At 41.6% G+C, this 225,010-nt stretch overlaps 4 protein-coding genes across 6 annotated transcripts; 3 read left to right on the top strand and 1 right to left on the bottom strand.

Moving 5' to 3' along the window:
* The first annotated feature begins 4,047 nt into the window (after positions 1-4,047).
* Positions 4,048-21,025, top strand: pgrmc2 (progesterone receptor membrane component 2). Its single transcript, XM_034195431.1, has 3 exons — positions 4,048-4,423; positions 14,236-14,391; positions 20,475-21,025. Exons 1-3 carry the CDS (start codon positions 4,081-4,083, stop codon positions 20,570-20,572), a joined length of 597 nt encoding a protein of 198 aa, XP_034051322.1. The 5' UTR covers positions 4,048-4,080; the 3' UTR covers positions 20,573-21,025.
* A 26,904-nt stretch (positions 21,026-47,929) lies between these two features.
* jade1 (jade family PHD finger 1) lies at positions 47,930-69,520 on the top strand. The gene is made up of 11 exons (XM_034195455.1): positions 47,930-48,058; positions 54,205-54,312; positions 56,830-56,897; positions 57,785-57,942; positions 60,037-60,221; positions 61,909-62,120; positions 63,477-63,644; positions 64,010-64,126; positions 64,593-65,195; positions 65,705-65,822; positions 67,780-69,520. Exons 1-11 carry the CDS (start codon positions 47,962-47,964, stop codon positions 68,820-68,822), a joined length of 2,877 nt encoding a protein of 958 aa, XP_034051346.1. The 5' UTR covers positions 47,930-47,961; the 3' UTR covers positions 68,823-69,520.
* Positions 69,521-74,566: 5,046 nt separating this feature from the next.
* nsd2 (nuclear receptor binding SET domain protein 2) lies at positions 74,567-148,769 on the bottom strand. Of its 2 annotated transcripts, none has more exons than XM_034159763.1 (22): positions 148,634-148,769; positions 144,960-145,574; positions 132,905-133,070; positions 132,440-132,603; positions 128,292-128,729; positions 120,551-120,767; positions 112,694-112,797; positions 108,582-108,690; positions 107,630-107,730; positions 106,206-106,295; positions 101,184-101,310; positions 100,313-100,513; positions 99,748-99,927; positions 91,365-91,521; positions 91,056-91,258; positions 85,560-85,663; positions 85,057-85,326; positions 84,381-84,497; positions 78,061-78,202; positions 77,516-77,622; positions 77,128-77,326; positions 74,567-76,872 (listed from the first exon to the last, which is right to left on the bottom strand). In XM_034159763.1, exons 2-22 carry the CDS (start codon positions 145,548-145,550, stop codon positions 76,556-76,558), a joined length of 4,104 nt encoding a protein of 1,367 aa, XP_034015654.1. In that variant the 5' UTR covers positions 145,551-145,574; positions 148,634-148,769; the 3' UTR covers positions 74,567-76,555. The 2 variants fall into 2 exon arrangements, with proteins under 2 accessions (XP_034015654.1, XP_034015655.1); XM_034159764.1 differs by having other exon boundaries at positions 108,639-108,690.
* A 12,736-nt stretch (positions 148,770-161,505) lies between these two features.
* On the top strand, positions 161,506-220,430 carry letm1 (leucine zipper-EF-hand containing transmembrane protein 1). 2 transcript variants are annotated; one of them, XM_034159762.1, is made up of 14 exons: positions 161,506-161,836; positions 175,961-176,018; positions 177,055-177,547; positions 187,227-187,370; positions 188,427-188,564; positions 191,308-191,511; positions 192,787-192,906; positions 194,303-194,434; positions 196,413-196,571; positions 196,751-196,885; positions 209,819-209,953; positions 210,117-210,310; positions 218,575-218,713; positions 219,442-220,430. In XM_034159762.1, exons 1-14 carry the CDS (start codon positions 161,752-161,754, stop codon positions 219,592-219,594), a joined length of 2,289 nt encoding a protein of 762 aa, XP_034015653.1. In that variant the 5' UTR covers positions 161,506-161,751; the 3' UTR covers positions 219,595-220,430. The 2 variants fall into 2 exon arrangements, with proteins under 2 accessions (XP_034015653.1, XP_034015652.1); XM_034159761.1 differs by having other exon boundaries at positions 218,557-218,713.
* Positions 220,431-225,010: the final 4,580 nt, after the last annotated feature.

Here is a 225,010-nt window from a genome sequence, read left to right as displayed (position 1 = left end):
ACCAAATTTGTACAACAGATAATCCATTAAATTTTGGAGGTGATCCAAATCTAGATTGGCTGACATCAGAAATCTGTGATTGCTCTTGTTTAAGTTTTCCGGTGTTTGAATCGTCTCGACTGATCTACAGGTTTTTGTGTTTAAAACAGGATGAAACTGAACACCTGTCTTTAGTTAAATGAAAAGCTGACTGGAGTCTGTTTAAAGACTTGATGTAATGTTACTGTTGGAAAAAGTGCAGGTTGCCATTCATGGGGAAGTAAACTCATTTTCAGAAGGCAGGATAAGTTTCTGAAACCTTGTCCATAAAGTTTTGATCCTTTTGTAACTTGCAGAAGCCATTCTATCCACAGATTCTATCTAATTTTATTGAACATTTTATCTATATTATAACAGCCAAGTGGCCTCTGTATGTGTGCGTGCATTTGTATGGCTTCAACCACAGACGAACTGGGGAGAGCTGACATTTGCTGTTTAGTATGCTTATGAGTTTTGGGTCAAGGATGAACACTGAAAATGTAAAGTTGGAGAAGTTACTGATTTTTAGTTAACCAGTAAACAATGGACATTGGGCTGCAATCCCCATGGGAGTTTGGAGTTTTAAATGTTAGTGGTTCATGTTAGTTTAACAGTTAGTCTTTATAGTTCAGTTGGTTTAGTCAATTGTCATGTTGCCATTACCATGAATGAAAAGAATGTTTGTCTTCTGCCACTGTCTGCATGTGTAAAATTAGAAACACCTTATGGAATCACCAGCCTCGGAGGATGTTCATTCAGTTTAATTTTGTAGAAAAAAAGCAGATCACAGACATAACACAAAACTAAAGTAATTTCAAATGGCAACTTTCTGGCTTTAAGAAACACTATAAGAAATCAGTAAAAAAAAAAATTGGCAGTCAGTAACGGTTACTTTTTAGACCAAGCAGAGGGGAAAAAAATATGGAATCGCTCAATTCTGAGGAAAAAATTATGGAATCATGAAAAACAAAAGAACGCTCCAACACATCACTAGTATTTTGTTGCACCACCTCTGGCTTTTATAACAGCTTGCAGTCTCTGAGGCATGGACTTAATGAGTGACAAACAGTAATCTTCATCAATCTGGCTCCAACTTTCTCTGATTGCTGTTGCCAGATCAGCTTTGCAGGTTGGAGCCTTGTCATGGACCATTTTCTTCAACTTCCACCAAAGATTTTCAATTGGATTAAGATCCGGACTATTTGCAGGCCATGACATTGACCTTATGTGTCTTTTTGCAAGGAATGTTTTCACAGTTTTTGCTCTATGGCAAGATGCATTATCATCTTGAAAAATGATTTCATCATCCCCAAACATCCTTTCAATTGATGGGATAAGAAAAGTGTCCAAAATATCAACGTAAACTTGTGCATTTATTGATGATGTAATGACAGCCATCTCCCCAGTGCCTTTACCTGACATGCAGCCACATATCATCAATGACTGTGGAAATTTACATGTTCTCTTCAGGCAGTCATCTTTATAAATCTCATTGGAACGGCACCAAACAAAGGTTCCAGCATCATCACCTTGCCCAATGCAGATTTGAGATTCATCACTGAATATGACTTTCATCCAGTCATCCACAGTCCATGATTGCTTTTCCTTAGCCCATTGTAACCTTGTTTTTTTTCTGTTTAGGTGTTAATGATGGCTTTCGTTTAGCTTTTCTGTATATATATCCCATTTCCTTTAGGCGGTATCTTACAGTTCGGTCACAGACGTTGACTCCAGTTTCCTCCCATTCGTTCCTCATTTGTTTTGTTGTGCATTTTCTATTTTTGAGACATATTGCTTTAAGTTTTCTGTCTTGATGCTTTGATGTCTTCCTTGGTCTACCAGTATGTTTGCCTTTAACAACCCTCCCATGTTGTTTGTATTTGGTCCAGAGTTTAGACACAGCTGACTGTGAACAACCAACATCTTTTGCAACATTGCGTGATGATGTACCCTCTTTTAAGAGTTTGATAATCCTCTCCTTTGTTTCAATTGACATCTCTCATGTTGGAGCCATGATTCATGTCAGTCCACTTGGTGCAACAGCTCTCCAAGGTGTGATCACTCCTTTTTAGATGCAGACTAATGAGCAGATCTGATTTGATGCAGGTGTTAGTTTTGGGGATGAAAATTTACAGGGTGATTCCATAATTTATTCCTCAGAATTGAGTGATTCCATATTTTTTTCCTCTGCTTGGTCTAAAAAAGTAACCGTTACTGACTGCCACAATTTTTTTTCTTGATTTCTTATAGTGTTTCTTAAAGCCAGAAAGTTGCCATTTGAAATTACTTTAGTTTTGTGTCATGTCTGTGATCTGCTTTTTTTCTACAAAATTAAACAACTGAATGATGAACATCCTCCGAGGCCAGTGATTCCATAACTTTTGCCAGGGGTTGTATATATATATGAGAGCTGACATTTGCTGTTTGGTATGCTTATGTGTTTTGGGTCAAGGATGAACAGTGCAGAAAGGGAATGTTGATAGGACAAATATTTTTGGAGAAACTTCAGATATTGGCTAACGTTGCTAATTACATTCTGGACTTGTGCCATTCCAACTCATAGAAACTTTGCATAATTTATTACCACCCTTGAAAAATGTCAGCTACCTATTTTATAAACACTACCCAATCTAGAGCCGTGGATCCCCACAGGCTACATGCTAGTTAAAGCTATAATAAGAAACTTGATCTCGAGTCAGCTTCACTGAGTTTAACATATCTACAATTGTTGCCTTCGTGTGTCTCTAGAAAAACATGTTTTCAGTGTGCTGCTCCTTTTTCCAAATATGTGAAGCCATACCAATAGGAAAATATTTTTTCAATCAAATATTTTGTATATTTTCTTTAATTTTGTTTTTCAGAAAATTACACATGCAGATTTTGTTTTTGTTTGTTCAGATATTGCAATGATAAGTGTTATATAGGTATTTGTTATACCAATAACAGTTGCTCTTACAGCAGTGGAATGATGAACAATGAGTAATTTCAGTAATTAAAAGTTTAAGCTGGTTAAAGTTAAGTATCTGTCAATCTTACCAAGATTTGTTAACCAGTAGCTGTGTCCTTTTGTTTTATTATTTTATTTGTAGGGCTGCTGAGACAATGACTCTCACTGCAAGGGATATTTAAAGATTATAAAGTACCAAATGTGCCAATTTAATTAGCGCAAATGCAGTGACTTATCTCTAAAAGATTTCTCTGAAATTACTTATTTTCAGTGGTGGTGCGAAGGGGGGGGGCTTGGGGGGCTTAAGCCCCCCCAATAATAAGCTAAGCCCCCCCTCAGACCCCCTCAATAATTCTGCCAATAATGTGAATAGCGACTGACATATTTGTGGATCTCAACTGCAGTTTTGCACTGAGAATGTCTCAATATTGTGTAACTGAGCAAAATGATGAATGTGTATGTTCGGTGATCCACCAATGCTGAATCACCCTTCACAAACAGAATTTTCAGTTTTGCAAATAAACATTTATTTGTAAAAACCCACACACGTTACAAATCAGAAATTTGTGTTTGTGGATCACAAATTGTGTATAAATCAAAGTATATTTGTAAATCCCCCCTTGTGCATTTGCAAGTATTAATGAGACAAATTTAACTCCATACTCCAAAAATTTAGGTTTCCTAAATGTTTATTACGGCCACTCTTAAAACTTCACTTATCGTTATAATTTTATTACTGGTAAATTTTACCACATTTTAGAGGAGCACGGGTGACTAAAACATATACCTTGGTATTTATAAAGCAATTTACTATATATTGTTCATTTCGATGACATTTTGTGGAGCCCCTCCAACTTTTACCCCGCCCCCCCAACAAAAAATTCCTGGCGCCGCCACTGCTTATTTTTGATGATTACCATAAACTCACAGTCATGATTAAAAAGGTATAATTACTGTACTTTTTTAAAGATGCGGTTGGGCCATGAGAAATTTAAACCGTACTAAAATATTAAAAACCATACTTAAAACAGAGTGCTTCCAGTTTCCACGACACTGACGACAGGACATGAATGCAGTACTTGGCTAGAGGCGGGTAGAGGCGCTAAGCGAGCAGTATGGCGGACGATGGAGACAGTTCGAGCGGACCAGTTGACACAAACGATGCGCAGGGGGCAGCGGATGAGTCGGAAGGGCTCGGCCTCGGCGGGATGTTGCTGAATATCAGTGTTTTGTTTGTGGTTGCGGCTGTGTGTTTGGCGGTGTACCGGCGGTGGGGCAGGCGGCTCGGCTGTGGTCCGGCCCAGGGCGACGAGGCCTCGACGCTTCCCAAGATGAGGAGACGGGACTTCACGTTGGAGCAGCTGCGGGAATACGACGGATTGCACAACCCCCGCATATTGATGGCAGTCAACATGAAAGTTTTCGACGTTACCAGCGGCAAAAAGTTTTACGGAAAAGGTAAGGGGCGGCTGCCGAGCTCATTTAGTGGAACAAAAACGGCCTGCGGTGACTTTTTGTAGGGCAAAAATAATTTAGGCGCACGTCGTTGTGTTTAGCTTATTTTAGCTTCGCTTAGGCTTTGTGTTTTTGAATGGGATGCTAACTGCTAGCAAGCTAGCAGGGGATTGTGTCTCACCGAAGTGGGAAATGTTACGCTTTTTGTTGTTTTTAGGCCCCGCGTATATGAAGGCTTCAATCAAAAGTGTTTTATACTGTTTATAACTTCTAACTCACACATGTATGTGTATTGCTAACGTTAGCCTGTTAGCTTGTTGACGTACACAATCTAGACTAGCTGTTTGTACACAGAAGAAGCGGTTCTTATTTAACGTCGGTAACTAAGTTTATTTCCAGAAGGCCCCACGGCACGTGTCTCTCACTCCCCAGCACTCCTGTTGAAAGTGCAATCGAGAAGCGAACCTGGATCGCTGGCATCCCAGTCCAACGTCCAAACCGTTACGTACCACCTCCCTCCCTGTACATTGCAGGCAGGAATATTTATTTATTTAAGCAGTGTTTCTTCGTCATTTTCTCTGAGTTGTGACTCATGTTATCCACCCATGCATTTTCTATAGCCGCTATAGGGTTGGTGGGAGGTGGAGAGTTGGAGCCAGCAGTCACAGGGCGTGAGACGGGGTACACCCTGGACAGGACGCCAGTCTGTGGCAGGGCCACATGCAGACAAACACATTCATTTGTTTTTTTGTTTTTTTAAGTTTAGAATTCACCTGACTTGCATGTCTTTGGAGGGAACCCGGGAGAACATGCAAACTCCACACAGAAAGGCCCCAGGGGAGATGCGACCTTCTTGTCGCAAGGCAACAGTGCTAACCACTAAGGCACCCTGCTGCCCAGCGTTAATAAACTAATTATTCATTGACGTTCCCTACAGCCGCCGTATGTCAGTCTGCTGTGGCGCTGAGCCACACAGACATTGATTCACAGAACCAGGAATAGTCTGTCAAAGTAGCTCACACTTCAACAGTACTGGTCTGAACTGATCAAGTAATAAGTCATTATAAAGGCGTTCTGGTGGCATTTGATGCATAGTTGTCGTTTTTGATGGATTTTAATCGAAAATAAAATTATGGGGAGTTGGTTTGTGCTGCACGTTAACAGTGAGGGCAGGTGCAGTTGTCAAATTCAGCTGACACTTTTGAGTATTTCAATCAGGGAGAGATTTGGCCCAGTTATTCTTTTTGCTTTATGACAAACACATGGACAGTGTGTTTTCCACTACTGGAAAGACATCTGGATTTTTCCCCCTACAATAGTGCGACTTGCAACGCTCAAGCCTGACTGTTATCTGTAATATGATTATTGTTTAAGTTGACTATGGAAAATTACAGCATATCTAATCTTTAAAAGTGATAAGGCTTCTTGCATTCATCGGCAGTGCTTTGAACACTGGACTATTATTTAAACAAGAAAAGCCCACAGACCTGCATGTTTTTTTTTTAATATGCTGGTCAGTTGACCTCCTGGAATTTATCAGATTTTCAAAAATGACAAGAGCTTGAGTGTTGTTTCTGCTTTTTAACGGGATGCTAACTTTAGTTATATTTTCTGGGGGAAATGCATAAATATTGACTAATTTTATTTGTATTGCATGTTGACAACATAATACTTCAAAGCACAATTAAAATGGGAAAAGAACAGTTTTAAAATTATGTTAAGAGACAGAAAACCTGAATGAATAAAAACATTAACCATTTATAGAGTTCTGTGTTCATAATTATATGGTCATTAAAATATTAATGAAGTCAGGAATTAATGAGGACTTGCCCATTGTATATTTTTAAATTAAGTCATTTTTGTTTATATTTAAAACACTGAAGATGCCTGGTTTGAATTCAGATTTTGCTGTTATATCAAATATTCATGGTTTAGATAAAGGTAGAAAATAAAATATTTTAATTTGGTTTTGTGTGTGTTTAGGAGTGTTTTGATTATCACTGTTAACAACCATCACTAGGGTTTGACTGATTTCTAAAATCTCATTGGTGCACAGAAGTAACTTGCTGCAACTTATTTCAGCACAGCCCCACCCATTTTACATGAATAAAAACAGCACTGACAAAACCCACATAAGCAAATCTTGTGTTGTGTTGGTTTATACAATAATTTTCTGTATTAAATAATCTTAGCAGTTTATTTATGTGAGCCTTAATGATTTCAGAAAATGTATAAAAAATATCTATCACACAATTTCCAAGACACCAAGGTGACATCTGTTGGTACTGTCTGTTGTGATCTGTATCTCTGACTTACTAACACAACCTGTTTGTTTATGATCTGCACCTCATATATTCTGATCCCAGCATTGCAAGTAATGACTTGTATGGTTCTTTATTTGCAACTTTCTTTAATCAGTGCAGGTTCTGTCAAATGTGTGATCTTGTCTTGATTATGGCAGTTGGTAGGGCTTGATGGCCTAAATTTTCTATCATGGTATAATATGAAGCATGATGCACTTTCTTATTCACGCCATTATTTTGGCTTGTAAATTTTTCTTTTGTTTCATGATGTAGAGATTACTTTTCACTGTGGGTTTAAATGGCATTGTTTTAGAGATTCTAATATAAAATCTTGTGTTTTGTTTTTGTCATTAAAAAATTCAAACGTAAATGCTCAAGGGTCCACAAACTTTTGTGTGTGTGTGTTTGTTTGTTTATTCTTTTGTATGCTAAACCCGCTTACTCCAATCAAGGGTCACGTGGGGGTGTTTGGAGCCTATCCCAGCAGTGACAGGGCATGAGGCAGGCTGCACCTGGGACAGGACATCAGTCTACCGCAGGGCAACATATAGATCAGGGGTGGGCAACTTGTTCCAGAAAGGGCCAAGAGGGTGCAGGTTTCTTCTTGGCAGACTGTTAGGCAGAAGAGGGAACTCCTTATCTGTTCTGTGTTAACAACCAAGTAATCCATACATAAAAAAAAAAACACACACACAAGTATAGAAATTCTGTTTGTGTAATAAAACAGAATGACACCAGGAAAAAGTACTGAAATTTGTACAAAAGTGTTTGTTGGTCATGACAGCATGCATTGCTCGTGTTTTTTTTTGGGGGGGGCACATTCTTCCACCCAGACAGTTTTCAAATCTTAAAGGTTCTATGGACCTCTTCTATGAACTCTGATCTTTAGTTCTTTCCATAGACTTTCTATTGGATTCAAGTCAGGTGACGGTTGGGCCATTCTAACAGCTTTACTTTCATTCTCTGACACAAATTGAGTTTCCTTGGCTGTGTGTTTGGGATGATTGTCTTGCCGAAATGTCCACACTTGTTTCAACGTCATCATCCTGGATGATGGCAGCTGATGTTTATCAAGAATGTCTTGTATGTTGAAAAACAGCCCCATGCCATGATAGACCGGGAACCAGCAGGGGTCAGGCTCGGTGGAAAGGTAACAAAATGAAGTGCTCCCAGTAAGGATGTAGATACTTGCAAATACAAGGAAATGGACATCTGCCAGTCCCCTGCTGGTGGGTGTGTTCCTCAGGGCCATGATAAAGTACAAAAAAATTGTAACCTAAATATAACAAGCGAAATATGAGCATGATATAATGTATTAGAAATGACAAAAATATTTTTTTTTTGTGGTAGGGTGCCCTTGCCACAGCCCAAAAACAGCTCCACCCCCCAACCCCCCCCCCCCCCCCCCCCAAAAAAAATGCTTGCTCAACTCATGGAGTAACAACATGAAACCAACCTCAAATCAATCAGTATGTGGCCCACTATATCAGAAATAAGCAATGCCAGACATTTTCAGTGGTGGGAGGCCTGAGGCAGACACTCCAAAGGGACCATGTCCATAGCTAAGCTAACTTAATTAATGGGGTAACAACTTGAAATCAACCTCAAGTCAATCTGTATGGCCCACTCTATCAGAAATAAGCAATGGCAAATATTTTCAGTGGTGGGAGGCCTGAGGTAGACACCCCAAAATAAATAAATTTCCATTTGCAGTCATTGGTTTTTGTCCCTTATATCCCATACATTGTTTTCTACAGGTGTGAAGGAGTTGCATTGTGACTGGTCAAGAATGCAAGCAGGATTCAAACACCTCTACTCATTTCCAATCAAAAAGTTATTAGTGACAATGCAGATTTGCTCTCCTCTAATCTGCATGTATACAGGGGAGTGCAGATGACAAACCCATGCCCCCCCCCCATTCCTGTATTTAATGTCTTGCACAATAAATGTTCAGTGTATTTATGTCACAGATTCTTTTAAATGTCTGTTTGCAGATTGTTTGTCTTGATTGTCCAGCCAGCCATCCATTTTCTTCCGCTTTATCCGGAGTCGGGTCGCGGGGGCAGCAGCTCAAGCAAAGCCGCGCAGACCTCCCGATCCACACACACCTCCCCCAGCTCCTCCGGGGGAACCCCAAGGCGTTCCCAAGCCAGCCGAGAGATGTAGTCCCTCCAGCGTGTCCTGGGTCTTCCCCGGGCCCTCTTTCCAATGGGACGTGCCCGGAACACCTCTCCAGCGAGGCGTCCAGGGGGCATCCGGAAAAGATGCCCGAGCCATCTCAACTGACTCCTTTCGACGTGGAGGAGCAGCAGCTCGACTCCGAGCTCCTCCTGAGTGAGCGAGCTCCTCACCCTATCTCTAAGGGAGCGCCCAGGCACCCTGCGGAGGAAACTCATCTCGCCCGCTTGTACTCGCGATCTCGTTCTTTCGGTCATGAGCCAAATCTCATGACCATAGGTGAGGATCGGAATGTAGATCGATCGGTGAATCGAGAGCTTTGCCCCCCTACTCAGCTCTCTCTTCACCACGACGGTCCGATACAGCGACCGCATCACTGCAGATGCTGCACCGATCCGTCTGTCGATCTCACGCTCCATCCGTCCCTCACTCGTGAACAAGTCACCGAGATACTTAAACTCCTCCACTTGAGGCAAGGACACTCCACCGACCTGAAGAGGGCAAAGCACCTTTTTCCATTTGAGAACGATGGCCTCGGATTTGGAGGTGCTGATTTTCATCCTGGACGCTTCACACTCAGCTGCAAACCGCCCCAGTGCACGCTGAAGGACCTGATTTGACAAAGCCAACAGAACCACATCGTTCACAAACAGCAGAGACGAGATTCTGTGGTTCCCAAACCAGACCCCCTCTACACCCTGGCTGCGCCTAGAAATTCTGTCCATAAAAATAATGAACAGAACCGGTGACAAAGGGCAGCCTTGGCAGAGGCCAACGTGCACTGGAAACAGGTTTGACTTACTACCGGCAATGCGAACCAAGCTCCTGCTGCGGTCGTACAGGGACCGGATAGCCCTTAGCAAAGGACCCCGGACCCCGTGCCCCAAGGGACACGGTCGAACGCCTTCTCCAGATCCACAAAACACATGTGGACTGGTTGGGCAAACTCCCATGAACCCTCGAGCACCCGACGGAGCGTGTAGAGCTGGTCCAGTGTTCCGCGACCAGGACGAAAACCACACTGCTCCACCTGAATCCGAGGTTTGACCATCGGTCGAATTCTCCTCTCCAGTACTCTGGAATAGACCTTACCGGAGAGGCTGAGGAGTGTGATCCCCCTATAGTTGGAACACACCCTCCGGTCCCCCTTCTTAAACAGAGGGACCACCACCCCGGTCTGCCAATCCAGAGGCACTGTCCCCGATCGCCACGTGATGTTGCAGAGGCGTGTCAGCCAAGACAGCCCCACAACATCCAGAGACTTAAGGTAATCAGGACGGATTTCATCCACCCCAGGAGCCTTGCCACCGAGGAGCTTTCTAACCACCTCGGTGACTTTGGCCTGGGTAATGGATGAGTCCACCTCTGAGTCCCCAGTCTCTGCTTCCTCTTCGGAAGACGTGACGATGGGATTGATTGATCCCATCATCGTGTCTTGATTGTGCTTTTATAAAAGCATGATTGTAAAACAAAATTTTGTGCATTGGCATACCCCAAAATGCAACCCCTTGGATGCTTTATCCTCAGATGGATGCTTTGTGTCTGTGCTCGCCCACCCACCCCAAACCATCTACTGAAAATGTTCAGTCAAAAAAAAAATGTTTTCCATCAGCACCCATGTATCTCTCGATTCCACTTTTTTGCCTCCAAAATTGGGTGTACATTCATTTGATGGGAGATGCTGTCGCAGCCTAATGCATTGTCTAGTCCTTTGGAACAACAACTAAAAAGGCTCTAGAACAACTACAGTCTTTGAGTGATTGTGTATGGGGAAAAAAATTGTATGGAGGGAGATGTTGGCTTACTACAGTGTTGTTTTGATGATGATGTGGCTGACAAAAGCACCAAGGTATTGTTCAGTGTTAAGGTCTATAATTTCTGCACACATTCTGCTGCATCCTTCAATACCCAAATTACAAATGATAATGACCCAAAGCACAATGCAAAAGCAACCCAACAAAAAAAAAACTAGAATCTTTGCTGTGGGTAAGTCACCTGACCTGAATCCAGTTGAGCATGAATTGGGCTTGCTGAAGGCAAAACTGTCAGAGAAACCTTCTAGGAGCAAGCAGGAACCAAATTGCAGTTGAAAGGTGGAAAAGGATCACCAGGGGAAGAAACCAGTATCTCTGTTCGAGACTTCACCTTCTCTGTGGGTGCAAATCATGTCCAAAAATTCCTCCAGTTCCTAGTTCCCCCTGATTTAGAATGTGCAGTTGTGTTCAAAATAATAGCAGTGTATTTTTAAAAGTGAGTAAAGCTCAAGATCGTTTATAATAGCTTTTATTTCCATACAGGCAGATGCATTGGGAACACTGCACATTCTATTCCAAATCAAAACAGTAAGAAAAATTTATCAAATTTATTACATTACGGAAAGTGAAGAAACAGGAATATTAGGCTGTTCCAAAATTAGAAGTGTCTGCATTTTTCTTTCTGTGAGGGGGGAAAAAACAGGTGGCCTATTGTAGTGCATTTCTCTCTGAAAATCTGATTAAAATATAGTAGGTTGTTGCAAACATTGGTCAGAAGAACAATGTACTTTGATTGAAAAGTTGATTGGAGAGGGGAAACAAATAAGTGCAGAAAATGATAGGCTGCTAAGCTAAAGTAATCTTAAATGCTTTAAAATGGCAACTGAAACCGGAAAGACATGGAAGACAAATAAAAGCCTCCATTCAATTGGATCAATGAATAGCCAGAATGGGGAAAGACCCAGCCAATGATCAGCTCCAAGGTTATCAAAAACCGTCTTGTTAGCTGTGAGTACTGTAACAATTAGAAGATGCCTATGTGAAGCCAAGCTTTGGGCAAGAAGCCCCTGCAAAGTGTCATTGCGGATAAAACGTGCAGAAGAGGTTACAATTTGCCAAACACACTAACTGGCCTAAAGAGAAATGGGGCAACTCTTTGTGGACTGATGAAAGCAAGAGCGTTCTTTTTGGGTCTAGGGGCCACAGAGTTTTTCAAACGACCCCCAAAAACTGAATTCAAGCCACAGTACACTTTGAACAAAACTCTGTCTACTGTGGACAGTATATTCCGGCTCCTGGGATCTACAATCTCCTGACATCTGAAGTGGACCTCCTAAATAGACTCCATCAGGAAAAAGACACAGCAGAGGATGTACTTCCTCAGATAGCACCTGCCCCAGGAACTGCTCATCATCTTTTACACATCCATCATCCAGTCTGTCCTGTGCATCTCCATCCCCGTTTGGTTTCCCTCTGCTTCCAGACATGACAGGCACAGACTTTATTGAGCTGTCAGGTCTGCAGAAAAAAATCATTGGAGCCAGACTGTCCTCCATCTAGAGCTTATACCGATCCAGGTCCAGGGAGTGAGCTGGTAACATCTCTGCAGACCCCTCACACTGTGGACACACACTGTTTAAACTCTTCCCCTCTGGTCTTTGTTACAGAGCTCTGTATGACAAAACGAGACACAGGAACCGTTTCTTTGGGACATGACCAGCTCTCCATAATTTCTCTTATACTCACTCGACTGGTAAGCACTGAAAGCCGAGATAGGCATGTCCCAGCTTGTCCTCTAACACTCCAAAACAGAGGTGTTCTTTGTCTCGCTCCATCAGCGGCTCCGTCATGACACGCGAAGCCTCCGCGCGGCTTTCCATGACAAAATCTCTTGTTAAAAGTGAAATCTGCCGGAAAATCGCTGATGTCCAGCTCTTGTGATAACCAGAGAAATTGCACACAATGGTCCCGGAGCCATACAGCCATCCATTTAGAAATGAAATGGTCGTTTCTGCCTGTTGATCGCGGCTCGGAGCGCGACGCACCGTGCGCCATTTTGGGCCATCCTTAAAGCGGTAGTAACACTCCTTAATCTCTGTGAAGCCCAAAACATTTTCACCGAAAGCCATATGAATTTTCTGAATGGTTTCCAGCTGCCTGTCTCTAATAGTTTCTGAAAAAATTCTGATGGAGCAAAGCCCACATCATTCCGCCATTTCCCTGACAATAAAAATCCGACGAGGGGGTGGACCAGTGCTCACTCAAAGACTGCCCACAGGCGAATGACGCAATCGACAGGCGTGAAAAAACTCACGCATGCGCACGAAGGTTCAAGCTTGGCTGACGTAAAAACATATGAATCAAATCCATATATTTTTTGCATAAAATAAAAAGGTCCGTTACTTTTCTAACAGACCTCGAATGTTTACAGGTGCCAGAAGTTGCTCAACTGAATGCAACACAGATATGAAGTAGTTCTCTGAATCTGTAGTTATGCAACTAAATATTAGTTCAGTGATTCTCAGGGAAGCTAAATCTTCATGCATTTTTAAATTTATACAGTAAATATTTGAGTTTTATAAAGAAAAGTGCAGATGCTGCAAATTTTTTGAATATTGTTTTTTCTTCACTTTCTGTCAAGTAATAACAAACCTGATCATTTTCTTCATTTTGATTTGGAATAGAGCATGCAGTGTTCACAATGCATTTATATGTGTATGGAAATAAAATCTATTATAAGGATTTTGAGTTTTACTCACTTTTTTAACCACACTGCTCTTATCTTGAACACAGCTGTAAATGTGAAAGCCTGCACTCATTTCTTTTTACTATGATCTGCTGTGGTTTACGCCAGAACAACTGCACCTACACTTGGTGAAAATATTTAATAGGTGCAGAAGCACATGTTTGAATAACAGTAGGATAAGTCTTATTCCAGAAAATTTGGTTATTTATTTAACCCCATTTCCCTTTGTAAATTCAATGATAGAAATCCATAGATTCATGCTGAAATAAGATATTGCACAACTGTTGAACCAGACATTCTTGGCAGACTGTTAGGCAGAAGAGGGAGCAAATATGAACTCCTTATCTGTTCTGTGTTAAACTTGGTTTTATTATTGGCAGCTTACACAACTTTTAATGTGAAAAAGCAGTAGTTCCATTAAACAGAATAGTTTGTTTCCAATCCTTGACATGCCACTTAGAGTTCTGTATTTGTAGGTTTCTCATTAATTTGATTTTGAAACTTTCTTTAAAAAAAAAAAAATCTGTGAAGTTGGGCATTCATGGCGCTCCAATGGCAGCACATCGACACCACTGAACAGTATAAAATAAGATGGTATTTTCAAAGAGTGAGAGGAAGTATGTTTTGGAGCAGTTTAAATACATTTGGTTGCTGGTCGTACACTGATTATAGTTGCGTTTAGTCATAAGCTTTGTTTATGTTTAAGTGAAAGCTTGTCTCAGCTCACTGCCACTTTAAAACATCAGTTTGTTCAAGAGGCTGGTAAACAAAAGGCTGTGTTAGAACTTTATAAAACACACAAAAATTAATGCTCTTTGTTTTGACTTCTCCCAGATGGGCCTTATGGGATTTTTGCTGGCCGGGATGCCTCGAGAGGCCTGGCAACCTTCTGCTCGGACAAAGACGCCCTGAGAGACGAGTATGACGACTTGTCAGACCTTACTGCTGTACAGATGGAGAGCGTGAGAGAGTGGGAGATGCAGATTATGGGTAGGCTTGTTTTCCACACTTGCAAACAATAGTTTCACCTCTGAAGTGAATACTGCATACAGATGTTGCTCAGAGTTCGCATGCATTCACTGCATTTCTTAAGGCATTGAGAATAATATCCTTATACCTTATTCCTTTCTACCAATTTGGTTTAAATGATCCTGATCACTTGACTGATTTGCATCTGTTGAGCAGAAATGCATTTTTCCAGACACATCCTATTAATCCAGGTAGTATTTGGATGTTAGTGACAGACCAGGGTCTACAATCTGTTACTGTTCCCGTTTGCAATGTCAAACTGAGAGTCCAAAACACAAGTATAAGTCAGAGCAGAGTTGATGTCTTTCGCATCATACTGCTTAGTCTCTGCAAGAGCATCTACTAGATAAGATATGTTAGATAAGCATCCAGAAAAGTGCCGATCTTTGCCATGGCGTGATATGTCTTTTAAATATGCATCAACTTTCCATATTCAAACATGTCAGTTTATAATACCGTACAAACCTTTTAGACACTTTAGAATTTTTTTTTTTTTAAAAAGTAGCCTAAAAAAGCAGTAATGCATTTGTAGTTTATTCATCCTTTTACACCTTTGTTCTTTTAGTTAGGTCGGAGTTGGGGGCAGGGGGGGCTATCAAGTATAAAAGCTTGATGTTGGTAGGTGGGGTACTTCGTAAATTACTGCTAGATTGAATCTTGCTTTCCAAGATAACCACAGCCATAAATCCAAAGTGCACACCTCTTTCCCAATCAAGTGTTTCTTCCTGATTCACCTTGATACAGGAGTATAATCCCTCTTATACATTTGTTTGTTTAGACTGTTAAAAACGCCTGTGGATGAGGCATTTGTTGATAGTTAGATTAGCATGTGATTAATACAGTACATCCAAAAAGTATTTCCAGGGCTTCACTTTTTTCCTCATTTTATGGTACAGCCTTATTCCAAAACAGTCACTTCATTTTTTTTCACCTTAAACGTTTACTCACAACACCCCATAATGACAACATTAAAGAAGTTTTTTTTTTGTTTGTTTTTTTTTTTAATTTTTGCAAATTTATTAAAAATGGAAAAACTAAGAAGTCACATGTATGTAAGTATTCACACCCTTTGATCAATACTTTGTTGCTGCACCTTTGGCAGCAATTACAGCCTCAATTCTTCTTGAATATGATGCCACAAGTTTGGCGCTTTTATCTTTGGGCAGTTTTGCCCATTCCTCTTTGCAACACCTCAAGCTCCATCATGTTGCACAGCCATTTTCAGATCCCTTCAGAGATGTTGGGCTACTCAAGGACATTCACAGTATTTTTGTTTGACATTTTCAGTATTTGTTGAGTATCATAGAGGAGGAATTGTTTTGTTTTGGGGGGGTTTCAAAGGTCCCTGCCATATGAAACCTGTTTTGAATTGCACCAAGACTGACTCAGTCAGTGATTGGGGAAAACAAAGGGAAGGTGGTGAAAGCAGTCCGAATCAATCAACGCAATTGTTTACATGCCTCAGCTGCTAGTCTGTGGAGTCCCCTTAAAAAAAAAAAAAGGTCCAAGTATTAACCGTGCCTTATTTTATTTGCTCAGTTAAAGCCCATTTGGAGGTGGAGAGACAGAAGTGTTGGTTTGAGACTCGCTGACCTAGACTTTGAAGAAGGCTAATGTTCTGTCAGTCACTTACAGCCTGTACCGGTATTATTTTCACCCACGTCACACACTTTGTAAATAGACCGTATGGATTACTCAGTGTTACTGCCATATTTCTGTAGGTGATGAACTCCATACATGTGTTGCTATGTTGTATTGCCGACACCCCCTCCCCCATTTTTTTTTTTTTTTTAATCAGAGCAAATTTCAAAAAAATCTAAATCAAAAAGTGCTGCAGTGTGGGTCCGGGAGCTGTTCTTGTGAATATTTTTGGGACATGTTGCTTATTCTGTAAATATCTCATTTTATTAAAGCATATGCAACAAAGTGAGCTATGCCGAATTCCCACCACATTGTGTATTTAAATGTTGGGTATGCATGAGCGCGTGCGTGTGTGTTGTGTGGCAGAGGCAGGAAGGGATTTGTTGATGCATAATACAGATCCTTACTCTGGATGGCATTACCCTGACCTCTAGTAATACTGTGAGAAATCTTGGAGTTATTTTTGATCAGGATATGTCATTCAATGCGCATATTAAACAAATATGTAGGACTGCTTTTTGCATTTGCGCAATATCTCTAAAATTAGAAAGGTCTTGTCTCAGAGTGATGCTGAAAAACTAATTCATGCATTTATTTCCTCTAGGCTGGACTACTGTAATTCATTATTATCAGGTTGTCCTAAAAGTTCCCTGAAAAGCCTTCAGTTAATTCAAAATGCTGCAGCTAGAGTACTGACAGGGACTAGAAGGAGAGAGCATATTTCACCCATATTGGCTTGTCTTCATTGGCTTCCTGTTAATTCTAGAATAGAATTTAAAATTCTTCTTCTTACTTATAAGGTTTTGAATAATCAGGTCCCATCTTATCTTAGGGACCTCATAGTACCATATCACCCCAGTAGAGCGCTTCGCTCCCAGACTGCAGGCTTACTTGTAGTTCCTAGGGTTTTTAAGAGTAGAATGGGAGGCAGAGCCTTCAGCTTTCAGGCTCCTCTCCTCTGGAACCAGCTCCCAATTCGGATCAGGGAGACAGACACCCTCTCTACTTTTAAGATTAGGCTTAAAACTTTCCTTTTTGCTTATAGTTAGGGCTGGATCAGGTGACCCTGAACCATCCTTTAGTTATGCTGCTATAAACTTAGACTGCTGGGGGGTTCCCATGATGCACTGTGTTTCTTTCTTTTTGCTCTGTATGCACCACTCTGCATATAATCATTAGTGATTGATCTCTGCTCCCCTCCACAGCATGTCTTTTTCCTGGTTCTCTCCCTCAGCCCCAACCAGTCCCAGCAGAAGACTGCCCCTCCCTGAGCCTGGTTCTGCTGGAGGTTTCTTCCTGTTAAAAGGGAGTTTTTCCTTCCTACTGTCGCCAAGTGCTTGCTCACAGGGGGTCATTTTGACCATTGGAGTTTTTCCGTAATTATTGTATGGCTTTGCCTTGCAATATAAAGCGCCTTGGGGTAACTGTTTGTTGTGATTTGGCGCTATATAAATAAAATTGATTTGACTTGATAATAAATTTCTTTATCTGTATTTTGTTGTCCTGAAGCCACTCCTTTGATATCTTGGCTGTGTGCGTAGGGTCATTGTCCTACTGAAAGATGAACCGTCGCCCCAGTCTGAGGTCAAGAGCACTCTGGAGCAGGTTTTCGTCTGGGATGTCTGTACATTGCTGCATTCAGCTTTCCCTTAATCCTGACTAGTCTCCCAGTTCCTGTTGCTGAAAAACATCCCCACAGCATGATGCTGCTGCCACCACCATGCTTCACTGTAGGGATGGTGCCTGGTTTCCTCCAAACATGACATGTGGCATTCACACCAAAGAGTTCAATCTTTGTCTCATCAGACCAGAGAATTTTGTTTTTTATGGTCTGAGGGTCATTCAGGTGCTTTTTGGCAAACTCCAGGTGGGCTGCTATGTGCCTTTTATTAAGGAGTGGCTTCTGTTTGGCCACTCTGACTCTACCATATAGGCCTGTTTGGTGGATTGGTGCAGAGATGGTTGTCCTTCTTGAAGGTTCTCCTCTCTCCACAGAGTAATGCAGCTCTGACAGAGTGACCATCAGGTTCTTAGTCACCTCCCTGACTAATAGTGGAGCAGATAACTAACAATTGTTCTTTTCTGGAAGCGAAAATTGGCACACATACTCCTTAGACATTACTCTTTTGAAAAAAACAAACAAACAAAAAGCGATTGGCCACATTAATTTTCAGTAGGCAGCCAAAACTGCATATGGTGATAGACATTTATTTATGCAATTTTCTTTTTATTTCATTTATTAAAGATCCATGATGTGTTATTTCCAATAAAATGACACATCATTTTGCATTCTGTGTAATCTGGTGGTAATCTGCCAGATTGACACTTGTGTTCAGAAATTTTTTTTCTTCAAAAAGTCTAACAACAAAGCACGGCCATCATTTAGTTGGATTTGTTCCTGCCCTTCCAGGCCTCCAGTTCACAGATCTTCACTGGCAGCACTTGGGCTGTGGGCTCCTGCTGTCTCTTTGCTCTCACTCTCACTGTGGGCATAAATGCACAATTTGTTAATTATGTGTGCTGAGCTGCATGAGCCATTACCTTCTCTCCATAGAAATGTGCATATTCTCTGTGTAATAAACATTTGCTGCTGAAATGTGTAGTTGAACCAGACTTCGGATCACACCAGTGACAAACACACAGCAAACCCAAACTAAAAATATCTGTCACATGCGCTAAGAAGCTGTTTCACAATAAATACTGTAAGGGTCACCATTTCACATCCATATTTCTTAAACAATGGTTTTGAAATGCTAAATCCCTGGATTGTTCTCTTAAGTCTCTTCAACTTCTCTCGTTTCACTTTGGGTCGCTATGGCAGACCTGCTTCGGATCTGCTTGTTGATTTATGCCTGATGCCCTTCCTGACACAGCTCCACATTATAGTGCAGCAGCTAAGAGAATATTTAGAGCAAAATCCTGCAAATGGTGATACAAGCATCAAATTCGACAGATTACTTTTTTATAAAAAATCGACTAGCCACTTGAATTTTCATTAGGCAGCCAGGTAGGGGCCAATTGAAGAATTACACAGGGGTCAAAATTAAAAATGCTCGAATCAAATTGAAAACTACACTACATTATTTCTCTGATCATAACGATTCCAAAAAGGTATAGTTTGGACTATCTGTGACTGAAGGTTCAGGAGTTATGGGGTCAATTTTAGTTTATACAGGGGTCAAAAGTTAAAGAAGCTCCAATTTGTTAAAAAATGTTGCAAATTATTAGTTGAGTTAACACGGTTTTAAAAACGAAAAGTTTGGACCTTGCATCATGCTTAGTTATCATCTTATGGGGTAACATATGTCATAGAATCCAATGGACGTTGACCTTGTTTGACCTTTACTTTGGAGACCAAACATCCAACACAGTCAAAACTTATTAATCCTATTAGCTCAACGAATAATTTGCATCACTTTTGCCAAAATTGAAGGAACTTTAACTTTTGACCCCTGTATAAACTGAAACTGACCTTTGTCACCTTTTTTGCTGTTTTCACCCCATAACTCCTGATCATTCAGTCATAGATAGTCCAAACTATACCTTTTTGGAATCGTTATGATCAGACAAATAATGTAGTGCAATTTGATTGGAGCATTTTTAATTTTGACCCCTACCTGGCTGCCTATTGAAAATTCAAGTGGCTAGTCAGGTTTTTTTTTTTTTTTTTTTTTAGTAATGTCTAAGGAGTATTAGTACCATCTTTGGTGCTTGTATCACCATTTGTAGGATTGTTTTCAGTTATCTGCTGTGCTATACATGGAGAACGGTAAGGGGTGACCTTGAGCTGGAAACTTCCACTCTTGAAAGAAGCGCACTAACTGCTTGGCTGTCAACACTCCTGTATCCTTTTGTAACTAAGTCAGCATTTTGTGCACACGCACACATAAAATTTTGGAATGAAATCAGTCAAGTACTGACAGGCCTCTGACGATTTAAACAATACAGCTATGCATTAATTAATGGTACTTGTATATGTTGTATGTGCACCTTTATGTTTTAACATGTCAATAAAGATTATAACTAATTGTTTTATTTGTATAGTCTCATTTAGAAGCGTGAAATAACTAAAAATGAAAAGTCGATTTAAACTGGGAAAAAAAAATCATGACTTTTTTGAAAAAGAGTCTTTTTAAACCAGCCCTGGCAAGAAATAAAAGATCTATGTTACTGATTTCATCTGCATTAGATTTCATTTGGGTTATTGGGCTGGTAGGGGTTGTTAGAACACCCTGTACTATTACAGGGGAAACACTGAGCACAATTACAGTTTTAGATGGCAGAAAGGATTATAAAATGCAAAGTAATAATAGTTTAATTGACTTGCACAAATAGATGGCAGTACAGTAAATTTTCTACACATTATTTTAACTCTTTTAATGATTTTTGTCCCCCCACTCCAGAAAAATATGATTATGTTGGGAGGTTGCTGAAGCCAGGAGATGAGCCCTCAGAGTACACAGATGAAGAGGACATCAAGGACCACCTGAAACATGACTGAGCAGCTCAACCATACCGACCAAAGCCAGGAGCCCCAAACCGCTGCGACAGGCCGCCCCAGCCCCTCCTCCTCCGCCGACCCATGAATCTGCCTGCCACTCCCGTCCCCTCCACTCCTAACTCTTTACCTCCTGAGTCTGTCTGGTGCTGTGGCTGCTGTGGAAAGGCAGACCAGACCTCCCTCCCTCTTCATCCTGTGAAGATTACCACCAACAGAATGCAATTAAGAAGCTCAACACGGGCTTTTCAGTGACAGCATCACATCTGGCGACGTCAAAGGTTGTGTGCCTTTAGTTGTATTTGTGAAGGAGCCAAAACAAAGCTTAGTCATTTCTCCAAAGGGGAGAAGCGCGGCACGTTTGTCAAACGGTCGCTGCTGAGAGCTGGGCGGAGGCTGGTCGGCGGGTCTCTGTAGTCAGAAACACACGGGTCCCGGTGGATCAGGATGGGGAAACGGATTTCTTTCTCTTTGGTTTAGTCACATCACAACTTAAACTGCTTTCACTTTGGACAGCTTGTCAATGAATCAGTCTTCTGTTTTTATTGAAAACAGAGGTTTTTTCTCTTCCCTTCTTGAAAGGGCAATGCTGTGGCTTAACCAAAGGCAACTGGCAGGGTGTTGCATTTTCCTGTTGTGTTTGTAGTGTACGAGGTCTATTAGGTAATAAACCGACCCTTTTATTTATTTATTTATTTTTACTATATGGATTTGAATGACGTGCGATTCCACCAATCATGCTTGAACCCTCGTGCGCAGGCATGAGTTTTTTCACGCGTGTCGGTGACATCATTTCCCTGTGGGCAGGCCTTGAGTGAGATGTGGTCCCGCCCTCTCGGCTGAATTCCTTTGTTTCACACGCTGCTCGAGACGGCGCGCGTTGCTTTATCAAAATTTTTTCTGGACCTGTGAGGGATATCCAAGTGGACATTATTCGAGAAATTAAGATGGTTTTTGGTGAAAAGTTTAACGGCTGATGAGAGATTATGGGGTGTTTCTGTCGCTGTAAGGACTTCCCACGGAGCAGAACGTCGTGTAGCGCTTCCAGGCGCCGTCGTCGGCCTGTTTCGACCTGAAAACATCCTAATTTAAGGCTTAATTCACCCAGGACGTTGTGAGAGAACAGAGAAGATTCAGAAGAGGCCGGCATGAGGACTTTATGCAGACATTCCACTGTTTAAGGACATTTTGTAATGAAAGACGTGCGCGAAAATTCGCAGTCGTTTCCATGACGACTCGGCAAATCTGTGTGCGCCGCGACAGGAAAAACACCTCCGTGTTGAAAACCATTTGTAAAATTCAGGCGGCTTTTGATGGCTTTCAACAAGTGAGTAACTGAGAAATTGTTTAACAGCTTGGGCATGTTCCAACTTGCCCGTTAAGGTTTCCAACGGAGGTGTTTTTCCTGTCGCGACCCCCCGCGGTCGGGTCCGGCCCGACATGCGACTCTGCCCGCACGTTCTTTCATTACAAAATGTCCGTTAACAATGGAATGTCCGAATAAACTCCTCATGCCGACTTCTTCTGAAAGTTCTCTGACGACTTACTGGGTCAACAGAGCCTGAAATGTGGAAGTTTTCAACTTGAAACGGCGAGACGCTGCCGCCTCGAAGCGCAGATCGCCGTCAGGCGCCGTGGGCCGTCCTTACGGCGACACTACCAGACCAAAATCTCTCATCAGCCGTTAAAATTTTTACAGAAAACCAGCTGAATTTATCGAATGGTGTCCACTCAGTTGTGCCTTATAGTTTTGAAAAAATTTTTATCAAGCAAAGCAGCAGTCTCTGAGCCATTCCTAAACAATGAAAAAAACGACGAGAGGGTGGGCAACTCCTCACTCAGACTGCCCACAGGCGAATGACGTAACCGACAGGCGTGAAAAAAGTCTTGCATGCCCATGAGCGTTCAATCACGTCTGATGTAATCACACGTGATTCAAATCCATATGGTTTTTGAAAAAAAATAATAAGGTCGGATACTTTTCTAATAGACCTCGTATGCATTACTAGTTATCTTTGTTTGTCACCATGTGATTGTATTTGTTGAGTATCATAGAGGAGGAATTGTTTTGTTTTGGGGGGGTTTCAAAGGTCCCTGCCATATGAAACCTGTTTTGAATCGCACCAAGACTGACTGAGTCAGTGATTGGGGAAAACAAAGGGAAGGTGGTGAAAGCAGTCCGAATCAATCAATGCAATTGTTTACATGCCTCAGCTGCTAGTCTGTGGAGTCCCCTTAAAAAAAAAAAAAAAAAGGTCCAAGTATTAACCGTGCCTTATTTTATTTGGTCAGTTAAAGCCCGTTTGGAGGTGAAGAGACAGAAGTGTTGGTTTGAGACTCGCTGACCTAGACTTTGAAGAAGGCTAATGTTCTGTCAGTCACCTACAGACTGTACCGGTATTATTTTCACCCACGTCACACACTTTGTAAATAGACCGTATGGATTACTCAGTGTTACTGCCATATTTCTGTAGGTGATGAACTCCATACATGTGTTGCTATGTTGTATTGCCCCACCCCCTCCCCCATTTTTTTTTGTTCTTTTTTTAATCAGAGCAAATTTAAAAAAAAAAAAAAGCTAAATCAAAAAGTGCTGCAGTGTGGGACCGGGAGCTGTTCTTGCGCATATTTTTGGGACATGTTGCTTATTCTGTAAATATCTCATTTTATTAAAGCATGTGCAACAAAGTGAGCTATGCCGAATTCCCACCACATTGTGTATTTAAATGTTGGGTATGGGTGTGTGTGTGTGTGTTGTGTGTGGCAGAGGCAGGAAGGGATTTGTTCATGCATAATAAATTGATTTGGTTAATAATTAAAAGTGTCTGGATTTTATTTTGCTTTTAGACTCTTAATGAATGACTGACTGCTGGGAAAATGTTTTGTTCTTTAAAGATTGTCCGTCTTTGCTTCTGGATTTGTTATCTTCAGGGACGGTGTGTGAACATGTAAAGAAAATGTACTTTTTTTTTTTTTTTAAGCTGAGTAAGTTGTGCGAGTTGTATCTGTTGACATGAAAAGCCCTTTTAACATAAACAGAAGGCCGCTCCCTGGAGTGCATGCTGAACACCTTTAAAGGTTTTTGTTGTTTCTTGCACTTGACTTTTTATTTTAGGCCACACCCAAGTTGTTTTTTGAAATCTGTCAGTAAACTGCTCTTGGCTTCACCCTGTATCCAAAGGTGGACAGTCCTTCCCCACCAGAATAATGCTGTTTTCTGTTGTACTCTGATCTCGGGGGCAGCTGTCACTCAGAAATGTGTGATGGAATGCCCATTCATGTCTGCAATTTGGGCAGGATCGATGTAGATCAAAGTCGCCAATCTGACATCACAGCAGTGTGGTGATGGACACGGTGAACAAGCAGAGTGACCTTTTTGTTAACTTTTACTTGTTTGTAGTGTTTGATGATGCGTTCTCTGCAATAAACATCTGACAGGTACTGGCTGGAGTTGTGGACCCTGGCACTATCACAATGATTAAACTTTGGTAACGTGATGCTCCAAATCGATGAGAGAGAAGAAAAAAAAAAAGCAACTTTGGTTTGCCTATGCAATATCCCCAGGATACAGTGCAGCATGGTGGCCTCACAGCAAGGAGGTCATGGGATTCCAACTTGTGGTCTGCTGTGGAGTTTGCGTGGGTTTCCTCCAGGTGCTCTGGTTTCCTCCCACATTTGGAATCTACTGTAATTGTCCAGGTCTCCCTTGCAAAAGAGAACTTGATCTCAGTGGGACTAACCTGGTTAAATAAAGGTTAAATTCAGAAAGTATTCATAATACTGTTTGCACATTTTATGTTACAGCCTTATTACAAAATGGAGTAACCACCCACCCCCCAATAATTCTACTCACAACATCCTATAATGACATCAAAGGTTTTTGTTTTATTTTTGCTATATATAATAAATCACATGTACAGTAGTGAATAATAGTAGTGCTATGTGAGCAAAAAGATTAATCCCAGTTTTGAGTATATTTTATTGTTAAATGGGAAGCAAGGTACCAGTAGATTCTCACAAATCCAACAAGACCAAGCATTCATGATATGCACACTCTTAAGGCTATGAAATTTGGCTATTAGTAAAAAAACAAAGAAAAGGTGTTCACAATAATACAACCCCTGGCAAAAATTATGGAATCACCGGCCTCGGAGGATGTTCATTCAGTTGTTTAATTTTGTAGAAAAAAAGCAGATCACAGACATGACACCAAACTAAAGTCATTTCAGATGGCAACTTACTGGCTTTAAGAAACACTATAAGAAATCAGGAAAAATAATTGTGGCAGTCAGTAACGGTTACTTTTTTAGACCAAGCAGAGGGGGAAAAAATATGGACTCACTCAATTCTGAGGAAAAAATTACGGAATCACCCTGTAAATTTTCATCCCCAAAACTAACACCTGCATCAAATCAGATCTGCTTGTTAGTCTGCACCTAAAAAGGTGTGATCACACCTTGGAGAGCTGTTGCACCAAGTGGACTGACATGAATCATGGCTCCAACACGAGAGATGTCAATTGAAACAAAGGAGAGGATTATCAAACTCTTAAAAGAGGGTAAATCATCACGCAATGTTGCAAAAGATGTTGGTTGTTCACAGTCAGCTGTGTCTAAACTCTGGACCAAATACAAACAACATGGGAAGGTTGTTAAAGGCAAACATACTGGTAGACCAAGGAAGACATCAAAGCGTCAAGACAGAAAACTTAAAGCAATATGTCTCAAAAATTGAAAATGCACAACAAAACATGAGGAACGAATGGGAGGAAACTGGAGTCAACGTCTGTGACCGAACTGTAAGAAACTGCCTAAAGGAAATGGGATTTACATACAGAAAAGCTAAATCAAAACCATCATTAACACCTAAACAGAAAAAAAACAAGGTTACAATGGGCTAAGGAAAAGCAATCGTGGACTGTGGATGACTGGATGAAAGTCATACTCAGTGATGAATCTCAAATCTGCATTGGGCAAGGTGATGATGCTGGAACTTTTGTTTGGTGCCGTTCGAATGAGATTTATAAAGATGACTGCCTGAAGAGAACATGTAAATTTCCACAGTCATTGATGATATGGGGCTGCATGTCAGGTAAAGGCACTGGGGAGATGCTGTCATTACATCATCAATAAATGCACAAGTTTACGTTGATATTTTGGACACTTTTCTTATCCCATCAATTGAAAGGATGTTTGGGGATGATGAAATCATTTCTCAAGATGATAATGCATCTTGCCATAGAGCAAAAACTGTGAAAACATTCCTTGCAAAAAGACACATAGGGTCCATGTCATGGCCTGCAAATAGTCCGGATCTTAATCCAATTGAAAATTTTTGGTGGAAGTTGAAGAAAATGGTCCATGACAAGGCTCCAACCTGCAAAGCTGATCTGGCAACAGCAATCAGAGAAAGTTGGAGCCAGATTAATGAAGAGTACTGTTTGTCACTCATTAAGTCCATGCCTCAGAGACTGCAAGCTGTTACAAAAGCCAGAGGTGGTGCACAAAATACTAGTGATGTGTTGGAGCGTTCTTTTGTTTTTCATGATTCCATAATTTTTTCCTCAGAATTGAGTGAGTCCATATTTTTTTCCCTCTGCTTGGTCTAAAAAAGTAACAGTTACTGACTGCCACAATTTTTTTCCTTGATTTCTTATAGTGTTTCTTAAAGCCAGAAAGTTGCCATTTGAAATGACTTTAGTTTTGTGTCATGTCTGTGATCTGCTTTTTTTTCTACAAATTTAAACAACTGAATGAACATCCTCCGAGGCCGGTGATTCCATAATTTTTGCCAGGGGTTGTAGTAGTGTAGCATTCAGTCAGTGAGTTTGTCAGTTTTGTGGAACAAACAGGTGTGCCCTATTTAAGGATGAAGCCAGCACCTATTGAACATGCTTTTCTGTTTGAAAGCCTGAGGAAAATGCGACGTTCAAGACATTGTTCAGAAGAACAGCGTAGTTTGATTAAAAAGTTGATTGGAGAGGGGAAACATATACGCAGGTGCAAGAAATTATAGGCTGTTCATCTACAATGATCTCCGATGCTTTAAAATGGACAAAAAAAACAGACGTGTGGAAGAAAACGGAAAACAACCATCAAAATGGATAGATAAATTTGCAAGAATCCCCCGCAAAGTCCCTCTGTTAAATAAAAGACGTGCAGAAGAGGGTACAATTTGCCAAAGAGCACATCAACTGGCTTAAAGAGAAATGGAGGAATATTTTGTGGATTGATGAGTAAAATTGTACTTTTTGGGTCCAAGGGCCGCAGACAGTTTGTGAGACGACCCCCAAACTCTGAATTCAAGCCACAGTTCACAGTGAAGACAGTGAAGCATGGTGGTGCAAGTATCATGATATGGGCATGTTTCTCCTACTATGGTGTTGGGCCTATATATCGCATTCCAGGTATCATGGATCAGTTTGGATGTGTCAAAATACTTGAAGAGGTCATGTTGCCTAATGCTGAAGAGGACATGCCCTTGAAATGGGTGTTTCAACAAGACAGTGACCCCAAGCACACTAGTAAACAAGCAAAATCTTGGTTCCAAGCCAACAAAATTAATGCCTCGCAGATGTGAAGAAATCATGAAAAACTGTGGTTATACAACTAAATACTAGTCATTCACAGGATTACTAAAAAAGCAGTTTGAACATAATAGTTTTGAGTTTGTAGCATCAACAGCAGATGCTACTATTATTGTGAACACCCCCTTTTCTACTTTTTTTTTACTAATAGCCCAATTTCATAGCCTTAAGAGTGTGCATATCATGAATGCCTGGTCTTGTTGGATTTGTGAGAATCTACTGAATCTACTGGTACCTTGTTTCCCATGTAACAATAAGAAATATACTCAAAACCTGGATTAATCTTTTTAGTCACATAGCACTACTATTATTCTGAACACTACCGTACACAAGTATTCACACCCTTTGCGCAATACTTTGTTGATGCACTTTTTTCTGTGAGATAAAATTTGTGAAAGTTGATTAAAGATATCAACAAAAATAAAGTGCAAAAAAATTGGTTTTGCACAATATGAGCTTGTTAATTGAAAAACTGCAAAATGTTACTTATATTACAAGTCACAACCCTTAAAATAAAGGCATGCAAAAGTACATAACCCACTGTAAGAGACCTCTGACCCATCAGAGCCCTGCATGTTTTTCTTGTCTTCCTGTTCTTTTTTCCCATAGAAATGGTGAACATATAAATACAGCACACTTGAATAAATGTGTATTCCATTCCTGTTTTTCTTCTATAAGTAGTACATTTTAATCCCTGGATGCAGGGATTTAAGGGAAATCAGTGGCTCAACAGCGCCGCGCCTTCTGCTGCGGTTGCGCGCGCGCGCGTGTGTGTGTGTGTGGGGACAGACGTGGACGGACCGTTACACGCGAGCTGCAGCCGACAGCACCCCCACGGTCACACGGGCCACCGACAGCTCGGCATCTTTGCATCTTGGACTTATTACGCGGATCGTCAGCGCAGCTCATCCGGTTTCACCACCCGGCGGGTGCTGGTCGGTTGTCGTGCGTGTACACGCACGGTGGGTGAGTCATGGCAGAACACCTCTCCCAGAGTGAGCTCGACTACCCCTTCAAACTTCTGGAGTATTTCAACGGCTTCAGAGTGTCAAAGGTAAGACTCCTGCTTCCTTCTTCTCTTTATTTTTTATTGTACCTTAAATCTTTAAAGGGGTCTTGATGTGCACGTCCACAAAGAATCAGAGGAGACACAGTTGTAGTACTGATCTCCTTCAGTCTGGGGCTCCATGCAAGATCTCGCCATATGGGATAAGGATGATTCTGAGAAAGCCCAACTACACGGGAGGACCTGGTCAATGACCTGAAGAGAGCTGGGACCACAGTCACAAAGACTACATTAGTAACACACAACGCCATCATGGTTTAAAATCCTGCAGGGCAGCACGGTCCCCCTGCTCAAGCCAGCACATGTCCAGGCCTGTTTGAAGTTCGCCAGTGACCATCTGGATGATCCAGAGGAGGCATGGGAGAAGGTCATGTGGTCAGATGAGACCAAAATAGAGCTTTTTGGTATCAACTCCACTGGCTGTGTCTGGAGGATGAGAACAACCCCAAGAACATCGTCCCAACCGTGAAGCATGGGGGTGGAAACATCATTTTTGGGGGTGCTTTTCTGAAAAGGGAACAGGATGACTGCACCATGTTGAAAGGAGGGTGGATGGGGTTAGGTATCGCAAGATTTTGAGAAACAATCTTCTTCCCTCAGTAAGACCATTGAAGATGGGTTGTGGCTGGGTTTTCCAGCATGATAATGACCCGAAACACACAGCCAAGACAACTAAGGGCTGTGGCTGCAATGGGCTGCGATTTGTCACTTTTCCAGTTTCACTCCTTCCTGTCCCATCATATTTTAAAAGTTTTTACAGTGCGCATGCCGATTACATTTTGATCATAGATCAAAAACATTTGGCAGAAAAGTCTGCAAAAATGACCAACTTTACAACATGAAGACGGAAAAAGATGCTTAAATGACCCACAGTTCATGGAGGGAAATTACGCATACCGTTAGTTTGGAGGTTGATGATTGTATAAGGAAGGGGAGCTCGTTGAGGGACAGATTAATCCAGAAAATAGTGTAGGCTCATTTGTCATGAAATAAAAATTTGTGTATTTTGTTTTTGTTTGTTTTTGGTAAAAGCAAAAAACTCAACTGATTCTGTTAGATTTAAATGTAAAAAAAAAATAGGGTGCCATTTTTGTTTCATGTTCTAATGCCCTGAAATCCAAGATGGCTTCCATGATACAAGAATGGCATAAATGTGACATTATGATTGATACAAATCCAGTTTCAATATTTTTTTTCAGCATCTATTCCTTGTAAAACTGCATCTAGAGATTCCAGCAAGGATAACAACTTCCCCGTGATTACGAATCTTTTTATTTTGTGAAGTTTCAGACAGACTACCATCCTGAAATAAACATGGCGGGCCCAAAATTGATGTTTGAATGAAGTCGCTGGACGCAGTTTTTCTGCATTAGGTTAAATTTTAAACATCTGCTTTGCATTTGCAGGAAACAAGTACCCACAGCAACTATAACATTGCTTAGAGTCCATATATTAACCAACATGGCAGAGTCTACATCTAACAAGAAGTCAAAAACTGTGGATTTTTGGACTTTGCTTTATTTGTCAGCTGAGCAGCAAACAAACAGATTATACAAACTACTAGAGTGTTGACCGTGGGGATCCACGGGCTTTAGATTGGGTAGTGTTTATAAAATAGGTAAATGTCATTTTTCAAGGGTAGTAATAAATTATGCAAAGTTTCTATAATGAACTGGAATGGTGTGTGAGTCCAGAATGTTTTTAGAACCTTAGACCTCAACAGTTTTTAGAAGAAGAGCTTAACCCTTTTATATCCTGTTAATTACATAATTTGATGATTCCTTTGGTTTCCTTGTGTCAGAAAACCTATATTTAGATACTTTGTAGTTCTATCTTGCGTATTAGCAAAGATATTGCATTATTGCTAAATGGAAGCCATTTTGGATGCCATCTTGGATTTTGTACCCATTTGTCCTAACCCTAACCCATTTGTCCTTTGAGACCAACACGGAGGTGCTTTTGTCCCGCGCCATTCGCGGCTCTGTGGTGCATTCCTCCGCTCCTCTTTCCATGACAAAAACTCATGTAACAGTGGAATGTGCCGAAAAAGTGCTGATGTCCACGTCTTCTGCCATTTCTGTGGTAGTCACACAATGTCCCGTATCAACACAGCCTTCAGTTTGGAAATGATCTGGTCGTTCCCAGCCTGTCGATCGCCGCTCGGAGTGCGGCACGCTCTCATCCGCTGTGAGCGGTCTTTAAACCGGCTGTAACACTCCTTAATCTGTGTGATCCCCATAAAATCGTCCCTGAAAGCCATCTGAATTTTCCAGATGGTGTCCACCCGGCTGTCTCTCACAGTTTCTGGAAAAATTTGTTGCAGCAAAGCGCCAAATCGTTCAGACATTTTATTCGCAATAAAAATCCAACGAGGGGGGTGGACCACTGCTCACACAAAGCCTGCTCACAGGCGAATGACGCAACCGACAGGCGTGAAAAAACTCACGCATGCGCATGAAGGTTCAAGCTTGGCTGATGCAATCACACATGATTCAAATGCATATGGTTTTTGCAAAAAATAAAAAGGTCGGATAGTTTTCTAACAGACCTCGTATATTGTAAGGCAAAAGCCATACAATAATTACAGAAAAAACCCCAACAGTCAAAATGTCCCCCTATGAGCAAGCACTTGGCGACAGTGGGAAGGAAAAACTCCCTTTTAACAGGAAGAAACCTCCAGCAGAACCAGGCTCAGGGAGGGGCAGTCTTCTACTGGGACTGGTTGGGGCTGAGGGGAGAGAATCAGGAAAAAGACATGCTGTGGAAGAGAGCAGAGATCAATCACCAATGATTAAAAGCAGAGTGGTGCATACAGAGCAAAAAGAGGTGAATAAAAAGAAACACTGGGTGCATCATGGGAAACCCCCCAGCAGTCTAAGTCTATAGCAGCATAACTAAGGGATGGTTCAGGGTCACCTGATCCAGCCCTAACTATAAGCTTTTTCAAAAAGGAAAGTTTTAAGCTTAATCTTAAAAGTAGAGAGGGTGTCTGTCTCCCTGATCTGAATTGGGAGCTGGTTCCACAGGAGAGGAGCCTGAAAGCTGAAGGCTCTGCCTCACATTCTACTCTTACAAACCCTAGGAACTACAAGTAAGCCTGCAGTCTGAGAGCGAAGCGCTCTATTGGGGTGCTATGGTACTAAGAGGTCCCTAAGATAAGATGGGACCTGATTATTCAAAACCTTATAAGTAGGAAGAAGAATTTTAAATTCTATTCTGGAATTAACAGGGAGCCAATGAAGAGAGGCCAATATGGGTGAAATATGCTCTCTCCTTCTAGTCCCTGTCAGTACTCTAGCTGCAGCATTTTGAATTAACTGAAGGCTTTTCAGGGAACTTTTAGGACAACCTGATAATAATGAATTACAGTAGTCCAGCCTAGAAGAAATAAATGCATGAATTAGTTTTCAGCATCACTCTGAGACGGGACCTTTCTAATTTTAGAGATATTGCACAAATGCAAAAAAGCAGTCCTACGTATTTGCTTAATATGCGCATTAAAGGACATATCCCGATCAAAAATGACTCCAACATTCCTCACAGTATTACTGGAGGTCAAGGTAATGCCATCCAGAGTAAAGATCTGGTTAGACACCATGTTTCTAAGATTTGTGGGGCCAAGTACAATAACTTCAGTTTTATCTGAATTTAAAAGCAGGAAATTAGAGGTCATCCATGTCTTTATGTCTAAAAGACATTCCTGCAGTTTAACTAATTGGTGTGTGTCCTCTGGCTTCATGGATAGATAAAGCTGGGTATCATCTGCATAACAATGAAAATTTAAGCAATGCTTTCTAATAACACTGCCTAAGGGAAGCACGTATAAAGTGAATAAAATTGGTCCTAGCACAGAACCTTGTGGAACTCCATAATTAACCTTAGTCTGTGAAGAAGACTCCCCATTTACATGAACAAATTGTAATCTATTAGATAAATATGTTTCAAACCACTGCAGTGCAGTGCCTTTAATACCTATGGCATGCTCTAATCTCTGTAATAAAATTTTATGATCAACAGTATCAAAAGCTGCACTGAGGTCTAACAGGACAAGCACAGAGATGAGTCCACTGTCTGAGGCCATAAGAAGATCATTTGTAACCTTCACTAATGCTGTTTCTGTACTATGATGAATTCTGAAACCTGACTGAAACTCTTCAAATAGACCATTCCTCTGCAGATGATCAGTTAGCTGTTTTACAACTACCCTTTCAAGAATTTTTGAGAGAAAAGGAAGGTTGGAGATTGGTCTATAATTAGCTAAGATAGCTGGGTCAAGTGATGGCTTTTAAGTAATGGTTTAATTACTGCCACCTTAAAAGCCTGTGGTACATAGCCAACTAATAAAGATAGATTGATCATATTTAAGATCGAAGCATTAACTAATGGTAGGGCTTCCTTGAGCAGGCTGGTAGGAATGTGGTCTAATAGACATGTTGATGGTTTGGAGGAAGTGACTAATGAAAATAACTCAGACAGAACAATCGGAGAGAAAGAGTCTAGCCAAATACCAGCATTACTGAAGGCAGCTGAACATACAGATATGTCTTTGGGATGGTTATGAATAATTTTTTCTCTAATAGTTAAAATTTTATTTGCAAAGAAAGTCATGAAGTCATTACTAGTTAAAGTTAAAGGAATACTCGGCTCAATAGAGCTCTGACTCTTTGTCAGCCTGGCTACGATGCTGAAAAGAAACCTGGGGTTGTTCTTATTTTCTTCAATTAGTGATGAATAGTAAGATGTCCTAGCTTTACGGAGGGCTTTTTTATAGAGCAACAGACTCTTTTTCCAGGCTAAATGAAGATCTTCTAAATTAGTGAGACGCCATTTCCTCTCCAGCTTACGGGTTATCAGCTTTAAGCTGCGAGTTTGTGAGTTATATCACGGAGTCAGGCACTTCTGATTTAAAGCTCTCTTTTTCAGAGGAGCTACAGCATCCAAAGTTGTCTTCAATGAGGATGTAAAACTATTGACGAGATACTCTATCTCACTTACAGAGTTTAGGTAGCTACTCTGCACTGTGTTGGTATATGGCATTAGAGAACATAAAGAAGGAATCATATCCTTAAACCTAGTTACAGCGCTTTCTGAAAGACTTCTAGTGTAATGAAACTTATTCCCCACTGCTGGGTAGTCCATCAGAGTAAATGTAAATGTTATTAAGAAATGATCAGACAGAAGGGAGTTTGTGGGTTATACCACGGAGTCAAGCATTTCTGATTTAAGGCTCTCTTTGTCAGAGGAGCTACAGCATCCAAAGTTGTGCTCAATGAGGATGTAAAGCTATTGATGAGATAATTTATCTCACTCACAGAGTTTAGGTAGCTACTCTGCACTGTTTTGGTATATGGCATTGAAGAACATAACAAAGAAGGAATCATATCCTTAAACCTAGCTACAGCGCTTTCAGAAAGACTTCTACTGTAATGAAATTTATTCCCCACTGCTGGGTAGTCCACTAAAGTAAATGTAAATGTTATTAAGAGATGATCAGACAACAGGGGGTTTTCAGGGAATACTGTTAAATCTTCAATTTCTATGCCATATGTCAGAACAAGATCTAAAGTGCGATTAAAATGGTGGGTGGGCTCATTTACATTTTGAGCCAAGCCAACTGAATCTAATAATAGATTAAATGCAGTGTTGAGGCTGTCATTCTCAGCATCTATGTGGATGTTAAAATCACCCACTATAATTATGTTATCTGAGCTAAGCACTAAGTCAGACAAATGGTCTGAAAATTCACAGAGAAACTCACAGTAACGACCAGGTGGACGATAGATAATAACAATTAAAACTGTTTTTTGAGACTTCCAATTTGGATGGACAAGACTAAGAGTCAAGCTTTCAAATGAATTAAAGCTCTGTCTGGGTGTTTGATTAATTAATAAGCTGGAGTGGAAGATTGCTGCTAATCCTCCTCCTCGGCCCGTGCTACGAGCATTCTGACAGTTAGTGTGACTCGGGGGTGTTGACTCATTTAAACTAACATAATCATCCTGCTGTAACCAGGTTTCTGTAAGGCAGAATAAATCAATATGTTGATCAATTATTATATCATTTACTAACAGGGACTTAGAAGAGAGAGACCTAATGTTTAATAGACCACATTTAACTGTTTTAGTCTGTGGTGCAGTTGAAGGTGCTATATTATTTTTTCTTTTTGAATTTTTATGCTTAAATAGATTTTTACTGGTTACTGGTGGTCTGGGAGCAGGCACCGTCTCTGCGGGGATGGGGTATTGGGGGGATGGCAGGGGGAGAGAAGCTGCAGAGAGGTGTGTAAGACTACAACTCTGCTTCCTGGTCCCAACCCTGGATAGTCACGATTTGGAGGATTTAATAAAATTGGCCAGATTTCTAGAGATGAGAGCTGCTCCATCCAAAGTGGGATGGATGCCGTGTGTGTGTGTGTGTGTGTGTGTGTGTGTGTGTGTGTGTGTGTGTGTGTGTGTGTGTGTGTGTGTGTGTGTGTGTGTGTGTGTGGGGAGTCCTATGTAAGGTATTGATCCATAACAGGCCTCCAGAATGTACATGTTCCATATTTTCCAGAGTATAAGTCACAGCTTTTTTCTCAATTTTCAGATCTGGACAGGCTGTTATATCCACAATAGACCTTACAGTACAGATGCTATTCCTCCCCATGGGTGACATAAATAATGTGAAATATTGTGCCCATCAGATCTGCGACACCACGGCAGCTGGCGGGCAGGTGCTCACGCTGTCACACCTCACGTCAGAGGCTCACAGCTGAACGGATCTCACGCTGTAAGAAACAAATTATTGCTTGATCACATTTAATTCTGTCGGACATATGACGTGGAACTTTTCACCATGACAACATCCATCCATCCATCCATCCATTTTCTTCCGCTTTATCCGGAGTCGGGTCGCGGGGGCAGCATCTCAAACAAAGCCGCCCAGACCTCCCGATCCACACACACCTCCCCCAGCTCCTCCGGGGGAACCCCAAGGCATTCCCAAGCCAGCCGAGAGATGTAGTCCCTCCAGCGTGTCCTGAGTCTTCCCCAGGGCCTCCTTCCAATGGGACGTGCCCGGAACACCTCTCCAGCGAGGCGTCCAGGGGGCATCCGGAAAGATGCCCGAGCCACCTCAACTGACTTCTTTCGACGTGGAGGAGCAGCGGCTCGACTCCGAGCTCCTCCCGAGTGTCCGAGCTCCTCACCCTTTCTCTAAGGGAGTGCCCAGCCACCCTGAGGAGGAAACTCATCTCGGCCGCTTGTACTCGCGATCTCGTTCTTTCGGTCATGAGCCAAGTCTCATGACCATAGGTGAGGATCGGAATGTAGATCGATCGGTAAATCGAGAGCTTTGCCCCCCTACTCAGCTCTCTCTTCACCACGACGGTCCGATACAGCGACCGCATCACTGCAGATGCTGCACCGATCCGTCTATCGATCTCACGCTCCATCCATCCCTCACTCGTGAACAAGACCCTGAGATACTTAAACTCCTCCACTTGAGGCAAGGGACACTCCACCGACCTGAAGAGGGCAAAGCACCTTTTGCGGTGGAGAACCATGGCGTCGGATTTGGAGGTGCTGATTTTCATCCCCGACGCTTCACACTTGGCTGCAAACCGCCCCAGTGCACGCTGAAGGTCCTGATTTGACGAAGCCGACAGAACCACATCGTCCGCAAACAGCAGACGAGAGTCTGTGGTTCCCAAACTAGACCCCCTCTACACCCTGGCTGTGGCCTAGAAATGCGTCCATAAAAATAATGAACAGAACCGGTGACAAAGGGCAGCCCTGGCGGAGGCCAACGTGCACTGGAAACAGGTTTGACTTACTACCGGCAATGCGAACCAAGCTCCTGTTGCGGTCGTACAGGGACCGGATAGCCCTTAAGCAAAGGGACCCCGGACCCCGTACTCCCGGAGCACCCCCCACAGGGTGCCCCGAGGGACACGATCGAATGCCTTCTCCAGATCCAGAAAACACATGTGGACTGTTTGGGCGAACTCCCATGAACCCTCAAGCACCCGATGGAGCGTGTAGAGCTGGTCCAGTGTGCCGCGACCAGGACAAAAACCACAATGCTCCTCCTGAATCCGAGGTTCGACCATCGGTCGAATTCTCCTCTCCAGTACTCTGGAATAGACCTTACCGGGGAGGCTGAGGAGTGTGATCCCCCTATAGTTGGAACACACCCTCCGGCCCCCCTTCTTAAACAGAGGGACCACCACCCCGGTCTGCCAATCCAGAGGCGCTGTCCCCGATCGCCACGCAGTGTTGCAGAGGCATGTCAGCCAAGACAGTCCCACAACATCCAGAGACTTAAGGTACTCAGGACGGATTTCATCCACCCAGGAGCCTTGCCACCAGGAGCTTTTTGAACCACCTCGGTGACTTCGGCCCGGTTAATGGATGAGTCCGCCTCTGAGTCCCCAGTCTCTGCTTCCTCTTCGGAAGACGTGACGATGGGATTGAGGACCCTGACAACATCCCCAGTCAGGGTCAACCATGACAACATATGAAACATGATGTTATGTGGGCCGCTGAAGAGGACGGTACTGCTGGCCCACCACCACCAGAGGGCGCCCTGCTTGGAGTGCGGGCTCCAAGCACGAGAGGGCGCCAGACCCAGAAGAAGTGACAGCTGTCATTCATCCCCTGCACCAGCTGTCACTTGTTCATCATCATCATCACCACCATAAAAGCCGGACTGCAACTCCACCTCCTCGCCGAGAAATCGCAACCACTGAAGAGGTAATTTCTCTGCTGACTGACACTTTGTGTGTAATAACCTGAACTTCTGTTGCAGCCGTTTTCCTGGAGTGTTGCCTTGTCTGTGGGATTGGCGTTTGGTGTGACAGCGACGGCTTCGCCTCACACTCCAACCCAGATAAGTGGTTAACCAGGAGCTGCACGAGTGTGTGATTGGAGGTGGAGGTGCTCCCTCCTAACTGTGTATAGACTGTGGATTACTGAGTGTGTGGACTCACACTCATTCATCTTATCTCTGCTTTCTGCCAGCAGTACCAGGGTCAACAGCCGAAGACAGAGGCCATCTGGGGACTCGGGACTTGGCGGCTCCGGTGTTCTTCAGACCGTTGGTGGTGGAAGCCGTGTGGGACGCGGCTTCTCTCTCGTCGGGGGTCTTCTATCTTCGAGCCTGCCCACACGTCACCTGGTGTCAATTGACTGTGCAAATTTCTGTGAATTTAGTTGTGTATTAATCACAACATTAAATTGTTACTTTTTGGCTTATTCATTGTCCGTTCATTTGCGCCCCCTGTTGTGGGTCCGTGCTACGACACCTTCCCAACAGGATTTCTCGGCCAATCGTCATGGATTCCGAGGGGCGTCAACCCGAGCTTGAACGGCCAATGGAAGAGCCAGGAGCGCAGGCGTCAGCGGGAGGCGTGTTGAGTGAGCTGCAGCAGATCTTAACCGCCTTCACGGCTCGGTTAGATTTAGTGACCGAGCAGAATGTTCTCCTTAACCGGAGTGTGGAGGCTCTCACCGCCAGGGTGGAAGCGCACGATCAGGGCGCTGCTGCAGCCACTCCTCTGGCTGGTCCTGGGCCTGTAATAGACGTTCCACTGGTCGTTCAACGACCCCCCCCCCACCGTCCCCTGAAGCATACATAAGCCCTCCGGAACCGTACGGGGGCTGTGTTGAGACGTGCGCAGACTTCCTCATGCAGTGTTCGCTCGTCTTTTCACAGCGCCCTGTCATGTACAGCGTCAGACGCCAGCTGGGTGGCTTATGTTATTAATCTGCTTCGAGGAGAGGCACGCGCCTGGGCTACGGCGCTTTGGGAGCAGAATTCACGGCTCCTAACGTCTTATACTGGGTTTGAACGGGAGTTCAAACAAGTGTTTGACCATCCCAACAGAGGCGAGACCGCTTCGAAACGTGCTGCTGGTCAATGAGACAGGGGCGCTGTAGTGCAGCCGAGTATGTAGTTGACTTCCGCATCGCGGCAGCGAGGTCCGGCTGGAATAACGTTGCGCTCCGCGCCGCCTTCGTAAATGGACTGTCTCCGGTCCTGAAGGAGCACCTGCTGGCTAAGGAGGAACCGCGGGGATTTTGACGGGCTTGTCGATTCAGTTATACGCTTAGACAACCGTTTTAAAAACGAGCATCGTCGGGAGCAGGCCGGGGGGCGGTGACCGGGCACGAGCCGTCCCTCCCCCTTCCGGTTCCGAAAGGTGACGTCGTCCCCACGCTTCACTGCCCAGAGAGCTCCGTGTGGCTACAGCTCCCCCTGCTGAGGAGGCTATGGACACGAGCAGGGCCAAAGTGAAAACAACATCAGACAAAGGATGCTGGCCCGCGGGGGAGTGTTTTATCTGCGGCTCTTGTGAGCACCGGCAGAAGGACTGCCCCAAACGGTCCAACTACAACGCCCGTCCTTAGAAACTTGGGCTAAGGGTGGGCCATAACACGCACGCGGGGAAAACCCCGCAAATCTGCACGAATCCCAGTAACGATCCTTTGTGGGGATTTAACCCTTCACGCCCCAGCACTGGTAGACACGGGGTCGGAAGGGAATCTGCTAGATAGCAGATGGGCAAAGGAAGTAGGGCTCCCCCTGGTGGCTCTGCCGGCACCATTGCAGGTGCGAGCACTAGATGGCACCCTGCTTCCGTTAATCACACATCAGACACAGCCAGTGACCTTGGTTGTGTCTGGGAATCACAGGGAGGAGATCATATTCCATGTAACACCTTCTACCTCCCGAGTGATTTTGGGATTTCCATGGATGGTGAAGCACAATCCCCGGATAGATTGGCCGTCCGGGGTTGTGACGCAGTGGAGCGAAACCTGCCACCGGGAGTGTTTAGGATCCTCGGTTCCTCCCGGCACGACGGCTAATGAGGAGGTTAAAGTCCCCCCAATCTATCGGCGGTGCCAAAGGAGTACCATGATCTTGCTGACGTTTTCAGCAAAGATCTGGCGCTCACCCTTCCCCCGCACCGACCGTACGATTGTACCATCGATTTGGTCCCGGGCGCTGAGTACCCGTCCAGTAGGTTGTACAACCTCTCACGTCCAGAACGCGAATCAATGGAGACCTACATCCGGGACTCTTTAGCTGCCGGGCTGATCCGGAACTCCACCTCCCCGATGGGTGCTGGTTTCTTTTTTGTGGGTAAAAAGGACGGCGGACTCCGTCCATGCATTGATTACAGAGGGCTGAACGAGATCATGGTTCGCAACCGATACCCGTTACCTCTGTTGGATTCAGTTTTCACGCCCCTGCATGGAGCCCAAATTTTCACTAAATTGGATCTTAGAAACGCGTACCACCTGGTTCGGATCCGGAAGGGAGACGAATGGAAGACGGCATTCAACACCCCGTTAGGTCACTTTGAGTACCTGGTCATGCCGTTCGGCCTCACTAACGCCCCCGCGACATTCCAAGCTTTGGTAAATGACGTCTTGCGGGACTTCCTGCATCGGTTCGTCTTCGTATATCTGGACGATATACTCATCTTTTCCCCGGACCCTGAGACCCATGTCCAGCATGTACGTCAGGTCCTACAGCGGTTGTTGGAGAACCGGCTGTTTGTGAAGGGCGAGAAGTGCGAGTTCCACCGCACTTCTTTGTCCTTCCTGGGGTTCATCATCTCCTCCAACTCCGTCGCCCCTGATCCGGCCAAGGTTGCGGCGGTGAGAGATTGGCCCCAACCAACAAGCCGCAGGAAATTGCAGCAGTTCCTCGACTTTGCCAATTTCTACAGGAGGTTCATTAAAGGTTACAGTCAGGTAGTTAGCCCCCTGACTGCCCTGACCTCCACCAAGGTCCCCTTCGCCTGGTCGGATCGGTGCGAAGCCGCGTTCCAGGAGTTGAAACGCTGGTTCTCGACTGCACCAGTTCTGGTGCAGCCTGATCCTGATCGCCAGTACATAGTGGAAGTGGACGCCTCTGACTCAGGGATAGGAGCCGTGCTGTCCCAGAGCATGGAGGCTGATAAGGTTCTCCATCCTTGTGCCTATTTTTCCCGCAGGTTGACCCCAGCTGAACGGAACTATGACGTCGGCAATCGGGAGCTCCTCGCGGTGAAGGAGGCTCTTGAAGAGTGGAGACACCTGCTGGAGGGGGCATCGTTGCCTTTCACGGTTTTCACGGACCATCGGAACCTGGAGTACATCCGGACCGCCAAGCGGCTGAACCCCAGGCAAGCCCGCTGGTCTCTGTTCTTCGGGCGCTTTGACTTCCGGATCACGTACCGCCCCGGGACGAAGAACCAAAAATCAGATGCATTGTCCCGGGTGCACGAAGAAGAAGCCAAAGCGGGGCTGTCGAACCCCACCGAGACCATCATCCCCGAGTCCACTGTCGTGGCCTCCCTCACCTGGGATGTGGAGAAGACCGTCCGGGAGGCCCTGGCTAGGAGCCCGGACCCGGGACCGCCCCAAGAACAGACTGTATGTCCCACCAGAGGCAAGAGCTGCCGTATTGGACTTCTGTCACGGGTCCAAGCTGTCCTGTCATCCCGGAGTGCGTAGGACCGTGGCAGTAGTCCAGCAGCGCTTCTGGTGGGCGTCCCTGGAAACCGATGTCCGGGACTACGTCCAGGCCTGTACCATCTGCGCCAGGGGCAAGGCAGACCATCGGAGGACTTCGGGACTCCTCCAACCCCTGCTGGTGCCTCATCGCCCCTGGTCTCACATCGGCCTGGACTTCATCACGGGCCTCCCGCCGTCCCAGGGCAACACCGTAATTCTCACGATAGTGGACCGGTTCTCCAAGGCGGCCCACTTCGTGGCCCTCCCGAAGCTCCCGACGGCCCAGGAGACGGCAGACCTCCTGGTCCACCACGTCATGCGGCTGCATGGGATACCATCGGACATTTTTTCAGATCGTGGTCCCCAGTTCTCTTCGCAGGTGTGGAAGAGTTTCTGTAAGGAGCTGGGGGCCACCGTGAGTCTCTCGTCCGGGTACCACCCCCAGACAAACGGCCAGGCAGAGCGGGCTAACCAGGAGCTGGAGCAGGCCCTTCGCTGTGTCACCTCCGCGCACCCGGCGGCCTGGAGTCACCATCTGGCCTGGATCGAGTATGCCCATAACAGCCAAGTTTCATCTGCTACCGGCCTCTCCCCTTTTGAGGCATGTTTGGGGTACCAGCCCCCATTGTTCCCGCTGGTGGAGGGAGAGGTCGGTGTGCCCTCGGTCCAGGCCCACCTCAGGAGGTGCCGCCGGGTGTGGCGGACCGCCCGCTCTGCCCTGTTAAAGGCCCGGACGAGGGCCAAGGCCCATGCGGACCGCCGGCGTTCCCCGGCCCCCACATACCAGCCCGGGCAGGAGGTGTGGCTCTCGACCAAGGACATCCCTCTGTGTGTCGACTCCCCGAAACTGAAAGACAGGTTCATTGGTCCATTTCGTGTTCTCAAGATCATCAACCCGGCCGCAGTGAAGCTCCAACTCCCGGCTTCACTGCGGATTCACCCTGTTTTTCATGTTTCCCGTCTAAAGCCATACCACACCTCGCCCCTCTGTGCTCCGGGACCTACGCCGCCTCCTGCCCGGCTCATTGACGGGGAGCCTGCCTGGACAGTCCGCAGGCTCCTGGACGTCCGTCGTAAGGGCCGGGGGTTCCAATATCTGGTGGACTGGGAGGGGTATGGACCTGAAGAACGCTCCTGGGTGAAGAGGAGCTTCATCCTGGACCCGGCCCTCCTGGCCGATTTCTACACAAGACATCCGGACAAGCCTGGTCGGACGCCAGGAGGCGCCCGTTGAGGGGGGGGTCCTGTTATGTGGGCCGCTGAAGAGGAGGTACTGCTAGCCCACCACCACCAGAGGGCGCCCTGCTTGGAGTGCGGGCTCCAAGCACGAGAGGGCGCCAGACCCAGAAGAAGTGACAGCTGTCATTCATCCCCTGCACCAGCTGTCACTCGTTCATCATCATCATCACTGCAACTCCACCTCCTCGCCGAGAAATCGCAACCACTGAAGAGGTAATTTCTCTGCTGACTGACACTTTGTGTGTAATAACCTAAACTTCTGTTGCAGCCGTTTTCCTGGAGTGTTGCCTTGTCTGTGGGATTGGCGTTTGGTGTGACAGCGACGGCTTCGCCTCACACTCCAACCCAGATAAGTGGTTAACCAGGAGCTGCACGAGTGTGTGATTGGAGGTGGAGGTGCTCCCTCCTAACTGTGTATAGATTGTGGATTACTGAGTGTGCGGACTCACACTCATTCATCTTATCTCTGCTTTCTGCCAGCAGTACCAGGGTCGACAGCCAAAGACAGAGGCCACCTGGGGACTCGGGACTTGGCGGCTCTGGTGTTCTTCAGACCGTTGGTGGTGGAAGCCGTGTGGGACGCGGTTTCTCTCTCGTCGGGGGTCTTCTATCTTCGAGCCTGCCCACACGTCACCTGGTGTCAATTGACTGTGCAAATTTCTGTGAATTTAGTTGTGTATTAATCACAACATTAAATTGTTACTTTTTGGCTTATTCATTGTCCGTTCATTTGCGCCCCCTGTTGTGGGTCCGTGCTACGACACCTTCCCAACACATGAATCTCACCTGCAGGAGCATTTCACAGTGCCACACAGCTGTAGTGGAATGCTGGAAACAACAACGCATAAATACATCCCATGGGATAATCCAACCAGAAATCACGAAGTAGAGTTGTGTTGTGGGGGGGGGGGAAATAAAGTTTGCTTCCATGAATATAGTGGGAAAGCTCACTGCAAACTTTTTAAGCAAAAGTTTTCTTTGACAGCAAAGGTTCACTGCGTGTGCGTGCACGTGCATGTGCATGCACATGCAGCGATGTTTAGCTGGCAGTAAAACTGTCCACTGACAGCTGAGCACATGCGCGCACGAGTGTGTGTGCTCACATGTAACAGCTTATTATGGAACACACACACATACACTGAGCGGTCATTTCCTCATGTCAGCACTTTTACGCACACACACACACACACGCTCGTGAGGTCAGTGAGCCTGGGGAAAAGAGGACGTGTGAAGGAGTGTTTGAATGGGAGCGGGTGTCCGCAGGGATGGACACATATGGCGTGAGTCTGGTCCATACGTTGGTTGTTCTTTGATGTCCAGTACAGGTCCTGTGCAAAGGGAGGAACACAGCGCTCCGGTCCTGTGTTTGCCAGCCAGAAATTTGGAGATTAGGCAGTCTGCAGTGCCTTTGATGGCCATCTGACAGCAGTCTGTGTCATCTACATAGGTTTTGGATGCCATCTGACAGGTGTGGACGAGGCAGTGTGTTTGCGTTCTGACACACCTGGCCACGCCTCTTTTCCTCCTGACTGCGTTGGATTATGGCAATATTTGCCGTGTCGGGCATGGCTCCGGCACATTCTTGCCACGTCTGACAGGAGGCTTTAGGTATTTTGGGTCAAGGATGAACTCCGCCAAAATGGACCATTGATAGGACTAATATTTTTGGAAAAATTAGTGATATTACTTAACAACAGTGAACAATGGACTTTGATAATTACATTCTGGACTCACACACTATTCCAACTCATTATAGAAACTTTGCATAATTTATTACCACCCTTAAAAATGTCAGATACCTATTTTGTAAACACTACCCGATTTAAAGCCCATGGATCCCCAGGGCAATGTGCTAGTTATTATTAACAAGGAATATGTGATTTTTCGGTATCAATCAATTCAATCAATTTTTTTATATAGCGCCAAATCACAACAAACAGTTGCCCCAAGGCGCTTTATATTGTAAGGCAAGGCCATACAATAATTATGTAAAACCCCAACGGTCAAAACGACCCCCTGTGAGCAAGCACTTGGCTACAGTGGGAAGGAAACACTCCCTTTTAACAGGAAGAAACCTCCAGCAGAACCAGGCTCAGGGAGGGGCAGTCTTCTGCTGGGACTGGTTGGGGCTGAGGGAGAGAACCAGGAAAAAGACATGCTGTGGAGGGGAGCAGAGATCGATCACTAATGATTAAATGCAGAGTGGTGCATACAGAGCAAAAAGAGAAAGAAACAGTGCATCATGGGAACCCCCCAGCAGTCTACGTCTATAGCAGCATAACTAAGGGATGGTTCAGGGTCACCTGATCCAGCCCTAACTATAAGCTTTAGCAAAAAGGAAAGTTTTAAGCCTAATCTAAAAGTAGAGAGGGTGTCTGTCTCCCTGATCTGAATTGGGAGCTGGTTCCACAGGAGAGGAGCCTGAAAGCTGAAGGCTCTGCCTCCCATTCTACTCTTACAAACCCTAGGAACTACAAGTAAGCCTGCAATCTGAGAGCGAAGCGCTCTATTGGGGTGCTATGGTACTACGAGGTCCCTAAGGTAAGATGGGACCTGATTATTCAAAACCTTATAAGTAAGAAGGAGAATTTTAAATTCTATTCTAGAATTAACAGGAAGCCAATGAAGAGAGGCCAATATGGGTGAGATATGCTCTCTCCTTCTACATATATATATATATATATATATATATATATATATATATATATATGTAGCGGGATGAAAAGTCCCGGGTCCCAATTGAAAAGACGTTCCCGCTAGCTTGGCTAACGGGGAGTTCCCCTTTGGCTGACCTGGTAGAGGAATGGTCTTTTGTGCGAGCCGCGTGGGTTCGATCCCCACCGTCGTCCCGGCCACGAAGGTCCTGCTGCTTCATATATATAAATCACTGGTTCCGACTTATAACACCATATGTTGTGTTTGTGTGTTCATCCTGCTAACAGGAGGGGGAGTCCTGTTGGTGGAAGCCTTGCTATTTGAGAATAAACGAGGGCCGACCATGGCCCACATCTTCTTCTCCCTGGACATGCTGCTGCAGACAGAGGGTCGGGAGCGGCCACACTCTGAGTACACCACAATGCTCCACAAGTCCGGGTTCCACAATGTTCAGATCTGCCGCACAGGGAAGACCTACGATGCTATTCTAGCCATCAGATGAGATCAGACTGAGAACAAAAGCCTCAAAGAATATCTCAAACATGTGGACATGAAGATGATTGGAGACGGATTTTAAGGCATGTGATCAGTTCAAAATGGTGACCACTAGTGTATGCATGAAATATTCTAAAAGTCCATTGGAATGCTGAAAGGATTTAGCTCATGGTGATAAGAACACTGATTATATAATGTATTAATTTCAGCTATTTTGGGAAAATGCATGAACAAATAAAAAAAGAACATGTTGGATTTCGGAATTTTTGCACAACTATCATCATAGCTTCAAAAATCATTGACACACACACAAACAATGTGGGTTTTTGAGAGGAAAAATAGAGTTTTGAGTTGCACTTTTCATTGATATTGCACTGTGTCATCTGACTGCCAGAGACAGGTGTTCTAACAATCTCATTTATCTCCATCTGTCCTCTGCTACTATTTAACTTCTTATTTCACATTTAGGTGTGTTAGCGAGTGAACCTTCACCTCCCAGTCACAGTGGCTTTAAACTGGCAGCCTGTTTTTATAAACAGCATCTTTGTCACCATTTGTTGTGTTTCTGCCTGTTTTCCTGTTTGATATATGTTTCTGGCAGTAGATGATAGTATGTCACGTGGATGTATTTATTTGATTAGCTGCTGTAGTGTTTACCAAGTAATTGCAAAAATCACATTTTGAAGGTGTAGTTGTGTGCATGAGTGGAAAACTGTAGTTTGTTAGTTTTTCATGTGTGTCATTGGTGAGGTTCTGCAAGATGTGTGACAGAAATGTGGAAAAACTATCATAGTACATGATAAGTACATGATGCTAGTGTAAAAGAATCCTGTCTCTTGATGCCTACAGATGTATCTGCATTCCAGAACATTTTGTTTTTTTGCCTGGATGTAGATTTTGTTTGTCTTTTCTCCCATGAAACCCTCTGCACAAATATACAGTCATGTTTTACACTGTCAGAATTTTTAAGTGAAAACAAAAGAAGTGTTGAGTAAAAGTACAGACAGAAAATACACAAATGGGATCATTGACTTATTTATATGAGTACTCCTAGCTGCAATGGTAACTTTAAAAATGCGATCCAGAAAAGTTACTAACTGCATACTAAAAATCCAAATCGTGTCATAATATACAAATAATGAATGTTTATGAGTTCAGTGGTATGAATATTTCATGTGGTGAAAGATGGAATGTACGTTCCATCTTTCACCTCAGACTGTTGAACAACTGAAGTCATACATCAAGCAAGAATGGGAAAGAATTCCACCTACAAAGCTTCAATAATTAGTGTCCTCAGTTCCCAAACGCTTATTGAGTGTTGTTAGAAGGAAAGGTGATGTAACACAGTGATAAACATACCACTGTCCCAGCTTTTTTGAAACGTGCTGCTGGCATCCATTTCAAAATGAGCAAATATTTGCACAAAAACAAGAAAGTTTATCAGTTTGAACATTTAAATATCTTGTCTTTGTGGTGTATTCAATTGAATATAGGTTGAAGAGGATTTGCAAACCATTGTATTCTGTTTTTATTTACATTTTACACAACGTCCCAACTTCATTGGAATTGGGGTTGTACATCGAATGTAACTATATTACATATAGCTTTAATGTCTTGCTAAAAAATCATTTAAAGGTGCATTTTCAACATTAGTAATGTTGTCTTAGCAGTTGCAACGGCCATGGCTGGTACCTCAGGTTGTTCAATTTCCTCACAGGTTTCCAAGCAAAAATTCTGGCCAACTGTCAACCCTATCAAGTTGGCACCAGGTTCAATATTCACCATTTGAATATGAAGCTGGCAGTATGGGCACAGAGTCCAACTGGATTGTGCATGGCTAACAAACTATGCACAAGAACCCACCATCAAAGGTGGGTGTGACACCCAAGACCCCATGTCACACTCATCTGCAACCATACTGCCAGTCCCATATTTGAATGTTGAATATCTGACTGGTACTAACTTCACAGAGCCCCTGAATCAATGCAGCATTTAAGGCAATTTTCCCCGAGCGAGAGAAAGTAATGTTTGAACTTCTGAGGGTTCTGAATGCAGCATGATTCATTACAGACTAGGACCTCTCTGCTCAGCATGCCGCTCTGGTTGGAGCGACATCTGTGCTATTTTGGCATTGTGGGATAGCTCGCCGGACTACTTTCGCCTGACCAAGAGCAGCATGAGAAGATGCTGCTGGACGAGTGAGTATTGACTTACGATCATTTAGGCATAAAAACACACGAGATACGCAGGTTCTTGTGCCAAATATACTCCTTCTGTTTTTGTTACCCATGAAAACGCAGCATTGTTTGGGATCTACCTTTTGCACATCAAGCACGTCGGCCGCGGGCGCGTACTAACACAGAATATACAAAAACTGTATAGTAGTTTGGATAAAACGAGAGCATCCACTTTTAGCTTGCCATACGCTAACAGTGGTGCTAGTGAGAGTGTGGACAGGGACTTCCTACTAAAAAAAACTCACTTCCTGAAAATGGGCTCATGGGATTTGTAGTTTTTTTTTTGAAGGCGTTAACGTTCACTAACATGGTAGACACTTGAAGAAAATGGTTTAAAAATAATAATTAGTTTCACTTCATTCGTATGTATGATTAGAAGCAGTTTAGCCTCGTTTATAACATAATGAAATAATATTTGGAGGTTTTATCATTTCATGGTTTACAGTTCTTGTGGAATATGATTACTTTGTACTGAGGACAAAATTGTATTTTTAATGTATGTCATCTTGTGACGGCTACGGGGCAGAAAAGCCCCGGTATAACAGGAACAACCCTGCCACCTGCTGGCGAAGTGGTGGTGTTGCAGCGTGGGCTGGGCACCCTCCCTCTATGTGTGCGCGTTAGTGTGTATGTGGAATGCGGGTCAAGCGGAATTCACGAGTCACGGCAAAAACTGCGCTTCACGTCCAAACTCACACACCGGCTCGCATCGGCCTGACGTGTTCTGTATGTACTGTGCACTTTATTTTTTACTCTCCGCCGGTGTGATTGTTGTGCCAGAGTGTCGTTACGGGGCATTTTGAAGTGTTTGCGGTCGCACGAGCTGTCCGTTAGGAAAACGCGACATCGTCATTTAAAATGGCGCCAAAGATTTAAGCTGAGCCAGTAGATCGCTGGTAAACCTCAAACACTGTAACCCTGCTGTTTAACATCACAACACTCTCAGTATTCACCATCAACGCTGATTGTAGGTCGTTACTTTCATGATACTAGTGGACCATAGCCTTTGATAAATATGTCTGCGGAGTTTAATAAGGGGCACCGCGGCTAACAACATTAGCAAACATTGGCTAACGGTACTATGCCAACAACTCAGTCGTTAGCTTTTAGCCGCTAGCGAGCACAAAACGGCAACTACGCTTTGAACAGCTGCGTTAATGCAAACTTTTCTACTGCATTTTTATGTAAGTATAGCCATTTGTCTGAACCCCTTACGTTAAATTAACCTTAGTAACCTGGAGTAGGGTCTTTTAAAAATAAAAATATTTAGTATTTAGCCGCCGGTTGTGGGTGGGCCGACGTATTGCATAACATTATACACAGGTTAGCCGTGAGGCTAATGTTAGTTGGAAGCTACACGTCAAAAGCCAATCGCGATGGGAATTAAATTGCATTTTACCCTTGTACGGTGGGCAGCCGTTTTGATGCATTAGCTCAAAGTTAGCGGCTAGCTAGCAGTTGAAGGGGCGTCGCACTTATCAAGGCTAGTTGTTAGCCGGCTAAATTAAATTATCATTTTTTTCCCAGTGCTTGCTGGCACCACAACCTGGAATGTTTCCATTTATGTGAAGTTTAGAGTTCTTGCTGATATTATTGTTGTTGTTATTATTATTGACGTTCCGTGCTCTTAAGTGCTTCTAGTGTTTATATCGATATCCCTTAGTATTTTTTTCTTAATATTGGGGAACGCCACAGTTGAGCTCAGTAATTCTTCAATAATATTAAGTTTTTTCCTTAAAATAAATAGAAAACCAAATATTAATAAAGCTAGCAGTTGGGAATGGGAAAAGGCAAAAGCCTGATTGTGTTTTGGAGCGTAAGCAATGCTTTTTGGCTGATGGAAGATAAGTATTGCGGTAAATGGAGTACAATATTTTTGTTGATATATTCTTGTTGAAAATATAATTTGTGGTTAAAGTTGTATTTATTTATTCTTTTTTAACTTGTTTATTTTTGTATTTAACCAAAATAAAATGCACATGCCAGGTGTATAAAATGCACCACAATACAAAAACCTGATAACATTGACAATAAAAATATAATGCAGTGCTAAAATACCCTTGACTGTATGAGCATTGTCTTCTTTATAATTTGCAGTTTTAAATTGGAATCCCAGTGCAAAGTGTGTGTGTATGACAAAAAGGACAATGCAACTGGTTTTAAGTGCATTGGACACTTTTGGGACTTTATTTGTTGTCTGGTTTTATCATTAGTCCTTTTTTTCTCTTTCTTTTCTCCAAGTACAGACTATCTATCTAGTTTTATTGCTGGGAGTTATTTTCTTTTATTGGGATTCTTTATAACTGTGTTTTATATCAATCAATCAATCAATTTTATTTATATAGCGCCAAATCACAACAAACAGTTGCCCCAAGGCGCTTTATATTGTAAGGCAAGGCCATACAATAATTATGTAAAACCCCAACGGTCAAAACGACCCCCTGTGAGCAAGCACTTGGCTACAGTGGGAAGGAAAAACTCCCTTTTAACAGGAAGAAACCTCCAGCAGAACCAGGCTCAGGGAGGGGCAGTCTTCTGCTGGGACTGGTTGGGGCTGAGGGAGAGAACCAGGAAAAAGACATGCTGTGGAGGGGAGCAGAGATCGATCACTATTGATTAAATGCAGAGTGGTGCATACAGAGCAAAAAGAGAAAGAAACAGTGCATCATGGGAACCCCCCAGCAGTCTACGTCTATAGCAGCATAACTAAGGGATGGTTCAGGGTCACCTGATCCAGCCCTAACTATAAGCTTTAGCAAAAAGGAAAGTTTTAAGCCTAATGTTAAAAGTAGAGAGGGTGTCTGTCTCCCTGATCTGAATTGGGAGCTGGTTCCACAGGAGAGGAGCCTGAAAGCTGAAGGCTCTGCCTCCCATTCTACTCTTACAAACCCTAGGAACTACAAGTAAGCCTGCAGTCTGAGAGCGAAGCGCTCTATTGGGGTGATATGGTACTACGAGGTCCCTAAGATAAGATGGGACCTGATTATTCAAAACCTTATAAGTAAGAAGAAGAATTTTAAATTCTATTCTAGAATTAACAGGAAGCCAATGAAGAGAGGCCAATATGGGTGAGATATGCTCTCTCCTTCTAGTCCCCGTTAGTACTCTAGCTGCAGCATTTTGAATTAACTGAAGGCTTTTTAGGGAACTTTTAGGACAACCTGATAATAATGAATTACAATAGTCCAGCCTAGAGGAAATAAATGCATGAATTAGTTTTTCAGCATCACTCTGAGACAAGACCTTTCTAATTTTAGAGATATTGCGTAAATGCAAAAAAGCAGTCCTACATATTTGTTTAATATGCGCTTTGAATGACATATCCTGATCAAAAATGACTCCAAGATTTCTCACAGTATTACTAGAGGTCAGGGTAATGCCATCCAGAGTAAGGATCTGGTTAGACACCATGTTTCTAAGATTTGTGGGGCCAAGTACAATAACTTCAGTTTTATCTGAGTTTAAAAGCAGGAAATTAGAGGTCATCCATGTCTTTATGTCTGTAAGACAATCCTGCAGTTTAGCTAATTGGTGTGTGTCCTCTGACTTCATGGATAGATAAAGCTGGGTATCATCTGCGTAACAATGAAAATTTAAGCAATACCGTCTAATAATACTGCCTAAGGGAAGCATGTATAAAGTGAATAAAATTGGTCCTAGTACAGAACCTTGTGGAACTCCATAATTAACTTTAGTCTGTGAAGAAGATTCCCCATTTACATGAACAAATTGTAATCTATTAGACAAATATGATTCAAACCACCGCAGCGCAGTGCCTTTAATACCTATGGCATGCTCTAATCTCTGTAATAAAATTTTATGGTCAACAGTATCAAAAGCAGCACTGAGGTCTAACAGAACAAGCACAGAGATGAGTCCACTGTCCGAGGCCATAAGAAGATCATGTGTAACCTTCACTAATGCTGTTTCTGTACTATGATGAATTCTAAAACCTGACTGAAACTCTTCAAATAGACCATTCCTCTGCAGATGATCAGTTAGCTGTTTTACAACTACCCTTTCAAGAATTTTTGAGAGAAAAGGAAGGTTGGAGATTGGCCTATAATTAGCTAAGATAGCTGGGTCAAGTGATGGCTTTTTAAGTAATGGTTTAATTACTGCCACATACCATTTTATATCTGTTTGTACTTTTTTGATTCTATTAAAATTTTAGTATTTGATATTGTTGACATTATTTCCAAACATTAGGTATCCACGAACTTGACATTATATATATAATGATATATATATATATATATATATATATATATATATATATATATATATATAGACAAATTTATTGCCAAGTAAGTTCACACATACAAGGAATTTGATCTGGTGTTATTGGTGCATAAACACAGACTCACACACTTATCTTCAACCGCTTAGTCCAGTCATTGGTTGCGGGGCGCTGGAGCCTATCCCAGCAGTCATAGAGCGCGAGGCGGGGTACACCCAGGACAGGACGCCAGTCTGTCGCAGAACCACAAACAAACACATTCACACCCATTCGCATACCTATGGACAATTTAAAGATTCCAGTCCACCTAACCTGCATGTCTTTGGATGTGGGAGGAAACCAGAGCACCCGGAGGAAACCCACAATGCAGGGATGACCAATCTATGCTTTATGGTAGTGTGGGGGTTTCTGGTATTGTTTGCGGATGTAAAAAAGAGTTTTTTGTGTTATGAGGTGTTGGTCCTGATAGACCAAAGCCTTTGCGATACTCAATGGCCATATGTGATGGCCTTGGGTAATTATAAAATACTGGTTACTGGACTCAAGGTGGTTCTGTGGTGTCATGGATGTGGTGAAGCACAGCATCAGTACATGCTCCCAGACCTGACTAAAATAAAAATGGGATGGAATTAATGTACAGTAATGAGAAAAAATATCCAAAATAGTTTAATAATGACAAAAATATAATACAATATTTAAATAAATAATGATAGGCATGGGAAGAGATCCAGTAATTTGACTTCATTGGGTTTTGTCAAATTTCTTTATTTTATTTTTGTAATCTAAAACCTTGTTTTTTTAGTGTTTGTAATAGAGAGAATTGAAGAAATAAACATAGAAAGGGCTGTGAGCCTAAAACATGTTAATATTAACAAGAGTTTAGGGATTTCTTTTTTCAGCATTTTTTTTTCATAAATTATTTTATAAACTGTGTCCTATTGTTGAAACTGGCAACAGGAGAACTGAAATTAGACCAAATTTCATAATTAGTTTAGACTGAATGAATACATATTTTTCATCAGCAACTCTATCGAAAGAACAAGCGTTATTGACATCCACATATCTGGAGATTATAGAATTTACAGGGTAGATTTTGTGTAAAGTCTTGAAAGGAAGTCCTTTGACCTCTGACAAAATTTCTCAGGTGACAGCAGCTCCCCTCCCCCTCCAAACTTTAAGTCAACCAAATCTAGTTCGAGTAAAATTTTCCTCTTGACGTGATTTTGCTTTTACTTTAAGATTTGACAAATGTTTATAATTACTTTTTTATTTTAAATTTATTTTTTGTCATGTATGTTAATCATTTGAAGTTGATTCATGAATCAGATATGTCATCAATTATGATTTGACATCACAGGTTTTATTATGTCCACCAAGCATGTAATAAAATCATTGCCATTTATTTATTTGTTTGTTTATCTGTCTGTTAGCAGGATTATGTCAAAACTACTGCACGGATTTTGACAAAATTTGCACCACAGATAGATGTTAGGGCATGGAAGACTCCAATGAATTTTGGAGGTGATGCAGATCCAGATTCTGGATCAAGATTTCACTTTATATAGGCTTTGAAGGATTGCGTCAAAACTGCTTCATAGATTCTCACCACATTTGCACCACAGATAGATATGAGGGCATGGAGGTGATCCGGATCCAGATTGGCTGACGTCAGATATCTCGGCTTGCTCTTGTTAGTTATGTCACTGTGTTGTTCTGGCTAGTTGTATGTGTACAAGAGTTCTTTTAAAAAGTAATAGACAGATTTTGACAAATTTTGTGGGATGTTTTTTAAGATTTCAAAAATGTAAAAAAAAAAAAAAAAAAATTTGAATTCCAGGATCTTTTTGAGGCAGCTAACTAGTGGGGTGAGAGTGTCTTGTGTACACAACTTGGAAAGCAGTTTCAGAGATTTTGATGAGAGTTTCTGTTGATGTGGTCCTTGTGTTATCTCTTCCAGTTGTTCACCAGTAGAGGGGAGCATTGTTGTAGTAACCCACATCACCAAGAATGCTGGAAATGAACTCAAATGTATTTCCACTATGCTTTTGCATTATGTTCCAGTTTTAAATCATTCCAGTGTTGCAGTTGACATGTTCTTGGTTGGATTTTAAGGATGCATTGTGTAAATGCAGAAAGAGTGCTGCGGTTTTTGTGACATCACTGTGTTGTTTCTGAATTTGCGTTTGGTTTTGTTTGCTGCATATTCAGGGATTAAAGTTTTCCATTGCTATGACAGAGTTCTGTCAGTTGGTCTGCAAAAAGGCAGGTTTCGCGCTGAGTCTTCCTGACGCAAAATCTTGGCTGGGCGCAAGATGTACGAGAGCACTGCGCTCATATAGCACAAACCTCTGCCAACACTAGTTTCCAAATTCCACAAATTTTTACCTTGGAATACAGATGAGAGTTTAACTCTGTCTGTGAGTCATAACCCAAGATAAATTGAGTTTGAGCAGTGAAGCTTCTAGAAATTTATCTGAGGTGAATGAGTAATTAAAAAATTATATGTGACGTTAGTGCTCTGCTGAAGATTATCAGTTGTTAGCTTTTAGCTGTAGGATGTTGAATCAATCACTGTCGAGCTGAGAGAACGTTTTTATATTCATAAATTGTTCGACCTATTGTATTTCTGCAGCTTCCATCAACTGTCTGGTTGTAACGTGTCTTCACATCGGAGCTCCACAGACAGACACGATGAAGAGAAGCAGGCACCCCAGCAGCAGTGACGACTCCGACAACGGAAGTAAGCAAAATGTATTATGTGCCGATTGATTTGGAGCACCAGAAGTAGGCCAACCTCCTCAATTTTACAAGCGTCAGATTGCAAGTTCTCCCACCACCAGTGCTTAAGATAATGGTTATTTATTATTTTTAAAATCTAGTTTGTCAAAAAAAAAGTCATGTTTTAGTTAGTCATGGACTTAGGGTTATCAGTTAGGCCCTGTGTTCACATAGCTTGTTCTTGTTTTTTTTTTTTTTTTTTTTTTTTTTTGTCCTGGTGGAAAATCACTGTGTGAGTGCTCACAGATACTTTCTTCCCAGCGGTTTCAGCCGGGCAGGAGTGCTCCTTGTGACGTATTTCTATGGCAACAGTAAACAGCTAACAACTACAAGGTCTGTGATTAAAGTAACGGACCTTATTTTTTTCAAAAACCATATGGATTTGAATCACGTATGATTACATCAGACATGCTTGAACCCTCGTGGGCATGCGAGAGTTTTTTCACACCTGTCGGTTACGTCATTCGCCTGTGGGCAGTCTTTGAGTGAGGAGTCGCCCACCCTCTCGTCGATTTTTTTCATTGTTTAGGAATGGCTCAGAGACTGCTGCTTTGTTTGATAAAAAAATTTTTCAAAACCTGTAAGGCACAACTGAGTGGACACCATTCGATAAATTCAGCTGGTTTTCGGTAAAAAACTTTAACGGCTGATGAGAGATTTTGGTCTGGTAGTGTCGCTTTAAGGACGGCCCACGGCACCTGACGGCGATGTGCGCTTCGAGGCGGTAGCGTCTCGCCGTTTCAAGTTGAAAACTTCCACATTTCAGGCTCTGTTGACCCAGTAAGTCGTCAGAGAACAGAGAACTTTCAGAAGAAGTCGGCATGAGGAGTTTATTCGGACATTCCATTGTTAGCGGACATTTTGTAATGAAAGAACGTGCGGGCAGAGTCAAATGTCGGGCCGGACCCGACCGCGGGGGGTCGCGACAGGAAAAACACCTCCGTTGGAAACCTTAACGGGCAAGTTGGAACATGCCCAAGCTGTTAAACAATTTCTCAGTTACTCACTTGTTGAAAGCCATCAAAAGCCGCCTGAATTTTACAAATGGTTTTCAACACGGAGGTGTTTTTCCTGTCGCGGCGCACACAGATTTGCCGAGTCGTCACGGAAACGACTCTGCGAATTTGCGCGCACGTCTTTCATTACAAAATGTCCTTAAACAGTGGAATGTCCGCATAAAGTCCTCATGCCGGCCTCTTCTGAATCTTCTCTGTTCTCTCACGACGTCCTGGGTGATTTAAGCCTTAAATTAGGATGTTTTCAGGTCGAAACAGGCCGACGACGGCGCCTGGATGTGCTGCACGACGTCCTGCTCTGTGGGAAGTCCTTACAGCAACAGAAACACCCCATAATCTCTCATCAGCCGTTAAACTTTTCACCGAAAACCAGCTTAATTTCTCGAATAGTGTCCACTTGGATATCCCTCACAGGTCCAGAAAAAATGTTGATAAAGCAACGCGCGCCGTCCGCAGCGGCTATTCAGACAAAGAGATTCCGACGGGCGGGGTGGAGCACTCCTCACTCAAGGCCTGCCCACAGGCGAATGACGTCACCGACACGCGTGAAAAAACTCACGCATGCGCACAAGGGTTCAAGCTTGTCTGACGTAAAAACATATGAATCAAATCCATTTATTTTTTGAAAAAAAAATAAAAACGACCGCTTTTTTCATCACAGACCTCGTACTTTATAATGTATGGTGACAAAATGCACACCCGGAGCAAAGAACCGAGCTCCGGGTGCTTCAGTTTGCGGTAGCAGATGATATTTTGTGTTAGAAATCCTCCTCTTGTTTGCCTGAACGGGTAGTGCAGCGACGTCACAATGTCTCCCTGAAAAGCTCAGAGATTGTCAATATGAAGTACTTTGAGTGGGCACAAAAAAAAGCAGTCCACTCTGGAAAAAAGATGGTGGATGCAGCATATTTTTTTTTTCCTTCTCTTTTTACTTTCTGGAGGAGGCTGCCTTCTGCTGCATATGCTCCATTCTTATTTAGAGTAATTTTGAGGGAGGGATGCTGGTGCCCGGAGAATTAAAAAAGGCTATACGGACATGGGCCATCACCAAACAGCCATTAAATTTTGGAATTCAGATTTTATTTGTCAGTTCCTGAAACTGTATCTTCTGCTTATTCCTGTCCTCACTAAATGCATAGTTCATGTTCGGGGTGGATAGAAGGTGAAAAGGTGGTGACAGATGGACAGAGATTAGGAAATGAAAAAACATGGCATACAGATGGAGAAATAGGAGATGCGTGGCTGCTTAAACACATCCAGTGTTGAATAATTCCAGAAACTGTTCACAGGTGGCTGGCTGAGGCTGTTCACACCTGACTTTGTTTATTAGCTGTAGGCAGAACAGGGAGGGGTGGAAAATGTGCAGAGCAGGGGTCCCTGAGGACCAGGACTGAGATCTGCAGCAGAAAGGTACAATGAAGAAATGCTGAGGCCCTTAATAGACTCTGCTGTTTCTCCTCCAGGTAATTCTTCCTGCTGGTCCCAGCATTCGTCACAGCCCAGAAGGGGCACTGGACAGAAACCCTCTGAGGTATGCCGGAATTCTTCAAATGTTGTAAGGTGTTTAGAAGGAAATGGTGTGATTGGCTGGACCATGATTGACTGACTGTGCACCGCAAGGACTGTGTAAAATTGTACAAACATACACTGTATTAGTGTTTTGTTTTGTTGCAATAATGAGAACTGCTCTGGAGAGCTGATATTGGACACTGTTTTGAACTTTGATGACAGTTTAAAAAATAATAGCATTTCAGGTGAATTCCATAGTCCTGCAATTATTGAACAAAAGATTCCATTAAGAATAAAATTCAAAGGAAGATTTTCAGTATTGATTCTTGACACATGTTCCAGTTTCCCAGCAAGTATTTTGTCTGACCTCTTCACAAAAATAGCTTTGCTCTCCCTGCATTTTGATTTTTTTTTTTCCCTAAGGTACCACCACAAAAAAAAATCTATATATATTTTTTGTTTTAACTGTGGATCTGAAGAGTCTTATTTCATTGTTTTATCGATGCAGTTGATTTGTTTTGCACTACCTTCTTTTTTGCCATGAAATAGAGATGGATGCTGATTTGGCATTAAATCACAACCTCCTACTACCACCTCTGTTCACAAATTTAACAATGTTCATCATACAGAGATGGAACACAACATGAGGCAAGAGGTTTTCTTATTTTAGGAGCTGTAACCAGATAATTTAGCATTCGTGCTTGACAAGAAACAAATGATGAAATCTCTTATTAAAATGGTCAGCTATTTCATATGGTTTGACTAACTATTGTATAATTAAGCTGAAATTGAAGTGGGAACTTTCTAGAGCCACGATCCATCACACTGCACAGATTACAGGCAGTGTGACAAGGCCATAATAACAGCAGCTGCAGTTTCATGTTTCTTGTGCTGTGGCTCTTGCTTCAGGTTTTCAGGACAGACTTGATTACCGCCATGAAGGTGCCCGACTCATACCAGTTAAACCATGATGACTATTACATTCTGGCAGACCCTTGGAGGCAGGAGTGGGAGAAAGGCGTTCAGGTCCCTGTTAGCCCCCAGTCCATCCCACAACCTGTTGCCAGGTAGGACCAACCCTCTGTGATTTCAGAAATGTGATGCTGATTGGTGACTTTGTAACAGCTGTTTGCACTGGTCAAACAACAGTTTGTCTACTATGAAGATCATAAACAAGCAAATTAAGAATAGCACTCAAAGTGCTTTATGGCCATGGGGCTTCTATGTGAGGTGGACACTAGTGGACCAGGAGCGATTCAGGTTCAGTGTTTTGGTTAAGGGCACTTTGCTTCAAATTGTTTGATAAATCTGTATTGTGATGAAAACATTAAAAATAACTTGTGCGTGTGAAGGGACAACAGCATGGCGCCATATAAAAGGAAACCCCTGCATGTTTCGGATGTGTTGTAACCTTCCTTTTCTCTCAAAAATTCTTGAAAGGGTAGTTGTAAAACAGCTAACTGATCATCTGCAGAGGAATGGTCTATTTGAAGGGTTTCAGTCAGGTTTTAGAATTCATCATAGTACAGAAACAGCATTAGTGAAGGTTACAAATGATCTTCTTATGGCCTCAGACAGTGGACTCATCTCTGCTTGTTCTGTTAGACCTCAGTGCAGCTTTTGATACTGTTGACCATAAAATTTTATTACAGAGATTAGAGCATGCCATAGGTATTAAAGGCACTGCGCTGCGGTGGTTTGAATCATATTTATCTAATAGATTACAGTTTGTTCATGTAAATGGGGGAATCTTCTTCACAGACTAAGGTTAATTATGGAGTTCCACAAGGTTCTGTGCTAGGACCAATTTTATTCACTTTATACATGCTTCCCTTAGGCAGTATTATTAGACGGCATTGCTTAAATTTTCATTGTTACGCAGATGATACCCAGCTTTATCTGTCCATGAAGCCAGAGGACACACACCAATTAGCTAACTGCAGGATTGTCTTACAGACATAAAGACATGGATGACCTCTAATTTCCTGCTTTTAAACTCAGATAAACTGAAGTTATTGTACTTGGCCCCACAAATCTTAGAAACATGGTGTCTAACCAGATCCTTACTCTGGATGGCATTACCCTGACCTCTAGTAATACTGTGAGAAATCTTGGAGTCATTTTTGATCAGGATATGTCATTCAATGCGCATATTAAACAAATATGTAGGACTGCTTTTTTGCATTTGCGCAATATCTCTAAAATTAGAAAGGTCTTGTCTCAGAGTGATGCTGAAAAACTAATTCATGCATTTATTTCCTCTAGGCTGGACTATTGTAATTCATTATTATCAGGTTGTCCTAAAAGTTCCCTGAAAAGCCTTCAGTTAATTCAAAATGCTGCAGCTAGAGTACTGACGGGGACTAGAAGGAGAGAGCATATCTCACCCATATTGGCCTCTCTTCATTGGCTTCCTGTTAATTATCGAATAGAATTTAAAATTCTTCTTCTTACTTATAAGGTTTTGAATAATCAGGTCCCATCTTATCTTAGGGACCTCGTAGTACCATATCACCCCAATAGAGCGCTTCGCTCTCAGACTGCAGGCTTACTTGTAGTTCCTAGGGTTTGTAAGAGTAGAATGGGAGGCAGAGCCTTCAGCTTTCAGGCTCCTCTCCTGTGGAACTAGCTCCCAATTCAGATCAGGGAGACAGACACCCTCTCTACTTTTAAGATTAGGCTTAAAACTTTCCTTTTTGCTAAAGCTTATAGTTAGGGCTGGATCAGGTGACCCTGAACCATCCCTTAGTTATGCTGCTATAGACTTAGACTGCTGGGGGGTTCCCATGATGCACTGAGTGTTTCTTTCTCTTTTTGCTCTGTATGCACCACTCTGCATTTAATCATTAGTGATTGATCTCTGCTCCCCTCCACAGCATGTCTTTTTCCTGGTTCTCTCCCTCAGCCCCAACCAGTCCCAGCAGAAGACTGCCCCTCCCTGAGCCTGGTTCTGCTGGAGGTTTCTTCCTGTTAAAAGGGAGTTTTTCCTTCCCACTGTCGCCAAGTGCTTGCTCACAGGGGGTCGTTTTGACCGTTGGGGTTTTTACGTAATTATTGTACGGCCTTGCCTTACAATATAAAGCGCCTTGGGGCAAGTGTTTGTTGTGATTTGGCGCTATATATATATAAAATTGATTGATTGAATTGATTGATTGTTATAGAGTGCTGGCAGAGAAAGGGAAGCAGGCCATGTTTGTCAGACCAAAGAAGCTGATTCGAACGTCGGGCACCGAGGCGCTGGGCTACGTGGACATCAGGACACTGGCAGAGGGGATGTGCCGCTACGACTTGAATGAAGAAGACGTGGCCTGGCTACAGATCATTAATGAAGAGTTCGCTGAATTGGGTGAGGCACCTGTGGGATGTTTGTACTGAGATTAATTTGTCTATTTTGTCTAATCATTGAGCTTTGATCCTGTTTATTTAAAAAAATTAAATTGTGAGTGCAGCTGTTGTTTGCTCAAAGCATAACTTACTTCTCTCATTAATGTTGTCAAAAGTAGTCATTTTCAATTCCAAACCTCAAAAAAGTGACTTTTTTCTGTACTGTGGTATGGAGACAAAATGTTTATTTCCTTTTGGGGTTTTTGTGACCACAATACCACCACACTGAGCATCTTTAGTGTATGAGGACTATGCTTTCAAGATGAGTCTGTGTTTTTCCTACCCTGTTTTTTTCTGATTTAGTTAAGATTTCATTTGCTAACATGTTTAGAAAATTTTTTAGTAATTTTTGTATGTGTAGTCATAGTGATAAAGTATCATTAAAGTTACAATAGAACATTGTTAGATTGTTTCGCACATGTGCACTGAGTACTATGCACGTTGCTCATGTAGATCATTTTGAGGCAGATTGCCTCAAAAACGATAATTTTTTTTCTCTCTGTTTGAGGTGCGGGTCCATCCACAGATGGGTGTGGTGTTTGCTTTGGAAACCCTCCTGTCCTGTGCACTGGCAACATTTCCTCTATATTGTTTTGTGAATTGTTTTGTAATTTGTGTCTGTAGCATGGCCCAAGCAGAGGGTCGCCCCTCTGAGTCTGGTCTGCTTGAAGTTTCTTCCTCAGAGGGTTTTTCCCCTTACCACTGTTGCCTGTGTGTTTGTTCTTGGGGTTGGTGAGGTTAGACTTTACTTGTGTGAAGCACCTTAAGGCAACTTTTTGTGATTTGGCGCTATGTAATTGAAAATTGCCAGGGCTGCAGTTTATAAACCAGCCTGTTAGGAGGCAAGCCGGATTAAGTTGTTTCATCCTGTTTTAGCACTTTTTTGGATTGTGGGCAATCATAGAACAGCACCCTGTGGAATAAGCTGCAAGACCTGCTACTTGTATGTGTTTTGGACGAATAGGCAATTCAGGCCCTCCATGCTGACAGCGGAGGTGGGAGGTCACACTTAAGGTACCTTGACGCACGAATGTGATCCGTGCCGTGGTACACAATCTGTGGTGCCAGGGAGTAAACTCGTAAACTGTATGCAGTTGCGTGCAAGTGCGCAAAGAAAATTGTGAAATGTTCAAAATCTTTGGCACGCATTAATTTTGTAAACTAGACATGACATTGAGCAACAATTCAAAACACTGTGTGTCACTGCGTCAGTGCTGTGCACCACAGCGCAGCTCATCTGAATGAATATGACAAGATGTTAGATCTATAATAAACATAGTTTTACAGATACTCAAAAGAATAAATGAAAATGCAACTCTTTTATCAAGCCATTACAATATAAATATTACAATTAATGGCCTTTGAGATGATTCCATATGCGTTTTTCACATCATGAAGTGCACGATGAACAGCTGCAGCCATAGAAAATTCCTCTTTGATTTTGAGTGATTAGAGGTGGTTTCATCAGCCAATTTCTGAGAGCAAATGATTAATCTGCAGTAAAATACTTCTAATGCACTGAGAAGAATCATGGTGTGAGGTGTCTGAGCTTAATGTTTTGCCCAAGGGAACTATTTATTTAAAATAAAAAAAAATTGGGGGAGGGACCTGAAATGAATCCAGGAATCATTTCCTCTGTGGCTTTTCAGGTATGCCACCATTGGATGAGATGACCATGGAACGGGTTTTAGAGGAGTTTGAGCACTGTTGCCATGACAACATGACCCACGCGATGGAGACAGAGGAGGGTCTTGGCATAGAGTATGATGAGGATGTGGTGTGTGATGTGTGCCAATCTCCTGACGGGGAGGACAACAACGAGATGGTCTTCTGTGACAAGTGCAATATCTGTGTTCACCAGGTCAGAGGTCAACACACCACTGACTCTTATATGATGAAAAACATCTGTTAAACTTTAACATGGTTTTCTGTTGATGCTGCATGAAGTGTAGTGTAGTGCGTTTGTTGTCTTCTGCCACTGTCTCAGTTTATGGGTGTGTAAAAATAAAAGCATCTGCTTGGGGCAGAATGCAGAAAAGACAAAAATCTCTGGCTTCGTTTTCGTTCTTCTGTGCAACCCAAAGTTAAACGCAAAGTGGCCTGAGTATTGCGTGCGTGTAACTTTGATCACGGACAAATTGGGGAGAGCTGACATTTGCCATTTGGTATGCTTATGTATTTTGGGTCAAGGATGAATGACGCCAAAACAGAAAGTTGATAGGACTAATATTTTTTGGAGAAACTACAGATATTAGCGAACAGTGGATGTTGATAATTACAAATTAAAATTAAAAATAATATTAATAATGATGATAACATTAAAAATTCCATAATTAACAGGAAATAAAAGGGTTGAGTTCTTCTAAAAACTGTTGAGGTCTAACGTTCTAAAAACATTCGGGACTCGCACGCCATTCCAACTCATTGTACAAGCTTTGCTTAATTTATTACCACCCATGAAAAATGTCAGCTACCTATTTTATAAACACTACCCAATCTAGAGCCCGTGGATCCCCACGGACAACGCGCTAGTAGAAATTATAAATATGCAAATTAATATTTTAAGACATATCTGCTCTGTGCTGAGGACTCGTTAGGGCTCACCCTCAAAAATTTATACCAAACACAACAGAGTTATGTGTCACCCTGCCAACTTTACGGAAAGAAGTTCAGTCAATACATGTACATGTTTTTGAAATGTGTCATGCTTCAAGTAAATCTGCCAATTAGTTAACACTGTAATATGAAATGGAACCAATTTCATTATTAACCTTTCCTGCTCGATAGCAGTGATTAAAGATTTCTGACTATTGGAACACTGAATTTACTCTGTTTCTCGTGATCTTTATGTGGCCGTGGCAAAGAAAATAAATTGAGGTCAGGGGTTACTGACTTAATTTGTTGCTGCTATGTTGTTTTTTAATCCCCGGTATGAAATACAGGGGGATATAGCCATCAGCATGTCCATTCATCTGTCTGTCCGTTTGCGGTTGTTGGCATGATCTCTCAAGAATCAGCTGACCAATTTCATTCAGATTTATCATAAGGGTGTACTTGGGTGATCTTCCCCCCCCCCCCCCCCCCCCGACACTTTATATTACTGATTTGTGGAGACGGGGGGGATATGTTATCTCCTGATAACAATTGTTTAGTTTTGTTTTTTTTGGTTCATGTCTTGAAGTTGAGATGTGAATTTGGCACATCGTTTCCTTGGCAGGCTTGTTACGGCATCCAGAAAGTTCCCAAAGGCAGCTGGCTGTGTCGGATATGTGCCCTTGGCATCCTGCCAAAGTGCCAGTTGTGTCCAAAGAAGGGCGGAGCCATGAAGCCAACCAGAAGTGGAACCAAGTGGGTCCACGTCAGCTGTGCCTTGTGGATTCCAGAGGTGAAAATAAACACAGTTTGTCCCTATGTTGTCATCATTCCGTATTAAAAAGCACAACCTTATGAATATGTATCTTGTACCTTTTTTTTCTTTTTATGTTGAACAGGGAATAGTTAGTTTAATTTAATTGTCCTGGGTGTATATTTTTATTTACTGTTTTCTGAGCAAACACTATTAATCTGTCAGTCAAACATAAACTGCTACGTGTGAAGCGTGGGGGGTGCCGCTGTGGATAAATCACTCTGGACATGTCTGTGATGATGTGGCTCTAAACACATCACATGTTGTCTTATTTGCATTTTTATATTCATCCACAACACCTAGTTTACTCAGAAGCCTGTTGTGTTTGTACTAAATCTGTGTAGGTGAGCATCGGGAATCCAGAGAAAATGGAACCGATCACCAATGTGTCCCATATTCCCAGCAACAGATGGTCCCTGATCTGCTGCCTGTGTAAAGAGAAAACTGGAGCTTGCATACAGGTAGAGTGACTGCAGGACACGCAGACACACAATTACACAATTATTTGTTGTTATACAAATGTTGTTCAGACACATTGCTGCAGTCAGATTTCAGTTTCCACAGCTGGATTGGTTTAATTTGCTAGCTTTGGAAAAGCCTCGTACCCTGTGAAATGCAGTGAGTGAATGAATGAATAGACAGATGAGTTCACCCGCTCCAGTTTAATACAGTAATATTGAAACAATAAGTGCTCTCATCTTAAACGTCTCCAAATTAGTGTAAAGAGCATAAAGTGATTGAACTTTGATCCAAGATTAATGCAAAAAGCAACCTTGTTTTTCTTCTGTGAAATACCACATTACACCTGTGTGTGTGTGTGTGGGGGGGGGGGGGGGGGGGGGGGGGGGGGGGGGGGGCTGAACAGGTTTCTGAATGTTTAATTGTGAAGTGAGTTTGTATTTTTGCTGTTTTAATTTCTAACTGTAGTGCTCAGCGAAAAACTGCCGCACTGCCTTCCATGTGACCTGTGGCCTCCACGCAAAGCTGGAAATGAACACCATTTTAACAGAGGAGGACGAAGTCAAGTTCAAATCCTATTGTCCCAAACACTCCGGGCATGAGGGCGGTGAGTCTAGGGATCAAGACTCAGGAGAGGAGGACAAGGATGGTGTCAGGGACAAGAAGGGAAAGAGGAGGGGCCGTGTGAGAGGAGAGGAAGACCTCAACTTCTCTTCCTTTCCACCTGCCTGCGTTGCTCCCCAGGAGGCGGACAGAGCTCCTAACAAGCCTGAGGAGGACAGCAGCCGTGAGGAAGAGAAGAGGGTCAACCTGCGTAAGATGAAGCTGCAACAGATGGAGGAGGAGTTCTACCAGTTTGTGCAGGTGGAGGAGGTGGCGAGTCACCTGAAGCTGCCGCTGGACTTGGTGGACTTTGTCTACCAGTACTGGAAACTGGAACGCAAAGCCAACTTCAACCAGCCGCTCCTCACTCCAAAGAAGGATGAGGAGGAGAGCCTAGCACGTCGTGAGCAGGAGGTGCTGCTGCGGAGGCTACAGCTCTTCACGCACCTTCGCCAGGACCTGGAGAGGGTAAGTTTGCATTTTAGTCGCTCCAGTGACTCGTGCTCTGTGGGTTCTGCAAAAATATGCATCCAGCGCCGAATTAATCCGCTTTTCTGAGGACACGAGTGCAGTGCAGCGCACCCAAGTGTAATGAAGACTGCGTGTTGAAAGGCTATAAAGTCCACTTGCTGTCCAGGCTGTGACCGTCCCCCCACAGCAAACAAACAACCTCTGTTATGTGTGCATATGTAACATAGCTGACTTGGTAGGAAGAGTAACACTCACCTATGCTGAATTTCAAACCAGTACAAACACACTGTTGGCCTGCCATATTGTTTTTCTGGGGGCACAGATTTAAAACCTTCAGACAAAGCAATCTGTTTTAAAACCTATATCCTTGTCATTCAGGACCTTGATGACTACAGGCACGTTGCTAACAGACTGTTTAGGTTCTGTTAGTTGACACACATCGTTATGGTTTCTGGAAGCTAACTGCCCTTTGACCTTTTTGTTTGTGCTGACCTGCTGTCGATCAGGTTCGTAATCTGACCTACATGGTGACTCGGCGGGAGAAGATGAAGCGCTCACTGTGGAGAGTCCAAGAGCAGATCTTCCAGCACCAAGTCCGAATGCTCAACCACGAGCTGCTGACCGGTGAGTCCACACAACCAGACTGAGGTTGAAGAACATGTCGCACTGAAATCATAACAACTTAGATTTAGGCTCCGTTCATTACTTTGTGCACTTCCGTAACCGGTCTCAAAGTATACGGCATTCGCAACAAACAGCTATGGAGACTGCCAAAAACAAAGTACTCGTGAATAGTCATTTTTCCAAGCATTTCCAATGGCGTTTATGTAGCTTTGAGGAAAATGTCCAGAGCCTAAAAAACGTATCCACATAAAGTGTCCTGATTTTGGAAAACTGTGTTGGAAAATACTTTACTTCCTTGTCGTGGCTGAAGAAACGTAGCATTTTAAAAGAAGTCCCTCGGTCTGCTCCTGGTGGATTTCAGCCTGAAACAGAGGGTGCCGGTGCTTTGTGCCACAACAAGAAAGTTAACTTATTTTAAAAGTTGAAAGAGTCATAGCACCTCATTCATTCACGTCGACGTTTATCACAGACATCAGTTGATTCTTCAGCATTCTGCACACCATGAAAATAAATCCCATGATCCACCAAGACAGCAATTAAATAAAAAATGGTAAATTACTGTGTTTGGCCTCCATGTGGAGGGGAGAGGCCACCACGTGGCGTACGTGTGCATGATTTACGTGTTCCACTTGCCAGACAAAAGGATTCTGCTTGCGGTGGAAATACAAATCAGACTTAACCGTTCTGAGTGGTACCATGTTGTGCAATACCGACCTGGACAGCTTGGTGGAAACAGGGCTGTCAGCATACGCTGGCTAAATCATCAAGGTGTGACAGCTGCACTTATTCGACGTATTCGGTGCATTTTTCATATGTTGGCATATGCTGGCTAACTTGTCAAGGGCTCTAAAGTCAGAGCCCTAAAGTCCACTCCATCAAAGAGGTTGTCTCTGTCCAATCATCTCAGCTATTTTGCCGTGCTCCCACGTCAGCTCCTCACAAAGTTCTCTCAGGATTCTGGCATGTTAAATATAAAGTCTCAGCAGTAAGTCAGCAGCGGATCTGTAATCCACTGCTTCTGCAGTGGCTCTGCTTGAAGCTTGAACCAACGAAGCCGTGCTCCGACCTGCTGCTTGGTTGGTTCTCTGCTTCGTTGCTTTTCAGAAGCGTCAAGTCCACTTCTTAACCCCTCTCAAAGCCATTTAAAGATGTCAATCATGAGTCACTTTTGTGGAGATTACAGTCACTAACTGGGACTCTTGTCTTGTTGGGGGCAAGAAACGAGAATCGTCCTCCGTTACGTTCGCACATCTCCAAATGCTGCACGGCTCTCTGCCGAGTCAAGTTAGAGTCTGGTCGGAATTAATAACTTCAAAGCAAATCGCTGTTTTAAATCAAATGATACCTCTGTCCAAACATCATAATACAAACAGCAAACCAAAACATTTTTCCTCCCAAAACGAGACGTCATCCGTTCTTTATGAATTACATCCTGATGTGCAGCACAGCCGGCTGAGCTCCGCTCAGAGTCTATGGAGTTACATTTGTGCCATTAATGTCTGAAAGTAAATGCTTTTGACAAAAAAAAAAAAAAAACTACAAATTTTATTTCTATTTATGTCCAGAGATCAAGGATCCAGTGACCAGTTTCATATTTATTTACTTTAAGACTCAATAAAATGTTGTTGACATAGAAAACCTCTAAAGCCTACTTTCAGTACACAGAAAATTCACAGGAGGTATTGATAATGACATCGATATCGATAAAATCCTATCAATACCCATCCATATGTACATGTGATTTCTTAATTTTTTATTTTTAATAAATTTGCAAAAATAATAATAAAAAAAGCTTGTCATTATAGAGTGTTGTGAGTAGACATTTGAGGGGGAAAATGAATTTACTTCATTTTGGAATAAGGCTGTAACATAAAATGTGGAAAAAAGTGAAGCGCTGTGAATACTTTCCGGATGCACCGTACCTCAGCAGAGACGTGACCTGAGCTTTGTGTTGCAGGAGATCCTTCAGCCAAGGATTTAGAGGAGCTCTTCTCTCTGGGCTGGTTGTTGTCTCAGGGCTCGCCGTCATGCTCTTCCTGGAGTCAGTCTGGACAGAAGAGCAAACGAGCATCCCTGAAGCAGGACAAGAGGAAAAGTGACAGGAAAAGCCTCTGTGACTCACCACACACTCACAAAAAAGACAGTCTCGCCAAACCACTAGAAATGAAGGATGCTAAGGGCTCCCGAGTGAAGCAGTCTGAGTTAGCTGAGGCCATGAACGAAGCCAAAGTTCCGAAATCTGAGACCAGCCAGGAGCTTCAGTCCCCAAAGCTTCAGAGGTCAGAAGCTCTTCAGGAAGTGATCATGGTCAAGCTACCCAAACCCGAGAACAGGAAAGGCTCAAGGAGGGAGGCCCCGGGGCCCGAACGGGAGGTAGACAGGGAAGGCGCGGTGTTGGCTCGACGGAAACGAGAAAACAGCCACGAGCAGGACGAGAAAAGAAGGAAGAAGAGTGAGGCGCCTGAAAGTTTTTCTAGTCACCTGAAGGAGCCCTTTGATTCCAAACACCTGGAGAAGACCGTGTCCATCAGGTTGGTCGACATCAGGAACACCGACTCCGAGGACTACTTCACAAATGAAGGCATGACCAGAAGATGCTCCGTCTCCTCAGACTCTTCCAGTAAGCTCAGCAAAGCCAGAGTGGTCACAGACGCCAAAGCCAACGGCTGGCTGAGGAAAGCAGAGGCCAACGGTTTGCAAACGGCTAGCTGCTCTGTGAGCGGGCAGCTGAAAGACTGGGGCAAGTTCAAGATCCCCAAGAGGAGCGACCGGCCCCAGGAAGCACTGGAGCAACGTAAGCCGCTGCTCAGACCGTTGACTAACACGTCGGAGCCGTCGTACCCCAGGACCCGGCTACGCACGGGGACAGAGAATGAGCCCGGCAGTGGTGAGGCGGAGCCCTGCTTGAAACGCTGCCACTCCCACCAGCTGAGGGGCGACTCATCCCTCAGCCGACGCTACGGATCCGACATCATCCGGCGAGGCCTGCTGGCTTCCTGATGGAGGAGAAAACGTTGACATAAGCTGCACTGTTGGTGGAAAAAGACATTTGCTCTTTGTATTTTTATTTTTCTGGAGAAATCTTTAAAATGCTTAGAAGTAAAACAGAGCTGATATTTATTTTTTATTTGTAACATATGTACAATGGGAAATACTTTACTTTTTACATTATTTACAGGTAGTTTTATTTTTTTCTCCATTTGAAGTTGAAAGATGTCAAGTTGCCACTTAATGCTCGCTCGGCTATTTACAAGCAAAAGCATCGACTCGAATAAGTTTGTTGCTTGGGACCATGAGGTTGCCAATTTGTTTTTGATGTTCCTGCTAAATGTGGGCATGAGTCAGCTGTGCTTTGTGGAGAAGCTGGAATGCTGATTAGATTTAGATTTAGCACTTGTCTTTGATGATTTGGTTAATAAAAACAAAATCAGAAGTTTGTCCTCAGTCACCCCAAAACATTTGTGAGTGAGGGACTTCAGTGTAAGTGAACTCAGATACCGTATCCCTCATGTGCCTAAATTTTATTTGAAACGTTTGCACTACGACGTGACGGCACAGGTGGGAGGAGAGTTATTTTTACACTGAAAAGGAGAGTGAGTTTTGTACCCTCAGCCGCTGCTGTTCTACTGTTATGCAAGAGGAATCATGTTTTTGTCTTTGTCTCAGAGAGGAATAAAAAAAAAACTGGAGGACTTCAATCTGAATCCTGTGATCAGTGGAGGGTTGTTGGTGTGAATCCTCAGAAGTGATGTTGAGCCTGACTATAAATCTGTTTTACACTTTAAAATCTGCAGAATGTTGAAATTATGGAATTAGTGATACGTTGGGTGTGTTTGTTTTTAAATGGCACAGAGTTAGAACGTTGCACACTGAAGCTGGAGAACATGGACCTAATTATTTCTGGTGAAAATTTTAGGTTGTGTACAAGTTATTTTTGGGTCCTATGAAGGTTTTTAGGAGTAAATTACAAACTCTTTTCAAACATTGTTTTTGAGAGGCGGCGGTCACCCAGGCTGGGATTTGATCTCATTGCAAGTTCTGTAACCCCCCAGAGTATTTTATACTTTAGTAGTGAGTCAGTCTGGTCAAAAACGGTTACAGAAAGATCTCCAGCTCAGCATGGAGTTGAGATTTGTGACTGCAAAGAAAACCAAAACATCTACATGACTAATTGCATCCACCAAGGATGTAATAAAATCATTGGCATTTATTTATTTGCCTGTCTCTTTTAGCAGGATTACGTCAAAACTACTGCACGGATTTTGTCAAAATTTTCAACATGGATACATACACTCAACAAAAATATAAACGCAACACTTTTGGTTTTGCTCCCATTTCGTATGAGATGAACTCAAAGATCTAAAACTTTTTTCACATACACAGTATCACCATTTCCCTCAAATATTGTTCACAAACCAGTCTAAATCTGTAATAGTGAGCACTTCTCCTTCGCTGAAATAATCCATCCCACCTCACAGGTGTGCAATATCAAGATGCTGATTAGACACCATGATTAGTGCACAGGTGTGCCTTAGACTGTCCACAATAAAAGGCCACTCTGAAAGGTGCAGTTTTATCACACAGCACAATGCCACAGATGTCGCAAGATTTGAGGGAGCGTGCAATTGGCATGCTGACAGCAGGAATGTCAACCAGAGCTGTTGCTCGTGTATTGAATGTTCATTTCTCTACCATAAGCTGTCTCCAAAGGCGTTTCAGAGAATTTGGCAGTACATCCAACCAGCCTCACAACCGCAGACCACGTGTAATCACACCAGCCCAGGACCTCCACATCCAGCATGTTCACCTCCAAGATCGTCTGAGACCAGCCACTCGGACAGCTGCTGGAACAATCGGTTTGCATAACCAAAGAATTTCTGCACAAACTGTCAGAAACTGTCTCAGGGAAGCTCATCTGCATGCTCGTCGTTCTAATTGGGGTCTCGACCTGACTCCAGTTCGTCGTCGTAACCGATTTGAGTGGGCAAATGCTCACATTCGCTGCCGTTTGGCACGTTGGAGAGGTGTTCTCTTCACGGATGATGCGAAGGAGATGTGTTGCACTGCATGAGGCAAATGGTGGTCACACCAGATACTGACTGGTATCCCCCCCCAATAAAACAAAACTGCACCTTTCAGAGTGGCCTTTTTATTGTGGACAGTCTAAGGCACACCTGTGCACTAATCATGGTGTCTAATCAGCATCTTGATATGGCACACCTGTGAGGTGGGATGGATTATCTCAGCAAAGGAGAAATGCTCACTATCACAGATTTAGACTGGTTTGTGAACAATATTTGAGGGAAATGGTGATATCGTGTATGTGGAAAAAGTTTTAGATCTTTGAGTTCATCTCATACAAAATGGGAGCAAAACCAAAAGTGTTGCGTTTATATTTTTGTTGAGTATATTTGGCCATTGAAGAATCCATTCAATTTTGGGGGTGATCTGGATCCGGTTCAAGTTTCACTTTATATATGCTTTGAAGTTTTCTGTCAAAACTACTTCACTAATTCTCACCACATTTTCACCACAGATACATATTAGGCCATGGAAGACTCCATTAAATTTTGGAGGTGATCTGGATCCGAATCTGGATTCTGGATCAACATTTCACTTTTGTGGGCTTTGAAGGATTACTTCAAAACTACTCCATGTATTCTCACCAAATTTGCACCACAGATGGATATTAGGGCATGAAGGACTCCACAGAATTTTGAAGGTTCCTGCTGTACAGTAGATGGTGCTGTAAGTTCTAATCCACCTTAGAAGAAAAAAAAGTTTGACTTGGATTTTAAACTGAAAATGTCTGAACCACAGGCTCCAAATGACACCAAAGTTATATTGTGAAGAAATGACCGTATTTTATGCCAGAAATGAGGTCCAGGTTGTTAAAAGCAGCATTTCTCCTTTAATTCGGGTTGTCTTGTATATACTTGTTTCTCCAGTGATTCGAAATGAGCAGGCAGCTGCTGATTCATGAGATACAACATGAAGACGCTCTCAATATTGTCATATAAATTGTCATGTAAATGTTACATATACATGCTGTCCATTTTCTTGAGCCGCTTGGGTGGGTAGGGAGAGTCCTATAGGATAAAAAAGCTTTTCAACCTACCATCCCTGATTCTCAAGACCAGGCACCTAAGTGGCTCTACTCTCTGTCTTTCCTTAAAGATATTTAGGTGTACCGTAGTAAACACTAGTAGAGTTCCACCTTAGATTTGGAATGTATAATAGAAACTATACCTTACTGAATTTTCATATCAATATAAACAATATGACTGATTTCACAGTGCAGCAACAGTGAAAATTAAACACACTTGAACAGAACAGTAATAATACCACACATTTTGCACTCATAAGGTTAGGATACAGCAGGGGTGGCCAAGTTCAGTCCTCGAGAGCCACATTCCTGACACTCTTAGTTGTCTCCCTGCTCCAACACACCTGAATCCAGTGAAAGGCTCATTGAAAGTCTAAGGAGTCTTTCATTGGATTCAGGTGTATTGGAGCAGGGAGAAAACTAAGAGTATCAGGAATGTGGCTCTCGAGGACTGAACTTGGCCACCCCTGGGATACAGTGCCCTCCAAAAGTATTGGAACTCTTGGAATGTCACAATTTAATTTGTTTATGCCATTTTAAATACAAGAAATACAATAAATAAAAATTTCTAAAATTATCTTACTCAAACTGAAAGCAAATCTCTAAAACTTGATAACCTGTAAATAATCAGTTTTATTGCCAGTTTTCTTTCGACAAGTGAGGGGATGGAAACAGATGCCTCAAGGGGTTGCAACCCTCAAACAACAGGACCACTTGTGGACACCAGTGGTCAGGGAAGCCGTCTGACTGAAGAAGGAGTCCTTCCGGGATATATTATCTCGGAGGACTCCAGAGGCAGTTGCAAGGTACCAACATGCCCTAAGGGCAGCAGCCTCTGCTGTGGGAGAGGCAAAACCGGGTGTGGGAGGAGTTCGGAGCAACCATGGAGAAGGACTTTCGGTCGGCACCAAGGTGCTTCTGGGGGACTGTGAGGCACCTCAGGAGGGGAAATGGGGAACCATCCAAGCTGTCTACAGTAAGGATGGGACTCTGTTGACCTCAACTGAGAATGTAATCCAGCGCTGGAAGGAACACTTTGAGGAACTGCATCAGACCGGAGCGCCCTCTATATTAGGGGCAGAGCTGGAAGCTGATGGAGGATTCTCATGAATTTCCCTGGTGGAAGTCACTGAGGTAGTCAAACAACTCCGCAGTGGCAAGGCCCCAGGGGTAGATGAGATTCGTCCAGAAATGCTGAAGGCTCTGGGTGTGGAGGGATTGTCTTGGCTGAGACATCTCTTCAACATTGCGTTGAGGTCTGGGACAGTGCCTAATGCGTACCAAACTGGGGTGGTGGTCCCCATATTTAAAAAGGGGGACCAGAGAGTGTGTGCCAACTACAGGGGCATCACACTACTCAGCCTCCCTGGTAAGAACAATGCCGGTTCCATCCTGGTCGTGGAACAACCAACCAGCTCTTTACTCTCACAAGGATCCTGGAGGATCCCTGGGAGTATGCCCACCCAGGCTACATGTGTTTTGTGGACTTGGAGAAGGCGCATGATCGGGTACCCCGGGAGATACTGTGGGAGGTGCTACGGGAGCATGGAGTGAGGGGGTCCCTTCTCAGGGCCATCCAATGTCTGTACTCGCAAAGCAAGAGCTGTGTTCGGGTGCTCGGCAGTAAGTCGGACTCATTTCCGGTGGCTGGCTTCTGCCAGGGCTGTGCCTTGTCCTCAGTCCTGTTTGATATTCATGGACAGGATATCGAGGCGTAGTCGGGGGGATGGTTTCCAGTTGGGTGGGGTCAGGGTCTCATCACTGCTTTTTGCAGATGATGTGGTCCTTTGGGCTTCATTGGCCATTGACCTCCAACACTCACTAGATCGGTTCACAGCCGAGTGTGAAGCGGCTGGGATGACGATCAGTACCTTTAAATCTGAGCCCATGGTTCTCAGCAGGAAACCAATGGATTGCCTACTCGGGGTAGGGAATATGGCCTTGCCCCAAGTTAAGGAGTTCAAGTACCTCTGGGTCTTGTTCACGAGTGAGGGGACGATGGAGCGTGAGATTCGCCGGAAAATCGGTGAAGCAGGGGCGGTGTTGCATTCACTCTACTGTACTGTTGTGACGAAAAGGGAGCTGAGCCAAAAAGTGAAGCTCATGATCTACTGGTCAATCTTCGTTCCTACTCTCACCTATGGTCATGAGGGTTGGGTCATGACCGAAAGAACTTGATCGCGGGTACAAGCAGCTGAAATGGGCTTCCTCAGGAGGGTGGCTGGTGTCTCCCTTAGAGATAGGGTGAGAAGTTTGGTCATCCATGGGGAGCTCGGAGTATTGTTGCTGCTCCTTCGTGTTGAAAGGAGCCAGCTGAGGTGGTCCATAACGTATACATACTATTTTAGGAGAGAATTGTGGGAACAAAGTGCACAGTTCTGCCATAACTCAAGTATTTTCCTGAATTGGGCTGGTGGGGGTGTACAAATTAATACAAAAACGGAAATTAAAAGAACTGCTGCACAGCTGAGTGTCTGAAAATAGATTTCAGTGCAGCACAGGTGACATTTAGGAACCTCGTGTCAAGCAGAGTTCACTGAAACCTAACGTCAGCGAAGACAGAATGATGAGGCACCGATGGCAGCATGTTGCTCTCACTGATGGTTCACAGGGGAAAGTACTGGACTGAATTCTGTTGCATGTTTGATCACTTTTATTGCATGATTCAACAGAAATCCTGCACAAAAGTTAACACTGCATTTTGGGAGAAAAATAAAGATGTTAAGAACTCGTATTTACAATAGATGCATCACTATTACCACTTATACATTATGTACAGTCTCTGGGTTAATATGACAGTAGTTACAGGATGGACCCGCTAAATGCACGTTAGGCTTCAGCTCTACAGTGTTTGGCTGCGCTACATCCACACATGCACCAGTCAAGCTTCATGGGAAACGTTTTACTCAAAAAGTCAAAAAGACACCTACGAAACTCGCTGCAGTGCCACAATGTCCTGGTGGCATCTGGGAAAGTTAAACCAGACAGTGAAGTTATAAAAATGTCTATTCTCAATTCTGCTTTTGGAAATACTTTTACAAAATAAAAGACATAGTGGGCTCATTTTGAGGTCTGCCTGCCTCCCCCCCAAACTTACATCAGAGACAAACATGAAATTTAAAAGCACAGCGATAAGAGGCACCTGTCAGCTTCAGTTCCCATAAATCCCCAGACTGCCCAGAGGATTTCTACCATCAACTCCAAACGTGCACATTGTCATGCACAACAGCAGCTGTTAAATACAGCAGTTTTCAAATATCAAGGAGCAGATGAGGCTGAAACCCTTTTGAGCCTCTCTTGTCAAATTTGTGGTATGAAGTCCTTTTTTTGGGATAAGGACAAGCTGCTGCATCTGACTGGTCACAGCGTTCACGCTAACAGGTACCGCTATAAAGCTGCAGACTAAATGCACTGAGGCAAAGTGCAAACGTCACGTGTTTGCACGTGGCTAACAGTTGAGCTTCACGTGTCACCTGAGATGACATGTGAAGCTCAACCCCGAGCAAGAATATAAATGTCTCCAAAACGGCCACAATACACCAGAGTTTTGTCCACAACTGTCCTCATTCTTTACGCTAAGTCAAAGTGTGCAGTCAATCAAAACCATTTACATGTGCCATGGACCTGTTAGAGCCCAGAACATTCAGACTGCAGTTTGAGCACAATAACCAAAGGCTTAAGAGAAAAAAAAATTAGAAGAAAGAAATGGATTTGTTTGATCATAAATACCAGTCAGATTCCAAAGATCACATCTGACTTTATTTTAGTTCTTTTAGGGGGGGAAAGAAAAAAGAAAAAGGTTAAAAAGAGAACAGCTCATTCCTTCATCAACCTGGTTCATCATCAGCAGAGGGCGCCAGAGACCTTAGTGTTTCATGCCAGATGGCTGTAGAAGAGCGCACAGGAACATGTTGCGCTCTGGTTTCTCTGCCGTTCTCTAGTCAGGTAGTTAAACAGTTTGTGGCACCATGGATCAGCATCCTGATATATAAAACACAAAGAATCACTCAAATCTACAAAGTAAACAGTGAGCTAACAAAATAACCGGCGGTAAGATAAATGTGTCTATATGTAACCTATGGCTACAAAACAAGTACAGAGGTGATCTGGCTGCTATCCATAGTGTCTCTGTGTTCAATAACTCATTTATAATCTATTTATAGAAAACAGTCCATTTGGCAACCTGCTTGATTTGTGACATCGTTCCAGTACTCATTTTGATTTTTGACTAAATTCTGTTCAACAACCTCAGTGAGATGGGTGAAGGAGCCAAACTTATAAAGATTAGATGGGGGGAGGTGAGCTGTTTTCAGCAGAATCTTACTGTGTTCTTTTTAGGCTGCCCCCCCCCCAAAAAAAGACTGGTTGGTGAACGAGTGTCAGTTGACCTGCACTCACTCTGAAAACCAAACTAGAATCCAGACATGAATGAAATGAAAAGTCTGAGCGCGGCAGTGTGTGCGAGCAATCAGCGGCTTTCCCTGATGAGGCGTTACGGCGCCATGTGTTAGGTGACAACATCAGCACTTGTGGCTTCTATCTGGTCATGAGTGAGGAAGTTGGACTGTGTCCACTTGGGTCTTTTGGCATGCTGGGACAAGCAGGAGAGGGGGTGCTAAAAGGCGCGTCAGGCCTCGGCTGCTTTCCTCTTGGGGCCCTTGTTTTTAGCCTCAGCGTGTTCAGACTTCCTCGATGCTTTCAGGGGACAGCTGACAGCGGCGGCAGTAGTGGAGTTTATCATTGTCTCCGTGGTGACAGTCTGCTCCTGATGGTTTGTGTCCTCCAGATCCTCGTGTTCCAGGCAGCATAGCTGTCCAGTCGGAGGCCAGGGATGCAGCGCCCCCTCCTGGTGAGCCTTGCAGAAGGAGTTGGGGCAGAGCTGGCAGAAGGCATCAGAATTTTTTCCGCAAATGTCACAGTGGTGCCAGGGGCAGTCCCAGCGGCCTGCAGAGAGAGCCATGAACCACAAGGGAGTCAGGTCAAAACTTTATTTAGTACAACGTGTAGACAATTCTAGTAGTTACCAAATCTTTATCCATTTAAACATTTCCAGCATCTATGAGATTTTAATTTGTCCAAAAAGCCAAAATACATTCCACAGTGAAATTAAGAACAGCAAACCCAGAAGAACACGCTAGCCGTTTGATAAATGATTGTTTGCTGGAAACAGTTGATATAACAAAAGTGCTGCCATCTCACCAAACGGTCTCTTGGTGAGGTTCAGGCAGGACAGGTGGTAAGCTTTGGTGCACGTCTTCTTGTCACAGAGAACCAGCTGACCGCCGTCTCCACAGCGGAAACACTCATCTTCAGACTTCTTCTTTCCCTCGCTTCGTCTCCTTTTACACTTCTTCTTCATCCTCTTTGCTTTCAGCTCGGCTGTCTGGCCATTTGAGTTCTGTGGATGATGCACAGGAAATTAACGCGCCACATAAATAAACACATTTGACACTTAAGAGGTCGACTACAAATCTGTAAGGCAACTTTGTTTTGTGTGTGTCATAACAGATTTCAGTACTTCTGTTTTAACCCAAATAAACAAATGAAACTGGTGGTCACCACAAATTGCCAATGATATCACACCTACCTTTGGTCGATCACCAAGGAACCCGGAGCAGTTTGGGGCGCCGCAGCGACAGACCGTCTTCTCATTGCCGAGGCAGTCCAGGTTGTAGTTGAAAGTCAGCTCAGTTCCTGACACAAGACGAAGAACACACAGAAAGGTGCAAACACAAAGAGCAGGTGAGACGACGTTGTGCTTAAATACACTGAACAAAAATATAAACGCAACACTTTTGTTTTTGTTCCCATTTTTCATGAGCTGAACTCAAAGATCTAAAACATTTTCTATATACACAAAAGACCTATTTCTCTCAAATATTGTTCACAAATCTGTCTAAATCTGTTAGTGAGCACCTCTCCTTTGCTGAGATAATCCTTCCCACCTCACAGGTGTGGCATATTGAGATGCTGATTAGACAGCATAATGGAACAGGTGTGCCTTAGGCTGGCCACAATAAAAGGCCACTCTGAAATGTTCAGTTTTATCACACAGCACAATGACAGAGATGTTGCAAGTTTTGAGTTCCGTGTACTTAAACCGTGCTCCCTTCCTGCTGGAACCGGTCTCACCTGCCGGGATGTCACAGACGGCAAAGAGGCCGACCCGCGTGTCACCGTTCACCGTCCACTTCTGGGTCTCACAGTTGGGCTGGCAGCTGTGGTTCATGAAACGAGAGTAGTTTCCTTTTGGTCCGGCATCAATGATACGGTCCTTCAACAAAAACAAACAAAACTAATTTCCCCATCAGGATGATCAGTAACGAGCAGCTGCACCGAAACATATTTAGAAAGTTGGTACACCAATGAAGCTGAGCAAAGACATCAGCTCAGCATGAAGCTGATGAGCAGTTGAGGAAATTTTTTTGTAATGTAATGTTTCAAACTGTAACGCTGCACTTGTCTGTTATGCAGCGTTCCCAATGTAACACCATATTTTTCTAGCTTGCAGGAGAAACGGTACGGCCACAGCACCAGACAGCACCACTACACTGCAGAGCAGGAAAAACACTTTACACATATTCAGACTTTGCAGGGTTTTTTTTTTTAAAGCACCATCATATTTTGCATCCAAGTTTATAATTAGCAGTTTGGTTTTTCCAAATCAGCCAGTTCATATTATACATTCACACTGTGTATTCTAAATGGGCTCTCAGGGCATTAAGCCTGGTGTCCACATGTTCCCATCAGTTTCCAGGTGGTGCTGTAGACAGAAATTGGGACGCAAACGGCATCCGAAGCCGCAGAAAGGGGCAGAGCTGAAGCTGGCAGTGATCTTACCACTGGTGCCACCTACTCACAGGATGGAAAATTTCCTTGCCTGCTCGCTGCGCTGCCGCAGTGAGCTTTAGGATAACAGATCAGATCAGGAGCTGCCACAGTGTTTGGTACAAATCTAATGCCGTCAGTTTGCAGCAGGGTTCCCAGGACAGTGCAGATGGCCGTTTAAGCTGCCGCTAGTTTGCCAGTAATCCGGTCGTATTCGATCAGTGTCGAAATTTTGAACCATCCAAAATTTTGTTCCCAAATATACCAATGAACCTAATACTTCAGATGGTGGGACACGCACTCCAGGATGATCATGAATGCTTGCTGATGGATTGCGGCGGGGTCGGTGATTATCCCGCGAGTTTGTGTTTTGCAATTGTTTTCTATTGGGAAGCCGACTGCAACCTTAGAAGGACGCATGTGGACAGACGGTTTAACTGTCCTGCAGACAGAAACAATAAGAACATGTTCTTATGTTCTTCAAATATGTTCTTCAAATCACACCATAAGAGCAAAGATTTTAAACACCAACTTATGCTGTTGTTTTGGTCCCAGTGTGTAGTGGGCACCTTGCATGGCAGCAGCCTCACATTGGGGTAAATGTGAGGCATTGATGTGTAAAGCACTTTGAGTGTCTGATACAGATGGAAAAGCGCTATATAAATGCAGTCCATTTACCATTTGTCACTGATCAGTAACAAAAAAAATAAAAATAAATAATATATAGTCATCTCACATGTAAAATTGTTTGCCAATCAGAAATTTAGAAGTGGCTCAAGGTCACCAAACATTGAAAATCTACCTGTGACAATCGGCATTGGTGCAATATTTGAAATGTCATATCTCTGCCACTGTCAGAACTATTAGATCACTACTTTTCATTTGTATACAATTTCCTTTGGTAATTTAGAAATTGATGGGTCATGTCATTCTCCTACAAAAATAGCAAAGAAATGCTAAAACCTGGTTTTGCCAGTTTTTTGCAGATCTGAAACCTGGAAGACTGGGAAATGAAAGAAAACTATAGCACTATATGGACACTCACCAGTTTTGGTCTCTCTAAACACTAGAAACATTGATATATTCCATATGAAAGCATCACAGTAACATATTACACAACTTTAACCAGCAGCTGTTTTTCAGTATTCATATAAGTATTTTCATTGCACTAATTATACAGAAATGATAAAAACGGCCCAAACAGTGTTTTTTTTTTCAACATTTATGATTAATCTGTAAGCACTTGCAGAATGCAGACAGTTATCAACAAAGTACCAAAAAATATTAAACAAAGCCATAAAGGCAAAATAAAAAGTAAGTAAACACAGTATTGTAAATATAACATGTAAATAAATTGTAAATAAACTGACCAATATCATAGGCTGACTATGAAGCCCAGCTTCTGCACAAATTGGGTTTGGAGCCAAATTTGGACCTGTATAGTCACTGCAGTAAACATCTAGCACCCAATCTGCTGCTATAATTTCTAAATTACCAAAATAATCTGTACACATCTGAAAAGTAGTGATCTAATAGTTCTAAAAGTGTCAAAAATATGAAATTCCAATTATTGCACCAATGTCGATTGTCGCAGGTAGATTTTCAATATTTGGTGACCTTGAGCCACCTCTAAATAATTTCTGATTGGCAAACAATATATATATATAGCGTCCAGCCCCTCTCCAGGAGTTGGGTACCAGAGCCCAAGCTGTGCGTGGAGGTGAGCCCAACTATCTCTAGTCGGTATCTCTCAACCTCCCGCACATTCCACGTCCCAACAGCCAGGGGCTGTGAGCATGGACCAGGCTGCCGGGCCACCTGCCCTTGACCGCCACCCAATCCTCTCTGCACCTGACCCCCATGTCCCCCTCTGCAGGTGGTGAACCCACAGGAGGGCGGGCCCACGTCACTCTTTCGAGCTGAGCCCGGCCGGTCCCCATGGGCTAAGGCCCGACCACCAGGCACTTGCGCGTGAGCCCCAACCCCAAGCCTGGCTCCAGGGTAGGATCCAGGCTCCACCATACCGGGCGACGTCTCGGTCCTTGATCTTTTACTGATCATGGAGGTTCTGAACTGCCCTTAGTCTGACCCGTCACCTGTTTGCCTTGGGAGACCCTACAGGGAGCACAAAGCCCCTGACAACATAGCTCCTAAGATCATCCGGGTACGCAAACTCCCCCACCATGATAAGGTGGCAGCTAGAGGGGGAGCTGGGAGGGGAGGAAGCCAGTCAGACCTGGAAGGCCCAAACATATTGTGAGGGTCTGCTGGGAACGACTGGCGGAACCCTCTGTCAGCGAGGTCTTCAACTCCCACCTCCGGGAGAGCTTCTCCCAGATCCTGGGGGAGGTTGGAGACATGGAATCCGAGTGGACCATGTTCTCCACCTTCATTGTCAATGCGGCTGCTCGTAGCTGTGGCCGCAAGGTCTCTGGTGCCTGTCACGGCGGCAATCCCCGAACCCGGTGTGGACACCGGAAGTAAGGGATGCCGTCAAGCTGAAGAAGGAGTCCTACTTATCTCTGTTGGTAGGTGGGACCCCAGAGGCAGTTGACAGGTACCGCCAGGCCAAGCGTGCCGCAGCTGGTGCGGTTGCAGAGGCAAAAACTCGGGTCTGGGAGGCTATGGAGGAGGACTATCGGTCGGCCTCGAAGAGATTCTGGCAAACCGTCCGACGCCTCAGGAGGCGGAAGCAGCTCTCCACCAGCACTGTTTACGGTGTGGGTGGGGAGCTGTTGACCCTGACTGGGGATGTTGTCAGGCGGTGGAAGGAGTACTTCGAGGATCTCCTCAATCCCATCGTCACGTCTTCCGAAGAGGAAGCAGAGACTGCGGACTCAGAGGCGGACTCATCCATTACCCAGGCCGAAGTCACTGAGGTGGTTAGAAAGCTCCTCGGTGGCAAGGCTCCTGGGGTGGATGAAATCCATCCTGAGTACCTTAAGTCTCTGGATGTTGTGGGACTGTCTTGGCTGACACGCCTCTGCAACATCGCGTGACGATCTGGGACAGTGCCTCTGGATTGGCAGACCGGGGTGGTGGTCCCTTTGTTTAAGAAGGGGGACGGGAGGGTGTGTTCCAACTATAGGGGGAATCACACTCCTCAGCCTCCCCGGTAAGGTCTATTCTAGAGTACTGGAGAGGAGAATTTGACCAATGGTCGAACCTCAGATTCAGGAGGAGCAGTGTGGTTTTTGTCCTGGTCGCGGCACACTGGACCAGCTCTACACGCTCCATCGGGTGCTCGAGGGTTCATGGGAGTTCGCCCAACCAGTCCACATGTGTTTTGTGGATCTGGAGAAGGTGTTCGACCGTGTCCCTCTGGGCACCCTGTGGGGAGTACTCCGGGAGTATGGGGTCCGGGGTCCTTTGCTAAGGGCTATCCGGTTCCTGTAAGACCGCAGCAGGAGCTTAGTTCACATTGCCGGTAGTAAGTCAAACCTGTTTCCAGTGCACGTTGGCCTCCGCCAGGGCTGCCCTTTGTCACCGGTTCTGTTCATTATTTTTATGGACAGAATTTCTAGATGCAGCCAGGGTATAGAGGGGGTCTGGTTTGGGAACCACAGAATCTCGTCTCTGCTGTTTGCGGATGATGTGGTTCTGTTGGCTTCGTCAAATCAGGACCTTCAGCGTGCACTGGGACGGTTTGCAGCCGAATGTGAAGCGTCCGGGATGAAAATCAGCACCTCCAAATCCGAGGCCATGGTTCTCAACCGGAAAAAGGTGCTCTGCCCTCTTCAGGTCGGTGGAGTGTCCTTGCCTCAAGTGGAGGAGTTTAAGTATCTCGGGGTCTTGTTCATGAGTGAGGGACGGATGGAGCGTGAGATCGATAGACGGATCGGTGCAGCATCAGCAGTGATGCGGTCGCTGTATCGGACCGTCGTGGTGAAGAGAGAGCTGAGTAGGGGGGCAAAGCTCTCGATTTACTGATCGATCTACGTTCCGATCCTCACCTATGGTCATGAGATTTGGCTCATGACCGAAAGAACGAGATCGCGAGTACAAGCGGCCGAGATGAGTTTCCTCCGCAGGGTGGCTGGGCGCTCTCAGAGATAGGGTGAGGAGCTCGGTCACTTGGGAGGAGCTCGGAGTCGAGCCGCTGCTCCTCCATGTCGAAAGGAGTCAGTTGAGGTGGCTCGGGCATCTTTTCCGGATGCCCCGTGGACGCCTCGCTGGAGGGGTGTTCCGGACATGTCCCACTAGGAGGAGGCCCCGGGGAAGACCCAGGACACGCCGGAGGGACTACATCTCTCGGCTGGCTTGGGAACGCCTTTGGGTTCCCCCGGAGGAGCTGGGGGAGGTGTGTGTGGATCGGGAGGTCTGGGCGGCTTTGCTTGAGCTGGTGCCCCCACGACCCGACTCCGGATAAAGCGGAAGAATATGGATGGATGGATATATATATATATACACTCAACAAAAATATAAACGCAACACTTTTGGTTTTGCTCCCATTTTGTATGAGATGAACTCAAAGATCTAAAACTTTTTCCACATACACAATATCACCATTTCTCTCAAATATTGTTCACAAACCAGTCTAAATCTGTGATAGTGAGCACTTCTCCTTTGCTGAGATAATCCATCCCACCTCACAGGTGTGCCATATCAAGATGCTGATTAGACACCATGATTAGTGCAGAGGTGTGCCTTAGACTGCCCACAATAAAAGGCCACTCTGAAAGGTGCAGTTTTATCACACAGCACAATGCCACAGATGTCGCAAGATTTGAGGGAGCATGCAATTGGCATGCTGACAGCAGGAATGTCAACCAGAGCTGTTGCTCGTGTATTGAATGTTCATGTTTCTACCATAAGCCGTCTCCAAAGTCGTTTCAGAGAATTTGGCAGTACATCCAACCAGCCTCACAACCGCAGACCACGTGTAACCACACCAGCCCAGGACCTCCACATCCAGCATGTTCACCTCCAAGATCGTCTGAGACCAGCCACTCGGACAGCTGCTGAAACAATCGGTTTGCATAACCAAAGAATTTCTGCACAAACTGTCAGAAACCGTCTCAGGGAAGCTCATCTGCATGCTCGTCATCCTCATCGGGGTCTTGACCTGACTCCAGTTCGTTGTCGTAACCGACTTGAGTGGGCAAATGCTCACATTCGCTGGCGTTTGGCACGTTGGAGAGGTGTTCTCTTCACGGATAATGCGAAGGAGATGTGTTGCACTGCATGAGGCAAATGGTGGTCACACCAGATACTGACTGGTATCCCCCACCCCAATAAAACAAAACTGCACCTTTCAGAGTGGCCTTTTATTGTGGGCAGTCTAAGGCACACCTGTGCACTAATCATGGTGTCTAATCAGCATCTTGATATGGCACACCTGTGAGGTGGGATGGATTATCTCAGCAAAGGAGAAGTGCTCACTATCACAGATTTAGACTGGTTTGTGAACAATATTTGAGGGAAATGGTGATATTGTGTATGTGGAAAAAGTTTTAGATCTTTGAGTTCATCTCATACAAAATGGGAGCAAAACCAAAAGTGTTGCGTTTATATTTTTGTTGAGTGTATATACTGTAGCTGAGGAGACACCTGACAGATGCACACTGAGTTTAGAATTAGACACAGCAAGAAGTAAAGAACTTTCAGATGCGATCTGCACCAACCTTGTCAATTGTGAGCATGTAGAAATCAGTGATGTTGTTTTCTTGAGCGTATTTGATCCTCGCTCTGCATTCCTCCTCATCTATCAGCTCCCCGATGTACTCATTCACAAATTCACCCTGACAGAGAAATCAGACACCTCAGCCTCTGCTGATCACAATTATACATTTTCTTTTTTAAATAAATCCATCTTCCCAGTGAGAGCAGTTTCCTCTGTACCTCTCTCTGTCTCTCCCACACACACACACACACACACACACACACACACACACACACACACACACACACACACACACACACACACACACACACTTTTGGAGAATGCCAACTACAAATCACCAGAAGAGCACTGAAGTCACATTCTTAATAGTTTAAGTCCATTTCCTTTCAGAACTAAACTTTCTGTTGTTGTCGTCAATATCCAAAAAAGTCATAAGGAGAGGGCATACCTCCCCCCCCCCCCCACAATGTTCCCACAAATCCATAATCGACAGGTGTCTGGGTACAGACATCAAGTACAAGTACATCCTAATGCTAAATAATGAAATTGGTCAATTGGTTCTTGAGATAGCGCACTAACAACTGAAAATAGATCGATATGCTAATGGATACCCCCCCCCCCCCCCCATATATTTCATACTGGGGAGATAATTAGCATCTGACATCCTGTGTGTTCACCTTTTTAATGTCACGGAGGGAGATCAGGCCCCAGCCCTTCCCGTTGGTCTTAATGATCTGAGTCTCTGGGTAGCAGCGCTTTGTGAAGTCCTGGTTACAGCAGCGCTGCCCACTGGGACACACCTGAGGGTGGCACTCGTACTGCAGCATGCGGTTCAAACACTCAGACTCAAAACCACACGGCCTCTCATCTGTGGGTTTGCAGTTACATTTGGGGATCTCTGAAATGTCTGCAGTGTAAACCTGAACCTTCCCAAAAGGTCTGTTAACCTGGAAAATAAATAAATAAATAAATAAACACATGATAAAGCACAAAAGAAAAAAAATTGTGGTCTGCAAACTTTAGCTCTCATTTTCTTCCAGCATCAACTTGTCACATGTAGTAACTGAACAATACTAAGGTTTACATTTTTAGAAATAGATGAAAAACGGGTGACATGGTGAATATCAGGACCCAACTCAACACGCTAGTGAAGCATTGCAGAAGTGTTTGGGTTTCAAACCTTGATAAATTTGTATGGGGGAGGTTTTCTGTTGTTCTCTTGTGCTTCCTTGGCCTCTCGTTTCATTTTTATCTCCTTGAATCGAGCCTCAGCCTCCAGCAGAGCTGAGGAATGAGTTTAACACGTCATTAGATCACATGTAAAAACAAACGTTTAACTCAGAACAAATAAAATAAAATGTAGAGCAGCACATATAGCCAAGCAATGACATTTCATTACCAGACTCACTGTTGTGTTTTTGTGCAATGACAATGAGGAAAGTCTAAGTCTAATTTCACGAAGGTTATCAAAACTGATTCAACAAGTGAAACTTTGAGGCTATGCAACCAAGTGACATGTCTGAGAGGTGCTGCAGAAAGACCAAGTAGACCAATAATGGCAACAGCTGACGCCAGCTACTGAACCACTGAAATTAATGTCAGTGTTTCCCAGAGAATTTTCTTTCGGCTCAGTGGTCTTAACTGAAAACTACAAAGTGAATTTTTACTTTTTTTAATCCCATCAATTAATTTTGTGTTTCTGTGCAATGGAGTAAATTTTACTTTGCATACCAGGCAGAAGATTTTAACTTCAACTTTAAACTTGGTATTACTAAGGTTCTTGCCTCTACTGGTGGTTGGCTCTCACTGCGGTATTGTATCACTTCCTGTTCCGGAGCACAGCGGTGTTTTTCTGTATCTGTTAGCTGTTTAATCTGCGCAGTTAGATTGATCTAGTTATCTAGATTACGATTTGTTTCCCAGTGTAATCTTTACGTGCCTTAACTAAAGCACTCCTTCTGCTGAATCACCTCTAAATTATTTACACATTATTCACTTTGCGTGTTTTTAGGAGTCCGCTAGCTTAGCGTAGCTACTAGCTCTTAGCCGATTTAGCATGGCGGCTTCTCCTGTCTCTCCCGCACTTTTCTGCTCTGGGTGTGAAATGTTTCGTTATTCCTCGGCCTCCTTTAGCAGTAATGGTACTTGTAATAAGTGTAGCTTATTCGTAGCTTTGGAGGCCAGGCTGGGCGAATTGGAGACTCGGCTCCGCACCGTGGAAAATTCTACAGCTAGCCAGGCCCCTGTAGTCGGTGCAGACCAAGGTAGCTTAGCCGCCGTTAGTTACCCCCTGGCAGATCCCGAGCAGCCGGGAAAGCAGGCTGACTGGGTGACTGTGAGGAGGAAGCGTAGCCCTAAACAGAAGCCCCGTGTACACCGCCAACCCGTTCACATCTCTAACCGTTTTTCCCCACTCGGCGACACACCCGCCGAGGATCAAACTCTGGTTATTGGCGACTCTGTTTTGCGAAATGTGAAGTTAGCGACACCAGCAACCATAGTCAGTTGTCTTCCGGGGGCCAGAGCAGGCGACATTGAAGGAAATTTGAAACTGCTGGCTAAGGCTAAGCATAAATTTGGTAAGATTGTAATTCACGTCGGCAGTAATGACACCCGGTTACGCCAATCGGAGGTCACTAAAATTAACATTAAATCGGTGTGTAACTTTGCAAAAACAATGTCAGACTCTGTAGTTTTCTCTGGGCCCCTCCCCAATCAGACCGGGAGTGACATGTTTAGCCGCATGTTCTCCTTGAATTGCTGGCTGTCTGAGTGGTGTCCAAAAAATGAGGTGGGCTTCATAGATAATTGGCAAAGCTTCTGGGGAAAACCTGGTCTTGTTAGGAGAGACGGCATCCATCCCACTTTGGATGGAGCAGCTCTCATTTCTAGAAATCTGGACAATTTTCTTAAATCCTCCAAACCGTGACTATCCAGGGTTGGGACCAGGAAGCAGAGTTGTAGTCTTACACACCTCTCTGCAGCTTCTCTCCCCCTGCCATCCCCTCATTACCCCATCTCCGTAGAGACGGTGCCTGCTCCCAGACTACCAATAACCAGCAAAAATCTATTTAAGCATAAAAATTCAAAAAGAAAAAATAATATAGCACCTTCAACTGCACCACAGACTAAAACAGTTAAATGTGGTCTATTAAACATTAGGTCTCTCTCTTCTAAGTCCCTGTTGGTAAATGATATAATAATTGATCAACATATTGATTTATTCTGCCTTACAGAAACCTGGTTACAGCAGGATGAATATGTTAGTTTAAATGAGTCAACACCCCCGAGTCACACTAACTGTCAGAATGCTCGTAGCACGGGAAGGGGCGGAGGATTAGCAGCAATCTTCCATTCCAGCTTATTAATTAATCAAAAACCCAGACAGAGCTTTAATTCATTTGAAAGCTTGACTCTTAGTCTTGTCCATCCAAACTGGAAGTCCCAAAAACCAGTTTTATTTGTTATTATCTATCGTCCACCTGGTCGTTACTGTGAGTTTCTCTGTGAATTTTCAGACCTTTTGTCTGACTTAGTGCTTAGCTCAGATAAGATAATTATAGTGGGCGATTTTAACATCCACACAGATGCTGAGAATGACAGCCTCAACACTGCATTTAATCTATTATTAGACTCTATTGCCTTTGCTCAAAAAGTAAATGAGTCCACCCACCACTTTAATCATATCTTAGATCTTGTTCTGACGTATGGTATGGAAATAGAAGACTTAACAGTATTCCCTGAAAATTCCCTTCTCTCTGATCATTTCTTAATAACATTTACATTTACTCTGATGGACTACCCAGCAGTGGGGAATAAGTTTCATTACACTAGAAGTCTTTCAGAAAGCGCTGTAACTAGGTTTAAGGATATGATTCCTTCTTTATGTTCTCTAATGCCATATACCAACACAGTGCAGAGTAGCTACCTAAACTCTGTAAGTGAGATAGAGTATCTCGTCAATAGTTTTACATCCTCATTGAAGACAACTTTGGATGCTGTAGCTCCTCTAAAAGAGAGAGCTTTTTTAATTAACAGTTTCTTCCTGTTAAAAGGGAGTTTTTCCTTCCCACTGTGGCCAAGTGCTTGCTCATAGGGGGTCGTTTTGACCGTTGGGGTTTTTCATGGTTATTGTATGGCCTTGCCTTGCAATATGGAGCGCCTTGGGGCAACTGTTTGTTGTGATTTGGCGCTATATAAGAAAAAAGTTGATTGATTGATTGATTAAAGCAGATAACCCGTAAGTTGTAGAGGAAATGGCGTCTCACTAATTTAGAAGATCTTCACTTAGCCTGGAAAAAGAGTCTGTTGCTCTATAAAAAAGCCCTCTGTAAAGCTAGGACATCTTTCTACTCATCACTAATTGAAGAAAATAAGAACAACCCCAGGTTTCTTTTCAGCACTGTAGCCAGGCTGACAAAGAGTCAGAGCTCTATTGAGCTGAGTATTCCATTAACTTTAACTAGTAATGACTTCATGACTTTCTTTGCTAACAAAATTTTAATTATTAGAGAAAAAATTACTCATAACCATCCCAAAGACGTATCGTTATCTTTGGCTGCTTTCAGTGATGCCGGTATTTGGTTAGACTCTTTCTCTCCGATTGTTCTGTCTGAGTTATTTTCATTAGTTACTTCATCCAAACCATCAACATGTTTATTAGACCCCATTCCTACCAGGCTGCTCAAGGAAGCCCTACCATTATTTAATGCTTCGATCTTAAATATGATCAATCTATCTTTGTTAGTTGGCTATGTACCACAGGCTTTTAAGGTGGCAGTAATTAAACCATTACTTAAAAAGCCATCACTTGACCCAGCTATCTTAGCTGATTATAGGCCAATCTCCAACCTTCCTTTTCTGTCAAAAATTCTTGAAAGGGTAGTTGTAAAACAGCTAACTGATCATCTGCAGAGGAATGGTCTATTTGAAGAGTTTCAGTCAGGTTTTAGAATTCATCATAGTACAGAAACAGCATTAGTGAAGGTTACAAATGATCTTCTTATGGCCTCGGACAGTGGACTCATCTCTGTGCTTGTTCTGTTAGACCTCAGTGCTGCTTTTGATACTGTTGACCATAAAATTTTATTACAGAGATTAGAGCATGCCATAGGTATTAAAGGCACTGCGCTGCGGTGGTTTGAATCATATTTGTATAATAGATTACAATTTGTTCATGTAAATGGGGAATCTTCTTCACAGACTAAAGTTAATTATGGAGTTCCACAAGGTTCTGTGCTATGACCAATTTTATTCACTTTATACATGCTTCCCTTAGGCAGTATTATTAGACGGTATTGCTTAAATTTTCATTGTTACGCAGATGATACCCAGCTTTATCTATCCATGAAGCCAGAGGACACACACCAATTAGCTAAACTGCAGGATTGTCTTACAGACATAAAGACATGGATGACCTCTAATTTCCTGCTTTTAAACTCAGATAAAACTGAAGTTATTGTACTTGGCCCCACAAATCTTAGAAACATGGTGTCTAACCAGATCCTTACTCTGGATGGCATTACCCTGACCTCTAGTAATACTGTGAGAAATCTTGGAGTCATTTTTGATCAGGATATGTCATTCAAAGCGCATATTAAACAAATATGTAGGACTGCTTTTTTGCATTTACGCAATATCTCTAAAATCAGAAAGGTCTTGTCTCAGAGTGATGCTGAAAAATTAATTCATGCATTTATTTCCTCTAGGCTGGACTATTGTAATTCATTATTATCAGGTTGTCCTAAAAGTTCCCTAAAAAGCCTTCAGTTAATTCAAAATGCTGCAGCTAGAGTACTGATGGGGACTAGAAGGAGAGAGCATATCTCACCCATATTGGCCTCTCTTCATTGGCTTCCTGTTAATACTAGAATAGAATTTAAAATTCTTCTTCTTATTTATAAGGTTTTGAATAATCAGGTCCCATCTTATCTTAGGGACCTCGTAGTACCATATCACCCCAATAGAGCACTTCGCTCTCAGACTGCAGGCTTACTTGTAGTTCCTAGGGTTTGTAAGAGTAGAATGGGAGGCAGAGCCTTCAGCTTTCAGGCTCCTCTCCTGTGGAACCAGCTCCCAATTCAGATCAGGGAGACAGACACCCTCTCTACTTTTAAGATTAGGCTTAAAACTTTCTTTTGCTAAAGCTTATAGTTAGGGCTGGATCAGGTGACCCTGAACCATCCCTTAGTTATGCTGCTATAGACGTAGACTGCTGGGGGGTTCCCATGATGCACTGTTTCTTTCTCTTTTTGCTCTGTATGCACCACTCTGCATTTAATCATTAGTGATCGATCTCTGCTCCCCTCCACAGCATGTCTTTTTCCTGGTTCTCTCCCTCAGCCCCAACCAGTCCCAGCAGAAGACTGCCCCTCCCTGAGCCTGGTTCTGCTGGAGGTTTCTTCCTGTTAAAAGGGAGTTTTTCCTTCCCACTGTAGCCAAGTGCTTGCTCACAGGGGGTCGTTTTGACCGTTGGGGTTTTACATAATTATTGTATGGCCTTGCCTTACAATATAAAGCGCCTTGGGGCAACTGTTTGTTGTGATTTGGCGCTATATAAAAAAATTGATTGATTGATTGATTGATAATGTAGAAACATCCCAGAGGAGTTTGTCTGAAGCATTTTAGTTCTCCACTTTTGCCACAATCAACAACAAACACATGTCAAAATCTTTACCGCTTTTAAAGACTTTCCCGATGCCATTCCTCTGGTGCCTGCTGCCCCTGTCTCCCTCCATATAGGGAAAAACACGACCCTGGTGTGTCCAGAAGTAATCCTTGGAGCCAAAGAAGAAGACAGGGAACTCCCCGATCTCATGGCGAAGGTGCTGGATGTTTGTGGGGACGTTTCTGGGGTGCTGTATCTCTGCGGGCCACCATCTGAGGATAAACATAAGCAAGACTGAGAACCCAACACACAGAAAGAAAATTAAACATTGTAAGAAAAGGACACAAATCTGTGCCAGCTCTGAAAGGACACACCCACCTGTACGTTCCCAGTTTGACCCAGATAATGTCTTTGTATTTGGGTTTCTTTCCAGCCCGGCAGTCATTGCAGAACCAGCTCCCATCAGGCATAGCGATATTCAAACAGTCAGGATGAAAGGCTGCTGGGCAAGATTCACAGCACAGCAGTTGCCCCCCTGCAGCAAACCACAGATCAAATTAAATATGAACATAGATGGATTTAAATTAACTCAGTGTAATGTAGGGCACCACTAGGTGTCACCCTCCCCTGAGTATTTTCCTATAAAAAAGGAAGTAGCAGATTTGCCACAGAGATGCCAGTTTCCCGTGGGGTGGCCAGAGTGTTTGCTGGGCCCACATGTGGGAAAAGTTTGCTTGGACAATTTGGTAAATCTGATTTTATTTTTTATGACAGGGTCTTTTAGTGTTGAGGAAGACTGGAGGGATTGTGCGTATTGTTGCTTTAGACGTAGACTGTGTTTCATAATTATTGTATGGCCTTGCAATGTGGAGCGCCTTGGGGCAACTGTTTGTTGTGATTTGGCGCTATACAAGAAAAAAGTTGATTGATTGATTGATGTATGACTGGGTGTGGGAGAATGATGACTCAGGTATGCAGTGTTCTAATATTTTGATGTGTAATAAAAGTTGTAGTTTTACTGATTGGAATGTTTTTTGTTTTATTATTTCAGTTTTAAATTGTACCGCTGCCTGCTGTCTTTTTGTGTTCTTTAAGTTTGGTGTTTTGGTTCACGTTAGTCCGTTCAGGGCAGGACATCTGTTTCGCCATGACAACATTTGTATGGACGGACTAACTCAGTTTTCTTAATTTTTATTTAATTCTATTTTTTTGTTGTTGTACGTTTTGTCAATTTCACATTCGTCTGCTACACCATTCAGATTCTGACCATTTTAAATCTTATTTGCCTGCAGTGTTTTTGGGTTAAAGTCAATCTTAACGCATGTTACTGTGGGTTTACCGGCTCTTGCAGTGCTTTGCTGTGAATCCACGTTTTAAATTAATGGTTTTGGATTGGTCAGATTAAGATGAAGTGTAATTTACCATGGGCATCTTATCCCAGCAGTCACAGGGTGTGAGGCGGGGTGAAAACACTTGTACATGGCTCATAATAACACAAAAGCTGTCAAACCATGTGCTCCAACAAATATCTGTCACACACTGGCAGCCAGTGTGTTTGGGGTCATTGTCCATCTGCACTGTGAAGTGCCTCAAACTCAAAAAATAATGAATGGACTTCAGTGAAATTTAGTGAGCAGGTATTATTCTGGGACATAAGTGATGACATTTTGGAGGTGATATGGAATACAACCCCTGGCAATAATTATGGAATCACCGGCCTCAGAGGATGTTCATTCAGTTGTTTAATTTTGTAGAAAAAAAGCAGATCACAGACATGACACAAAACTAAAGTCATTTCAAATGGCAACTTTCTGGCTTTAAGAAACACTATAAGAAATCAGGAAAAAAAATTGTGGCAGTCAGTAACGGTTACTTTTTTAGACCAAGCAGAGGGGAAAAAAAATATGGAATCACTCAATTCTGGGAATAAATTATGGAATCACCCTGTAAATTTTCATCCCCAAAACTAACACCTGCATCAAATCAGATCTGCTCGTTAGTCTGCATCTAAAAAGGAGTGATCACACCTTGGAGAGCTGTTGCACCAAGTGGACTGACATGAATCATGGCTCCAACACGAGAGATGTCAATTGAAACAAAGGAGAGGATTATCAAACTCTTAAAAGAGGGTAAATCATCACGCAATGTTGCAAAAGATGTTGGTTGTTCACAGTCAGCTGTGTCTAAACTCTGGACCAAATACAAACAACATGGAAAGGTTGTTAAAGGCAAACATAGGAAGACATCAAAGCGTCAAGACAGAAAACTTAAAGCAATATGTCTCAAAAATCGAAAATGCACAACAAAACAAATGAGGAACGAATGGGAGGAAACTGGAGTCAATGTCTGTGACCGAACTGTAAGAAACCGCCTAAAGGAAATGGGATGTACATACAGAAAAGCTAAACGAAAGCCATCATTAACACCTAAACAGAAAAAACCAAGGTTACAATGGGCTAAGGAAAAGCAATCGTGGACTGTGGATGACTGGATGAAAGTCATATTCAGTGATGAATCTCAAATCTGCATTGGGCAAGGTGATGATGCTGGAACTTTTGTTTGGTGCCGTTCCAATGAGATTTATAAAGATGACTGCCTGAAGAGAACATGCAAATTTCCACAGTCATTGATGATATGGGGCTGCATGTCAGGTAAAGGCACTGGGGAGATGGCTGTCATTACATCATCAATAAATGCACAAGTTTACTTTGATATTTTGGACACTTTTCTTATCCCATCAATTGAAAGGATGTTTGGGGATGATGAAATAATTTTTCAAGATGATAATGCATCTTGCCATAGAGCAAAAACTGTGAAAACATTCCTTGCAAAAAGACACAGAGTCAATGTCATGGCCTGCAAATAGTCCGGATCTTAATCAAATTGAAAATCTTTGGTGGAAGTTGAAAAAATGGTCCATGACAAGGCTCCAACCTGCAAAGCTGATCTGGCAACAGCAATCAGAGAAAGTTGGAGCCAGATTGATGAAGAGTACTGTTTGTCACTCATTAAGTCCATGCCTCAGAGACTGCAAGCTGTTATAAAAGCCAGAGGTGGTGCAACAAAATACTAGTGATGTGTTGGAGCGTTCTTTTGTTTTTCATGATTCCATAATTTTTTCCTCAGCATTGAGTGATTCCATATTTTTTCCCTCTGCTTGGTCTAAAAAAGTAACCTTTACTGACTGCCACAATTTGTTTTCCTGATTTCTTATAGTGTTTCTTAAAGCCAGAAAGTTGCCATTTGAAATGACTTTAGTTTTGTGTCATGTCTGTGATCTGCTTTTTTTCTACAAAATTAAACAACTGAATGAACAGGCCGGTGATTCCATAATTTGTGCCAGGGGTTGTATAATCTGGAACATATTCTAAAGAATGTCTGGCACATACAGTGGGGCAAAAAAGTATTTACTCAGTCCCTGACTGTGCAAGTTCTCCTACTTAGAAAAATGAGAAGTCTGTAATTTTCATCATAGGTACACGTCAATTATGAGAGACAAAATGAGAAAAAAAAAATATCCAGAAAATCACATTGTAGGCTTTTTTTTGTTTGTAAATTATTTGGTCACCCACAAACAACCACGATTTCTGGCTCTCACAGACCTCTAACAACTTCTTTAAGAAGCTCTTCCGTCCTCCACTCATTATTAATGGCATCTGTTGGAACTTGTTATCTGTATAAAAGACACCTATCCACAGCCTCAAACAGTCAGACTCCAAACTCAACCATGGCCAAGACCAAAGAGCTGTCGAAGGACACCAGGAAGAAAATTGTAGATGTGTACCAGGCTGGGAAGAGTGAGTCTACAATAGTCAAACAGGTTGGTGTGAATAAATCAACAGTGGGAGCAATAAGAAAATGGAAGACATACAAGACCATTGATAATCTACCTCGATCTGGGGCTCCACACAAGATCTCATCCCGTGGGGTCAAAATGATCATGAAAACGGTGAACAAAAATCCCAGAACTACACAGAGGGACCTGATGATTGACCTGCAGAGAGCTGGGACCAAAGTAACAAAGGCTACACACTACACAGAGAGGGACCCAAATCCTGCAGTGCCAGGTGTGACGCCCTGCTTAGGGTCCTGTCCCACTGGGGAGAGGATTAATTGCGCATGAATTGAGTGCACCAATTGCGGGCGTTCATTGTCGTCCGCAACAAAAATGGCCAAAAATGACAAATGTCCCAGTATGAATTACGGCTATATTAATAATATATAGAGAATATAGGATGAACAATCACAGTTATATAACGCATGTAGTGAGGAAACTGATCCAACACATTGAGATTATCACGGCAGTATTACAGGTGTATTATGAATGCATAGCGCACGTGTTGCGTGTGCACAGCATCTGCATTGCGGTCATAAAAGAAGCGCACTCGGGTCGTCGGCATCACTATTCACACCAACAATACAGCCTCTGGAGCAATTGCTGGATTTAGACAAGTTGATCACAGAGTTAATGTTCATTTTGTCATGCGAGGGTTAACTGTTCATGAGTTTAGGGAGCGGGAGGGGGGGGAAGCCATTCATCATGCTTTGGGGCTCTTTTTTCTGCAAAGGGGACAGGACGACTGATCTGTGTTAAGGGAAGAATGAACATGGCCATGTATCATGAGATTTTAAGCCAAAACCTCTTTCCATCAGTGAGAGCATTGAAGATGCAACGTGGCTGGGTCTTCCAGCATGACAATGATCCCAAAACACACTACTCAGGCAATGAAGGAGTGGCTCCGCAAAAAGCACTTCAAGGTCCTGGAGTGCCCAAGTCAGTCTCCAGACCTCAACCCCATAGAAAATTTGTGGATGGAGTTGAAAGTCCATGTTGCCCAGCGACAGCCCCAAAACATCACTGCTCTAGAGGAGATCTGCATGGAGGAATGGGCTAAAATACCAGCTACAGTGTGTGCAAACCTGGTGAAGACTTACAGGAAATGTTTGACCTCTGTCATTGCCAACCAAGATTATGTTACAAAGTATTGAGTTGAACTTTTGTTATTGACCAAATACTTATTTTCCATCATAATTTACAAATAAATTCTTTAAAGCAGACCTGCATTGAAATAAATGTGGTCAGATTTCAGAAAGAAATAGCCGATATGTATTTATAAGACCCTTGTGAATGCAGTAAAGTAAATCTATAAGCCCAAATTTGTAATTCAGCGGAGAAATCTTCGTTTAAAAATGACAAATTTGCAGCTAAAATTTAGCCCTCTGTGAAAACAGTTTGTACAGCCGTATCATTTCCATGACGTCAGGGACAAGACGACGCTCTCCCGCCTTCAGTCCGATGCCACATTGAAATTAATTTTACCTGTTAGTAATGTTACTTATACACGTCCTGGTTTCAACATCCAAAAGTAAGCTGCAATGAATGTGAGATACAGATCTGTGTGCTCAGATCAGCAACGACATCAACAGCGGGCGCCGTTCTTCCTCTCCCGCTCTCTGCCTCCGCTACGCTCGCTGTTTTAATGCGAAGCGGCCGGTACACCTGTTGCTGCAAGGACAGACGTCTTGCAGCAAAATCCACAGCACCGACGTCTCAGCAATCGGAGCCCCAGAGCTTCATGGACGCTGAGAGAGGTTTATATATTTTTAATGACTGGGATTCTTTGCGGGTCTCGCCTCCATATCCCGCGATGGTACCGTAGGCGAAAGACAGTAGATTTTCATTACGACACCACTCAATCAAACGGGCATATGAAAAAGTCCCCCAAAATAATTTTCAAGCACAAATAAAAGACGTGTACTCACTAAACATGCCGCAAGACAATATGAAGTTTTAAAAAAGTAGATCCTTCCGTATGACAAGAAAAAGGTGCAGATGCAAACTGACGTAAATCCACAAATTACAAATGGCGCAATGCATGCTGGGAGAGGGTCTTGTCCGTGACGTCTCGGCAGCGTCCATGATGAAAGGGACAAGTTGCGGAGGGCTAAATGTTAGCTGTAAATTTGTCATTTTCAAATGAAGATTTCTCCGCTGAATGACAGATCTGGGCTTGCAGATTTACTTTACTACATTCAGAAGGATCTCATGTGTAAATGTAAGTCATTTTTTGTTCAAAAAATCTGACTGCATTTTTTTCAATGCAGGTCTCCTTTAAAAATCCTACAATGTGATTTCCTGGATTTTTTTCTCATTTTGTCTCTCATAGTTAAAGTGAACCTATGATGAAAATTACAGACCTCTCTCATTTTTCTAAGTAGGAGAACTTGCACAATCAGGAGCTGACTAAATACTTTTTTTGCCCCACTGTACCATTCTTCTTTTAAGTACCAATTTGTTGATTTTGCTACCGTTACTGGTTTTGTGCTGCCCCCTTGTCACTTGCACCAATACCTCTTTGGAGCTAACATTAAAAGTTCTACTGAACAACTACTAAATGCAAATTCAACACCTTTAATCAACTGCAGACCTTTTTTATGCCAGGGAATAAAGATGGAACAAGTTACACCTGACCACAAAATGGCCTTCATCCCAATTCTCTAATCATTTATTGGCACTCAAAGTGGGGGAACTCTACACAAATGGCTATAATTCATAAAATATTCATGATTTTTTTTTGTTGTTGTTGTTAAACCCACACTACAATCTCCTCTTAATTTCTTCATTTTCAATTCACTGTGGTGGTGTACAGAGGCAAAATTACAAACACTGGGCTACTGCCCAAATACTTATGTAACTCACTGTATACTGAAGGTTGCCAGCTTGGGCCTTAAGCCCATGGATTTGACTGTAACACAAATACACAACTGGGTTGTGCGGACAGTCAAAAGATGGTGAATTTGAATGATGTCCTGTCAACTCATAGGACTTCCCTATGACGACAACAACATGACCTCATTATTATGTAGGAAAAAACATCATCATGACTGAACAAAGAATGTTGTTAGTGCAACATCAAGATTATCGTGGTATGGTCCTGTGCAGGCTTGCTCTACTACTTGACATGAATATGCATGAATGCCCAGGACTGCCTTCAACAAGGCGGAAGTATGACAGCAAAAGGATTTGAAAAGTTCCATGACAATTCAATCAATCAATTTTTTTTATATAGCGCCAAATCACAACAAACAGTTGCCCCAAGGCGCTTTATATTGTAAGGCAAGGCCATACAATAATTATGTAAAACCCCAACGGTCAAAATGACCCCCTGTGAGCAAGCACTTGGCTACAGTGGGAAGGAAAAACTCCCTTTTAACAGGAAGAAACCTCAAGAAACCCCAAAACTATCTCCAGGACGTAGAAAGATTTGATAGCGGTGGGGATGTTGTGGTCAAAAATCATGTACCATTATACGGGTACAGGACTTAACACAAGGTCCAAATACTGCCACAAAGATGGCTGCCCTAAAATCTTTGAGCAATCAGAGCCACCAGAAGCACAGACACACAAACACACTCACTGTAATGATCTCTAAATTTCAACATTTGGTAGAACACTAAACACCTCTAACCTTTATATCTCAGAGAGCTACTTTGGCAACATGAAAATGGGTGAGAGCTACTCATGTTTTGTAACATTTATTTTCATGCCTTATTTTAACCCAAACAAGTTCACTATGCTTATTTTGCCTGAAGATTTACAAACTGTTGGTATCGACATCTTACATTTGGAGGGAGGCGGGACATGTGTGAATTTGGACAGAAATCTAAAGTTAACCGAGTGACCAATTTACACTCAACAAAAATATAAACGCAATTCGCTGGCATTTGGCACGTTGGAGAGGTGTTCTCTTCATGGATGAATCCCGGTTCACACTGTCCAGGGCAGATGGCAGACAGCGTGTGTGGCGTTGTGTGGGTGAGCAGTTTTCTGATGTCAATGTTGTGGATCGAGTGGCCCATGGTGGCGGTGGGGTTATGGTATGGGCAGGCGTCTGTTATGGACGAAGAACACAGATGCATTTTATTGATGGCATTTTGAATGCACAGAGATACCGTGACGAGATCCTGAGGCACATTGTTGTGCCATACATCCAAGAACATCACCTCATGTTGCAGCAGGATAATGCACGGCCCCATGTTGCAAGGATCTGTACACAATTCTTGGAAGCTGAAAATGTCCCAGTTCTTGCATGGCCGGCATACTCACCGGACATGTCACCCATTGAGCATGTTTGGGATGCTCTGGACCGGCGTATACGACAGCGTGTACCAGTTCCTGCCAATATCCAGCAACTTCGCAAAGCCATTGAAGACGAGTGGACCAACATTCCACAGACCACAATTGACAACCTGATCAACTCTATGCGAAGGAGATGTGTTGCAATGCATGAGGCAAATGGTGGTCACACCAGATACTGACTGGTATCCCCCCTCCAATAAAACAAAACTGCACCTTTCAGAGTGGCCTTTTATTGTGGGCAGTCTAAGGCACACCTGTGCACTAAGCATGGTGTCTAATCAGCATCTTGATACAGCACACCTGTGAGGTGGGATGGATTATCTCAGCAAAGGAGACGTTCTCACTATCACAGATTTAGACTGGTTTGTGAACAATATTTGAGGGAAATGGTGATATTGTGTATGTGGAAAAAGTTTTAGCTCTTTGAGTTCATCTCATACAAAATGGGAGCAAAACCAAAAGTGTTGCGTTTATATTTTTGTTGAGTGTATATACAATTCATGAACCCTTTGTCGAGCTACTTCTAAAGGGGCTGCGAGCTACTGGTAGCTTGTGAGTAACATGTTGGAGACCCCTGCTCTAACCAAATGCACTGTTGGGAGGAAAGAGGTGGTGTCAAACCTTTGGAGCAGACGAAGCACCAGCTGACGTTGACATGACTGTGGTGGCTGTAGCCCTTCTTAGCACTGAAGTGGTTGGTGCAGATGATGGAGCTGTTTGTGATCAGTTCACTGCCTGCGGCCACACACAAATCGCCACTGTGGTAAGCCACAGGGCAGCGAACACAACGCATTAATCGACCTGCAACACGAAGACAAAAATCTCATTGAGAGGAGACCAGCAACAAGTAGGAACAAGCTGCAGTTGACACGAGTTTCATTTTGTACTTTTGAACAACCTGCAGTATTTAAATCATAGCTCTTGCAACTTATCAATCACAATTTGGATTTAAAAACAACCACTGAACTCTAAAGGGAGACCGCATATTATTCCACTTCTGTACATAATGTCTTAATTGTGGCTTCAGTTCATTTGGCCAAACTTAACTCAGAAAATGCAGCTCTGAGACTCGTGGAATTTATTCTTCACCGAGTGAACCAGAGACAAGGGCTAAAACCAGAATAACAACTCACACAGCCCTGATGTGTAATATTCCTTTTGATAATAGATAAATCCAGAGCCTCACCCTTGCTGGATTTCTGTTTGGCGCTGCAGCCATAATGGCAGCTCAGGCACGTGTGGAGGGGACAGCGAAAGCCCTTGTTGTCAAACACGGTGAGGGGGCTGAGGCGAGCACACGCCTCGTGGTAAAACCTGCCACAGTGCTGGACGTGACAGCGACGTACCTCCCCTTCTGACTGCTTACAGGTGAAACAGGAATGAACTCCTAGTAAAAAGGAAAAAATATATGTACATATAAATAAATAAAACAATCCACTCAGGTTTTTTTATGGTCATCACTGAGAGACTACTGCTGGCTGCCCTCAAATGAGTTTTACTAACACCATCTCCACCCCAGGCAGTTGATGTCATTCAATCTCATGTTTGCCATCTAAGAATCAAACATGAGACAAGAGAATCTAAGATATGACTGCTCCAATTACCATGCTGACAAAAAAGTTATTAACCCTGTTTTTCAATGTTCTCGTTTTCTAGTTTATGGCTCCAAGAACACGTGGTGGTTTCATGTTCAGCATATGGCTGCACCAATCAGCACAGATAAAAGCCATCAGATCAAAAAAAACAAAACAACAACAAAAAACAGACTAGCTAAATTATTACACGTGTAGCAAGTAAGATGTATGTAGCATAAAACTGAAGCTTTCAACTTATTCTTATTTACTGGATATTTCCATAAAGGTAAATCTTTTTTAAAAACCAATTTATGAAACAGTAAGAAGCCATAAAACCAATAATACATTAAGCGGTATTGTGGATGAATGCTTTCGTTAAAATGTCCACTACATCTCAATTTCGTTACAATTCAACAACACAAGATTAGTTAAAAGTGCAAAAGTAGTTTATTTTTTATACTGGAAGCAGCAGGGACTTCTCACCAGTGCGGCACTCCTGACACAAAAGCTTCTCCTCAGGCTTCAATGACAGACCCAGACAATGCAGATGAAACATCCTGCAGCATTGACCTTCACAAGCCACCAAGTCCTCACCCGCCTGCTCACACACCTGTTAGAACAGACACATTAGGAGATTTTACAAATGATCAGTGTAAGACAGAATATGGTATTGTCATTAATGTAACAAAGTGTGAAAACTGCTCATGGGAGTATTATGGGTCAAACACAGAAAAAGCAGATGTCAAATCAAATCAAATCAATTTCATTTATATAGCACCAAATCACAACAAACAGTTGCCCCAAGGCACTTCATATTGCAAGGCAAAGCCATACAATAATCACAGAAAAACCCCAACGGTGAAAACGACCCCCTGTGAGCAAGCACTTGGCGACAGTAGGAAGGAAAATCTCCCTTTTAACAGGAAGAAACCTCCAGCAGAACCAGGCTCAGGGAGGGGCAGTCTTCTGCTGGGACTGTTTGGGGCTGAGGGAGAGAACCAGGAAAAAGACATGCTGTGGAGGGGAGCAGAGATCAATCACTAATGATTAAATGCAGAGTGGTGCAGACAGAGCAAAAAGAGAAAGAAACACTCAGTGCATCATAGGAACCCCCCAGCAGTCTAAGTCTATAGCAGCATAACTAAGGGATGGTTCAGGGTCACCTGATCCAGCCCTAACTATAAGCTTTAGCAAAAAAGAAAGTTTTAAGCCTAATCTTAAAAGTAGAGAGGGTGTCTGTCTCCCTGATCCGAATTGGGAGCTGGTTCCACAGGAGAGGAGCCTGAAAGCTGAAGGCTCTGCCTCCCATTCTACTCTTACAAACCCTAGGAACTACAAGTAAGCCTGCAGTCTGAGAGCGAAGCGCTCTATTGGGGTGATATGGTACTATGAGGTCCCTAAGATAAGATGGGACCTGATTATTCAAAACCTTATAAGTAAGAAGAAGAATTTTAAATTCTATTCTGGAATTAACAGGGAGCCAATGAAGAGAGGCCAATATGGGTGAAACATGCTCTCTCCTTCTAGTCCCTGTCAGCACTCACTCTAGCTGCAGCATTTTGAATTAACTGAAGGCTTTTCAGGGAACGTTTAGGACAACCTGATAATAATGAATTACAATAGTCCAGCCTAGAGGAAATAAATGCATGAATTAGTTTTTCAGCATCACTCTGAGACAAGACCTTTCTAATTTTAGAGATACTGCGCAAATGCAAAAAAGCAGTCCTAGATATTTGTTTAATACATGCATTGAATGACATATCCTGATCAAAAATGACTCCAAGATTTCTCACAGTATTACTAGAGGTCAGGGTAATGCCATCCAGAGTAAGGATCTGGTTAGACACCATGTTTCTAAGATTTGTGGGGCCAAGTACAATAACTTCAGTTTTATCTGAGTTTAAAAGCAGGAAATTAGAGGTCATCCATGTCTTTATGTCTATAAGACAATCCTGCAGTTTAGCTAATTGGTGTGTGTCCTCTGGCTTCATGGATAGATAAAGCTGGGTATCATCTGCGTAACAATGAAAATTTAAGCAATACCGTCTAATAATACTGTCTAAGGGAAGCAAGTATAAAGTGAATAAAATTGGTCCTAGCACAGAACCTTGTGGAACTCCATAATTAACCTTAGTCTGTGAAGAAGATTCCCCATTTACATGAACAAATTGTAATCTATTAGATAAATATGATTCAAACCACCGCAGCGCAGTGCCTTTAATACCTATGGCATGCTCTAATCTCTAATAAAATTTTATGGTCAACAGTATCAAAAGCAGCACTGAGGTCTAACAGAACAAGCACAGAGATGAGGCCGCTGTCTGAGGCCATAAGAAGATTATTTGTAACCTTCACTAATGCTGTTTCTGTACTATGATGAATTCTAAACCCTGACTGAAACTCTTCAAATAGACCATTCCTCTGCAGATGATCAGTTAGCTGTTTTACAACTACCCTTTCAAGAATTTCTGAGAGAAAAGGAAGGTTGGAGATTGGCCTATAATTAGCTAAGATAGCTGAGTCAAGTGATGGCTTTTTAAGTAATGGTTTAATTACTGCCACCTTAAAAGCCTGTGGTACATAGCCAACTAATAAAGACAGATTGATCATATTTAAGATCGAAGCATTAATTAATGGTAGGGCTTCCTTGAGCAGCCTGGTAGGATGGTTTGGAGGAAGTAACTAATGAAAATAACTCAGAACAATCAGAGAGAAAGAGTCTAACCAAATACCGGCATCACTGAAAGCAGCCAAAGAGAACGATATGTCTTTGGGATGGTTATGAGTAATTTTTTCTCTAATAGTTAAAATTTTAGTAGCAAAGAAAGTCAATCAATCAATCAATCAATTTTTTTATATAGCGCCAAATCACAACAAACAGTTGCCCCAAGGCGCTTTATATTGTAAGGCAAGGCCATACAATAATTATGTAAAACCCCAACGGTCAAAACGACCCCCTGTGAGCAAGCACTTGGCTACAGTGGGAAGGAAAAACTCCCTTTTAACAGGAAGAAACCTCCAGCAGAACCAGGCTCAGGGAGGGGCAGTCTTCTGCTGGGACTGGTTGGGGCTGAGGGAGAGAACCAGGAAAAAGACATGCTGTGGAGGGGAGCAGAGATCGATCACTAATGATTAAATGCAGAGTGGTGCATACAGAGCAAAAAGAGAAAGAAACAGTGCATCATGGGAACCCCCCAGCAGTCTACGTCTATAGCAGCATAACTAAGGGATGGTTCAGGGTCACCTGATCCAGCCCTAACTATAAGCTTTAGCAAAAAGGAAAGTTTTAAGCCTAATCTTAAAAGTAGAGAGGGTGTCTGTCTCCCTGATCTGAATTGGGAGCTGGTTCCACAGGAGAGGAGCCTGAAAGCTGAAGGCTCTGCCTCCCATTCTACTCTTACAAACCCTAGGAACTACAAGTAAGCCTGCAGTCTGAGAGCGAAGCGCTCTATTGGGGTGATATGGTACTTCATGAAAAGTCATGAAGTCATTACTAGTTAAAGTAATACTCGGCTCAATAGAGCTCTGACTCTTTGTCAGCCTGGCTACAGTGCTGAAAAGAAACCTGGGGTTGTTCTTATTTTCTTCAATTAGTGATGAGTAGTAAGATGTCCTAGCTTTACGGAGGGCTTTTTTATAGAGCAACAGACTTTTTCCAGGCTAAGTGAAGATCTTCTAAATTAGTGAGACGCCATTTCCTCTACAACTTACGGGTTATCTGCTTTAAGCTGCGAGTTTGTGAGTTATACCACGGAGTCAGGCACTTCTGATTTAAGGCTCTCTTTTTCAGAGGAGCTACAGCATCCAAAGTTGTCCTCAATGAGGATATAAAACTATTGACGAGATAATCTATCTCACTCACAGAGTTTAGGTAGCTACTCTGCCCTGTGTTGGTATATGGCACTGGAGAACATAAAGAAGGAATCATATCCTTAAACCTAGTTACAGCGCTTTCTGAAAGACTTCTACTGTAATGAAACTTATTCCCCACTACTGGGTAGTCCATCAGAGTAAATGTTATTAAGAAATGATTAGACAGAAGGGGGTTTTCAGGGAATACTGTTAAGTCTTCAATTTCCATACCATAAGTCAGAACAAGATCTAAGGTATGATTAAAGTGGTGGGTGGACTCATTTACATTTTGAGCAAAGCCAATCGAGTCTAATAATAGATTAAATGCAGTGTTTAGGCTGTCATTCTCAGCATCTGTGTGGATGTTAAAATCGCCCATGTCAGGGTTCTCACCAGCATTATAACAGTGTAACGGTCCATTACACTGTTATAATAAAAAAAAAAATTACACTGCAGTTGGGCCATTACATTGTTTTTGAGGATGTTTAACGGGAAAATAATCATTTCTCTATGTTGATTGTGGAGCCGCTGGTTCTGATGTAGACACAATTCATTCATCAGCCTGTACCAAAGCCATTTCTGTTGATTAAAGTCTCTAAACAGTACTCTTTCTGCAAGAAACATCCCCCACTACACACAGACAGTTTTTATTCGTTCATCTTTAACATGCCTTTTTTGTGGAGCAGCTAACGACGCGCCTCTGCTGTGGACTGGAACCTTAATATCTCCCACTTCTGATTCCTAAACTAAAGTTAGTGTCCTTGTGAAAATAATAATAATACTATCCTCCGCTCTGTGTGTGTTGTGGGATTTGCTGCGGCCCTCTGTCAAAGTAGAAAGACGGATCATTCCGCAATCAATAACTTCACAATGAATCGCCATTTTAAATCAAATGACACCTCTTTCCAAACGTAAAACAGACAAACTACAACGTCACCTGAAAAAAAGCTGTTTTTCCCCCAAAATGAGACATCCTCCGTTCCATCGGGGAGATCCCAGTGACTCTCAGCACTCCAGTCTGAGCACACAGTGCAGCAGCTCTCCAGGCATGAATATTATAGGGCAGGCCGGGACCAAAGTAACAGTTTACATTTATACCCCTCTGAAACACTGTTGCCTGGCCAAATTTTGTTAAGCCATGTTTTTTTTTTTATCTTTGTGACAGCCTTACTTTAAAGCCAAAAGAAAGACGCATCAGACCAAAACATGAAAGAGTGTAGAAATGTGTGTCACTGCACAGGAGCTAATTTATACACAGCAGTTTACTACAGGAAATCCTTACAAATGTTTTTAACTTCAAGATTAGTTACTGATTACTCTACATTTTGAAGTAAAAAAAAAAAAATAATCAAAGAAGGCCCTTTATAAGCTCATAAAGCAAAAGCTTCAGCAGGGTCAAAGCCTAAGCAGTCCCCGAACCCCCGGCTTCTTAAGGTGATTTTTTTTCATCCCATTACACTGAGAAAAAAATCCTGCTGAGAACCCTGGATGGGTGTAAAATGAAAAAGCCGTAACAAAATTTAAATTGAGTATAAATTAAAAACCGGACAAGAGACAGGAAGCAACATTTCCTTTTATAAAAAAAAAAAAAAGAAGTAGAGATGCTGTTGCTGTGATACAAATAAAAGTAGAAGACAGCATGATTTTCTGCACCTGGCAGACACACTCTTTCTTGCGTTCACCCTTCTTGGTCCCATCCAAGCTGTCACTTGGAGAGTCTGGATGCTCATCGCTCCCAGAACCCTGAAACACACCACAGGGTGAGCAGTGAGCAAATTTAATCATCAGCATCTAGAAAATCACACTGACAGCCTTACTTCATCAACTACAACATCAGCCAAGTGCAGAGGTAAGAAATTAAACAAATCTTCTCTTACTCATGGCTGCATCTGCCACAACCAATAAAAGGTACTAACTGCTGACTAATTAAAGCTGACATCAACATTTTTGCCAGTACTGTTGATGCAAAATGTATTAACCTGATCAGAGCTAATCCAATTTAGCTGTGTCACTTTTTCAGTTGCTGGTACTGAAAGTAAACCACAGAGTTGGATACAGCAAAGCTAGGAGGGCGGAGTCACGCCTGACCATATGCTGTCAAGGAGCATGCACTGCCATTACCAGAGTGCAAAAAAAACCCCAAAACAACAAAGTATTAAATTACTCTAAGTTAATAATGTTATTTCAATAATAATAATAATAATAATAATAAAAAAGCCAAAAACAGGTAAATATGGAATTTACAGTCCGTTTAAATCCATTGTATTGCACAGCCATGTACTTTTTGCCCTTTTTGGTAATGGTGGCCGTGCCCCCATGTAGGCATGGCATCGTTACACTCTAGCTTCGCTATATTCAACTCTATGAAGTAAACCATACATCCAGACAGAGTGTGTAGATATAGAATGTACACCTGAACAGCTCGGCAACAATGAAGCTTAATCTGGTCGTGATTTAACAAGGAGCTGGGGGATGTGTGTGGATCGGGAGGTCTGGGCGGCTTTGCTTGAGCTGCTGCCCCCGCGACCCGACTCCGGATAAAGCGGAAGAAAATGGATGGATGGATGCATGGTCATAATGCTGAAAATGAACTATTAGAGGTAGTCAAAACTGATTCCTGCCCCAGATGGTTTTCTGTGGTTGTAATTATGTTTTTACAGAGCAAATTTCATTTAATCAATCAATCAACTTTTTTCTTATATAGCGCCAAATCACAACAAACAGTTGCCCCAAGGCGCTCAACCCAGATGATGTATAATCCAGCTATGATAAACAGCGTGGACAGCATGCTCATTAGTCCAGGAAGCAACAACTAGCTGCTGTATAGTCTATAATCTTATTTAAAGAGTCACATTATAAACCTTTTACATAAACCAATATAGGTCACCTGGTGTCTTATAAACAGATGAACAAGATAACCCATTTATGTCTCTTGATTTAATTGGAAAGAAACCCAAACAGATTAAACTGTAAAATGGGGAAAAAAAAACAACAAAAAAACAAAAACAAAACAAAACAAAAAAAAAAAAAACACAATTTTGCATAATAGGACCCTGTAACACATCATCTCCTCTCACCTCAGTATCAGGACACAGACAGGACCGCCGCTTCTTTGCTGTGGAGGGTGTGGCCCGAGTCACTCCATCCCATTTCCTTTTCCGAATTGGTTTCCCTGGAGCTTAACATGCAATCCAAAACATTTGGAGTGTAATTTAAAAAAAGAAAAAGAAAAAACAGAACCGGAATTTCACAATTCAGGTTGTGATACAGAATGAACCTAAAACAAAATAAAAGTAGGTGATATAAATCTAAAATAAAAGTACAGGAATGGTGACTGGCTGAAACAGTTTCAATTTCATTTATATAGCGCCAAATCACAACAAAGTTACCTCAAGGCGCTCCACAGATTTAGACAGCCATTTTAAAAGTTCAGTCACATCCTATACCATTTTTATTTTCTAGAACCTTTCCAAGTTGCTAAATAACACCCAATACAACTGTCAGTGCTGTTAGCACAACAAATTTGTACAAAAAAATGGATTTTTGTCCCAAGATTGGTTTTTGCCTTTGCCAAAAAACAACTGGTGTGTGTGTGTGTTGGGGGGGGGGTGCTTAGGTCAAATTTGTCAACAGCTTTACTATATTCTTTAAACAAGACATCTAATATAAATCCACATTGAGCATTAACAACACCACCACACACACTTTAGATACCCTGGAATTTGGTTAGAATATAGTGTCAGGTGGTTCTACCCTCATTCATCAGTTAAGTCAGATACACACAAATTTAAATTTTCTTAGATGTGGAAGTCATCTTTTTCCTTATTCCCCTCCACTTAGTACAAGCCTTTTTTTTGTGCATGTTCATGTCACATGTTTGTTTTATGTGTCTGTGCAAAGGCTTGCCATCTACATTTATTACCTGCTAAAATCTCCAGAACTTTTTATTCTTTTTTTTTTTTTTGGGGGGGGGGGGGGGGGGGGGGGTGTCATCTTATCAATGTATTACATTTCAGCATTATGATTTACCAGTAAGGCAAAATGTTGACTTTTTCATTTGCTTCTTCATTTCCTTTACGTCTTTACCAGGTTTTCTTCTTCTGCTCTGCTTTCTGGGTGTTCCCTCCAATGCAAAGTCCTGGAAAGATAAAATCTATTTCTGCATATCAATAAAGAACAGTGAAATAAAGCTCTTATTCCAAAAGGCTTAATGTGTCCAGATGCATCTAAAAAAGTTAGAATATCATGGAAAAAAGAAAAAGGTTTGCAACGAAAGGAGCCAACTGAGGTGGTTAAGACGCCTGCTGAGAATGCCGCTGCCGCCTCCTCTCTCTAAGGAGATTTTCCAGCCACATCCAACTGGGAGGAGGGAAAACCCAGGACATGCTTTAGGAATTATATTTCCCAGGAGGATGGAGGAGGATGCTGTGGTATGCCTCTTCCACCCCTTGTTGCAACATCTCGAGTCACCTGGTACCTTTGCATCCATACTATTCATTGATTTTAGCTCGGCATTTAATACAATACATTACATTACAATACAATTGCATTTAAACTTAAATACTTTGGCTTAGGTTTGTGACAAGAGCTCTCTTTTTTTTTTAAATCTCTTAACTGTTCACAAACTGGCAGCTCTGAAGCAGAGCACAGCGTGCATGGTTTGATGCAACTCACAGCAAATCAGTGAACCTTTATTCCACACAAACAGTCAGTTTGTAACAGCACTGTGTGTGTGTGTGTGTGCACGCGCGTAGAGAGAAAGGGAAGGACAGGAAGGGAGAGAGGAGTCACTGTGAGAGGACAGAACAGAAAAATGTGACTTGAACTGCATTTCAAACCATTTACAAATGAGGCTTGAAACAGATTTTTTAAAAATTTCATGAGATTTTTGACTGTTCAGATTTGCAAAATGGGATCAGATTCAAACGAGATAGGCACATGAATCAGATTTTTACTGGCAGTCTTAATAGAGTCTTAAAGCATTTCATGCTTCCATTTCCTGATCAACCTCATGGAGATGCTGATTTCCTTTGCTTGCAGGACTTGGCACCTGTCCAAAGTGCCAACACTACTAGTACCTTGTTTGCTGACATGGTATTACTGCAGTTGATTGGCCAGCCAAGTGGCCTGACCTGAACCCCAGGGAATCTATGGGGTAGTGTCAAGAGGAAGATAAGGGACGCCAGACCCAACAACACAGAGGAGTTGAAGGCCGCTATCTGAGCAACCTGAGCTGCCATAAATCCTCAGCGGTGCCACATGCTGATCGCCACTATGCTACACTGCACTGCACTGAAATTTATGCAAAAGGAGCCTCAACCAGGTATTTAATGCATAAATGAATATACTTTTCCAAAGTCTGTCATTTATGTATTATAATTTTTTTTTAATCTCATGCTATATTCTAATATTTTGGGATTAAAAAAAAATACTTGAAACAATTTAGTTTATATGTAATGAGTCTAGAATAAGCAGGGTCACAAAATTAACAAGGCTGGACACCCCAACCCCAAGAGGCTCGATGTCCCGCACACCCAAAACATTCAGAAATCGATTTCACATAGTCTTTAGTCTCTCCTTGCTGACATCAGTGAGCCTTGCTTCTGTTCCTCTCTCTCCTCTTGTCTGAAGGAGGAGGTGGGGTCAGCTTCCTGTGTGTTTGAGTATAGATATATTAAGACCACTTAGAATGGACAGCATAGAACAGCAAATTAGCTTGCATCCCTCCATCCGGAAAGGTCGAAACAATAAATAGAATCGGTCAGCTTACTTTTTTCTTCCAAACTAGGAACCTAAAAGCCAAAGCGTACCAATCAACATTTATGTTTAATCACTGTCCTTGTAAGAGATGAGACCACACTGCATGCACGTCTTGTTCATGGAATAATGAACCTGCCTATGATGATTTTTAATCTTTACTAAGTGAGGCTTTATGACATGCTGTAATTTGTGCAAATGTCAAACAAACTTAAAATTGACAAAATATTGAAGGTGGTCTGGAGTGACACATCGTGCAACTAGTCAGAGGAAAACAAAACAAAACAAAACAAAAAAAAAACAGTAAATTCATCCAACATGAATGACAAGAGCTGTAAACCAATTAAAAAAAAGTTTAATGGGGAAAAAAAAAAATTTACTCTCTGCTGGTCAGATTGAAGCCACTCTAAATAAATGTTTGAACACAGTAGCAAATGCTACGGGACTGTTAAGCTCTGATGTAACACATCACGTGATAAATCTGTTTCCGGGTCCAAACGAAAACACTTATGGTTATGTAAACTGACGAGATTCACTTCATAAAATGGTCAGTACAGCTGCTACAGCGTCAGCAATCAAAACAAAAAGGCCGGGATAGGAGCCCTACCTGATCAGTTGTAGCCACTTGTGTTTCTGTTTGTCATCGGCTGGGAATCTATAAAACGACAGCTCCGGTGATGTTTCCGACCTATTGACTCGGTCGCACATCCAGGAACTCTGCCTGTGAGGTCTTACCAACGTGCTTAGCAATGCGTGTGTAAACAATCCATTGTGGACAATGTAAGTTGATGCGAGCTTTTTCATTTTCACCACTGTTTTGTTTTTTAATGCCTCAGCAATGCGAGGCAGTGGGATGTACTAACAAAGCGAGAAAGTATATTAAAATCCGTCATGAAACACCAAGAGGATTATGCGTCACCATCGATCATGCGTTACCTTGGGGGAAATAATCAGCAGCTGGCCCCTCCTGGCGCAGACCAGCAATTCACAATGCATACGTCATATAAATTATATAAAATACAAAAATACCTGGTATGTCTATGAGGTAGGAATAAATATCAGGATATTCATTGAACATCTGGCCATTGTGTAGGATCATTTTTCCATCGTCCAGCTTCGTGTTGGTACAGACGAGATGCCGGTCCTGCTGATGTTATTTTGGTTTTATATCGCTCTCGGGTAATATTATCCAAAACCTCTGAATAGTTGAAGGCCACCCTAAGGTCCCAACAACACAAATATAATGAAATTCAAACAATTACTTAAATCTAGAAGTGAAGAGCAAATACCACTCCCACATACACAGTCAATTGATACATAACACAGGCATATTTACGAAGTTTTACTTTGAAGGAAAATCAGCTGATGAAGACGACCAACAACCACAAACACCTGACAAAGCGCTTTTTTGTTGTTGTTGTTTGAACCTGTAAGTTGAAAATCACATGATGCGTTACGTCACACTTAACAACCGGATACACACACAGACACACACAGACACACACACCTTCAACTGCTTAATCCAATTAAGAGTCGCGGGGGCTGGAGCCTATCCCAGCAGTTATAGAGCACGAGGCGGGGTACACCCTGGATGCCAGTCTGTTGCAGCAAACACTATATTCATCCAATATTAATGTTTTTAACATTTTAAACATTATGACAAATATATAACACCAAATGACATTCAATATAACAAAATAAGGAAATGTGCATCATATTTAAATTAAATTGGCTCAAGTTTCGGCTCTTACAATTTTTTTTCTAAGGGAAAAAAAAAAAAAAAAAAAAAACACGCAAAAAGAATAAACAGAACCAATGCTTCTTTCATTTCAAAATACCTGTGCCCCTACATCATCATGAAAAATGAACACCTTTATTCATAGATTTACTTTTATATTGCCTTTCTCAGATGTAAAACTGAGAAGCTTTCATGGGATACGTTACCACACCACCTTTCTTAGCGCACTTGAGTAGATCCTGAAATTAGCAGCTCCATGTACTGAATTCGCCGTTCGTGCGAGGTGGCTTTGCTAGCTCGAGGGTGCTGGGACTCAGGACTGGACCTTGGACTCACATTTTCTATACCAAGTGTGTCGCAGGACTCAGGAGCCAAAAATTCTAATGCAAACCCAGATAAGTATATACAATTTTGACTTTTGGAAATAAGTGAGAGAGAAAAATCAAAAATCAAAAAACCCTGAACATTTTCATGAAATTCTATTTTTCTAGGTGCATTTTCTGCACAAAAAATAAGAGCCAGGGTCTTGCTACATTGTGGCTTTAGTCATTTTTTTTTTTAAATTCTCTACAATGGCATAACTGAACAGCTAACACGATGCAATAAAAGCTGTAAAAAACAGTATTTTATGATAAGAAAAACACACCTGCTTTTCACCGCCTTTACCCATTTTACGTCTCTTATTAGGCTGCTGACTCTCTTCTGCTGTAGCTTCTTTGAGCAGTCTCCTTTGTTGGGGCTGCCTCTTACCTAATGAAACAAAATGAATGTTAACATGATTTAAAATAATAGGATCAAAGTCATTTTGCAGTAACAAACGTCTTACCTCATGCAGCTCACAAAAACATGTCAGAACACAGTCCCCTATGAAATTTAACATTTTCTTCAAAATTTTCCCAAGTGATTTGTATTTTTTTTTTAATAGAGCAAGGAATTTTCAACACTGCTTTCTTAAACATCCTAGTTTTATTTTGCGTGCTTACATTATTTTACTTTGCACACAGAAACAAAATTATTTCACAAAACCAAAAACTACCAGGGTCAAAATAATTGATATGGGGCAAATCATTTTGGCCCTGGTGAAAACAGTCAGATTCTGTCGAGACATTTGACTCCAAACTTGATACATTTATTCTCCCTCTCGTGTGGCTAGCATATTGGCATAGTATGGTACTATGCTTCTTATCCTTTAAATTCATTTTATGAGCAACAAAATGGGTCTCTGCCTCAACGGCTCTCTGACTCAACAAATTCTGGGTCTGTTAGTGAAGGTTAGGGCTAGCGATCACCTTAAGATTTTCTCTGCTTTCCTGTGGATTTAATGCTGATGAATTATACCTTAACGGTACATTTTTTCTGGCTGACCGATTCTGCTCTTTTTTCCCCTGCCTGAGATCAATCAATCAATTTCAATCAATTTTATTTATATAGCACCAAATCACAACAAACAGTTGCCCCAAGGCGCTTTATATTGTAAGGCAAGGCCATACAATAATTACGTAAAAACCCCAACGGTCAAAACGACCCCCTGTGAGCAAGCACTTGGCGACAGTGGGAAGGAAAAACTCCCTCTTAACAGGAAGAAACCTCCAGCAGAACCAGGCTCAGGGAGGGGCAGTCTTCTGCTGGGACTGGTTGGGGCTGAGGGAGAGAACCAGGAAAAAGACATGCTGTGGAGGGGAGCAGAGATCAATCACTAATGATTAAATGCAGAGTGGTGCATACAGAGCAAAAAGAGAAAGAAACACTCAGTGCATCATAGGAACCCCCCAGCAGTCTAAGTCTATAGCAGCATAACTAAGGGATGGTTCAGGGTCACCTGATCCAGCAACTAAGGGATGGCTCAGGGTCACCTGATCCAGCCCTAACTATAAGCTTTAACAAAAAGGAAAGTTTTAAGCCTAATCTTAAAAGTAGAGAGGGTGTCTGTCTCCCTGATCCGAATTGGGAGCTGGTTCCACAGGAGAGGAGCCTGAAAGCTGAAGGCTCTGCCTCCCATTCTACTCTTACAAACCCTAGGAACTACAAGTGGGCTGATATGGTACTATGAGGTCCCTAAGATAAGATGGGACCTGATTATTCAAAACCTTATAAGTAAGAAGAAGAATTTTAAATTCTATTCTAGAATTAACAGGAAGCCAATGAAGAGAGGCCAATATGGGTGAGATATGCTCTCTCCTTCTAGTCCCCGTTAGTACTCTAGCTGCAGCATTTTGAATTAACTGAAGGCTTTTCAGGGAACTTTTAGGACAACCTGATAATAATGAATTACAATAGTCCAGCCTAGAGGAAATAAATGCATGAATTAGTTTTTCAGCATCACTCTGAGACAAGACCTTTCTAATTTTAGAGATATTGCGTAAATGCAAAAAAGCAGTCCTACATATTTGCTTAATATGCGCTTTGAATGACATATCCTGATCAAAAATGACTCCAAGATTTCTCACAGTATTACTAGAGGTCAGGGTAATGCCATCCAGAGTAAGGATCTGGTTAGACACCATGTTTCTAAGATTTGTGGGGCCAAGTACAAGAACTTCAGTTTTATCTGAGTTTAAAAGCAGGAAATTAGAGGTCATCCATGTCTTTATGTCTGTAAGACAATCCTGCAATTTAGCTAATTGGTGTATTGAATAAAATTGGTCCTAGCACAGAACCTTGTGGAACTCCATAATTAACCTTAGTCTGTGAAGAAGATTCCCCATTTACATGAACAAATTGTAATCTATTAGATAAATATGATTCAAACCACCGCAGCGCAGTGCCTTTAATACCTACGGCATGCTCTAATCTCTGTAATAAAATTTTATGGTCAACAGTATCAAAAGCAGCACTGAGGTCTAACAGAACAAGCACAGAGATTAGTCCACTGTCTGAGGCCATAAGAAGATCATTTGTAACCTTCACTAATGCTGTTTCTGTACTATGATGAATTCTAAAACCTGACTGAAAGTCTTCAAATAGACCATTCCTCTGCAGATGATCAGTTAGCTGTTTTACAACTACCCTTTCAAGAATTTTTGAGAGAAAAGGAAGGTTGGAGATTGGCCTATAATTAGCTAAGATAGCTGGGTCAAGTGATGGCTTTTTAAGTAATGGTTTAATTTAAGCCTGTGGTACATAGCCAACTAATAAAGATAGATTGATCATATTTAAGATCGAAGCATTAAATAATGGTAGGGCTTCCTTGAGCAGCCTGGTAGAAATGGGGTCTAATAGACATGTTGATGGTTTGGATGAAGTAACTAATGAAAATAACTCAGAACAATCTGAGAGAAAGAGTCTAACCAAATACCGGCATCACTGAAAGCAGCCAAAGATAACAATACGTCTTTGGGATGGTTATGAGTAATTTTTTCTCTAATAGTTAAAATTTTATTAGCAAAAAAAAGTCATGAAGTCATTACTAGTTAAAGTTAAAGGAATACTCGGCTCAATAGAGCTCTGACTCTGTCAGCCTGGCTACAGTGCTGAAAAGAAACCTGGGGTTGTTCTTATTTTCTTCAATTAGTGATGAGTAGTAAGATGTCCTAGCTTTACGGAGGGCTTTTTTATAGAGCAACAGACTCTTTTTCCAGGCTAAGTGAAGATCTTCCAAATTAGTGAGACGCCATTTCCTCTCCAACTTACGGGTTATCTGCTTTAAGCTGCGAGTTTGTGAGTTATACCACGGAGTCAGGCACTTCTGATTTAAAGCTCTCTTTTTCAGAGGAGCTACAGCATCCAAAGTTGTCTTCAATGAGGATGTAAAACTATTGACGAGATACTCTATCTCACTTACAGAGTTTAGGTAGCTACTCTGCACTGTGTTGGTATATGGCATTAGAGAACATAAAGAAGGAATCATATCCTTAAACCTAGTTACAGCGCATTCTGAAAGACTTCTAGTGTAATGAAACTTATTCCCCACTGCTGGGTAGTCCATCAGAGTAAATGTAAATGTTATTAAGAAATTATCAGACAGAACGGAGTTTTCAGGGAATACTGTTAAGTCTTCAATTTCCATACCATAAGTCAGAACAAGATCTAAGATATGATTAAAGTGGTGGGTGGACTCATTTACATTTTGAGCAAAGCCAATTGAGTCTAATAATAGATTAAATGCAGTGTTGAGGCTGTCATTCTCAGCATCTGTGTGGATGTTAAAATCGCCCACTATAATTATCTTATCTGAGCTAAGCATTAAGTCAGACAAAAGGTCTGAAAATTCACAGAGAAACTCACAGTAAACGACCAGGAGGACGATAGATAACAACAAATAAAACTGGTTTTTGGGACTTCCAATTTGGATGGACAAGACTAAGAGTCAAGCTTTCAAATGAATTAAAGCTCTGTCTGGGTTTTTGATTAATTAATAAGCTGGAATGGAAGATTGCTGCTAATCCTCTGCCTCGGCCCGTGCTACGAGCATTCTGGCAGTTAGTGTGACTCGGGGGTGTTGACTCATTTAAACTAACATATTCATCCTGCTGTAACCAGGTTTCTGTAAGACAGAATAAATCAATATGTTGATCAATTATTATATCATTTACTAACAGGGACTTAGAAGAGAGAGACCTAATGTTTAATAGACCACATTTAACTGTTTTAGTCTGTGGTGCAGTTGAAGGTGCTATATTTTTTTTTCTTTTTGAATTTTTATGCTTAAATAGATTTTTGCTGGTTATTGGTGGTCTAGGAGCAGGCACTGTCTCTACGGGGATGGGGTAATGAGGGGATGGCAGGGGGAGAGAAGCTGCAGAGAGGTGTGTAAAACTACAACTCTGCTTCCTGGTCCCAACCCTGGATAGTCACGGTTTGGAGGATTTAAGAAAATTGGGCAGATTTCTAGAAATGAGAGCTGCTCCATCCAAAGTGGGATGGATGCTGTCTCTCCTAACAAGACCAGGTTTTCCCCAGAAGCTTTGCCAATTATCTATGAAGCCCACTTCATTTTTTGGACACCACTCAGACAGCCAGCAATTCAAGGAGAACATGCCGCTAAACATGTCACTCCCGGTCCGATTGGGGAGGGGCCCAGAGAAAACTACAGAGTCCGACAATGTTTTTGCAAAGTTACACACCGATTCAATGTTAATTTTAGTGACCTCCGATTGGTGTAACCGGGTGTCCTTACTGCCGACGTGAATTACAATCTTACCAAATTTACACTTAGCCTTAGCCAGCAGTTTCAAATTTCCTTCAATGTCGCCTGCTCTGGCCCCCGGAAGACAATTGCTTATGGTTGCTGGTGTCGCTAACTTCACATTTCTCAAAACAGAGTCGTCAATAACCAGAGTTTGATCCTCGGCGGGTGTGTCGTCGAGTGGGGAAAAACGGTTAGAAATGTGAACGGGTTGGCGGTGTACACAGGGCTTCTGTTTAGGGCTACGCTTCCTCCTCACAGTCACCCAGTCGGCCTGCTTTCCCGGCTGCTTGGGATCTGCCAGAGGGAAACTAACGGCGGCTAAGCTACCTTGGTCCGCACCGACTACAGGGGCCTGGCTAGCTGTAGAATTTTCCACGGTGCGGAGCCGCGTCTCCAATTCGCCCAGCCTGGCCTCCAAAGCTACGAATAAGCTACACTTATTACAAGTACCATTACTGCTAAAGGAGGCCGAGGAATAACTAAACATTTCACACCCAGAGCAGAAAAGTGCGGGAGAGACAGGAGAAGCCGCCATGCTAAACCGGCTAAGAGCTAGTAGCTGTGCTAAGCTAGCGGATTCCTAAAAACACACAAAGTGAATAATGTGTAAATAATTTAGAGGTGATTCAGCAGAGGGAGTGCTTTAGTTAAGGCACGTGAAGATTACACTGTGAAACAAATCGTTATCTAGGTAACTAGATCAATCTAACTGCGCAGATTAACAGCTAACAGATACAGCAAAACACCGCTGTGCTCCGGAACAGGAAGTGATGTGGATATCATCGCACAGGATTACAGGGCTGATGGCTACAGACCGCAGGGTGCTGGAATGATCGCGAGATGCCATGCCTGAAGCTGATGCAGCACACTGCAGTCTGTTTGGAATAGACTCCGCTACGGGAACAGTCCCACTGATGGAATGAGGAATGCTGGATAACCCCTGCTTGTGGAATAAATGCCTGCGTGGATTTCTCATCAAATACATATTTTATATGTTATGTCTTGATTTCGTGTTTTCTGTTTATGCTGTTTTGTAAAACTTTGCAAAAACCTTGTAACTGTTAGAATGGCCTAAGGAGTGGGTTGCCCCTCTGAGTCTGGTTTGCTTGAGGTTTCTTCCTCAATATCATCTATTTTCCTTACCACTGTCACCTGTGTGCTTGCTCTAGGAGTTGGTAAGCTTAAACCTTACTTGTGTGAAGCGCCTTGAGGCAGCTTTGTTGTGCTTTCTGCACCCAGAAAGTATTCACAGCACTTCACTTTTTCAACATTTTGTTATGTTACAGCATTATTCCAAAAATAACACAAAATAAACTGAAACTGAGGTTTTAATACTTATGACATCATTTTGTTTCGGTGTCCAGAGTAAAATAATGTAAGCATTCATAATACAACTAGAATGTTTAGAATTGCTGTGTTGAATAGTCCTTGCTTTGTTTCGTTTTTTTCCCTAAGGGGAAAAAAAAAGCACTTGGGGAAAATTTTGAAGAAAATGTTAAATCTCATAGGGGAACTAACAATTTTGTCCTCATTTGTAGAGCTGTTAAAAGATTCAGGGCTCCTCAAGTTTTTTTGGTTTTTTTTGTCAGCCTTATTCCAAAATGTATGAAATTCTCCCCTCCTTAAAATTCTTCACACAATACCCCATAATGACAAAGAAACAAGTTTTGAGATTTTTGCAAATTTATTGAAAATAAAATAAAACCTATTAAATCACATGTACTCATATGTATTCACAGTCTTTGCCATGAAGCTCAAAATTGAGCTCAAGTGCATCCTGTTTCCATTGATCATCCTGGAAATGTTTTTACAGCTTAGTTGGAGTCCACCTGAGGTGAATTCAGTTGATTGGACATGATTTGAAAAGGCACACAACCTGTGCATATATAATGTTCCACAAATGACAGTGTATGTCAGAGCACAAACCAAGCGTGAAGTCAAAGGAATTGTCCGTAGACCTCAGACAGGACTGTCTCAAGGCACAAGGGTACAGAAACATTTCTGCGGCTTTGAAGGTCTCAATGAGCATAATGTCCTCCATCATCCGTAAATGGAAGAAGGTCAGATCCACCAGGACTCTTCCTAGAGCTGGCCGCCCATCTAAACTGAGCGAGAGGGGGAGAAGGGCCTTAGTCAGGGAGGTGACCAAGAACCTGATGGTCACTCCAGCATTCATCTGTGGAGAGAGGAGAACCTTCCAGAAGGACAACCATCTCTGCAGCAATCCACCAATCACACCTGTATGGTAGAGTGGCGAGACGGACGTTACGCCTTAGTAAAAGGCACATGGCAGCCCACCTGGAGTTTGCCAAAAGGCACCTGATCATGAGAAGACATCAGACCATTAGAAAAAAAAAAAAAATTCTCTGGTCTGATGAGACAAAGATTGAACTCTTTGGTGTGAATGCCACGTGTCATGTTTGGAGGAAACCAGGCACCATCCCTACATTGAAGCATAGTGGTGGCAGCATCATGCTGTGGGGATGTTTTTCAGCAGCAGGAACTGGGAGACTAGTCAGGATTGAGGGAAAGATGAATGCAGCAATATACAGAGACATCCTGGATGAAAACCTGCTCCAGAACGCTCTTGACCTCAGACTGGGGTGACAGTTGATCTTTCAGCAGGACAATGACCCTGAGTACAGAGCTAAGATAGATAGCAAAGGAGTGGCTTCAGGACAACTCTGTGAATGTCCTTGAATGGCCCAGCCAGAGCCCAGACCTGAGTCTGACTGAACATCTCTGTAGAGATCTGAAAAAGGCTGTGCACCGACGCTCCCCATCCAACCTGACAGAGCTTGAGAGGTGGTGCAAAGAGGAATGGACAAAACTGCCCAAAACATACATGCATCAAGCTTGCAGCATCATATTCAAGAAGACTTGATGCTGTAATTGCTGCCAAAGGTGCATCAACAAGGTATTGAGCAAAGGATGTGAATACTTGTGTATATGCAATTTCTTTTTTTTTTCATCTTAAATTTGCATATGTAAAGAGAGAGAGAGAGAAAAAAAATAATAATTATATATAAAATAATAAAACCCATCATTATGGGGTGTTATGAGTAGAATTTTTAGGGAAAAAAATAAATATTTACATGTATTAAAAAAAAACCAAACAACAACAAACAAACAAAAAAAACATTCAACCCTAATATTAACAAAGAATAACATTTGCATTCAGCAGCACACTGCAACAATACTGCTTGGTTTTTTTTAAACATACAGGGCACATAAAGAATTTAAGAGCCTTCTGTTCTACCCACCCCTTGTCTGTGAAATGCTCTCCTAGACTTTGGGCAGAACACTGCAGTGCACTGCAGACAACTGCAACCGACTGACATTCAGTGTTTTTCTGTCATTCTGATTTCAACCAACCTGGAAGTGAAAGTGTTGCTGGTTCTGAAACATTACTTGTTGATGAAGCAGTCTTTGATTTCCTTTTCTTCACCGGGTCAGCAGAGCTATCCTGGATGGATTTTATTTTCCTTCGCTTCACTGTCTTGGTGGTAGACTGAGCTTGTTTTGGTTTTGTCTTTTTCTTCTGAGGTACAAATGATCCAGGCTGTGTATCTGCTGAATGACTGATGGGATGCTAAAACAAAATGGACAAAATATAATGGATTTAAAGACACATACAACATTCAAACATCCTTCTGCCATTAAAACACTAAAAATACTTGGCATTTTCAGCCATTGATATTTTTTAACAAATTTTAAAATGCCCAAACATAATATGTGCAATTACTTAAGCTGGTCTAAGTGGTGATCAGAGATCATTGGTAGTATAACGGTAGTTAGCGCTTGATTTGTTAACCCTGCCATTCTGTTTGTTCACATAGAGGATATGTATTGTGTCATTTGACTCTTCTGCAACATTTATTTTTAAAATCACTGATTGCGTAAATTTGAAATATTTTTTAAACCACCCAAAGCAATCTCAAAACCACATGTTGAGTGTACTTACATTTTGAAGTTTATGCAGCAGATATTCAACAAAGTTACATTTTGGCTGAAATTTTATATATATTATATATATATATATATATCCCCCACCAACCTTTTGCCACATACTCGTACATACACCCTAGGTCCGAAAGTCTTTCCCTTTTTGAACTTGCTCCCACATTTCTGCAAACTACAACTAATATAAAAACCAGTTATTGAATAAAATATAATAGACTAGAACAGGGGTGGGCATCGAGGGCATAGACACTGCAGGTTTTCCATGCAACCATTCACATCAGCAGGTGGGTTGCTGATGAGCTTCTCCTCTGAACATAAACACCTGGTTGTCAATGAAATCACCTGCTGAGACACTTGATCATTAATGAAATCATCTGCTGAGGTGACTGGCTGCACGGAAAACCTGCAGTGTCTCAGCCCTTTATGGCACATGATTGCCCACCCCTGGACTAGAAGAACGGAATCATATGATCCTCAAGGCTGATAACCAGAATTAACTAAATAGTTGGTATTGCATTGTGCCATTATTCATTCTCTTTTTTTTTTGCCACCTATCCAATTGCAGGTCACGGTGGCAGCAGACCAAAAAGCTCATCCCACACTTCTGTATCCTCTGCCAAGTCATCCAACTCTTTTCGGGAGATACCAGGGTGTTCCCAAGCCAGCTGGGAAATATACTGCCCAAAAAATGAAAAGGAACATTTTTAAATCAGAATATAGTTTCAAAAACTTTTGGAATATTGATCTGGTCAGTTAAGTAGCAGAGGGGGTTGTTAATCAGTTTCAGCAACAGGTGGACTAGAGGGGCAACAATGAGAGAACACCAAAAACAGGAATGGTTTTACAGGTGGAGGCCACTGACATTTTTTTTTCCCTCCATCTTTTCTGACTGACTTTTCACTAGTTTTGCATAATTTGACTAGGGTCAGTGTCACTACTGGTACAGTGGGATAAAAACGTATTTAGTCAGCTCCTGATTGTGCAAGTTCTACTTAGAAAGATGAGAGAGGTCTGTAATTTTCATCATAGGTACACTTCAAGTAAGAGACAAAATGAGAAAAAAGGTAATCATATTGTAGGATTTTTAAAGAATTTATTTGTAAATTATGGTGGAAAATAAATATTTGGTCAATAACAAAAGTTCAACTCAATACTTTGTAACATATCCTTTGTTGGCAATGACAGAGGTCAAACGTTTCCTGTAAGTCTTCACCAGGTTTGCACACACTGTAGCTGGTATTTTGGCCCATTCCTCCATGCAGATCTCCTCTAGAGCAGTGATGTTTTGGGGCTGTCACTGGGCAACACAGACTTTCAACTCCATCCACAAATTTTCTATGGGGTTGAGGTCTGGAGACTGGCTTGACCACTCCAGGGCCTTGAAATACTTTTTAATGGAGCCACACCTTCGTTGCGGTGTGTTTGGGATCACTGTCATGCTGGAAGACCCAGCCATGTTGCATCTTCAATGCTCTCACTGAAGGAAGGAGGTTTTGGCTTAAAATCTCACGATACATGGCCCCGTTCATTCTTCCCTTAAAACAGATCAGTCGTCCTGTCCCCTTTGCAGAAAAACAGCCCTGAAGCATGATGTTTACACCCCTATGCTTCACAGTAGATATGGTGTTCTTGGGATGGAACTCAGCACTCTTGTTCCTCCAAACACAACGAGTTGAGTTTTTACCAAAATGTTCTATTTTGGTTTCATCTGACCACATGATATTCACCCAATCCTCTTCTGGAGCAACCATATGCTCTCTGGCAAACTTCAGTCGGGCCTGGACACGTACTGGCTTAAGCAGGGGGACACGTCTGACACTGCAGGATTTGAGTCCCTCTCTACATAGTGTGTAGCCTTTACTTTGGTCCCAGCTCTCTGCAGGTCATTCATCAGGTCCCACCGTGTAGTTCTGGGATTTTTGTTCACCGTTCTCATGGAGCCCCAGATTGAGGGAGAGTATCAATGGTTTTGTATGTCTTCCATTTTCTTACAATTGCTCCCACTGTTGATTTATTCACACCAACCTGCTTAACTACTGTAGATTCACTCTTCCCAGCCTGGTGCACATCTACAATTGTTTTCCTGGTGTCCTTCTTTCTTTCAATTTTTTTATATAGCGCCAAATCACAACAAACAGTTGCCCCAAGGCGCTTTATATTGTAAGGCAAGGCCATACAATAATTATGTAAAACCCCAACGGTCAAAACGACCCCCTGTGAGCAAGCACTTGGCTACAGTGGGAAGGAAAAACTCCCTTTTAACAGGAAGAAACCTCCAGCAGAACCAGGCTCAGGGAGGGGCAGTCTTCTGCTGGGACTGGTTGGGGCTGAGGGAGAGAACCAGGAAAAAGACATGCTGTGGAGGGGAGCAGAGATCGATCACTAATGATTAAATGCAGAGTGGTGCATACAGAGCAAAAAGAGAAAGAAACAGTGCATCATGGGAACCCCCCAGCAGTCTACGTCTATAGCAGCATAACTAAGGGATGGTTCAGGGTCACCTGATCCAGCCCTAACTATAAGCTTTAGCAAAAAGGAAAGTTTTAAGCCTAATCTTAAAAGTAGAGAGGGTGTCTGTCTCCCTGATCAGAATTGGGAGCTGGTTCCACAGGAGAGGAGCCTGAAAGCTGAAGGCTCTGCCTCCCATTCTACTCTTACAAACCCTAGGAACTACAAGTAAGCCTGCAGTCTGAGAGCGAAGTGCTCTATTGGGGTGATATGGTACTACGAGGTCCCTAAGATAAGATGGGACCTGATTATTCAAAACCTTATAAGTAAGAAGAAGAATTTTAAATTCTATTCTAGAATTAACAGGAAGCCAATGAAGAGAGGCCAATATGGCTGAGATATGCTCTCTCCTTCTAGTCCCCGTCAGTACTCTAGCTGCAGCATTTTGAATTAACTGAAGGCTTTTTAGGGAACTTTTAGGACAACCTGATAATAATGAATTACAATAGTCCAGCCTAGAGGAAATAAATGCATGAATTAGTTTTTCAGCATCACTCTGAGACAAGACCTTTCTGATTTTAGAGATATTGCGTAAATGCAAAAAAGCAGTCCTACATATTTGTTTAATATGCGCTTTGAATGACATATCCTGATCAAAAATGACTCCAAGATTTCTCACAGTATTACTAGAGGTCAGGGTAATGCCATCCACAGTAAGGATCTGGTTAGACACCATGTTTCTAAGATTTGTGGGGCCAAGTACAATAACTTCAGTTTTATCTGAGTTTAAAAGCAGGAAATTAGAGGTCATCCATGTCTTTATGTCTGTAAGACAATCCTGCAGTTTAGCTAATTGGTGTGTGTCCTCTGGCTTCATGGATAGATAAAGCTGGGTATCATCTGCATAACAATGAAAATTTAAGCAATACCGTCTAATAATACTGCCTTCGACAGCTCTTTGGTCTTGGCCGTGGTTGAGTTTGGAATCTGACTCTTTGAGGCTGTGGACAGGTGTCTTTTATACAGGTAACGAGTTCAAACAGGTGCCATTAATACAGGTAACAGGTGGAGGACAGAAGGGCTTCTTAAAGAAGTTACAGGTCTGTGAGAGCCAGAAATCTTGCTTACTTGTAGGTGACCAAATACTTATTTTCCACCATAATTTACAAATAAATTCTTTAAAAATTCTACAATGTGATTTCCTGGATTTTTTTTTCTCATTTTGTCTCTCATAGTTGAAGTGTACCTATGATGAAAATTACAGACCTCTCTCATTTTTCTAAGTAGGAGAACTTGCACAATCAGGGGCTGACTAAATACTTTTTTGCACCACTGTAGCATGGTATGACACATAGACCCTACACAATCTGCACAGGTAGTCCACCTCCTCCAGAATGGCACATCAATACGTGCCATTGCCAGACGGTTTGCTGTGTGTCTCAGCTGTTACTCTAAGAGAGCTGGGCAGGACTGTAGAAGGCCCTTGACCCATCAGCAGAACCAGTATCTGTTCCTTTGTGCAAGGAGGAACAGGATGAGCACTGCCAGAGCCTTATAAAATTACCTTCAGCGGGCCACTGTTCTGAATGTCTCTGACCAAACAATCAGAAACAGACTTCATGAGGGTGGCCTGAGGACTCTACATTCAGAAGCCATAGAACACCAGAACTGGCAGGTCCACCACTGGCGCCTTGTGCTTTTCGCAGATGAGGGCAGGTTAAACCTGAGCACATATGAGATGTGAAAGGGTATAAAGACGCCGTGGAGAATGTTATGCTGCCTACAACATCATTCAGCATTTACCAGCTTGGTGATGGGTCAGTGATAGTCTGAGGAGACATATCCCTGGAAGGACGCAAAGACTTCTACAGGCTATACAACGGCACCCTGACTGCTATTAGGAATTGGGATGAAATTCATGAACCCATTCTCAGACCCTATGCTGGTGCAGTGGGTCCTGGGTTCCCTGTTGCACGACAATATCCGGCCTCATGTGGAGAGCGTATGCAGGCAAGTTCCTGGAGGATGAAGGAATTGATACCACTGACTGGCCCCATACCCATCTGACCTAAATCCAATAGAATACCTCTGGGACATTATGTTTCGGTCCCTCCGACACGACCACGATGCCCTCAGCTAAGTGATGCCCTGGTCCAGAACCGGGAGGGGACCCCACAGGACCACCATCCGTCATCTCATGAGGACCATGCCTTGACTGTCAGGCATGCATTCAAGCACGTGAAGGCCAAACAAACTACTGAGTACCATTTTGAGTTGGTGCAATGAAATATTGGAAAACTGGACAACCCTACTGCATAATTTTATTTTATTGTTTTGGTTTTCAGGGACTTTAGATTCAGCCCTCTGTAGATTGACAATTTTCATTTCCATCAACCAATATGGCATCCTGTCTTTCCAAACACATTACCCAGTTCTTACAAGGAACCTTATCCAACATGATCAGCCCCCCCCTCAGTGAGATCTGATGTGTTCTCAAAATGCCCATTTATTTATTTTTTTTTTAGCAGAGAGAGAGAGAGAGAGAATATATATATCCATCCGTTACATAATGCAACAGAAGTGGAAATCACTTTAGTTTTTGGCCAAATCCAAGTGAAATTAATTTTACAGGCAGTATATTATTGCTTTAAATTTTTTCCAAATTAGAAAAGAGATTTACACATTTCACTACAATACCATCCAACAAGCCTTCTGCACCACTGCTAAGTTACAACATGGCACATTAAAACACACTTTTAATGTGCCATGTTGTGCCATGACAATTCATGTCTCTGAAAACTTTGGCTTTACATTTCACATGTAAGGATTAAACAACGAGAAGCTGTGCATTATATGGTTTGAATGCACGACGCAGATTCTAAAACACCACGACGTGAAGCAGAGTGGTGTTACTCCGTGAAGTGCATGCAAACCGTATAATGCACAGCTTCTCATGTTTAATCCGCTTATACCATGGTCCCACACAGTGAGCTAACACACAAATATTTATTTAAGTTAACAGAACTTGATAAAAATGTGAGAGTATTTGGGAATACTGTGAGAAATCTTGGAGTCATTTTTGATCAGGATATGTCATTCAAAGCGCATATTAAACAAATATGTAGGACTGCTTTTTTGCATTTACGCAATATCTCTAAAATCAGAAAGGTCTTGTCTCAGAGTGATGCCGAAAAACTAATTCATGCATTTATTTCCTCTAGGCTGGACTATTGTAATTCATTATTATCAGGTTGTCCTAAAAGTTCCCTAAAAAGCCTTCAGTTAATTCAAAATGCTGCAGCTAGAGTACTGACGGGGACTAGAAGGAGAGAGCATATCTCACCCATATTGGCCTCTCTTCATTGGCTTCCTGTTAATTCTAGAATAGAATTTAAAATTCTTCTTCTTACTTATAAGGTTTTGAATAATCAGGTCCCATCTTATCTTAGGGACCTCGTAGTACCATATCACCCCAATAGAGCGCTTCGCTCTCAGACTGCAGGCTTACTTGTAGTTCCTAGGGTTTGTAAGAGTAGAATGGGAGGCAGAGCCTTCAGCTTTCAGGCTCCTCTCCTGTGGAACCAGCTCCCAATTCAGATCAGGGAGACAGACACCCTCTCTACTTTTAAGATTAGGCTTAAAACTTTCCTTTTTGCTAAAGCTTATAGTTAGGGCTGGATCAGGTGACCCTGAACCATCCCTTAGTTATGCTGCTATAGACGTAGACTGCTGGGGGGTTCCCATGATGCATTGTTTCTTTCTCTTTTTGCTCTGTATGCACCACTCTGCATTTAATCATTAGTGATCGATCTCTGCTCCCCTCCACAGCATGTCTTTTTCCTGGTTCTCTCCCTCAACCCCAACCAGTCCCAGCAGAAGACTGCCCCTCTCTGAGCCTGGTTCTGCTGGAGGTTTCTTCCTGTTAAAAGGGAGTTTTTCCTTCCCACTGTAGCCAAGTGCTTGCTCACAGGGGGTCGTTTTGACCGTTGGGGTTTTACATAATTATTGTATGGCCTTGCCTTACAATGTGGAGCGCCTTGGGGCAACTGTTTGTTGTGATTTGGCGCTATATAAAAAAATTGATTGATTGATTGACTATTTTAGGCCAGTCTCAAGATATTTTGTCTCCGATGCGCTTACTGTGTCTGCGGGCTCGCGCCGCAGCGGGCCACTCACACCACTCCCCTTTCTGCTGTATGGAGCTGCGGCCAACTCTGGCAACAGGTCCAGAAACTACGCTCGCTGTTTTGATGCGGAGTGCTCCGGTTCTATCCTTGCGGGCTGCCTTTTTCTTCTTTCCTGTCTTCAATCTTGTCCAGTTCATCTGATGTTAAATCTTTACGCCATTGCTTGTGGTGATCTTCTCGTTTGTTCTCCTCCTCTTTCCATTCCTCAAAACATTTTATTTTGACCAAAAATATTAAAATTCACTTGGAAACATGGAAAGCCATGTTTTATTGCGTTTGTCATTCACCTGTCAAAACACAGCTGACCTGTGCCAACTGATTTGCGCGTTGCTATGGTGACAACCAGAGAGGGTTGATTATAACAGTGACTTAACTCACTGAACTACGTGTGCGTATACACGAAAATAATGCACACCAGTTAGACATGGAATTCTCACTGACCATGGTATAAACCTCAATAACCCACTAATATTGCATCATAGTACATCCCGGTGCTGATCAAAGTGTATTTTCCAAACCTGTGATGATGGTTGTGGTGGAGGCATTTTGCTTGAAGAAACAGTGTCTTTCCATGTCTTTTTAATCAGTAAGTTAACGAGATGTCCTTTGCCTCTTTTCTCCCATTCTGTTTTGAATTTTGGTCTTGGTGCTTGTTTCTTTTTCCCTTTTGGCCCATCATCTTGCAGTTGGGAGATAGCTGCAGGTTCATCTGCAGGACTGATCAGCACAGCGGGGAACACTGTGCTGAGTTGTAACTCTGTGTCCCGGTCTGTCTCATTGCCTTGTTCTGGTTTCAACTTCTCCAGGACATGGGGGTTCAGATGAGGACCCTCCTCATCATACACAAAGGTGAAGTTTGCCATCCGTTCATCTAGTGACATGTTGAATGCCTCCTTGGCCTGAATGATGCCCATGTTCCACTGAAACTGGATTTTACGTGACACAGGAGCAGACATCTGCATGACATGGACAAAAAATAAATAAATAAATAAAAAAATAAATCAGTATTTATAGCTCAAGTAGCGATGATTATTTTGTTTGTCCAAGGAACACACAATGTTAATAAATCATTAGCCTTATGGGGCTGAACAATTTTAAAGTATATATATATAGCAAATTTAACATCACAATATCTACATGCGCAGTATACACATTGCAAAAGACTGACTGACTGCGACAACGTGCGTTTCCATACAGTAATACATTCACGCTCCGCATGACAATATATTGGCCAATCATATGGAGCCCTACTTCTTTAACTGCCCGCCCCCATTGAGTGAGTGGCTGAGGTCGCAGCATGTGTGGAGACAGAGCTAATTGAACGATGTGATGGCAGAAGGGACAGAGACAAGTAAGGAAACCACGGGCAAAGAACTCATGGCTAAATAAAAGAATTTTGAAGTACTTTGTTTACAAGAGAGATGACATGCTGCAAACACAGGTACATAGACTATTCACTGTCTGGGCTCTAGCTTAGCAGTGAATCCAAAGACATTAACACAATATACTTACAGTAGTGTTCAGAATAATAGTAGTGCTATGTGACTAAAGATTAATCCAGGTTTTGAGTATATTTCTTATTGTTACATGGGAAACAAGGTACCAGTAGATTCAGTAGATTCTCACAAATCCAACAAGACCAAGCATTCATGATATGAACACTCTTAAGGCTTTCAGTCCACTAACATTTTTTTCTTGCTGGCATAGTGAGTAAAGCTTAAAGGTCAGAAACAGATGTAAAACCTAAAATCCTACACGTTAGTTCCTGTCGTGTGTTTTGCAATAATCAGACCACTGTAAGAAGTTCAGTCTTCCCCCCCAGCAGAAGGGGGCAGATCGGCTGCCAGCTGCTATTACAAAGAAGAAGAAGAAAAAACGTAATTTACTTTCAACATGTATTGACTCAGACAGTGGACAGAAAACATGAAGCGCAAAGCACCTTTAATGTTGAGAAACTGTAATTAGTTGGTTTTAAATGAAACCATGAGTGAAAGGTACTTTGTGCTTCATGTCTTCTGCCCATTGTCTGAGTGGAAGCATGTTGAAAGTAAATGCTTTTTTGTAGCGGCGGGCTTGGGTGCATAAAGACAGGAGCTCTTGTTGTTTGAATTTACCCAGCAGCACTTGTGGTGCTTAAACTCGAAACTGGCTTAGCCGACTGCGTACTGAGTCAATACTAAAAGTTAGCAGTTAGCTGTAACTTCCGCTAAATCTTCTTAGCGGTTTAATCGAGTTAGCTTTAGAAAATTTAACTTTTCAGTTAGCGGATTAGCTGTTATCAAAGCTAACTTTTTAGTTAGCTGTGGCCACCACTGGATGCACTGTACATTACAAAAACAAAAGGTGTGTTTTTGTGCATTGTTGTGGTGTGCTTTCACTACTGGGGTTTATTTTGTTTAGTGCATAGATTCCTTGCAAAGTCCTATATAAATAGTTATTAATGAATGTCATTTTTCATTATATACACTACCAGTCAAACCAGAGTGGAAGTCGCAAGAACCTAAATCAGTACAAAAAAACAAAAACAAAACTGACATACTCCAGAATGAGGTAATCAGCTTTGATTAGAGCAAAAAAACAGGACCAAAGTTGGGAACCACCAAGTTGCACAATACATGCTGGCTCATCACACCCAGTCACAGGGTTCTGGTTTGCCGTGTGTCCTTAAGGCATGAAAGAAGACAATACTAGACACCAGAGCCTTTTCCTTTTGTGCAGCAATAATAATACAATAACATGCTTTTGGAGGGCGGTATACATTTTCAGAGGCCCGACGTCCACGCCCAGTCGCCCAAAATGACAGATAGTCGCCTGAGTTAGACGAGGGCGAATAGCTGTCATTGCGGGCGACGGGATGGACGGAGGGACTCAGAAAAATGCATACCGCACGACAACAGCATGTTATTTGCATTATTATCACTTTTTGCTGAGATACACAACACGTAACGCGTACATAAAAAGTTGGCTCACTTAACTTCTGCCCTGTCGCCTGGCGCGTGCGCTGCTGTTCAAATTCAGCAGTGCGTCCTCATCAAGCTGGCTGCTTTAGCTGCTGTTCATTGTCGTACTATCCATGAGAAAATCATCCGGAATATCCATATAGGGACCAAAACACACTTCTCGCCTTTTCATCTTTTCCTCTGCGGACTGTCTGTTTTTTTTTTTTTTTCCCCCTCTGCGGACAGTTCTTGGGCTACGTGCTATGATATCATTGTCATCGGGCGGGTATAGCCAGATACCGTCGGCGTAAATCTATGATACCGGCCTAGCAACGCCTCGGTAAAGTGATAATAATAATACAATAACATGCTTTTGGAGGGTGGTATGCATTTTCAGATGCCAGATGTCCATGCCCAGTTGCCCAAAATGACAGATATTCGCCCTCGTTATTGCGGGCGACGGCATGGACGGAGGGACTCAGAAAATGCATACCGCACGACAACAGCATGTTACTTGCATTATTATAACTTACTGAGATACAAAACACGTGGAATCACGTTAACAATATTTAATGTAATTTCAAAACGCACTACACCCAGCAAACGCATACATAAAAAGTTGGCTCACTTTAACTTTTGTTGTGTTGGCTGGCGCGCACTGCTCTCCAAATTTGCCAGTGCGTCCTTTATCAAGCTGGCTGCTTTGGCTGCTGTTCATTGTCATACTATCCATGATAAAATCATCCTGAATATCCATATTGGGACCAAGACACACTTCTCACCTTTTCCTCTGTGGACAGTCCTTGGGCTGCGCGCTATGATGTCATTTGTTTATGCACAGCGGGCAGGTATGCCGATACTCGTTCACTACTGTGGGCAGGTACAGCCAGGTGGCATCGACGTAAATCTATGCTACCGGCCTAGCAACGCCTTGGTAAAGTGATAATAATGTGGAATATTTTACTAGTTGAGAGCATGCAGTCAAATTCAACTGAGGGCTTTAAGACCACAGACTCTGCTTACGCTCACCGAGTCTGTCTAATCTGTATCTTACCATTTCACTTTGGCATCATCTTACTTTTATGGTTTTAATTACAGTGCCATCCTATGTAGCACATTATTATTTATGTTGCAAAAATATATAATTACCATTCTAACTCTTCTTATTCAAAACCACCTGATCAACAAAGACCATTTGTGGAGATTAGAGACTACTCCACTGCAGACCATTTGTGGAGGTTTGAGATGACTCCGCTGCTGATAAAATGAGCAGGGGTGGTGGCCAAATGTTAATGCGCTTGGTTTCAGTGCAGAAGGTTCCTGGGTCAAACTCCACCCCTGCCACATTTCTCCATGCAATGACGAGTTGCGTCAGGAAAGGCATCCGGCGTGAAACTTGTGCCAATTCAACATGCAGATCCACCTCCGATTTGCTGGGGCGATCCCCGAGTGCAAAACCAGGGAGAAGCCAAAAGGACTTGCTTTGCCACTGCTGATAAAATAACACGTCTATTCTGCGTTTGCCAGCAAACTAACAATTCTCATATTACCCCATTGTTATTGTCCTCCATATTTCAACAAGTCATGTGGAAAATAATTTAAGGAAGTGTAATGTTGCAACTCGCAAGGTTTGTCAGCCACATCTTGTGAAATAGTACAACACATTTACTACAATCTGTAGGGCAATACACATGAGCATAGCAGCACAAAAATGATTGAAGAGCTACCTTTTTGTTGTTAACATGACTGGAAAGCCGTCTGTTTCTTATGCTAAGATCCCGATACTGATCCTCCCCAGTGAACGATACCATGTTCTTTTCCCAGATGTAGCCTCTCTCTGGGGCATCTCCAAAATACTGCACATGGTATAAGAGGCCTGACTGGCAAGTAACTGTGGAAAAATAAATAATACATTTTAATGATTCTGTCCTATAACACAGAATAACTGAATTGTTTCATTAGTTGATTATCTTCACTACTCAATTCGTGGGCTATCAGGAGAAGCCAACTTTAAAATATAAATTATTAAGACACAACTGTATTCAAATTTTGCTCATACCATTCTTACAAAAGTGTAGCCAATGTGGTTTAATGAGGGGAGGAGAGAAATAAATTAAAATAAATATTTTTTATAAAAATTAAGTTCTATTTAGTATATTAACAAAATGTATCTCTCATAAAGTGTAGCTCACCTTGTGGTTTTTGTTTGATATAATTATTGAGTTCAGGATCTGTGGTCACCATGCATGGCCACCAGGGGTATCCTGACACCTTGGTCCAAACTAAATCACCAACAGAAAATCGAATCAGCACAGCAGACTCTTCTCTGGCCTCTTTCAACTCTGGGACAAGACCAGGCTAGAGATGAGAAACATCAGTTAATCATTAGAGTTGAGGATCAAACCCAATTCTAGTTTGGCAAAGCTTCCTTTTTGAATGGTATCTACTGGACCAAATCATAAAGGAAGATTTTCAATACTATACCAACATGAGCTGTAGTAAGAAAAAACAAAACAACAGACTAAATAATCAAACCAAATGTGAATAACATACATAATACAAGGTTTTCTAAAGCCAGGTGTGGCGCACTTCCACCAAAATGCCAATTAACTATATTGGCAAAAGTCAAGTGAGAAGTGTTGAAAACACTAAACAGGTGACTTTCTCCACCACTACAAAGTTAAATACTTCAGGTAACTCATTCTTTCGGCTGATCCCATTAGGGGTCGCCACAGCAGTTCAATCATTTCCATCTCACCCTGTCCTCTGTATCTTCTGTCACACCAACCACCTGGATGTCCTCCCTCAGCACATCCATAAACGTCTTCTTTGGCCTCCCTCTTGTCCTCCTGCCTGGTGGCTCCATCCTCAGCATCCTTCTCCCTATATACCCTGGGTCCCTCCACTGCACATGTCCAAACCATCTCAATCTCACCTCTCTGACTTTGTCTCCAAACTGTCCCACCTGAGCTGTCTCTCTGATATGTTCATTCCTATTCCTGTCCGTTCTCGTCACTCCCAAAGAGAATTGCAACATCTTCAGCTCTGCCACCTCCAGCTCTGCCTCCTGTCTTTTTGTTAGCACCACTTTCTCTAAGCTGTACAACATAGCTGGTCTCACTACTGTCTTGTAAACTTTCAACTTCACTCTTGCTGATATTCTTTGGTCACAAATCACTCCTGCTACCTTTCTTCACCCACTCCACACTGCATTCTTCTTCACCCCTCTACCACACACAATTATTTTGGACAGTTGACCCCAAGTATTTAAACATTTATTTTCACCACTTCAACTCCTTGTAACAGCACTAGTCCACTGGGCTCCCTCTCATTCACACACATACTCAGTCTTGCTCCTACTGACTTCCATTCCCCCTTCTCAACAGAGCATATCTCCATCTCTCCAGGCTAGACTCAACCTGTTCTCTCTCACTGGAGATCACAATGTCATCTGCAAACATCAGAGTCCATGGAATCGTGTCTGATGTCATCCGTTAACCTGTCCATCACCATTGTGAACAAGAAAGGACTCAGAGGTGATCCCTGGTGTAATCTCACCTCTACCTTGAATGAGTGTGGCATTCATATTGTGCATCTCACCGCTGTCACACTATCCTTGTAATTGTCCTGTACTACCCTAACATACTTCTCTGCCACTCTAGACTTCCTCATACAACACCACAACTCTTCTCTTGGCAGAATGTCATAAGCTTTCTCTAAATCCACAAACACACAATGTAACGCCTTCTGACCTCTACAACCCCTGGCAAAAATTATGGAATCACCGGCCTCGGGGGATGTTCATTCAGTTATTTAATTTTGAAGTTAAAAAAAAAGCAGATCACAGACATGACACAAAACTAAAGTCATTTCAAATGGCAACTTTCTGGCTTTAAGAAACACTATAAGAAATCAGGAAAAAAAATTGTGGCAGTCAGTAACGGTTACTTTTTTAGACCAAGCAGAGGGAAAAAAAATATGGAATCACTCAATTCTGAGGAAAAAATTATGGAATCATGAAAAACAAAAGAACGCTCGAACACATCACTAGTATTTTGTTGCACCACCTCTGGCTTTTATAACAGCTTGCAGTCTCTGAGGCATGGACTTAATGAGTGACAAACAGTACTCTTCATCAATCTGACTCCAACTTTCTCTGATTGCTGTTGCCAGATCAGCTTTGCAGGTTGGAGCCTTGTCATGGACCATTTTCTTCAACTTCCACCAAAGATTTTCAATTGGATTAAGATCCGGACTATTTGCAGGCCATGACATTGACCCTATGTGTCTTTTTGCAAGGAATGTTTTCACAGTTTTTGCTCTATGGCAAGATGCATTATCATCTTGAAAAATGATTTCATCATCCCCAAACATCCTTTCAATTGATGGGATAAGAAAAGTGTCCAAAATATCAACGTAAACTTGTGCATTTATTGATGATGTAATGACAGCCATCTCCCCAGTGCCTTTACCTGACATGCAGCCCCATATCATCAATGACTGTGGAAATGTACATGTTCTCTTCAGGCAGTCATCTTTATAAATCTCATTGGAACGGCACCAAACAAGAGTTCCAGCATCATCAGCTTGCCCAATGCAGTCATCCACAGTCCACGATTGCTTTTCCTTAGCCCATTGTAACCTTGTTTTTTTCTGTCTATGTGTTAATGATGGCTTTCGTTTAGCTTTTCTGTATGTACATCCCATTTCCTTTAGGCGGTTTCTTACAGTTCGGTCACAGACGTTGACTCCAGTTTCCTCCCATTCGTTCCTCATTTGTTTTGTTGTGCATTTTCGATTTTTGAGACATACTGCTTTAAGTTTTCTGTCTTGACACTTTGATGTCTTACTTGGTCTACCAGTATGTTTGCCTTTAACAACCTTCCCATGTTGTTTGTATTTGGTCCAGAGTTTAGACACAGCTGACTGTGAACAACCAACATCTTTTGCAACACTGCGTGATGATTTACCCTCTTTTAAGAGTTTGATAATCCTCTCCTTTGTTTCAATTGACATCTCTCGTGTTGGAGCCATGATTCATGTCAGTCCACTTGCTGCAACAGCTCTCCAAGGTGTGATCACTCCTTTTTAGATGTAGACTAATGAGCAGATCTGATTTGATGCAGGTGTTAGTTTTGGGGATAAAAATTTACAGGGTGATTCCATAATTTATTCTTCAGAATTGAGTGAGTCCATATTTTTTTTTTCCCTCTGCTTGGTCTAAAAAATTAACCGTTACTGACTGCCACAATTTTTTTTCTTGATTTCTTATAGTGTTTCTTAAAGCCAGAAAGTTGCCATTTGAAATGACTTTAGTTTTGTGTCATGTCTGTGATCTTGCTTTTTTTTTTATTTTTATAAAATTAAACAACTGAATGAACATCCTCCGAGGCCGGTGATTCCATAACTCAGAGTAAACACTGCATCTGTAGTGCTCTTTCTTCTGCATGAAACCATATTGCCGCTCATAGATCTTCACCTGTTTTCTAAGCCTAGCATCTGCAACTGTGGCTGCACAGCATCTGCTGTGGCTGATCAACTTTATGCCTCCTCTGTAGTTACTGCAGCTCTGCACACCACCTTTGTTCTTAAAAATAGGAACCACCACACTTTATCTCCACTCCTCAGGCATCCTCTCACTTTCCAAGATTTTATTAAAAAATTTGGTTAGAAACTCCACTGCCATCTCTCCAAGACAACTCCATGCCTCCACTGGAATGTCATCTGGACCAACTGCCTTTCCACTCTTCATCCTCTTTATAGCTACCCCAGTCTTGTCAAGTCAAAATGATTCATTTTTGCCTTACAGATAGCCTGCCTAAAACCTTTGCATCTAAACTTTATTCACTGTCTTCATGTAACATTCCAGTTTTGCAGCTGAACTGATAAAACTCAGTCTCTTTCTCAGCGAGAGTTGTCATGGGAAACTCAAAGTTTCATTTACTGGCAAATAGGTATGTGACTGGTTGCAGCAACCCTGACTTTCTCTGAATGTGCAAAAGAGAACCCTCAGATATGCTCTGGGCACACACACTTATTCAGAATCCTGCTGTTCTAATTTTGACTAGTGTGTGCCTCTGAGGCCTCAAATTAAAATCCTGTTGTTTTATCCTCGGTCTCCTTTAGCAGTAATGGTACTTGTAATAAGCGTAGCTTATTTGTAGCTTTGGAGGCCAGGCTGGGCGAATTGGAGACTCGGCTCCGCAACTTGGAAAATCCTACAGCTAGCCAGGCCCCTGTAGTCGGTGCGGACCAAGGTAGCTTAGCCGCCGTTAGTTCCCCTCCAGCGGATCCCGAGCAGCCGGGAAAGCAGGCCGGCTGGGTGACTGTGAGGAGGAAGCGTAGTCCTAAAGAGAAGCCCTGTGTACACCGCCAACCCGTTCACATTTCAAACCGTTTTTCCCCACTCTGCGACACACCCGCCGAGGAACAAACTCTGGTTATTGGCGACTCTGTTTTGAGAAATGTGAAGTTAGCAACACCAGCAACCATAGTCCGTTGTCTTCCGGGGCCCAGAGCAGGCGACATTGAAGGAAATTTGAAACTGCTGGCTAAGGCTAAGCGTAAATTTGGTAAGATTGTAATTCACGTCGGCAGTAATGACACCCGGTTACGCCAATCAGAGGTCACTAAAATTAACATTGAATCGGTGTGTAAATTTGCAAAAACAATGTCGGACTCTGTAGTTTTTTGTCTGGGCCCCTCCCCAATTGGACCGGGAGTGACATGTTTAGCGGCATGTTCTCCTTGAATTGCTGGCTGTCTGAGTGGTGTCCAAAAAATGAGGTGGGCTTCACAGATAATTGGCAAAGCTTCTGGGGAAAACCTGGTCTTGTTAGGAGAGACGGCGTCCATCCCACTTTGGATGGAGCAGCTCTCATTTCTAGAAATCTGGCCAATTTTATTAAATCCTCCAAACCGTGACTATCCAGGGTTGGGACGAGGAAGCAGAGTTGTAGTCTTACACACCTCTCTGCAGCTTCTCTCCCCCTGCCATCCCCTCATTACCCCATCCCCGTAGAGACAGTGACTGCTCCCAGACCACCAATAACCAGCAAAAATCTATTTAAGCATAAAAATCCAAAAAGAAAAAATAATATAGCACCTTCAACTGCACCACAGACTAAAACAGTTAAATGTGGTCTATTAAACATTAGATCTCTCTCTAAGTCCCTGTTAGTAAATGATATAATAATTGATCAACATATTGATTTATTCTGCCTTACAGAAACCTGGTTACAGCAGGATGAATATGTTAGTTTAAATGAGTCAACACCCCAGAGTCACACTAACTGCCAGAACGCTCGTAGCATGGGCCGAGGCAGAGGATTAGCAGCAATCTTCCACTCCAGCTTATTAATTAATCAAAAACCCAGACAGAGCTTTAATTTATTTGAAAGCTTGACTCTTAGTCTTGTCCATCCAAATTGGAAGTCCCAAAAACCAGTATTATTTGTTGTTATCTATCGTCCTCCTGGTCGTTACTGTGAGTTTCTCTGTGAATTTTCGGACCTTTTGTCTGACTTAGTGCTTAGCTCAGATAAGATAATTATAGTGGGCGATTTTAACATCCACACAGATTTTGAGAATGACAGCTGTAGCTCCTCTGAAAAAGAGAGCCTTAAATCAGAAAAAGAGTCTGTTGCTCTATAAAAAAAAGCCCTCCGTAAAGTAGGACATCTTACTACTCATCACTAATTGAAGAAAATAAGAACAACCCCAGGTTTCTTTTCAGCACTGTAGCCAGGCTGACAAAGAGTCAGAGCTCTATTGAGCCGAGTATTCCTTTAACTTTAACTAGTAATGACTTCATGACTTTCTTTGCTAATAAAATTTCAACTATTAGAGAAAAAATTACTCATAACCATCCCAAAGACATATCGTTCTCTTTGGCTGCTTTCAGTGATGCCGGTATTTGGTTAGACTCTTTCTCTCCGATTGTTCTGTCTGAGTTATGTTCATTAGTTACTTCATCCAAACAAATCTTAAATATGATCAATCTATCTTTATTAGTTGGCTATGTACCACAGGCTTTTAAGGTGGCAGTAATTAAACCATTACTTAAAAAGCCATCACTTGACCCAGCTATCTTAGCTAATTATAGGCCAATCGCCAACCTTCCTTTTCTCTCAAAAATTCTTGAAAGGGTAGTTGTAAAACAGCTAACTGATCATCTGCAGAGGAATTGTCTATTTGAAGAGTTTCAGTCAGGGTTTAGAATTCATCATAGTATAGAAACAGCATTAGTGAAGGTTACAAATGATCTTCTTATGGCCTCAGACAGTGGACTCATCTCTGTGCTTGTTCTGTTAGACCTCAGTGCTGCTTTTGATACTGCTGACCATAAAATTTTATTAGAGATTAGAGCATGTCATAGGTATTAAAGGCACTGCGCTGCGGTGGTTTGAATCATATTTATCTAATAGATTACAATTTGTTCATGTAAATGGGGAATCTTCTTCACAGACTAAGGTTAATTATGGAGTTCCACAAGGTTCTGTGCTAGGACCAATTTTATTCACTTTATACATGCTTCCCGTAGGCAGTATTATTAGACAGCATTGCTTAAATTTTCATTGTTACGCAGATGATACCCAGCTTTATCTATCCATGAAGCCAGAGGACACACACCAATTAGCTAAACTGCAGGATTGTTTTACAGACATAAAGACATGGATGACCTCTAATTTCCTGCTTTTAAACTCAGATAAAACTGAAGTTATTGTACTTGGCCCCACAAATCTTAGAAACATGGTGTCTAACCAGATCATTACTCTGGATGGCATTACCCTGACCTCTAGTAATACTGTGAGAAATCTTGGAGTCATTTTTGATCAGGATATGTCATTCAATGCGCATATTAAAAAAAAATATGTAGGACTGCTTTTTTGCATTTGCGCAATATCTCTAAAATTAGAAAGGTCTTGTCTCAGAGTGATGCTGAAAAACTAATTCATGCATTTATTTCCTCTAGGCTGGACTATTGTAATTCATTATTATCAGGCTGTCCTAAAAGTTACCTGAAAAGCCTTCAGTTAATTCAAAATGCTGCAGCTAGAGTACTGACAGGGACTAGAAGGAGAGAGCATATTTCACCCATATTGGCTTCTCTTCATTGGCTTCCTGTTAATTCTAGAATAGAATTTAAAATTCTTTTTCTTACTTATAAGGTTTTGAATAATCAGGTCCCATCTTATCTTAGGGACCTCATATTACCATATCACCCCAATAGAGCGCTTCGCTCTCAGACTGCAGGCTTACTTGTAGTTCCTAGGGTTTGTAAGAGTAGAATGGGAGGCAGAGCCTTCAGCTTTCAGGCTCCTCTCCTCTGGAACCAGCTCCCAATTCAGATCAGGGAGACAGACACCCTCTCTACTTTTAAGATTAGGCTTAAAACTTTCCTTTTTGCTAAAGCTTATAGTTAGGGCTGGATCAGGTGACCCTGAACCATCCCTTAGTTATGCTGCTATAGACTTAGACTGCTGGGGGGTTCCCATGATGCACTGAGTGTTTCTTTCTCTTTTTGCTCTGTAAGCACCACTCTGCATTTAATCATTAGTGACTGATCTCGGCTCCCCTCCACAGCATGTCTTTTTCCTGGTTCTCTCCCTCAGCCCCAACCAGTCCCGGCAGAACACTGCCCCTCCCTGAGCCTGGTTCTGCTGGAGGTATCTTCCTGTTAAAAGGGAGTTTTTCCTTCCCACTGTCGCCCAGTGCTTGCTCACAGGGGGTCGTTTTGACCGTTGGGGTTTTTCCGTAATTATTGTATGGCTTTGCCTTACAATATAAAGCGCCTTGGGGCAACTGTTTGTTGTGATTTGGCGCTATATAAATAAAATTGATTTTGATTTTTTTTTTATCTGTTAATTTCTTTTTATTTCCACAAACAGCCTCAGACACTCTGACATAAAATCAATTTTTGCCTCCACACCCCACTTCATCCTTACTAATCTCTTGTACTTCTTGATTTACTCTTACCACATCATACAGACTTTTCTCTCTCTCATTTGCTTCATTCATCAGCTCCTCAAAATATGCCCTCCACCTTCTCAACACACACTCCTCGCTTTTCAGCACATTACCATGTGGATCTTTTACCACCCTAACCTGCTGCAGACCCTTTCCAGCTCTGTCCCCTTGTCTGGTCAATCGGTACATGTCCTTTTCTCTTTCCTTACTAGTCAACTCCTTGTCCAGCTCAGAATATGCCTTTTCCTTAGCTTTTGCCACTCCTTTTTTCATTTTATGCCACATCTCCTTGTACTCCTGTCTACTTTCTTCATCTCTCAAACTATCCCAAAACTTTTTCGCCAATCTCTTTCTCCTTATGCTTTCCTTTGCACCACCAAGTCTCCTTGTCTTCCTTCCACTGTCCAGATGTAACACCCAGTTCCTTCCTAGCTGTCTCCCTCACCACATCTGCAGTACTTTTCCAGTTGCCCAAAATTTCTTTCCCTCCATCTAGTACCTCTCTCACCTGCTCACCGAATTTCACTTCACAATAAACCCAATAAAACAAAAGCATTTTAATGTAAATGCAAGACCAAGCTTCATTGCAGACTTTCACTGTGAAAGTCACAAGTACACACACACACACACACACACACACACACACACACACACACACACACACACACACACACACACACACACACACACACACACACACACACACACACACACTCTTTCTTAGAAAATTGTCTATTTCAGAAAGTAGTTAAACTAAACTGAATAAAATCTCATCTTGTCCAACTGCCCAGTGTGGCAGGTTTCAGCCTGCACCTCATGGGTGAATCCACGAGTGGAAACTCTGAGTTTCTTCTGGTAAGGATCATCTGAGTCACTTTAAATTATACACGCGCGCGCACACACACACACACACACAATGTCAAGTCTGGGAGCATGCACTGGTGGTGCACTTTGTCGCATCCATGACACCACAGAACCACCTTGGGTTCTGGATGGTTACCCCCCAGGCAGACAACCAATGCATTTGTACATGTCTAAAAATATAACACAATGCTAAAATACCCGCAGCCATATGAGCATGTACCTTTCAACAGCGTCTGCAGGAGGATGTGGTGTGCGCATACATTAGCTTTTGAGAAGACCGTAAGTTACCTTTGAACGTGTGTACGCTGATGTCCAAGAAATGTCTTATAAATTCCTCCAGAGGTGCCATCAGGTTAGAAGAACAGTGTTTTCAGTTTTTGAAGTGTTTATTTCTCGCTAGCTTTTACATAATATATGAGAAATTTTGGAATAGCAGCCATGTTCCAACACCATGTTGGAATAGCAGCCAAGAGAGACCAGCCAGTGACACCACTGTACCTATTCTGATTGGCTGTCACCGTGTCCTTCCCAAAAGCACAACGGTGACAATGGCAGTTGGATGTTTAACAACCATCATGTCGAACTTATGAAATTTGAAATGCCGAAGCACATTGCAGACTGTGAAGCCAGTAGCAGTGCCACACAGCAGGACGTGGCTGCTGTGTAAAAATCAGCAGGATGTAGATGTGCTGCATTTATTATTTGTTCCTCAGTTTGCCCAGTATGGTTTACACTCATTTGAGCCATTTTAAATGCTGGCTGTGCCAGTTCCAGTGCAACTGTTAAAAATGATTCAAAATACATTAAGTAATAGTCTGCACCTTACAGTGTCTTATATGTGACTATATATGTGGTAGGCAAAATTCCTGGGAAAGCCCTATATAAGAATTTATAATTAATAGATTAATTATAAACAAGTTTTTTTGGTTTACAAGTAGCAGGACCTCTCAGTCTTGATGGGGAAAATAAACGCTTTATACTCCAAAAAATACGGTAATGTTCTTGAAGCTTTGTGGACGGCTCTGTGGATGTCTTGAGTCAAGGAATAGGGTGGTTCAAAAAAATAAAAGTTGGAAATTCATTACTCTCACCCCTTCATTTTATGATGCTTTGGGAAAAAAGAAAGCCTGCCAAATATTTTTGTCATACATTAATATTTAGAGGTAGCACATCATAACTGAAGGGTGTAAATATATCAGTTATCGCTGCCCGAGTGCCTGTGCAATAGGTTATCCATTATCCAGTATCTAATCACATCACTTATAAAGAGGATAGAAGTTAACCACCTGAGTGTAACTAAAGTATAATTTTATATTCAATTTAAAACTATACCTGGGTTTAAATATTTCTCACAAACAACATACTTTCAAAAATGTTATTTTAGGCTACAAGCTGAAAATTTTGCTTCAATTCACAGCTTCTTTTCTTTCAGATCTTTGGTGATGGTGAATCTAACATGAGATAAATGTAAAAAGAGACACTGAAATAAAGGGAAACAAATTGCCCTCAAATGGGCAAATACTCAAGGTATTTTTCTTCAAACACACAGATTTGAAGAAAACTGTCCATGATGCTGCTGTGACCTCTATAGACATGGCAATTCCTTTTTGGGAGAGAGCTAGAATCCCACTGAGGGCAAAGCAGCATCTGATCACAAAGTTAGAAAAGGTGTTCGGAAAATGGAAAACATTTAAAAAGACCAAGAATCGCAATACAGACAAGCAGAAGAAAGATGAAACAGTGTTTTGTGAATCTTTGGAGGACTTGTTTGACATGGCACATCAGGATGTCCTAACAATGATAAAGTCTGAAGATGACAGACATTTCCTACTTGCTCAGCGAGAGAAAGGTAGAAGGGGATGCATGGCAGGCATAAATAAAATACAAACTGCCAAAGAACAAAGAGCAGAAAAAAGGAAAGCTGCAGAAGCAAAATACAAAAAGAAACTGGAGGAGCCTGGACCATCTAATGTCTCACTACCTGACACTGTCTCCAGCCAGAGTGAAGAGAACACAGAAAGTCCAAATGAAGAATTTGTTATGCCAGTGCCACAAAAAGCCAGTAAAATTAAAGCTGTTGTAACACCAGGACTTGCAGCAGCATTGGATAGGACCAAAACAACAGACAGAAGTGCCACCTATATTCTGACTGAAACGGCAGCAAGTCTTGGTCATGATGCAAGCAACTTAAATATCATTATCATGTAAAGGATGTTCTCTGTTACACAGCTGTATAATTGGTTCTTGTGCTGAGTCATACATTTTTGAATATTAAGTACTGCAAGGCATAAAGAATATTGTTTAGAGCTAGATCAAAATATATGTGGAAATATATAAAGCATAGACTTATTTAAATTTATCAATAATGAAACAGTATTTCATCAATAAAATGAAAATGCAATGTTTGATTGTTACAAAATCTTCGCTACCCCAGTATGTAGGTATTGTAGGAGCATGATACATGTACGAGAAGAACTGCATCTCACAATTCATGTTTTAGAGTTAACTATTTTATGGGATATGAAAAGATTTGATTTTCCAATGTATTGCCATAATTTCTGTCCTGACATATCAATATTAAACTGACAGAAATAATTTGGAAATATCTGGAAATGACCATACTATATGACAAAGTTATTGCCAGCAAAATCTTTAAGGGCTGTGTGCTACCAGTAAAAATTATTAGAGTTTTATGAAATTGTACATGATGTGTTTTTATGTTAGGTACAACAAATTTAGAGGGTGAGACTTGAAGTTTTTTGAAAAAATTTTTTTGACCATTTTTATGGACCACCCTAGTCAAGGAAGAGTTTAGATTTTGAGACAGCTCCACTGGCTTCCACCCCCTTCAAAAATGATGCATCTCTGGCTCAAAATCTATTCAATACCCACCTCGACAAAGTCTTTTTCCCATCTTTAAGATATTTTACATCTTTGTATTTTCAATCAGACACTTGAACATGTTCCACAGGAGACTGAAAAATTCTACAATACATTTTCTCAAAAACACCTGACATTTTTGAAACGAAAGCATAAATTTCTAATTTTGGTTGTCTATTGTTTTGTACTCAAAATTTTGGAATCAAAAAACAATAATATTGCAGAAACAGAAACTGATACAATAAATTAAATGATGAAGTGCACAACATCAAATATCTCCAACTTTAAAATGCAGTCGTCTTTGAGCTGATTTTATCTCCAGATTATTTTTACGGTCTTGGTGTTTCCATCTTAAATGGGGGAAGAAGATTGCCATTTTTCTCTTTATAGCCACATTTATTCAATATATTTTCCTAGTATTTGGTTCTGTATTTAATCATTTAAAGCTCAAGTACTACCACACAACAGATGTATCAGCTTGTTTTGAGACTACATCAATTAAAGTGTGAATGCAAGTGTGAATAAAAGTGACACCTCATATGGTGCTGAAGCTCCGTCTCCAACATCTATGTTAGAAAGTGACACCATAGCGAAAGAAGATGGGTCAAGACTTGATTGAGGTTTGGATTTGTGAAGCCTCCCTCTATTTTTCTTCACACCTTGCTCCTTCTTAGTTGCAGGTATAGTACCTTCTGTGGCTAAACTGGTCTCATCGGCACAGCATGGCTCAAACGTTGGTTCCATGACCACCTGGGGTATCGTCACCTTCAGTTCAGGGTCACTATGGGGTGTTCCATTTGTGGCAGGGGCTTCAGCACCTTTAAGAACAGGTGGTTCTGAAGTACAAAGCTTGGCCAGCTGGTCTTGATCCCCATTCAGGACAAGAGAAGTGAGATCTTTGAGCCTCTCATGGCACTGGCTGTTATGGCTGTGACCAGACATCTTCTGAAGGATGCCATCTTGGAGAGTGGCAGCAAACTGGGCAGCAGCTTTGTCCATTAGAAGAGCAGGGTCACCACTCACATCTCCTCGAGCTTTCTGTACAAGGGACTCTGGCGGCTGCTTCATGCTGACTGGATTTGCTGGTTCAGGCATGGAGGGCAGGGAGCTCCCTTTGCTATCCATCCCATCAAAGCACCTCCAGTTTCACTGGACAATAAAAAAAATGAATTAATTTCATTACAGAAGTTCCACAGTTCTCAATGTTCTAGCATACTTTAAAACAGGCATCTGTGTGCATAAAATTAATCAAACTGTTGCTGATGTGCCTGAGCGACCATAGATGTCAAATAGAAAAGTGCACCTGTTACAGCATGTTTGAGCTACAAAGTTTGTATTTTAACCAGAAAAACTCGCATGATTGACTGTAAGCTTGAAGCAACAAAATATGTGTGTAACACAAAGTCAAATACACAAGTATTTTGACAAACGGCACAATTTTTGTAATTGTGTCATGTAGACCTTCAGCTTTCAGTCACGGTCAGCCCAGGGAGCAGGTGCTGGTGCCACACATCACTGCATCCACCACACTACAGAACTATCTTAGATCCCGGATGGCAAACACACAAGCAGACAGGCAAACATGTCCATTCCCACCTCTTAAAAAGTAGATGCTCCAATCCGATTGCAGCAATCGGTAAAGGACTCATTCAAGGCTTGCTGTTTTTTGTTAATCAGATTGGTACCAGATTTTATAAGCATGGTAGCTTAAGTGGTTAGCATGGTTGCCTCACAGCAAGGTTATGGGACTCCACCTTGTCCTTTCTGTATGGCGTTTCCATGTTCTCCTGTGTCTGCGTGGGTTTCCTCCAGGCATTCTGGTTTCTTCCCACTATCAAAAAACATGCTTATTTATAGTTTGCTCTTTTCTCTGCCCCTGACCAATCAGTATCTCTACATGTGGAGTTGGGTGCCCGACTGTAGCTGCCCACTGCTCCTAGTGGTTGGATTGTGTCTAACTGTAATTACGATGGGTTAAATGCAGAGGACAAATTTCATTGTTTGAGGTCATCAATGTAGAAGGCTTCTTCAAACACAAATCAGTGTTCCATCACGCCGCGCTTCATAAGCACTCTGCTGACGTAGCTGCTGCCACCACTCAACCAACGCTTTCTGCTGGCTCACCAACAAAGCCCTGGTACACATTTTAAAAACATATGCTGTAGGGGCATAATGATAGACGTAACTGTACCAAAAAAATTCAGTATGAGCCTTTGGGTTTGGCACGCACATATATCAAACAAATACAGTGACTGCAAGTGCGGAATATCTTTTTTCTGTCTGTGGAACTTTGCAACCCCATATTTCCCCCAAACAACTTTAACAAAAGGAGAACATCTCATTACCTCAACACATGTACAGAACACAGCCTCTGTTGTCTGGAAACAACAGTTCTTCATTTAATAATTATGATGATGGACAAAGACAAGTGGATCGCACAAAAGCCATATGTGAAACAATTCGACAGTACAGCTGGGTATGGTTCTATGTCCAAGATCTTCTGAAGTGAATATCAGTAGGACAAGAAAAAGCTGAGTGCAGTGCAAACTCGGTTCTCATTAGCATTTAGGCACCAAAAGCAATAAATACCATCAGTATCTTAAAAGCAACAAATATGCGAACATACTGTTGTTGAGAACCTGAATTTTAAACATGCTGAATTTTGCTGAGCCCATTATCACTCTCTCATTTAAAAATAAAATAAAAAAGTATAATGTTGCATTTCTCGTTTCCCCTACATCAAAAACATACCAAACTGTGTACTCAAACCCACGGTACATACCAAACCATGATTTGAGCGAACAGTTTTGCTTAAAGTTTTCATAAAAACATGATGCATCTGAACTGCATTGTGGTAGTGTACAGAGACATTACGAAAGTGTCACTGTCAACTGTGCAAATACTTCTACGACTGTCTGACCGGACTGTAGCGATGCACCAGCTCAGAGGTCATTGAAAACGAATTCAAGTAAATCCCATTCTCAAGTACACTAAGAAAAAACAACGAACCTACTTAAAAACTCTTACTGCACACACTCTTCTGTCTCATTGCAAACTAAATCATTTGCAGTGTGGGGAAAGCAGGGAGGCATGCAGTGACTGCCCGGTAGAGGTGGGTGGATCGATCCTATTATCGATAATATCGATACAAACGCTGGTATTGATATTGAACGATCCTCTGTAAAAAGATCGATACTCAAGCTTTTTTTTCCTCTCCCGCATGCACTGACTGCTGCACACGCAGATTCATCAAAGTCTACTCTGTAAGAGCAGCGCTGCGTCACACAACATGGAGCAGCGTACCCTTGTATTGTGGTTTGTCAGCCCTCAACCTCAGGAGATTCTGTTTTGTGTTGAGTGATAGTTTTTAAACAAAAATGTTGATTGTGATAATAAAGTATTTTGTTGTCACGTACGTTTGGCAAAATTCTATCCTAGGTCTTTTGGATCCTTTGGATCTATGATGCTTAGATATCGGCGATACTGGGCCTATATTTACTTGGTATCGAATCAATACCAAAATTCCCGGTATCGCCCACCTCTACTGCCCGGTGAGTGGGTGACTAGCTGTGCCGCGAAAGCACATCACCGGCTAGAAAACCGCGGAAACGGAAGAAGCTGACAGGTCACCTAAATGCTGATGGGCCAGGAATAATCGCTAAAACGTAATGACTCCAAATCGGTTAAATACTACTGCGTTATGCCATGTTATAGTTAACGATAGTTAGCTTAGCTTAGCTTTCGGCTAACCTTAAAGTCAGCGTTTTAACAACTTTGACCAAGTGTTGCCACACCGCACTTTGCAAATAAACAAACCAGAAAAACTGCCTGTAATTTGGACACCACATTATGTGAGTCTCATGTACATCTCTACTTTACTACAGTAAATCATTCCAGCAAATAGACCAAGCCACCACGCAAAAGCTAATTACAGTTAACTTCATGAATGACTGGATGAGCAACTATGTTTATTATAACAAAATGTTTAAGTTGTTTTACCGTTATTACAAACGTTAACACACTAACCACCGCACCACCAAAACTAAAGCAAACTACACCGTTAGCACCATTTAGCCAACTAGCTGCTAGCAAGTCCTCCCTCCCGTTAAAATGGATGGTCAGGCCGAACAAGTGTCTTAACAAAATTTAATGTTCAACATTATCCATGCATTTCACTATAACAAACACCGCAGCTTCTTGACGCTCACCCGCTGAATCGCCTGTCAGTACTCAATGGGAAGAAACAGTCGTATTCATTCTGTATAACGCCAAATATTTCATTCAGGTTGAATCCGAAGCTTGCGGGAAACTCAAACTCTCCAGACAACCAGCGCGAAAAATACTCACTTCCGATTGGTCGGAAGCAGACAGGATCCAACCGGTCCTTTCAAAAACCAAAACCCCAGGAAGTAGCTGGCCCGAGTGCCTGCCGGGTCTTTCGACATAATGTTTTAAAAACTTTGTTTTAGTAATGTAATCGGTAGTCTGTGTGCTTATTTGTTTCTCACAAAATGAAGCAAACGAATTACATATTTTCTCGATATGGCCTATATGAACGATGTTTCGCCAATGACTGTGTTAAAATCAGTGTCAGAGACTTCATGAGATCACCTCTTTTTAGTTTTATTAGGCCTCCAGTAGTGTGATTCCTTTAATTTGATTAAATGTAAAATGTCATATTGATAAGCGTAAATAATATCCAAATACAGTCAATTTAATTTATTCCCGCCGGAACAGCTTGTCATGGCTGCGGCGCTCTGATCACTTCTTTCGTCTTTTATTATGAAATAATGATGAATTCATGTGGAAATGATTTTGTACAAAAGCTTCAGATATCTGTCACTGAGATAGATGATAACTGGAGTGCAGTTTTAAGCAGAAACAAGGTGATAATTGGTGAACCGCGGCCAACGCACAGAAGTGACACATGCGCAGTGAAGGCAGGGCGGACCGATTTTTAGGGGGGGACCATTCATCGGCAACACCGGACTCCAGCCGAGGAGCAGAACCAATACACCCAGAGCTGGGCTGCAGGCAATAGACCTTCACACTAGGGCTCCCCACCACAGCCAGCAGGACCCCCCCATAGCACCCCAGCCCCCCACCCCACCCCAGATCCCCACTCACACACCGAAATCCAAGGCCAGAAAACCACCCAAGCAAGAGCGGGACAGCATCTCCTGCCGAAACCACAGCCCTGAACCCCCGATAGCAGTCCACCCCCGACCCCACTACCATTTAAAATAGCCAAAGTGTTTTTCTGCATTGTTTATTCTACAAAATAAAAGTTTTCATTTTGCCAATGTTTTTGTATATTGGTTCATATTATTGACCAACCAATACATCGGTGAGGCTCCAGTACACACAGATCATATCTCATCACTTGCTATGTGGACTGTCAATCAATGAGATCAGATTTGAATAAGATATGCAATAAATCCAATTTGAACCGGCAAGTTGATAATATATATATATATATATATATATATATATATATATATATATATATATATATATATATATATAAATTTTTATATTTAGTTGTATCTTAGTATACACTAGTAGGGTTCCACCTTAGATTTGGAATGTATAATAGAAGATATACCTTACTGAATTTTCATATAGATACAAAGGTGATCATAAGAGTGTCCGCCTCTGGTGGCATTGCAAAATAAGTACTGAACACTTCATGAGACAGGTTAGTAGGTCTGGAGTATGCACTGGTACCACGCTTCACTGCATCCACCACACAATGGAACCATCCTGGGTCCAGGATAGCAACCACCCAAGGCAGACAACCCGTCCATCCCACCTCTCAAAAGTAATCATTTCTGCTGCAGCCAGGTGAAATGTGGGAATCCCCTTCGACTTCTCCAGCCGCCGGGGTCCTCAACACTGGAACACCTGCATGCTGGATAATGCCCAGAAAAACGCACTACAAGGCCAAAATGTCGTAACTGACGTTCCCTCGTAATGCAAATGGTGCTCCTCATCTGAGTCTCTCTATGTCACTAAGTAACCATGAAAGATCCTCCAAAGAGACCTAGTACCAAAAACATCCAGTTGTTGCCTTAGGTCACTGATTAGTGTCCAAGTCTCACAACTATGCAATAAGATGGGAAGCATCAGGTCCTCAAAGACATGGACCTTCATCCTCTGTCCACTGTCTAGTGACCTCATAATTTCTTTGCACACATCTCTCGGTCTCAAAGGACAATGACCCAAAGACATGAATGTCACTACTGAGATAAGTGAATGTCTCAACAAGTTCAACACTTTCATTACATACAAATAAACTTCTGATGGTTCGAGTCCAGGAAGTCATAGAAAGCCTTGATGTTAGTCTTGATCCAGGGCAAACACACTTTAAGACGCTACAACATCTCAGTCAGATTCTCAAGTACTGACATCAGGGCATCCATTGATTCCACAAAATTTACAGCATTGTCCACAAAATCAAGATTAGTAATTCTTTCCTCACCAAGAAAGACACTGAGGTCATGAGTTTCCACCATCTGACTCAACACCCAGTCCATACATGCACTGAAAAGCATTCAGTGGGAAAAAAGTCAGTTTCTGTCCCCACTCTGCACAATACAGTACCTGTGTATAGTCTAGCAATGACATCTATCAGCTTGTTAGGGATCTCGTCAGTTCTTAAGATGTCCCAGAGATCAGCCTGTCCAACTGAATAGACAGCTTTGCAAAAATAGACATACACTGCAAAGAAGAGTTTCTGATATTCACACTGCTCATCTTTCACAAGAAGTGGTTCATATTTGAGTCAGAAAAAGTGGCATAGAGGCATCCATAAACAAAGAACTCGTACCCCGGCAACCTTAATAGAGGATCAAATCCTTTTATGTTTTATGATTTACTATTTGTCGATTTATGATTTTATGGTGAGGTCAAACGATAATATACTGTACTTGACAATGACTGATCACACATTATTTTAATTTGTGAAACATATACTTTTTTGTGGAGGAAATAAACAGGACATTTTGGGTTCCCTTGAGTGCAGGGGTGGCCAAGCTGGTGTGCTGGAGCAGGGAGACAACTAAGAGTGTCAGGAAGGTGGCTCTCTAGGACCAAACTTGGCCACCCCTGCCTTGAGTGGGTTTAACAGCTGCTTCTTGAAAACAGAGACATCTTGTGGTCAGCCTCACATATTACAAGAAAAGGTAAATACAAATTTATTGTATATGTAGGACATTTCATTCAAAACTACAAATCTTTCTGGTGGTTTTGTGAGATATCATGTACAACTTTGGTCAAAGGAGTTCAGAAACACTTTAACCACTTAAGTTTTTAAAGTAACACAATATAACTTGCTGTCCATCTAAAGGATTCTTTGTTATTATTATTAATAATAATGATAATGATGATAATAATATTCCTGCAAAATGTGATATTTGGAAAATATATTTTCTACATACAATATGTATCTGGGTTTGAAATATTTATCTAATAGATTACACTTTGTTCATGTAAATGGGGAGTCTTCTTCACAGACTAAGGTTAATTATGGAGTTCCACAATGTTCTGTGCTAGGACCAATTTTATTCACTTTATACATGCTTCCCTTAGGCAGTGTTATTAGAAAGCATTGCTTAAATTTTCATTGTTACGCAGATGATACCTAGCTTTATCTATCCATGAAGCCAGAGGACACACACCTGTTGTGAAAGTGTCGTGACACGGACCCACAACAGGGGGCGTTAATGAACGGACAATGGATAAGCCAAAAGTAACAATTTAATGTTGTGAATCGCACAACGACGTACAGACAATAACAATATGGTGACTGTCAATCATACACCAGGTGACGTGTGGGCAGGCTCGACGATAGAAGGCGCCTGCCGAGAGAAGACCCGGATCCCACACAGCTTCCTGACCAACGGAGCTGAAGAACACCGGAGCCGCCAAGCCCTGCGCCCCAGGTGGCCGCTGTCTTCAGCAGTCAGACCCGGTACTGCTGGCAGAGAACAGAGACAGTTCGCACACTCAGTAATCCCACAGTCTGTATACAATTGGGAGGGAGAACCTCCACCTCCAATCACACACTCGTGCAGCTCCTGTCTAACCACTTATCTGGTTGGGGTGTGAAGCGAAGCCGTCGCTGATCACACCAAACGCCAATCCCACAGATAAAGACACACCACAGGAAAACGGCTGCAAAGAAGTTCAGACTATTAGTCAGTGTTAAGTCAGCAGAGAAGTTACCTGAATGGTAGCTGATTTCTCGGCGGGGAGGTGGAGTTGCAGTCCGGCCTTTATGGTGGTGGTGATGAGTAGTGGATGAGTGACAGCTGTCACTCCTGGTCGCTCCGACGCCCTCTTGTGCTTGAAGCCCGCACTTCAAGCAGGGCGCCATCTTGTGGTGGTGGGCCAGCAGTACCTCCTCTTCAGCTGCCCACACAACACACACCATTTAGTTAAACTGCAGGAATGTCTTTTAGACATAAAGACATGGATGACCTCTAATTTCCTGCTTTTAAATTCAGATAAAACTGAAGTTATTGTACTTGGCCAAACAAATCTTAGAAACATGGTGTCTAACCAGATCCTTACTCTGGATGGCATTACCCTGACCTCTAGTAATACTGTGAGAAATCTTGGAGTCATTTTTGATCAGGATATGTCCTTCAATGCGCATATTAAACAAATATGTAGGACTGCTTTTTTGCATTTGCGCAATATCTGTAAAATTAGAAAGGTCTTGTCTCAGAGTGATGCTGAAAAACTAATTCATGCATTTATTTCTTCTAGGCTGGACTACTGTAATTCATTATTATCAGGTTGTCCTAAAAGTTCCCTGAAAAGCCTTCAGTTAATTCAAAATGCTGCAGCCAGAGTGCTGACAGGGACTAGAAGGAGAGAGCATATCTCACCCATATTGGCCTCTCTTCATTGGCTCCCTGTTAATTCCAGAATAGAATTTAAAATTCTTCTTCTTACTTATAAGGTTTTGAATAATCAGGTTCCATCTTATCTTAGGGACCTCATAGTACCATATCACCCCAATAGAGCGCTTCACTGTCAGACTGCAGGCTTACTTGTAGTTCCTAGGGTTTGTAAGAGTAGAATGTGAGGCAGAGCCTTCAGCTTTCAGGCTCCTCTCCTGTGGAACCAGCTCCCAATTCGGATCAGGGAGACAGACACCCTCTCTACTTTTAAGATTAGGCTTAAAACTTTCCTTTTTGCTAAAGCTTATAGTTAGGGCTGGATCAGGTGACCCTGAACTATCCCTTAGTTATGCTGCTATAGACTTAGACTGCTGGGGGGGTTTCCCATGATGCACCCAGTGTTTCTTTTTATTCACCTCTTTTTGCTCTGTATGCACCACTCTGCTTTTAATCATTAGTGATTGATCTCTGCTCTCTTCCACAGCATGTCTTTTTCCTGATTCTCTCCCCTCAGCCCCAACCAGTCCCAGCAGAAGACTGCCCCTCCCTGAGCCTGGTTCTGCTGGAGGTTTCTTCCTGTTAAAAGGGAGTTTTTCCTTCCCACTGTCGCCAAGTGCTTGCTCACAGGGGGTCGTTTTGACCGTTGGGGTTTTTCTGTAATTATTGTATGGCTTTTGCCTTACAATATAAAGCGCCTTGGGGCAACTGTTTGTTGTGATTTGGCGCTATATAAATAAAATTGATTTGATTTGATTTTGAAATGAAGCCAAAACATATTTAACATGTTTATTGTCCCTTTGATGTCATTACATGTGACATCTGGAACACAACCAAGTAGACATAGCTTTGTGGATGAAGTCTGTTCAACAATAATGTTTGCATTTTTCAGCTGAACTGAGAAGATTATCAATGTTCATCTGTACCACAGTGTCTGGTATGGGTTCCTCTTGTCAAAGAATTTGCATGTATGCAGTGCTGGGCTCCACTTAATACGTGCTGGAATGAGTGACACAAAAGTGACACGTCCAAAATTAACCAGAGCTGTTTAAAAAGTAACAACTCAAAACGAGCTTGTACAAAAAAAGAAAATAAAAAAGAAAAAAATTGTTATTTATATAGAAAAAGAAATATAGTAAATACTATATTAATATATAAATACTATAGTATTTATATAGTAAAATTTTATTTATATAGTACCTCCCTCTGTTGTTCTTGAGGAAGAAACCTCAAGCAGACCAAGCTCAGAGGGGTGACCCATTGATTAGGCTATTCTAATGGTTACAAAGTTACAAGTAGTTACATAAAAAGTGCATAATGGTGCAGGTCCATCTTAAAGCCACGATGATAGAGTTCAAGATTAGTCCCATATCCCTGCCACCTGCACTGGCACTTCTGGCTGTTGTTATGTCTGCCAAGGACGCAATAAAGTCATCAGCATTTATTTATTTGTCTGTCAGCAGGATTACATCAAAACTAATGCACAGATTTTGATGAAAGTTCCACCAGCACAAGTAAACATTAGGCCATGGAAGACTCCATTAAATTATGGAGGTAATACTGATCCAGATCCAGATTCTGTATCAAGATTTCACTTTATTTAGGCTTTGAAGGATTAGGGGTTCTCAGTAAATTTGCAACACAGATACATATTAGGGCATGGACGACTCCACTGACTTTTGGAGGTGATCCAGATCTGGATTCTGGCTCAGGGATTTGTTGGGAGTGATCCAGATGAATATGCGGGTTCTGCAGCAGAAAGATATGACATCAAGATGTAAAACCAAGATCAGGAAGACAGTATTTTGTTTTAGCTTGTTAATTGAATATCAGATTGCAACATCTTAATCAGTCGTACCATTCGAAATCAGTATGCAGTTATTGCATTGTGTTGTGGAATCTGGATCCAGGTCAAGTCCAGGTCATATCTTTTATTTTGAGTCCTCGTCAACCCTTGGCGGACGTCAGAAATTTCTGATTGCTCTTGTTGTGGAATGCAGTGGGTTGGATCAACCATCCATCTTGTGGCACTGGTCAAACCGTGACCACTCACCCAGCCACTAGGCACTAAGGTTCCGCACTTTCAGGAACTATATCTCAGACAGAGAGAAAAAGTGCAAAGTAAATCTGACAAGAATTAACAGCACCTAGGGCATTAGTTTCACTAGCAATAAATCAACAGAGAAGCAGAGAGAGCACTAAAGTGGTCGCCGGCTCCATTTTTAATCACACAATTTAAGAGGAGAGGAAAAATGATTTAAAACCCACATAGAATGGATTCAGGTGGACCAGCAAATTTTGTCTGTTATAATCAAAAGCTGTTATATGTATAAAATGGACAAAATTCATTATATGTATAACATGGACAAAATCTGTTACACCTATAAAACGGGCAAAATCTGATATATGTATAAACTGGATTAAATCTGTTATATGTATGTAATGGATCAGTTACAGCCAGGGAGTGCCGAACGATCTACAGGGAATCTCCAGCACCAATTAGACTTACGTATTTCCTTGATTATATCCCTGACCTTGAATTGGGGCCTGTCTCATTTAATGTTCAGGTCAAAATCTCATCTGAAAAAACATAAGCTCCTGCCTTAAATAAGCACCAGGCATTATGTGCATTAAAAAAAGTTACATTTGGTTGAGTGACTCTTTTTTCTAAGTCCACTGCAGACTGGTACCTTAAAATCCTAAAGCCTGATTTATGCTTCTCCAGCTCTGTAACTCTGTGGCCATGCAATGACATTGACGTGCACGTGACCCTTTTAAAGTTCTCGGTTGCATCTTAATGTACTTTACTGCAGGAACAGCGGCTTTTTCTGGATTAATTTGTTCCTCCACGAGCTCCACTTCTTTATACAATCACTGACCTCCAAACCAACGGTACGGTACATGTCATTTTCCTCTATAAATTGCGGGTCATTTGAGCGCCTTTTTCTGACTCCGTGTTGTGAAGTTGGTCATATTTGCGGACCTTTCTGCCAAATGTATGTGATCCATGATTCAAATGTAATCAGCATGCACAGTGCAAAAACTATTAAAATATGACGGGAGAGGAAGGAGTGAAACCAGAAAAACGGCAAATCACAACCTTTGCGGTCTCTGTCATTTAGCAGGTGTGTGGGTTCACAGCCATACAGAGGGCTCTGATTTAAAGCACTTTGGTTCGTCACACCCAGGGATATGTGTGAAACTTAACACCATATTACAGTGCAGGCAATAAGCAGCATTTTGCTAATAATTACCGGACTTGAATTATGTCCTGTCTCATTTAGGTCCCGTGCCTGATCATGGTTTGAAAAAATAAATGGCCGGTCTTTAAATAAAGTAAATACGAGGTCTATTAGAAAAGTATCCGAACTTATTATTTTTTCAAAAACCATATGGATTTGAATCACGTGTGATTGCATCAGACAAGCTTGAACCCTCGTGCGCATGCGTGAGTTTTTCCACGCCTGTCGGTTGCGTCATTCGCCTGTGAGCAGGCTTTGAGTGAGGAGTGGTCCACCCCCTCGTCGTTGTTTCATTGCCAGGAAATGGCGGAATGATTTGGCTTTTTTTCCATCAGAATTTTTTCAGAAACTGTTAGAGACTGGCAACTGGAAACCATTAGAAAAATTTTCATCACGGCGTTGCTTTGCGCCATGCGGCAACGCCGCGACGAGCGGAATTCCTCCGCACGTCTGTCTCAATGTGCCGAAAAAGTGCTGATGTCCACGTCTTTTCACAATTCCTGTGCTAGCCAGATGACATCCCGGATAAAACACAGCGTCCAGTTTGGAAATGAACAGCACATTCCACTGTTACAGGAGTTTTTGTCATGGAAAGAGGAGCGGAGGCTTCGCGCGTCGTGGCAGTGTCGCATGGCGCAAAGCAACGCCATGATGAAGCCTCACGGGACATGTTCTGGCATGTCCAGGCACATCCACAATTTCTCGGATAATCACTCGATGGAAAAACCACCGACAGCTGTCTGAACGCCATCTCAAAGCCGTCCTGTGAGAGACCAAAACGGAGGTAGCGAAGCCTCCGCTTGGCTTTCCATGACAAAATCTCTTGTTAAAAGTGAAATCTGCCGGAAAATGGTTGATGTCCAGCTCTTGTGATAACCAGAGAAATGGCACATGATGGTCACGGATCCAGACAGCCATCCGTTTAGAAATGAAATGGTCATCCAGCCTGTTGATGGCGGCTTCGGAGCGCGGCGCGCTGGGGGCCGTCCTTAAAGCGACAGTAACACTCCTTATTCTCTACCAAGCCCGTAACATTTTCACTGAAAGCCAGATAAATTTTTCTAATGGTTTCCAGCTGCCAGTCTCTAACAGTTTCTGAAAAAATTCTGATGGAAAAAAAGCCCAAATCATTCCGCCATTTCCTGACAATGAAACAACGACGAGGGGGCTAGACCACTCCTCACTCAAAGCCTGCTCACAGGCGAATGACGCAACCGACAGGCATGGAAAAACTCACGCATGCGCACGAGGGTTCAAACTTGTCTGACGCAATCACACGTCATTCAAATCCATATGGTTTTTGAAAAAAATAATAAGGTCGGACACTTTTCTAATAGACCTCGTACGTTACCCATTTTCCTCATATAGGCGAGTGTCAGTGCTGAACTTCATTTCATACCTCTATTACTGGGCACGTCCAGACTGCTCTGTCAGGTATATGCGAGGGGTTTTTAATTGGAATACATTATGATGGGAGAGGACGTTTTGTCCGATGTGAGCAAAAATCCGTAATACAAAATCCGATATATACAGTGTTTATTACATGGAAAACCACAAAAGTATTGGGACTTTTGCTTTTGTCTGGTGAGTCCAAATATCCAGTTTATACGATAACGGTTTAGGCGAGTTTTACTGTATACGCATATGTTAACCATATGAAAGGGAAAACAGGTGAGTATTTAATCTGGACTTCGATTACTACACTGAATCCAACTGTTTTTATATAGGCAGGTTTGTTCATCTGCAGCAGGCAGCTGCAGATGAACACACCTGCTTTAATTAGTTTAAGGACAAATGGAGAATGTGGAATATTTTGGGACCCAAGGACCAGGATTGGGAAACACCTGGAGTAACTCACTATTTATGGAGTATAAATACTATGAATCTTTCAGTTTGGTTCAGTACACGCAACCACAATGATGGGGAAGACTGCTGACTTGACAGATGTCCAGAAGATACTCTCTGACACCCTGCAGAGGATAAACCAGAAGGTCATTGCTGAAAGGGCTAGCTTGCATTGTGCTGGATCAATGGAAAGTTGTTTGGAAGGGAAAAGTGTTGTAGGAAAAAATGCACAAGCAACAGGGATGACTGCAGCCTTGAGAAGATTGTCAAGCAAAGTCAATTCAAGAACTTGGAGGTGCTTCACAAGGAATGGACTGAGGCTGGAGTCAGTGCATCAAGAGCCACCATGCACAGATGTGTCCAGGAAATGGTTCTACAAGGGTTACATTCCCAGCATTACACCACTCCTGAACCAGAGACAATTTCACACGAGATACAGTTGTATGCAAAAGTTTGGGCACCCCTGATAATTTTCATGATTTTTCTTTATAAATCATTGGTTGTCTGGATCAGAAATTTCAGTTAAATATATCATATAGCAGATGAACACACTGATATTTGAGAAGTGAAATGAAGTTTCTAGTATTTACAGAAAGTGTGTAATAATCATTTAAACAAAATTGGGCAGGTGCATAAATTTGAGCACCCTTGTCATTTTATTGATTTGAATACATTTAGCACTAACTATTGGAACACAAAATTGGTTTGGTAAGCTCATTGACCCTTGACCTCCTTACACAAGTGAATCCAGTCACGTGAAAGGGTATTTAAGGTGGCCATTTGCAAATGTTTCTCCTCTTTAGATCTCTTCTAATGAGTGGCAATATGGGAGCCTCTAAACAACTCTCAAATGACGTGAAAACAAAGCTTGTTCAACATCATGGTTTAGGGGAAGGATACAAAAAGCTATCTCAGAGATTTCACCTGTCAGTTTCCACTGTGAGGAACATAGTGAGGAAATGGAAGACAGCAGGCACAGTACTAGTTAAGGCCCGAAGTGGTAGGCCAAGAAAAATCTCAGATAAGCTGAAGCGAAGGATGGTGAGAACAGTCATAGTCAACCCACAGACCTGCTCCAAAGACCTACAACATGGTCTTGCTACAGATAGTGTCTCTGTGCATCATTCAACTATACAGCACACTCTCAGAGACTGCGGCCTATGGGGCGTTCATCTCCAAAATACATAAGGTCCATGATAAAACCAGTAAAATGTTGATATATTTCATGTCATTTCTTAATGAACAAGACTCTGCTATCATCAAAATACCATGATTGTGCTATTGATTATTTTACACATTACATTTTTTTAAAACTTTTTATTTGTTTTGCTTTTTTGGGTTGTTATAAGATGTTGGTTATGTGAAAAAGGAAAATTAATAAAAACTTGAATGACAAAAAAACTATACAGCGCACTTTGCCCAAAGAGATGCTGTATGATGCTGTAATGCAGAGGAACCCTTTTCTGTGTACACGCCACAAACAGAGTCGCTTGAGGTATGTTAAAGCACATTTGGACAAGCTAGCTTCATTTTGGAATAAGGTGCTGTGGACTGATGAAACTAAAATTGAGTTATTTGGACATAACAAGGGGCGGTATGCATGGCTGAAAAAGCACACAGCATTGCAAGAAAAACCCTTGCTACCTACAGTAAAATTTGGAGGTGGTTCCGTCATGCTGTGTGGCTGTGTGGCCAGTGCAGGTACTGGGAATCTTGTTAAAGATGAGGGTCACATGGATTCTAGTCAATATCAGCAGATTCTTGAGAACAATGTTCAAGAGTCAGTGACAATGTTGAAGTTGAGCTGGGGCTGGATCTTTCAACAAGACAACAATGCTAAACACTGCTAAAAATCTACTAAGGCATTCATGCAGCGGAACAAGTACAATGTTCTGGAATGGCCATCTCAGTCTCCAGACCTGAATATTATAGAAAATCTGTGGTGTGATAAGCGGGCTGTCCATGCTCAGAAACCAACAAACCTCGTAAAGAAGAATGGTCCAAAATACCTTCAACCAGAATCCAGACTCTCATTTGGAAGCTCTTGGAAGCGTTTAGAGGCTGTTATTTCTGCAAAAGGAGGATCTACCAAATATTGATGTATTTTTTTCTGTTGGGGTGCCCAAATTTATGCACCTGCCTAATTTTGTTTAAAGAAGTATTGCACACTTTTTGTATATCCGATAAACTTCATTTCTGCTATATGATATATTTAACTGAAATTGCTGATCTAAACAATCAATGATTTATAAAGGAAAGCATGGAAATCATCAAGGGTGCCCAAATGTTTACATACAACTGTAATGAGGAAAAAAAAAAACTGGATCATTGCTCAGTGGTCAAAAGTCTTCTTTTCATGAAAAGTAAATTTTACAGAAACCATGTTGCTTGAAGTCCAGCATGAAGTTTCCACAGTCAGTGATGATTTGAGGTGTCATGTCATCTGCTGGTGTTGGTCCATGGTGTTTTATCAAGTCCAAAGTCAAAGCAGTCTGCTGACAAGCTTTATGGAGCAGCTGAATTCCTCTTCCAGCAGGATTTTAGACCTGACCACAGTGTATATATAACCTTCTTGACCACTTCCGGGGACAACCTGCCAGTGTGCAACACAAACACAGCATCACTTCACACAGAAAGATGGTGTACTGTTTTATTTTCTGCTGCAATCACCAAAGCAGTCGAGAAAAATCCATTTTTCTTCTGTACCCAGTGGAGAAGGGAAGACGAGGCAAATGGTACTTGTGTTGGCAAGTTTTAATGAGATTTAATGTGAATAATGATAATGGGGGCTGTCCCCGGAAGTAAAGTTTTTGCATCATGCGCTCTTTCATTTAACCACTTTATCACCCACCCTGAAACAACACTATGGTGCCCAGTTAAGGGTCGCTGAAGTCAAGTCCAGTATTCCACAAATCACAGAATAACTCCACACAAGTGTATAAAGTAAAGCTTCAGATATTATTATGTCACAAACCTCGATACAGAAATTCAATGATAAATGCTTCAGTGTTCCTGTAACGGCACAGACTTTTATTTTGTAGGATTGTCTTTTATTTTGAAATTAGGAAGGCTCGATGATTGTCCTCCTCGTGGTGGCGTCACGCAGTTGAGGAAGAGTTTGGCCTGCGACCTGAGTTAGTTGTCAGCAGTGAGAAAAACAGTTTTTGTTATATATATGTGCTACAGCTTGCTGAAAGCTTACAATAACTTTAGTATTTCTATATACGTCATTGGTCGTCTGTTCGCTTTTCATTTTGTACGTAGTTAGCTTAGCTTGCTAACTGTGTCAGACCTTAGTTATTATAAGTTAAGGTTGAAACAGAAAGCATTCACATGGCGTTAATCCTATTTACAAGGTCCAGAACACCTTTAGTGAAAACGTCAAAGTCGCTCAGAAGTGACTTTCGAAAAACAAAAGGTAAGGTTTGATTTTTATTTATTTTAAATATGGTATTATAGCTTTTCAAACGAAGTACAGCTAACAGCATGGGCATGTTAGCGCCTACAGGAGTCGTGTCTTGTCATAGTTTAATTTTTCTCTTGGATATTTAAGATGTGAACGACAGGGCAGATAAGAGACACATCATCGTGTGTCAGATGAAGAGTAACTAATGAACATTACACGGATTTACTGGGGACTGCCTGATTTCTCCTTTGTGTCCTCTGAGAATTCTGACTGCTAATACACACTCTTATTTCCGCAGCAATCCTGAGTGCCTGTAAAAAACTATTAATCTTTTAGGATTTTCAAGTTTTATTAAAAAAAATATCCGATTCTGAAATAGTTTGCATTTCTGTGTAGGCTTGATAGGTTTTGTGATTGTATGATTAATGGACAGAATCTGCTCTGCCACTTGAGCTATGGTGGTCACTCCAAAAGTTACAGACGGTTGCCCAGTTCCGGATCACCTTTTTTAAAGTCCCGCTATACGGAGCCATAATGCAACTGAATGTCCTTTATTGTGTATTGTTGTATTGGGTATTTGGATGTTATTTAGCTGAAAAAGTCTGGGTGGAGTAGCGTTTCTACTTAAAGTGTGAAGCCACATTATGTGTGGCGCAAACATTTGCCAGAAACGGATCACTTTTGCCAGTTCCGGATCACGAGCAAAAAATGAAATGTGGAGGTGAGATTTCTCCCGAATTAAAAAGTAAAAGCCCCCACATTCATGTCCATTCGTGATGTCGAGATGACCCCCAAAGTCCACAAGGCTTACAACTACAGACACGAGGCTCCTGTTTCAAGTGATCTGGAACTGGCAAATTTTCACGTCGGAGATAAATGTGCGCAGCAATTAAACTGCAAGACATAACACACTGACATTTTCTACCCAAGTAAGTAAGTATTTTCCCACTCTAGAACCAAAAACACCGAACGGCTAACTCACCGTTGCTACGTTTTAGAGATCGTTACTTTAAAACTTGCAGGAATGAGTGAGTCAGAAAAAGCGCGCACACCGCAGACACCGGGATGTTTTGATTACTCTGCTGATCACAAGGACGGCTGGATCTGGTCGAGCTTGTGGTCGTTTGTAGACAAAACATCAATCTTTCCATTGGTACCAAGTATTAGCTTATTCGTGCTGATTACGAGAAACGGCGGCACAAAAACTACAGCAGTGATCCAGAACTGGCAATGATCCGGAACTGGGCAAGTGACTGTATTGTAAATCTAGATCTTGTACAGTGATCTAAATTATGTTACTAGTACAAAACAAAATTTTTCTCTTGAAGTTAGTGTTTTGCCAGTTTGAAGTTGCCAAAATTATTGCATGGGTTCGTTGGCTTCTTTAAGTAGAATTTTCTGTGCCTGTGTTTATTTGTTGGTTAGAATGGGGTGCTGGTCATAAGGTCCACAAGTCAAAAAGTCCACAGCCAAAAGGTCCACAAACCAAAACGTCCACATATATTTGCCAAAATGTCCACAGTTTACAGGTAATACAATATAATAAATATAATATTATTTGTATGTATTTGTTATTACAGTCACTTGCCCAGTTCCGGATCATTGCCGGTTCCGGATCACTGCTGTCGTATTTGCGCCGCCTTTTCTCGTAATCAGTGCCAATAAGCTAATACTTGGTACCAATGGAAAGACTAACGTTTTGTCTACAAACGACCACAAACTCGACCGGATCCAGCGATCCTTGTGATCAGCAGAGGAATCAAAACATCTGGTGTCTGCGGTGTGCGCGCTTTTTTTCACTCACTCATTCCTGCTAGTCTGGAAGTAACGATCTCTAAGACGTAGCAAAGGTTAATTAGCCATTTGGTGTTTTTGGGTCTAGAGTGGAAAATACTTACTTGGGTAGAAAATGTCAGTGTGTTATGTCTTGCTGTTTAATCGCTGCACGCATTTGTCTTCGACGTGAAAATTTGCTGGTTGTGGATCACTGAAGCAGCAGCCTTGTGTCACTACTTGTGAGCCATGTGTCATTGGGGTCATCTCAACATCACGAATGGGCATGAATGTGGGGGCTTTTACTTTTTAATTCGGGAGAAATCCCACCTCCACACTGCATTTTTTGCTCGTAAAAACGTATAACATTGCCTTTTGAAACTAAGTAAATTGTCATTTAATAAGACAATTTATATCATTTTGTGTTCAAAACACATTCTTGGGCACAGTGTGTATCATTCTGTATTAGAAGGGCTCCAGCCAGATGCCAGGAATGCCCCCAAAGTGACACAGAGTGTCGTGATCCAGAACCAGCAAAATGATCCATTTCTGGCAAATATTTGCACCACACATAATGTGGCTTCACACTTTAAGTAGAAGGGCTACCCCATCCAGACTTTTTCAGCTTTATAACATCCAAATACCCAATACAACAATACACAATAAAGGACATTCAGTTGCATTATGGCTCCGTATAGCGGGACTTTAAAAAAAGGTGATCCGGAACTGAGCAACTGTCTGTACCTTATCACATAAGGCATGTAGAAATTATAGAATTATTTTCAGTCAAAATTCCTTTATTTGTGCTTTCAAGCATCACAGAACAGCAATATATATATACAATATATACAACAATATATACACACCAATCATACAGAACTCATCAATTTTATTAAGTTAATGTCTCAATTACGATGTATCTGACAAGATAACATTTTTGCAGTAATAATACAGGTTATGATAATAGAGTACTAATAGAGACTAGACATATGTTCATGTCTGAGTTACAATAGTTTTAGCACCTCTCATGTTGCCAATGAGATGAGCTGTTGGGCACATGAAAGGGATTTAGTGACAGTAATTTTAACACATCTCATGTGGACGTTTTGGCTTAAATCTGTGGACGTTTTGGCTTAAATCTGTGGACGTTTTGGCTTAAATCTGTGGACGTTTTGGTGTATTTGTGGGCATTGTGGCATTTGGATGTTTTGGCTGTGGACGTTCTGGCTGTGGACTTCTTGGTTTGTGGACGTTATGACTAGAAAGCACGAGAATGAATGTAACAATTGTGGAAATTGCCAAAATGTTTCTGACATTCCCTCACAGTGCAAGTGATATGCCTCATTTATTGTCCCCACAAGACTGGGAAAGTGCTATAGTTCTACAATGTAAACGGGGCTTTCATATAGTTTTTGTGTAGGTGGGGATCAGACTAAAGTAGCAGGGTGCCTTAAAACCCACTGGAACATTCACTGAAGTAACAAAACCCCGTTCCATTCTCAGGTTTGTTGGTTTCCGAACAAAACCAATTTCCATTCTGGGCGTGCTTACCTACCTCTATATTGTCGAACAGAAAATGTAAATACAGAGTGAGAATAAACATTCATGGAGAAGTTACTACTGGAATGACTTTGCAACTGTCAAAGCTAGTCAGATGAATATAATTTGTAGGGATGGGAATTGATGAGATTTTAATTATCAATGTCATTATCGATTTTGGTTTATCATTCCAATTCTTTATTGATTCCTGATCAATTTTCTGTGTGGGAAAATTAAGATCTACGCAGGTTCAGTGTCAACACTGCAGTTTTCTGTGTAGCTAAATGCAGAGTTTTGCCTCATGACATCACGTCTGTCATGGCACATGAATTCTTGCAACACATACAGTTGTATGTAAAGGTTTGGGCATCCCTGATGATTTCCATGCTTTTCTTTTATAAATCATTGGTTGTTTGGATCAGCAATTTCAGTTAAATATATCATATAGCAGACAAACACAGTGATATTTGAGAAGTGAAATGAAGTTTATAAGATTTACAGAAACAGTGCAATAATTCTTTAAACAAAATTAGGTAGGTGCATAAATTTGGGCATCCCAACAGAAAAAAATCCATCAACATTTAGTAGAACCTCCTTTTGCAGAAATAACAGCCTCTAAATGCTTCCCATAGCTTCCAGTGAGAGTCTGGATTCTGGTTGAAGGTATTGGACCATTCTTCTTTACTAAACATCTCAGTTTGTTGGTTTCCGAACAAAACCCCTTTCCATTCTGGGTGTGGTTACCTGTGCCTCCATATTGTTGAGCAGAAAATGTAAATACAGAGCGAGTGCCTATGTGGCAGTTATCGCTAAAGGGAGACAGTGGTTAATTCACACAGGGTGTTTGGGTGTACAAGCTGTATAAATGTCATTGCAAATCATGGATTAATGACAGAGGAGCTTTTTAGCAAGCGACGCCACCTGTGGTTAGTTCGAATCAATGGAGATCATTTCAGCCCTATGTAAACAGAGTTACAAAGTGTGCTCTTAGCATTTTGTAATCCTCTTTGTTCACATAGGGCTGAAATTATCTTTGTTGCATTTTGTCTCTGAAGCCAAAGCACGAACGTAAAAAATATTATATGTATAAAATGTATATTTTTAAACACTATGAACATCTCCGTTTCAACGACTCCATGCGTGATGCAGGGATTCTTTGGATGAAGTAACATTTGCCTACTACAAGGAGAAGCTAAAGGCGTTTGATTTTGATGGCGTTGATCCTTAAGAAGCTTGTGACTGAAGTTTGGACTTTTTTTTTTTTCCTCATAACAAAAATCCACTGTGGACCAGTTAGCTTGTTAGCAGATATAGTGAGTCATTCACTTCGCTATATTTGTGGCATCTTTAAATGAAATCAAGCTAAATTTCACAATATCTTTAAAAATATTAGAGCACACTAAATTATTTGCAAATATTTCTGATGATCACAAAAGAATAGAATAGAAAGCCTTTATTGTCATTATACACAGCAAACACAGTCTGCATAGTACAACGAGATTAGGGGGGCTGCTCCTTAAAAAGTGCACGCAGTGCAATACCAGACAATATAACATGAATAAACAACAATATCGCATAAAGAAACATGTGAAGTCCTTTGCTGAAATGTAAAATTGTGTAACATGTGGACAGTGTAAACAGTGTAGCAATTGAGAGAATGCAAAAGGAAATGTAAAACTGTATGACAACTATAGGCGATGTAAACAATGGAACAGCTGAAAAATGTGCAAAAGTCCTGTACTACAAATGAGATAGATATGGTGCGACTCAGTACCTAATATAGTCCATTTTTAGTGTAGATTATTGTTCAACATGGCGATGGTTTTGGGGAAGAAACTGTCTCTGAGTCTATTTGTCCTGGCCTGTATGGACCTGTAGCGCCTGCCAGAGGGCAACAGGTTGAAGAGGTGAAAGCTGGGGTGTATATTGTCCTTGAGAATGTTCTTGGCCCTACTAAGACAGCGGGAGGTGTAGATGGTGGAAATGGGGGGCAGAGGACAGCCAGTGATTTTTTTTTTTTTTGGGGCAGTGTTTGCTACCCTCTGCAGTCTCTTCCTGTCAGCTTCAGTGCAGCTGGAGTGCCACACTGACACTGCGTAGGTCAGCAGGCTCTCTATAGTGGAGCGATAGAAGGGCACCAGCAGGGGTGTGCTTAATTGCTTTTTCCTAAGCACCCTCAAGAAGTGTAGTCGCTGCTGGGCCTTCTTGACCAGTGCTGCGGTGTTGACTGACCAGGAGAGGTCAGCAGAGATGTGAACCCCTAGGAACTTGAAGGACTCCACTCGCTCCACGCATTCGCCATTGATGTACAGTGGGGCAGGGGCAGTTTTCTTTCGACAGAAGTCCAGGATGAGTTCCTTAGTCTTTGTGATGTTTAGTGCCAAGTTGTTGGCTGCACTCCACTCGACCAGTTTTTGGACCTCATCTCTGTAGGCCGCTTCGTTTCCCCCTGTTATCAGTCCCACCACTGTTGTGTCATCAGCAAATTTAACGATGATGTTCTCTGAGTGGGTGGGGGTGCAGTCAGATGTGTAGAGCGAGTAGAGAAGTGGGCTCAGCACACAGCCCTGGGGGGAGCCGGTACTGAGAGTATGGAAGGAGGAGAAGTGAGGACCAAGCTTCACCTGCTGTGGTCGGTTGACCAGGAAGTCTTTGATCCAGGAGCAGGTGGGCAGTGGGATCCCCAGGTTGATAACTTGGGGATAAGGATGTCCGGTATTATGGTATTAAAAGCTGAGCTATAGTCAATGAAGAGCATCCTGACATAGCTCCCTTGTTTCTCCAGGTGAGTCAATGCTGAGTGAAGGGCAGTTGTTATTGCATCTTCTGTGGATCTGTTAGACCGGTATGCGAACTGATGCTGGTCCAGGGTAGGGGGGAGACGAGCTTTGATGTGTCTTAGAACCAGTTTCTCAAAGCACTTGGTGATGACTGGGGTGAGTGCTACCAGGCGGAAGTCATTGAGGCTGGTTGTGGGTGATTTTTTTTGGGAACTGGGATGATAGTAGCGGATTTTAAGCAGGCTGGGATGAGGGCATGTTTTAGTGACAGGTTGAAAATGACAGTGAAGACCTGTGCTAGCTGTTCAGCACAGGTGAAGGGGGTGAAGAAGAAAAAAATCAGGGTCCACAAAATGCAACGATAAATGGAGGGACAAATGACCAAATTTCACAGTTTCTAGTGCCCGCAATCGCTATATTATTGCATGATATATTACTTTACTCGTCAGAGAATTGTCCACCAAAAACACTTACCTGAGACAAAATGCTCAGAGCACACTTTGTAACACTGTTTGTTCAGGTAGGGTTGAAATTTAGCTCCGTTGATCCGAACTAACCACGGGCAGTGTAAAAGTATGTTGAACCTTGTTGTTTTAGCTTACTTCATACTTTTTTATGTTGCTACTGCTTAGAAAACACACACACACACACACACACACACACACACACACACACACACACACACACACACACACACACACACACACACACACACACACACACACACACACACACACACACACACACACACACACACACACACACACACACACACACACATTTGCTCTCTCTCAACATTGTTCCAGAGCGGCCCAAAACAGTGGGCAGAGATTATGATGTTATCGACCCGACTTTGGCAAACCAATGTAGAGTACAGTAGTGTTCAGAATAATAGTAGTGCTATGTGACTAAAAAGATTAATCCATGTATTGAGTATATTTCTTATTGTTACATGGGAAACAAGGTACCAGTAGATTCAGTAGATTCTCACAAATCCAACAAGACCAAGCATTCATGATATGCACACTAGGCTATGAAATTGGGCTATTACTGTAGTAAAAAAAAAGTAGAAAAGGGGGTGTTCACAATAATAGTAGTGTGGCATTCAGTTAGTGAGTTCGTCAATTTTATGGAACAAACAGGTGTGAATCAGGTGTCCCCTATTTAAGGATGAAGCCAGCACCTGTTGAACATGCTTTTCTCTTTGAAAGCCTGAGGAAAATGGGATGTTCAAGACATTTTTCAGAAGAACAGTGTTTGATTAAAAAGTTAATTGGAGAGGGGAAAACTTATACGCAGGTGAAAAAAATTATAGGCTGTTCATCTACAATGATCTCCAATGCTTTAAAATGGACAAAAAAAAAAAACAGACACACGTGGAGGAAAACGGAAAACAACCATCAAAATGGATAGAAGAATAACCAGAATGGCAAAGGCTCACCCATTGATCAGCTCCAGGATGATTAAAGACAGTCTGGAGTTACCTGTAAGTGCTGTGACAGTTAGAAGACGCATGTGTGAAACTAATTTATTTGCAAGAATCCCCCGCAAAGTCCCTCTGTTAAATAAAAGACATGTGCAGAAGAGGTTACAGGGCTGTACAGTGCGAGCGTTTTGCTCGCATATTGCGCCTAAAATTTGATTGTGCGAGGAAAAAAATAAAACGGGCGCACGTGTGCGAGAATGTATATCAACCCTTTCATTCGCATTTTGCTCCTATAATAAATACAGTGGTCCATCGCTATAACGCGGTTCACCTTTCGCGGCCTCACTGTTTCGCGGATTTTTTTTAGTCCAATTTTGCATGCTTTTTTTTTTACAGTGCATTGTGTTCCACGGCCTCATCAAGCAGCCGTTCGCGACACCGCGAAGGGAGAGCACGCGCATTGTGTTCTGCGTGTCTGTTTATAAGAATCTTCTCGCCCAGAAGAAAAAAGAGCGCCAACAACTACCCATAACTGTGTTCTACACTTGGAAAAAGACACCTGCAGCGAGGTGTGAGTCGATGGAAAAAGACGTGACAGTGCAGCGGCGCCAGGACGAAGAGGCGCGATCAGAGGAACTGTGACATACTGGTCAGTCACTATTAATAATTTCTTATGTGTCCAACCTCGTACGTTGATCGTTAAAATTAAATTCGTTAGTTCTAAAAGCCATCATAATTATTTATAGGAAAACATTCTATTTTTATTTCTCAAACAAATGTTTGGGCCTGAAAACAGGTTGGTCATATTTTTCTACTTTGAGAGTGTTTACACATGAGAGAAAAGTGAGAAAATGTTCATGCCTGATTGAGAAAAGTGTATAAAGTGTGTAGTGAGGGTTTTACAGCTTTAAAACGTCTATAATAATTGTAAAAAATAACGCTGGCCACTTCGCGGATTTCGCCTATCGCGGGCTATTTTTAGAATGTAACTCCCGCGATAAACGAGGGACCACTGTATATCCCATAGAGAAAACCATTCCCACATCTGTACAAATCGACAAGAGTCTACAACTTAATATTTCCTTTTTTATCCTTCCCTTGTAAAATGTGACCGAGCAGGGAAATGTAGACCTCTTGTGATGACGCGGTGACGTCTCAACGCACAAGCTGCACTGATTCGCTATACTCTGAGTCTTGGCTTGCGACTAGCTCGTGCAGTCAGATAAGCGAGCACTAGCATAGCAGCTACATTTACAACGAAAGGTGTGTGAGGAGACTAGAAAATGATTTTGTCGTTCTTTCAAAGGAAACCCAAGGAACCAGGGGAGGGAACCTGGGGAGATGAGAAAAATGGTGAGGAGGATCAGGAGGAGATGGCAACAGGCAGTGAAACTGGCAGTAGGTCTAGAACTACTAGCAAAGTTCATAAATTCAGAACAGACTGGGTTAAGATCTTTCCGTGGCTAGTGCATGAGGATAGCATGATGTTTTGCAAATAAAAATAATACAAGAAATACACAGCAAAAAGTAATGAAATGGACAAAAGCAATGATGTAAATAATGATAGAAAAGGAATTAAAAAACAATGAAATAAATACAACAATAGAATCATATAAAATGTGCATGTGTGTGTGGAAAAGGTACTCTTTTAATAAAATTGTATCAAGAAATTTCACAGTGCTCCTAAATTTTTATCTGTGCTCCTAAATTTTTTCATTTAGGAGCACCTGTGCTCCTAGTGAAAAAGCTAAGCGTACAGCCCTGGGTTACAATTTGCCAAAGAACACATCAACTGGCCTAAAGAGAAATTGAGGAATATTTTGTGGACTGATGAGAGTAAAATTGTTCTTTTTGGGTCCAAGGGCCGCAGACAGTTTGTGAGACGACCCCCAAACTCTGAATGTCTTCCTTGGTCTACCAGTATGTTTGCCTTTAACAACCTTCCTATGTTGTTTGTATTTGGTCCAGAGTTTAGACACAGCTGACTGTGAACAACCAACATATTTTGCAACATTGCGTGATGATTTACCCTCTTTTAAGAGTTTGATAATCCTCTCCTTTGTTTCAATTGACATCTCTCGTGTTGGAGCCATGATTCATGTCAGTCCACTTGGTGCAACAGCTCTCCAAGGTGTGATCACTCCTTTTTAGATGCAAACTAACGAGCAGATCTGATATGATGCAGGTGTTAGTTTTGGGGATGAAAATTTACAGGGTGATTCCATAATTTTTTCCTCAGAATTGAGTGATTCCATATTTTTTTTTCCTCTGCTTGGTCTAAAAAAGTAACCATTACTGACTGCCACAATCTTTTTTTCTTGATTTCTTATAGTGTTTCTTAAAGCCAGAAAGTTGCCATTTTGAAATGACTTTAGTTTTGTGTCATGTCTGTGATCTGCTTTTTTTCTACAAAATTAAACAACTGAATGAACATCCTCCGAGGCCGGTGATTCCATAATTTTTGCCAGGGGTTGTATTATTCTGAACACTACTGTATCAACATCCATGTAAAGTAATGGTAACTGTCAAGGAATGCCCTAGTATATGCTGATCATGTAGCTCACATAAATGACTCGTAACAGAATTTAAATCATGTGGCAGCTTTGCTTATCAAATCTTTAAGGAAATTTTAAAATGTCTTGCAAAACTGAAAATCTGATGTGTGTGTGTGTCCCAATTGATTTCTAATGATCTCTCAGCGCCCACTTACAGTACTGCCACACTTTGGGGAATTATTGAGCGAATGTAACAAATGTTTGATTAAGCAGAAGTGGTATAAATCTCAGATGGAGAATCTTGTGTAAACATTTTAGAACAATGTAGCTTCCCTTGTAGTCCCCGTGAATGGCAGGGAAAGTGAACTGATCTGTATTTCCAGTGTTTTCTGTTCATGCTGTGTGTAACCATTGTAGTATTTTAGCCACAAAGGTGATGTCTTCCTGTAAATTCGGTTCCTGTAAATTCTGTGTCCTGGCTGGCAGCCAGGACCTATCATGTCCAACTAGTGTGTGCTGGATTCACTCCAGTCATCCATGTGAGAGCTGCAGGAAGGAGAAAGCTTAAATATCTGCCACAAAATCATTGATTGGCTGTGTTTCGTTTATTTTTGTCTGTATATGTTATCCGTGTGATACCATGTGATAAAGACATAAAACCCTTATACCAGCGAATTTCACATGATACAGACAATCTGAGCAGACATTGAAAGGTCTGCCAAAGTCTTGGCATTGTTTAGATAATTATGGAAGATGGCAGGAATTACTTCACTTATGTTGTGGCATAACCTGTTTTTCTGTCTTGTCTGTGTCTGTGAAACAAGCAACATTTTATGTATAATATACACACCAAAAGGGAAATTCAAAACCCTTAAACCAAATAAACATTCATGGAGAAATTACTAATGGAATGACTTTGCAACAGTCAAAGCTAGTCAGATGAATATCATTTGTAGGGATGGGAATTGATGAGATTTTATTTATCACTGTCATTATCGATTTGGTTTATCATTCCAATTCTTTATTGATTCCTGATCAGTTTTCTGTGTGGGAAAATTAAGATCTACGCAGGTTCAGCGTCAACACTGCAGTTTTCTGTGTAGTTAAACGCAGAGTTTTGCCTCATGACATCACATCTGTCATGGCACATGAATTCTTGCAACACGTACAGTTGTATGTAAAAGTTTTGGCACCCCTGATGACTTCCATGCTTTTCTTTTATAAGTCATTGGTTGTTTGGATCAGCAATTTCAGTTAAATATTATTGCAGACAAACAGTGATATTTGAGAAGTGAAATGAAGTTTATAGGATTTACAGAAACGGTGCATGATTCTTTAAACAAATCAGGCAGGTGCAGAAATTTGAGCACCCCAACAGATTAAAAAAAACTCCATCAATATTTAGTAGATCCTCCTTTTGCAGAAATAACAGCCTCTAAACGCTTCCTATAGCTTCCAATGAGAGTCTGGATTCTGGTTGAAGGTATTGGACCATTCTTTACAAAACATTTCAGGTTTGTTGGTTTCTGAACATGGACACCCCGCTTAAGATCACACCACAGATTTTCAATAATATTCAGGTCTGAGGACTGAGATGGCCATTCCAAAATGTTGTACTTGTTCCTCTGCATGAATGCCTTAGTGCATTTTGAACAGTGTTTAGGGTCGTTGTTGATAGATCCAGCCCCAGCGCAACGTCAACTTTGTCATTGATTCATGAACATTGTTCTCAAGAATCTGCTGATATTGACTGGTATCCATGTGACCCTCATCTTTAACAAGATTCCCAGTACCTGCACTGGCCACACAGCCCCACAGCATGATGGACCCACTTCCAAATTTTTCTATAGGTAGCAAGGGTTTTTCTTGGAATGTGTTCTTGTTCAGCCATGCATACTGCCCCCTTATGTCCAAATAACTCAATTTTAGTTTCATCAGTCCATAAATTTGTGGCGTGTGCGCAGAAAAGGCTTCCTCTGCATGACAACATCATGTTGTACGTCTTTGGAGCAGGTCTGTGGGTTGACTGTCTGTTCTCACCATCCTTTGCTTCAGCTTATCTGAGATTTTTCTTGACCTGCTACCTCTCATTTGAGAGTTGTTTAGAGGCTCCCATATTGCAACAAGAGATGCAAAGAGGGGAAACGTTTGCAAATGGCTACCTTAAATACCCTTTTTAAGGAGGCGAAGGGTCAATGAGCTTACCAAACCAGTTATGTGTTTCAATAATTAGTGCTAAATGTATTCAAATTAATAAAATGACTATGGTGCCCAAATTTAAGCACCTGCCTGACTTTGTTTAAATAATTATTGCACACTTTCTGTAAATACTAGAAACTTGATTTCACTTCTCAAATATCACTGTGTTCGTCTGGTATATGATATATTTAACAGAATTTTCTGATCCAGACAAGTTTGAGGTTTTTCTGTGTTTAAATATAAAATCCAAGATGAGGGGCCCATTACTTCTGCAACCTATCATCTTGGCTTTTATATTTTAAATGAATTTATATCAAGTTCTAGAGATTTGCTTTCAGCTTCAGGTTAAGGAAGATAATTTTAGAAATGTTCATTTTTTTGTATTCCAAATGGCATAAATTAAAATATGTGAAATATCAGGTGTTCCAACACTTTTGGAGGGCACTGTAGTAGTACATAAGTGGGTGTATTTCATTTAATTGAATATCACCTGACAGTGTTTGCTTTATGCAATAGAGAGAAGCCTGCATGTACCACTGTCTTTGCTGAATAGCTGGTTGTGAAAAGCTTCATTCATTCTTTTCGGCAGCTTCAGTGAGGATATAGTACTATTTGTGTTAACATTTTCTTATTTTTACCATTTTTTGTTGTTTATTAAAAATTAAGACATAAATGCAAATAGAAGATCCATTATAGGTCCATTATTGTGGCAAAAGTATTTGCAAATTAATACTTTTGCTACAGTATCGGCCTCATAACCCATTCATGTTCCTGGTCTCCGAAACACTGGGGAAAAAAAAAACGGCCTCAAACCGAATCAATAGATGTTCTTCGAGGGCCCAGCCAGACTTAAAATGCACGGTTGACTGATATCATTGGTGCTTGCGTCCCCTGGTGGTGTGCAGCTGTATAGTCACGGAGACACAGACAAGTCTCCACACGTATAAATCACTGCATGCATGCATTTGCAGATCTTCTATCTTGGAGATATTTTACACACACCCAGATTTTTTTTTTTTTAACACATTTGTGGAACTGGTTCCATACACACAGATTGAAATACAGATTTGTAAATACTTTTGCTACAATAATGGCCCCATACAGGTGTCACAAAGGCCTTTCACACCAAATGTGCAAAGCGGTGCGCATTGCTTGTTTAATCTCTGATAGCAAATCGATGGGGCGTTTTGAAGCATCATAGTAACTTCTTGATCCATCTTTGTCAATCTTGAACAAACTTGGTATACGCAGTAGTTACGGCCATCATCCACGCCAGTTTTGAAATCGGGGTGAAATTTTTGAGTTGTTCAATTTTTCATCCTCATTCGCCCAATCATCGCTAGTATGTGGTAACTTCTGGATGTTTCGTAGTCTTAACATCTTCAGTCATGTTTGAACATCCTTAAATAGGGTAGTCCTAGTGAGTACAGCTTGTACTTTGGTATAATGACAATAACAGGCAGAGTTGAGAGAGATTTGAGTTGGTACTTGTTTGATTGTGCTCCATTGGGGTAAAAATTTGAAGCAAAAGCAGCATTTGTTGTAGTTCTGCCTGAGAACACAGCCAGAAGCTGCTTTACTTTCATTTTTGAGTAGGGTGCCAGGTATGTGTTTCATAAGCCAGCCAGTTGCCAGGTCTCCACTTTATAAACCAGTGTGATCAGAGGCATGCCAGAGTAAGCCGTTTCATCCAGTTTTTGCACTTTTTCTGGCTCATGGGGGATCGTAATAGAATGGTGTCCTGTGGAATAGGGATGTTATCTTCTGAGGTCTGACAGGATCGAGTTTAGACAGAGCAGACTGGCTGCAGATGGAGGATTATGTGTAATCTGTTTTTCCCCTCTACTACTGTAATTCATGAAATCTCAACATGGATTCTGCATGCATTTATATTTCAAGTTGCTCATGTCTCCCCCCTTTTCAGGAAAACTGCAAGATGCTTTCTGTTTGAACTGCACAACACGCAGGCTCTCCAGTACAAAGTAAGCAATACACAAGGATGCTTTGACATTTCATTATCTGTCTGTACATTTTACGGTATTTGGTGCGACCTAGACCATGAGAAAACATCAACACCGGATGATGATCTGAAAGCCAGGAGTGCCACATGGACTGTCCCATGTGACTTCCGACTGCCTCATTTCTAAACCCACTATCTCCAGAAACCAATAAAGATACAAGGCTGACATTTTGTGTATATATATATATATATATATATATATATATATATATATAAAATCAGTGCTGGTCAGTCTGGAACATTTCTGAACTCTGGTGATTTAAGGCACATTTACCCCTAGTTCAGTTGAGTCATCAAATTTATTTCATTAACCCACTGTTCCCTTGTTTTACGATGGCCTGTGATGCGTGAAAGTCTTCAAATTAAGTATTCCACTGGTCTGCTTGCAGCTAGAGTGCATGTGGAAAGGATTCACAATGGTGCAGTTTTTTCCACATTTTCTTATGTTAGAGCCTTATTCAAAAATGGATGAAATAATTTTTTTCCCTCAGAATTCTACACACAGTACCCCATAATGACAATGTGAAAAAAGGTGTTTTGGGATTTTTTCCAAATGTATTAAAATAAAATACTAAGAAATCGCATGTACATACGTATTCAGAGCCTTTGCCATGAAGCTTAAAATTGAGCTCAGGTACATCCTGTTTCCACTGATCCTTGAGATGTTTTTACAGCTTAATTGGAGTCCACCGGGAGGAAATTTTAATATTTAAATTTTTGCAGTATAATTGTATGGGAAATTTTAAAGTAGAGATGCCCCTACATGGATTTTTTTTTCAGTTAAAAGTTGTATGCTTTTCTTTTGTACACCCTGTTCTGCTCCCAAGTCATTGACATTGTACTTGTCATACTGTAACTGTGACTATTCTGAGCCATTATAGCTGTAGCGACACTATGCATGGTTTCCTCAAATTTTTGCTGTTTAATTTTAAAACCAAATATATTCCTTGCACTGTCTATTATCTGCTCTCAAGTGTTTCATTGTGTTGTCTCTCTAGACTTGACAAAGTCATAGTTTGCGGCTCGGCCCATGTCTCTTCAGTCAGCACTTCCCTCAATGTTCCAGGTGCCTACATGGGTCACTGCCAGACCCTGGATTCAGAGCGGCTCTACTGCCCTTTTATGTTTGGGTCCTCCCGTCCACTATATCCTGCAGTTTCAGTGGGGGCACGGTGGGCTTTTGAACGGCCACATGATATTTCTGCTGTCAGATGGGTACACACCACAAGTAGTAGGTGTGATGACTCCAAAATAGAGAAGTCACTACGCTCATTAAAGGACAAAAAGAAGAAACTAGAGGAAGGAGGACCCGTGTATAGCCCGACACAAGACCTTCATCCTGTCAGAACGACACTCCGACAGTGGGTTGTAGATGAAGTCAAGCACTACTATCATGGCTTCAGATTACTGTGGATAGACACCACTATTGCTGGGAGAATGCTGTGGAGGGTGCTCAATGGACATGCTCTATCTCGCCGTGAGAGGAAACAGGTGAGGTTTGCATGGAACAATTAGACATAAATTGGTGCAATCTCCAGAACTAGTGGCATTTGACAGCGCTGCATTCCGCTGATGGCATTTCACAACACTTTATTTAGACTTCAGTTGGTCTGGTGGTATTTTTTAATTTAATTTTTGAACTATTCCATCAGTTTTAAATGACTTACAAGTGGCAAAAGACTTTTCATTGGCAATAGTTATCGTGTCTTTAAGTGTATTATTTACTAAAAGCAGGAATGGTGTAATTATTGATTTGTTTCATAAGACACACGTAGAATTTGATAAATGTAGACTTAAAGAAATGAAAGAATTAAAGTCAGTTAATGCAGACAGTTGGTCCATTTGTGAAAATGTATTACAGACAATACATACAAGATAGTAAATCAATTTGAATGAAATCAAGACTTGAACCATATTTTGTTCCAGTATAAGAGTCAAATACCACTGTGTTTTAAACCAAGAAAAACTGAGCAAAGTGCTCTCAAAATGCACCAAATGGCATCATTTTTTTCAAAATTTCCCAGGGGGCATGCCCTCAGATCCCCCTAGGTCCACTCAGAAAATATTCAGTCAAAAAACTTTCAGTTGCTTGCACCCATGCAAATGTCATCACATGTAAATCCGTTTTTATTGCTAAAACTAAGTCTTAAAGGATAAGACCACTACTTGATGTAGAAATGTACCGTACCAAAGCATCTGGCAAAAACCAGATGAGTATATTTTTCCACCATAAATGATTTTTCATTTTGTTTGATAAGTAACTAATTTCAGTCTCTCAGCCACTGCTCCCAGTGAGAAGAAACTGTTTTTGTGTGTTCATTCTGAGTTTACAAGAGTGGATGCCTAAAATGAGATTACAAATCACAGGTGACTGAGTGAGGAGTTGAATCTGACCCTCAAACATGCTGTTCTGTAATGTTTAATCCACAGCTTCTCAAAGCTAATGGGATCAATTATAGAAATAGCCTGCCTGCTGATTAGTTAGTAAACAATCACCAAGCAGATTGTTGTGCTTAATGAAAACTCTTTAGGAAGAAGTTACATGTTGCCTCTTTCATTACAAAATGTCAGTTTATCTTCAGCTCCTGTAACATACAACTAACAGCTGCTCAAACCAAGAAACTGACAATAGAAAAAAGACCGTCATTATTTCTCATGTTTTATTAGGTGTGCAGTAGCAATGTTGTAACTGCTACAAGATCATGATAATGTTGATGGAATATGTTAATATGTAATAAAATGTTGCAGTATGGAATAATGTTTGATGTAATAAAATTGGTGAAATGAATGTCCCTCCAGCTAAAACAATATACTTACAATACACAATTTCATAAAGTAGTACAATTAAATTAGAGTAATTTATTTAATTTCTGAAGGTGTCATCTACAGTTGTATACAAAAGTTTGGGCACCCCTGATAATTTTCTAGTGGAGCAGATAACTGCAACAATTGTTCATTTCTGGAAAGAAGCACCAAAGTTGGCACAAATACTCCTTAGACATTACTCTTTTGAAAAACTGAGTAGCCACTTGAATTTTCAGTAGGCGGCCAGGTAGGGGTCAATTGAAGAATTACACAGGGGTCAAAATTTAAAAATGCTCCAATCATATTTAAAGCTATACCACATTATTTGTCTGATCACAACAATACCAAAAAGGTATAGTTTGGACTATCTATGACTGAATGTTATGGAGTTATGGGGTAAAAACAACAAGAATGGTAACAAAGGTCAATTTCAGTTTGTACAGGGGTTAGAAGATAAAGTTGCTCCAGTTTTGGTAAAAAGTGGTGCAAATTATTGGTTGAACTAATAGGATTAATAAATGAAATAGTTTTGACTGTGTTGAATGCTTGGTCTGCAAGGTAAAGGTAGAGCAATGTCGACGTCCATTGGATTCTATGACATGTGACATATGTTACCCTGTAACATAACTAAGCATGACACATAGTGCAAACTATTCCTTTTTAAAACCCTATTGACTCAACCAATAATTTGCATCACATTTTACAATATTTAGAGCAACTTTAACATCTGACCCCTGTACAAACTAATGCTGACCTTTGTTGCCATTCTTGCTGTTTTTACCCCATAACTCCATAACATTCAGTCATAGATAGTCCAAACTATACCTTTTTGGTATCGTTGTGATCAGACAAATAATGTGGTGTAGCTTTCAATATGATTTGAAACATTATTAAATTTTGACCCCTGTGTAATTCTTCAATTGACCCCTACCTGGCCGCCTACTGAAAATTCAAGTGGCTTTCCAGATTTGAAGGATTCCTCTGTAAATATTCTGTTATCTGCTGCACTATTCGTGATTTTCCTTTATAAATCATTGGTTGTCTGGTTCAGAAATTTCAGTTAGAGGAGACCTGCATTGAAAAAACTGCAGTCAGATTTTTTGAACAAAACTGACTTACATTTACACATAAGATCCTTCTGAATGTAGTAAAGTAAATCTGCAAGCCCAGATCTGTCATTCAACGGAGAAATCTTCATTTGAAAATGACAAATTTACAGCTAACATTTAGCCCTCCGCAAATTGTCCCTCTCATCATGGACGCTGCCGAGACATCACGGACAAGACCCTCTCCCAGCATGCATTGCGCCAATTATAATTTGTGGATTTACGTCAGTTTGCATCTGCACCTTTTTCTTGGCTTATACGGAAGGATCTACTTTTTTTAAAATTCATATTGTCTTGCGGCACGTTTGGTGAGTACACATTTCTTTTTTTTGTGCTTGAAAATTATTTTGGGGGACTTTTTCATACACCCGTTTGATTGAGTGGTGTCGCAATGAAAATCTACTGTCTTTCGCCTTCGGTACCATCGCGGGATATGGAGGCGAGACCCACAAAGAATCCCAGTCATTCAAAATATATAAACCTCTCTCAGCGTCCATGGAACTGTGGGGCTCCAATTGCCGAGACGTGCGGTGCTGTGGATTTTGCCACAAGAAGTCTGTCTTTGCGGCAACAGGTGTACCAGCCACTTTGCATTAAAACAGTGAGCGTAATCTCAGGACTTGTGCCAGGTGTGCTGTAGCTCCATTCAGTAGACAGAGAGGTGATGCTGGTGTTGTGCGCTGCATCTGGCACAAGCTGCAAAGCAGACACGGGTGGTGTGAGTGGCCAGCGTCGGCGGTTAACGAGCTCGTTAAGGAGCCCGCAGACTTAATAAGCGCAACGGAGGCAGAGAGCGGGAGAGGAAGAACGGCGCCCGCTGTCGATGTCGTTGCTGATCTGAGCACACAGATCTGTATCTCACATTCATTGCAGCTTACTTTTGGATGTTGAAACCAGGATGTGTATAAGTAACATTACTAACAGATAAAATCAATTTCAATGCGGGATCGGACTGAAGGCGGGAGTGCATCGTTTTGTCCCTGACGTCATGGAAATGATACGGCTATACAAACTGTTTTCACAGAGGGCTAAATTTTAGCTGCAAAGTTGTAATTTTTAAACGAAGATTTCTCCACTGAATTACAAATTTGGGCTTACAGATTTACTTTACTGCATTCACAAGGGTCTTATAAATACATATCAGCTATTTCTTTCTGAAATCTGACCACATTTATTTCAATGCAGGTCTACTTTAAATATATCATATAGCAGATGGACACTGATATTTGAGAAGTGAAAGGAAGTTTCTAGTATTTGCAGAAAATGTGCAATAATTATTTAAACAAAATTAGAGATTAGACTTGTAGATGTAGCGATGAACTGTATTAACTGACAATGATTTTCTGACGTGATCCTGAGCCCACATGGTAAGATCCTTTACACAATGATGTTGGTTTTTAATGCAGTGCCGCCTGAGGCATCAAAGGTCATGGGCAGTCAGTGTTGGTTTTCGGCCTTGCCACTTACGTGTAGAAAGTTCTCCAGATTCTCTGAATGTTCTGATTTATATTATGGACTGTAAATGATGAATCTCTAAATTCCTTGCAATTGAATTTTGAGAAACATTGTTCTTAAACTGCTGGACTATTTTTTTTCATGCAGTTGTTCACAAAGTGGTGATCCTCGCCCCATCTTTGCTTGTGAACGGCTGAGCCTTTTGGGGATGCTCCTTTTATACCCAATCATGACACTCGCCTGTTTCCAATTAACCTGTTCACCTGTGGAATGTTCCAACCAGTTGTTCTTTGAGCATTCATCAACTTTCCCAGTCTATTATGTTTTTATTTACATTTCATACAATGTCTCAACTTCATTGGAATTGGGGTTGTAAATAGTTGTCCTGATTCACTGTTGTTATTGCTTCTCTCTGCTGGAGACATGGAAAACTACAGTCTACTGGGAATAAAAGCTATTTTACCAGTTGAACTTACCATGGTAGGCCCCTCTGCACATCTGAAAAGGGCATCATTAGCAATATACAATAGTAATTAGCAATGTCTCAGTTTGGCCTAAAAATAAAACCTCAGATTTTTTCAGAAAAAATTCGGTTTTCGATTTTGTTTTTTCCGATTTGTTTTTTTTTTTTTTTTTTTTTTTTTTAAGAAAACATTTTGTACAAATGACAGAGATAACTCAAAACAAGTTTTGCTTTTATTTGATAAAAAACAAAAGTAACCCCTGCTTGCCTCCTGGAATTGAAGCTCCAACTGTTCTTTTGTTTTGAAAGTGTAAAAATACACTTGGGTAAATGGTTCCACCAGAGGAAGCTGCCTTTTAGCGGGAGTTTGCACTCTTGTTCCCTTCGTAAAGTGTGGCATTTCTCCCACACAGCTGGATGCCTCTGTTTTAGATGCTGGAATAACTTTGTTGCGCGGCTACGTTTTGTTGCAATGGGTTTAGACAAACTTTGCAGCGTGCAGTCACTTGTTCCACGGCTGTTGCAGCAATCCCAAACCACTGACGAAACTTGCTCTTCATTAGCGGTAGCCATGTTGTTCTTGTGTGAAGGAAACGGGACGGGGAGCTATGGAAGGTCCTGGGGAAAAAAGGTGCGCCATAGCAAGAGGAGAAAAAAAAACTTTATTTATTTATTTATTTTTTTTAATAATCGTCCGCAACAAAAACCTTGAATTAATCGATAAAATCGGTATATCGCCCAGGCCTAGTCTCAGTCACATTTTTAGCTTCTGATCAGTGTCCTTTAACACTGGGTCTTGACTGAAAGCAAGTCAGATACTTTGAATGTTACACATTTTAAGTATCTTTTGTTTGTCTCTCTAACATTTCCAAAGCATGCTTTCAACTATTTTATATTTTAGCTGTTAAAATTTGTTGAACAATTGAAATGTCACAGTAACAAAATGTCATCATGTGCTTCATGCTTTAAGCCACCATGGCACTTGTCGTAAACTGTGTGTAAACCTTTGCCAGTGCACAAAGAATATTTTGAAATGTTCAAAATTTCTGGCACTCATTAATTTCGTGCCACTTGCATGAAGTAGTCGTGAACATTGCACAACCTATTTTCAAACACTGCATGTCATTGCACACAGGGTGCGCATTCTGTCACAGTGACATGCATTGGCCCAATTACAACATGATTGCGACAGATTGCGCAATGTTTATGCCTTCTAATTTGTTGTGAAGTGGGCGAGTGGGGCCCTGGCATGAAAAGTTTCTGCATAGTTTGCAGACGGACTGAACACTTTGCGCATGCCACGATCTTGACACTCATTGGACATGCCAACTTCATGCATTGCTCAGGCATCCAATCAGCAATGGCCGCACCTTCTACAGTGCGTATAGTGTGTCCATTGCCAGTCCTGATACATTTCTGAGCTCAACAGCGAAGGAGCAACATCTTCAAGGTCAATTATGGTGAGAGTGGAAACTGATTCACCAGAACATTTTACATATTGCCTGACTAAAATATAACAGACCCACATCTTTGGTCCTTAGAGAATTCTGATATCAATAAGAAAGTCTGGTAAAGAAATTAGACAGTGATTTAGTGATTTTTCCGGTCAGGCGGGGATTTGAACCCATGATCTGCTGGACTCAGGCCTAACACCTTAACCACTAGACCATCACCTCCCCTAGTTGGGCAGTTATAAACATGCAGGACAGGTGATCCCCATCAGTAGGGTTGGTGACATTTGATTTAAATGGAAAAAAAACAAAATTGTCACATATTGATCTGTCTTTAGGTTGAATTTATCCCTTCTATCGCTTAGATGTATGTATGTATAGATGTATGAAAATTGTAATGCATTATGATGTCCCAATACCCAGAATGGACCTTGGATAGCCATATTAAAGTGTTCGTGACACCAGAAATTTGCACAAATAATAACTAAAAGTGATGAAATGTTGATATTTTAAAAAATCCTGAACAATAACGGTTAAGTGTGCAGATGAAGGATAAACTACAGTTGTCTGAAGCCTGCGTGCTATTTCAGCGCCGTTCAGCTCTCAGCCGCGACCATATTGTTGCTATGTCATGAGGCTGATTCAAGCCCAAATAGTAAACATGGCAGAGGTCGAGCTGATTTTGTCACACATAATCTCTGTCAAGGAGGTTATGTTTTCGGTTGCGTCCATTTGTTTGTTGATTGGTTTGTTAGCAGGATCACTCAAAAAAAATCCTCACCGGATTTCAATGAAATTTTTACCAGGGGTGTATCTTGACCTAACTTAGAAGTCATTAAATTTTGGTGATGATCCGGAACACGATCCGGATCCAGTAATTTTTTTAAGGATTCTTTATCATTGCAGGATAGGGCCAGTTTCAACATTTTTGCATCTAATTTCATGAAGACGGGTCATAAAGGGTGAACAAAAATTACGTTACGACACAAAAATAATTTGGCATTTGTTTCTCCTCTTTGAATAAAGTTATTAGAAAAAAACTTGTATAGTTCATGCAGTTTCTCTTTATAAATACATTTGCTGAAGATCTAAGGGTTTAACCCTCTGGGGCCGACGGCGTCATATACGACGGCTGAGACCAAGCTTTGCTAAATTATAAATAAGTTTTTAATGATATGAGATAGAAACTTGCTCTTTTTTTTTTTTGCTGAAAAGATAACTCCGCGGACTTTCAATCCACTGTCCATCATCTTTGTACTCCTCATAGAAGCTGTGTAATGACGTGAGCAGTGTGAGTGTCCAATCGGAATTGGTTCACCGTCACATGGTTTTCCAAAATCCAATCGTAGGGCAGATTCACCTCACGTGACACACCAAAGATTGTTTTTAGGAGTGATGTGTTACTAGTTTATTATAGTTTGCTGTGTTTTGAATAAATGTGTGTGTAAAATTATTTCCGCTTTACTTTTTCCTTTCTTATTTCTGATTGTAAACCTTTATTACACTTATAAAACACAACTATAGCATATATATTTTGAAAGTACAGGTTGTCCTGAAAAAAAAGAGACATAAAACTTGATTGTGGGATGCAGGGAGAGCTGTTAACAGCAATAATAAAACATTTATATCAGGTGAGTGAACTGTCCAAAAAAATGCCCTCAGACCCCAGAGGGTTAACCACTGAATCTGAAACATGATGGTAGATGCGTGAAACGATGTGGAATAAGTCTCTTTGCCAAAGGATATTCCATGTGACATCAGTGACCCTATGGCCTTGGCGGAGGTTTGCGCTCTCCGAGTGTTTCTAGTTTATACTGTGGAGCTTTTTTTTTTTTAAAAGTCCAGTCTGAAGGTGTTTCTGAAGCACCTGTGGGGGACACAGCATCACATCAGAAAAAGTGATGAGGAATTGTGGATTTTTTTTCCTTAGAAACAATTTCAAATCTGAAAAATGACACGAGGGGCTGAAAATGTCAGTTATTTTTAAAATAAATATTGTTTCCTTTTTGAATACAATTAATGTACTGTACGTTAGCAGCGTAACACGTTATTATGGTGCAACTCAGGGTTGCTGTGGGACCTTCCCCCATTTGACTCAATACGGATAACGGACTTCTTCAAACTTAGTGCACATAAACAATGTCAAATGTGTATGTGTTGTCTTTAATTCTGATGTGTGCCATTATTACGGTAAACAAGTAATAATTGTGGACTAATTGCTGTCTGGGGTAACTGGAGTGTAAACATAATTTCTCCACTGTGAGATCAATAAAGTATATCTCATCTCATTAACCCTCTGGGGTCCGAGGGCATTTTTTGGACAGGTTACTCGCCTGACATAAATGTTTTATTATTGCTGTTAACAGCTCTCCCTGCATTCCACAATCAAGATTTATGTCTCTTTATTTTTCAGGACAACCTGTGCTTTCAGAATATATATGTTTTTGTTGTGTTTTATAAGTGTAATAAAGGTTTACAATAAAAAATAGGCAAGGAAAAAATAATTTTCCACACACATTTATTCAAAACTCACAGCAAACTATAATAAACAACTGTTTTGACACTTTATAAAGGTAATTGGAGGTCTTGTGTGAAAGACTGAACAACAAAAAGGTTCAAACAATAAACACAAATGCACATTTTGAACAATATATACAAAATGGTCTGTGCGTTTTGTTGTCCATTGATATGGTAAACAGTGCTTTACGCAGAGAAAGCAAAAGTTATCCAGTAACATTCACATGCAAACTAGTGGAGCAGTCCTGATAGTTACACACTCTTTGTTTGAGCACGTGAGATTGTCATCAGAGGCTCTCCGTCTGCTCCTGCTTTCACTGATTGCTGTGCGTAATAACGCAGGGCGCACTGAGTATGTACTAATAGTATGTACTCATTGGAGCACCCAGGGGGCAGTTCAAATGGGCCAACTAGTAACATATCACTCCTGAAAACGATCTTTCGCTTTTCACGTGAGGTAAATCTGCCGTACAGTTGGATTTTGGAAAACCATGTGACGGTGAACCAATTCCGATTGGACACTCACATTGCGCACGCCGTCATACAGCTTCTATGAGGAGTACAAAGATGGCCGATGGCTGTCTTGAAAGTCAGCGGAGTTAACTTTTCAGCAAAAAAAAAAAGTAAGTTTCTATCTCATATCATTTAAAAGTTATTTATAATTTAGTAAAGTTTGGTCTTAGCTGTCATATACGACGGCGTCGACCCCAGACGGTTAAATATTAAAGCCATTCACACAAGAAGTAAATATATAGTCTTACCTGTCCTTTCAGTGAGATCATCTTTAAACTTATCCAACTGAAAATAATTTAATTCCATCTGTCTTGGCTGAGAAAACTCTATTTGTAACACGTGACGTTTGTGCCAGGTTCCAGCGCCGGCTGTTATTGGTTATTGCAGCTGATTGATCCAGTCTGTGTTGTTAACGAGCCGCTTTGCACTGCAAGAAAAAGACTTGCAGCGCTTCATGTGCTTAAAACGTGTCAGTATCCACATGACGACACTGTCCTATGATCCAGACCAGAATACAATAAAATAATCTGAAAATACTCAGTTTTCTCTGTGTCAAGTGGAGAGGCCAGGGACTCTCTGTTTAATTTTAGTCTTAAATATTCATGAAAACATGGCATTACATGTCACCTACACTTTAAGGATCATAATGACAATTCCAGTAGGTTTTAGGGAGAACTCTTCAAAACAAACTTACAGAGGGCTTCATGTAAAACATCAAGCACACTGGCTTCATTGGTTTAATAATTTCAGATTTAAAATGTTCCGTATTGTTCACACAAACACTTTTACAAACATTTTAGTTTATATTTTCATAATTTTATAATTGTTCTATTTCATGTTTTTCCAAATTTCCTCACTAGTTCCTAAGAACATGCGCAGATGTCTTCAGACTTGTCCCCTTCCTGGTCTTCATCATCGTCCCCTTCATGGAGTTCCTGCTTCCAGTAGCCCTGAAACTTTTCCCCAACATGCTGCCGTCCACTTTTGAAACACAGTCAAAGAAGGTAATTAGTCATTATACGTTTACTGAAGCTGCAGGATAATGAAATAAAGTGCAGTCTTTATGTCTCGCTGCCTTGCATATTGCCACTTTAAGGTTTTGTTGCTTGCATACAAAGCCCTTCATGGGCTAGAACCTCCCTATGTGGCCGACCTAATTCAACCATACATATTGGTCCGTGTTCTGCATTCTCAGAACGCAGAATTTCTATGTCTCCCTAAGGTTAAAAAGAAGTCAGCAGGCTACAGAGCTTATCTTAGCAGTCTGATACTCTGGAGTCATTCGTGTCAGAATTAAAGGCTCATTTCCTTTTCGTATGACTAACATACATGTTGTATCAAACCATTTGTTCCTCTCCTTTTTAATTGTGTCATTAACATTGGAGCAGGTCTCAGCTGCATTATATTTAAATTGTGGATCTGTTTAGTGAATCAAAGGGCTTTCTGCTAGCAGCCACATTAGAAACCTCTGCTACTCTTTTGGTTTACTGCTGGGAATTAGGGTAGTGCTTTATGTGCTGTTAGTTCCAGTCGATGGATTCTGCTCTCTTTCTCTCTGTTTAAGGTGCTGCGACGATGATCGAGGCTTTTTCAACAACCTACAATTCCTCTTTGTACTTGATTTTGACCTTGTTTTTGTTTTGTATATTTTATGGCTTTTTGTTTGTACTTAATTTATCTGTTACCTAAGAATAGCTTAAGCAGTGGTACACCCCTCTGAGTCTGGTCTGCTTGAGGTTTCTTCCTCAGAAATCACCAGGGGGAGGTCACCCATGTGCTTGCTCAGGGGCTTTGTGAGGTTAGACCTTACTCATGTGAAGTGCCTTTCGGCAATTTATATTGGGATTTGGTGCTACATAAATAAATTTAATTGAATTGCTCATTTGTTATTGCTTTGACCTTATTCAGTTAATGAGGTGTAATGTAAGCCATTATTTACAGCAGATTGTACATGTATTCTTTAATACTATCTCATGTTTGTACCTAGTGTGTAGTTTACTTCATATCTGCTATATGGACCCTTTGTAGCACAACACTGAATGTGTAACCTCTTGTTTTAGGAGGAGAGGTTGAAGAAGGAACTGAGGGTCAAACTGGAGATGGCCAAGTTTTTGCAGGACACAGTTGAGGAGATCGCTTTGAGGAACAAGGCTGCCAAAGGCAACGTGACTGAGGAGTTCTCGACCTTCTTCCAGAAGGTTAGCATCCGTGTTCAATAAAACTGCCCTGTAAACTGAAGGAAAGTGGGCTCAAGACTACCCTTGGGGGAATCTGTGTCTTTCATTCACTGTTTTTTATTTTATTTTATTTTGTTAACTTCAGATCCATGCAATTGATTTAAAGTGGATATGACACTTAAAGACAACATAGTCTTATTACATGTAACAAAGGTTATATAATTCGGTCAACCTACCGTATTTTTCGGACTATAAGTCGCACTTTTTTACATGTTTCGGTCAGGGGTGCGACCTATACTCCAGAGCGACATAAATGAAAAATATACTGGTAGATTCTCAATTAATTTACCGTAATAAAACAATTTTACGTAACAGAGTTGCTCTATGTTTTAAAATGGCTACCGGAAACGGAAATGCAATGCATCATGGGCACTGTAGTATGGCGGCCGCCCTATAGGTCACGCTGGTCGCGATAACCAAACAGAGAAATGAACATTGGATGCGGATTCCTCACCTCACCCAGACAATGATTGTGAAACAGCGTGTGAAGCAGACGAACACGGTGCTTGCTGTTATTCTGGGAGGGCTAACAAAACAGCTTCAACCCTTGGATATCAGTGTGAGCAGAGTGTTTAAGTTGACGCTGAGAGCTGTGTGGGAGCACTGGGTGAGCGACGGTGGAGGATTAGCATCTGCACTTGGAAGGAGCTGGCGTCGACACCACGGGGAGGTCATGAGCTGCGCAGGTAGGTGCTGCATGAACATCGGCAGCTGACACCTGGTGTGTACTATGGTCCACAGCGGGTAATATGTTGGAAAAGAACCGTTCAGTGATGGTGCGGGTTATGGTTCGGCTCGCAATGTGGTCTGCAAAATACAAACATATCCGTAGGTAAAATGCAGCTCACGAGAGGGCACTCAAGGCTTGTGTGACTGTTCCTGCGACTTCTGACTACCATAGAAAAATAAAAATTTCAACATTACTGGTAACTTAACAAGACAACAGAGAAGGCCCGAAAAAATGCCACCAATAAGAAAATCATACTCTGCAGATTACAAGTTGCGACTGGTGAAATATGCATCCGAAAACGGTAGCCGTCACAATATTATCATCTGAAGTTTTCATGTTAAGTTAACATACCTGTATGTCCATGCGACTTATAGTCCAGTACGACTTATTTATGGTTTATTTTTCTTTAGAATGGATGAAGTGGCTGGTGCGACTTATACTCTGGTGCGACTTATAGTCCGGAAAATACGGTAAGTGTTTTGGGAAAATGGATGCGATTCTCCCGTTATATATAACATTTGAACGTCCCGCCACTGAAAAATGTGCACGCCCTGTGACCAGTTTCCCGCTGAGCACCAAGTCTAAAATACGTCACTACATGTAGACCGTATCGGCTTGCGTGCCTGGCGGCGTTGTTTACACTTTATTTAGCGGCAGAAACTTTGATTAAACACAGCTCTCAGGGACTTGTTTGTTGATATGCCTGACCAGTGTGTCGCAGCATATTGCAAAAACACAAGGGCAAAAGGTGTTAGCCTTTTCAAGTCCAGGCAGATTGATCAAAAGCCGCTCGCACACGCATTTTCTCCCGACAGCAGACACTTTCCTCTACCGTCTCCATGTTCTCACCGCTCACAGGAACACATAAAATGTCAACCCCAAATAATATGTTCACAATAATCTGGAAATGGTCAAGGAACTTACGTAGTAAACACGGCGGCGGCATGTTCACTGTTGTTTTCGGCGATTTTTTTCGAAACTTTCGCCATTTATTTCCTAATCTTTTGTGAAAATAACGTAACTAAACACGTATGAATGCAATGCCAGGCACTTGAAAACGGCAAAAACCCGAAGGTAATGACGGTGGTCCGCAAGTAATAGCTACACTATCATGGCTCTGGAACAATAACAAAGGCAGTAAACAAACGCTTGAATCGAAAATGCTATACAGTAATTAGAGTGCTATAAACAGCAGCAACAAAAATCAAAGTCTACCTTACCATTCCATATTCTGCAACCTTTCAAAATCCATCGGAATTGGCACGTCTCTTGCCTCTGACTCGGCTCTGTCATAAACACCGTCGGCATTATTTTCGCTGCCAGAATGCTCCTGGTTTGAATGTTCATCCGAAAGATATGGCTCCAATCTGTAGGGTCTAATCACTGCTGCGACATCCTCAGGATCCGAGTCAGAAATAATCCACACTTGAAGAGGAGTCAGAAAAGTTCTTGATCTCGTCACTGTCCATGCTGAGATCCATCTGTTCCTGTTGTTAATCAAACAGACAAAGACGGGACTCTACACGCTGTGATGTCACGGCATCACATGACCGCTGATGGAACGCTTCCAGCACGCTTTCCAAGAAACACAATTTTGAGAAACTGTACAAACTTTATTTCTCAGTGATAATAATTAAAACCACTTTCAACTTACTGTATGTATATTTTGATATTTATATCACTTTTACCTAATTTTTTAAGTGTTATATCCACTATAACGTCTGACATTATAAGCTATGAAGATTCACATGAAAATTTAGCTGTTTCCATCACCAAGAACACAATTACAAGTGAAGCTGAACAAAGCTTAGTTTAACTCTCTTCCATTTCAGCATATTTTAGCGTTCCATTACATATATTATCAGATTTTTCGTTTTAGAGCTTGACATTTTATCTTGCATGACTATATGTAGCCTAGTCTTTGTCAGCTGTCTCTCATTCAGAATGACTTACAAATCATGTTCATTTTTGTAGATCCGTGACTCTGGGGAGCGCCCTAGTAATGAGCAGATCATCCGGTTTTCCAAATTGTTTGAGGATGAGCTGACTCTGGATAACCTGACAAGACCACAGCTGGTTGCACTCTGCCGTTTGCTTGAGCTCCAGTCCATTGGAACAAACAACTTCCTTCGCTTTCAGCTTATCATGAAGCTCAGGGCCATTCGTGCTGATGACAAGGTATGAAGCTCCAGCAGTTTTAGACTTTTCAAGATGACATTTTCTTCACTGCACAACAATGCTTTGAAAGGCATTCCTTAAATGTCAAAAGACATTTTGACCCAAATGCCAATAGGCTTTTTGGGGTCAATATCCTTAACACAGATACCGAGGTTGGTGACGTCCGGGCAGTTAAAGTCATTGTGCTCACAAGGATTTTTGCAAATTATGCTCAAGTAATCTTTGATCTTTTGATCCAGAAATTAATAGGCTTTTTGGCATCACTATGCACAGTGCCTACACCAAGTTTGGAGACAATTGGGCCAGTATAACTGAAGTAATCTTGCTCACGAGTGAAATGTCACATGACTGACTGACTCCCTCCCTTTAATTCACAAATTCACAAATGGTATTTACTATTTAATAAAATTGTGTGATTCGCAGACGTACATTAAAAATTCTTTAATAGATAAAGTTAAACCTAGAGCAATTAAATGGACTAAGTACTAGCCGTTTGAGAGCTCTGTCAATTTACCTATTCAATAATGACTATAATATTGCTTACTGTAGAAGCCAAATGAAATGAGCATTCATATTATAGTAGGTGTGTTGCAAATGATTCGACCCATAGATGACATAATACTTCAAGTAATGAAGGTTTTAGTGAAGCCGTTGAATGGGCGTCATGACTTTGATACCATAGAGGCACAGTTTCAGCTTGGCATATTGAATACCAATGTGGCACATTTTCTCATTTGGTCAGCTTTCCCTTTTATTACCAACAATAACATTTACAACAAGCGTGTGTAATTTATTGCAAAATAATAGAAAGGTCTCACATTGGATTGTTTTCATGATTAAAATCCATATAAAGGGAAAGACACTTTTTCTTTAACCTCTGTTAGATATTAGTTTTTAACTCAGTAAGTTTGTCCCTTCGGCTGCTCCCTCGTTTGCAGTTGGGGTTGTTGAATTGGCACAAGTTTTACGCTGGATGCCCTTCCTGACACAACTCCACATTACATGGAAAAATGTAGCCGGGTTGGCGTTTGAACTGGGAACCTTCTGCAGTGAAACCAAGCACACTAACCACTTGGCCACTACCCCTGCCTACTTTTTAACTCAGTGATGTAATGTTTTTCCTAAGTCTGGAATTCAAACTGTTTTCACCAGAAAGGAATAAATGGCAATACATAATAAGCTCAACCAAGTTTGCTTTACTTTCTGTTTGCTCTCACTATAAAAATTGAAGTAAAATGGTCATAAGAAGCACTGTTAAAAGCTTGATTTATCCAGCTGATAGCAGAGGAGGGAGTGGAGAGTCTGAACGTGAATGAAGTGCAGGCAGCCTGTCGTGTCCGAGGGATGAGGTCTCTTGGAGTCACTGAAGATCGACTGAGAGAACAACTCAGCCAGGTAACAAAAAAAATAAGCAGGGATTGAGACTTACTCACCTTTTTTTCCTGAAACAAAATTCATGTATTGTACAGTTGTTGTCGAGCCCAGGGTTGTAATGACATATTTATAGATTGTAATTACAGTCCAATTTCAGTGAATTTGGTTCATTTCACTTTTAAAGCTTTAGTGTAAAATAATTGTGACTTTGTGTAGCGCTGGTAATTCATAAGTGTTTCCCCATAAATTTTCCTCAGGCCCGGTGGTACTTAACTGAAACGCATACCCCATTATATGGGCCTTATGTGCCCCGGGCGGTGCCAGTTAGTAACCTTCATTCATGCAGTGTAAAATTGCAGACTTGCTGAACTGCCGCTCAGACAATGTTAAGGATCACAGTTTCATAAGTTTTCTTAATGACACGTTGGCTTTATTAGCACTGATTCTGGTGTGACAAGTTATTGAGGATTTTTAACAACACGAACGGTGAGAGAAAATGTCATTAAAAGGCTAACATTACTGCAGGGAAAACACTTGATCTTTTTTGGCTGTTTAATATCTACAGATTTGTGTACCACACATAAAATGTACAGAATACAAATGCGGCTATTTTGACTTTTGCAATTTTGTGTTTTGTGGTATAGTTGTGGTCAGAATTACTGGCACCCCTATATTTCATGTGCACATTTTAAAATCTGAATGTAGACAATCCAGTTTTACGTGTGTGTGTGTGTGTGTATTTTTAATTTCAAAGTTATCGAATATAAACGACAAAACAGTGTTTTTATGAAGTGAAACAAAAGATAAAGATGTAAAATATACACTGGGCACTCATATGGGCACCCTATGAATTTACAGTAAATCATCTCTTTCACACCATGTTTTCTTGACAAAGTGTCCATGTGTCTTGGACTTCATTCACATCAATCATTAAGAAATACGAAGAGGATGGCACAATATGGTTGTTCACAAGAACTAAGTCACCAGACAAGGAGACTAGTGATGGAAGCCATTAAGACACCCATGACAACTCTGAAAGAGTTACTGGCTTCTGCGGTTGCGATCGGAGAAGCTATGCATAGTGCAGCTTTTGACTGTTGCATCACCAGTCACAGGTTCATGGTGGATTTCTCAATCCACTATGAAGTCTTATGAGGCTTTAGTGTGCTGTTGCCGCTGCTTTTAAAATGAAATTTTATTGTATTGCGATGTACAGTCGGATAAATCAGTTATCAGTAATAGCTTTAAGCATTTCACTTAATATCTGCAGCAGCAGAAACGACAGACTACACAATAGGAAAGTTTGGCAGTGCCATCTGACCCTGTAGTGGCAAAAACTAAAGTGCAGATGTGCTATAACACTTTAAGCAATTTCCAGGAGTCCATCATAAGCATGATTTGTTTTCCTCCTTTGTAGTGGCTGGAACTGCACCTGAATCAGCAGATTCCCACCTCTTTGCTGCTGCTGTCTCGAGCCATGTATCTCCCAGATACGCTGTCTCCTGCCGATCAGCTGAAAACCACACTTCAGATTCTTCCTGAGATGGTGGTATGTTAACAGGCTACAGCTAGAACATGTGATTTTAACATTGTGTTAATTGCCATGACCAGACCATAAATATATGGAAATGTACTCGGGAGGACGAAAAGAGCTTTTACAAACCAGAGCGAGTAAAGTGTTTGAGTGTACACAAGTAGGCTTCCGATGGTTGAAGTTTGGAATTGAGCTACAGTGGTCTTACATTACTACTATACAATCCCAAATGCAGAAAAATACATTTTTATAAATAGAGAATTAGCCTAAAAGTAACTCTGCTTTAGTGGGGTCTGGTATGAAATAGTCCAAGGCTAAAATGGATCTGATTCTAAAATGGATCTGATTTTGGGTGCTGCATTCTAATGGCAGGGCGCATACCAAACAGTGGGTCCCAGCACAATGTGTGATGATTTTTTTTTTTTTCGAATTTAAATCACTGTAGATTGCCATTAGCACAAGGCCATATCGTGTGTGGCTTGAAATTTGATTAAATGTGCTACTGTAACACACTCACAATTGTTCTAAACAGGGAGTGTATGTTGATCTCTCAGGTCAGTTAAAAACAGAGATCTGAAACCTAAAGCAGCACAAGATGCAACTGGGTCCCAACTAGACAGATATTCTGGGCTTCTCCTGGACGGGTGCTTGGACTGGGTCTTGGGTCATCAGAACCGAGGGGACGTGTGATGATGATGTGTATTTTTGCTAATGGAATAATTATGACCAAGCTATTATTGCCTTCTCCAAGAGAGGCAGGATGGTTGGAATTGAGATTATTTTCCTCCAAGTACATGCTCATGCATGGACTCTTAAATGTAGCTTTACTGAAAGCACCAGATGTCATAGTGTTAAGTCTTGGGATTGGTTAGAGCTGGGATTCCCAAACTGTGGTTTGCGCACCCTTTGGGATGTACAGACTGATATGAGGTTCACAAGAGAAAATAGGTAATGACTTAAATAAATTCCAAAAGCATTCTCACATATGAAGGGCTGAACCAAAGTTGATGTTTGTATACATTTGGTCGGGTTAGTTTGGTTCCACACTGCAATGTTGTGGTCGGACTAAAGAACTTTGCACAACATATTTGCGTCATGATGTCCTCACCTCTGTGGGCTGTGTCTCCCCACACCTGACCAACTTGTAAATGTGCACACTTCTGATGTCACCTTGTTGTCAATTTGGTATATAGATCTGTTTATACACACACACACACACACACACACACACACACACACACACACACACACACACACACACACACACACACACACACACACACACACACACACACACACACACACACACACACACACACACACACACACACACAGTTGAATGAGGGGGGAAAAAAACAGATTGTGGATCACTCTGCATTTTGCCTGCTGTTAGCCTCTATAGGGCTAAATGATCAAAATCTCATCTCAATAACTACATACATCATGATATAGGACAGTTTCTGTAAATTCGATGAATTAATAGTTCATGTATAATGACCACATGGAAACACCTGTTTTGTGTTAAATTTTAAATGATATACTCAAAAGTAAATATAACGCAGTGCTAAAATACTCTCAGCCATATGAGCATGTGCTCAATGAAAGAGTGTGTAGAAAGAATGACCTTTTGACCCCTTAGAATAGGTCAAGGTTAGCCACCTTTGAACTTCTCCAAGATCTGTGCCCTAAAAATGCTCCGTGTGAATTGGAAGACCTTGGCAGTTATAGGACTGGATGTATGCTGAACACAGACAGACAGGCAGACGCAAGGTCTTCGCAATACCCAATGGGCATATTTTGGCCTTGGGTAAAAAGTGTGCATTCAGTTTTGTCAGTTTAGACTTAGATTTTACTTTATTTTTATCTTTGTTTGATTAATATTAACAGGCCAGGGTTTTTCATGTCTTAAAAAAACAAAACAAAGAAACAAAAAAGCAACAACAACCCAGAGGCTGCATTCAGCTGTTCCATCTTCTCCTTCTTCACTCTCCAGACCAAGGAGGCCCAGTTGATGGCAGCAGAGCTGGAACTCTCCAAAGTGGACAATAAAACGAAGGTGGAAACAACACTGCAAGAGGAGGCGGCCATACGCCAAGACAACAAGGACCGGGAAATGGAGAGGATGGCTGATGCTGCAGAGAAAGCTGTCAGGGTATGCTTTATTTATTCAAGAAAAGATGAGAGAGAGAATTTCAGTGCGATGCATGAGCATGCCTCTTGCTGATTTGCAATAGTCTGTACTATTATTTTCTATTTACTCCCTGATTATTTAATTCACTGACTTTGCTGTATATGTGTTTAATAACATGTCCCCATCAATGTCTTCTGTAGGAGAGTGAGTTGGAACTTGAAGCAGAGGGGATCAAGCACAGCGGAGTTGACAAGGAGGTGGAGCTGTCTAAGGTTGATGTGGTTGGCTCGTCTGAGACACTGAGGGACACAGCGCCTGTCCTAGAAGGAACTAGGGTAATGTCTCAATACTTGACACAGTTTTATTACGTACCTTATTGCAAATACATAGGCTTTTGGGATGTGTTTTCTAAACACTGGTATCTTTAAAAAGTTGTAATACAATGAACATGATGATCATCTCAACTAAAATTTAATTAAAATTCTTTTTGTGTCTCAAATATGTCATAGGTTTTGCTATTAAAGTTTTTTTTCTTTTGTAATGGAATGTTTCACTAACCAAAGAAATATGGTCATGGACATACCATTTTAATCTCAGAGTTTAATTTGTAAAACTTTAATTCTTCACCTTTGGCAGTACAGCATTTTAATTTTGCCAGTTTTAATTGGATCCTTTTCTCTTTTTCATCTGTTGATCATTACTGTCTGGTTTTTATTGGTTACTGTTGCAGAAACCAGTCATTTTGTCACTTTCTGTACCATGCAGTTTCTCCAAGCGCCGACATTCCTTCATTTCCAGGTTAAATTAAATGATGCCTTTTCCTAATTTACCCTCAGTTCAGTGGCACTTTCTACCTGCACGGGCAGTATGTAGTCTAAGTAGACACAGATGTGGGTTAAATGGTGCTTGCACATGAATCTAATGTTCATTTAAACATTTGTGGGTATCTATTAGGTCTTATGTCAATTATGTTTCACTTAAAATGCACCACCTGTTTAAGCTGCACTTTGGTTCATTAAGAATGAAAATAAAATGTAATATTAAGGTAGCAACACCAAAATGAAGATTTTATTTTGTTCATTTATTCGCATCTCACTGTGGGACGCTCCTTCTGGTCTGAACAGCCACAGAACCTCACTAACCTCATGTCTGTCTCACAGAATGATCTGCACCATAATAAGGACATGTAGCATGTCAGGGTGCATGTGGCTGACAGGGTAACTGGCTGTATGGATTTATGCTCTAGATCAGTGATTCTCAACCGGGGTGCCGCGATTACCGTGAATTATTTATTTTATCCACAAAGCATAAAACGACTCAGAATCTGATGTCAAACGTGCTGCAGCCTCGCTCTCATCTTAAGGCGGGACGATAACAAGGAGGCTGACGGCCGATTAAAACAGTGCCGTCTCCTTCAAAAGCCGTCTAAAATGCGGAGCTGTCGGTGTGTGTGTCAGTGCCTGTGTGTGTGCGCGCGTGCGGAGTTAACAGGCTGCAGACTGCGAGGGAGGGGGTGGGTGAGGGAGATTCCTGAATGCAGGTGCGACACGTTCAGTGCTCAGCGAGCGCGGAGCAGAGAGAGGATTGTAAACCCGAGTGAACGTTAACAAACCGGAAACATGAAGCTGCCTTTACTTCTCTCTGAACTTTCTCTAAAGGTGTGATTCTGCCGTTACCGTCCTGTTCACACCATGTGCGCGTCGTATGCTGAATTTATGAGATCATGAGATGAAATAAATGGTCAAATATCTTTAAAAAACGAGAATATATGAATGAACTGAGCCACAAAAAAAAAAAACGTTCAGACGCACAGATCACAAAAAGCAGGTGAGAACTCTGAACTTTAACAGCTGTTATTTTCCAAAGGTATTTATTTGTTCAATCTTGAGCTTAATGCAGTGTTTAAGCACAAAACGTGACTGATGAGGAGAAACAATTTCAGAAATGCAACAGAAACAACCACAAATCAGAAAAAGTTGGGACTGTATGTAAAATGAAGATAAAAATAAAAATGTTGCACCATTCCCAGTTTCTCCACTCACTGAAGCCAAACGTTCTTCCAGAGTTGTGTAATTATACTACAATAGTAGAATATAAAGAAGGGGAAAAAAGAAAAAAAAAATAGACAATATATTAGTCAATCGCAATTATTTGTCTGACAATTAATCATCTCCAGAAATTCCTAATCTGACAGCCCTACTTGAGATCAGAGCGCAAAATGCTTGAGGATTTTCGAAATGCGGTGTTTTCTGTATCGAATTTCTATTGCGATAATTGGGTTTTGCGCAAAACCAGAGGTAATAGCATTATAATATTATTTTGGTTGGTGGTGTGCCGCAGGATTTTGTAAATATAAAAAGGGTGCCGCGGCTCAAAAAAGGTTGAAAATCACTGCTCTAGATAATACTGCACAGTCCACTTGTGTTTCAGTTCTGTCGAGGGTTACCCATTAGGACTGTGCCTGCAAATTTGGCCTTTCAGTGGCTTGCTGGTGGCTCATAGGTGAAATCTTTGCCGAGCTGCTGATCAATTCTCTGGGAAATATCTACATCTACTCTGAATATTGTGCATAGCTTAATGAACACTTAGTGCTATGTCATGGATTTCTCATTCTGTACACACTCAATTTCCATGCTGGTGAAGTTTCACTTGTGACACTGTGGCCAAAGTCTGTGATTCACTGGTGACATGTAACAGTACCAGTTCAGGCAGTGTGGTAGATAATACATAAAAAAAAAAAAATGCAAATATACAGATATAACTCGATGCTAAAATACCCTCAGCAATATGACCATTGTCTTCATTATAATTTGCGGTTGTTTAATTGGTATCCCAGTGCAAAGTGTGTGTGTGTGTGTGTGTGTGTTCTATATATATATATACTCAACAAAAATATAAACGCAACACTTTTGGTTTTGCTCCCATTTTGTATGAGATGAACTCAAAGATCTAAAACTTTTTCCACATACACAATATCACCATTTCCCTCAAATATTGTTCACAAACCAGTCTAAATCTGTGATAGTGAGCACTTCTCCTTTTCTGAGATAATCCATCCCACCTCACAGGTGTGCCATATCAAGATGCTGATTAGACACCATGATTAGTGCACAGGTGTGCCTTAGACTGTCCACAATAAAAGGCCACTCTGAAAGGTGCAGTTTTGTTTTATTGGGGGGGATACCAGTCAGTATCTGGTGTGACCACCATTTGCCTCATGCAGTGCAACACATCTCCTTCGCATGGAGTTGATCAGGTTGTCAATTGTGGCCTGTGGAATGTTGGTCCACTCCTCTTCAATGGCTGTGCGAAGTTGCTGGATATTGGCAGGAACTGGTACACGCTGTCGTATACGCCGGTCCAGAGCATCCCAAACATGCTCAATGGGTGACATGTCCGGTGAGTATGCCAGCCATGCAAGAACTGGGACATTTTCAGCTTCCAAGAATTGTGTACAGATCCTTGCAACATGGGGCCGTGCATTATCCTGCTGCAACATGAGGTGATGTTCTTGGATGTATGGCACAACAATGGGCCTCAGGATCTCGTCACGGTATCTCTGTGCATTCAAAATGCCATCAATAAAATGCACCTGTGTTCTTCGTCCATAACAGATGCCTGCCCATACCATAACCCCACCGCCACCATGGGCCACTCGATCCACAACATTGACATCAGAAAACCGCTCACCCACACGACGCCACACACGCTGTCTGCCATCTGCCCTGAACAGTGTGAACCGGGATTCATCCGTGAAGAGAACACCTCTCCAACGTGCCAAACGCCAGCGAATGTGAGCATTTGCCCACTCAAGTCGGTTACGACAACGAACTGGAGTCAGGTCAAGACCCCGATGAGGACGATGAGCATGCAGATGAGCTTCCCTGAGACGGTTTCTGACAGTTTGTGCAGAAATTCTTTGGTTATGCAAACCGATTGTTTCAGCAGCTGTCCGAGTGGCTGGTCTCAGACGATCTTGGAGGTGAACATGCTGGATGTGGAGGTCCTGGGCTGGTGTGGTTACACGTGGTCTGCGGTTGTGAGGCTGGTTGGATGTACTGCCAAATTCTCTGAAATGCCTTTGGAGACGGCTTATGGTAGAGAAATGAACATTCAATACACGAGCAACAGCTCTGGTTGACATTCCTGCTGTCTGCATGCCAATTGCACGCTCCCTCAAATCTTGCGACATCTGTGGCATTGTGCTGTGTGATAAAACTGTACCTTTCAGAGTGGCCTTTTATTGTGGGCAGTCTAAGGCACACCTGTGCACTAATCATGGTGTCTAATCAGCATCTTGATATGGCACACCTGTGAGGTGGGATGGATTATCTCAGCAAAGGAGAAGTGCTCACTATCACAGATTTAGACTGGTTTGTGAACAATATTTGAGGGAAATGGTGATATTGTGTATGTGGCAAAAGTTTTAGATCTTTGAGTTCATCTCATACAAAATGGGAGCAAAACCAAAAGTGTTGCGTTTATATTTTTGTTGAGTGTATGTATGTATATATATATATATATATATATATATATATATATATATATAATTTACATTAATTACTAAGATTCTATTGTCTTATTTGCAATTTCTACATGTTCAATAAAGCCCCTTTAGTCTGATTGGCAGTCAGCCCTGCCACTCAAAAAAAAATAAATAAATACATACTTGTGCTAGAGGCTGGCTCCAAAAAGGAGCAGGTTCCCATGTTAAAATCTCCAACTTTAGAGCATAAATGAACATGTTTATAGTCTGGTACAAAAAATGGTTTTGGTCTCTATCGATAGTTTTCCCCTCCCTCATGAGAACTTAAATTGTCATGTTGTGCAACATAAACTTTGTTTTCTTACTTACCAGTTTAAGCCGTTTTGAACCATAAAGTTGTGTATTATTAGGGGCATGTCACTTTGACAGCTGCTGAGCTAAGTGTCTCAGACACATAAAGTCTGTAGCTCAGAGGCTGCTGTCTGTGGCTGTTTGCTGTTGTGGAGGGCTGTGCGTGTCATTTTGAGTATTTTATGACAAATACTTGGAATTATATGGCTTGTTGTGTGGTGAAATGTCCCTGCTGCAGTATTCACACTTCGTAAGATCTTCTGCATATTTAGTGTTGTATGGCAATCAGTAATGGAAGTTTTCCGGAAATTCGGATTTTTACTTATGTGGTGAACGTTTCTGGGTTATTTTTGATGGCATACATCAGAATCCATTAAGGTGCATTACCGCCTCCAAACAGTTGGTGGCGGTGATGCACTGTGTTGGTTTGCAAATCACCAGTAAGCTCGAAAGCAGAAGAAAAAGAGATACTCGGACTGCACCCAATCAGTAGACAGCCTTGTGGACAGTTTAAACTCAGCGCTCAAAACCGCACTCGACTTGATTGCGCCACTTATATTAAAACCATGCCCCCCCAAAACACAGTCACGTTGGTTCAGTGATTACTTGCGTGACCTTTAGCATAAGGCTAGAGATCTAGAACAGCAATGGCATAGTTCAAAATTAGAAGCATTTCACCTCACGTGGCGTGATGCTAAGACTATAAGCATGCACTACTGGCTACAAAGCGGGCCTACTACTCTGATTTGATCAACAAAAACAAGCATAACTCAAAGTTCTTGTTCGACATAGTGGCAACACTTATACATGGACAACCACCTGTAAGTCACTGTCCTTTTATAGCACAAGATTTCTTGGATTACTTCAAGAAGAAAATAGATGACATTAGGTTAAACATATCCCACCATGCCTTAACCCAGCCACTACACCCTGCTATTGAGGTGGGTGCTGTCACTGAAGTATTACCTACAGGATTTGATCTCACTAGGCGTGGTGACGAAACTCGTAACGTCTACGAAAAGCACAACTTGCTTATTTGATCTTATACCAACAAAACTGTTTAAGGACCTGTGGCCCACTCTTGGGCTGACACAGCAGCTCGTGGACCACCTTATTGAGAATAATCTTTTTGAGCTAATGCAGTCTACTTTTAGAAAATATCATTCAACAGAGACGGCTCTCACTAAAGTGGTGAATGATCTTCTGCTTGCAATGGATTGATTCGGACACCACTACGGTTCTGGTGCTGTTACACCTTATTGCTGCGTTCGATACCGTGGATCATCATATTCTACTTGATAGGCTGGACAATCATTTTAGGATTACTGGGAATGGCCTTGCATGGTTGACATCATATCTGACCAGTTGTTCTCACTGTCTTTTGTACAATAACACTACCTCTAAACTTAGTGACATGAGATTTGGTGTTTCACAGGGGTCCATCTTAGGCCCCCTGCTTTTTCTTAGGCACCCCTTGGGCACATATTGCGGCATTTTGGGGTTACCTTTCATTGCTATGCTGATGAAACTCAGTTATACATGCCGATAACTGCTGGTAATCTCATCAACATAAAATCTTTAGATTGCCTTGCATCAGTGAGAAGCTGGATGTCTAGCAATTTCCTAATTTTAAACTCTGAGACTGAAATGATGGTTCTTTGTCCAGTGAGACATCCGCATCAATTTGACCAGCTAATGCTTAGTCTAGGCTCGCATGCCATACATCACACTGACAAAGTGAGGAACCTTGGCAGAATTTTTGATCCTACCTTGTTCTTTGACCTCCACATTAGAGATATTATGATCACTGTTTTCTTCCACCTGCGAAATCTAGCGAAAATTCGTCCCTTCCTGTCTATGGCTGATGCTGAGACCCTGATTCATGCATTTGTTGCTTCTAGATTGGACTACTGCAGTGTTCTATTTTCTGGTTTACTGCAGTCCAGCATTAGGGCTCTCCAATTGGTTCAAAATGCTGCTGCCAGACTTTTGAAAGGAAGCAGAATGTTTGACCACATTACACCCATTCTGGCATCTCTTCACTGGCTTCCTGTCCCTGTGAGATCAGATTTTAAGGTTCTGTTACTAACCTATAAATTCACGGACTGACACCTCCTGACTTAGCTGACCGAATTAAATGCTACGTACCAGCCCGGACTCTGCGTTCTCAAGGTGCAGGGCTACTTTGTGTCCCTAAGGTGAATAAAAAGTCTGCGGGTCATAGAGCTTTCTCATTGTGCCCCTGTTCTGTGGAATGATCTCCCTGCATCAATAAAACAGTCAGATTCTGTAGAGACTTTCAAGTCCAGACTTGAGATGCACTTATTTTCCCTTTTGTATGGCTAGCATACTGGCATAGTATAGTTCTACGCTTTTTACTCTTTTAAATGCATTTATTAGTAAAGAGAGCGAGTCACAGCCTCAACTTTATCTAAAGTCTGGGTCTTTAGTGCAGCTTAGAGCTAGTGGCCGGCGATCACCTTAGTATTTCTTCTGTTTTTCTTGTATTATACTCTAAATTATACTGTGTTTGTTGTCGTTCTGATGCCAGAGATGGGACTTGGGGACTGAGAACCGCAGTCCCCAAATATCTAATTTAATAAACACCCGAACAGCAGTAAGCCTGTTAGCTGTTTCGGACTCAATAAAGTTGTTCAGGCTTCTTTCCTCACACACAGTGTCATCCACGTTCCACCTCTTTATTTATGGGTTTGTTATGATGTAGACAGAGAAAGCCCTGCCAACATGACGACGTGCAGATATGGGCTTCATATCTGCTCTTCCAGGTCTCAATCCGGTTAAGTGTGATGTAACGCATCATGTGATTTTCAACTTCCGGCTCCAAACAAAAAAGATGCGCTGTCATTAATATTGAGAACCGCACTGAGACGATCTGATCAGGCTGCACTTACACCGTTGTACACGGACAACAGCATTAACATCGCAACATAAAACTCTTTGTATATTGTGCCTAAAACTCTCCTGGCTATATTAACTGGGGTTTTAGACGTTGTTATTGCCTTTGTTTTATGTAAAAATGTCAGACGCTCAGGTTGTTTCTCCATTATTTTCAATGGGAGTTGCTGCAAGCTATGATCGCTTCCTGTTCATGTCGTTCAGGGAGAAAGTGAAGTTTGCACTTTAACGTCCTGTTTATTTTAATAAATATTTTTTTATTAACAAACAGACAGGTATATTTTACCTGTGCATAATAAAATAAAGTAAAAGAAAAAAATGTTATTAAGTGTTCTGACCATAGTACCAGACGATGCGGTTAACAGAGGTGGAGGCAGAGAAGGGAGGGACAGAGGTTTGCGCACAGTGTAAACACAAACTAAACTTAAACTGTAAATCCTTAAAAGGATCAAACAGACGTAACTTTAATTGTAAACTTGGAGGTCTTTGGACCTGGAAACAGATTTATCACGTGATGCGTTACGTCAGCACTTAACAACTGGATAGAAAACCTATGGGTGACGTCATGTAGGGTTGGTCCAGTGTACTATATATACAGTCGTGTTCAGAATAATAATAGTGCTATGTGACTAAAAAGATTAATCCAGGTTTTGAGTATATTTCTTATTGTTACATGGGAAACAAGGTACCAGTAGATTCAGTAGATTCTCACAAATCCAACAAGACCAAGTATTCATGATATGCACACTCTTAAGGCTATGAAATTGGGCTGTTAGTAAAAAAAAAAAAAAAAAAAAAAAAACAAAAGTTGAAAAGGGGGTGTTCACAATAATAGTAGTGTGGCATTCAGTTAGTAAGTTCATCAATTTTGTGGAACAAACAGGTGTGAATCAGGTGTCCCCTATTTAAGGATGAAGCCAGCACCTGTTGAACATGCTTTTCTCTTTGAAAGCCTGAGGAAAATGGGACATTCAAGACATTGTTCAGAAGAACAGCGTAGTTTGATTAAAAAGTTGATTGGAGAGGGGAAAACTTATACGCAGGTGCAAAAAATTATAGGCTGTTTATCTACAATGATCTCCAATGCTTTAAAATGGCCAAAAAAAAAAAAAAAAAAAAGACGCGTGGAGGAAAACGGAAAACAACCATCAAAATGGATAGAAGAATAACCAGAATGGTAAAGGCCCACCCATTGATCAGCTCCAGGATGATCAAAGACAGTCTGGAGTTACCTGTAAGTGCTGTGACAGTTAGAAGACACCTGTGTGAAGCTAATTTATTTGCAAGAATCCCCAAAGTCCCTCTGTTAAATAAAAGACATGTGCAGAAGAGGTTACAATTTGCCAAAGAACACATCAACTGGCCTAAAGAGAAATGGAGGAATATTTTGTGGACTGATGAGAGTAAAATTGTTCTTTTTGGGTCCAAGGGCTGCAGACAGTTTGTGAGACAACCCCCAAACTCTGAATTCAAGCCACAGTTCACAGTGAAGGCAGTGAAGCATGGTGGTGCAAGCATCATGATATGGGCATGTTTCTCCTGCTATGGTGTTGGGCCTGTATATCGCATAGCAGGTATCATGGATCAGTTTGGATATGTCACAATACTTGAAGAGGTCATGTTGCCTTATACTGAAGAAGACATGCCCTTGAAATGGGTGTTTCAACAAGACAATGACCCCAAGCACACTAGTAAACGAGCAAAATCTTGGTTCCAAACCAACAAAATTAATGCCTCGCATATGTGAAGAAATCATGAAAAACTGTGGTTATACAACTAAATACTAGTTTAGTGATTCACAGGATTGCTAAAAAAGCAGTTTGAACATAATAGTTTTGAGTTTGTAGCGTCAACAGCAGATGCTACTATTATTGTGAACACCCCCTTTTCTATTTTTTTTTTTTAGCTAATAGCCCAATTTCATAGCCTTAAGAGTGTGCATATCATGAATGCTTGGTCTTGTTGGATTTGTGAGAATCTACTGGTACATTGTTTTCCATGTAACAATAGGAAATATACTCAAAACCTGGATTCATCTTTTTAGTCACATACCACTACTATTATTCTGAACACTACTGTATTTCAAGTACTGAATTAGAGCTAACTGCAAATTAGGGAATTCCAGTTCAAATCGATCTTCATTTGAACAATTCGATAAACCTGAAAACCTGAGATTGTAAACGGTAAATGGACTGCATTTATATAGCATTTTTCCATCTGCATCAAACGGTCAAAGCGCTTTACAGTAATACCTCACATTCACCCCGATGTGAGGGTGCTGCCATACAAGGCGCTCACTAGGGGATTAAGGACCTTAGCGATTTTTCCAGTCAGGCTAGGATTTGAACTGAGGATCTTCTGGTCTCAAAACCAACGCTTTAACCACTAGACCATCATCTCCCCTAGTTGTAGTAGTTGTAATATACATCTTCACCCGTGGATGTGTGATGCTTTAACCCCCATTAGTCTCACATGAACTATCGTTGCTTCTCATGCAGTGAGATCTTGGTGCATCAGTTGAATGCAAACACCTGGACTTAAAGCAGATCTGTAGTTATAATTTGGACTTTAAAGGACATGTCACATTTTTTCATGTCCCAGTCAGAAAGACAACATAAAAGTACTCATGATTGTAAGTAACTCTGCACACGTGCTAATAATTAGTGATCGCTGATGTATTTTATTCCTCTCACTCATTTCCGGAAAACATCTCACTCCACAATTCTCAGTATTTTTCAGGGTGTGAAGTACATTTTAAAATGAGCAGAAACATCCCGATGACTGACAAACAGAGGGAAACGAACCTGTGCCGTCCGAAAACAAAGCTTCTGAGCTGCCTTTCGAACATGATGACTCAGATTTACAGAGGATTTACAGACAGGAGACGACACACTTCACCCCAAAACTCTTAGCTTTTTCAGCGTGTCGAATTTTGGAACCTAAAGTGCTGAGATGGATTAGTTACATTGGAAAAAGTCAGAATATATTATTATTTCCAGGAGTTAATGGACTTTACATGCCACAATCAATCAGCAACCGAATACTGCGCATGTGTGGAGGCTTTGATTATGTGGAGTTTACATTTGGAAATAAATCTGTCTCTGGGTGAGTCTTGCATGTTCAGGATTTTACGCCTTTTGTGTTTTGTAGCAAGCTTCTTTTTATTTATTTATTTTTTTTACTTTGAGTATGAATTTGGAGCTGGAGTGTGTGTGTGTGTGTGTATAGATGATGAGAGGCTCCTGTCGCTGTGAACATGAATGTCTCCTCAATGTTTTTTTTTTTCCCATGGCAGCAGATGTATTTTTTGGGGGGATTTTATTGATAACACTCATTAATTGCGCACAAAGCTGATCCTCCAGCAGAGAGTGATATTGACAGGCTGCATTTATGACTCATGGCCGTGCAGGTGCATTGAATCTTCTCGGAGCTGCAGCTTTTACTGTGACTGCATCAAAATGAACAGTTTTCACTTAAAAACGAGTCATCATAATGCGATATCACACTTGTGTCAACTTTGTAATTAATTTGTGCCTCAGTTCTTAACATTAGCAGCTACATTCCATTGAGGCACACACTGTGACGCTTCAAATAGCTATGTCACCTGTTGGAAACACACGAGTACTTTGTTTTCGGACGTCTCCGTAGCGGTTTGCTGTGAATGCTGTAAAACTTTGAAACCGGTTATGGAAGGGCACAAAGTAATCCCAGTGGATCATCGTCACTAGCAGCCTAAATCTAAATTATGATTTCGGTGTGACATCCTTTAAAAACACAACAGAGAACAGCTCTGAACATTAGCATTTGTGAGTTTTCCTCATATTGTTTGCTTCTTCTCAGCTTTTCTAAACACAAGTACTATCGACTGTACAGTAGTGTTCAGAACAATAGTAGTGCTATGTGACTAAAAAGATTAATCCAGGTTTTGAGCATATTTCTTATTGTTACATGGGAAACAAGGTACCAGTAGATTCAGTAGATTCTCACAAATCCAACAAGACCAAGCATTCATGATATGCATACTCTTAAGGCTATGAAATTGGGCTATTAGTACAAAAAAGTAGAAAAGGGGGTGTTCACAATAATAGTAGCATCTGCTGTTGACGCTACAGACTCAAAACTGTTATGTTCAAACTGCTTTTTTAGCAATCCTGTGAATCACTAAACTAGTATTTAGTTGTATAACCACAGTTTTTCATGATTTCTTCACATCTGCGAGGCATTAATTTTGTTGGTTTGGAACCAAGATTTTGCTCGTTTACTAGTGTGCTTGGGGTCATTGTCTTGTTGAAACACCCATTTCAAGGGCATGTCTTCTTCAGTATAAGGCAACATGACCTCTTCAAGTATTGTGACATATCCAAACTGATCCATGATACCTGCTATGCGATATACAGGCCCAACACCATAGTAGGAGAAACATGCCCATATCATGATGCTTGCACCACCATGCTTCACTGCCTTCACTGTGAACTGTGGCTTGAATTCAGAGTTTGGGGGTTGTCTCACAAACTGTCTGCAGCCCTTGGACCCAAAAAGAACAATTTTACTCTCATCAGTCCACAAAATATTCCTTCATTTCTCTTTAGGCCAGTTGATGTGTTCTTTCTTCCACGCGTCTCTGTTTTTTCTTTTGTTTTGTTTTTTGTCTATTTTAAAGCATCTGGGATCATTGTAGATGAACCTGTAATTTTTTGCACCTGCGTATGAGTTTTCCCCTTTCCAATCAACTTTTCAATCAAACTATGCTGTTCTTCTGAACAATGTCTTGAACGTTCCATTTTCCTCAGGCTTTCAAAGAGAAAAGCATATTCAACAGGTGCTGACTTCATCCTTAAATAGGGGACACCTGATTCACACCTGTTTGTTCCACAAAACTGACAAACTCACTGACTACTATTATTGTGAACACCCCCTTTTCTTTTTTTTTTTTTTCTTTTTTTTTAACTAATAGCCCAATTTCATAGCCTTAAGAGTGTGCATATCACGAATGCTTGGTCTTGTTGGATTTGTGAGAATCTACTGAATCTACTGGTACCTTGTTTCCCATGTAACAATAAGAAATATACTCAAAACCTGGATTAATGTTTTTAGTCACATAGCACTACTATTATTCTGAACACTACTGTAAGTTTAACAAATGCTTCTGGGAATATGGTTTGCTATTGCTGTTTGGGTCATATCAATATGGAATTCTGTGCTTGTTATTCCTTGCTGATCCTTCCAGTTGGTGTCGGTGACCACACCATTCCTTCCAAACACTTGCATTCCACAGAATTCCAGGCTGTCATGGTTATGGGGTATCCCATTGTCCTGTCTAGCTATCCACTTTTACTCTGTATTTTTGGTTTGAAACCTTTGTCTTCGTCATTCTGAATGTTGTCTGGAAAACAGGTTTCATTGTTTTCTGCTGTAATATTGTACATTTAAATGTCTTGTGTGTAGCAATCATTCAAATAGTGGAAATAATGTCTCTTTTTTTTAAGCAAGCCTTTATCATGTATATATGTTTTAGGGTGAGGAGATTTCTAAAGAAGAGATTGACTTGTTGAGTGATGCCTGCTCAAAGTTGAAGGAGCAGAAGAAGCTTCTGACTTTGGAGAAAGAGGAGCTTGAAGAGTTAAAGGACGATGTGCAAGAGTATAATGAGGTGCCTGTCTCAGATGTACACAATATAAAGTAAAATATACAGAGATAAGTCAAGATTTATTACAACTAAAGCATTTGTTTTAAATTACAGTACATTTATAAGTTTGATTTGACCTTTGGTTTGTGTGTTTTTGCACTGTTTCCTTTGCATGTGGATTTTCTAGGATTTAGAAGAGATAAAGAAAGAGCTTTCAGAAACTGGACAGGAGAAGGCAATAGAAGAGTCCAAAGCCAGCCAACGCCTCTCTAAACGAGTTAACCGTATGATAGGGCGCATTGACAAGATCATCCTTGAGTTGGAGAAGGACAAGGTCATTCTGGATGGACAAAAGGAGAACGGGACCAAGCCACCTGTTGGGTAAGAACTCTGCTTGTGTGGCTCCTTTACATTATTCTATTGCTTCAAAATGCTAAATTAAGGGCTTCATTTCAAATTTGTATATCCTTTCACTTTCATCACTAAAATGATGATTAAAAAAATCAGCTAATATGACACTGTATTATAAAACAAGTCAGGCCAAATACGTGTCATGAAGGTTGAGATTATAATGGAAGGCGGTACCAGCTGCACTTTTGTCAAAGTGGTGTTGGGGAGAAGAGTCCGATCATCTGATTCATGTTCTCCACTTGATGCCTTATCATCAGAGGAGTTGTGTTGGCCATATCGCGCATTTTGCTGGACGTAATCCAGTGGGCAGGTGCCTCAAAGTTGAGGACCCCAGCAACAGGAAAAGGCCAAGGGGACGTCTGGAACACATAGTATCAGAGAGAGGACACTGTAGCATGTATTTGTACTAGCACTTTCTCTATGCAGTCTGTGTAGAACATAGACCAGTGTGTGTGATTCATGGGGAGGTGTAGGTAATCACCTAGTGTAGTTCATTGTTGATCAAAGCACCCAGTTTCCACTTTATAGCATATGATATGAAACAAAGTGCCATTTGTAGTTTGGTGTTACTTGTCCTCTCATTATTGGTGAGATCTGTTTGATCAATTTTGATTTAAAAAATGTTTTAAAGCCATTGCACCATTTTTCAAGCTGTTTTGTGTTTGTCACACAATGTTTCTGAAAGTCAATGATACAGAGGCAACTTTTAGATGCATAAAAGCTTGGCAGTATGCTTGGTTTTCAAACCAAGCATCACTTAACCAGTAAATTCTTACGGACCACCTAACTCCCCAAATATCTAAAAACGATAGGTTTGCTTATCGCGCCAACAGTATATTATGACAGTATTTTTCTGTCTATTAGACTTTTGAGTCATTTTTAAACAGTTTGACAAAAGCATTTTATTGTGATAAAATATATTTTACCAATATACTCACACACCACTAGGGGTCACTCATGGACCACCAGTGGTCTGCGGCCTATTGTTTGAGAAAGCCTGTTCTCGACCAAAGAATGCTGGGCCATATCTGAAATCTCACAATACAAAGACATATTTATTTGGTTTGTTTGTTATTCTGTTACTTGTTTAATTATGTCGGAGTGATGATGTATGCATTAAATGTTAAACACGTACCGTCCTCTACACTGTTATTTCACCACAGTTAATTATGGTGCAAGTTTTAATTAGAGTACACAAAATGGGTAATAAAAAAAAAAACCCTTTGAGGGATTTTTTTGGGTGGGGGGACTTGCTGCATTTATATAGCACTTTTCCATCTGCATCAGACGCTCAAAGCGCTTCACAATAATGCTTCACATTCACCCCGATGTAAGGGTGCTGCCATACAAGGTACTCACTATACACCAGGAGCAACTAGGGGATTAAGGAAGGGCCCTTAGTGATTTTCCAGTCAGGCAAAGATTTGAACCAAGGATCCTCTGGTCTCAAGCCCAACGCTTTAACCATTGGACCATCAGGTGGCAGTGCTACACGACTCCCACAATTCCAAATCCTAAAAAAATGCTGACAGTGTCTTTAGTGGAGACTGAAGCATAACTAATTGATAAGTCCAAAAATCTTCAGTAGATAAAGTAACAAAGTGAAATTCCAAGATCCAGAGGGTTAAATGAGACAGGTCCCGATTCAAGGTCAGTGGTTTATTCAAGGGAATACGTAAGCCTAATTGGAGGTGGAGCATAGATCGTTTGGCGCCTCCTGACTGTAACTAATCTCTTACATACATATGACACATACATATGAGGGATTTCATAACGGACAAAATTCACTGGTCCACCTGAATCCATTATATGTGAGTTTTACTGTATATGAGAAACATGTTATATTTAGCCAGAAACGAAGCAGTTTTGGAGCACCAGAGAGACCATCCAGTGACGTCACGGTGATGCACTACTCTGATTGACTGCTTCCCAAAGGATTTGCATGATTCATAGTCTAAAAATAGGAAACAGAATGTGATTTTTTATTTTTTTTTATTTTTATTTTTTTTAAACCCCTTAAAATAGCCATCTCTGAACTTGTCCAAGGTCTGTGTCCCAAGAATGTTCCCTGTGAATTTGCAGACCCTGGCGGCAATAGGACTGGACTTACGCTGCGCACAGACGGAGGGGCGCACAGACGGAGGGGCGCAAAGCCTTCGCAATACCTGATGGCCGTATTTTGATGGCCTCTGGTAATAAACACACTTACGCTTCCAGTCAGTACTACCAGGCCAGAAAAACATTCTTGGGGAAACACTGGACTGGACTACTTTTGTTCTTGCTTTGAAACTGAAGATAGTTATGCTGTTTTGAATAGTTTTATGCTGGATCCCCCTCCTGACCCAACTCCACATTACATGGAGAAATGTGGCAGGGGTGGGGTTTGAACTGGGAACCTTTTGTACTGAAGCCAGTCACACTAACCACTTGGCCACCACTTTTAATGGGAGTCCTTATTCAGTTTTGTTGTCCGTTGTCTGCAGGAAGATTCAGTGTTGCCTATGTATCATTTTCTTTACCACTCATGGCATGCAGCTGTGTGTACATTGTGTATGTCAGCTGTTATTCAGATGTGATTGTGCAGCTTGTAATTCTCCTTTGTTACAACTTGTGACTATCATAATCATCTTTAACATATTTATATTTCTGTAAAATGGTGGTGGAGATTTAGCAGGGAAAAAACGCTTTCCCACCAAAATTTGTTTTGGTTTGTTTCCTAATTTATGTAACATTTTTACAGATTATTCTTAAGTATAATGATGCCACACGGTAAGAAACAGTGATAAACTGCCATTTGCTCACTTTTCAAATGCAAACATCGCATCATGTTTGTTGACTATCAGCTGATGACATTGCGTTGTTGAGGATCAGCTGGTCCTTTTTAGTCCATAAGCCAGTCATCAATTTTTGACATAATCTGTACCACTTAAATAACACTTAGAATCCAGGCTCGGTGTACCAGGATCTACACATTAATGTATGGGGGCTTCAGCTACACACCCTGGGATGGCCACCATGCATTAATGTGTAGGTCCTGGTACATTGAGGCTGGATTATAAGTGTCATTTAGTCCCCTTAAGTGGTATGGAAGACCTGCTTGGCCCATGGACTATTTACATGATTTACAGCTTTCATTTCTGCTCTGTACTTTAGTGTGCCATCCTCTGGTTGTTGTGATTTCATTTTATTGAAAAATTTCTTTCATAATGAAAAACTAAAGTCACTTAAAACTGGGTAATTTTTAAAATAATTCATCATGCATGTCCAAAGTGTTGTAGATGCTGTGAGGTTTATGTTTATGTAAGGGGCGACTGGATCAGTGGTAGGTTAGGCTGCCCATAAACCAAAAGGTCTGTGGATTGATCCTCAATTACCATATTTTCCAGAGTATAGGTCATATCCTATTTATTTATTACTAGCTTGGGAGGGCCTACTTCAATTTGTATTCCAGTTTGACTTGTGTATAAAACCATACTGTTATCTGTGGCCACAAGATGGCACCGTCTACACGCGTGACAAATGTCTGTATACTGAACAAGAATGTCATTCACACTCTGGAGCAGAAGAAGAAAAAGAAACATCAGAAGAAATTTTTTTTTTTTTCCTCTCCTAGAATGAGTAAATAACAATGTTTTCAAACTGAAAGACCACATTCTGCAATAAAAAGAGGGAATCTAACTTTTTATATTCCTCGTAACAACACTTATTTGGGCTGTGTGAGATAACTTCATCTCTTTTAAGAGTACTATGCCTAACTCGGAAAGAGAAAAAGCTCACAGAAGGTACTGCTAAGTCTGTTGTCTGTTTTTCAAATGTTCAGTGGCCAAAAGAAGCAGCTTTTGTACCTATTACAATAATGTTAATTAGCTCGGTAGCTTCTGCTGCTAAATCATTATTTTTAATTGTAAATAAATAAAGCAGACTTATCAAACGTTTAATTACACGTTTACTTTGCATATGATGCATATGTCTGTTCAGTGGCTAAAAGAAGCAGTTTGCATGTTTTGTACTTGTTATAATAACTTTAAAGTGTAGGTGACACCAAAAATGTGCACAAATAATCACAAAAAATTATGAAACGTTGATATTTAAAAAAATCCTGAACAATAAAAGTCAATAAGTGTGCAGGTGAAGGATAAACAGCTGTCTGAAGCCTGCGCTCTATTTCAGCCCACAGCCGTGGACATATTGTTGCTATGTCATCACAAGAATGGGAGCTGCTGAATCAAGCCCAAACCAATTGTAAACACAGTGGAGGTTGAGCTTTATTCAGACAATTTTTTTTTCTAGTGTGGAGCTTCTTTTTTTTTTATAAAGGTCCAGTCTGAAGGTGTTTCTCAAGAAGCTGTGGGGACACAGCCTTGTGGTTTCTGATGACAATGAGGGAGACTAAACCTCGGAGGAAAATCTTAAGTCTGACAACAGTGGCGATATTTGCAAAGTTCAGAACACAGAATGGTGATTATAAAAAAAAAATAATAATGCAGACGATTTCAGCATGTGGGTGGAAGTGATTTTTTTTTTTTGCCAGCTCTTTGGTCATAATCAACCGATTAAAAAATGGATTGTTTTACTATCTGCGACTTCACAACAAAAGTGATAAGGAAGTGTGGATTTATTTATTTATTTCTTAGAAACAGGTTCATACATTTCAAATCTGAAAAAGACACGAGGGCCGGAAAATATCAGCTATTTTTAAAATAAATATTGTTTCCTTCTTGAATACAGCTAGTGTACTGTATATTAATAGAGTAACACGTTATTATTAAATATTAAAACCATTCACAGAAGGAGTAAATAATATAGTCTTACCTGTTTGTTTCAGTGAGATCATCACACATCTGATGAAAACTTATCCACCTTTACAAAATGATGTCTGAAAATAATTTAATTCCTCATATCCTGGCTTAAGAAAAGTCCATTTGTCACAAGTTTGGTGCCAGGTTACAGCACCGGCTATAATCCGTTGATGGATGTAGTTTCCACTGTGGACGAATCCTCCTCTTGTTCCACCGCGGGCTGCTTTGCGGCGCAAGTTGAAAGACTCCCAGTCCCTCATCTGCTCGTAACGTCTCAGTCTGCATGCGATAAAATTATCCCATGACCCACAAAACAAAATGTGAAATTACTCAGTTTTGCCTCCGCGTTGAGTGGTGAAGCCGCAGACACCGTGCGTGTGTACTCGTCAATATAAGTGTTCCACCTGCCAATCAAAAGGATTCTGCCAGTGAGAATTGATCATTCTGACACCGAAAACAGTGCAGCTCCGACCCGAATGACTCGGTGGAAACGGGGCTGTCAGTATCCTGTAAAAATCCATAAATTAATGGAACTATTAAGATAATGTTTCCGGCACTGATGCCACTTCCTCCTCCTCCTTCAATGTTGGGACTCACCAGGAAGTTCCTTGTTTTTAGTGGCACGCAGTTCAAAATCAGAATATTTCTCTTCAGTAACTGCACAAGGGAAGGATTAATTTCAAACTTTTGTTTAATTTTAGTCTTAAATACTTAAAAAACATTACATATCGTGTCACCTACACTTTAAGTAGCTCGTTGGCTTTTGTTGGCTAAAGCAGTGTTGATACCATTAATAAATAAAAATGCACAGTTTTCAAACGTGTAATTACATTGCACTGTCTGAAACAGTAACATTAATTAGGTCCTTAATTTGTGCTTCTTAGCACAGTTTGCTTATAAATAAATAAATAAATAAAAAAAAAAGGTGCAAAATAAATTCATTTTGTTTTTTCTGTTGTACGAAGTGCTTGGACCATATTTCAAAAATAAATCTGACTTATATTCCGGTGCAGCTGCATGGGTTTTATTCTTTTTTATAATTTATGTATTTATTTTTTTTGGTTCCCTCAACGTGAGGCATTTTTTTGACAGGTGTAACTTGTACTCTGGAAAATAAGGTATTGTTCATGAGAAATACCTGGAATCTGAAATTACTTCTGATTCCAACTAGATGAAAATTTGAGAAGGTAAACATGGAGAGGGCAATTCAGTTATTAAAATACATAATGGCATGTTTACTGTCACATAGGAGTGAGTGAGGCAAATAAGAATCTTTGATGTAATGGGATACTAGAAAGGATGTGGCTACAGACACAACTTCTGTATACCAAGTGGTAATGGGTACAGGTGTGACACATTTCCATGCATGCTCAGTGGTAGTACTGCATCCCTGATACTCTGAGGGAATGCCACAAAACCCAGTAGTTTTAGCAATATATTGCAGTACTTGTGTAATTTCCAGAGACTCAACCGTAAATGAAGGCAAGAATACATTTTGTTTGGATTAGGGCTCTGACGTATCATGCCGTCCACATCACACAGATGTGATCACATCTGTGCATTTCATGTTTACAGTGGCAACAAACATCTGAGATTTGGGGGTTAAAACAGCATGCTATGCATACATGAAGGTTCAAATTCCCACAGACTCTATCAAAATAAAAAAAATAAAAAAACCTACCACCTCCACTGAAGAGAACTCAAAGCAAAAGAGGAAAACAATGATCATGCCAATCACCCAGTTGTAAAGATTTCCAAATGTAAAGTCCACACCATTAAAGAAGCCCCCACGCACGCATCTGGCATGGGTGGGATCACCAGTTGGAGAATATGTCCAGGTCCTAAATAAGTCCTCGTGTGTGAAATCGTGGCCAGAGAGTAATGTCCGACAGCACACTGCCTTCAGCTCAAGTTCTGTCACGATTGTGGCACATTATCTCCTGAAAAAAAACCTGTATTTTGAATTTTTCCAATGTAAAAAATACATCCGCGTGTCCAGGCAGTCTGTAAAAACAGCGTAGTGGAGACAGTCCGTCATGTTCACAGCAGCAGTAAACCGGCATCCTGCGACACAAATGGTGCCACACTTTACATTCCAAAATCTGACAGACTCTGAAAAAGTTAAGTTTCAGGGTGAAGTGTGTCATCTCCTCTGTAAATCCGAGCCATCAACTTTCAAATAAAAGCTCTGAAGCTTCGTTATCGGACATAACCGCATTCGTTTTACTCTGTCTGTTGGCCATCGGGATGTTTCAGTTTTCCTAATATGTACGACACACGCTGAGAATTGCAGAGTGAGACGTTTTCCGGAAACGCACCTGTTACCTCGTTCAGGGAAAGCAATAAAACATCAGAGACTGCTAATTATTAGTGCAAAGTAAAATCACGAGTACTTTGATGTTGTGTTGCTAGCTAGTACGTTAAAAAATGTGCAGCATGTCCTTTAACATCAGTTCATTGTCCAACAAATTACCTGTACATGTACTAACCTATAGTTCCAGTAGTTCCCATTGTGATGGATGGGACAGTCCTGCTAAATGTTCCCATATTTGTGGTTTTAAAGACATGTTTTGCTAGATCTAATTTGTGCAATTTTGCTTTTACGTTCACTCGCGCACAATGACACAAGCCTAATTATGTCTGAAAGTGAGAGCTGCCTATCAGCCTGTGATTGTTCAGTATCTTCAAAATAGTCAAAAACAGTTATTGAAAATTTCCTTGAAATATTGATATCATATTAAGGCTGTGTTGCCCACACCTAGTTTGGATTACTATATACTCTACCCATTTGATCTCAGGTAAGTGAAAGTAGACAGCATACTTTGTTGACAAATGAAACCTGTCTTATGTGAAAAAATATTTTTCTCCGACATTTTCTCCTGTAGTCGAACGTGATGAGCACATTTCGCTCTGCGGTATCGGTTTTGACTTTTGTTGCTGTGAACTAAACTTTAATGTCTTGAACACGTGAGGTGCTGGAAAAAAAATGACTAATTAAAAAAAAAAAATACTACTACGTTCCTTCGTCATTGCTTGTTTGAACACTGCACATTCAGTACTACTGGGCATGTGCAGAATTGTCTTGTATCTGCAGTCACATACAAGAAAGGCTTTTTTTTAAATGAGAAACATGTGCCTATCATAATTGGACTTGCCAGTTTTCAAAATTGCTGACACCAACTTTAATTATTAACTTACATGACAAATCATCCAAATCATTGACTTAATTTTAGTTGTGCTGTGGGGCATCTATGCATGAAGCACCCCCCACCCCCAGGTCCAAAATTTTGCTTTCCGTAAAATCAGTGATTTTTACTTTGATCGGTGTGATCTGGGGAAGCTTGGAATGCAGCCTGATGACCTCTCTCTCCACCATTTTACGTCCTTTCAAACCTGGTAACCGTTTCCTGTATGCAGTCTGTTCTACACCTTTAGGGAGAACCTCGTCAGCATTGACGAGCTCATCAGCGTGATGCGGCAGGTCCAGAACATTCCAGAGCACAAGCTTCAAAAAATTGCTGATGCACTCGATGACAACAAGGATGGACAAGTTGACATTGATGATGTTATCAAAGTAAGTTCTGCCTTTGTAAGAGATTGTGTTGTGTTGCTTCTGTGTGTGTCCACTGTATAGTTTTTCCATCTCTTCGTAAAAAATTCACTTTTGTGTGGGGAAGAATTTTGTATAATTACCGGCACATTTTTGTGTGTGTGTGAGAAGACCATTTAATTAATATATATATTTATTTAATATTTTGTATGAAGTTTCATGTGTTAGCACTTGAAGATCATGCTTTAATCATTGGACTAAGATCATGGTTTAATTGCTGGGCCATGAACAACATAGCACCAAATCTTTCAAATAAGTTTGGCAAGATTAATAATAAAAAGCCTAATTTGGAGATAATCTATCCACTGTCAAACTTTTACACATGGATCTTACATTTATTTATTTAACATTTCCAGTAATTTAGACTGGGCAAACATTTTCATCTGCTCTTATTCTAGACACTCAAAAGATTATTTATTTATTTATGGGCATGTGCAAGTCAAACATATTGGCAGTATCTCTAATTTTTATTTTGTCACAATTTCATGATTTGTAATTTGATATGCAACCAAACCAGTGATGTGTACGTGTGACACCGTATTTTACTGTAAAAGGTAGATAAATATTTTTGGGTAGTATGACCCTCCCTCTGTAATTTTGAACCAGGTTTTCTGTCCTTAGTGTTTCTCAGAATATGATTTTGACTTTTCTCTGTGTTTGAATGGTTCTTTTTTGTGTGTGTGTTTTCTGAGGTGTTGGAACTGATCGACAAAGAAGACATAGACATCTCCACCTCACAGGTGTCTGATATCATGGCGATGTTGCAGAAAGAAGAGAAGCTGGTGGACAAGGAAAAGGCCAAAGAGAAGGCAGAAAAGGAACACGCAGCCACCGTCAACAGTTAATTAATTTGGTTCAGATAGTTGTGAGCGTAACCCCCTGAAGTGAGTGGAGCTGTACTGGTCATGAAAACACTGGACATCAAATCATTCTGAACAAACTGGTGATGTCATAAGAGTCATAAGGTAAAGGATGTCTTTTCAAAATGTTATAATAAATTACACTCTTCTAAGCTTATTTTAAAAAGATGGGAGTTTAAAAAAAGTCTTGCACAAAATCACACAAAAAAGGAAACTTAAATTGCCTTTTTTCTTCATTTAATTAAATTATTTATTAAGAGAGAGACACAGATCTGTATCCATGATCTATCGGTCTTCTAATAGGATTGGTAGAAATTAATCTACATGATGTTTGGAAAATATATTATCACATTTATTGTTCAGATGTGTAGTGAATCGTCTTGCCTTTGATTTCACTTATCTTATTAGATTTATGAGATCATTTCTTGGCTTTGCATAGTACATATCACGGTCATCACAGTCATTCCACAAGCCTTTGTTTCTTGGATGTTTGTTTTTTCCCTTTACAACTGCCCAGTTTCCACCGTATTGTAAAGTAGCGATGCATTTTTTAGTAAATATAGGTTGTGGCTGGTTGCACGATCTTCCGATCTTTACGAAGGGATCATTAGCTGTAACAAAAATTATAAAGCGGATTTCAAATAAATGATACAATGCCACTTCAGAATGAAGTAAATTAATTCATGTTGTCTGATAGTGAAAAATAAATAAAATAAATACATTTAGGTTTTTTGACATCTATATTAAAAAAAAACCCAAAAAACTTCCTTGTAAATTTTTCATGCTCTATGCTTTGTCCTCCTGCACCTTGTTTGTTTTGAGGGTTTAAAGGGTAGCGGTCTCATTTTAGTACAACACTTTGTGTATTTCAGCATGTTCATATACGCTGTGGCACATTTAAAAGTGCATGCTGATTAATCTCAAAAGCAATTTCTCCATTTGGAATTGAAGAAATGCAGATTGCATTATGTCAGGTTCTGTAGCAGGAAATGCCTTTGAATAGTCGTTAATCTTCACCCAGTTTATTTATTTTTTTTTTACAAACAAATGTAACTGGGATAAGCTTGACCTTCCTCATTTAACTGCATAGTGGCCTTTTCTTGACACAGATAATGTGGCTACGATACTGTAATGTATTTACTTTATTTTAACAAAGTGGCAGAGGTCTGGTATTTTTTTCCCACAGAGAATTTACTGGAATTAAATTGTTTTTGATTGAATTTGCTTGTGCGTGTATATAAGGTACTGGCAGTTTTAGACACATCCTGACTAGTTTTTTTTTTGTTGTTTTTGTTTTGTTTTTTTCTCAATTGTACAACCCCTGGCAATAATTATGGAATCACCGGCCTCGGAGGATGTTCATTCAGTTGTTTAATTTTGTAGAAAAAAAGCAGATCACAGACATGACACAAAACTAAAGTCATTTCAAATGGCAACTTTCTGGCTTTAAGAAACACTATAAGAAATCAGGAAAATTGTGGCAGTCAGTAACGGTTACTTTTTTAGACCAAGCAGAGGGGAAAAAAAATATGGAATCACTCAATTCTGGGAATAAATTATGGAATCACCCTGTAAATTTTCATCCCCAAAACTAACACCTGCATCAAATCAGATCTGCTCGTTAGTCTGCATCTAAAAAGGAGTGATCACACCTTGGAGAGCTGTTGCACCAAGTGGACTGACATGAATCATGGCTCCAACACGAGAGATGTCAATTGAAACAAAGGAGAGGATTATCAAACTCTTAAAAGAGGGTAAATCATCACGCAATGTTGCAAAAGATGTTGGTTGTTCACAGTCAGCTGTGTCTAAACTCTGGACCAAATACAAACAACATGGGAAGGTTGTTAAAGGCAAACATACTGGTAGACCAAGGAAGACATCAAAGCGTCAAGACAGAAAACTTAAAGCAGTATGTCTCAAAAATCGAAAATGAACAACAAAACAAATGAGGAACGAATGGGAGGAAACTGGAGTCAACGTCTGTGACTGAACTGTAAGAAACCGCCTAAGGGAAATGGGATTTACATACAGAAAAGCTAAACGAAAGCCATCATTAACACCTAAACAGAAAAAACAAGGTTACAATGTGCTAAGGAAAAGCAATCATGGACTGTGGATGACTGGATGAAAGTCATATTCAGTGATGAATCTCGAATCTGCATTGGGCAAGGTGATGATGTTGGAACTTTTGTTTGGTGCCGTTCCAATGAGATTTATAAAGATGACTGCCTGAAGAGAACGTGTAAATTTCCACAGTCATTGATGATATGGGGCTGCATGTCAGGTAAAGGCACTGGGGAGATGGCTGTCATTACATCATCAATAAATGCACAAGTTTATGTTGATATTTTGGACACTTTTCTTATCCCATCAATTGAAAGGATGTTTGGGGATGATATCATTTTTCAAGATGATAATGCATCTTGCCATAGAGCAAAAACTGTGAAAACATTCCTTGCAAAAAGACACATAGGGTCAATGTCATGGCCTGCAAATAGTCCGGATCTTAATCCAATTGAAAATCTTTGGAAGTTGAAGAAAATGGTCCATGACAAGGCTCCAACCTGCAAAGCTGATCTGGCAACAGCAATCAGAGAAAGTTAGAGCCAGATTGATGAAGAGCACTGTTTGTCACTCATTAAGTCCATGCCTCAGAGACTGAGTGAATCCATATTTTTTTTCCCTCTGCTTGGTCTAAAAAAGTAACCGTTACTGACTGCCACAATTTTTTCCCCTGATTTCTTATAGTGTTTCTTAAAGCTAGAAAGTTGCCATTTGAAATTACTTTAGTTTTGTGTCATGTCTGTGATCTGCTTTTTTTCTACAAAATTAAACAACTGAATGAACATCCTCCAAGGCCGGTGATTCCATAATTTTTGCCAGGGGTTGTAGACATGAATGTGTAACTTATCTTTAGCACAGAATGTTGAGGTAAAATTTGCACCCACTCACTTAAATTGGTGTCTTTGTCCGTTAGCGTTTGTCATGCTACAAGCAGCTATGTTTGTATTTCACGTGTCCTTGGGCATTTTTCACCAGACAGCGAGAACGGCGTGAATCACCTTTTGTCATGGTCTTGTGCAGCTACAGAAATTTGACTTGACATAATGTTATAACTGTGTGTTGCTGCTGTACATGAATACATGCTGCTGTATTCATTGATTAATCTTATTTGGGTGAAAAGCAGCAGCACGGTGGCTTAGTGGTTGGCACTGTTGCTTCACAGCAAGAAGGTCATGGTATCGATTCCCACCTGTGGCCTTTCTGTGTGTAATTTGCATGTTCTCCCCGTGTTTGTGTGGGTTCCCTCCAGGTGCTCCGGCTTCCTTCCACAGCCTAATACATGTAGGTTAAGTGGATTGGAAATTTTTAATTTTTTGTAGGTGTGTGTACAAATGTGAATGTGTTTGTCTGTCTGTATGTGGCCCTGCGACAGACTGGCATCCTGTCAAGGGTTTACCCCGCCTCACACCCTTTTGACTGCTGGGATAGGCTCCACCCCGCCATGACCCTTATTTGGAGTAAGCTGGTATCAAAAATAGATGGATGGTTGAAGGTGAGTGAGTGGGGGGGGAGTATCAGTGGCTAAACCATTTGGTTTTTCAAATCAGATATCAGATTAAAAATCCTCATGTAACTGAAAGCTTTGTCCAAGTCAGGTCCACAAACTTACATTAGTTTTGGAGTCATCAGTTTGCTGCTGAAGCTAGCGAGCTTCTTGATGGCTTCTGAGCTTCTGGCAGTCTTATTGGCAGCGTTCCTTTGCAGTATGACCCCACATTAAAGTAGCATATTACAACATTCTTCATTAGTTTGGTGAACCATTTCTCGTGGTGCATTCCTGCCTCTCCGGGAACACCACTGTCTAGCTTGTTCTGTGAAAGAATATCAAAGCTGTGTATCTTGCTTCTCTAGGATGGGAGCAAAGGCTACTTATGTAAGTAACAGCAAAAATATAAACTGTTTAAAATGGCAATTGTCAGTACAACTGAAGGTCAGGACAGAACTGGGCAACGTGCTGATGCAGCCCCGTGCTGATGCAGCATGTTGACAGCAATCACACAGGAAAACATCCAGTCCATCCCCACCTCCCAAAAGTAAAGCCTCGGTCCCACCGAATAATAAGCCATGAATAATGAGCTGCGCATGGGTGTGTCAGCGATTATTCAAAGAATGATCCATGTTTTAAGCTGTCACGTATCTGCTACTAAGGCGCGTCTATGTGCCTCTCTGTACCTCATATGTGCCTGGTATCGGTCTCTAGTGAGCCGCAACTGAACTGTCATTTTGAGCCCCGTCCAGCCTCGTGTCGCTGCATATGATCCATGTAACGTGTATCGTGTTCCAGAGTCATTAAATGCACCAGACCAGCTAGAACCGAACCATGGGTTCCTGGACAGTCACCTGTGCACTTCTTCTCACTGGCTTTATTTCTTCCATGGCTTTACAGTCAATTTGACACCGTGATCCAACTTTTAACTTTGTGTTCATCCATTATTGACTGCAAAATCACTCTTAGGAGCTGGTCTTCTGCGTAAATGCTCATCTTGAGTGCGAGTTATTGCGTGCACACACAGCAGAGCTCATCTGATCCGTTATAACAGGATATTAAATGTGTCATGAACATACTTTTACAGTTGCTTATAAAGAAGGAATGAACATGCAACTATTTACCAAGCTATTACAATAAAAAACATTACAAATACAATACTACCTTTTAAGCTGTTCCAAATATGTTCTCCATCTCAGCACGAGACAGAGAGAGGGGAAAAAAGGGTCCAGATGAAACAGTCCTGTGATTCCATAATTGATTAGAGGTGTTTTCAACATCCAAGCTCTGGCAGAAAATGAATAATCCGCTACAAAATAATTATTTTATATACATTTCTGTTGCTGGCATCCTTAATGCTGATGAACCTGCCTGGGTGATTCTTTAACTACGGGCACTATTGGCCTTGTAAATGTAATTTCCACCACACCATTGCCTTACAATATAAAGCGCCTTGGGGCAACTGTTTGTTGTGATTTGGCGCTGTATACATGTGCTCTGATATCACTGTTTATCTCCATAGAAACTACCCAAACAATCTTTCATACAAACTGTTTAAAGGGACATTACAGTGTTGTGGTGGAAATTATGGCAATAGTGTGGGACAACTACATTTTGTTTAAAAAAATCACAACAGTTGTATGACATTGAATACCCCATTTATGTTTTGATTATTTTACTGATATTTTATTCAGAGATATTTTAAAACATTAGAAAAAACGTTTCTTTACCATTCATTTTTATCATTGAAGATCAAAAGTCTGGGTGTGGGACAAGCACAAAACGGCAATATTTGCATATAATGATGCTGAAAAAAGGTGAAAAAGTCATCATAGACTACTAGAACAA

The sequence above is a fragment of the Thalassophryne amazonica genome, chromosome 19 (genome assembly GCF_902500255.1).
Source record: "Thalassophryne amazonica chromosome 19, fThaAma1.1, whole genome shotgun sequence".
Lineage (NCBI taxonomy): Eukaryota > Metazoa > Chordata > Actinopteri > Batrachoidiformes > Batrachoididae > Thalassophryne > Thalassophryne amazonica.
This window is presented reverse-complemented; position numbering and strand designations above follow the sequence as displayed.

Bases quoted from the DNA above. Each gene is read 5' to 3' on its own strand.
- pgrmc2 (XM_034195431.1), top strand. From the start codon at position 4,081: ATGGCGGACGATGGAGACAGTTCGAGCGGACCAGTTGACACAAACGAT. The intron at 4,424-14,235 runs GTAAGGGGCGGC...GACTTCTCCCAG, and splicing joins CAAAAAGTTTTACGGAAAAG to ATGGGCCTTATGGGATTTTT. The intron at 14,392-20,474 runs GTAGGCTTGTTT...CCCCCACTCCAG, and splicing joins GTGGGAGATGCAGATTATGG to AAAAATATGATTATGTTGGG.
- nsd2 (XM_034159763.1), bottom strand. From the start codon at position 145,550: ATGGATAGCAAAGGGAGCTCCCTGCCCTCCATGCCTGAACCAGCAAAT. The intron at 112,798-120,550 runs GTTGGTTGAAAT...TTGTTTCATTAG, and splicing joins AGCAACACTTTCACTTCCAG to GTAAGAGGCAGCCCCAACAA. The intron at 77,623-78,060 runs GTGAGACCGGTT...GTCTTGTGTCAG, and splicing joins CGTCTGTGACATCCCGGCAG to GAACTGAGCTGACTTTCAAC.
- letm1 (XM_034159761.1), top strand. From the start codon at position 161,752: ATGGCGTTAATCCTATTTACAAGGTCCAGAACACCTTTAGTGAAAACG. The intron at 161,837-175,960 runs GTAAGGTTTGAT...CCCCCTTTTCAG, and splicing joins TGACTTTCGAAAAACAAAAG to GAAAACTGCAAGATGCTTTC. The intron at 176,019-177,054 runs GTAAGCAATACA...TTGTCTCTCTAG, and splicing joins CGCAGGCTCTCCAGTACAAA to ACTTGACAAAGTCATAGTTT.
- jade1 (XM_034195455.1), top strand. From the start codon at position 47,962: ATGTGGAATGCGGGTCAAGCGGAATTCACGAGTCACGGCAAAAACTGC. The intron at 57,943-60,036 runs GTAGGACCAACC...TGATTGTTATAG, and splicing joins ATCCCACAACCTGTTGCCAG to AGTGCTGGCAGAGAAAGGGA. The intron at 65,823-67,779 runs GTGAGTCCACAC...TTTGTGTTGCAG, and splicing joins CAACCACGAGCTGCTGACCG to GAGATCCTTCAGCCAAGGAT.